Source organism: Pezoporus wallicus, unplaced genomic scaffold (genome assembly GCF_028554395.1).
Source record: "Pezoporus wallicus isolate ANWC-B61680 ecotype Strahan unplaced genomic scaffold, APGP_CSIRO_Pwel_v1 contig_4131, whole genome shotgun sequence".
NCBI lineage: Eukaryota > Metazoa > Chordata > Aves > Psittaciformes > Psittacidae > Pezoporus > Pezoporus wallicus.
Genome location: NW_026641950.1, coordinates 3,261,368 through 3,476,180, shown reverse-complemented (window position 1 = coordinate 3,476,180; position 214,813 = coordinate 3,261,368). Strand labels below are relative to the sequence as shown.

General features: G+C 38.1%; 1 protein-coding gene across 3 annotated transcripts; it reads right to left on the bottom strand.

The window, feature by feature from the left end:
* Window positions 1-2,734: 2,734 nt before the first annotated feature.
* Window positions 2,735-175,655, bottom strand: PREX2 (phosphatidylinositol-3,4,5-trisphosphate dependent Rac exchange factor 2). Of its 3 annotated transcripts, XM_057426104.1 has the most exons (41): window positions 175,282-175,654; window positions 174,956-175,181; window positions 128,092-128,163; window positions 127,894-128,016; window positions 126,498-126,602; window positions 123,645-123,746; window positions 121,701-121,862; window positions 114,498-114,631; window positions 113,065-113,168; window positions 105,475-105,624; window positions 102,592-102,736; window positions 101,022-101,122; window positions 97,442-97,545; window positions 96,097-96,146; window positions 95,507-95,582; window positions 94,705-94,777; window positions 93,429-93,571; window positions 93,183-93,275; window positions 91,738-91,886; window positions 89,309-89,394; window positions 87,118-87,254; window positions 83,907-84,024; window positions 82,905-83,089; window positions 81,331-81,492; window positions 77,354-77,576; window positions 76,513-76,720; window positions 70,626-70,805; window positions 67,768-67,862; window positions 65,660-65,742; window positions 65,233-65,323; window positions 63,886-64,014; window positions 58,897-58,938; window positions 56,137-56,354; window positions 53,328-53,430; window positions 50,987-51,130; window positions 43,271-43,385; window positions 30,084-30,150; window positions 28,530-28,720; window positions 17,646-17,748; window positions 9,904-9,971; window positions 2,735-4,331 (listed from the first exon to the last, which is right to left on the bottom strand). In XM_057426104.1, exons 2-41 carry the CDS (start codon window positions 175,094-175,096, stop codon window positions 4,286-4,288), a joined length of 4,821 nt encoding a protein of 1,606 aa, XP_057282087.1. In that variant the 5' UTR covers window positions 175,097-175,181; window positions 175,282-175,654; the 3' UTR covers window positions 2,735-4,285. The 3 variants fall into 3 exon arrangements, with proteins under 3 accessions (XP_057282087.1, XP_057282086.1, XP_057282088.1); XM_057426103.1 differs by having other exon boundaries at window positions 174,956-175,654; XM_057426105.1 differs by lacking the exon at window positions 93,183-93,275 and having other exon boundaries at window positions 174,956-175,655.
* Window positions 175,656-214,813: the final 39,158 nt, after the last annotated feature.

Below are 214,813 nucleotides of genomic sequence, written 5' to 3'. Positions count from 1 at the left end.
ACCCATTTATCCTGAGACAAGTATGCACTGTGCATCTAAATTTACCAATGCTAGTGTACTACTAGAGTACATTTAGAAAAGCACTACCTGTATTTATCAGCAAGTACAGAGATATAGTACATAAGGCAATGCATTAGTTCGTTTCATAATGTTAAACAAAAATGGTGCAAAATATGCATAAAATGCTGGCAGAAGTAGCTGCAATGTAAAGGGTATGGAACAATATGTATATATACTACAGTTACTGATTTCACAATTTAAATGAAAATAAATGAAAAATACTTTGCTTTTTTGAGCATCATGCTTAACCATGATGTGTATACTCACATTCAGGTAGTTGTCCGAAGTATATATATACACATACACACACTACATCTGACAATGAGTTAATAAAACAAACAAAAAAAATCACTGCTGTTTGCTTGTGAATTTCTGTGGGTAAAGAGGTCAATAAAACTGGTTCATTTTTTTTCCATTAGATGAGAAATGAACTAAGTATGATTACTATAAATCCTCATCAAGTTATATTTCATTTTGGCTCTAAACCAGTAGAAGAGCAGTACTGACCACTACTGACTGCATTAAAACAAACAAATAAAAACCAGACTGAAAACCTGATGTGTTTCCTAAACCCCAGTGAAAACTACCTAAAAGGCCACTAAAGACAGTAGCTCTCTCAGTGGACATAAAATTGGCTGTTTGGTTCAGCTGACAGCAGGAATATTTACTTTAAAATGGATCTCTAAACGCAAACATCTTGGACATTTAGAAACTGGAACTGATACATTTTTGTATTCATTTACATTTACATTCTACAAGGAAAATAAGTGTTATGAAACACCTAATTTGGGGAACTATACTGAATCAATGCTCATCTCATAAAGACTGTTTAGCATCCCATTATTCATAGATGATGGTTACAAAGATAGGCGAAACCCCATCAGCTTTACTTTAAAATCAAAATCTAGTTTTCTCCAAGCATGAACCCTATGGGAACTTCACCGTTCCTTGGACCTTAAGCCTGTTACATATCCTGTACAAACCCCACAGACTACCACCAGTAGTCAATATTTGGTAGTGTATGCCTCCAGATCCTTGAATTTATTCCCAGAACTGAATTTATTCCCAGAAGATTTGTCTTGGATGAAAAAGTAAAAATGACACAGAGAATGCTTTCCCTAAACCAGTACAACACATCCTTGCAAAAACAGGCTGCACAATATGTTGCTGCAGAAGCAAAGATTTAACAAGTTACGGGTGTTACAGTTCTTGTAAATCATCATTCTCTGTTACCAATAAGCCTAAAAATTTATGAGAGGATAAACATAATACTATGATGAGAATGGATTTCTTTCTTTTAGCTCTGCAAGTGCACCTTGCATAGGGAACAAATACATCTGCTACATATACCAAACAAATAATAATGGACATTATTGTTTTGAACAATGAAGTAAATGTATACTTCATGAATGGGCTTCTTAAAGTTTCATCAAATGTTATTAGCAGCCAGATGTGTTAGAATGTGCTCTGAAAACAGAGGGAAGAGAAAAGCAGTTTGAAATTCTGCACAATGTTTCAAGCGAACACTGGCTTTTAAAGGAAATCCTGAGAAATTAGTCACCTGCTTTCCATAGTCAGTGGGACATTTATGCTCATTTTCCCCTGGAAATCCTGTACTTACACATGCTACCTATAATTTCAGAAAACCAGGGCTTCACTTTCTCAGCCCCTTTGATACCAGGCTAAGTAGACACTTTATCTTGCAGTATGGGTCACCAATGAAGCTCATAGTGCTGATCAAGTTTTTGAAAACTGCCTATAGGGGTTCAAAAAAAAAAAAAGGAACAAAAAATGAGATACAAACCCAAAAGGTCAGGATTTCTGACGCACACGCATGAAACAATAGCTAAAATATTTGTTCAGTGACTGGCTCATAAGTATTTGTCCCTCGGTGCTTACGAATGTGTATTATGTATTAGCCCATGTTTTAACAACGAAAAGAATTAGGCACTGTATTATACAGGGAGACTGTTTTGGTATATTTTCAATTTTCAATGCAGTAAAGAGTGATGACTTGTGACAATAATGCATGTGCATGCAACAGATTCTGCCCTACAGGTTATTTTGTATTATACAGGATTAGCAGCAACATGCACCTGACAGCTGATTTGCCTTGTAGTAAAAAAACAAAACTCATGTGGGCAAATCTCACAGGAAGATGTGAGCTCACAGCTGGGCTCACACTGACACCATTCTTGGCATAAGGTGATTATGGCTTCTCTAAACTCCTCATGTCTGAACAAGCAGAAACTGAACCATTTTTTTTGTGCTTTTGCCTGAAGTGGGAATTACAAGAGCCAACACTCTCTCTCCAAATGAAACACATCCAGAAGTTTGAGATCCTGACTAGAATAGCGACTACAGAAATTGTGACCCTTTTTTACATGCGTGCATTAGATCATCCTAGACAAAGTGTGTAATTTCTAAAGAGTAAAACTTTGTTTTGTATTTTTGTTTGTTTTAATTAAAAAGATTACAGTCCCACAGCTTCCAGTAACTCTGAAAGAGTGTAAACTTCAAAGGACAAAGGTGAAATTGTTAGTGACGTGTTCATTACTGCATATCTTTGTCACAGTTTAAGGCAAACATTTTATATTTAAGATTGTACTAGTAGCTGATATGACTACATAAATATATACATAATGAAACTCATGTGTATGTGCAGACATAGATATCTGTGGATATATAAAAATATTTCTTTTCTTAGCAAAGTTAAAGTCTGTGTAAAAACATTAAGAATAGTGAAAAAGGTAGGAGCTCTAATTCCTCCTTTGGAGAAAAGTAGTAAGTCCCCTAGATATCGTATATAAAAACACTCTCTGCAAGAGTACATCTCATTTTGAATTCTCACTTATTTAATTGCGGACTAATATATTTGTTGAAGATTTCATAAATAACTAGATAATATTCAACAATTATGTTGTGAGGTTTGATTGCTATAGCATAACTATAGGCTGCTGTTGTACACAAAATAACATTTACTCACACAGTGTATGTCCTGCTCTAACAGACTGCATAGCTGCTACAAGTAGAACTATTTCAGAATACAGTTTTTGTTTCAATGTTTTCACATATGAAACCTCATCTGGGGACACCTTCTCTGAAAATTCTTCCGCCAAAAGAACAGCTAAATGTAGATACATTTTCCCTGGTCCCTCTAAATATTCATTACAATTTCAAAATAAATCTATAGCAATTACCACTCCAAAAGAACTGACATCCTATTAAAAAAAACAACAAAACTATTCTGACAAAACACAGGAAATGCAACAATACATCACCCCCCCGAACTGTACTTCAACTTATACCACAGACATTTCCAGTTAAACATAACAATACTGCCTCATCCTCGCCTTCTGCAGATTGGCTAGTATAGCACTATAATACAAGAATATACACAACTCTGGAAAACTCTGAAATGCAGAGACTCAATAATGTAAAACATCTACTAGACAGAGTCTGAAATTCAGTCTAACCATGGATGAAGATCTTACATTTCTTCTCCTTCATTAAAATGGCAACTGAACAAGGGGCAAAACTTCACCTCATATACCATATAGCTACTCTTTCCAAAGGAGTATGACAAAGGACACCTTAAGACATGATTAAGTTTACCGATTACAAGCACATGCTCCTAGCAATAGTCTGCCTGTAGCCATTAAACACAGTTCTACAATTGTCCACCTTTAAACCTCACCTACATTATATACTTGTAACAGTAACATCACCATTCTGAAAAATTATGATAGTGATGGGAAAAAAGGGATTATCAGTGCAAAGGGCCCTGTATGAAGTGCATGCTCATTATCAAGCCTAGTTTATCTAGGCTTTTATTCCTTCTGCAAGAAGACATTCTGTACAGTGCACAAGTGAAGTCATTCTCTCTGAACAAGATATCTGTATTCCAACTGCTGGCTATACCTATCGTGTGGCTGAACAAGACCCATCAAATGAACTGGATTCCAGTGTAAAATTCCCAAGGAAGATTCCTGTTCTAGTAGCGTAAGGCTGGAGTGCACAGATTCCAGAAATACTTTTTAGAAGTTGGTTGTTTATTTTTCACTGCCAATAGAGAATATTTAGGGTATTTCTTTCTTTATCCTGAGTAAAGGGTTTTTCTATTTATCAAAGCCCTAGGCACACACTGCTATAGTGCAGTTAGATTTTTGTCATATAGTCCCAGCATCCTTAAGGTCATTACTGGAATTTTCTGGAGCAGTTCTCCTCATTCTTCTCCAACAGGTGGTGGTGGCTGGCATAGCTTGTATAATCTGACAATGACAAAAAACAAAGCAATTGTTATTCTGAGAACTTGGTCATTATTAAAATGGGTAAATTTAAGGAACACAAACTAAACCTAAGTCTTCCTGCACTGCAGAACAAGAGACTGAATTCAGTTTAATAACACTGATATAATGCCAGTAAATTTTTATTAATGAGCATGAATGTTCACAATGAAAGTGGTATCATTAAAGCACACATCTATAAGCAATCTTATAAATAAAGACATTCCAGTTTAGTCAAGTTTTCATATTTCTGCACTGACGACCCCGTTCTGGAAAAATCAAAGTCTCCACTAATCCAATTATCAGTCGTTGCTCTGAATGTCTAAATCTGAAAAGCTGCTTGGTGAACACAACTGCTTCCAACTTTGGTTTGGTTTGACACAGTCAGACCTCACTCTAAAACAGCTCCCTATAAAACTGATGTTGTCTGAAGGACCTGAGACAGATGTCAGATACCTGACAGGCCAGCACTAAGATTTTAAACTTCCCCCCCTCAACCCGTTTCTACATGTATGAAGGCAAGAGCAGTAAGATTTGGTTCATATTAATATCTCAGTACAGATTGGAATAGCCACCCCTTCATTTATAATTGGTTTTGAACTTCTAGTAAGCCCTTCAGCATGGACTTGGTTATTAGCAAGTGTTTGAAACTTTACCCTAATGTTAGGAATACTGAAAATAAACGGCAACCATTCTGACCTCAGGCTCTCTGCCCTGTAAGTATGTCCAGCATACAGTATCTCTGCTGCAAGCACAGCAATTAGAAGCAGCAATAGACATGATCTCATTTGGAGATTACATATTTTCCTCAGGGAAAGTGTCTCATTGAAGCAACAGCAAAGAGAAGAGACCAAGGATAGCATGGGAAGGATTAAAAAGCATCAGAAGAAGTGAAAAGACAATGACACAGCATGTGCATTAATGATGAAGAATCTCAGATATTGAAATACCAAAACAATAGAAATAGCAGGTTTGGTAGATCTGGCTACAGGCAGGGTTGTGAATTGTCCAGTGGCTTGAAGGCTAGCGATATTTAAGATCACAGAATCATAGAATAGTTTGGGTTGGAAGGGACCTCAAATATCAACTGGTCCAACGCCCCTGCAATAAGCAGGGTCATCTTCAACTAGATCAGGTTGCTCAGAACCACATCTAGCCTGGCCTTAAATGCGTCCAGGAATGGTGCATCCACCACCTCTCTGGGCAACCTGTGCCAGGATTTTAGCACCCTCGTTGTAAAGAATTTTTTCCTCACGTCCAGCCTGAATCTCCCCTATTTTATTTTAAAACCATCACCCTCATCCTGTCACAATAGGCCCTGATGAAAAGTCTCTCCCCAGGATGCTCAGGATATCCGAGTTTTTCACATATATTTTGAAAATCTGCCTGCTAAACATCACATTATGTGACTCCATTTTAACTCATCATAAGTTTCAAAATCATACTACAAATCAACACAGAAAACAAAAGTCCATACATGTGGCTGGGCTCCACAAACAATTCAAGATTAATGGGCTGCTGCCTTATTAGCAGCTACTGAAATTACGTGAGGCACAATATGTGTGGCTGCCTCTGTGAGTATGAAAATGCTCTTCAACTTCTAGTCATATCCTGTCAGAAAAAGCATCCTGTGGCTATGCAAGAGCAGGGCAGGATAGCTGCTGTTCTCTGATTTCAGTTCCCCTAGGAGTTAACCTAGGATACTGACAACGAACAATGGCCATGTGCTCAATAACTGTTCTCTGAATCTCACTGGAAGTGATTGTCAAGCACAGATGGTAAGAATGGGGAGCATCAGTTCTGTCAGTCACACAGCAACTGCAAACCTGCTCTCAAACCTCCACTATGATGTGTTCTTAAGATCACTGGGCTCTTCCACATTGTCACCTGGCAGACTCAGAAACATGATCATTTAAGGTCACGTTGTGCAGGCACCAATGTGTTTGTTTGGAGCCACAGATAAGGCAGTATACATGTATTTCCCATTTATATACCAATGAGAGAATAAGATGGCCTGATTTTATACACACAAGTATGCCCAGTAAAATAAACACAGCTTGAGTTATTTGATTCTGCTAGTGTGATAAAGCAATAATATTCAAAGCTGGCAAAAGATAGATAAAATTACTGTCAGAATCTTCTCAAAGTAATTGCAGCAAGGTTAGTTCTTTTTGATGTTTTTTCTTTGTGATGTTTTAGCAAAACCTAATTTCTCTGGAACCACATGCAGAAAAGCTGAGCCCCAAGTTCTGTGTATTCTTCGGATTGAGATGGTAATCATTAAGATTACTTGTCTTCAGAATAAGTGATATAGGGGAATTACGAAGCAAAAAAAACAATAAAATCCCTAAGGAGGTATAGTTGATGAGGAATGACAGAGTAGAAACAGCCTGTTCTGGGTCAATATGTATGGAACAACTATCTGAGATAGTACAAACAGATCAGCTGAGAAAAGACAGAAAGCAGTGGTAACTGCAGAGAACTGAAAACGCTGTCAAGTGATGCTAACTGGAACCATATGTAATGGTAAAATTCTTTTCAAGGTAAAGAACTGAGAACCCACAGTATCATCAAAATTACACCCCTGCTGGCTATTCCGACTTATGTGACATGTCACTAATGGTACACCAAATGCCCCAAACACTGAGATCAATGAGATATTCCTGTGATATTGTTGTTGCTGCTGACTGGCAAGCATGCTGGATGCATCTGTCTATGTTCTAGGAGCTCTCATACTTTTTCTTCAGCTTTTCATTGCTATGTTGTGGGAGTGTTAGCTGGAAAGAGGTGATCTTTTCTCAACTGATGCAAAGCAAAAGATGTCTCATAGCTTAGTTTTTCTTTGTAAGAACTTAGATTTTTCCTTTATCACAAAAGCTGAATCTAGATATATGCTCTGTCATTTAGAGGTGGGAGAAGTCTGGTTTGCAAAAATTACTTGGCTGTTTTCAGGATTATGTCATAAAGAAGGAGTCCATTTAAGTTCAAAACCATACCATCCAAAAGACAAAAAAGCTTCTCACAGCTTTTACTGTAGTAAAATAGTTTTTTACTGCCTTAGAGTCTCACAATGCAAGACAATTTGTCAGGCAGTTTTGGTCCTGGATTGCCTCTAAGCTAATCATTACAGTGAGAAGGGATGCCCTCATCTGCTGGTGAAGGCAATGGCTCTGTTGCTGATAGATTTACTCTAGAATCAGTACTTCTGTTGGATCTTACCTAATGTCTTTTATGGGGCATGCAAGATGTGTACATGCTCCAACAAATGTTGCCACTCATTAACACAACAGCCTCATTAACACGGTCAGCCTCACCTCCATCCCTGGGAAAGTGATGGAACACCTTATCCTTGGTGCCATCTTAAGGCATATCAAGGATAAGAGGGTTATGAGGGGCAGTCAACATGGCTTCACCAGGGGGAAATCATGTTTGACCAATCTCTTAGCCTTTTATGAGGAAATAACACGGTGGATGGATGATGGCAGAGCGGTGGATGTGGTCTAGCTTGACTTCAGCAAAGCATTTGACACAGTCTCCCACAGCATCCTCACGGCTAAATTGAGGAAGTGTGGACTGGATGATCAGGTAGTGAGGTGGACTGCGAACTGGCTGAAGGAGAGAAGCCAGAGAGCTGTAGTCTATGGGGCTGAGTCTAGTTGGAGGCCTGTAACTAGTGGAGTGCCTCAAGGGTCAGTACTGGGACCGGTATTATTTAATATATTCATCAACGATTTAGATGAGGGAATTGAGTGTACTATCAGCAAGTTTGCTGATGACACTAAGCTGGGAGGAGTGGCTGACACGCCAGAAGGCTGTGCTGCCATCCAGCGAGACCTGGACAGGCTGGAGAGTTGGGCAGGGAGTAACTTGATGAAATATAACAAGGGAAAGTGTAGAGTCCTGCATCTGGGCAGGAACAACCCCAGGTTCCAGTATAGGTTGGGAAACGACCTGTTAGAGAGCAGTGTAGGGGAGAGGGAACTGGGGGTCCTAGTGGACGACAGGATGACCATGAGCCAACACTGTGCCCTTGTGGCTAAGAAGGCCAATGGCATCCTGGGGTGTATTAGAAGGGGGGTGGTTAGTAGGTTGAGAGAGGTCCTCCTTCCCCTCTACTCTGCCCTGGTGAGACCCCATCTGGAATATTGTGTCCAGTTCTGGGCCCCTCAGTTCAAGAAGGACAGGGAGCTGCTGGAGAGAGTCCAGCGCAGGGCAACGAAGATGATTAGGGGAGTGGAGCATCTCCCTTATGAGGAAAGACTGAGGGAGCTGGGTCTCTATAGTTTGGAGAAGAGGAGACTGAGGGGTGACCTTATAAGTGTCTATAAATATATAAAGGGGGAGTGTCACGAGGACGGAGCCAGGCTCTACTCAGTGGCAAACAATGATAGGACAAGGGGTAATGGGTACAAACTGGAACACAAGAGGTTCCACTTAAACTTGAGAAGAAACTTCTTCTCAGTGAGGGTGACGGAACACTGGAACAGGCTGCCCAGGGAGGTTGTGGAGTCTCCTTCCCTGGAGACATTCAAAACCCGCCTGGACACATTCCTGTGTAACATTATCTAGGTGTTCCTGCTCCGGCAGGGGGATTGGACTAGATGATCTTTCGAGGTCCCTTCCAATCTCTAGCATACTGTGATACTGTGAGTAGCTGCTACTCAGATTTACTCATTCCCTGGACACTTAAGGTACACATCTTTTCTAGAGTCAGATCAAGCAGAGGCGTGGAACCACGTGCAGTGATTAGGTACAAGCGAATTATGAGCAGTATCCTGATTCACTACTGGGAGAAGCTGGGACATCAAAGAAAAGGAGAGCAAATTGTGTAAGAAAAAGCTCCTGAGTATTAGTGGTCAGAATCCAGAAAACAGTCTTTCCACGAGTCTATGGACAGCACTGTTAGTTAACAAAAACCATTGTGTTTTAAACTGGTTAAATAAAAAGTCTGAATTAGAGTTGGATTAATAAATCCATATATTAAGATAAAATTAAGAACACTGTTGTTTGGTTATTTTCATTTATAAGTGTGCTTATTAAGAAACATTTCAGGTACCTGCAATCCATCACAGCATTAAAAAAGATGGATAAATACAGAGCAGTCGCATTTTTCTTTCTAATGGATGTTTCAGAAAGAGACAAAGAAAGACTACGTCATCTCTAAAAGCAACTAGGACATGATTTTGCCAAAATAATGCAGTACAGTATTTCATTAAAATGGGGTTATGGATTTAGTTATGAATATTTCCCTCAAACCACTAAACATCACAAGTGATGAAAGACTTACTCCAGTGTTTTCATAATTAACATGAACTAGGCTTCAGTTTTCAAAAATGGCTGTGTTTTGTAGTGCTACATAGCATGAACTTCTGCAACTAATTACTTTACGTAAAACTGTGTGGCTAAGAATTTAACTGATTTTATGTACATTAAAACTAAATCTTACCAGTTAGTGCACAATGCAGTCAATATTTACTGTTAGAGGTTTTTAGCAGCTAGAACAGAATTTGGCACAAACTAGACAAAATCATGGTCTAGGACACAAATAGTCAGTTACCTTGGCACAGACTGTGGTGTTCGATCCCTCACTCCTAAATTCTTGGCTGTGTTTTGTACTCTTGCACCCTGTGAAAGAAAAACAACTCTGCTTCATTTATTGCAAAACAAGTTAGAAAGTTTTCTGAACTTTCTACATGAATGTAACTACTGACTATAATTAATACACATGCTCCGTGTCCTGAAACAACTCTCCTCTTCTAAGGTGGGGAACAAGTTAAAGCAGTACTTTAATTCTCAACTTAGAGAAATACATAGAAAAAAGGCAAAATCTTTCCTCTTGTCATTAAATAAATATCAACATGGAAGACTTCATAAAAAACTAACATTCAAGGCTTAAAACAAACACATCTTGCTTGATTTTTGTCACCATTATTTGTAGAAGGCATGAATAACAAAGTTTTTTTCTGAAATGTCACTTATTTCCTATGAACAAACAAATATACCTTATTTCTTATAAATAACTTTCTAGTTAGAACTAGGAAAATGGCCTAAGTTAAGGCACTAAATTTAGCTTAGAAAAAAGCAGGCCCTGCTCTTCCTTTATAATCACAGAATCACAAAAAAAAAAAAAAAAAAAATGTTGGAAGGCACCTCCCAGGATTGTTCAGCCCAAATACCCATGCTTAAGCAGGGTCAGCTAGAAAAGCTGGTCTCTCTGTACCACAGCTGATCTTTTGAAAAACAATAATGGAAGTATTCTCGTCTTACTGACTCATCTAGGAAGGAGGAAGCTGAAACATGAAGAATATTCATATACCACGATAGTTAAAAAAGCACTCTTCTGCAAACAAATTTAGATTTATGAAAGAACTTAGTAAAAAATTGATTTTAAATTATGAGGTCTAGCTTTTAAAGTGCAGTTTTATTAATGTAGTCATCATAAAGAAACATCTGTTAGATTTACAGTCTTTTTCTGTTTTCCAACATTTTAAAGAGGATGGCAATTACTTCTGTCTGTAATACATACGTTGACTCTCCCTTTATTTCACCTTTTGTACTACCTAAATTCAGGACAAAATAACAGGGAACATAAATACATAACCTCAGAATTCTTCCAGTGAGATCTTGGATCGGTGTGAAACATCAAAGATAATTTACCTTCCAGAGCTGCAATGGTGGCTGCACATGGTGTAATAATTAGGTAGAATCATTGATTCACTATGTAGAGTAAGACTAGACATTGAATTTGACTGAAATGTGGTACCCAGGTAATTCAAAAGGTATTATTTCAGCATTATTTCAGAGCAGCCAACATGGCTTTACCAAGGGGAAGTCATGTTTGACCAACCTCATAGCCTTCTATGAGCAAGTAACTAGGTGGATGGATGATGGTAGAGCGGTAGATGTGGTTTTTCTTGATTTCAGTAAGGCATTTGATACTGTCTCCCACAGTAGATCCTCATAGATAAGCTAAGGAAGTGTGGACTAGATGATCAGATAGTGAGGTGGATCAAGAACTGGTTGGAAGGAAGAAGGCAAAGAGTTGTGGTCAATGGGGCAGAATCTAGCTGGAGGTCTGTGACTAGTGGAGTCCCTCAGGGGTCGGTGCTGGGACCAGTGCTGTTTAATATTTTTATCAATGACCTGGATGAGGGAACTGAGTGTACCCTCAGCAAGTTTGCTGATGATACTAAACTGGGAGGAGTGGCTGACACACCAGAGGGCTGTGCTGCCATTCAGCGAGACCTGGACAGGCTGGAGAGTTGGGCGGAGAGGAACTTGATGAAATTCAACAAGGGCAAGTGTTGAGTCTTGCATCTGGGGAAGAACAACCCCATGCACCAGTACAGGTTGGGGGCTGACCTGCTGGACAGTAGTGAAGGGGAAAGGGACCTGGGGGTCCTGGTGGACAGGAGGATGACCATGACCCAACAATGTGCCCTTGTGGCCAAGAAAGCCAATGGCATCCTAGGGTGCATTAGAAAGGGTGTGGGTAGTAGGTCGAGAGAGGTTCTCCTCCCCCTCTACTCTGCCTTGGTGAGGCTGCATCTGGAATATTGTGTCCAGTTCTGGGCCCCTCAGTTCAAGAAGGACAGGGAATTGCTTGAAAGAGTCCAGCGCAGAGCCACAAAGATGATTAAGGGAATGGAACATCTCTCTTATGAGGAGAGGCTGAGGGAGCTGGGACTCTTTAGCTTGGAGAAGAGGAGACTGAGGGGTGACCTCATCAATGTTTACAAATATGTAAAGGGTGAGTGTCAGGATGATGGAGCTAGGTTTTTTTCAGTGATGTCCAGTGACAGGACAAGGGGCAATTGGTGTAAACTGGAGCATAGGAGGTTCCATGTGAACATCAGGAAAAATTTCTTTACTGTGAGAGTGACAGATCACTGGAACAGGTTGCCCAGGGGGGTTGTGGAGTCTCCTACGTTGGAGATATTCAAGGCCCGCCTGGACAAGTTCCTGTGTGATGTACTCTAGGTTACCCTGCTCTTGCAGGAGGGTTGGACTAGACGAACTTTTGAGGTCCCTTCCAACCCTTAGGATTCTGTGATTCTGTGATTCTGTTATGGGCTCAAATGAAAGATAAAAAAGGCTGGCTGGTTACACACAGGCAGATTCTCATCGTTATGTAAATCAACATGTGACAAAAAATACTGTGTCCTTACTTGGTTTTTTTTTGGTGGGGGGGAAGGGATGAAGGAGGAATTGGTGAACAGAGGAAATAACGAGAGTACCTACAGAACTAAAGGCAGAATATAAGTGATTTTACTAGCTTTACATCTAGTTCAGTAAACTTACCTCCACCAGTTGCAAAAGACACGTGACTACAAACAAAAAACATACATCTTTCCCCAGGAATCACTCCAGAATTCAGTCATTAGTCCCTCAATACTTCCTCTGTTCAGCAGTGAGTATTTAATTGATTTCAGTGGTTCTCTTCTTTCCCATCTCATCTTGAACCCACACATAACTTCACATCACTAACCTCCTTCTGGGAGATTTATATCTTGGGTACAATCTTATCTTGTTTTGTCAAGAACCACTATTTTCACTTAGTTTGAGTCTGCCAGATGCCTTTAGTTTTGCCCCGATAAGTACTATGGTCAGTTCCTATCCATGCTACATGTTCTTTAGACATCTATCATATTCTCCTTCACTCATGAAGCTGAACAATCCTGGATTATTTTGCTGGTTTGTCCTATCCTGTCTATAAACCATACCCAACTCTTGATACTTTTTTTTTAACCTTCTCTGAACTTTTTCCATTAAGCTATATCCTGATGGAAAGGATCAGAACATCAGTTCAAAATGAAGGGTCATGACAGCATGATTTCTATTTTGTCATCTGTCCTTAACTAAACCATCATAAATTCTTATTTGCTTTCTTGATAGCTACTGAGAATTGAGCTGATGTCTTCTATCATATCCCTGAGGTCTTGAACATGAGATGTAATGGAAAGCTCACAGTCAATTATTTTGAATGTGAACTTACGGGTTTGTTTTCCCTTGTTTTAAGTGTGCATCACTTAACAGTTATCTACACTGATTTTCATCTGCCATTTTAGTCATGAAATGTCTAAAAAGACCCTTTTGTATTTCTTCACAGTTACTTCTCATTTTTAATAAAAACTTGAAAAGAGTTCAGATAAGAACAGGTAGGATGATTAGGTAAGAAATCACAACTGAAAAAAAGAAAGATCACATTAACTGATGTTCTTCTGTCTACACAAGTGGTGGTTTATCAGGGAAATGATCATCAAATTTAGGACAGACAGGCTCCTCTTAAGGGGCTGTAGCAATAGGAGAAGAGGTAATGGTTTTGAACTAAAAGAAAGTAGATTCAGACTGGATATAAGGAAGAAATTTTTTACAATGAGGATGGTGAAGCACTGGAACAGGTTGCCCAAAGACATGACTGAAGTCCTGCGTCTGGAAACATCCAAAATACTACAAGTCTACTGCAAAAAAAAAGGGAGTAAAATCTGGTCTCTCAGACTACAGTATGCTGGATGGAAAACAGGACACTTGAATTGAAGGGGGGAAAAAAAAATAAAGAAAGAAACCCCAACATGACCGACTGCTAAGACTAGCATATGATTAACATAACTGTGAGCCAGAATATACATATACATGGGAAACCTATCTAACTTAATCACACGTAGATCCTAAACATCAGTGCTGTGACTACCTCTGAAACAAAATCACCCTATTTTCACTTGCTTCATTCACTAGACATATTAATTTGAGTATCCTGCTCATGTAATAAATCAAATGCATCGATTTAAAAAGGAGTCTAGCTTTATATAGCCATGTAATTTATTGTTTAGCAGGGTAACAAATTAGACCTTACTAACAACCACCAGATTCTTACTTCTTTTGAGGAAAAGCCCGCAAAAATTACTAGCAACTTGCTACATGACATCTTTGGCTCCACTGAGCACCATTATACTATTTATATTCCAATACACTGTTAATTTATGCTTCTCCAATATCATTCTTAAAGCTATAGCAATGTAAATATTGACACTGTCTCACATAGGTGTAAGGGACAGTCATGCTATGCAGCTCCAGAATGTTTACCTCTGCATACCAGTTTAGCCAGAGCACTGGCGAATGGTGCTGGCAGCACTGAGGAGACACCACCATCAATCTAGAGTCTTACATAAGAGCTAGTATTTACACTGCCATGAGAAAAAATGATAGGTTTATTTTCAAGCTACACACTAATTTAAAGTTAGCAAGAAAGTCACATAAAGAAAACAGATTTTCTTTATGCCATGTGCAGAGAGATCTAAATCAGTAGAATTCCCATGAGAATTATTTAAAATGTAGTGCTGTTATCATACTCATGAAAAAGCATGGAAAAATTATTACTTACTTAAAAGACAAGTCAAATTCTCTCCTAGTCTTTTCTGTGTATCAGGTTTTTAGTTACCTTTCATCCTCAGAGCCCTGTACCCTCCTGCAGCTCCTTTCCTAGCTAGGTCTCTGTCTTTTCCATGCTTTGCTGCATCCTGAAGACACATCCTGTCATGATGCTTTACACAGTATTTTGTGGGTACAGATGTTTACACGAATAAACATACATGAGTAAATAAAATTACTAGAAGATAGCTGGGGCTTTGTCTCAAAAAAATTATTTTATAAATCCAGCCAGACTAGATAAGCAGGTAAAAAGCAGAAATCAGTTAACAAAAACCATGCCACATACCCAAGTTCATACCAATCCTCACAAGTTGGTCTCTTTTCTGTAGTTCTCATAGAGCAGGTGCTTGTAAATACCTCATTAAAACTCATAGGGCAATTACTTTGAAAATCTATGCAAGGCTATCACGGAGGCTATTATGAGTCGTCATAAACATGATCACAGCTTCATTCAATTTACAAGGAAAAAAAAAAACAAAACAGTTTCTGAGGTCATCCATTCAATCAGGTGTCTTAAGTTATTTGGTACTGGCACCCCAAGCTGGAAGAGGTACCTGCTCTGAGCAGAGATAATTTCTCCTTCTGGAAAGCTGATGCTACTAGGAGGCAATGTTGCAGCCTTCTCCAGAATAACAGACGGAATAGAAGTTCTTTCATTTGCACTTGCCTATACCACAAAAGATTCAGGGCAAAAATAGGCTAACAAAGTTTTTTGCTTGGTTGTTTTTCTTTTTTATATTAAGCCAGGAAAAAAGCCTTTTGCCCTTAACTTACGTTCTGCAACAAACCCCAAGACACTTCCTCTGTGCCCCCTGCAAGTTTTATGGCCTGCATTATGCTCCTGACAGTTAAACCCTACAGATAATGTCAACATTAAATCTGGAACTGTTTTCTAAAAAATACCATAGTGTGTTGTTGAAATTACTCAAAAACATTTAGAATTTAATGGAGGGTTACAGTTCTACTCCAGAACTCCAAGACTGATTTAAAATTACAACAAAAGATTATTACTCTATTAATTGCAGCAGTGATTTCCTGCAAGAGGAAGAATGTGTGAAAAGTCTGGCTTGATATACTAGCAGACTTTCTTGCAGTGTCTGTGGGTGGTATTGAGATATTGGTATCTTTAACAGCTATTGATCACCTGCTGTTTTACTTCAAAGAATGTAGACTCACTGGCGGCTTCTTTCTATATCTCTATTTGAGCAAGTGCAGCCACTCAAAACCATGCAAGTTACTTTTATTTTGTCTTTCATTTTCATTTAATAAACTGCAGAACCACAAATGAATCAGCATTTTTTTAACTGTGTATTGAAAATGTACCCCTTGACAGAATACATCCTGCAGGCAGACATATGTAAAACTGTATGTCCACAGCTTTTTATTGCAAAATACCCAGATCTGACTTTTGTCTAGAACTTCAGGAGCAGACGTATCAACCTATACATGCAAGTTTATCCTTATACAGCAGTAGCTTTCAAGTCAAGTTAAAGCACTAATTCCTGAGCAGACCTACACATTCTGAATCAAGAACCATGAGGGTATTTATTAACCACAGAAACTTATTTTATGCACCAAATAAAGTGGAAGTTCAATATGGAAAGGAATGTGCATAATCACTTTGATGTACCCATGTTAGGCAGCAGCACTTACATAGAATCTATAGCTTGAGGGTACCTACACAATTGCTTTAACAGACTAAGAGTTTGATCTAGTACACGTGTATTTTTGTTTACAACAGTTTAGAATTAAAGTACAGCTGGTTAATCATTTTCATAACTCAACTGTGACTGCTGCACAGAATATGGAGCAAAATTTATGAAAATAATAAAATTAGATTCAAACTAAACACCAGAATTTATAAATCTTGCCTTATCTGTGATTAATTTTTCTGATATTTAATTACCTTTTTTTCCACTTCAAAACCGAGTGCATCCTGTATCTTGTTTATGCTTTTGTCATAAGGTTGAAAGCTACCACAGGCTGAGATATATGTTCCATATTCACACAAGAGTGATTAAATCCCCACTCAACTGCTCTTTGATCAACTGCATAGGTTGAGCTCTTTAATCTTCACTTCATAAGCCTTGTCTAACCACCTCTGGATCATTCATACTCCTTCTCTGAACTCCTTCCAAGATTCCAAACATCCTTTTGAAAGTACTTATCTGATAACAAAATATTCTAGGAAACTTGGTGCAGATACAGTAGAGTGTATCCCCTGCCTTCAGTTGATATTGCCTTTTAATCCAGCATTTTTTGTTATACCTTAGCACTAAGAGTTCATATTGAGGTGGTTATCTATCCACAACAGCCTCTAAATCCTAATACTTTATTATGACCAAAGAGTGAAAAAGCACTATTTTGAAATAAGCACATTGTTCTCAGAATCTTGCCTGGAAAGTTGAGAACCACAGTATGTATTTCTCTCCTTCCCTCCTACACTTCCCCTTCATTCAGTACATGAGTCATTTTTTATTAACAATAGTCAATAATCTTAAATTACTTTTATGTATCTGTATTAAAATTAAGACTGTCTTACTCAACTGACTATTCTCATGTAAGGTGATGCCACAGCAGTTCCTGTACAAATATCATTAAATAAAATCATAACCCTGTGAAAATTATGATCCATTTACACATATGGAGAAAGCAAGTTGGTTAAAAACAGCGTATTCCATTATTTAAAAACACACCTTTCAGTCAACAACAAATAAAGAGAATAAATCCAACAAAATACCCAAATTATGAAAACTCACAACACTAAGATGGAGGTTAAAAAATTCTTGTCATTCAATTCAAGCCATTTTTGTTTGATGATAACATATCTTGTTTGGAAACATCAGTTCTTACCCACAGTAAGCACTTTACCTGTTTGCGCATGACATCTGTAGCTTGCATGATATAGCGAGGAGGTAGCCCATGGCTCCGAGCCAAAATGATTGCCTGTTCCAAGGTAACACTCAGAGTGCAGCTACAATGAAAGACAGAAGTCAGCTATCTGCTAGCAGTGATCTCCTTAAAATAATTGCTTTTAGATCAATTAGCTTTTTATAAAAGGTTTTCAATAAAACGATTACATAGTAGACCTAATCCTTAACCCCTCCCACCCATGCAGGCATTAGCTTGAATGCTAAAATGTGTTGTAAGTAAGAGAGTGTAGCAAGTGTTCCAGCTGACTTACAACCAAAGGCATTTGCCTTGTAAAAGACAACTGTGGCTTGGCAAAAGCACCAGAGTGACAACCCAAGGATAATTTTTTGTAACTGTATAAATCCTTTTCCAGGTGGTTTCTGCCCATGTTCTCTCTCACCCTCCACTGTTAATGCAGACCCTAGCCTTGCTACCAGGATCCTGACATCTTGCCATTGATTTAGCCTGGTTATTCTCATGGCACATTAGTGCAGTTCAGTCCAAAATTAAGAGACATTTACCCCTTTCAAAAAAGTAAATAACTAGGGCATTCCTTCAAACGAACCATCTTCTGCTACTTTGCCGATATTCTTCAAGTAAACACTTAAGGACAAAAACTCATCATGGTACCACATCCTAATGAAAAGGTTGTAATTGCTTTGTCACAGCAGCCGGGAAAGTTTCAGAGCTAAAGATCTTGCTGTAGGACAACCTGTCATGACACTAGACAAGCAGCAGTAGGAAAAGTCATTTTGGACATGCCATCTGATTTCAGTTGTCATGGCGAGGACAAGGGCAGATAGCTGGTTTCTCATGCAATCAAGACCAAAGCCGTACAAGACTCACACGTAAAGACAACAAAACTGAGTTGAAACTGGGTTTTTTTTTTAAAGCGCAACATGTTTGAGGGCTGCTATCATTCAAAAGGTGACAGCGGCTCCATTCTGCACCAGTAAACTGTTTGGTGATTTTTCTGTTCACAGCCAAAGTACCACAATAATCAAATACCTTCAATCAGAAAGATGAGTTTTAGAGCAAACAACACTACCTCAGCAGACCCTGAAAAAAGCTGCAGATTTCAAGTTCAAATAATAAAACTGAGACACATGGTTAAAACATACTTTTGAGTAGCCTTTTGGCAAAATCCTGACCAAAAGATTTTGCACAGTTTATATTATGCACACAGAACAGACAGCATGTTTCAATCAAACACTCATCTTGCTGAGCAGAAGATCTGTAGGAGGAAAAAATGTGTCTGCACTTATTTTCTTACTGAAAAAAATCACCACCCTAACTTGTCTTAAATACCACTTAAGTAAATTTATGGACTGTAAAAAGTTTCACAGTAGTGAGTGTAGAAGATACTAAATTTGATCTGTAGCTTTATTAATGGTCTTTCATTAAAAATTCATAAGCTCAGTCATTTTCCTTGGTAATGAAATAATTTTTATTCCACAGTTTCTTGTGTACACTGACCTCAGTGTTACCTTGAAGCAAAAATCTATTGATCTTTTGTGTTATATTTAAGCTTTAAGGTTTTATAGGATTTTAAGGATTAAGGTGCATAATAGTTAAATATTAGGCTAGAAATTCTAAACACTTGTGTTTTCATCTTTGAAAGGTGAAATATTGCACTAATAAAGTACATGCTCATCTTATTTGCCAGCACCGAAATCTAAACATCTAACCATCAGGACCAGACTGTAAAGGAAACTTTGTCCCATTGACAATGAGAAAAAGCAAAAGTATATGAAATTTAATTTGACAGGTGTAATCTAAGCCAGAGAAAAAGGGGGAAAATGTCTCCCTGTGGGTATAATAGAGGCTAATGGGCTCAAAGTACAGCTTTCAAACCAACCAGTTAGTAATCCAACTTTCCCATAAATCCCATCCTCCTGGAACCCAGAAAGAACAGAAAAAATCATATTCTGCCTGTGATAATCAAGACTAACAAAAGAACTTCCTAAATAAAGGTCAGCTTGAAGAATTAGGTGCAAACACTAATCTTGAATTAGAAATGACTGCCAAACTGTTCCCCATCCAAAACCTGATGAAATGGCTGTTGATCATGGTACAAACCATCTACATTTTGACAATGCCAACCACAACTCAGAAATAAGGTCGCCAAGTTTGTAGATGAAGACAGAACCAGAGTGGGAAAAGCAGAGACAAAGAGTAAAAAGCATAATTAAGATTTCTTTAATGGGCTACTGGAGAGGTAGGCAAAAACTACAGTACAACCCCAAAACATTGAAAATTGAAAATCTCACCTTAAGGCAAAAAAAGAATAGGGATTCTAAGGTGATTCTAAATATTTTTTACACTTATGATGACAGCACTGATGATATTAAGTATTATCACACCTCTTTAATGGAACCTTTTATATTAGAAGTGATGCTGGTTAGATACATCCACTGTTTCTTTTCAAAACATGGTTACTTGTTAGCATATATTAAAAGAAGTTAAAATAGCATCAGTGACTTGATCGCATTTCAGTATCCTATTTTATTAGAGATGCAGTTTAATATCACTAGATTTTGTGTTTCTTTTAAGGCACGTAAAGGTCTGATGAATGTCAGAATTAAATGTAAATTACTGGTTATGGCTTTTGTCATGTGACTATGAAATAAAGTTACTACCTTCTAAATACTGAAACCAACACCACTCAAATAGCTTCATTTTTGTTGAATACTGAGTCAGTGAAATAAAACTGATTATAGAAACCTTTCATGGAGCTATGCTGAACTGACTCACTAATAAACATGCATTTACATGCGGGTGCTTTCTCCTAGTTCTTCAAATATGGTTTTGAATCTGAATATACATATCTGTTACCACAAATCAAGCTACCCTGCAAAACAGCTGTGAAAGAAACAAAGGCACACATAAAACATCAGATGGCAACAATATCATAACTGGAAGTACCTCAGCAATAGGGCTGCCAAGCATAGGGAGATCAAGCAAATGCAGGTTTAAACCAACACAACCTCTACAATTTTATGAAACAATATGAAGGCTGGAAATTCCTCATATAATAAGACTGTTCTGGTGGTTTGAGCAAGGTTCAATATAAAAGACTGTCAGCAAATATGCACAATATGTAATAATCCTGCATTTTGAGAGCTGATAAGCAGGTGGTATTAACGTTCGCAAAGCAATTTGGAAGCAGTTCCGACCACTGAAAGCTTCTGGTCACTTGGATGCAATCAGCCTAGACAACCAAACATGGAACATATTAGGAAAAAAACCTCCTTTAATGTTCTTAACATTCTGTTACAGGAAGCATAAATCCCAAATCTGTGTATTTTACAGTGCAAACAAACCAAGATCAATTTTCATTCCCTCTCTTTTCCTCTCATCCCTTCTTCTATGCCAGAAAAACAAAAGATCCAAATTCATAATCTCAGAATTTATGCCAGTTATAATCACAAATTGCCTGCCTTGACAGATTACAGCAGCAAGGCAGCACAGACGTTTGGCTTTCCCAGCACAACTGGGCTGAGAATTCTTCATTTCACCCATTTGGTTTCCAAGAAACAGAAGGGGCTACAGCTGCTCCTAGCCCTTGCCTGCTATTCCCAGTCTCCCATCAGTCATGACAGTATTGATGTGAAGACTAAATACAAACTTTTAAACATCTTCTGGATCAGACCATCCTGAACAAAAGAAGTTAAACCATCTTCTGTCACCAACAGCCCATTTGTTTCTGATTTAGTGTGATTTTTACTAAAGGGCTGCAAATCGACTGGATAGACACACATGTACAATGAAAAATGCAGCTGTAAAAGGGAAAAACAGATTGAAATTTTCTAAGAAACAAATTATTTCATGACAGGTTGTTTGATGCCACCTGAAAAGAAAAATAATATGAGTTCATGTACTCTACCTACAGAGCTGCCATTTGGCAAACTGTCTATCTGTGTTACCAGAGTAAAATGAATCTAAATCATTCAATTCATTTTCAGGTTTCACTTAGGATTCCAGCCATCCTACATCCAAAGATGCATCAAAACATCCTGTGGAAAAATGCCCTGAATAGAAATTATGAGTTGAAACAAACTGGCTTACTAGTTACCACCATCAGAGATGCCAAAATGAATTATGTTCTAACTATGTAAAAGGGAAGAAAAAAAAAAACACATAAAAAGGATGCATCTATGCTTAATCTAATGAAAATTTAAAGCTTCTAATCAACATGTAATTTAATGCCATTGTTACTAATTACTTTTCTTTCCATACATCATAAGCTAACCATACCTACATTTAACCACCTTTTTAACCAATTATACTATTAAGTATTCATATCTGCTGTCATTTAAATTAATGCTTATACAGCAGCTGCTATTTACACCAGTGTATGCAACAATTAAAAACTTCAGTTTTAAAGTAAATCACTTTGGGGTAAACATTTTTAGGGGGTATTTCTCCATAATTACCAGTGATGGCTGGGTAATATGCACCAATTCGGAACAGTAACCCCAAAAAAGAAAATAAGCCATGATAAATCTAAAAATGAGGGGAAATGTTTTTCAGGACTATAAAAAAAAACCAGCATAATAAGTACAGGTAGGCCTAACTCAAGACGCTCCCACTATTTCTAAGCTGTTCTTATTGTGGGAATATGTCTCCATGCAAGTAAAGTTCAAGCTTGCATTCTCTGTACCTGTATACTGAAACTGCTAAATAGAATTTCATCTCACAGGGAGAGATGGGCCTTAGACCGAGTCACTTTGTGAAGCTGAGATGCTCCCAGTGTGGCAAGACCGCTGCTTTAAATCAGCCTTGGACTGAACCCATCCACTGAAGGTTAATCCAAAACCTTTGTTATTTTTGCCAACATACAGAAAGCCATTGCTTTACACATGAACTGTATTTATTCCATTATGATGGTTCAGTAATCATAAACCATGCTTCAAAAAGTAATTACTGTACCACACAGAAATGGATCCAAAAGATTCAAAGTATCCCATGCCTTTTGTTTGCACATTTCAGTCATACTTGCAAAAACAAACAAAAAAAAAATCTAAAGTCAACTGAAAGCCCATCTTTGGCCATTATTTCTTCCAATGCGTGGAAAGTCTTTCACATTAAAGGCTTCTTTCCACATAAGCAAGCAGGTAAATCTGATGGAAAATTGCGGTTTACTTCCTGTCCTGTAATAGTTCAGGTTATTCACACTTTACACCTCAAAAATTAAAGAAAATCTGGACAAGTTTTTACTTTTGTATACTTCAAGAGGATCTATTAATTTTTTGTTGTAATGTAGCAGTTTTTGTAAGGAAAAATTGGATTCTCCAAAGTCCTGGACTGCAGATATGGCAATACTGTACGAACTGAAGCATGACAGAATGATTCTACAGAAGACAGTGATCAAGTTGTGTGTCAACCCTGCTACTAAATGTCCATAACGTTAAAAGGAGTTCAAATTGGAAAAAAAAAGAACACCTTGAAATCCATATTAGTAGCAACTTAGATCCATCTTACCTGTTTCAGTGCATTTTATGCACTTCCCTCCATTTTCAGATTGCATTTCACATGAAAGTGACTCAGAAATTGAAACATGCAGAAGAACTTTAAGACTATAGTCCTTCACATGCAGAGATAACAAAGCAAAAATGTACCAGATTAACTATGAAAGGCAAGTACAGATCAAAATTATCATCACTGTAGAAACAGTCTATTAGTGCGAAATGTCTTGTTTGTCTTAAGACAAATTCTCATACATTTGACAGTGACATAACCATTTCCAAATCGTAACCAGCACAGAACAAAATACTCTACTATCCTAAATTATTTTACAAAAAGGAAAGTTTGTGTCTTAGTAGGCAAAGTATCAGAAAAATACACCAATTATAGACAGACATAAAACTGCCATTTAAAAAACCAGGAAGGAATCTTGATTAAATGGGAAGGTAGGAGTAAAAGCACAGTTTAGAGCAGATGGCTGGAAAGGAGCAAGGACTAGTCTTTCATCCTGTGCTGACCTGTCTCCTGAAAGTAGTGCCATCGATCCCAGGAAGCCTTCTTACTGTGGAGCTAATATGCCAGCGTAAATGTAGCTCCAAAACTTCAAGGATACTTTTGGTTTGTAACATAGAGTCATTGAGTTCAGGACAAAATTCCTGATGGAAAATTTTCTAAAATAATCTAAAAGGAAGAATTCCTATGATAGAATATCTAAAATGTAAATTCAGAGTACCTATTCTTCACCTTGTTTAATTTGATTCACAGAAAGGCAACTGGCCATGACAGACAGCTTATGGAATCACTCTGCTTTGCTATGCGGAAGATGGAGCAGGTTTAGCTGGATTGCAGGAGGTGTGCCAGCTACAGGAGACAGCATAATCAACCCTTGGCAAAACCTGCCTCATCATTCAGCTGAGTGTCTGCCAGCCAGAACCCCGCTGCTTGAAGGATGGTAACACTAAGGAGAGACTTTCTAGAGGGGAAATTAAAATTCAGAAAAGAAAATAAGACAGTGAGTTTTGGTTTTTTTTTATTCACAGAATACTTCTCTTCTCTTGATCCTCCAGGAAATGCAAAATTTTAAATAAACTTGGGATTTGTTTCATTTGGATGCTCTAAATGATTCCTTTGAGCCTGAAAAGCCTATGGTCCCTGAATAGACTTCTGCAGCTGCTGCACCTAATTTCATTTTGGCATGGAAAGAGACTAGGACATGTCTGTGCAGTACAGTCTCCCTCAAGCAGAAGCTAACATCATGATTCAATAAAATTCAGAAGTGCCTTTCATCACCTACATCTGTACAAAGTGACTGCAACTTCTAACAGAACAAATACAAGTAAAAAAAGCAGAGCATTGTTTACAGGGTGACAGCTGACTGGCAGGCAGAAATATAATTATGGATGATAAAAAAGGAAAACAGAAATGCAAACTATTGATTTCTTGGACTGATTTAGTACTCTCTTCCTGATGTTGATCGACAAGTCATATTCATTTATGATAATCCAAGGGGAGTTTGTAGTATTTGCACATCACTTAGGACAGTGAAGGTTAAACGGACTTAATGTTAAAGGGACTTTTCCCCCAACCTTGTTTTTCTAGTGATTGAAATACATTTGAAAAGAACTGCTGTCTGAAATAGATACAGGGTTTCAGGCTCTAATGTAAATTGGTAAACATATTGTCATAATAAAAATCAAAGCAAAGCAATCACCACCAATTCAAAATCCCCAGCATTATCTTGGATACTGGGATGGAAATATGAACTCTGTCAAGCTGTTTTAACCTAGTGAAGTGTAAAAAGCAATTTAATATGTATCACAGTGAAGTCAGAAACCAAGACACTGCTGATACAGAGATCAGCAATCACTGTCAATGCAGACAAAGCTGCTGTTTCATCGGTCTTGGCCCCTTCCCCACTGGACTGCCACGCAGCACCTCCCTCCCAGGCAATCTGGGATTTAGTTCTGGTTAGAAGGAGGGGTGGCAGACCAGCCCTAGTAAATCCATTATAAATATTATATATATATATTATATATATATATATATTCTATTTTATATAAGTAAATAAATATATAAAATACCTAAGTTGAGAAAACATAAAAAGGGCTCTGCAGTCAGTTCTCTTAAGAGACAGATAAATTGAGTGAGGGAAGGTTCATATGTATATTTTTGGTTAAAGTCTATTAAATATATCTAAATTCTGACAGATTATACGGTTTGCTCAGTTCCCATTTCCCAGGAACAAAAGAAAGATGCTGACCAGCAGAGCACTCTGTACTCTTCCCCATTACAGACCAATCACAGAAATTAGGGTAAAATGAGGGCTTTTTTTAAAGGAAGCATACAGAAACCTTGCCCTGAGTTGGTTATTCTTCATTTTCAAGCTGGCAAGGGTGATAAGTGAAGAATATATACTTCAAAGATTAACCTGCAAGGACAATTTACATCTTTCCCCCATCAGCTTCCCTAGTAGCATCTGTAGATACTAGTTTTCAACTCATTTAATATCCGCAGCATAGTGTTAAAAAACAGTCATGAGTAATTGGTCTAGGCCTCCAAAATGTGGATTTCTGCAGCTGATCAAAATCAAGCACTTCACAGCAGTTAGTCCCTAAAAACACAGGAGGACAAATAAACTGCTGAATACAGCCAGAGATAAATACCCTCTTTTACTGAAAATCAGTAGCTTGAACTCTAAGGAACTAACTTACAACTTAAAGAGCATTATTTCACAAGATCTTCTGCCCTGATTAAATAGTATTTAAAAAAACAGAAGAAAGAAGCCTTCAAGATTGCAGGCAACAAGCAAAATAATGTATGTCTATGGGACTCGATCACATCCAGCATCTTACTCGTCCTTCTTCTGTCCTCATCCCAGGATTTCATGGTGCTGCAAGACAGTTTCAGTCTCCAAAGGATCAAGGGGTGTAGGTTCACAAAAGCACATCAGAATTTAGCAGTAGAAATGTTGGGAACAAAATTCACCCAGCAAGCCTATTGGCTGGAGTCAGAACAACCTTTCTAGCTAGGCAAAAGCAAATTCAGAATGCCAGAAAGTGGAACCTACTCAGTGCTGGGACTGTAGAGGTGTGCCACTGGGAGGCCAGCAAGAAAAAAAAACAGCATGCAAAGTCATTTTGTATGACTTCAAATTCCAAGGAAAGAAACTTCTTCATCCAGTTGTATGCACAACAGTAACTTCAGGAAACTGTTAAAAAAATTTCCTCAACTTTTACCACTCAAAAAATAATAGCCCTGCCTAAAAAAAATAGACCCTTTCAAAAAAATTGACCCTTCCTAGTCTTTAAATACATGACTTTTCTTCTGAACTTTTAGAAATTCTGGGCAAAACCTCTTTGAGTACCTATAAAATCTCAAGTAATGCATTCCTTTCTCCTGAAGGGCCTATCTTAAAATTTCTCTGATAATGCCAAGAGGTGATGTTTCTCTCTCTGAAGCGATGGTAGCCACAAAGGCAGATTAATGTACAAGTGAATTAACAGTATCTTGCACAAAACCTCAAATGGACTCACTTTAAAGCAAAACTAGTCATGCTTTGGAGAAAAGGGGTTTGTACCTTTGCTTTATATAAACAGGTGATCTTGAATCCTTTACCATGCAGAGGGAATCCCACACATAACGTTTAAATACCATTCCCACTGGTCATAATGAAATGTCTTGAAATCCAATATGCTGGTTTTCTAGTATTTTGTGTTTTTTAAATACACTTAAAGAGACATTTAATAGTTTATACCTTTGAATTAGCCCTAGTTTTGAGCAGAAATTTGATGAACAATTTATTCTCAGGTAAGATCAGCTCACATTCAGAATCGAGCACACCACCATTTATTCAGTCACCAAATTATTCTGAATAATTTGTGACCCACACACTGTGGGTGGTAGTTTACTGGGGCTGTTAAAATTGCTCTGACTTTATTCCTAAACTGTAAGAATGTTTGGCACAAATTCACCGGCCAATTCAGAACTTAATCCATAAAATCATGATGAAACCCAGAGGTAAACTTTTTCAGTTTTACAAAACAGAAAAAAAAAAGGCAGAATTAAGCCCAAAGTCTTTTCTGAACACATAAGACATGCTACTGAAACCCAAATAAAGAGCTGCATAGTTTCGTGGTCTTCTGAAATGACAACTTCATGACAGTCCATGCTACACAGTATTCCCGTCTTCATCTTATATAGTGACTAGTGTTAAATAATACAGCCTTTTTCTGGTACTGCCTAAAATGAAGTACAGTATACAGCATATTATATACAGTGATATCACTGATGAGGAGTAATACAAATAGTCTGTTTCAAACTCTGTTAAAAGAAACGGCAAGCAGTGCTTTTACACACCTTAATTGTGTTGGCTATATCTGGAGTTCCCTGCTTTTCATGCCTGATAATCTGCATTGCAGCTATGTTGCTTGCCTTTTTTTTTGTTTTTCCTTTTTTATATTTCAGAAAGGACATTACTTAAAATGAGATGAAAGCAATGATTGGTCTAACACAATGTACTGGTAACCAACCGGCTAAAATAAGGATTTGCATAAATCAGGAACTACAGAGCCCATTTTTAAGATAATGCTACCTATAATCTACAGTTTGGAATTGTTATAAAAAGATCAGATATTTAGCATCAGTTTCCTGGTTATGTTCGGGTATTTGTTGGCATGTTTTCCCCCTAATTGTAATCTTTACAATTTTTTGGTATAATGCGCCAAAAAGAACTGTTATCTTCCCAGCTGGAACATAAACATATGGCTGCATTTGATGGATAACATTAAGTACTAGAGAGCTCTATGACGCTATGGTCTATCTCTATTTGTCTATTAAAATCTCTTATCATTGATGACAAAGATCAGTTGATTACAGCTCAGTTCAGTTTCTGATAATTTGATAATTCAGCCTATAGAACCAGTTTTTCAATCTATAGACTGAACTTCTAGCTACCATGAGGTACAACTGCAAAAATGCATCTCTCTTCTGTTTCATTTTTTTCATGAAACAAACTGTATTACAACTTCCCCTAGCATACATGTAAATACAAATTTCATAATTTCTTGCCTGTATTAAGAGTTTAATATAGAAGGTGTTATTCACATAGGAAACCTTCCTTTCTGTGCTTTAGCAATTAAGGTTTCTGTCTTTTCCTGACTTGAACAGGAATAATCCATTACAACTCCACAAGGCAAAATCATATTGGTCTTTTCTGTTAATCACTACAAATACACCACAGATCTTCCAAGTGTGTTAGCTATTCAGTCTAAGATATCAGATATTTAGTGTAAGACTATTAACTAAAAAGCAGCAGTCTCCAACCTGCAATGACTGAATAACTGACTGAAACAAAGGGAGGAAAAGAAATTGCCATACCGGTGAACTCCACTGTTGCACATAATGATGTGACAAGCTCCAAGCCTGCTACAGAGTTCGGATGACACTGAAAGCAGTCCAACTCCAGAAGCACTGCATGCAGTGTATGCACAGGCAGCAGTGCGCTTGGATCGGATGAAGGACCCTATGAGTCGGTAAAGTTCATCCAAGCAATTGAGAGGCCTCATCAACTGCAAGAGGAAGAGAAAAATTTAATACTTGCTTCTGAAAGCACATGAAATGCTGTTTTAGAGTACGTCATCACATGCACATGGGACAGCAGGGCTGGCTGAGAGAGTGAAAGCCAAATCCCGTAACATAGATACAGAGCAGTCTTCTGTAACATAACCTATGACATCTTTTTCAAACTTTTAAATTCTTGCCATCCCTGTTTCATTCCCAGTCCTGCCTACAGAGGTGTTTTCACCTCAAGAGATTGCCATTTCTGTTAAAGGTACTGCCAAAGCACTTCCCCAAAGAAGGGAAGCCATGAAGAGGCAACCTACACCCATAAGCATATACAGGAGGGATGCCAAGACTAGTTAATTAACTCACTGAAAAATCAGCTTGTAATTAAGACACACTGTCATTTATTTATGCGAATATCTTGTTCCGAATCCTGACTAACAACATGGAAAAAATAAATTAACAGAAGTGACAAAAACGTACTACAAACCAAGAACAGTTAACTTTGTAGCTGGACTTAAAATAAACTCAGCATTACTGTACAGAAAAGAAATGATCCACCTAATAAAGAAGTCCTCGGACACTTTCAGGGATGGGGCATCCTCTGTGGATGTCCTCCTTCCCTCCCAGGCAGCCCAGCATGGATCCAGGAAAAGGGAATTATCAGCCTTTTAACACCCATGCTGAATGATACCAACATAAAATTTTAGCCTGTCATGGGGTTCAGATGATGATAACTGTATTCCTCAAGCACAGTAGCTCAATCACTTCCAAGTCAGTGTAGGCAAGACCTGAGGAACTTCTTTCCCCTCTGCTACTGGGCTGCAATATGGGCATTAACTCTCCAACAATAGGAGAGAGCATTAAATGAATTTTCAGAGCCCCTGGGATCTCTCAGTCACAGAGGTTTAAAGAAAGATGAAGGCATTTGAAGAAAGCCTAAATGAGGAGGTTCAGAACAAAGCCATCTGAGCAGGATGCTGAAGGAGTATTTCATTTGGAACAGCGCTTCCAGTTTTCAGAACAAAGAATTTCCACCTGCACCTGCTCTCCCCCCACCCTACCTTTCCACCCCCTGCATGCTCCTGGAGCAATTGCACTGCCCTGAAAGCACAATGGAAATGAAAGCTATGGCTCCTCTTCTCAAACACGCTGATACCCTCCAGCCTTTTTGATACAGAACCACATGGCACAATATACCCTTAAAAACACAGGTGGGACAAATTATTGCAAGAGAGCTCCTCCTTTCCATGCCCCATCCCCACTTTAAATAATTCAGTTTTTCAATGGAATTAAGAAAGCCTCAGAGAAGGATTACACAGTGTGTAACATGCAAAGTTTAATTAGACACTTAACATTGTTATTTACCTTATCTATATAAGCTGCTTTAGATGTTGAATTTGGAGGCAAGTTTGACTTATCCAGGTAGAATGCCCTGAAAGAACAAACATAATAAGGCAAAACCTGTTAGTTGCTTAAACTCCTGAACAAAATGCATGTGAGTGTTAAGACACCATCCTAACATTTAATTTTTTATCATGCTAAGAGAGGGTCAAGCGATAAGATATAGGTAAATAACCATTATCCCTCTTTCTTTTAAAGTAATAAATATTTTTTTGTTCTGGAGACAAAAAGCTGTCCATCTGACAGTACAGTGCAAAAGTTTAATGTCTAGTTAGTAGAAAAAACAGATCTGAAAGAGATTTTCACCATGAAAAGGTTTGTGGCAACTCTCTAGATTTAATAGTGACTTTGGGAAACTTGGCCTTACGTAAACAACGCCTCAGCTAAATGCATTATAAACTTTTTTTATATTAGCTGTATTTAATTGTAATAATATGAAACCAGAATCTCAATCCTGAACCACATCACAGAGAGAGAAAATATGCACAAGCTCACAATATAAAAAGAAACAAAAAAGCAAAAACCCTACAAGGGGCAAATATGCATCATACAAGCAAACTGGCATTTGCAATTCCTTCAGTCATGCATGCATGAGCAAGTAAAACAACTGCCTTTCTTTACAATTTCTTTGAAAATGAATTACTGCATGAAGGAAAAGCTGAAGAAAACTGTTATATACCTGCAGAACACAAATGCAATAGAGAAACCATGCTTACTGTATTGGGTTTATCTATTGTGTACTAAAGTTCATCAACACACATTCTCCCAGTTCCTTCTATAACCTTTCACTTATCAATGAACAGTACTAGAAAGAAGTTTCTATAAAATGAACAAATGCAATGTGCTGTTTTAAAAGACAAAGGTTGGCTAATTTCTGTGTGGCACAAAGGAGGCTAACATTCTGACCAGAGGGCTTCCATGCTATCCTCCCCTAGAACAGTGAAAGCTCTTACTCAACACCAGAAAGGAAGAGCTTTAGCAAAGAGCACACAGGCAGCACAGTGCTTTTCTGTCTCCTTCAACTCAGAAACCCTAGATGACTTTTCTTCTTTCTACCTTATAAACAAATTAATTGCTCACCACAGATGAGCTATCATTAAACATCTCACAGACAGAGGAAGTATCTTACATTTGTCTATGATAAGACCAATTTCTCTGCCTCTGCAGAATCACTTAATTAAAACAGAAATTGCCCCTACCTATGGCATCAGGGTTGGACCAGATGATCTTTAAAGTTCCTTTCCAAGCTAAACCATTCTGTGACTCTCTGATCACAAAATTCATTCTGCTGGTTGAAAAGCTCCTAAAATCTGCTGGAGCAACTGAAAAGGCTTCCCTGCTTAGACGAGGCATTCAGTGAGAACCAGGCAACAGCTACCACTGCAACAGTTGTGAACAAGGTTAAAATAAAACTAAATGAGGAAACCCCACTGAACTAAGGAACATGCAAGAAAAAAAAAAGAAAAAAAAAACACAGATTCCCCAGTGGAAACCTCAAGGTTCCACTGATCCAGCTCCACTGCCTGTGCACAAGGAGACCTGACTAAAGATCACAGCTGACCTAGGCAGGAACTATGGAGTGTGGTAACCAAATTTCAGTTGCAATAAAACAGGAAGAGAAATGCATTGAACACTGGAAAGAATGCATCCTTGCATCTTAACTCTCAAATGACAGAATCACCTGGACCCTCCAGTCATTAAGACATTGATTCGTATAACATGCACAGATAAAATTTGCCCTCCCACCTTTTTTATGGTTTTATCTGTGAGAGAAGTTATTCCTGTTGTTAATACTTGAAGGGCAAGGGTGAACACTGCAGATCTGAATAGCCTTTTATTCTTCAACAATTTGGAATAAATAAACTGATAAAAAGAAATCCAAGAACCTTTAATCCCAGTAGATTTTCTTTCCTATAGCTTTGCAGTTTTGAAAAGCATCTTCTCCCAAATTTAAGGTTTGAATTTATCCCCTGAGAAAGCACAGCAAAGCTAATCTAGTTCTTTTATTCCATTAAGCCTCTTGAATGATCCAGAATGTACTCTATGTCAGAGGAAGCTGGAGACTATTGGAAGGAAAAGAGGTTTGCAGGGAAAATTACTCATAAATCACTTTGAATGGCCACAGCACATAAAAGCTTCCTCAGCAGCAGCAGTCCAACCTTTTTCTTTGTTAGCAAAGCTAAAAAACAAAAGCATCACCCTGCCATCCATTGAACCATTATCAGCCTGAAAGCCTATACTGTTTTTTCCTACCATGGCACAGGAAAATCTGTTCAGCACTCCCATTCTCTCTCTTTGGATTGTTATTTAAGCAAATTCAGCTGCATTAAATGAAACCAGAAACCAAATATAGAACAGTACACACATTAATGGAGTACACAGAAAATAATCAACTCAGGGTACAAAATAAAGCAGCATGGACACAAGAATGGGATGTACAATTATAGGAATAACTCCATTAAATCAGTCAATTATTCATTAACCTAAAGAACAAACAAAAATCAACTATACACAACATTAATTTTAAATATCAAAACATCCCGTTACAAATGAAACTATCTCCCCCCCTCCCCCATCAGATAACACTCCCAGATGTTTCTCAAGTGCTTTATTTTCATTGCTTTTCATAAGAATTTCTTCAGTATTTTACAGAACATGACAAACTGTGGACAGCATATAAATTTCCAAAGCACTTCATTTAATTACTAAATGCTTGTTAAGGTCCTTAATCATATTTTATGGGAAAAGTCAATGGCAAACTTGGCATGGTGCCCAATTTGGACAGTACTTTGTAATCCATTTGAAATGAACAAGAATGAAATCATAGCTCTTTGTCTGCGAATGCAATGCCAGTTTTGCCTTACCATTCCCCTAAGCTGAAGCAGGAAAGTCTTGCTTAAAAAAAAAAAAGGTAGAAAATCTAAGGCATTAAAACTGCAGGGGATTATTGCTGTGTTCCGCTTTTGTAAGGTACCCCCTATGCAACAATATCAGATAATGTCAGTCTCAGAGAAAAATTTCACTGGAATGAGGTAACAAACATCTTAGGGTTCAACAAGGTATCATGACTGCATTCCCAAGATGTAAAATCCTGAAAATATGAAATAGTGAGAACTGAATTTAAAGGAGGCTCCAAACCTGCAGAGACATGGATTCCTGAGTAACTTTGTACATGCAAATAATACAAACAAAGCCAAGCTTCTAGTCTTGCTTGGTTTGTTGTTGCAGGAAATAAATAGGGTAAACCTAAATGTTGATCATCTTCAAAATACAAAAAGAGTAAATAAGTGATTGGAAGGGGAGAAAGAGATAGGGAAGGTAATTGGGTTATGGCATTAAATAAAGGCAAGCTGGGGATTTTGCTCGAGAAAGGATTTGCTTTGATGTTATAGCAGAGAAAAAAATTAGTATTTTATATTTTCTTCATCACTGTGGCACGCATATAGTTAAATATGTACTGTCTTTAACAGAGGATAGAAATATAATTTAATTCTACTTGATCTGTATCAGTCACAAGATGTTCAAGATCATGCTGTGACAGGACGAGGGGTGATGGTTTAAAATTAAAAGAGGGGAGATTCAGGCTGGACATGAGGAAGAAATTCTTTACAACGAGGGTGATAAAATCCTGGCACAGATTCTCCAAAGAGGTGGTGGATGCGCCACCCCTGGAGACATTTAAGGCCATACTGGATGTGGTTCTGAGCAACCTGATGTAGCTGAAGACGTCCCCGCTTACTGCAGGGGGGTTGGACCAGAGGAGCTTTGAAGGACCCTTCCAACCCAAACTATTCTGTGATTGCTAAACGTGGCAAATGATACATCAGTATAGAGACACAGGGTCAGGATGTGTTATAGATAGTGTCACTAATTCTTCAGCTCCATCTACAGAGCAGCTATTTATGACATAAACAATATCTTCATGTATTTGCTTATATATGCACACATACTTTGATATTTCTTTAAAAACAGTTCTGTACTGTGCCATCTGGTTGTTAACTATATAGGTGAGCATGTGTATAGTGTGTTTATCATATATACAATATGCAAGTTTAGAAATACATTTTTAAGTATGTATAAAAACCATATAAAACTATGTATCTATAATACACACAAATTCAACTGTTTCTATAGTACAAAGTATCAATAGCAGAAAACTATTTGCTGACACATAAAAAAAAAAAGAATCTAAGTGTTTCACATGTTTCTTCCACTAAATGGTAAGTCTTAATAAATGATAAATTACCAAGTACAATTAACATCTCAACTCATTCTAAGACCTAGTGATTTTAAATGATGTCCTAACATCTGTTAGTGATAAAATCACTACAGTGTCATTAGTAGTCAGAGAAAGGTTTAATCATGACATGAGAAAACCTTCATGACAGTATCATGATTTTAAATCCTCAAAGAGCATACCTGATAAATTCTCACCTTCCACAACTGTTGTGCAAACCAAAGTGCAGAGCAGAAAATTTTAACACCGTGGAGCTCTGAGCTTACCATATTTCATGCGTAAGCTTCTCAGTAAACCCTTCCTTTGTACTTAGCTCTGGTGAGGCTGCACCTCGAAGACTATGTTCAGTTTTCGGCTCCTCACTACAGGGAATACACTGTGGTGCTGGAGCGGGTCCAGAGAAGGGCAACAAAGCTGGTGAAGGGTCTGGAGCACAGGTCTGATGAGGAACAGCTGAGGGTTGTTTAGCCTGGAGTAAAGGAGGCTCAGGGGAGACTTTGTCACTCTATAACTACCTGAAAGGAGGTTGTAGCATGGAGGGTGTTGTTCTCTTCTCTCAAGTAACAAGAAACAGGACAAGAGCAAATGGCCTCAAGTTGTACCAGGAGAGGTTTGGTTGGATATTAGAAAAAATTTCTTCACCAAAAAGGCTGTCAAGCACAGGAACAGGCTGCCCAGGGAAGTGACTGAGTCACCATCTCTGGATGTGTTTAAAAGATACGTAGATGCAGTGCCTAGGGATATGGGTTAGTGGCAGTGTTAGGTTAACAGTTGAAGATCTTAAGGGTCTTTTCCAACCTAAATGATTCCATGATTCCTGGCTTATTCCAGGTACAAAGTGACAAGCCAGCTTTTGTCAGTTTCTATTGTAAGTGCAAGCAAAGAGAACTGTGGGAAACAGTGCAATCTAGGGAGAGGAGAATGTGACTATAAAGTGAGAGTGCAATCTAGGGAGAGGAGAATGTGACTATAAAGTGAGACAAGCAAAATACACAGAGAAGAGTATAATTAGATTTTGTTATACACAGAAATACTGACAAGTGGGGAGTGGTGTTAAGAAAATTTCAAGAAATGAAGTTTAAGAGCTTTCTTAGAAACTGTTTGCTTTACTGAAGTAGACTGGGAGCACAACTGGGACACAGACTTTCAACCCCAGAAAACCAAATTCCTAAGAAACTGGACTCTTAAACAGAGGGGATAGTGCTTCAGAGTGCAAACCAGCAGCACCTGGCTAAACTACTGGTCTCCCACCAACTGTAAAGAAGGCATTTTGAGAAAATTTGTGTTTGGATGAGTACAAGTATCTGAGGCGCAAACTAAAGAGGATGCTTGAAAAGGAAGAGCCCTGCTATCCCAGCAGGTATATCACAGCTCTACTCACAAACCTTTATAAACACACAAGCAGGGGATCATAGAAATGTGAAGACAGAAAATCGTGGATGACAAAAATAAATAGGGCAAAAAAAAATACCATTTGCTCTATATAATGCTATTTTTCACGCACTACATTTTAAGCACTTTTCTTCTAGGAATCTCTATCTGCTTCCAAGATCACTTGAAAAAAACCTATTTGTCATGGGAAAGGGAAGCTTTTGGGCCACAGACCAGTTACAGCTAGCTGCCTTCTTGCTTCTCCCATCATTATCCATAGAGCCAAATCCACACTGAATCCATTAGTACTAACTAATTGCTTCCACATTTGCCTTTCAGACAGTAAATGTCTCATTTTTGGCTCCTCATATTCCAGACATGGAATACGTTGTTAAAAAAGACAATATGCCAAACAGTCATTGGGTGGTCAGGGTTTATATTCCAGCTACAAGCTGTACAAGTTGTAGTCTTGGGCTGGCTTCGTTATCAGTGATGAGGAGTGAAAGAAAAGGCTCCACCTCCGATCGCTGCAGATACACGTTCTCTGCATTTGCAGAGGATGAAGAGAGCGGAATCAACCAGATGTCCCGCTCAGTGAGCAAAGACTCAGTACACATAGTCTATCAAGACACATAATTTTCAATTTCAGAACATTACCTATAATAAATACTGATTATACTTTGTGAAAAGTCGAAAGAAACAATGAATTTACACTCACAGAAACAGCACAGTACCGGAAAGGAAAAGAAAAAAACCAAACCCCAAACCTAAATTCAGGCCAGCTGGCAGTATCTGTTAAACCAGATAGACAAATTTAATTTACTTGTCCAGGATTTCTCTATTTGCTCTCTCTTCTTCCTTCACTTAGATGAAATGAATCTTAATTTCTGATCTAACTAAAATGCTTCTCATTATGTTCATCAGGAGACAAATTTAGCTATTATTTCCTTGCTATGTCCTTCAGAGTGAATGCTTAATTTTCAATCTCTCTTTCATAAAGATTTTGCATTTAGGAAAGTGTTCAGCCACGAGTATCTAGTTCATTTGGATCTACATCATAAAAAACTAAAAGGCATTAGATTTACAGGTTTCACAGTCTTTTAAACTACATGATAAATTTATGAACCAGTTTTATGGTTGCTTTTTTAAACACAAAGCAATATATCAAATGCCTAGTATTGAAAATAGGAAAACAGTTTTTCACCTGCTTTATAAATATCCCACTATACAGAAAAGGAACTATTTTCACAGACTCACTCTCTGGAACGTGCAGCTCTCCTCAAGTTAAACTCCTCTCTGAATCTGATGGCAATGACAAATACCATTAATGTTGCTCATTAACATGTTGCTCAATGAGGTAGGTAGACATGAAAGAAAGAAGAGCAAGACTAAAATCACAGGACAACAGCAGCACAAGGACAAACAGCATAAGATCCTTAACCACATGAGCAATTTGGTTTGGAAAAGCTTTCCAGTGGAAACAGTGGAGGAAGAAATCTGCCAGCTTTAAGGTGGATTTTAATGCATTTATTCAACGAATTTATATAAGATCTGGCCTTTGTGATAATGCAGGTATTGCCTTAAGGACCCATCAGTTTGTTCTAGAGACAGACAAGCTCTTTCTTTCATAGTAATTAACTATCTCTGGAGTGGATATATCCTTTATGTCATTGTACCTCATTTATACCAAAGTAACTATTACAGAATTTTAGTTTAGCCTGAAGCTGTAAGTGCCATCACATCTATTTTCTGCTTTGACTAAATTATACAGGATACAGAAAACATCAGCCTGCCAAGAAGTCTGCAGCTTGAGAGGCTGCTGTGTGTGTATACGTATGTGTATAAATAAAGAAGATGATATATTCCTCAGACAGATTTTGTTCCATACTTACATAAATTCTAGGGGCAGAAATAGTTTCATTTTCTTGTCTTTTTAAAAATAAAAAGAAACAAAAAAACCCAATAACATGAAAACCTCATGGATTATAACATCCTTGAATAAAGAATTAAACTGAATTTGCCATCATTCTGTAGAGAGCTACTTATGCCTTAAGATAAATACAGGAGGCTTAAGACAGAGAAACTATTTGAACTTACACAGTAAATGAAACACTTTAAAATGACAAATATTACATTCGGTGTAATCAGATGCTCAATGTAATGAGGGTAGTTAGCTAAATCATTTGTCATTAGATTCACTGATTATAATTGCTTCCTTAGAGTAACAGGCTTGCATTTACCTCCTAAAACGATACCCAAGGAAGCAGCAACATAGGGAAAAATAAAAAAATAAATCAAAAAAACCCAAAACCACAACAAATGCAAAAAAAATGGCCTTTTCCCTTTACTGCTTTCTTTAGTTTTTCTTCTATTATGGCTCTAGAACAGACTACAAAAGTAGCTGCCAATAACCCTGGACACAGCTGACTTCAAAGAATAGTTCCAAATCACACAGAATGAGAGGCAGGAAGGAAGGAACATTTTTTCCAGACGTTCTTTCTCTATTGATGCACAGACAAGTTAATTACTACACAGTGGTAATTAGCACCCACACCAGTGGTGGGGATGGAGAGCAATCCTCAGCTGTCTTTCCCACAGCGTGAGCTTATCTTTGGAGTGAAGAACTGGGTCATCATATAGTCGGAGGTTTTACAAGAAAACACCATGCTGCAGTTGAAAGAAAAGGTGTAGGAAAGCAGAGCTCTCCTAACTTCAACTTCATTTATTATTGTGCTTATTTCCCTCTGAATATTCCCAAACCAAGCCACCACAACACTGGAAACCAGATTTTAAAGGTGTTTGGATGTCTAAATGCGAGCATAGCTGCTGAAGAAGCATTAAAAATGCTTATGAATCTAAAAGCCAGTGATTTCACTAATTTCTCATCAGCTAAAAATAGTCTCCGTAGACGATTTTTGAATCCAAACAGGTATACTGATGTGCAGCAAAGCATACTGCAGAGCCCAGAAGCTTGAAACACACTTGGTACAGCCACATCCCTGCACCCCACTGAATGACCTGTGCCCTGACAATCCTCTCTTCCTTTGAAATACATCCTTTTTGTGCACAGACATGCAGAAAAAACCTCTTAAAGAGTAGATCTGCCTGAACTTTTCTTATTAAGAAGCTAACCAAGAACACCTGTAGAAAACTGCATTTTAACAGAATGTATAGGAGGTACCCACTATTTTCCCAGAAAGAGAATTCACAGACAAAAGAAGAAAAAAAGACTAATCTGATAAAATGCCAAATACACACAGAGAAAGGAAGACTAGAAGAGCAAGCTTCCCCTACTACTGTAGGCTGAAAGTCCAAACCTCTGATAAGTTGGGCAAACATTACAGAAGTTTGCATCCCCACGCTCATCAAGGTGCATTTAAAAAACAGCTTACTTCTTGCAGGAAGCTAATCCAAAACCTGATTTCTCTGACGATAAAAACTGTCCTCATACCCGACTGTTTTATCTTAAACTCACTATTCAGTCCAAGGATTAGCTGAGTTATGGCCATTCAGCTAACCTGCCTGTCAGCGTCTGTCCGAGCTTCCAGCTGGCTACATTGGAACCAAAACTTTGGTTGCAGTAATGTCAGGAAGATTTATTTCTATGCAGTGTAATAACTACCATACTGAATGTCACTCTGCAGGGAAGAAACCTTTACCAAATATAAAAATCATATCCAAAAGACATAATGTATTTTAACTAAGTCATTCTTAAAGAACTGATGCTGCAAAAATTACAATTCAAGTTCATTCTCATGTTTCTACAATTACATAGATGACTCAAGATTTGCAAGAGAATACTTAAACCACTCAAGCAGTTCAAGTAAATATAGTGCATTTGTGTGTCTTTACTATTCCTATCAGCATTTGTAGTAGTTACAGATCTAAAAACCATTTTGTCCTGCACTGATGAAGCAAAACGGTCTCTGGTGTCTGTAAAAGCAAAAGGACTGATTCAGGATAGAAAAAGCCTGTTTGAATGGCAAAGAGTACCAAAGAAGGAAGATGGAGAAAAGCGTGAGGAAGAAAGAAAATACAAAATGGCCTCAATTAACATCAGCCTCTGTGCAAGTCAGATATACAAGTTCCTTCTGGTCCTCTTATAAATTAGAAGAAAACTGCTGAGCTATCAAACACATAGTAATAAAGATCTTCAAAATCTTTGCTGACCTAATTACTTTCACTTGGTTGTACTGCACGTTTCTCATTAGCAAATAATTTGATGAGGTTAAATTCACACTGCTGGCAACTACTGGCACCAGGTCAACATGTGAACAGAATTGGAGCATTTTTCTTTTCCCTGTCAGTGTCAGGGAAACAGAATTGGTGAATTATAAAAATAAGTGAAACCTGGCGGACTGTGAGAAAGAAATCCAGCATGGTTAAGAGTAATTGTGGGCCAGAGGCTGGAGATTTCCCAGCAGTTTCAGAACTTTTATAAGCTATATATTGGGGTTTTGGTTTTGGGTTTGTTTAGTTTTTGCTGTCTGTTTTTTTAAATAGCATCTTCATTCCGATAAAGGACTTCCTATGTGTTGCTGGGGTAGGGGATGTTGACTCAGGAATTGTAGCTAAAAAAAATTGTAGCAAAACAAACAAACAAAAAAATTGTAGAGAAAACTTTGGCTGGCCTTAGAATAAAAGTTCCCCTACATTATAAACTAGTTTGAAATAGTTAGGGTTGAGCTTATTACAGAAGATGAAGGGACATTTTCCATTCCACATAAGCATGAAATTCTGTAACTGATTTTCAACTGTCTTGCATGCATTCTTATAAAACTGATGATCTTATCATTACTGTTTCATAGTTGAGGTAGTATTTCAAAAGCCCCAAAGCAAGAACCATGAAAGACAGAAGCTCTTATGACGCTCAAATCAATGTCAAGGAGGACAATTCTGCACCTGGATTTATTGTATCATTTCTGATACTGTGGAAAATCTGTTCACAGTTCCACAGTTATGAAAGAATTTTGCAATAAAAGGAAGGATTTGTCTTCTTGACTTTATATGATGGATAAAAGTTATCCTTCCTGAAATGCACTAAAAACTTAATACATCTTTTGATTCATTCAAATAAATTATTTGTAAATGGATTCTTTTAAGGCACACATCAGTATCCGATCTGTCACCCAAAAAACCACATACCTCAAAAACTATCTATATACTCAGACTTTAATAAGACTTTCCCACAAGAAATTAAGAGGTAGCTGAGCAAAGATATTACTCATTTTTAATTTTACTATTTTGCTCGGGCACATCCCAATTTAGGCCAACATCTCTGTAAGCAGGACCCTGCACAAAGTGGTCTCACCTGTTTCATATTTTATTTATTAGAGCATTATTATCTAAATGCATTAGGAATAAGAGAAGATGAACTTGTATCAAGAGTTCTTAGCAACAGATGGCTTGGCTGCAGTGTCAGTGCCAGCCAATCATTTCATTCCCACTAGTCCACATCCTCTTTTCCTACTACTTTTTCCTTTGCTGCTGCTCCCATTTGCTTTCCGCTGCTGTAGCAATGGAAGGATTGTCAGATGGTCATTAGGTTGTCATTTAAGAAGCAAGCAATGCATTCCTTTTCTATTGAGAAAAAATGGGTTATGAGTTGTGTCTTGAATGACTTACTTTATTACTGATTAGTTGGTTCTGAGGAGGATTTCTTCCAGGTAAAGAGTTTAAGATAGCATTATTGCATTGAGTATGTTTCCAGGGAATATTCAATTTCCTTTTTTGTTCTTCTTTAGAGCAATTATCTAAATGTTAATATCTTTTGCTGCTGTAGTTACTTTATTAGATTCTCCTGGCCAAACACCTACACAGGCTAAATGGCAGAACAAGAACGAAGCATCTGCTTTTCTGTTTTTTCTCTTCACACTATGTCACTGAATTTCTGAAGCTGTTTGTGCCTCATTTAAGAAATGGGTAGAGTTCACCACAACGCAAACAAAAACAATTCAGAAATCAATTACTGAATGTTCTCACCAGACATTAGATGGCTGGAAAAAAAAATTCCAGAGTTTTCCTGTTCTTGTGACTGGACAGAGTTATCCATGGTAATTTTTGTTGACTGCTAACTTTTTCATAGTAGCTTTCCACAAAACTAGGCCTTGGAGGTTACCAACTAATCAGAGCTGTGAGTCACAACACCATATGAGGAATGTGCCTCATTAGAGCCACAGCATGAATGGAGATCCTAATGCACAAGGTAAGCAAGGTCAGGGAACACTAGAGCATAAAGTCAAGAAGAACTCCTTTTAAGGATTTTCATGGTGACTAAACTGGGCCTATTCATAGAAAAACCAGCATAAAAGATTTTCCTTGCCCAACTGACAGAAATTTCTTTCCAACACTAGCTGAATTCATCTAAACCAAATACTGACATGACCAAAGCTTTCTGTAAAACTGATTTATAACATAAGCCTTCTAAAATTAATACTCAGGATGAACATTTTTTCCCCAAATAGGAAGTACTAATACAATATGGGAAACAGACTAAATACTGCCTTTGTCATTAACATAGAAGTGCACTGACAGATGTCACAAAAAATGAAACACATTTTACTCACTGAATACAAATGGCTTTAGAATCACTTTTGCTATAGTACTGCTTAGATTAAAACAGAATCCAGGGAGTCCACTGCACTGGTAACATATCAGAGAAATACTTTTCCAAGATCCATGAAGAAAATCTTCCAAAACCAGGAGTCAGTGGGCCAACAGGTTAAGGAACTGGAAAAAGACAGTCATTCTCCTTCTCTTTCTCTACTGTCCTTAGCCTCTTTTTCTCATTTAACTCCTGTTCTCTGCTGCTTTTGAAAGCGACCTAACCATTCTAGTTAAATCATAGTGTTTCCATCTATTCAAGAATTTTAAAACTGATTTTGCTGCACTCCTTTACACTCTTTTTCTTCAATTCACATGCAAGTAAGTGTACTCGGATGTTTTTCACAAATACAGTGAGATGCAAGAGCAGTCTATGTACACCCCTTCATTATTTCACTTCATAAGTAATTGATTACTTTGTATACTAGAATTCTGTCTTTATGTGCAACTTCTTAATGAAATATTTACTGAAATACAGAGCTTCATAATCTTTATATACATTGGCAAGAATGCACTCTGTAACCCATATGCACATGTGATGCGAGTATCCAAATATGTTTATGTTCCCATTAGTCTGGTGGCAAGTGGGGAGGAAGACGCTCAGCTTTGAGAAAAACAAGACTATTTTCTAAATCCCAGTCTGTAGATGTTGGGTAAATATGGTATTCCGTAATGTTTAACAATTGTAATACTCCATTTGTGATGTACAACAACCTGGAGGCATTTACAGCTATAACTTTCATGGTAAAGCTATTCTTTAAAACTAACTTACCAGTGAAGAAATCAAAAAAGTCGGAACCATGAATCTTGGATCTTCTTCAATCATGCACCAAAAAACAACCACCATGCAATGCACTTCAGTTTAAAGATGTTTCATAGAAACTGAGCTGAAAAGCAGATCATGGTAAACTAATCTCAGGAATGTTGGTTTATTACCCACCGTAGTTTCTGGTTGTACTGCTTGACTTTTTCTAGTGAGGCTGCATTAATCTGAGCTTGAAATTCTTCTACTGAGACACTGTCTCTGTAATAATATCCTTCCATGCTCTCCAGTGCTGGGAAAAGGGAAAGGAGAATGGAGAAGAGAAAAAGCAGTATTAAATATTTAGCATTCACCTTCTGTGTAGCTTTGTTCACACACTACTGAATTACTTTTTAACCTTGAGGCTGTGACCCCACTGTGGGTAGCTGAGTTGAGTTACGAACATCGTCAGATTCATACAGCACTCTCTTTAAGATTCCATTTGCAAGAAAAATTGTATTTCTTGCCCTGTGGAAAACAGAAAGGAGAGCACTAGCTTGGGTTCCATTGCTCTAATAAAAGTACTCCTGCCCTGTGAATGTGAATGTGAGTTCTAGTTCTAATACATCCTGTGAGAAAACAGTAGAATGAGCTGGGGTAAAGGAAATAAAAGATCAATATACCAGCTACTTTCACAGAGTAACCTAACCTTTCACCTAACGACTTCTTCAGAGTAACCTTTCACATAACAACTTCTTATGCAGCCTGATGTGGGGAGACGTGGAGCACCTCAACCTCTAGTTATTCCACTGATAATGTCAAATCAAACTTCTCTGTCAAATCAAACTTCTCTGGATCTCCGAAAATGCCCTACAAGCTCATTTCTCAGGAATCAGGTAACTTTCTAAAGTCAAATACTAAACTATGTCCACCTTAGTTGTATTCACTGCACTAAAGCAAGGATGAATATTGCTACAAGAATTCAGGAACTAAACAAAGACTTCCATTAAAGGAAGGACTGTATGTCCTTCTCATACAGTCATTGCACAGAAATTAAAAGAAGGAAGAAATAAATGCACTATGGAAGAAATTCCATTTTGGGATGCTCTTCCCAGCAACAGTGTTAAGAAAAAAAAAAACACAAAAAAACAAACAAACAAAAAAAACAAACAAAAAAAACATTCCCCCAGCCCCTTTACTTTAGATACTCAGGGAAGTTTAACCTTTTCTTTAGCTAAGTCAAATCAGGCATTTGAAATGTTTTCAAGAAACTCTGGACTGGAAAAATCAACATCTTCACATTAAGAGGTTATTATAACATAAAACACAGGCTCCTGGTAAAATCATTTTTTAGGGAGAAGCATTAAAGATTTTACAATTAGGAACATTGCTACTTTAATAGTCCATACACATTCTAAGAAGTCATCACCCTATCAGAAAATGCAAGCAATAAACAGAGCTCTGATGGAAACATGCTGCTGTCTTACAGCTTGAGCTGCACAAAGAATATTAATTCTGCTTGTACTGCTTAATATGACCAGTTAATAAATAATTCATTCATTGGAAAAGAACATGCAAATTGAGTTGCACTCCCCTTATGTATTTTTTGAGTTTGTAATTCTACTTTTGTGCAAAAAATATTCAATTTCAACAGTGAGACTTGCTTCTTAACTTCCTTGGGTCTAAGTCACACCAGAAAGCCCATACAAATATATCCACTGAACTCCATTTGTAATAGCATCTTAGTGCAAACAAACTTGATAAACCATAGTGCTTATTTTACTGGCATAAAGTTGGTTTCATCCAATTAGATTACCCAACCAGGAAACTCAGCCATCTGTTGGGACTGGCTGGAGCACACAGTTCTGCCTCTGCAGGCACTGCAGGGGTCATGTTGACAGGCGTTGGCAGTGAGAGCTTTGGCTCTCCTCTTTTGAACGGTTTAACGTTCTTCTACCTAATATATTAGACAAACATGTCTTTTGTGGTATTCTTGAATCCGAGTTAGGATATTATGGTCTGAATGCACAGGCAACTGAATGGGGAAAAAAAACTGGAAGGATGGGTAGGTTCAAAGAGTAGTTAGACAGCAAACTGAACATCAGCATGCAGTGTTGCTACCAAGCTGGCAACCAAGAAGGCCCAGACCATCCTAAATTGTATTGATGTAAGCATGGCCAGTAGACTGAAAGAAGTGCTCGCCCTCACTTTACTTAAATGAACTCATTAGATAGCATCTTAAATACTGTGTCTAGTATTGGGTTCCATAGTATACAAAAGGTGTTGATCAACTGGAGCAACTTGTTGAGCAGAGGTCATCAAGATGGTCATGGGCTGGAGCACACACTGTGAGGAGAGGCTGAGGGACGTGAGCCTGGATTAGAGGCCTCTAGAGGTCCCTTGCAGTCTGAATTATTCTAGTATACTATGAGAAATTTAAAAAATTAAAACCCTAACATTATTAAGAGACTAAGTAGCGATTTAAATTAAATTAAATTTTATTGTTAATGGTTTTTAATTAAGCTTATTTATTGATGAGATCTCAATGCTAATGTAGGAAATAGAGAAATCTGAGCACCAAGAGTGGTATCTCAACATACTTGGAATATGTTGAGGCCTACAAATCAGGACCCTTTTGAATGCATACACTTAAGCATACTGTTGTACAAAATATTTTTTACAAGTAGATGGATATGTAATTTTAGGCCTGGGTCAACATTTTAAAACTTAAAATGCCTGCACTGTCATTCCTACAAACATATAGAGTTGTAATTTTAGGCATGGAGCTATGCAACACAAAATAAAGTAACACAGAGAGAAACAGACTGATGTTCACTGACGTGTCTCTTGGATAATGCATTCCAAAAACATGATTTTCAAAACACTCCATTTGAAAATATCACTAACCACTGGTTTTTAGGCAGGAAACAGCTTAGCTCTGTTAAGCCTCGGAAGCAAGAATTCACTTCACAGAGAAACTTACAGATTTCTACATTTGTTGCTAATAAATTTCAGTCAAAGATGGGGATCTTAGTTCAATGGCAGCTCAGCCTCACAGAAAAGAAGTAAAAAATAGAACCCTGATTAAACACTAGGATTTAGAATCATAGAATAGTTAGGGTTGGAAAGGATCTTAAGATCATCAAGTTCCAACCCCCCTGCCATGGGCAGGGACACCTTACGCTAAATCAAATCACCCAAGGCCTCGTCCAGCCTGGTCTTGAACACTGCCAGGGATGGGGCATTCACAACCTCCCTGGGAAACCCATTCCAGTGCCTCACCACCCTAACAGGAAAGAATTTCCTCCTTATAGCCAATCTAAACTTCCCCTGTTTAAGTTTTAACCCGTTACCACTTGTCCTGTCACTACAGTCTCTAATGAAGAGTCCCTCCCCAGCATCCCTATAGGCCCCCTTTAGATACGGGAAGGCTGCTATGAGGTCTCCACTCAGCCTTCTCTTCTCCAGGCTGAACAGCCCCAACTTCCTCAGCCTGTCTTCATACAGGAGGTGCTCCAGTGCCCTGATCATCCTCGTGGCCATTCTCTGGACTTGTTCCACGTCCTTTTTATGTTGAGGACACCAGAACTGCACACAATACTCCAGGTGAGGACTCACAAGAGCAGAGTAGAGGGGCAGGATCAACTCCTTCGACCTGCTGGTCACACTCCTTTTGATGCAGCACAGGATATGGTTGGATTTCTGGGCTGTAAGCGCACACTGCCGGCTCATGTTCAGTTTCTCATCAACCAACACCCCCAAGTCCTTCTCCACAGGGCTGCTCTGAATCTCTTCTCTTCCCAACCTGTAGCTGTGCCTGGGATTGCTCCCACACAGGTGTAGGACCTTGCACTTGGCATGGTTAAACTTCATGAAGTTGGCATCAGCCCACCTCACAAGCGTGTCAAGGTCCCTCTGGATGGCATTCCTTCAACCGAACCACACAGCTTGGTGTCATCAGCAAACTTGCTGAGGGCGCACTCAATCCCACTGTCCATGTCACCAACAAGGATGTAGAACAAGACTGGTCCCAACACCGATCCCTGAGGGACACCACTCGTTACTGGTCTCCAGCCGGACATTGAGCCATTGACCACAACTCTGCATGTGGCCATCCAGCCAGTTCTTTATCCATCGAGTGGTCCATCCATCAAATTAATGTCACTCCAATTTACAGACAAGGATGTCATGCAGGACAGCGTCGAATGCTTTACACAAGTCCAGGTAGATGACATCAACTGCTCTACCCCTGTCCATCAGTTCTGTAGCCCCATCATAGAAGGCCACCAAATTGGTCAGGCAGGATTTCCCCTTAGTGAAGCCATGCTGGCTGTCACCAAGCACCTTGTTGATTTTCATGTGCCTTAGCATGCCTTCCAGCAGAATCTGCTCCAAGATTTTGCCAGGCACAGAGGTGAGATTGACTGGTCTGTAATTCCCTGGGTCATCCATTTTCCCCTTCTTGAAAATGGGGGTTATATTTTCCTTTTTCCAGTCTTCGGGAACTTCACCTGACTGCCATGATTTTTCAAATATGATGGCCAGTGGCTTTGCAACTTCATTCACCAACTCCTTCAGGACCCGCAGATGGATTTCATCAGGACCCATGGACTTGTGCACGTTCAGATTTTTAAGATGGTCTCGAACCAGATCCTCTCCTACAGTGGGCCCAAGGTCTTCATTCTCAGTCCCTGCATCTGCCTTCCAATACTTGGGTGGTGTGGTCAGAGCCTTTGCCAGTGAAGACCGAGGCAAAGAAGTCATTCAGAACCTCAGCCTTCTCCAAATCCTGTGTAGCCAGTTCTCCTGAGAGCTTCCAGAGGGGCCTACATTCTCCCTAGTCTTTCATTTGCTATGTACTTGTACAATCCCTTCCTGTTATCTTTAATACCTCTAGCTAAGTTTAATTCTAACTGGGCCTTAGCTTTCCTAACCTGGTCCCTAGCTTCCCAGGCAACATCCCTGTACTCTTCCCATGCCACCTGTCCTTGCTTCCACCTTTTATAAGCCTCTTTTTTCCTCTGAATTTTCCTCAGGAGCTCCTTATCCATCCAAGGAGGTCTCCTGGCCCTCCTGCTGCACTTCCTTCCGGTTGGGATGCAATGCTCCTGAGCTTGTAGCAGGTGATCCTTGAATATCAACCATGAGTCTTGGCCCCCCCTGCCCTCTAGGGCTATATCCCATGGAACCTTACTAAGCAGGTTCTTGAAGAGGCCAAAGTCTGCTCTTTTGAAGTCCAGGGCACTGAGCTTGCTGCACGCTCTTCTCTGTCCTGAGGATCTCAAATTCGAGCATCTCATGATTGCTGCATCCAAGGCTGCCCTGGAGCGTCACATTTCCAACGAGCCCTTCCCTGTTGGTGAGCACGAGGTTAAGCATGGCACCTCTCCTTGTTGGCTCCTCTATTACTTGCAGAAGGAAGTTGTTTTCTACACAATCGAGGAACCTCCTGGATTGCTTGTGCCGGGCCGTACCGTCCTTCCAACAGATGTCAGGGTGGTTGAAGTCACCCATGAGAACAAGGGCCTGTGAGCGTGAGGCTTTTCCTATCTATCTATGGAGTGCTTCATCTGCAGGTTATCCTTGATCAGGTGGTCTGTACAGATCCCCCCAGTAGTGTCTCCCATAGCTGTTCTCCCTTTAACCCTGACCCACAAACTCTCTGTTAACTGCTCACCTGTCCCCAGACAGAGTTCCATACTCTCCAGCCTATCCCTAACATAAAGGGCAACTCCCCCTCCCCGCCTGCCAGGCCTGTCTTTTCTAAAGAGCCTGTAACCTTCCATTCCAACACTCCAGTCACAGGAGCCATCCCACCATGTTTCTGTGATGCCTATTATATCATAACCCCATAGATGTGCATACATCTCTAATTCCTCTTGTTTGTTCCCCATGCTACAGGCATTTGTATAGAGGCATCTGAGCCGAGCTCCAAATGAAGCCAGCTCACTGGCTGGAGCAGCTGCGATATCTCTACACTGCTCCAGGCATTTATTATAGGTGCTGGCAACTGACTGGGTGTGTTGGGATGGAATGATGCCCCCCTCCCCCAACACATCTAGTTTAAAGCCTCCTTGACCAGTCTGGCAAGCCTCCTACCAAAACTGCTCTTCCCCTTCTTTATCAGACCAGCTTCACCAGCCCCCACTAGACCTGGCCTACAAACTTGGGTCCCGTGTTCAAGACGCCCAAACCCCTGACTATGACACCTCCCTTTTAACCACTTATTAACATGGCCAATCCTCCTAGCTTTTTTTAGGTCCTCCCCTGTATCCTGGAGAATTGATGAAAAGACATCTGAGCTCCAGAGCCCCTAACCACCTCTCCCAGGGCTCTCTCCCTTCTTTATGGTCCCCAGGCTACTACTGTCTATATCCCTAGCACCCACACGTATCACCAGGAGTGGGTAATAGTTCGTGGGACTTACTAGAGCAGGCAGCCTCTCTGCCACATCCCTGATCCGTGCCCCCGGTAGGCAACACACCTCCCTTGAGACGGGGTCTGGACGCCAGACAAGTGCTTCTGTCCTTTTCAGTGTAGAGTCCCCTACTACTACAACCCGCCGCTTATCCAGGATTTCTTCTTACCCAGGATTTCTTATTCTTGGAGTATAATGGACATTTTGGAGGGGGATCGTTGAAACTCAAAAACATTTTGTTTGAGGAAGAAAGAAAAAATATTCTGTAACACTGAAAATTATTAAGCAGATATAACATCTGAAAGAATCTTTGCTCTTTTCCTTTAGCTGACTGCAAAGATGCTTATCCTAAGACTCAAATATTTGGGGCTTCTGGAAACAGAAAAGGAAAAAAATCTGCAAAATCAATTCTGTAGCATGCTGCATTCCCTCCCAAATCTAAAAAAAAAATAAAAAAAAATGTTTCCAGGATTTCATCTGAACCAAGGTTATTTTCTGTTCTTTTTCATGAGCCTTTTTGTCTCCTTTACTGAAACGTGTCTCCTGCTCCGTATTCTCATTTCCCACTATGACTGAAAACAATCTGCTCAAAAGAAATCAACTGAAGTCGGACTTTACATTAGTTTGTTAAAAAAAAACAGACTCCATGGATCTTACTTTTAACGAACCATATGCTTGAGTTTACAGTAAGTTTGGCTATTTCTTCTTTGTGTATTTTACTGTTTGCTATTTCCTTCTACATCCTCCTTGTCTATCAGAGACTAAACCCTCCTCAAAACCTTAATTTGTATGCTGACTTCTCCCTGTTCCACACAGACCCAGGAAGTAAGGTCTGAAGCACTTTCAGCTCCTTCCAAAATCAAAGGCAGGTCAAGGCAGTCAGCACTTTGCATTCACGATTTCAGTGAATCAAACTCCATGCTCCTGATGACTATAAGGACACTGCAGCGAATGCAAGCTGACCGCAACTTATGAACTCTGAGCATCCGCACCACCATTTATCACTTCAGTAACATCTGCAGTCATAACTACAAAAACCTGAAAACGTTACTGAAGTCTTCATAACATTCTAAAGAGACAGAAATCTCACCGGATAACAATTTAGTCCTTAAACTTGAAGTAACAGGAAAAGTTCATGATAGCATTTTGAATGCAAAACAGTTTTAAAAGCAAGTTTCATGGTCTAAATATTGCCCACTAATGTCTACAAAGAAAAAACAATATTGATGAAAGAAGAGTCATACTCTGGTGTTGGAATCGTATAACAGGCATAAACTGATAAATGTATACACCTGCCTTTATTTTTTAATCACAAATCTCAGCAAATTCGTATTTTAATTCAAAGTTCTCAGTAAATGCCCACATTAAAAAACATATTTAAATATAAGCATTGTACCCTTATAGTTACAAAGAATTTAAATCAGAGTGATTAAGTAGAGTTTTAAAGAGCATTAAATATTATGTGAAAGAACTGGGAGGATTAAAATTCAAATTACCTTGTGAAAAAAGTACTGGGTGGATTTTAAATCCCCCTCCATTCTTCAGCCTTTGAGGAAGCTGTTCAAAATGGTAACTATCAAGGTAGAAGTAGACCTTCAGGGTCTGCCGGTTTCCTTCTGCTTGGTACGTTATCGGTACATCTAAGAATACAATCAGTGTTACTATTTCATTAAAAGCAATGACACATCCTTTTCCAGAAGCTGTTAGATAAAAATCACTGCAGACGCAAAACTAGTAGGTGCAGTATTTTACACTATCCTCAGTGTTGCTGTGGTCACTTCTGGCCTACCCATTATCAGAAAGTAGATAAACAGAAAAGCAGCGACTGTCATCTTTGCCAGCCTGTCAATGACAGCAAAAGTACTAAGAAAGTAATGTTGTTGGCAACATGCTACTTGTATTCCCTGTAATTCTGAAGAAACATCTATGCACACAGTTTGAAATCACTGCAAGGGTACCTTTATCCATATTTCACAAGTCTTCCTCTGGTGCATGATAGTTTGATATACAGTCAGATTTTCCTCAGACTTGTGTTGAACAGGCCACAAGTAAATATACAGTAGCTAACAGCATATTCATTAAATTATTATTAAAAATCAAGACTCAACTAAGAAAACCAATGTGCTATGGCAGAATAGATAAAATTGGAAGAGCATATTTCACTACACTTTGACAAGCTAAATGTCATAACACACCAACTGGTGTAGAGTTCAGGGCAACTAAAGGAATCATTTTGCTGTTACAGTTATTCCCCAGCATACATTAAGTGTATTATGCGAGATGACTAACATGTGATGAGCTTTAGCATAAGCTGATGAAAATTTTCCATTTAGCTGAATCTCTCAGAGGAAGTCAGTTTATTTCAATTTAAGCTTTGTATATATTTCCTGTTTAAGTTTCCATTCATAGATCTCCAAGCTGAAAGCAATAACAATAAAATTTAGTGATTTGCATTAATAACATTGTTATGAAGTTTTTACACTGTGTGCCTAAATTATCTTATACCTAAAAGGAAAAGATTAAAAAAAAAAAAACCCACCCAAATTTCTCACAATTTTTTCTAATAAGACTTTATTTTCTTTTATTGATTATGGAGAATCATAAATGGGAAAAAAACCCTAATTTACCAGTTCCTAGTCTTATGTAACCACAGTCAGGATTAATAAACCAAATAAGGAAACAAATAAAAAGGAAAGACGGGATTTATCACAATCCTAGAACACACAGACTTTCATTTATCTCTGTTTTAGCACAGACACCTCAGTTGGAAGATTTAGCAATAAGAATAGTTCATAACATAGGCATAGGGTTAAATCCCCATCAAGAGGCCCTGTAACTCTGGTTCCATTCTATTACCTGGCTTGGCAGGGTTTCTTTTGAAAACAAACACATGGTTCTTACTTGAATTATACAGAAATATATATGGTCCTGTATACGCTAATTCCAACCTGACTACCAGCTCTGCACTACTGAATTCCTTAGAGCACAGGCAGCACTGTGGAGGAGCTTCGTGTGTTCTGGTTTTGGTTACTGCAGAAGTTCTCTCATGTGTGGTCTCAATGCGGCAAGGGAATTGCTTTGGAAAAGCTTGATGTGAAGCAGACATGCTTTCCTCCCTTCCCAGGGGAGTTACAAGACTCAGGGAAAAATGAGGGCTTTCTGCTCACTAAACAAAGTTCACCGCAGGAAAATCTCTACTGGCTGAAAACATATTAATAAAGGAGTGGCAGAAAACAAGTGAAGGGTATAAACAGAAGAATGCAAAGACACACTTCCTGTGAGCCGCACAAACATTGTGAGACAGGGTTCAGGACCCTGATCGTCTGCACCACCATGTTTTCCAAGCGGAAGTTACTTGCATAATTCAAAGCTATCCTAATGCTGTTTGCCATCTCCTTTCAAGGAACTCTTCCAAGATCTACTTTGTCTTTCAGATGAGAAAACAAAATGGTTTTTACGCTTCTCCACATCAGCTTAATGGCACTTCTCTTTTAAGACCTTCAAGCTTATTTTGCACATAACTCTTCAATAACAACTAGATCTTCCAGGGACTTTCCTGATGCAGTCACATACTCCCAAATGGGAAATTCAGTTAAGCAAACAGTTTTGACCCCCAAGGTCACTGACATTACCAGATATCGATTCTGCATTGTCACTGATGTTAGTTGTATTTCAGGACATCTAGGAATATTAGGAGCACTACAGATTTAATAATTCTCCATAATCCCAAATCACATAATATTCCCTGTGGGAAGGTAATGTTCCAAGAGTAAAATGTTACAAATACAGAAAATGTTTCTGAACTATAAAGACCAGATATTAATTATAGGTACTCACTTGCAACTAGGGGTTCTGGCTCTGACTGTCTGAAATAAAAAGTAACTTTTTCCAAGTCAAACAGCGCAACCAGTGTATCTTCTAGCATGGCTTGCTCATCAGCCTAAAAAAGGCAAAAGTGAAATGGTCATTTCAGCCAGATGTTTTCCCTACCGGAAACAATGAGAGCAGGACATAAAAGTAATTACAAAATGTTGCACAACTTTTCACTACTACACTCCTAGAAATTGTAATTATCTTTGTTTCTACTGGTATTTTATTCATGTATTACTAGTCCAAGATCATTAAAATGAATGTTATCATTTCACATACTAAATTAATAGGCAATATATATCTACCATTACTTCTCATGGCTTTTATAATCAAACAATCCTGCAATTATTCTTTACATAAGACACCAGATTTCAACCCCTTGTCTTGACAGCAGGTCTAGCTTGTAAATTAACGGGAAATGCAAAAAAAAATTCTTCCTTTTCACAATTTTCTTTAAAAAAAAATCCATACCATTAGCATTTCATTTATGAACAACAGATGAGAGTTCATTGTGTCCACTCTAAGCACCAGTAACTGAACCAGTAGCTCAGAATGACTACAGCTCACGGTGACTTGCACCTTTACCTACAAAACTTTAGATGCAAACCAAGTATGCAGATATGCCAATATTCTGATTTGCACATGTGGTTCACTGTGCACTCCTGAGCTAAATGGAGAAATCCAGAATAACAAAAAAAAAAAAAAAAAAGCTTCCAGAAGTAAATTACTAATTTCTCAGGACACTTCACTGAACTTTTGAAAAGGAAAATACTAATCTGCAAGTACAGTTATCTTGAGTCAAATATGTGGAGCAATTACAGCAGAAGTCAATAATCACTTGAAGCAACACTGTTCTTCATACAGCTCTCCCCTAGCACCCGAAGCTTGCAGGAGCCAAATGGAAATCTGAGGCATGCAGTTTTCCTCCTCTAAGAACTCGAAAAGGAGGAAGGCAAAGACTAACAAACTAACTGCATATAAAACGAGAATAAACTATAGCTTGCTGAATTACAGAGAGACAAAAAAATCCCACATGATTTTTCCGGATCAATAGACAGAAATAGCATTCCTCCTTGTATTTATGAAAAAGCAAATCTGCTAGAAATATTTTGACTCCTGGTTCAATTCATGAAGTCTCTGTGGAGAGAGCAGTTTTATCAGCAGAATAGCCTGAAAACCATTCAGTGACATGGGAAATCTTTACACAACTGCTCATTCTTTCCTGAACTATGGCCATAATGAGTACAATTTCCTTCAAATACCTTTGTCTAAAGTAACACGGATCATTTGTAAGCAAAATAGTGCTGAGAAGGTATTGAAAAAGTTGCCTTTAAATACTTTTCCCCTGGCTAAGAAAAGTTGGACTAAATTAAATTCTATTTCCAATTCAATAATGCATACTGCTGGTATTACATCCGATTACATAAAGACAGCTCGATAGCATGCATTTTCACAACAAAGAAAATATCTACAAACTCAAAAGAAAAATGCATAAGTATTCAGTTCTGTAAAGACAACAGTTATTTTGTGATGACAACTAAGCACATGGAAAAAACTAAGACAGGAACCACTTAAATTTACTCTTGAACTCTGAGAACCAGTACGTGTTGCTGCTCTATGGTGCTAACAGCACTCAGGACCAAAGACATGAGCCCAGGCTCCCCTGGCCATTCGTTCTTCACATACTCCTCATGTAGATAAAGAACCCTCCTGTTTCTTTCAGGTACTGACTTGATCTGTTTTTAATCTGCACATCTCGTCCTGACATACCCTGTCCCACACAAACCCACGTATATACCTGAACTACCTGTGAGTTGCTCACACTAGCTCAAGTCAATGCTCTCCACAAATGCCACAGACTGAAAAACTTTATGATTTAGAAATAACTTTATTTTGGAAATACCTGTATTTTTATTCTCTTCTGATATTAAAGTTTATCAGGTCAGCAATTTGCTGACAATATAACAAGGCAAGGAAGGAAGACCTCTGGCACTAAGGAACATCATCTGTTATCTGCACGGATTTCTATATATTATAATGTATGAAATCAGTTGTTTGCAGTGAGCAACTCCAGAGGTTGAGAAGACTGCCACAGAGCAGACCATACAGACTGCTTCACAGTTCTTGAGGTTAGCAGGAACTTGTCTAGTGTGAGAAGAGCTTAAATAGCTGAAGAAGCACTTTAGATAACCAGGGATTAAAGGGCTACAAAGCCATGCCCCTGTTTTAACTGTTTCTTAAGCCATGGCTCTTCCCCAAGCCTTGTAAAGAAATAGCAGACTTCCAATCCCTCTGACAGGCTATGGGAATTTGCCCCATGACAGAAGCAAAACAGACAAGCATATTTAGTTCTTCAGCTACTACAGACCTGTTGGGTTTTGGGTGAGGGAGTGATGAAATTATCCAAACCAGGTGTTTTATTTATCTTGCATTTCTGCTTATTACAAACTGATGTTCTTGTTATCACCTAATACTACATTGCCTCCTAGGGAACAACTACAGTAACAGTGGGAAGTCAAGGGTAAACTCTCTGCTAACAAAACAAACATAATAATATCTTAATGGAAAACATATTTCCCATATCACAAACAAAACATTTCCCATATCTGTAATTATCTAAATCACTTTTTTTTTTTCCAAATAGCAGCTAATTAAGCAACAAGCTAAGCACTAAGGACACTGAAAATCACATTTATAACTAAGACTGTTTAACCATGCCCCTGGTTCAGGGAACAAACACGGGCTGTGACCAAGCATGTCACACGAGGGCTCTTACCAGGTTAGGTGAAAGCAGGGACTGGAAATGAAGGAGAAGACCTGCACTCGCTATTTGTTCCAACCACCTTCTGCTGGCCTCCAGCGTCTCCATTTCATATTCTTTGTTGTTATCAAACATCTGATTTAAGGCCACCATTAGCTGCTCTGAAAAAGCACAGACTGTGGCTACTAGGCTCTGGCAGAAGACCATGTCTCGTCTCAGTTGTATCTCACTATCTGTTATGGGTAAAAGCCAAAAGAGGAAAAGCAAAAATGGAGCATAAAATTAATTAACAGCAAAGGAACTGGGCTGGAATTCTTTTCTTTTTTGAAAAAACAAGTCTTTTTAATGTAAAGTAAATTACAAGTTTACAGCCTAATGTTATTCCCAGTAAATAGCACTCCATGACCAAAACTACCATTTTCCACATTAAAGGATTATTTTACAATTCTAAAATTACACAGAAATCCATTTAAAAACTGGAATTTAAAATAGTTCTCCATAAACAATGTGTGTTTATTTTCTAGTTGTTAATGTATATGCCATTGATACTATGTACTTTGGATGTTACAAGATGACAGATGTGAGTCGGATCTCTTTGCTGCAATGTGAAAACCAGCTGGGCACAAAACCATTTACTTTTCAGAGGAAAGCAAGGCTAGTCAGAAGCTCTTAATATGACTGAATCACCCGGTCAACTCCACAGCTACCAGCTGAGTAGGGCAGATGAAGACTGCCTGCTCTAAACTGGAAACAAGGCATACAGTAGTGTTGCTACCAGAACCACAATCAGTCCAAACATAATGTATATATGAATGTGAAACCTATAAAATAAGCACAGAGCAGCATCACATACCCAGGAAGCAGCAGAGATTTATGGTGTCAGGAAAGTCCAGGACAGGTCCCTAAGTAGAAGTCTATGGAATCATTAGCAGCTGATTTAATATACAGACTAGCTAACCTACCAATTTATTCTGGAGGGCACAGGCATTACATTAGCTAAAGGTCAAAAGAGTTAGAAAGGAAAACATGTTCTCAATAAAGCACAGAATTGTGGTGATAAATATTCAGTACTTCCTTCTTCCCCTCTTTCCTGAAGGTCTTCAAGTATTTTTATCATTAGGAGCTGTTAGGCAAGCATCAATCAGAAATGGTACAGGTAGACTTAATCTTTCTCAGAGCAAGAGAAGATAAGGTGATATTGAGGTCTTTCCAAAACCTAAAATCTTTGCCCTCACTTTGTGATTCCTCTGCCTCTAGGAGGCTTGGTTCCTTTGCTGCCTTCTCCAAGGAGCTGGCAAGACTTTATATGACTGGGCAAGTCAGCAGACATAATTCTGTACTCACAAAACTAATACTGATTTTAAAAATATGCTTTTCTTGGACTCAACTGTTTCTCAAAGCAACTCCATTCTGTCTGTTTTCCTCCTGAGATCTTCAATCTTTTCCTCTACTATTGATAACAGTGACCACTCTTTTATTATCATTTTGATCTCATTTGCCAGCCTCTCAGAAATTCAAGAATATTTGCCATAAACTCTCTAACCACTACTGCTTCTGCACTACGACTCACTGCTTTCTGTTTTGATTATTGAAAATTAACCCCTCTCTTCAACCTCTGAAGTTGTGCAGAATCCACTAACGACAGAATTTGCATCTTTGAAACCTCCACCCATCTCCAGCTTCAAAAACCCCACTGGCTTCTCCATGGTCAAAAACTTTCCAATGTCACAGCAGTGCTCAGGGATTTGAGCCCAACACACATTTTCTCTCCTCACTTTGCTCAATTTTATCCCTATTTGTCTAACAGCAGCTGACTTTCAGTGCCTTCCTGTTCTTCCTGCTTCTGAAGCAGCCCTCTTGTGTCTCCGGCACCTCATTTAATACTACTTGAACATCAGATACTGCATACAAGAGCACTTTGGGCTCTTTTTACAAAAGGATTATTATAGAAAATAAATAACAGAATTTACAGTCTTATAAAACCATGTAAACAGGGAAAATTACTTTAAAAGAAAAAATGAAGTCCGAGGTATTTTCTTAGGTCATTTCTTATTTTAGAACACCTGAGAAATTATTAAGAACTTTTATGATATTAGGAAGAAATCTGACAGCCTTTTACAGTCAAATGTGACTGGTTAGTTGAACACTTATGCACCTGCAAACAGTAGAGAATCTGCTGCCATAAGTATTTTTCTTTAAATACTGATTTACTGGTATTTATTTTGCAGACAAACGTGACAATTTTGTGTATTTGAACCTGTATGCTTTTTTGGGGTGATGCTAGAATAATATACAGAATAATCAGACCCCTTCCAAAAAGGAGAGACTTAAAAAATATATATTCTCAAAAAAAAAAAAAAAAAGAAAGGTTTGAGTTACAATAGTAAGGTAAGCATGAAGATAGAGAGATGGAGATAGAAAAGAAAAAAGATAGCAAATAGGAAAAAGCACAACAGAAGAAAGACAGCAGAAGCAGTGTGCACAAGCTCAGTGATAGTAGTTACTTCATCTGCCAAGATCCACAGTAAATGACCAGGGAAGGTATTTTTGCATTAAAAAACTAAAAGAATGTGCAATATTTGGTAGAAATATCTTTGGAATTGCTGTATTCTTCAGGAATCCTCACTGTAAACATAAGGGTAAAGTTGTTGATTATCAGGTTATCGCATCTCAGATTTTTGCTCTTTCACTAAACACAGTATTCTGTCCAAAAGCAGAAAACCGCAAACCTCAAACCATTCCCCACTTCCCCCATTCCCAAAAAAGCAAAATTACCTGTATATTCAAGAAGGGCCAAAAGGATTCGTGCCTTCACCTCTTAAAGAAAAAAAAAAAGTAACATTGAGGATTGAAGTCATGGTTAAAAGTGTTTTCACAATAATAATTTCATACCAGCCTTAAGTCCAACTTCCTGCATAGGCAACCCGGATTTATACCTACAAAACAGTAATGAGTCTCAGCCTCACTTAATTTTACATGATTTAATAAAATTGACAATAATCAAATGCACGAAGAGGCAGCTATTACCTCAGAGCCCATGCAGCTAGCCAGTGGAAGTCCATATATGAAGAATTCCACTCTTAAAATTGATTCCCACACTACCCCAATTCTTTCCTTTTTTGTTTTCCCTCTCCTTTCCATTATCCTCATTTCAATATATACCAATGCATCCAGGAAAAAAATCAACCACCACTTCACTTTATTCTCAGCCTTCAGGATTTTATTTTGCTTCATTTCTTTTCACTTAATCTTTTTTTAAAAAAAAGTCTTAATTTACACTGACAAAAATTTGGTTTTATACCTCTTTACTTTCTTTTTTTTTAATTATTTTTGCTTTTACTTTCATTTTTAGGGGCTTAAAGTACGAAGGCTGAAGGAAATGATTCTTCCCCTCTACCACATACAAGACAGAGCACAAATCTAAATGAGTTAAAACCACCACAACAAGGAACTGGCAGATTAAAGACCTGCCATAACCTTAGAGAATGTCAAACATCCAGCACATCAGCTGTCCTACAGTAACCGCCTGAAGGAATACTCTGCTACTTCACATCCTTTTGCATCTTTCCAAACTTTATTTTACACACCCAATTTTCCGTGCAGCCCTATTTCAAGCCCTTCTCAGTGGGCCAGTAGAGCTGCTATAGGGTATATGGACATAGGAAAATTTTGTTATATGATGCCCCCTACTAAAAACAACCTTATAATAAGCCTGAAACCTGAATTGTTTGAAATTTGACTACAAATCAGGTGATGGAACTGACATTGGAGCTGACAGTATCAACAGTACAGTCTGAATTCTGTGTGTACTTGAGCGTATCTATGAAAAGCCAGAATCTTTCCCAAAGGTGAGTATGCTTAAAAACAGAAGAAAACTCTTCAAGCCTAATCTTCATCCATGCTATACACACATTCTGAAAAGAACTGGCAGTGCCTATGCTTCTGAAAAGCATGCCCTCGGTATCTCAAATACAAGCATCAAAACACCTTAAATTACTGGTTATTCTTAAAAATTGCTGGGAGATGGGTCTTTCCTTAGCCTTCTGTCTTTTGGGGAAAACGCAAAACCAAACAAACACAAAACCCCACTTACAGAGATTTATAATATGGCATCTTGGAGTCTGAACGTAGCTTAGTAACTGAAAATACTAATTTCTATAGAGAAATACAGCTTTTCTCTGAAGAATTTAGATACACTGAGGCTATAACCTGCAGTTTGATTTACATCAGATTTGTTGGACCTCTAAATTCAAAGGCATTTGAGGTATCTATAAATAATGACTTCCTGCTTATGGGAAAATTACAGAACACTGTAGCTCTTCTTTATCATTGCAGTAAGTCTTCTCCATTTCAAAATATACCCACAGGCAAAACAGTATTTTTAGGTTATTTGTGTAAGTAGAGATTTACCTGGGGTTGGATGTCAGTTATTTGCTTTTCAACAAATTCAAAATACAATGGAAATTTTCACCCCTTCTTGCTACATGGGAAAGGAATAGCTACCTAACAATTTCATTTTAGGTTATATGATTTGTAATTTAAGATGCCTTCAATTTCTTTTAGTCCTAAACATTCTTTTGGGTTTGTTTGTTTGTTTTTTTAATCATGTTATTCTGCTATTCTAATCCTCTGCCAGTAAAGGCTACATTTAATTTTATTTTGTTTTATGCATCTGAAAGTATTTCCAAAATAGGACTGAGATTTGCACTGCATGTTTTATGATTTAAGTTGAAATATATTTTTTATACCTGTAATCACTGAAAGGGTGCTTCACTCCTCACTTTTAAGTTAAAATAGATGTGAATTTTCTCAATTGCACAGTTATTTCCTGTTTAAAATTACTGTGCGAGCAAAATACTGCCCTTCCTCATGCAGTTATGTGATTAGCTGACTAGAAATCTGACTTGCTGTAAAAAAAAAAAACTCTTTTGACACCAAATCTTACCTTTTATTCTTTAGGAAGAAGCAACTACAGAAATTTCTCCTCCTTTTTGTTCACTTATACCCTTCTGTTGTTACAGCCAGTTTTGGTAACACTTTCCTTCTGAAGGGTCCCTTTCTTTCCAAACATCTTTCATGTTCTCCAGGTTGCTATTCAATTCATTCTTCAGCTTTTCCTCTAGTACTTTCTGATTCTCATGTTACATATCTCGTGTACATCCAGAATCCTGTACTTACATTCTTTCTCTGTTTGGTGACCACTGAATTCCTCCCCTAACTACTGCTCTCTCCTGCACCAAACCTTACTTCATGCTCGTCTGATTTCAGCTAGATCCAGCTGGTGGTTGTATCTCAAGTTTAATTTATCCAGGGTACAAATTTAATATAGAAACTTGTATATTAAAATATAAATTTTATCTGTTATATATTATACATTTATATATATAATATATAAATTTATATATTAAAATATAAATTGTAAAATATATATAATCTATACAGGCCAAAGCCTTTTCAAATCACAGCAGTCTATCAAAACTGACTGAGGGACACATTTCTGCCCTGAATCTTTTCAACACTGAATTCATATACCTGTCCAGACATGTCTTGGAAACTAATGCTTGAGAAGCAATTATTCATTTCCATTCTTTTACTTCTCCCATTTAAGCTATTTGTGCCAGGGAAATCATAAGGCACAAATAGCAAGGCTTTCAGGTATCCACTACCTCACACCAACTCCTTGGTCCAAAAGGCCAATTAAAATTTCAATGAAGATGCGGAACACGATTCTCCAGAGTACCTCTCAGGACCAAGTATTACTGATATCAGTTTGGGGGGGTGGTGTGGAATAGGAATCAAATAAAAACAAAAAACAACAAGAGAGTAGAGAGCTGTAAAGACTAATGGAGAATAAACAACCTAAGATGGTAATTTTACATGTAAACCCATGTATTTGGTTATGGAAATGGCACAGAAGACAGAAATCTCTGACAAAAGCTCAGATGCTATAGATGGAATGGGAGAGCCAAGAATATGTAAAACTGGCAGACAACTTCTTAGACAGTGATGAAAGACAGTAAGACAAAGCTTGTGCTGTCCTTGAACAGCACAAGACTAATGCCTTTTACTATTTAGCTCTCTGAATCATGCACCATTGACAAGCATGACAGTTGCAATAAACTTAATTACTGTCATTTATTAACAGAGAAAACCTTTTTAATCCTAATTTCAAAAATACTAGATAATGCCTATACTATTACTGTTCTGTGAACATCAAGATTCCTTCCGATAAATACCACCATTACATTAGAGACATATTATAAAAATTGGAGTTTTGTATTTTACAGAGGCAGCAAGCCATTTGGACCTTCTTGAACTCTCCCACAATACCACAATATTCTGTTGTAGATTTCAACCCAAATTTATCCGAATAACCTCAGCTCAATATTAAGGGTATATGACCAATATTGAAATGGGTTAAGTCTATTCTATTTACGGGCAAAGAAGTTATGTGAAACCAGCCTGCTAGGCTTGCCTTTGCAAGAAGGGCAATGACTGTTAAAGACACATTTCTATTCCTCCTGAACTGGGAAAGAAACCATGATTAACACTTGAATATAATTTCATTTAGGCTGAAGATAGACCCATATTAAAAAGGACCTGAAAATATTTATTCATTTTTCACTTAGTGACAGCCACCATGAAACTAAAAGAAGAATTCTTAGTATTTGAGTGTCAACCCACTCCGATTGACTCAAAAAGCAGGAGTTTTTTTGTGGTTGTTTTTATAATTTTCTAACCCAGGGTCTTAAAATATGATTGTATCTGAAATGAGAAACACCAAAAGTCAGAGAAGGAGAAGTTTGTTTGCTTTGGACAGTTGGTTTGTGGAGGTTTATCTTACTGAAGCTATCACAAAGTTCTTTTCCAGATCTGAAATTCAGCAGTTTCTCCATGGGACACCATGAAAACTAGCGAACAAAACAAAAGCAACTACACATACACACAGATCATTTAAAGCTAGACATGACACAAGTTTTTCTTCCCATGTAGAGTCCTAGTGAAAATAGTTTTATAAAAATAATTTTGCTCATTATTTCTGTTTCTCTATCAAACAGCACAGGAAATAAAGCAGAAGCTACAGGCAAGATTTTCTGGAGATGAAACCCCAGTTACTTTATTATCAAGCCAGGAGAGAGAATAGAAAAACCCAGATCACATTGTCACTTGGTGGTGAAGAGGAGCAGACTACTAGGCAATATTTAGGAGGGAGGGGGAGTGATAGGACCAATTGTGATGGAGCAAGCGAAAACAGTGCAAGAGGTTTGGCTTCATGACAGAATAGAGCATGATCTTAGGAGGATAATGATTCCATATCAGTGACAGATAAGATATGACAAAAGCTGTCCTGTAGAGTCTTCATCTTCCAGTCAAGACAGTACAAGAAAGTGAGTTTAATCTCAAGGAAAGCCCATTTTGGTAAATCAACCCCATGAAGTTCTGTGACAAACCAGTTAAGCCCACCACACTAGCAGCAACTGAAATAATATAGCACATGCTACATTGGTTTTCACTTGTCAGAAGAGACAATTTTCTCTTTGGTATCCAAAGCCAACAGGGTGAGCATGAGACAGCTGATATATACTCCACTAACTTTGCTATTAAGAACACAAAAAAGTCCTGAAATTCAGATGTTCCCCATAGACTACACTGTGTTCAGCAAAGTTTGCCGAGCAGCAACATGAAGCAGTTGTATCTTTCCCCTTCCCCAGGCTTTCTATCGTTAATGAAGTGTTTATTTATGGTCACATTGCTCTTACTAACCTTCAACAAATTTTCTGATATTCTGGGCAAGACTCCGGACGCTGCTGGGCAGGTTCCAAGGGTCTTGCTTGATGTGGAGTCGTAGCCTCTTTGGACAGTTAAGCTTTGGTTCTACTTCCTGCTGAAACTCTAAACAAGGACAAAAATAATATTTTTCTGCTGAACCCTCCTGAGAAAGCCACAGTAAGACATTTTTTTCTTAAATATTTTCACAGCTCAAGTAGTTGTCAACTTATTTAACTCTAGTTAAAACTACTGTGATAGGTCTACAGTCATCTAAGCTCCCTACTTACTCAAAAGGAGCATTCCCAAACATGGTACTTCTGAACCAGGTATGCAAGATAGAAAGAGCCTTTCAGTAGCAAAACTAATTTAATCAGAGAATAAATTAATAAGAGAGAGAGAAAAAAATAAAGAGAGAATCAAGAAAAAGAGGAGGGTATGTGATCTTCCATACAAATTCAGTGAGGAGGAAGTACTTCAGGATTTGTAAAACCAGATAATTGAGATAAAGTAATTCTGCTCTGTTGACTTCAGTGGGACTTTGGTGGTTTATAAAAGCCAAAGATGCACTCTCTCGCTATCTAAAATTAGTTTTCTTTGCCAAAAACACACATGCAAGATCAATAAAATAATGATCAAACCTATTATACATATTAAAAGAAACCAACAAACCAAACAACAAAAAAAAACCCACCGAAACACTGAAGAACAAAACCCAACCAAAACCAAAGAAAACTAAGTTCACTGAAAAGTCCTTTGCATTTTTCATCACAATCTTACCACCAGATACCTATTTATACATTTCAAATTTTGCAATTACGTGAGTGTGAGAGGGGTACCTGAAATTACAGGATTTTTTTTTAAGCAATTAGTAACACATAAACATATTTGGCAGAAATATTACTATGAATAAAAATTTACATTTGCAAATTACTTATAAGTCAACTTCACAATATACCTACAGAGAATAATAAAAAACTGACACTAGTAATGAAATAGACCAGAAATGGCTTCAGTAGTTGAGACAAAAATTTAAAGAAAACACCTGCAATATATAAAACCTTTTTGCTTCAAAAACCTGTGTAATTCCATAGTCACCTCAGAATCTAACTAAAGTTCATGTTCAAACAAACCTGTAGTTTTTTCATATGTTGTGCAACAAAAGTATAAGAAGCTAGTTTCCAACTAAGACCTATTTAACAAGAATTTCAACAATCAATTACTGCAGAATAGGCCAAGATTAAGCAAAATCACTTCCTTAACACCCAGCTCAATGAGTACATAGCCATATCCATGTACCCTTCAAGCTACCTTTTGATTCTCATAGATAGAATTAAATGTTACCTTGGAGGCCTCGACCTGGTGTGAAGTATTTTGTCTGCTCAAAGGCCCTCATCACAGCTGGTCCTTTCAGAAGATTGACAATTGAATCCACCTGTTGGGATCAATGTTCTGTGAGAAAGATGTTTTTTATAGCAACAATTAGAAATGTTTTTTTAAGAAATGCAGACTACAGAAGAGCATCTTTGGATTCTTTGTTACCTAATAGCTCCAGTTAAAGCAACAAGCTAGGGAATGTTAGACTAAACCTAAGGACCTGTTTAATCTGCAGTTTTGAACTATTTACAGAAAACTGAAGGAGAATGAGTAAATACATACCATCCCAGTAAACAGTGGAAAGCAAGAGTAAAAAGAAAAAGAAGTATTTGCTAAAGACATCTTAGTTCAAATATGGACATTAGCATTTAAGCCAAGAAAAATAATCTCATACTTGACCAAAAAGATGCTCCAAACAGCTATGGAGCTTGTCCTGTTTATCATGGGAGATTCGAACGCTTATGGGAAGTTCATCACCTGAAAAATATTTTGAAGTGGAAAATTGTTTAGAAGTTTCAGCATATTTTCCAAACTCTTTGTGGTTTAGATAATCTGCTTTGCACACATAGTGATGCTTAGGCTTTCAGGATTATAGTTACTGTTCTCTCCATGCATTTTGCATAGTAGTCACTTGATATTATAGAAATAGCTCTTAGAGAATGGACCACATTCAAAACCCAACTGGACATGGTACTAGACAACCTACTCTATATGACCCTGCTTGAGGGGGCTATTGGACTGGATAATTTCAAGAGGTTCCTTCAAATCTCCACCAATCTGTGACCACAGCACACAATACTTCTATGCTGGAAAACATCCTGAACACCAGACTAAATGGCTAAGTACTGTGAATCCAATACAGCAGACCACAGAGTCACTGAAATGCAGTCACCATAAAATATTTATAGGGATAAAAATTTAAATAAATTTCTACAGACAATTCACAATCTTTATCTTCTTAGTGATTAAATAGTTCTGAGATTTTAGTAATTAAAAAAAAAAAAATACAGCATCCAAATCCTGTATTTGATATGAAGCTTTTAGTAGTATATACAACATCATTTCTTAAAGAGAATACGAAGGAGAAAGACTCTCCTGGTCACTGCTGTCACTCACTTGCTCTCTCAGACAATGGGTGATGCAACCTGAACTCCTTCAAAAGCTGTGAAAAATTGAGCTTAGAACTGTTTTTTCTCCTTGCTGCTGCAGTGACAGATAAGAAGTAGCCACTTGATAATTTATAATCCAAATTTATTCATGGTCAATCTAGACTCATTTTTCTCATGTCAGTGAAGCACTTAAATAGCACTTTTCTTTCCTTGGGTTTGTTGTTTTTTTTTCTTTAATCTCCTTTAGATGCCCTTACAGGCAGTAGTTATAAGCCTTATAAACCTTCACAGGATCTTAATTGCAACAGATGGAGCATGGTGTCAAAGGGCCCTGATCTGGAGTCAACCAGGTTAGCTTGGGAAATAGGAGAAAATTAAGTCATCAGAAGAGCGGGAGTTTCACTGAGCAGCAGTTTTTATCAACTTGAACACTGTATCTGCAGTTAGCTAGCACAAACATATTCTTTTTGGCAGCTCAGTACTTCAGCTTGATACTGCACAAGTGCATATAAGTTGGACATACAGACCAAAAGAGTTGGTCTTCTCTTTTATTAACAGCTCTTCATGCCTTCATCCTTTCCTCTCTATCTGCTCAGCTCTACAAGTATTTCCGGAACATAGCTGCCTAGAACTGCATTATTCAGAAGGTATGTCAGATACCTTGCATGTCATTAATACTTGCATGTCCCAACTGAAAATACCTCTCCTGGTAAAACCAGTAATAAAACTTGCCTCCTTTAAGGCCAGGTCTCACTGGTGGCTCATACTTAACTAATATGCCCAGTTCTTTCTTTTCCTAAATCATTCCCAAATTATAAACCCCCAACTTAGAGCAAACATTTTTTTACTATTAGACTATTAGTCCTTAAGTATATGACCTTGTACTCCATGCTGTTAAATTCCATCTCATTCCTATCAGCAGCTGCATTTATTTAAATTCAATTTGTCATGGCATAAACAAGAATGCGCTTCTATCTGGTCTCACATTCCTTCCTACAAACATACACAGCCATATCCTGCCGTCTGGGGGCTGACACAAGCTGAGAGAGTGTTCACGCTCACCTAAAATGATCCTTACTCTGTGCAATATAAATCACTGTCAAGGTCAAAGCATTAAAGTGATTAAAAGCAATGACTCTAAGAGCTCTAACTAATTCAGTCTATTCAGAGAAATGCTGGAATGTTGACCCTCTGTCACAGAAGGACTCAGTGCCGCACTAACTAGGTAGAAGCAAAATGAAACATTTCTATTACCATGGAGGATGCACTTTTTAAAACAAAACCAACAAAACTGACAGGCAAATAAAATAAAAAAAAAAAAAGGAAAATAAACCCCCCAAACCTGAATAAAAGGAACGGATGACAGATTCATAGCTGACTTTTCTAAACATACCTGAATCCATTTCATCACTGTGAAAATACGAACTGCACTGACTGCTGCAAATGCTGGTGAACGAGGCAATGGAGTTCCGATTGCTGTTGCAATCGCTTGGAAAAAAAAGAAGACCAAACAAGAAAAAAAAATAAAGTCATGTTCTTTAACACAGGTTCTGTACCAAGATTATGAAAGTTCTTTTTCTTTTCCCCTTTTAAATGTAATGATGAGATTGTCTGTACAGTTCTTTATCAACAATAAATATCCCCACATATAGATTATCATCTAGTTTGCAACTCTGCTAGGACTCAGCATACCAGATTACCAAAACTGACGATTCAACTGCCTCCCTCCACCTTGCACGTGAACAAGTACTTCCAAATGATAATATAGAACTTTCAGTGCAACAGTTTTTGTAACTGTGGCCCCAAAAATTTTTGTAAGTCCACATTTAAATTATTTACTTCTAGTACATGGCTAATACAAATGACAAAATACTCTGGTTTATGACTTGCAAACTAGAGTCCCTAATATGTTTAGAAGAGACTTGACCATTCAAGGAGCACCAAAGCTCAAATTACAAACTATTTTTCCCTGCCAGTGAAAATAAGGTTTATGATCCCATCTTTTCCAGATTTTCACTTTGTTAGAGATAAATAGAAATTTACATCTGTTACTTCAGTGAAAATTTCTATGCACAGAAAGTATCACCCACACTGGTATAGTGAGGAGATCTGGGGATTAAAATGTGTAATTTTTTTCTCCTCTTTCCCCTCAAAAATGAATTGTTCTATACAGAAAATGCATGGAAAACATACCTATTTCTGCAGCATAAGTAGAGTAAAACTTAGCCTTTTGTACTAAATCCTAAGAAGATAAATTTGAAGAAGATAATATAAAAATCCTAAGAAGATAAATTTTAATTCAAAGTCTTCAGAGTTATTAAACTGCTTGAAGATCATTTAGTTTCAATGCAGGAAATGCTTAAGTAATTATCCAGCAGAGGGAGTCTTAAAAACCCACGTAAATATAAGATAATGTACAAATGTACCCAAAGGATATTTATACATAATGACCTCAATTTGGGTTTTATGAATTGGGCGTACTCATTCATCAAGGTATACGTATCTGTTTTACACATAATGGTACAGCTATACATGTACCAATGTGCTCCCTCCTTGTTTTTTTTTATTTTTGTAAGTACAGAAGTGGTCTTTTACTAGTTTTGGCATACAGACTTCCATTTCCTGGGTAAGGTGTAAGTTTTGCACCTGTAGACAACCAGGTAAGTCAATAGGGAAAACTTTTCAATAAAGCAATACAATCTAATTACAATCATATCCATTAAGTAGATGAAAAGACATAAGTAACAAAATGTTCCTAACCGAGGGTGAACAGTCCCAAGGAGTATTAAGAATTTCTGGCTGGATATTAAGAAATGTTTTCTAACTAACTCAACTCACTTATTAAAGTCTCCAAAGAGAGATGAAGGTTATTTAAAACTGGATTGTGCAAAGCATGAGAAAATAAAACACAGGAAAATAAGAAACACAATAGATGTATTAGCTGTCTCATTGTGTAGTATTGTAAGGTTTAGAGTAAGACCCTACAACACAAAATGAGAGCATTCTAATGGCTGAAATTAGCCTACTAGTTCTAATAATCACAGTGGCACTACAATGGTATCTGAAGATATTGATTACTGACTAATGCAATTATTTAAGCAAAGAAACAAAATATTTAATCTCCAACAATTCTCCTAAACTCATGAATTTTATTATTATTCTGCGCATAGAACCCTAGATTTATCATTCAGAATCAACTATAAATGACCAGAATCATAATAAAGAAAATATTTTGAACAAATTGATGCTTGTGTATTAAGTCACACCTTCTTTCTACACATACAAATCTTGTACCAAGTGGGAAACTCCCCATCTGGCGCAAGCACAGGCCACTGAAGCTGTTCCTGCACAGTCAGTTTGACACATCGTAAACTTTCAGAAACCCCTAAACATGCTTCAGTCATTTTGATTGTGTGTTCATCATGGTTAGAACAAGATGGATTTAATCTGTGCAAATTGCCTTTACATTTATTTCTGTTCAAATTTATATGCATATTTCTGTTTCTACTCCGAGACCGAATTCCTACCTATCATGCTGCAGTAATTAAATATTAGCTTGTGAAAGAGATCTCAGCAACACAGGGTTCTGTAGAAATATGATGGCACTACTGAGATTCTACTTTCTGAGCATAATAATGAACCATGATAATGAACACTTAATGAACGCTTATTTTACTTGCAGCTAAAATTTCAATTTAGATTTGATACTGTGTAGTTAACCAATTCTTGTAAACAACAGAAGATAATCTTTAAAAAGACTTATTTGTCCTATAATTACTCCTTCCTTTTCAAAACGTTCTGTGTTTTCTTTGTAAATTCTTTATATTTGAGATGAGATGATGGATACTTAGAGTGGAAGAAGGCGAGCAATATATGTTGAAAAAATAGGTATTTTCTTTCTTTAGATCAGCAAGAGTAGAGGCCCTGGAACCTTGCTTTCCATAGCAGATAATTTGATTTGTTGTTGGAATATAATAATAGAAATTATTTCTGGTTTTTATAAGACAGGGAATCCAAAGTAAAGCTTTACAGCTCTGGCTGTGGTATCCTATAGAAGTTAGGGATACTGAGATTTAATATCTAATCTGTACTAGTTTTAAAAGAGGTTATTTACCCATCTTGATGCTAGTTATTTCTCCGTTAGAAATCTCGGAATCATTCTATTCTGACAGTCTTTATAATCACTTGACAGTGTACAAACCCACAGGTTTGATTCAGTTGTGAAAAAAAAAATATTATTATAAAAGTTACCTGTAAGAATCCCTGTTGCTGATAGTATCATGACCAGAATCTTCTTGTTCATCACCTGTCATGCTGAAACAGACTTTCTTCCCATTCCTTTCCCCCTTTTCATTATCACTGTCTGCTGGCATTAAAGGCTCAGGTGTTTTACGTTCTGATTTGGGAGAGTATGTTATTGAAGAAAGAAGGCTGAGAAAAAAAAATAAACCAGAAAAAGATAAATTCATGTTTTTCAAAAGTGAGCTAAACGCAGAATAACATTTCTCCTCAATGTCTTCCAACTACTATTCTATAGTATGTGATCTTAATTCACCCCATATCTATTTGAAAAAGGGGAAAAATGCAACACATTCTGCTGTTAAAAAGTGTAACAGTGAAATCCATTAGCATTACCAAATACTCAATCTGGTATGAAGATAATGATTCCAGCTGGGGAAGAAATACAGCACATTCTTGAACACCTGGGGTAAAATTTTATATTAACATGACTGTTTTTAAACTTGCACCATGCGCTTGTCAGCACAAATCAAGAAAACAGACCAAAGAAGCTATCTGTATGAAAAGCATATGTATTTACAATTACTACTGTACCAGACTTGCCAGCCTGCATCACAAGCTATTCAATAAAGGTGTTCTAAGAATCTTTATTAACGTTATCTGTGTATTTCCTTACAAAAAGTCTAAGCCACTATCACTAGTAAAACTGATTATTAATCTACAAGCTTCTGTGACAAGCATAAAAGTAACATCCAGTCAAGAAGAGAGAACAGGGCAGACCGCTACATTTAGAACATGCAGCAGTACTGGATTCATATTTTTGGTGATTAACTCATACTGAAATGTTCTGATTTATTTTAAAGACCGGAATAGCTATAATGGGAAATCATCCTCTAATTTCTATTACTTAGAATGACATTTTTAAATTAGTATTTAGATATGAAAGGCAACATTTTTTTCTTTGCAGAAATTACTATCTAGCTACCTGAAATCAGAAGACACTGATTAAGCTGAGTTTTTTTCTGTAAAGTACTTAGACACAGTAGCAAAGTTTTATTGTAGGAGCTTTCAGAATAGTCAACTGGCAAACTTTTTACCAAATAAATGGCAGGATTCCAACGTATGTTAGATCTTTTTGTTTCCCTTAATTTTTACTTCTGAATGGAAGCTATGGGAGATGCACATATTTTGCAAACAAAAATGCTGCCCTAATAGTTACTAAAGGGTAGCATTCAGAATTCTTCCCTTTAGTCTTATTTCTTGCCACACATATTAGCATTGTTGCATTACACAAAAGAGGAATTCTGATTTAAGTGGTTTAAAGCTCCATCTTCGTTTTGTGGGCCTCTGCCAGTGGAAGTAATTCATCCTTAATCCTAACAAACTAAAGTTTGTTCAGCTACAGTTCAGTACTGAGCTATAAATTTCTCTACTCTTTTGACAAAGATATTCTACCAGAAAACAACCTGATCCTAAGCTGCTCTTGAGCATTGAAATTTCTGGACTGAGAGCAGTGACCTTTTGCATACAAAACACAGACAATGCGTTCAATACCATGTTCAACTATAACGCGTTTCGAGTACAAACAAATAATTTTCTGACTCTCAGGAACGGACAGAGTTTTGAGAAAGAAATTAAGAAACCATACACTTCAGCAATGCAATAGGGTAAATTATCCCTATAATGCTGCCTGTGGACTCTATAGCAATGAATACATACCTCAAATGGCGTATCAACCTTGGTTTCATTGGAATTATGACCTGATAGATGTTAACACAGGGTTTGGCATTAACTTTAGGGAAAAAACGATGACACGTAAAGCTTTTTAGCAAATCGTTTCATCATTTCTGCATAACTTTCTCTAGCTAAGCGCTAACAAGAGATAGACAGGTATTTATCGTAAATACAGGAAAAGGTATTCATCTGAACTGTAACAAAAGTATTGAAAAATGTCACAGAAGGTATAATTTTACTGGACTTTAAACCCACCCATCCACTAGACAGACATCTTTTGGGCTACACGATGCCTTACTACTTCCTATCAGTGTGAAATCTCAGTTCAGTTCTTCCCTACCACTTAGGTTACTAGGTAGCAGGATTCCATGAGGACAGGAAGAAAGACGGGGCATGTATTTTGCAGCACTATTCAGTTTCAGTCAACCTGCTACATGACACATGCTCTTGAACATATACTAAATAAATGTTTTATGAAAATGTAAATCTTAGAAAATCAGTGCTTCATACTTGTAAAACTTATTTTCTGAACACAAAAATACAAAAGGAGTTCAAAAAAGGGATTAGACAAATTCATGGCAGATCATTTGAACTATTCCTAAAACAAAAAGTCTGTTCCAAGAAAACCTTATAACACTGCCTGCTGGAAGGTGAGTTAAAGACAAGGTTTAATCTATACTTTTGCTTTTTCTTGCATTCCCATTTCTATGAAAACAAAACCAGGCTTTGGGCAGATCCATTCTGGTAACTTCTTGTGGATTTTGTTGTTGCAAAAAAATAATCAAGAGTAAGAAACAAGCATAATGAACTGCAATTTCAGCTTCTGAAAATATCTTCCCCTGAGTAACTGTTTGTCAAGACACAGACAGACTATTATATCCTCTTCTTTTATGTGACTGTTCAGTCACTGCTGCCAAGATCTCAGTAAAAGACTGATTAAGGTAGCTGGAGCTTTTCCTAAGGGAGCTTTTCACATTTTCTCAGCAGGCAGGCTCTTTTTCTAAGGAAAATTTTTTTGCTGAACTACCATGAACAAAAGCTGGAACTCTGGATAACAAAGTTCTGGAGCTGGTAGTTCCTGAGACCACTGACTTGCTCTAAAAACCCAGTGCAGGGTCTAAAACACACAAACCCAAACCTGTATGCAAAAAAAAAAAAAAAAAACCATGATCATGCTTAAACAGACTTTGGTTTTTTTTTAAATAGTTGTTTTTCAGTTCCTGAACACAGCACACGCATATTGTATTTTTTTTGCAGATGGATCTACCCTTTGCAGAATTATCTTAGACATCTATCTGTCCTGGGAGAAATATGTGAATGAAGAGCAACTAACAGCTAGAAAGTAGCTCTGTAACGATGAAGAAAATTTCCATTAAACAGAGAAATTTAACCCTTGACCAGAAAAACCCTCACATGTGGAACTAATCCTATATCCAGCCCAAATCAACACAATCTTAAAAGTATGTCAGAAACAAAAGTATGTCAGTCAAAGCATTAAAAGATGAGACCCAGAGGCAGCAACAGAAAACCTACACAACCTGTGAGCTGCTTTGCCTTTTCCTCACTCCATGAAGGCTCAGAAAATGTTCAAGCCTCTTCTACACCACCAACAGACACCCTTCCAACAACAACAAAAAAAAAAAAACAACAAAAAAAACCTCAAACATCTGGGATCCTGGGAGCACACTGAGTGCATGTGAACCAAGAAAACAGCAGAATCACCATGTAGAAAACAACTTGAGACTTTTTCTGCAACACACCTATAGCATCAATGGTGGGTAACCAGCAATGGTACTAGAGAAGTACTGGCATACTATTAAACTATTTGAATGAGGAGTCAGTGGAACTTTGAGAGGCTGTGGAAAGGGTATATATGTCTTTTTGTATGTGTCTCTCTCTTTCCATCTTATTTCTGTATTTCTTATGCAACCCAATTTCATCAATGAACCGTGACAAAAGTTATATGAAGGTAATGACAGGAGCACACAACATTTCTTCTATCGCATAATCCACAAGCTCTCACAGACCTGCTCTTCGGATGAAACACTTGTTTTTCAGTTCACTTTGATTCATTCAACAGATCAGAGACATTGGGCAGATTTCACTGCCCCAAGATTTTGGGAGTTGAGAGAAAGACCTTTGCTGACCTCAACACATGTGTAACATGAAAATGCAACTTTTTTTCAATAATACTGTTATAAAGGGTACCAAAGAGCCATCTAGTAGCCCAATTTTTCTATGATTCAGTATCACATTCATTTAGAATTGTGATATCATGTTCATATTTTCTGTCCTCAGAAAATTATCATAAAGATTGCTTATAATAAGAAGAAATACAGTACGTAAAGACATCTATTTTATTGTTGCTATGTCATAATAAAAAACAGAAATTCTACAGTCTTTACAAAGTTTAAGCATCAGTCTAACACTTTCTCCTAACTAAAATGAACTAAATATGAATATTTCTAATTGTGGCACAGCTGTTTGATTATCCTATCTCATTACTCTATCTTTTGTTTCCTAGTAGTCCTAACTTTTCTCTCAGGAGTTAATTAGCAACTGTAACTATGTTCTAATACAATACACCATGCACTGATGAACTGCTCACGCCTCTTCCGCACTTTCAAGTAGGTCCCTTTGCTACCCTGCTTCCTGTATAGAACTGCTTTCCTCCACAGTAATTACACACTGGCAGTCCACTCAAAGCCCATGAGGAATAAAGCATGAAAAGTGTCAGTCTTGCAAATAGCAAAAGGTAAAATTTCCTAAATAAAACTATGAACCTTATAAAAAATCTACAACCAGGTCAGTGTACAGGAAAATTATGAAATAAAAAAGTGAACTGTTGCGTTTAGTGTCATAACTGCGTGACTCTCCAAATCAATATATGAATATACATATGTATACCTGTACACACAATATATTATATATGTGTGTGTGTTTATATACACATGCGTATGAAAGGCTTTGCTTTTGCATCACGAGCTCAAGAGAGTGAAAAGGAAAGGCGTGGTAGACTGGTAACTGGAGCTTCCTTAAATATTCACTGAACTCCCATATATAATTTTCTGACTTCCTTGAGGAAAAGTGGCAACACAGGCTTTACAGTCATTTTTAAGTGCACTCAAGCACTGAAATTATTTTAAATTTAATAACTAATTAACCAATATTATTTTCAGCCTGATAATAAGCAGAATTATGTAAAGGCACAGAAAACAATGCTTTTTTAAAAATCTTCAGGCCACTCTTATTTTATTGTACTATGTAATACATTAGATCACTTATTACTATGTAAATATTACATTACATTACTGTTAGAACAGTACAAAAAGTTTCCCACTCTAAAGTAACCGTGAAAGGATAAACCATTGTATGGTCTTCAAAGTAACAGGAGAAGTAATAATAAACCACTTTTCCAAACTCAGGATACTGAATTATTTGCTTTTAAACTCAAAAAAGGTATTATTCATATTTTCAAAAGGAATAATTTCTGATACTTACATTACATATAGGATCTCTGAAAAATGAAAGACCCATCATCCTTCTTCATCCATCATTCCCAGACAGAAAATAGCCTAGCATGCAACCCACTTACCACACAAATGGAAAAGCAAATTTTAAATCCTTGTCCTGAATTAGGGCAAACTGTGATGAGACTCTGGGTCTCTCACATTCAATTCAAGTGTCCTTATCATTCAACAATGGCTCTCCCTAAATCCACAGTTCTTCATCAAGGCCAATTTGGTTTTGAAAAATGGCCAACAAATTAATAATCTTCCTATAGGTGAAAAATGCTTTACCTACAAATTCATATTCAGGACTATTCAGCAACAGCCAAAGAATTCAATAAAAACTGTTTTTATACCTCTGCCCTTTGTTTCCATTCCTAATGAAATTTTAGATTACAGGGTCCTCATATTCCTCTCACCTCAAAATAATTAGCATTCTTACATTCTAGAGAAAAGCTACAAACTACAGCAGGAAAAAAAATCAAGGACACCAAGAAAAAACAAGAAAGGATATTACCTACACTTGAATTCTTTGCCTTATTTCAATTCTACCTGAAGTCAACATTGATCCTACACTACACAAAAAGGATACCCAGGTTTATTGGTGTCTTCAACAGGAAAATTAAAGTCAAGCCCAGATGGTAACATTTACTTACTCGTCTATTTGACAGACACATGTTTCCACCTCTTTCAGTGCAGCTTGTAATTTGAACAGCAATTTTTGATAGACATCTTGTGTTTCTAAATCTTCTTCTTTCAAGAGATATCTCAGACCGTGGCCCTCTTGCTGGCCAAGAGACTGTCCTGAAGGGGCAGCCATAGTAGTAATGGTATGTTGGACATAAATCATGGGATTCAGTTTACCTGGGAACAGCCCAAAGGTACATCATTATCTTTTTTTTTCAACACACATTCTGAAATCAGTAAAATATCTGATATTGAAACATTTTCAATGCTTAAAACTTTATGTAATTATTTAATTTTGCATTTTATTTTGCATATCAAAGTCAAGCTACTTAAAGAAAAAGTTATTGCAAAATTATGACTAGCCTTTATTATGCTTTAAAATGCTTCTCCCGAGTAACAAGTAGTAGGACAAGAGGTAAAAGCCTCAAGCTGCCAGACTGGATATTAGGAAAATTTTCTTCAAAGAGAGGGTGACCAGGTATTGGAACAGGCTGCCCAGGGAAGTGGTGGAATCATCATCCCTGGAAGTGTTCAAATACCATGTAGATGAGGCCCTTAGTGACATGGCTTAGCAGTGGTCTTGGCAGTCCTGAGGTATAGGTCGGAACTGATGATCTTAAAGGTCTTTTACAATTTACATTTACAATCTACGATTCTATGAAAATAAGCCTAAATATTGAAAATAGGGAGATTTCATAAAGACCTGTCCTTAATTCTAGTATTTAGGATATAAACCTAAACCAGTTACCTTTTAAGACTCTGTATCAGAAGCACTGTAAGTAGTAGCTCTTTCAAGGTCAACTGACTTACCTTGATCAGTGTTTTTATTCTCCTTTTCATGGGAAGAATGTTTTCTGCTGTCTAACTGTACACCAAAGGCACTACCAAGGGAAGTTGAGGTTTTAGGGTAAGACACTTCCATCACATTGATATGGCAATTGGTTGGACAGAAATCACTGCTGTGAAGTGGAGAAATCTTTGACTTAGCTTGTTTGAAGGTAGGCCAAGCTCTGTTTTTTAATACTCTTGAAAACTAGAAATGAAAAAGAAAGCAAAATTTTTATTAACAGCTTTTGAAGTGTCAGCATTTGGCTGACAAAATTTTTGCACCTGACTAAAAAAGTTTAAAATACTTCAGGCATTCTTGATTTCAGATGCCTTGATTTCATAATTTCCATCTTTCTCTACAAGGGAAAGAAAAAAGTATTTCTCATTTTATATTTTTGAGAGGTTGTTTTTTGAGATAAATTGTATTTACAAATGTAAATAGCCTTGTAACAAGGAGATAAATTTATTTTCCTTGCAACATAATATAATATTAAGTATCTTCCTGGGGAGAAAGTTTACAATGCTCTATGATCCACTGCTGTACTACCCATGCCATTTATAAAGACCTGCTGACATAAATGATTTTAAGTCAATGTCTTGCAAAAATTTCTGAATTTTTGCCTGAAGCAAATAAAGACAGAATTGGAAGCAATGAATTATTTATATTCAGGCAGGATGAAGTCCTCCCAAATGGTTTCTTGGCTTGCGTTAGGAAAGGCATTGCCCACAGGTCAAGGGAGGTGATCCTGCCCCTCCACTCAGCACTGGTGAGGCCACACCTGGAGTGCTGTGTCCATTTCTGAGCTCCCCAGAAATAGACAGACATGGACATATTGGTGAGAGTCCAGGTAAGGGCCACTAAGATGATGAAAGGATTGAGCATCTCTCCTATGAGGAAAGGCTGAGAGAGCTGGGACTCTTGAGCCTGGAGAAGTGAAGGCTCAGGGGGATCTTATCAATGTATTCAAATATCTGAGATGAGGGTGCACAGGGGACAGAACCAGGCTCTTTCGAGTGGTGCCCAGTGACAGGAGGTGGTGGCCACAAACTGAAACACAGGATGTTAACTCTGAACATCAGGAAACACTTTTTAACTATGGGAGTGACTAAGCACTTGCACAACCAGCCCAGAGAGATTGCTGGATCTCCCTCCTTGCAGATGCTCAAAAACTGTCTGGACATTGTCCTGGGTAACCATCTCTAGATGGCCTTGCTTGAGCAGGGGGCTTGGGCAAGGCCTCCGGAGGTCACTTCTAACCTCAACCACTCTGTGTTCTTGAGTGAATCTGTGAAGCTGATAAACACTAGAGCATAAAAAAATGCAAACACCATATTTCAGACTTCTCTAGCCCACCAACTCTTCTCTTTCCTATATATCAGCTCAGTAATGATGAACACTTCTCCCTGGTCCCCCATTCTGTGGTCTAAGTCTAATGTAGTGTTTAGCCACATGTCCCTTACTATAACACCTGAAATTTTGTGCATACTCTCAAACAGTCTTAGTTACTTGTTTTTAAGATGACATATTGACCCAAAATGGCTAAGACTGAACTGCATTAAATTTGGACACTCAGAAAATAGACCTACTTCAGAATCATAAAAGTCAGAAAGCTCTCTCATTTAGAAAGAGACTTGTCAGTCACAAGTAGGATTTCTGTCAAAACTTGTCCTTTCGAGTGCAGTTTGTTGTTAGGGAAGATTTTTTTTTTTCTGGAAAAGACATAATCACTTCCAAGTCCCTGATATTTTAATCACGGTATCTCTACAGTCAAAATATTGCACAGACCTACGTCAGCTACGTCGCATAGCTCATGCATAAGAATATTTTCAAAGTTAACTTGCAAAGTTCCTTCCATAATAAATGTCAGTACAAATTGAATAAGTCATGTTTTGACTAACTCTTCAGTTGAATAAAGGTATGTCCCTTCTGAATAATAACAGGTTTTTGTGCTGGGATTTAGATTTCTCTTTATTTTGGTGTCATATTACTTCAGCTTGATGAACATTTGACTGATTAGTTATATTTAAATCTCTATATCAGTACAAGATCTGGAAGGTTACAAGAAATCCAATTATGGAATTGTTCGAAGGGTGAAGAATGTACAAATAGTTAAGAAGGGCACTAAGGACATTCAACGATGAAAATGTTCCTGCAAGCAGTACATATTTCACATCTCAATCTCCCACACATCCTGCTCCAGAGAGACCAAACGCCTGGCTATGATTTAATCAGGTCATAAGTCAGGCCCAAAATTCTTTTCATATATGTGTTGAGAAACATCTGGGACTCATGGCACTGGACTCGGCGTCTATTATGAGCAAAATGTTCTGATAATAATAATAGTAGGAACTGCAGAAATCCACAGGGTTTCTATTTATAGAACTCAAACTTCCACAGTGAAACCAGGAGCCAAGCTGGGCTCAGGCACTCTAAAAGTCTCCTGTAACTATGGTTACCTTTACCTTGCCAAGAAAATGACACATCTAGTCCTGAAATTTACTGCGTTACTAATTGTCATTAAAAGCAATAACTGAAATTACTGATTTTTTAGCAGATGAGCTTGGAAGTGCAGTTTGTATCAGTAATATCTGCTTCTAGACAGTATAAGTACTATGTAAACTTCCCTGAGGCTGTTTGTGTTATACCCAGCATAACACAATGCAATTTCATTTATTGTCTTGGCCTCCTGTAAGGAGGCTGTAGATCATGCTCAAAATTTTTGGCTACAGGAAAGGTAGAAACCACCTACATGTTACTCAGACTCTACAGACAATATCATTAGTGTTAAAAGCATTGAATTTGGTGGTGGTTTTCTTAAGCTATTTTTAATCAAATTGAAAACACAGAGGTTTATAATTTAAGCAGATGGAGAGATTGGATGCAGTATCAGAAGCCTTTCAGTGTCTCCTCCTGTGACTCAGCTTCTCAGTTTATTTCATTTCTTGTCAGGGACCACCCTGAAGAGTTTTTAGAAAGCTGCTTTTTGGTCTTCATCCTACTGAAGCTACAGGTTTTCCACACAGTCTCCTCTTCATTTGAAAAACAACATCATCTGTTCTTTTCCATGCAGCTTTTTGAATTGTGTGAAGCTTCTACAGTGAACCTCTTTTTCCTTTTCTTTTTTTTTCTTTTCAGTTTTTTTTGCATATTAACTCAAAACAGGCCAGTCTGTAAATGTCACAACTTGGGTAAGACAGGGCAGAGCCACATATATGTAAACATTTTACGTCTACTTCAAACTAGTTCCAAACTCCCAAGAATTAAGTTGTATGGGAGACGCATGAGAAACCAGGATGAGAAAATAAGTTTGCATTAACGTATTCGCAAATGGTTAATTCATTTATGCCCTGCTCTAGCTAAACACTGGCAGCACCCAAAGGTCATAGTCCAGGTCATTTATGCATTCACATCTCATTAATTTAGATCTCAAGTGAAAGTCAGTACCTTTGTTTTTCCTTGTTCCAATGTTTTATTAAGCCAAATTAATCTAATAGTTTATAGAGCTATTAATAGTCATGCTAGAAAAAGTTACAGCAATTTGAAGGGCATAAAAGATGAATAAAAGGGTAATGATTTGGTATTTAAAATAAAAAACATTAGAAGGAAAAAAACAATTCTGCTCCTATTGCTTCATTTTTGGTTAACATCTGCAAATTCACTAGAGTATTGGTTTAAGGGATTTACAAGAATGCAAGCCCTTTTGTGGGAAATACACAGTTGATTGTATCTACAACTGAACACAGCAAACAAGAAAGGATATGATCTATCCAGTGTCTAAAAAAAGAGATAATAACATGGTTTGAAAATAATTTATGCAGTTATTCAGTTTAGGCATTCATGCCTCAAATTAGCTAAACTTTCAGGCATATTTTCATCACTGCAATAGAGATTTTGAAGAGTTATTCAAAATCTCCTGGATTTCCCTTAAAAGCTAAACATCTCCAAGCTTAGGACATACCTTTTTATAACTAGAGATTCTTCGGCAGATATGCTCAATTTTCTCACTGCAAATGACACTGAATTTACTTTGAAGCTCGGTGGGGATCACTTCATTTAAAGAATTGAGGCTGTTACAATTCTGCACAAAATGTTCATCACTTTTTGCCAGTGCTTCAAGAATCTAAAGTAACAAAAACAAGAGCAGTATGTTATGAAGTAAGATGACTAGGATACACCCTTACTTCTCATCCCTTATAATTAAAGATGAAAAGCCTGGTATCAGTTGCCTTTTAACATTACAGGCAATGCTGTATAACAACAATTTATAAAACTTTGGAAGCAAAGAGGTTTCTTGAAATCTATCCCCTGCATAAGTTATACCATAATAAGTACTTTTTATTTTGCTTCTCATGACATTGTCTAATAACTACTTATTTCCCACTAATGTAACCATTATGGCTCCTCTGAAATACATTATCTGTTGTATTTACTTGAACAGTGCACATTACGCAAAGCTGATGAATTAATTCAAGTCTTGTAGTAAAAATCTCGTCTGGGAGTATAAGCAATGCTGACACATTTTAAAAAGAATACAAGAAAACTGAGTGCTATCCACTGTATGCTCTACATATATAAACAGCTAACGGAATAGAATAAGCTATACTGCCCAGCAAAGGCTGAAGTTCTGCAATGATGGAAATAGCACCAGCAAATGATGGCGATAGAAAACCAAGAATAAAAAAGGCTTGTTGAAGATATATAAGGGTAGTATATAGCACTATATTTTTTTTTACAATTTCAGGCATTGAAATTCACTGTGTCATGGAACTTGGGAAGTGCCTGCTGCTGGTTGGGGCCACCTCTTAAGACATGTTTGAAAAACACACCCAAAATAACTTTCTAACTATGGCACCCAAAATACAGATAAAGGCACCTAAATAAATAAATGACCTTAAGTATTGACTAGACCAGCTCTAGCAAATCTCACAATGGTGCTGCAAGAAGTTACTCCCTGTCTGTCAACCTGACTTGCTCCAAAGCGAAGCTAGGGAAAAGAAACGCATGCCCACGCCTCAGTTATTTCAGTTAAAAGATCAATACTTCAGTTTAGACTTTTGGTGGAAAGATCAACAGAAAAAGAAACAGGCAGATATTAATACACTCCCCAAAACTTGGGCTTCAGTACCTCTATTAAGCAATCTTTGTTAGCTTGCATACGTGTGTGAAAAGATAAACAAAAACTTATTAAAAGAGGTGTATTACTATATTATTTGTCGATCTGATGCAGACAGTACCAGACACATATAAAAAAAAAAATCCCATCCTGTTCATAGCAATCACAGACTTTACCATCTGGAAATATTCACAAAATAAAAATGCCAAAGTAAACTCAAAAGTTGCACCTGTTCTTTTTCTTCCTCCTTGATTTTGCCAATGTGTGCACCTATATACGCACAACTTTATTTTACTTTCAGAGACAGAAAATACTGATCTTGTGTTACTCCTTTTACTGAAAGACATTTTAAAAGTTGCACATGCAATTCTATGTAAGTGCATCGTAAGAACTAATACACAGAAAAAATAGATTCATACCTTTGCAGTCAAGCTGAAAAATCCCTTTGGTTCAATCATTTTTTCTAAGACATGGCACTTTATTCCAGCTGTGCTGTCATACTCATAAACCACTCCATACTCCAGATGGACATTGTCAACAGTCAGACTCACATGATCTTTCTTCCCATCAATTATTGCCATAGTGTTAAATTTGTCAATTACCTCTAGAATAAAGGAAATTACACAAATCAGTTCAGGAGGGTTGGCCACTAAACAAACTAAAAGGGACACAGGCCTATTTAAGGATGTTCATCAAAAAGCCCAGCTACCAGCTGAATGTCTTAAGAATCATAACACCAGGATGCTACAATACTAGATTGCTTAAGAGGCATGATTAGACAAGTCATAATAGTCTCTCTCTACAAACAGCTATTGAAGGGGACTAATTCAATTTCATTTATAATCAGAGACATAAAAAAGCAACCATAAAAAAAAGGTGAAAACTGAGAACTTCTAAATAAACTAGTCGAAAATGACCATGAAAAGTGTCAGCATTCAGAAATGAAACCACAATAACCGCATTTACACTGAGAACATAAATACAATTCATGTTAACTGTATCTTTAATTACCATGATGCATATGAATACAGCTTTATCTAAATGTTAATTGTCTGAAAATAATCTGAAGGATACCTGATTTGTTATTTCTCATGCAATAGTGACTAATGCATCTAATTTAGCTTTAAATTACTACCAGTAGTGAAAGTAAATCAGGTAATTCCTAGATTATGTATCCTATGAATGAAAATTGAACATATTCTCCCTAAGTGTTCACAGAAACTCTTTCTTGAAACGGTAAATAAAATAATTTTCAAGTAACAGCATGTTAAATTCACATCTTTAGAAAAGAAATCCTTATATATAACTCATTATATGGTCTGCTTGCAATTTCCTCTCTGAAAACAAAGCCACCTATATTTTTCCTGTTACTACACCAGCATTCTGAGCAACAACAAAAAAACAAAGTGAGAATCACATACCTTCCACTTTGCAGTCAAAGGCATCTCCTCCATCATCTCCAGAGGGCTTAGTGTTTGTTTTCTGAAGATCCTCCTGTGCACTTTCGATGCTGTTGTAAACCCACTGTATAGAATCTTGCTAAAAAAACAACAAAAATAGACAGCTAGGAAAAGCTTTGCAAGTGCAACTGAGAGCAACTTATTTCACTGCTCTCCAACATGAAATAGTTGCATTAACTCTGATTATTATCAGCTTTATTGCTTTCCAAGCTCCAAGTTAAAAATAATATTGTGAAAATTCTGTAAGAATTTTGGCATTACCTAAAACCATCTGAAGCATTTTGTCAACTTTTTATTTCAGAGTATACTGTCATGAGGCAGTATGAAATCTGTGACAGCATGACATCCATCAGTTTCATGGCTCTGACAAAAATAATTTAAGCCATTTCAAATCAAACTACAGATTAAAATGTATTTGAGATAAGAAATCATGAAAAAATCAAGACAAATTATTTTTGCCTTGCTAAATCTGCTGCACGGCCACAAATCTGCTGGCAAATATTACAGAAAACCAAACAAAGATACAGACTGTCCAGTTAATCTATCACCCATATGTCACTGGCAAGAAGAAAAGACACTAAAGCTTTCATTGCTTGTATTTGCCTTTAGTACAGTTACTTATATTTGACTTTAGTATAGTTATCTTAGTGGATGTTCTTTATTTTTCCCACAGATCAGCAAAGCTGCCAAAACAAAGACAGAATTACCCAAAAAGTCCAGCATCCGATGTGACTGAGTGACATGTGAGCACATGAATGGCGGCTTGGTCATACAACCCGTGAAGAAGCCATATACACAACTTGTACCTTTTTCTCCCCCTTTCAGTTACTCAGCCACGTGCCCATCACATCCTTGCAGAAGGGCCTATCAAATATGGCATCTTCAGACTACTCCTCCCTTTCCCTTACACTTCAAAAGAAGCTTGACAATCATTTAATCACTGCCTCTCCAACAGCTACAGCAGAATAAATGACACAATTATGACTAATCTGAATTCACAGACCTTGAAGTTTGTAGAAGAATTCAAAGTCAAGCAAGTACAGCAACTTTTTAAGCTGAATGCTACCATTTTCACACAATTTCCAATTATGCTTTGCTAACATACACTATGCAGCTGCTATCTTTACCCCATTAAATAGATAACCAGATTTTCGTATGATTAAGGTACTATTTCTCTCTAGGTTTCCTAGATTCATCCATGCCTTACTTTTGACTCAACGGCACTGAAATATTTTAGTAAGGAAGCTTAACTTAAGAGCTCTCTGTTGATTGTTGGAAGACACCTGTGCCCAAGCTGATTGACAGAAAGCCTTCTGAAATCCAGGTTTCTTTGCAGGTACACCTGAAAACTTGCTGCTTATTTATGGACTCTTACAGGTTTGTTTGGCAGCATTAAGACTGTCATGCCAACCTCTAATAGGAGATTTGCATTATGCCAAAGGGTTCCTTCATTATTTGAACTTAGTATGGCTTATGGAAGGACCAACTACTTAAACTGGAGGTCCCTCTTTCAAAAATTAATACAAGATATAATTCAGTTTGATTTGGAGCAATGTTACACAGTTATTCACAATCCAAGAATCTGAAATGAAACTTCACTCTCAAGGCAAGCAGGAAGACTCCTCAGCCAAAGAAGTGGAATATAGAGGAAAGAGAAAAAGATCCCCTTTCAAATATGCAACTGTCAACCACAGGAAAGACTGCAATATTTGAATTAATTAAATGATAGGATAATGCACTGTACTTACAAAATAGGAAAAAATCCATGGTCATGGTCCAAATAATTAAAACCCCACATTTCTGAATAGGAAATTAAATTTTAGCTATCTTGACACTAGTGGGAATACTGCCTTTTGTTTCAGTCTAGACAGTTCTCCCATAGCATTTAATAGCACTACATCCTAAATGAAGCTTTTCTGATCAGTCTGGGGATTTTAGTTACTTGTGATTTGCTGAACTATGATCAGCTACATTTTAAGATTGAAATAAATAATACATATAGAAAAAACAGTTATGTACACCAACATATTACACAAGTGGATTAAAAAACAGTAATTTTGCATGTCAAGGCATTCACGTGTCAGCCAACATTAACCAATCCTCTCTGGATGTCACCAATCTCTATAGGAATTCTACAGTTACACACAGAGCAAATACAGCTGCTATAAATAATTTAGCTTTTATTCTATCCAGTTTTGCTAGTAGCAGACAAAGCACCATCTCTTTACTAAAGAGCATCTTCCTTTAAATGACAGGTGAGCTTGATCTTGATATGCTATGTAACTTCAATACTGTATTAACAGTTTAAACACAAACATCCAACAACCATTTTCATAGAGACTGTAATTTGAAAGATACAGTTCTAATTCTTATTTATAATTCTTATATCTATGCAGTAGGTGTGGGAGAAGGATTTCACTCTTGATTTTAATTGGATTTTTCTTCTCAACTAACATGTACTGGAAGAGTTTGTGAAGTTAATTAATGATATGGGTTCACAGTTCATGAAAAATTTGCAAGGACTTGGAAAAACTGCATTATAGAATCCAGCTGGTTTTGCCTTTGCTCCTTAAATTTGTGTCTTAGAAGGCTAAGATTTTCTTTGAAACCTACATGAAAAAGATAACAAAGATTGCATGCTTATATTAAAAAAGGGGAATTCTGAGTCCTTGAATGTATGTTTATTCCCAATACTGGAATGCAGTCAGAACACAAAGACTTTTATAGACTGAACATGCACACTCTCCTCTCTGTGCTGAAGCGTTACAAAATTCTGGAAGAAGATCCATTTTTTGCACTGAATTCTCTATTGCTGAGCATACAGCAAGCTTAAATCCCTCTCCATTACGATGACAATATACCTCCTAATGCTTTCTACCCAGAAATGCAGGAACACTTGAAATAATCCTTTAAAAATACCATATTAAAAAATAGCTATCAATTTAAGATTTATTTTGATTCAGAAATTAAATAGACCTTGATCATCAGCAATATATTAAGCAATCTTAAGCTTTTCTAATTCAACTGGCTTCCCTTCAGTTTTCACTAAACCTTTCCCCTCATCCCACTCAAACACAACAGATGTGTGAATAGATACACAACATACTCCTTACTTTGATCACAAAAGAAAAATCTTAGAAGAAAGTCTGCAAGGGTGCCAAATGAGACATACCTGCATTGGCCGCCTGTACTTCCTGCATGCCGTGACATGAGCGATAACACTTGCATGAGTCTCTTTGCTGACATTAATTCCATTCACTTTGATTATGCACTGGCCAGGGTGGAGACCTGCCGCAGCTGCCACTGTTCCTATTCAAAATAAACCCACATGAGTAACAGACTTAATTTCCTAAACATATCCTTTAAAGCTTACAGTCCAAAAGCCTCTTTTCTAATCAGAATCTGTTCTCACCAATTATTACGTACTTCCCCTGACCACAGAGTGCTTCTGCAGTCATCTGGACTCCAACAAAATGGAGTTCCTCAACAGATGATTTTCTAAGAGAGCAGACTATTTTCCAAATGCTGTTTTACAAATCAAATGATAATGAGTAATATGAAAATGTGGAAAAATGGTCTTAAATGATTTTAAAAGGATAAAAGCCCTTAGCTTGAAACTTACTAATTACAACTTAGACCACTTTTATTCTAAATTCTTTAATGTGCCCAAGCTTACGGGCTTGTTGACTACTTCACGTTTCTCTATTCTGCATACAAAACAGAAGCTTTCTGACAATTCATAAATATCAGAGAATACTAGATTTCCTTGTTAAACATTAAGTGAAATACCAAAATTCAAGGTTGTTTCCAAGGACTGACTGATTTCCAGTCAAGTAGGAGAGGAGGGAGAACAAAACATTCTCTTTGACCAACAAAAAAATGTATGATTTAGTGGTTTATTTCCACAATGGAATAACCACCTTGGAAATATCTTCCACCCAGTGAATGAATAGGTACTACAAAAATAGCAGCTGTCTCCAGGTCTTTCAGTATGACTCAAGTACATTCCTGAAAGACAGCTTGCTTGCGTATAACCTTAGTTCCAGCTACCTGAACATTTCCCTCCTTATGTCTCTCTTGATACTGGCACAAAGGAGACAGGGAAGTCAAAATCTATTGCCTAGAGACTGCAAAGCTGAAGTACAGAAGCTAGCTGCTATGAAAGAAAAGGCTAGACTGAATTTTCAAGGCTGACAAATAGAAAAGCTCATCATGACCTGTCAGCTGAACGTATCTGACAAGGAAATAAACAATATTCCTGGATTTCCCTGATTTTAGCTACTATCAGGTTAGACAACAGCTATATGTTAAATTTAATATCAAATGCATTGGAAGTGACACCATTAATAGCTATTGCAACACATGCACCCCATCAAAAAAGATTTAAAAATAAACATTTAAATAGGCCTTTTTAAATATCTCTCAAAAAAACACAACATATCTTAAAAAAAAAAATAAATAAACCCCAAAAAACAAACCACAAAAGAAAACAAATCAAACAAAAAAACAGGATCCCAATTCAGCAAAGTATTTAAGCATATGCTTAAAAATCTTTCAGGTTTACTAAACCACTCATGCACATACTGTTGAGGCTAATTGGAATAAAGTGTTTGCTTAATGAATAAGGACAGGCAGTTGAATTGAGATCCAGGTGCAGAAATAATTATCACATCAGCTCAAAAGTCTGTAGTCTATTAGACTTTCTCTTGAAAATCTAATTTCTGGCACCAGAGACTAGGAAGAAAAATAAAAGCCATCGAGCTCTGCTCAAATCTGGTTGCTTTGCAGATCAGTTCACTTAAAATTCCTCAATTGTAAAGGGAGGAGGGGGGGAAAAAGTACACGATGGCCCCACAACAGCTGAAAATAACTTTAGTTGGCTCTACCATTAACAACAACAAAGAATGCTTCACCTTCTTTCATCACCGGTGTCACGGTCAAGAACATACTGAGTTAGAGATGGCAAGCATTTGACAATCACACCACAAAATGGACAAAACACTATTTACAGGAGACAACTGTAATTACTAAGACAGATGAGGCCACTAGCACCCTTGAAAAGACTTGTGAGAAGTGCATTTTCTGTAAATCGTTTTCAGAACATTGCAGGGCTACATGGCCACCTAACAAATATAACGCTCAGGAAGTGAGTGGTTCCCAATAAAGAAAAAAAAAAACCAGAAAATCTATCCAAAGTTTACAAAGTATAAGAACACTAAACAATCTTACCTGGTTTTATTTAATATTGTTTGTTACTTCAGGGGAGAAACCTAAGCTGAATCACTGGACCTAATTTTGATGTATCTCAGCCATGACATTTAGATAGTAAATGCTTATTTACCACCACAGTTGACAGCTCTTACCTCTCCCAACAGCATGGACAACTGATGGACCAAAGCCCCGGATTTGGAATCCAAGTCCATCTGCAGAATCAGGAATCTTCACTGTCCTGATACAAGCAAAGATTCAAAAGGAATGTAGAAAAGGTAACATTTTGTTATTTAATATAAAGGTAGATATATAAATATATATATTATATATTGATATATCTAAATGTATCAATATAAAGCAGTAAGTAGGTTTACAAGAGCACAGGACATTTTCGTTCAATTCACAGTTTCAGACTGAGCAGGATCCGCTTACAGATACTCTGCACCACTGACATGAGAAATAAGAGCAAGCTGAGATACTGAAACGCAATACTATTTCACAGGTAAATTCAATATGCCGATTACGACCAAAGCATGTGATTCGGGCAAACTGCCACAGCACAGCAACACTGAAAGCCCTTGGAAGACAGGGAGTCTCTCAGTCAAGAGGGCAAAGCCCGGGGACCACAGATCATGCAAGGCCTTGTCAGATAAGCTGCAGAAGATTGCAAAGACTAGATCCATAGCACAATTTGTTAACATCTAAAAGTGAGTACTTGATGAGTTTTACTGGGAAAGTATTTGGTGCAATTCTTCCAGGCAGCTATGTCAAATCTGAGGTTTGTCAAGCAAGAATTGCCTACTACTGTTCTTGTAATTCACAAGCACATTGTATTACACTCCTAACCTAAGTGCAATAGTAATAAACCTACTGAAACATGACCAACAAAAACAGTTCTTAGAACCAAAATTCACATCTACTCCTTAAAATGAAGCCCTGAGCTCACCCAAAGTAAGCCAGCATATCCACATGATATCAGCTCGAGTTCCAGAAAAAGCAACAGAGCTGCATTACCCCCATCAGAGCTAGTCAGGTCATGTGTAACAGTCCACTGATTTAGCTTTGCAGCCTTTACTTCCAGAGCCAGCTCTGTTATTATTTCAAGGATCTCTGCCCCAAGCTCTATTTTCCAGTGCAACTCAAATTGATGATGGAAAGTGATTTAAAATACATTTGGACTTTAATAAACTTGATTTGCAGATATTATGTTGAATAATATAATTGCATCATTTCTTGTACTTTCATTTTTTTCTGGTATACATAATGTTTAGCATTTGGAGACAATCATCAGCACAGGTGAGATCCAAAACCCACTAAAGTCTATGAAACTTAAAAAAAATTACAATATTCTTGAGATTAACAGATTTTCATCCGAAATATTTTCGTAAGTATAGAATCATGTAGTATATATTATATACTAATGAAGGTTGATGCAATCTATACAGTTTCATTCTGAAAATGCTTTTGGAACATTCTGATGAGCTATGAAAGACCATCACTGGCAGTTTTAACCTAAGAATTTAGGAGAGAACTGTCTCTTCTGCCAACATAGTTGTGCGAGTGGCAGAAGCAGGCAGCACTGAGAAACAAATTCTTCAACTCGTCTGAACTCCTCATTCACTAGATTACCTCTGTCAACCTTGAAATTCACCCACATTTTCATGAGAAATTAAACAAAGATCTACATTAAAGAAAGGGCAAGATATGCCTTTTATACTTGCTCCAACACTCTCATCTACTCATTTGGGGAATTTTTCTTATTGCTGCTTTTGTTTGTTTGTCTGGGGTGCCACTGCATTTCTCAAGACAACCTTGCTTATTAATACAAGAAACACGTCTCCATTCTACTGCTGAACCAGAGCCATTTCCAAGGCACTCTCTGTGTGCTACCTGGTAAGAGAGAATGGTTCCTCCTTACCCAGCAAAATTTGATCAAAATTACTTCTGACCACTGTTTCTTACTTTCCTCTTTATTTGGTATGTATAAACTAGTAATAACTACATTAACTTCATTAACAGACCTGTGCTCATTTACATATTTACTGAGCCCAGACATCAGTCCTCACTTTGTATTTCTTTTAAGTAACAAAAATGGCATTCAGGTAGGAATGGTCACAACTGTGTACAGAAATACCTCTGCTACATAAAGATGCGGAGCTGTTTACTTGCTCCTGCTGTTTACACAACCAGCACACATGATGAAGAGGCCTGTTAGATCAGAGAGTCTGACTTCTGGCAAACCAGCAACTAATCTCCAGGCAGAGGAACTTGTTTAATAAACACAGTGAGAGATAAGTGATCAAAACTGTTCATTACAGTCTAGGAAACTTCATTTACACTTGTGGTTCCTGCATGTATTTAAAGTAGCAGAGACGATGATCTAAAGCACTTGTGTTTTTCTTATCCTAACTAACGTAATAAAACAAAATCAAAGCAGATCAAATTGCTTGACTTTGCAAAGTCAGATTAGATACAGCATTTAAAATAACTTTACAGTAGTACGCTCTGAAACTCCACTGGTCTTTTAAAATTCACTTCAACTGTGGTTCATAAAAATTCCCCCAAAGGAATGATAACTTACTCCCGTGGTTTAGTGCTCACAAGAACCCGCAGGGGTTTTCTACTGTTTAAACATGCTTTCAGGAAGCAATCCACTTCACTGAAGGGTCGCAGAAAAACCAGGTCGCCGTTAATGGCAAAGATTTTTTTCCCAACTTCCAAGCCTGCCAACTAGAAAACAATGATAGTTGTGTATATATTTGCTTTTTATAACCATAATGTTTTCTGCTGCTGTCATGCAACCCCAATAGGAATAATGACATGCACACTGCTTTTACATTCTTTATGCTTCGTTCATATATCACGCACAAAAGACTTAAACCATAAAACACTTCTAGAACTGGTTAAATTGACTTGAAAGGTACATTAAACACTCATTCTGAAGAGACCTAAATACAAGACTTGGCCTTAATCAAGATTTTATGATAGTATTAAAATATCAGTTAGTATTTGGAATAGCTAACACAACAGCTTTCCTTGAGACAATTTACTTTTTTATGACGCTACCTAATTTGTCCATCCATCATTCTCCAAAGGACCTAAAGCTTCTTTTCATAAAGACCTGATTACTATTCCAGTAAGTGAATATGTATTAAGTTCCAAAGCAAAAAAAAAAAATAATCCTTAAATATTTCATGGTCTTTGAGCCAGTGGTATCACAAGCCAAATTGCTCACAGGTTTTAAACTGTGGTCTAACAAAAAAGGAACTGTAACTAGTTAGATGGCAGGAGTACCCAACTGCAGGTCAGGGCACAGACTAAACCATAGCACCATCTGAGATCATGGCAGAATATGACTGCTAGAAATCATCCTATATAGCACTGTGACTGTATTATATTATTGATTTGCTATATCTTTTTTTACCTTACATTTCTATGCAACCATGAGATTTAGAAAGGCTTGAAATCTGTGTCCAAATTTTTTATCTCATGGAAGAGACTCATTCTTTATCTTTACAGGTACAGAGACTCCCATGCAGTTCAACAGAATGTGAAATTACTCAAAGAGCATCTAAAACAAACAGAAAGGCTGTAGCTGTTTCATTCAGATTCTCAAATTCTAGACTTCATCCAAAGCTTGATACATCCTTTATTATGAAATATATCTAGTGCAACTCACAGACTAGCTCTATACTCAGTTTACACTCTACCAAAATTGTTTATTCCACTCATGATCAATGTCATCACTGGAATATTATAAAATGTATAAAAATAAAATGACCAATTTTGTATCACCACTCAATATGACAATTTACCTGAGCAGAAAGTAAGTGTTGATAATGGTCAGAGCAGCATTTTAAACAAAACCAAATCAAAAGAAGGGAAAAGGAATAATCATAACCACAGTTTTCTTGGAAAGTTATCATTGTTACCTTCTACTACCATAGATTTTCCCCACTGATGTACAAAACATACACCTGTGATCAAGTGAATAAAACAGGGATGATAATTTATAATACTTGATACCTCAGCATTTGATCCTTTCTCCACCACTTTAATAATTGGCACCTTATTTTTATCTTCTAAACCAAAACCATAGGTGCCTTCATTAGATTTAATCTGAAAAATAAAATTGTTCAAAATACTGTTCAGCAAGACATGAAGAACAGCTAAAGGACATCCCCATTAAACAAATACACACAGTGCCAATTTATTGTCACTACAATCAGTTTCTTCACTCATCAAAGCATACAATCCTTGGGTTTCACTCACCAGTAATGACTTGGCTATGACATTTTCCACTACTTTCAGATCATGTTTCATGAGTCTGTGCTTCATATTTGACCCTTCCATTTCTTCGTCCGCATAAAAACGAAACAGCAGTGGTTCATCTTTAAATTCACTTTTCTCTAACACTGTATGATGCAACACCACATGTATTAATGACTTTCATAAACCATAAAATACTGAACATGCATACACCTATTAAATTCCAGCAAACTATTTCTGCACGTGAATCCAGGGAAATACTGATTTTTAACATAAACAAGTATTTTTATTTGGATCCATTACAGACAGGTATCATTAAGCTCATTTTCAACCCCAACATCTGGATTTCACCAAGCTGAGGAAGACATATTAGCTTGAAATGGTTTTAGTGAAAATGCCAAGCACAAGGTTTCTTCCTAAAAAGGATTTAAAAACGTGGGTTTGAAAAGTTCTTATGGATAGCTGCTGGAGATGCTCAGCACCAAGTTCTAGCACTCTCCAGGTGGTGAAGGATGGCAGGTTCAGTATTAGAAATGTGTTTGGTGGGAATGCGGAAGCAACTAGAACAGCAAGCGGACGCAGTCTGGATGTTTAAAAGTGCAAGGAAAAAGAATGAACAGTGCCAGAGAGGACTAAGCTAAACAAGCTGATAAGAAAATGATTTCTTCCTCTTTTCATTTCAGTAAATGACCTACTCCTTGAATCCTTTCACTGAAATCTTCCCTCTGATGGTATTAAATTTGACCTTGTTCACCTCATTTTTTGTTCTGCACATATCTTTGCTCTCGTCTTCCTTCTTTGTTCACTACTGCCCTTATGATTTTCTCATTTTTCTACACTCCACTCACTCCACTTTCTCCTATTGTCACCACTTCAGCTTTTTCTAAAGGTCATGCTCCTCCATTCATTCCCAAAAAAACATCTCCTTTCTTTCCTATGTGTTTCCCAATTTTTTTATCATCTCATCTGTGCCAACATGTATTACCTGATTAAGAAACTTCTTTCAGAGTGGCTCATAAAACCAACACACACACACACACATTATTCAGAGGATGAATTCCTCAGTGCGTGCTATAAAACTGACTGAAAATAATTTTCAGAGTATACAATAGCTTTTTTTTTTTCTTTGAAGATTGTAGCATAGATCTCTTCAGCAATACAATGAAAGAACTTCCTATCCCTTCTGTAATATCTTTACCAGCCCTTGCATTTCCTTTCAACTATGTAGATAGCATTAAATGAAAGGTAAGCATAGCTTGCACAGAATGTATTTACTTACCATGGTGCATAAACCCATTATCACAAAGAGCTACACCGAATATCATAGCTTCCTCCCTCGTCCGGCAATCCCCCTGTTAAACCATAGCAGATTTTTTTCATTTACTTTAATATAGCGTCAAAACACACAATAGCATAAACTCACAGGGTTGGCAATGGTTGTAGATGGTATTTACCACACACACACCTTTATATACACATTTATTGCACACATACTAAACAGTATATACATGCTTATCATAAAACCATAGAATAGTTTGGGTTGGAAGGGACCTTTACATGGTATATATCTTTACAGTTACAAATAAAGATGTAAACATTTTAGCAACACTGCATTCCCCGTAAAAATTTAATATAATAGAATGTAAAAGTGTCAAAGTTTTTAACTTTTATCTTGTAAAACTGGTGCATGTTGACTGAGTGAACAGGATACCCTGTTCTTGTTCCTAGTTTGCTTAAAATAAAACAGAACTAATGACTGAAAATTACTCTTGTCCATCTAGTTAGTAATTCAGAGTTTTCAGAGACTATCCATTTCATTTTAAGCCATGAACAGTTACAAAACTAAGTCTCATTAAAACATTTAAATTGCATGTAAGAAAGATAAGCACAAAAGGAATAAACAGCATGTCTGATTACAGCCGATTTCAGTTACTTTACTAGTTTAAGAGGAACATTAACATTTACATGTGCCCTTCTAACTAATCTTACACAAAGCGTCTGCATGTTATTCTGCTTAAGACATCGTTACCTTTCAACTTAGAATTTAAATGAAAAACATAAATCCAAAGGTGTATACTTGCCTGTGCAATCAACCAGTCTATGAGTTTGTTAGCCATGACCACAGATTTGTAGGTTCTCAAGTGATAATCCTTATCCCTGTTCAAAATGAAAAAGAAAAATCAAACGAAAACTCAAAAGAGCCTAAACTACTTGCATTTTATAAACAATTTAGTGGAAGCATGAACTGAGAATTTTGTAATGGTTCAGAAGTTGCCTCTGGGGTAAAAGAGCAAGTCAAACCTTTTAGTATAGAAAGAAAGGAGGAGGCTTACTTATCTTGCTTGGGCAATAATGTCACTGGAGTATAAAGGCACATGGGACTCTCCAAAGGAGGTAATGGAGTGTTAGTAAATATGCAGTCAGTATATAAGCATATCAATCGGGACCTACAAGGTTCTAAAACTCTAAAAAAAGGTCATACTGAACGGAGTCTGTAGTCATTTAATGATTCAGTTATGCTTTTTGTCTTTATAGCCCTTCAGTTTTGTTTGATTATTCCCAAGAGACCAGTCTTCAAAGGATGGGTTAGGTTCCTGCATTCAAACACAGTATCTTCAGATTACATACTTCTTCCATTTCACTCTTTTAAGGATTTCCCAATTTGACTCACCTAATTACTGGGGTAAACAGACTGTGAAGGCGACAGTACAATCGTACACCCTGTTAAAGAGAAAGATGAGGTTAGTTAGCCACACAACAGAGAACATAAAAGGAATGGGTGCAGTAAGGAAGCCTATATTTATATAGTAAAAAGCTCTGTTCAAATCTCTATATATTTTCATGTGCCAACAAGTAGTATTTCCAGACAAAAATACTGACAAATAAATTATGAAAAAGAAAACATTTCTAATCTAAACTTTACTGAGACACATGCAAAAAGGCTTAGCTTTAAGGTAGCATTAAAAAATTCTGAAGGTATAGTACATTGAAAGAAACATAGACAAAACCTGAAAGACACAGCAATGTTTCCATGCATTAACATTTTTGCAATCACTGGTTGCTATTCTACACACAAAGTAACAATTTAAGATAAAACCCTTGCACTCGATTATATGCATCAATTTATTTACAAATTTAAATTATAAATAACCAATAAACTTTAAAAGTGCAAAAAGGTTCAAAGATTTGAATTTTTTTCAATTAAAAACATAGGGCATTTGTAGGAGTTAAGAAACTACTATCGGAAAACTTTTTTAAAAAAGAAATTGACTTAGTATTACTTAGCAGACTATCAAAAAACAATTTATAACCTGCAAGAACAACCATGCATAACAATTAAAAGTTACGTCAAAATAGATTCCATCCTATGTTCCTATGCCTTGTAGCTCAGTATTGAGAAGATTCTTTTAGATATACCTTGCATTAAGAAATACTAGCAGAAAAGTAAATAACACTATAATGTAATACCCAAAAGCTGACATTTTCTACCACCTCAAATTCATGAAAGTTTGAATATTAATGAGTTTAAAGGCAACCTTCTTCAATCATTTTAGGATTCTATGCTTATGCCCAGTAGTGCGGACAGCACTACCTATCTGTGTTTAAACATCTATATGACTGCAGATCTACCACCTCGTTAAGGCACTAACAAATGACACTCAGATTTAAGAGAAAAATCAAAACCAATTTTCCACATGTAGCTTCATATCTATTAAAATGGACTGAAAAATACAATAGCCCGAAACGCCAGCTCCACCCATAAACATGGCATATGAAAACATTAAATAATAAAACCAACAAACCCAACAAACTTTAATTTTGCATTTAAAATGCATAATAGCAAGCCAAAATCTTACCTTACAAACAGCAAACTGAATTGGATTCACATAAAAATAGAGACAGGCAAGCATAAAGGGATGTTTTTTACGCTAGCATAACATTTTACATTATTTTTCAAGCAGAACCTCCATTTCTGATGTGTTCTTCCTAATAACAGCAAGTATTCTAACCTGTACCTTAGAAATCACATCCTGCATCTCATTTCTGGGGTAGTATGTTCCATCATCATATCGGAATCTGTACAGCATGTGTTCAGGTTTGAACTGGTGCTTATCTGTAACTGAATTAAAAAAAAAAGTTAAAATAATTATTTATCGTTAGATGATTTTCTGGAGAAATAAAGAAGAAAGAAGTGGGCCAGCATCATTTCATCTAATAACAGCCAATTACACAGCAACTGGTTGACTTCAGACGGGGAGGTCAGGAAGCCCAATTAGATCATTTTCCTTAAGTTCCTTTATGTGACTGGTGATGATATTTCTCACAATGTTAAAGTAGTTTAGAACAAACCAATTTCAACTTACAGGGCAAAGAATTCAGAAAGACAAAGAGATAGGGAACAACCTGAAAAACTAGGTACTCAAATCTTTCTAGCTTTCATCACTTTTGCAAAGCTTTATCAACAAAATAACCAAATAAAGCTTCTTTTGCAACTGTTTGTATTATTTTTCCACATGATTCTCTGTTTTAATTCTGTGGAGGCCAATCTCGGATGAGTAAAGACACACATCTGACCAGTCCTGCCCTGGAGAGAAAAGGGAGAGTGAACATCTTTGTCTATACAGAGCCAGCTGAAGGTCTTAAGCACAAGAGACCAGCAATCATTTTGAAGGTGTTGATAATCCATTTCCCCAAAGACTTCTGAAAAAGGATCTTAACAGATGAATTTCCAGAAATTCACAACATTCCAGCAACAAACCCCACAACTTCAAGTTTTTTGTCAAAACAGTCATACCACATGATACAAAACACCTGGAAACAGGTGTTTTCCTTCTGAAAAACAGCTGATTTATTTGATGGCTGAGGACAGCACTAGGACTAGCACTATCCTAGCATAATTATCTTGTATTAATTGCTGTTTTGCTTGCAGAAATAAGTTTTAATTTTGAAACTAAAGGAGAGTACTCTAATGTCTCCATTAATCAGAGTAACAGGCCTGATAGTGTTAGGCAATTCTTCTGTGTATGCCTTCCTACACCAAGTGATTAAACCATCATACATTATTTTCTTCAGAAAACGTAGTTAGGCATCATAAACTTTGTATAGTAAGGTGCCTTCTGTCTGCACTGTTTTTCATGCCCCTTCAACCTCTTCAGTATCTCCACACATCATCTGATGCATAAACATAAAAACTGGACTTCAGTGGTTTCACCAGTGTCATGTGCCAGAGCAAAGTAACTTCTCTACCTGTATTTGATGTATCTACTAATAGTAAAGCCCATGACACTATTCCGATTGCCTTGAACTGATGGTTCACACTAATGTGGTTATTCAAAATAACCCCTAAGATCTTTTACATGTCATTGATTATCGGTAAATCAGATATGGACTACAGAATTTTCACATGTAATGCCTACTATGAGTATCCAACTGAATTTTAATGGATTACAACCATTTTGACTTGGGGGGGGGGGGGGGGGGGGGGGTGGAGAGAAGGCATCTTCTAGTCCTGTAATTAAAAAAAAAAAAATTTAAAAAATCATACTGTTGAAGAAAAAAACATATTCTACTATATCAACACACAGTACGAGTGTTTTAAACCAGCAACTACATAAAATAGAAAAAACACCACCAGGACGGTATTGCATAAGGCCAAATTGCTCATCACCATTACAGAGACCTGCTGAGAGGGTACCAGGACTACAAAGCACCTTTTCTTTCTTACATGCCAATGACAAGCAGAGCAGGCCATGTCCTCAGAGGAACACAAGCATCGCTGTCTTTGCAGCGCCTACTTACATAGAGTGCACCAGAAACTAAGGGAACAGGTCCACAGAGCTGACACATCCTGAATTTCAAACACTTAAAGCTGATAAAAGGCTGCATTACCATTAAAATAAGGAACCCCAGGTTGTTCTGCATGTCATTCCCAACAATATACCTATATTTTGTGTTGGGATAGATATTTATATGTCACAGACTAAGAAAAGGGAACTAATCCAGGTGTAAACCTTTTTTTTTCTTTTTCAGGCCAAGGTAGTTTTGACTCAGATCAGTACACCAGTCCAAGAACCTGCATAACTACATAAATACTTATTCATTTTAAAACTATCTGATACTCAGATTATCTTTGTAACTACTAAGCTCCTTACTGCCTTGAGAGGAAGCTTCTATCTAATAATCAGTGGCAAGTGACTGGACAAAATATCTCAGCCTGATGGCTGATAGAAGTAATTTCAGATATTAGAGAATACCACCACATGGATTTAAAATAGCAACAGATAAACGGATTTTTCCCATTCGCAAAACTGGTGGAGAAGAGAAATACAAAACAAAAATGAAAATAAAAAAACGAATTTTGTACTTGCAAGAGTTCGCACACCAGGAACTAAAACAATGCCCGTACCACATGGTTCTGTCCTTACTAAAATGAAGCCGCACAGTGAAAATAATGCCCAGCAGAGTGAATATGTGAAGTTTAACAAAGCCCTCTGTAACATTTGCAATGTAAATAACAGCCAAACTTTCTTTCTCCCTTGCTCCCTCTGTGAAAACAGATGGTTCATTCAACTTTATTTTAGGAATTCTGTTTTCACTGAACCACAGCTGGATCCACTATTCAGAGTGGCACGTCTGGCTCACATTTCTATGCTCTAATATAATTACCCTTTTATCTCATGAAATTACACAATATTCATTTAACTCTCTATTGTGAAAGTCTATGGGTGTATTTGGGATATAAATTATAAGATCATGAGAAGAATCTCTGGCAACAGAATCATTCAATTGAAAACTATTCTCTGTGTACAGTAAACATAATAGCATCTGACATTTGAATGATGGTGGAGGAAAATCATGTAGACTGACATTAAAGGATGAAAGACTACATGACTACTGATGTATAACCTTAATGTTTTTCCTCCTACTCTGTGAGTGTTTAAAATGCATACAGCTAAGTGGCACTCTGTTACTCCTGCTTTCTTTTCAGTCAAGGTCACTGAAAATATCATGGCAAAGAACTTAAAAATTAATTGCTGGCTGAAGCATAGAAGACTTAAAATGCAATTCAGCATAAAAGTATCAATTCTAGTAACTGCACAATGTAGTGAAAATAAGGAAGGCCTTAACACTCAAAAGACTAAACTGTTGGGTCCAGGTTGGATTCCACCAGCTCCTCTTGTAATACCTAACACATAAGCAGGCATATTTATCAATAGCCAACTGTGACTCACTCTCTTCTCTAATTCTTAGTTCAACATGTATCCCCAGAAAGCCTGGCCTTAATAAAAGGTTTAAATCCTTACAAGCAGTTCTCTGTTCCCCAGAATTTATTTTTGCTTACAAGAGAAGAGCAACATTTCTGTGTGATGTTGTGCTCCCAAAACCATAAATGTAATCTGATTAAATTAATGGAGCCTCTCGCAGTAAATCTGCTAGGCGTGGACAATGGTTCCATGAGGTCCCTGCAAGGATATAATGCAGATTCAACAACCTGTCTTGCCTTAACAAGACCATCTTTTTTTCAAACAAAATTAAGTCCACTCTAATTACAACAATTACACTGAAAGCAAGTAAGTTAAAACCAATTATATTTACCATGATGGATAATGCCATTCTCTAACAAAGCTTGTCCAAGATGAACACCTTCTTCAGATTTGTGTATCTCTCCGATTTCCAACAACCAGGACACAAATTCACTGAAATGAAAACAGATACAAAAAAAAAAAACCAAACTTTAAGTCATACTACCAGATCTACTACATTTCCCACTCAATTACTAGTGTTTCTTACTATATTAGGAAGTGACGCTTAAGCCTAATAATCTTCAGAATGTCATACCACCTTTACAAACCCTCTTATTTCAACTTTTTATTATTATTTTGACATAAATACATATGGTTTCCCTTGAGATGTCTTTTTCATTCAGAAGTTTTACCTGCATGGTTTACCTTGAACGTGGTAAAGACTTTCATGTTTTCTGGGATTTCCTAAATTATCACAGCCACATTTGACCAGATGGTTAAATATAAGCCAGTCCCAGGCATAGCTACTTCTCTTGCCCAGGACAGATACGTCATGAAGTCAGAACATTATCACAGTACAACAGAATTATTATTTCCAAAGTGAGTAAAAAACATCCTGAGCACACATAAGAAATATATACTGCACTGCAGGAAATGTCTGGCTTGTACTGAATTTATAGCACATAAGTTATTTACATGTGTGTTCCAAATCTAAACAGCAGCGTAGTGAGGTAGCGCAACATGCACAGTCATGGGTTTCAACTGGTGACCCAAGGACCAGCACAAGCATACTTCCAAAGGGTCTACTTCAAATACAGCACAGAAAAGAAGCTATTTGATGGTAGGTTTAAATGTTTCATACATGACTTCTCTTTACCTGCTTCCAACAACTTGAGCGAGGGAACATGATTCAACCCTAACTCAATAATTAATCCTGGTTTCAATTCTCATCAGCTATGTGACTTCTGATGGCACATGAAAATTGCCCAAATTTCATTTCCACTTTTGAAGCCAGTGATGAGTTTCTTCACTAGAATGTGTTTGTGTAAATCAGTCATTGTACTTTATAGAAATACTTTCCAGGCTTAACTATCTTACAGTCAGATACAACAACTGATAACCCCTTCACCTACCCAACTAATTTTGTTGTCACACACATATTTTTAGGGTACCTATTGCTTTCTCTTTCTCTTGCATTTAGTCTTCTTAAGCCATAGGTATATCTCATTAGAAAGATCACCCTGATAATAGGGGTACATTTTTAAACATGTAAATTTTAGTTAGGCAGGAGAAGGACAGAAACAGTTTTGAGAGCAAGATATTTTTTTTTTTAAGTGGAATAATCTAAGTATTTTAGACAAAAATTCATTAAAACAGGTTGGGAAATATTTCTTTAAATAATCTATTTGATGCATTCTCATATTTTCAACAAGCCTTTACAGCCTTGTCTCTTTAATAAAGCTATTTTGGAACATGAGTGCACATCCATAAATTTCAGACCAATTTACATTTTGGCTAAATTCTGGGAGGCAAATAGGCCTAACAGACACTACAAATAAAGTGTGGTTTCCACAGAATCCCAAAGAAGATGTAAAATGTGAGCTTAGCTGGTAAAAAGTCATGCTATAAAATGCATATTATACCTTCCAAGAAAGCATTTGGGAAAAGTGGTCAATTTCCTCTTCCTGTCTTTGATGAGATTCCCTTGTTTACACATCATTTTGTACAGTCGTTCTCCTTGCTCAGAGATCATCACCCAAGTGTCCTGTTCCATACCCAATTTCAAACCTGCCAAAAATGCATTAAAGTTTTATGAAGTGATATTGCCATTATATTTCAGTACTTTTCCTAAAATGGAGGAGCAATACCAATATTTTACATACAAAAAAAGGTAAAGGAACTGCCTTCTGTTATTTTTGTCACAATCAAGTTTAACCATGAACATCTGATCTTCATAAAGCAAAATCATATTATATCTTTTAACTTCTCATAGCAAAGTTAAAATGTTATTATATTGACATAACCATTGATATTGTAGCAATAAATACTAATGCTGTGATTTTTCAGACTTCAGTATATGAATATTTGCAATGGAATAGTCATGTCTTCACAAATTCTAAAAAAAAGGGCCATACCATATGATAATAAACACCATACAATAATAAAAATGTTTTCACTTACACAAGACTTTTTCAAATTTCCAGTTAATAGTAGATAATTATCTGTTATAAATGTATTACTTTCATATAAGATTAATTCACCCCTTTTCCACAAAAGCATATACACAACTTCATTTCTATTTCCTTCAGATTTTTTTTCAACAACATGAAGACTATTAAGGGTTTTATTTCAGTATTTCTTATTGGGTTGGTTTTTTACCCCTGCATCTAGAGGAAATCATTATGTTTTCTGAGTAAGAGATGATCAAAACCAGGTTTTGTTGAATTGTGCATCCCACCAGCCACTCACAGAAGTTTGTGCTTCCAAGAAGCACCACAGACCTTCATATCCCATGTGCTTTCTCAATCAACAATTTTTAGTTCTGGACAAAACTATACATTTCTAGAACAACTTATGTACATGTTCTCAGTTTCTGTTCAGATTTTCGCATTTTTAAAACTGCAACTGTAGGTATTTAATCTGAGAAATAGTCTGCCACTTGTTTAATTCTGAAAATATAGATTCTATTTAGTTTGTAACAGTCTTGCAAAGGAGATGAAACACTTTTCACATGTGCAGTCACTTGGGCTTCACTGTAATTGCCTATATACACACACATGAACAGGCTCCATGTCTTACTAAGTAAACATACAATTAAAGCATCTTTATGTTCACAGTGAATGAGAAAGTGTTAGAGCTGCATTTAGATATGCATTTGAATTCTAAAAAGACAGCTGTTTGGTTCCCAAGTCATTTGGCAACTTGACTGCAATTAAGTTGATACATCCTGCTTTGCAAGAGGTGTTTTTTCCTGATATTTTGAAAAAGAACAAATCACTGTGTTGGAGGAAGTGGACAAATTTCTAAGTCGATAGAGTAACAGAGACATTCAAGAAATATTTTTTAAGATTCTGTGTTGCAAGCTGAGTCTAAGTGTGGACCAAATCCTCCCTTCTTTCTTTCATGGTTGTCTCCTTGGAGGCAAACCCACTGAGAACACCAAGAGCTGAAAATTTCCCCAAATCATCAAATGTTAAAATCCTAAGACATGGCCTGATTTTGTGATGGCTACCTCGCACTTGGCAAGGTTTACCTCAAACCTACTTCTATTACCAGCTGCTTGATAGTATAGCGTGAAATAGAATGAATACATCAACATAAAATAATCCTACTCACTCTTTCAATTTCTTACATAAAGGTATCAAGAGTGTAAGGGAGCCAAGAAACTGAGCAGGGAAGTGGGATTGGTTAAAAGCCTTTCTGTCAGTAAGACAAGGGCCTATACAGAAGCAGACAACCTCTTCTTGTTGTATTTGACACTCTCTACCACACTGCTTTTTCATTTTAAAAATTATGGGGTTTTTTTGACATCTGAGGCACATTTTTAGCTTTTCTATGAATTCCTGGTGGCATTATTAACTAGCCAGTGCTCAGACACCCTAGTTGAAACTCTGGTCCTATGGCAAATGTTCTACAAACATTCAGTATTCAAATTTAAAACACCAAAGAAAGCATTGTTAGTCTCCATTTAGAACAAAGGCACAAAGCAATGGCTACCACAACAGGCTACAAAAAAATCTATGCAGACCAGGAAAAGAAACCCAGATCTAACTACAAGGTCATATTTTCCTTCAATACCAAGGCTACAAACGTTGTTACTGATTAGGATATTTAAGCTTGCAAATGAAATTAGCTCCATGAGATGATGATGCATCATCTTTCCCTGGTTCTACTTTGTGCTGGGTTCACCTTGAATACATGTTATTCATGGTCACATTTGAGATCAAGATTGTATTTTATCCATGTATTCTTCCACCTTAATCCAGTTATTCAAAATTATAGTGGTTTTCAAATTGTAGTTTCTTACTTTCTTTTGCAAGGGAGAATACCTCACAGATGGGATTGTGAGTATATTTTGTACCACTTCATGCTGGATCATCTGCATGGAGATCCAACACAGAAAACCTTCTCATTTCAGTGATTCAAATGACCAGGCACAAAAGGCAATCAATGCATACAAATCCCATAAGGTATTTAGGATAGACAGTCACATACCACAAACCACAACAGTACACAGGCCTCAATGAAATTATGATTATTTATACTGCTTCAGGATAAACTATAAAATCATAGCTTAAATCATCTCCCAGTTTACGAAACAATGTTCACTACCAGAATACATGATTAAAGACATTATCCCCTTCCCAGTTCAAAGTTTGGTTTATTTTTTCCAAGCTGGTATCCATAAACGTTCAGCTGAACTTGACACCACAAGTTTGTGTGGCAGCTGGTTTTGCTTTATATCTCAACATAAAAATACAGCATGGCTTTCTGGTGAAGCAACACAAGGAAGTTTATTAACATACCTTTTCTTCTCTCTCGCTCTTTCAAAATAGCTTCCAGCCATTCTTGCTTCTCTTCAGGGGTTTTTGCCATGCATACAAACCATTTGTTCTTTGCTGTGTTGTGGATCTTCCAGCCATTTATAACAGTGTGGCCACTGCTGTGATAGTCAGCTGGGAATAGATACAATGGCTTAAAGAGCACCGATTATTTAAAAAGCAATAGTTGTTGCAATTACTAAGAACTTCTGTCATTACACATAAAACTCAGGAAATATAAAAGAATAAAAATTACTTTAAAGTTATCTGCTGCTTGTGAACTACATTATATCTTAAGTTGTACTTTTAACTTCTAGTAAATAATGACCTCCTTAAAATGTGACAGAATTGCCTAGCATATGGAAGAAGGTATAAACCTGACACTAAAACAGGCAGAGTCTATTAAAAGACCAGATCACAGTACTTGGAGTACTTTTGTTCATGTTAAACTGTAATAAATAATTCCTTTAAAAAGCAGCATTGTGGTTTTGCCCCTTAAATCACTCAGAGCTCCCATGCTGATTGAATGATTTAGTACTAATTTTTTTAAAAAACATTAAACATGCAGGGGAAAAATACAATTTCCTTTTGACAAGCAAGCAGATATTCTTCCTTTACTTCTGTAATATTTGAGTTTAAAATGCTATTCCGTAAGTCTTGCTCAGAAATTAGCTACAGATACTTCCTTTCCAAAACTAACACCCTTGAATATCCTTCACTAGGATTACATGCATTTTCTGGAAGAAAATTCCTGTGCATAAATGCCTCATGATAACTAATACATTTGCATAAAGTACAGATTAAAACTAGAAGTAGCAACTTCCATACCAAATATTAGGAAATCAAAGGTAAACATTTTCTCACCAGAAACTCATTAAGAGGCAACTCCTAGGGCCAGCCCTGAACAACTGTAATAATAACAGAGCTTTCTACCTTATAAATACTTTTTCATAATTCAGCCCTATTTTGTACAATGAGATGGGATTTTTCAAAAATGAAGCCCTTGCTGAAATGCTTGCTAAGATTTATCATAAATCTCAGCAGACATGCTAGTATCCTTTCAATAACTCTGCATTTTAATTAGATGGAAAGCAGCCAAGCTTTGTATACTGGGCTGGGAAACGTCAGGAACTACTAAAAATCATGAGACTGATGGCCGATTTCTAAACCGACAAAACTTTCTAGTACTCAAAGTGTGTAAGAAAGTGCAAGTAAGTCTATGATGGGAAAAAGTAAGTTACTTTTTCAGCATCATGTTTATACCACTTACCTATTTATCGTATTTCAATTCACGTAACCTATTTATAATATACTTTGCCTCTTTAAAAACACTATTTCTTGAAGACTAGCCATCACTGTCAAAAAATCAGAGTCAAAAGTCAGGGAAAAGAAAGAAGCCTCAGACAGAAGCTCTCAGTTGACATACTGCAGACCTTTGGAGATCAGAGGCAAGAGCACTGGAGGAAGGAAGGTTAATGTCCCTTTGTATTATTTAAGCATATACTTATAAACCTTGCATTATGGCATTAGCTGCACCTTTGTGTTTTTTTTTTCATTAAGGTAGAGGTTAATACAGATAAAACTACCGGGTGATATTTTTCTTGTGGTGTTTGTTACCACGCACCTGTCATTGCAACACCCATGTAAGGAAATATTATGATCTGTAATGCAGTGAACTGAACAGAATTATGGCCAAAAGAATAAAAAATAAAAAATGATGGCTCAGGCTCACATTTGGACTTAGACTCGCACAATTTACTCTGGACAGAAATTTGGTGTCAGCTTAGTAGTTTAATTCATAAAGAAATGGCTCATCCAGACATTTGAATATCCCGACATAGAGATGACATTTTAAACATGCAGCTTCCTAGGCATGTGAAATTCTGTAACTGATAGTTTGACCACATTTACCTCATGCCATTACAAAGTCACATTCCGTGAAAAAGCCCAATCACTCAGCTAAGTACTAAGACTGCCTAATGTTTACAGACGGTAATGGGTTCAGGTGGAGGAAAATGGGTAGCTATCACCCAGTTTTGCAATTGTAATCCTCTCCTGTAATGCCCAGCTCGACTCCAACCTCTGCCTTTAACTGCAATACTCCTTTTGCTCCTTGTGTTCCCTATGACTACAATCCTCCAAGACACCCATGGGCAATTTTTTACCTTAATACACCCATGCCCATTGTCTCCTGAAGAGCATTTCAGCCTCATGCTATCATCCCATATAAACTCATACCTCCTTTGGACTGGCTATTAGACAAAAACTGGTCATGCGCTGCAGATGTGCTGGTCGGCCAGCCAGAAGATGGCCAGCTGCACAGGGTATATGCACATTCTTCACATCAAAGCAATCACAGCTGTCAGTCAGGCCAAACAAATGATTTGCAAGCCTGACATAGTGGTTACAGAAGGAAGGAGAGCATGAGACTTCAAGTTACTTCATGCAAAGTCTGAACAAGCATGCTTATCAAATCATTAAGCTTCCAGCTTCCCAACAGAAGGTTATGAAAGATGACATCATCTTCTAATGATACCTAGTAATATATTAAAGCTTGTCATTTGATCTGTAATATATATAAAATATAAATTCAAGACTCAAACCTTTGAAATGCCTAAAAAGCAATTTGTCACAGCCATATACAACAGATTTTTTTTCTTCCCTTAAAAAGCCAATCAGAAATATTTGTATTGAAATCCTTACAAGTTCTTCAGACTTTAGGTTCTTAGGAGCCCCAGTGCTCAGAAATACTAAGGAAATAAATACTGTATAATATCAATTCCCTACCTCCTTTGCACAGTTTTTGATGCAATCTCTGTTTATTAACATCATGTAGTGGTTTTCTCTGTATCATGCGTGCCTCATTTCAAGACAACAGGGGACAGAACTTAGTATAAGCAACCATCAGAAATCTGGTACTTCCTAAGACCCAACTGCTTGTCTTCATAAACTAAATCACATTCATTTAATGGCTGCTGAATGCCTTTAGAAATACATTTTTCTCTCAAAATTTAGTTTAAAAAAACTGAATACAGAAAAAAAATAGCATCACAATATATCTACCTTTCAAATACTTGCAAGTGGTTGTGTAGCCACATTCTTTTAAGAAGACAATAGTCTGCTCTGATAAATAAAATGCATTCCACTTAATGCAATTAAAAAAAGGCAGAGTGCTTCATGATGCTGAAACAAAAAAGAAAGCTTACACCAACTGTGATGCTCAGCCAAGGCCTAATTTCACCAAAGAAAAATTGCTTTTCAGAAAAAACTTTGTTAATTTCTGCAGGCATGTCATTAGCATGACAATAAACCACACTGGGAATCTGTTTTCCTATTTCTATGCTTCTACTTACAAACAAGGAAGACTACATTCCTACATCTATCAACACTGAATGCAAACGCTGTCAGTAACCCTGTTCCCTGGAGCCCTGTGGTTCCTTATAACAAGTGAGAAGAGGATCCCAAAATCTACAGTAAAGAATTGTGTAACTATCATCTAAAGTGAGAAGTCTTTACTGTCTATAAAGAGACCCATGAATAATACACGAGAAAAAGTCATGCGTAGATATGAAAACATAAGCACTCTCCACTCAGAGCTTCCACTCTAGATTAAGAAATATAGAAAGTGATAGAAAAAGATGATTAAGGAGAATAAAATAATACAATACCAAAAAAGGCACATGCAAAGCTAATGCGAATGAGGCTCAGACGATCAGATTACTACCCTTGGGAATGAGACAAGACAAAAAGAACAAAGCAGAACAGTACTAGGTTACAGCTCAAATGCGGATGACTACAGGGGATGAGAAACAAGACAGCTGGGTGCAACAAATGAGAACAGTAAAGACGGAGAAAGGTTAAAGAAGGGCATCATGATCTCAGTGAAAGAAAAAGTGTCAGTGTGAGTAGAAGGAATACACTTCTTGACTACAAGGAAGGAAAAAAGGTTTTTGAAGGTTTGTTTTTTTAAAGGGAGAGAGGATGGCAAGGAAAGGCCATGGAAAAAACACAGACACTTCCATATTTCAAAGAGAACCATAGAAAGGAGGGATGAAATAGCAGTAACTACAATAATAAAAAAAAAAAAAGAATGTAGAATATTGGACAAGCTGAAACGGAAAATGAGGGGCTATGGAAAAAAAAAAACACAGGTAAGAATAAACATAGAATAATTTGAGTTGGAATGGATCTTTAAAGATCATTTAAACAGGGGGAGTCAGGTTAGATATAAGGAAGAAGTTCTTTACTGTGAGGGTGGTGAGGCACTGGAACAGGTTGCCCAAAGAAGTGGTAAATGTTCCATCCCTGGCAGTGTTCAAGCCCAGGTAGGACAAAGCCTTGGGTAACATAGTCTAGTGTGAAGCATTCCTGCCCATGGCAGGTGGGTTGAAGCTAGATGATCCTATCTATTCTATGATTCTAGTCCAACTCCTCTGCAACAAGCAGGGACATCCTCAAACACACATCAGGTTGCTCAGAGTCCCGTCCAACCTGACCTTGAATGTTTCCAGGGATGGAGCATCTACCACCTCTAATAATGTAGAAATCAAAATAAGCAAACCATTAACTAATGTCTCAGAAGTGTGGAAAGGAGGACGGATTTCAGAAATATTGCATTTATAAAAGTGACAAGATCTGATGTGGCTCAGGAAAGCAAGCAGGAAGGAAGTATGATAGCCTCCAGTACCGTTTGCAAGGCTACAGGAAATGGAGACAGTAGCAAAATTTCCTGTGGCTGAAGGAAATGTCTGGAGTGGAGAGGAAGACAACTGGTTTACAGCAAATTATATTTGAAGATTCACTGAGGAAGTAAACAAACGGACAGAAAGGAAAACGGACAGTGTGAAAGTGATCAAGAACTGGAGAGCTAGAACAAGCAAATGAAGAAAAACAAGACAAGACAGTCTTAGAAGGAAGAAGAAAGAAATATCTGCTATAGCCAACACTGAAAGCATGGATATGAAGGATAAGACAGTGAACGAGAAAAAGCTACAGCCTTTTTGGAATATTCATCATAAAGAAGACAGTGGGTATACACCACTGCGGTCACAGTAACATCAAGAGTTACAAGAGATGCTGTCTTAGAAAGTAAAAAACTTCAAATGGAAAAACTGTCTTTTATTTCTAAAACATATATAAGGAAGATGAAGCAAAATAAATTAAAGGTAGCCAAATAATACATGACATGAAAGAGCAAAACACTCAGCTCTGTTTTGCATAAACAAAGTGCTGAGATTTCATATAAATAAAGCTAACAATTTGGCAGAAAAGGAAAAAGCAGGATATAGAATATTAGATAAACTCTATTCAAGTCAGCAAGGCTTGATGAAGTTCATTATGGTATACATATAGATATGTCTAAACCACTAATTAAATTGGTGGGCCTGGCAAAGGACATACCCCAAAACAGATGTCAAGGAGGTCCTACAAAATATGTCTATCAAACAAGGAGAATGAAGTGCGATGCCATAGTGCTCTACCATTCAGCATTTTCCACTAGTTTTATCAACAGCTGAAATGATTCAGTAGTAACATTGTTCATGGAACCAAGACATGAAGCATTGAAAGAGATTTGGGGAACAAGATGTGAATTCTGAATGCTTAATAATTTGTGGAAATAGGTAGATAAAATTCAGTACAGAAAGAAAGTAATTATTCATGAGGAATAGTTTAGTCCTGTGAGGAGCAGGGAGTTGGACTTGATGGTCCTTACGGGTCCTTTCCAACTTGAGATATTCTATGATTTTAGTAGGACCTACTCTCAGACATTAACACAGTGTAAGATATATTGGGATAAGCAACAGTACTGCATAAAATGACCTGGTATTGTATTCTAAAACACGAACTGAAAATTAAAAAAAAAGAATGCTCTCAGAAAAGCCAAATAATCCTGAGACTAATAATAGATATCCCTCATGCAGCACTACAGTAATTATCCTGATCTGCTTGGCCCCAGTGAAGTTTCAGCTCTGGACACCTCAAAATACAAAAGATGCAAACAAACTGGGGAAAAAAAAAAGAAAAAAAAAAAGATAAAAAATTCAAAAAACAACCTGAAACTCCAAAGGACACAAAAAGTAATAAAAACTTAGAAAACACAACCCATGACAAAAGACTGAAAGACTTAAAAAGAAGAGATGATGGAAAAACACAACAGTCTTCCAATAAATTAATTTATTGCAATAAGAACAACAGCCAAACTACTCTCAAAGTCTATTCACTGAAACAAGAAGTGAGGAAACATTTTTGTCCTGGGTTTAGCAGTAGCAGTCAGTTTTTCTCCTTCTTAGTAGCTGGTGCAGTGCTGTGTTTTTGACTTTCAGCCTGGGAATAGAGCTGATAACACCGATGTTTTCAGTTGTTGTTCAGTAATGTTTACTCTGACCAAGGACTTCGTGAGTCTCATGCCCTGCCAGGGAGGAGGGGAGGCCAGGAGGAAGGAGAGACAGGACACCTGACCCAAGCTAGCCAAAGAGGTATTCCATACCACAGCACGCCATGCTCGGGGAGGTAACTGGGAGTTACCTGGAAGGGCACGGGCTCTCTTTTGGGGGTCGGGCTCGTTTCGGCAGGTGGCATTGTATTCGATTCTCCTCCCCATCCCTCTGAGAGCAGGGAGGTGGGGGGGGAAGGAAAGAAAGAGGGAGGAAGGGGGGGAGTGAGTGAACGAGCTGTGTGGCTGGGTTTAAACCATGACAATTTTGAAAAGAAGTCAAGATTAGTTAAAAATGAAATCTTGATTTTCAAGAAATATTGGACTTCTATTAAGCTTAGTTAAGCTGTGCCATCCTTGTCATTAATGCTCTATTTTAGAAAATTACATTTAGAAATGCTTGGCATCCACAGTAGATGTAGGGCAAAGCTAATGCTTTCTGAAATCAGAAGAAATAATATCTAACTCATAGAAATTTCCTTCAGACTGACACATTCGCAATGCAAATTTTAAAGTTTCCCTTTTTTCTTTAATTTCAGTTTTACATTAAAAAGGCCAAGGTTTCCAGGTTTTCTTTATTCATTATAAGGAAATAATAATTGTTAAGTTCAGAGGTTAAACTCAAGTTTCTAAAAAAAAAAATTACATTTGTAGGAATACTTTGGGCTTTTACATTTCTAATGTATGTCAGAAAAAGAGTCAATCGCATATACTTCCATTTTTTTAAACTCTTATGTTACAATTTCAGCATTTATAGTGCTTGAGGCTTCATTCCAACAGAGCTAACTTTTCCATGCACTTTTACAAATATATCACACACCTAGGGATTACTTCTTTAAGTGTTGGAATGCTGTTAAGTGAAGTTAAATATACTATTTCAGTTGAGCAATAAATGTCACCTTATTTTAGTACTCTGTTCATGTTAGCGTAAAACAGTCATCTATGACCGCTCAATTAATAATGCATAAAAGCAATGATGTGTCACAGAACTGGAGTTTTGATATGAGCACATAATGCTTTTAACGTGGCATCTTACTCTAAGTACAGGGAGCACCCTTCATTCTCAAAGAAATTGTGAAGCTGCATTTGATTTCAGCACCTTGAAAGACTGATCTGTAAATGAGCAACACAAATATACTCACCTGTTCCATCATCTACATTCTCTACCTCCATCACTTCTGTGTTTATTCTGCCCCGAAAAAGGTAACGGTGGCCATCTGTAGATGCTTTGCTGTTCTTCAATCGCCTGATAAAAGTGCAAATGAGCATGTCACCACTTTTTTCTATGTTTCTGCATTATGACCTGTACATGCAGCATTTAAAGACTACAGTAAGAATCTCAATACATTTATACAAGTGCTGTTGAACTGTGGAAACCACTGCTGAATGAGACACTGCTGATGCTAATGCAAAGATCCTACGAGTAATCAGCGAATTGCTGGCTGACACGAGAGTTTATCAGGAAAGTCTCACTCTACACAAGCTCTGTTCCAACACTTTGGTACCTGTATGCCACTGTCTGCCATCAAGATCTATCCTTTAACAGGCACATAAAAACAGCCAAGCCACAGCACTGATCAAAACAAATGGATATTATAGGTGCAGAGAAATACATCTGTTACCTGGATGCTACAGATAATCCAGGGCACTGTTAAAACACAGCTGGAAAAACAGGATGAAAGTTGGCTATCAAATCTGGAACTACCTTGGAAAATCTTAAGCACTCGCACTATTCTGATGGACATGGCTGTGGTGATGACAGTAGAACTTGGATTTATGAAGCAACAGTTTCAGCAACTGCAGACAGTTTCCTAAACTGGACACTGAGGTCAAAGGTGGAGTTTCCTCTGACACCATCCACAACTGTGCAGAAGCAAAGGCAAAGATAATGGTACTCAGCAGTGCTACTAGAGAGAATACTCAAAGTCTATCACATACTGGGAATCTATCAAGGATCTATCTAGTTATATGTATTCCTGGCTATTCAAAACCAGCTTCTGGACCAGAGAGACAACCTTAACAGTTTCAAGAGGGATGCCTGTATTCAAGAAAACCTCTTTTCCTGAGAAGCATAAGAGCACTGAACAGTAACTGCAGAAGCTTGTTGCTACACTGTGGAATTGTTTCTTGCAATGCAGGAAGCAGCAGCTTTCTGGCCGTTTTCCCTGATTAGAAATACAAGGCTTGAAACTCTCAAATCTGTAGAGACTTGTTTTATAACATAAGCTACAATGCTAATTTGTTTGAACTAAAAATTCATTTTGTTTACCATTCCCAGAAGAGAGTGAGTCCATCACATATAATTTGTTGCAGAAGACTGGCAAAACTGATTCTTTCTCCCCACACTTCACCATTTGGATTTTGTATTTGTATAACATTTTTTTTCCCAATGTTTGAATTAAACACACTTCTCTTTGAATGGTAAATCTCCTCTAAAAATGCTGATTTTCATATTGCAATTAACTGCAGTACACACTGTGGTGATAATAAAATATTCTGATGAAAAAGCATACAGAGGATTAGCTCTAACGTGAGAAAAATGTATTATTTCTGAAAGCATAAATTAATCATTTACCTGTGCTTTTTTTTGCAGTAAACCAAAAGGTTGTCAAAAAGAAAAAATATCCTCTCTTGGATATTTCCTGCTGAAATTTTCAATAGTAGTCCACTTCGTAGCATTTCTGTGCACGTATCTGTGATGTTGGACCCCTAAAATCAATTGGGAAAAGATTATTTTTTATTCTGTGAGAACTGAAGAACTCCACACCGATTAAGGGAAAGTTTCCTATATAAACTCACAGCCATAATGATTCTCTGGAAACACCAAGAATAAAACTCATGGCAATTTATTACGTTATAATTAAATAGTGATTTCCAATGATGCTTAACACCAGTTTTGTACTCATTTAGGACTGCCACAAACTAGAGGGTTCGTGGCTTTTTTTTGAATGGATTAAGTTTTATCACCAAGGTTTCCAAATTACATCTGGGTGGTGAGATTCCCCCCTAAAAATCAGGCCAGCGTCATACAATAATTCTTATCCTCCGTAACTTCACTATTTAGTCAGAAACATCTGAAAATGGGGCTTTACAAGACATGATCTATGCCAAGATGAGCCTGGAAGCCAAAGCCACATGGAATCTGAATATCATTAAGATATATACTTCTACACTAAGCTAAGCTAACTACTAAATCAAATACACCAAGATTTAAAACTCAGACAAAGCTAACAGTGGCACATACAACTAAGACCGCCTAGTGTAGTTCTTCCTAACATATACTGAAGACACTGGAATTTCGCTAAGCTTTATCTGTTTGGGATGAAACTTCCCATGCCTCATTTTTGATTCAAGGCAGATCATTCATTCATATTGAAAGAAGGCAGGCATTTTCATATAGGTTAATGAAAAAGAAGCAACTTTAACAAAGGATTACATTTTCTAAAAATATTCCTCTGAAAAGTCATGGTATTTCTACGCCATATAAAGAAAAATTTACCTCTCAAGGAAGCCTTCCTTGAACTCAAGAGGTGTATTTTGCAATTCTGAATATCCATGCTCCTGTGGGACAAAGTTCCTGTCCATGCACTGCATGAGTCCAGCTATGCAATCCTATTGATAATCATGCTTGCTGGCTGCATTGAGCATACACATTAAGCTCAAAGAGTTTCCTAACTTGAGGCAGTCAACAGTCAGCTTGGAAAACCTGTAAAAGCCAGGACTATCATCTACACATGTTCTGAAAGACTTATGCCTGCAATAGCTGTAGTTACTTCCTCTTTTTTATCCAACCACAGTAGCCCAAAGAAAAATAGGCTCAATTAAGAGCCAAGAAGGAATCACGGGTTCTGCTCTCAGCTCTTCATCCTATTATTCATCCTTTTTGTGTCACAGCCCTGAATACCGAGCAATAGCTCAGACTGCTCTAAGGAGAACGGAGTCTGTTTACAGAAATGATAAGAAAAACTGCAGAACCATCACACTGGAACATCATTCAGGTCTCTAAATAGAGTAGCTTCAGCATCAGTATTAACTAACCACTCTTGTTTCCATTTAGGATCAAATGAGCCAAAAATGAACATCATCTATAGCCAATACATCATACTTCCCTTCCTAGGACAGCAACAGCACCAGAAGCTGACATACTAATTTTACAGTTTTATTTGAGACCAACTGCTAAAACACCTTAAAAGCGTACTCAGTAAAAAAAATTCAGCATAAATTTCAGCTGCACTTAATGCTTGCTGACCACAACTACAGAAAAGCAGGTTTTTTCATTCCATCCATTTCATTGCTTTTGTGCATTAAGTAGAATAAACACTACCACACACTGCTTTTAAAATTAGCTGGAATATTGCTAATGATTTGCATTTTAAAAGGCTGGGTATTTTTTAAAGATTTTCAGTTTGTTTTTACAGAAAATTTCAGCTTTGCTGGAAAATTGTAATCTTTTGTAGGGAAGACAAAAAACTTCAGCTTAAGGCTTCAAAATTGTATCAGCAGTTTCAGTTTTCTACAAAAGGGTGTATTTTTTCACAGAGGGTTTTATGAAAAAAAGTTGACTCTTTTTATTTGAAGTGCTCATTTTCACTGTAGAAAAATACCTTTTCCCCACAGCCCTTGCCAGATTTGCTACTGTGCCAGCACCATGTCATAAAATACCATATTTTATACATATTTCAAACATCTGTAATTCAGGCTACTCGAATTATCAAGATTCGCCTCAATCATGATTCAAGTTCAACATTACAATACAGCAGTGTGTATTATCTGCATCACATTGCTACACTTTGCTATTGTTTTCCTCATTATTTTCCTTCTGCCAGATAATGAAAATAACATTCTAGAGGTACTTTTTTCCCTTCATAGACCTCCTGTCCAAATACTGAACAGTGTTAACTTCACTTATTCAATACTTTTTGACAAGATCACAACCCATGCTGGTGTGGCCACAGGTCAGTGATTTTTGTTATTGCTGTTTTATTTGCTGAAGTCCAAGGGTATAAGGTAAGACAATCATAAGTCACATCTGGCAGTCCTACGTAACTCTGGTAGCGCAGAAAAGTTCCCTGCCACCCTCTTGCCTATGGAAAACTGTTAGACTCAGCCTGTCCCTAGACATGGGTGGGGTGGGCATGGAGCTGACAAGGAGAAAAGAGGAAGGGCATATCATGTGAAAGCACTGCTGTCTGTACACGTCCTCTCTATCAACTCCTGAGGGATGAAAAACATGCCCGAAGAAGAATAGGGTAGAGGGCACACAAACACTGCCATATCCATCATGCAGTTCCAAGGAGGACTAACAACTATTAATGTTTTCATGAAAGATATTGCTATACCTTGAACCTCCACATGGGTTTACACCAAGCTATAGTTGATGTCCAGCCCAGTAGGATAATTCATTTATCTAACTCTGAGCTACCCCTCTCATAGTAGAAAGTTCAAGGCTACACTAACAGAGGAGAAGTCACCTCGTCCCAGAAGCACAAGGCTAAAATTGAACTACACTATCTACAAGCAATACTTTTGGAAACCAGTATTACCAAAAACATCTAACACAACCATGTTTTCATTAAATGTTTGTATTGAAACTACCACGGAAATGTCAAATATAAGCAATTTGAACCTGAAAAATAATTTGCTATTTCAAAGTTTTCATAAGCATGTACATTTTTTACTCAGTGCTTGCAAGGGAAGATCATATAGTTGCTCAACCTAAATGTAAAATCACTACTACTATGCTACAATTCATGTTTCTATGCATTTAAAGTACCTGCAATTAGAGCTGATGGAGTATTATGAGTGAAACCAGCCTTTTTGTAATACGTCAATTTGAAAATGCCTTGTATTATAGAAAGAAACCTGTTTTGATCATCTTAAAAAAAATAAAAAATCCAACAACAAAACCCCAAAACAAAACAAAAAACCCAACATATAAAAGACTCAGTTGGAAAAATCTAACCTGCAAACCAGGTTTATACTATGAATCTAGACTATATTTTCCTCCCCCTATCCTAATGAGTCACTGAAGACTGCAAGATTCCAAATACCTAGCTGTAGAGCAGTCCTCTACTGTGGACAGCATTGGGATCAAGGGCTCTAGTTTTTCAGGCTACCTGGTGTGGAAATTAAAAGCCTAAGACCTCAGATCCTTCAGGCTACTTAGGTAAAACTGGCTTCAGCTGCCATTCGGTCACCTATCATTCCACCAAGGCAAAAGCTCAGTCAAGAGGTCTGAAATGTGGGCTACCATGGCTACATCACAAAGTAAATGCATTTCAAATGCACTGGAAGGAGAGAGACTGTATGCAAGAAATCTGCAACAATATCCCCACTCATCCTTTAGCCATGAAATACCCACCTTTGACATCAAAAAATGGCCTTTATTACCTTGAAATGAAAAGCAGCATTTGTTGGTTTCATTTTGTAACAACAGCTACTTAGCTACATATTCTGGCCACATCAGTCAAACATGAAAGTCTGACCATACTGACTCAATGGCGAGCACATTAACAGTGATAAAAGTCAGAAATTACATATATTAATGTACTCTTCAGTACTTGCACATGGGCACAGGAAAGAGAAATATAATAGAGAAAAGGTCTAAAATACCTAGAATTTAAAACAGAAATCTCCATTAAAATACTACTTTATGATATAGCACAATGGAAAGGAACAGAACACCCCATGCTATTGTCACTAAGTTGGCCTGTGACTCAGACTGGGTTGTTCAGTTTCCAGCTTACAACAAATGCAACAATTTTATTTTTTAATTCCCTCACTGAAACATCCACGCAGATTTTCCTGACAGACTCCTTCAGCTGTTGAGCCATTCTCCAGCTGAGACAGCCACCTACACAAGTTCTGAATTCAGGCCAATAAATTTAACCACTTAGGAAATTAAGTGAGAAAGTCATTATACTCAAAATTTTCTTCCTTGAAACAGATGTTCCATTTTTCCATGAATCTGTATTTTTATCATAATAAACACAAGCTTCATTTTATGACACTCATGTATAGGAATTCAAGTCATGCTTTGATCAGATTCTAAAAATAGTCTTTTTTTTTTTTTTCCCCTTTCCTTCTAGTTGGGGCCAAGCAATGTGCTAAGCATTTCCTTCTGGAAGGAAATCTCCAACAAGTTTGCCTCTTTATTTTTAGGCAATGCAGAAAACCAGATGTTTATTTAATCAAATCCACTCTCATACATTGCATTCAGAGATTTTCTTGCAGTTGTTGTTGGGAATCATTCAGAAAAGCTCTAAAACATGCTCTTATACATGATTTTTACCATTTCAAGGACTAACCATACAGTATGTTTGAGAAAGGATGCGCATATTAAGATCAGGGCAGCCCTGTGGTTGCCATGTGGTAACATCAAACCTGATCAGCTAAACCACATTAAACACAACATAACTGTACTGAATAAATTCTATTTTAAGACAATGGCACTTTTCCAGGGATCAAGCAGAAGCGAAATCCTAAGATTAAATTTGGGGAAGAAAATAGGAAAAAACAAACAAACAAGGTCAGAAGGAAATTACTGTATTACAGTTCACAGAATACGTTCTGAATACAGAGCATAAATCTATGTTTCATACACTTCTGTCTATATTGTTACCCTTCCTTATTGTTACTTTTGCTCATTAATATATTTCCAACAGCAAACATATTTATTACTCCGTGTTTTATTAAGAATTCAGAAAAAAATGAATGCAGAAAAGTGCATTCCCTTTATGGAAATGTGAGAACGATATGTTCGTAACCGACTTATGAGACTAATAACACATTGAGATAGTAATGCTGTAACTTTATATTTGAGTGTGTTCATCAATATGAATTTGAGAAATATCTGTAAGACTCAGGCACTGAAAGCAAGTAGAAGAATCTTAATCAGTACGGCACAACAGAAAACTTACTTGAAAGTTGAAAATAATAGTAGAGTCAGTTATAGACAGTATTATTTTAAAATTTCCTTGCCATATAAAATTTAGTAATGTAAATGCCCGCTATTGCTTCTATCATTAAGTTATTGTACAAACATGTCTAACAAATGTTAAAGTTCACATACACTAATCTTTCCAAGTTAACTGTTGATGACAGCAAGTTCAAGCTAACAACAAAAAAGGAACTTACTTTCACCTAGTCTAAATAAGCAGCTGTTAAGGTATTTGGTTCTTTTGGAAAGTGTTAGGTCAACAAGACCTCCTCTCAATTACAGTGTTTAGAGTTTTACTTTATTTAAGTAGTCCTGTGTATTACGTTCAAAACTGACTTATTAAAAAATTACTTACATTGCTTGCTTTGCATTTCTTACATATGAACTTCACTCCCACCTCAGTGTGGGCAGCTAAGATGTTTCAATACAAAACACCTAAGGCAAATCAAATATATACAAATAGGACTTGTTGGTGTCGGTTGATGAGAAAATGAACATGAGCTGGCTTCAGTGTGCACTCGCAACCCAGAAAGCCAACCATATCCTGGGCTCCATCAAAAGGAGCGTGACCAGCAGGTCGAAGGAGGTGATCCTGCCCCTCTACTCTGCTCTTGTGAGACCTCACTTGGAGTATTGTGTGCAGTTCTGGTGTCCTCAACATAAAAGGGACATGGAACTGTTGGAACAAGTCCAGAGGAGGGCCACGAGGATGATCAGGGCACTGGAGCACCTCCCGTATGAAGACGGGCTGAGAAAGTTGGGGCTGTTCAGCCTGGAGAAGAGAAGGCTGCGTGGAGACCTCATAGCAGCCTTCCAGTACCTAAAGGGGGCCTATAGGAATGCTGGGGAGGGACTCTTCATTAGGGACTGTAGTGGCAGGACAAGGGGTAATGGATTAAAACTTAAAACAGCAGAAGCTTAGATTGGATATAAGGAAGAAATTCTGTCCTGTTAGGGTGGTGAGGCACTGGAATGGGCTGCCCAAGGAAGCTGTGAAGGCTCCATCCCTGGAGGTGTTCAAGGCCAAGCTGGACAGAGCCTTGGGTGACATAGTTTAGTATGAGTTGTCGCTCCCATGGCACGTGGGTTGGAACTAGATGATCTTAAGGTCCTTTCCAAACCGAAACATTATATGATTCCATTATATGGTCCACATTTATCTTTCTGTATAAACTAATAATAGTGCTCAAAATAATACAACAGGAAGATTCTGGTGCTACAACTACTTGATCTTGAAGTTGCCTAAGGGAAATGGTGGCTCTTCTGGATACTACTGAAAACACTAACTCAGAAATAGACCTATGGTTTCTTCACAGAACTAAAGCATTAAATTTCTTCCATTTGAAAACTGAAATAAATAAAACCAAAACCAAGTCTTACACACATTCTCTTGAACACATGTTAGTTTAACTTGGCCAACAGTGAAGAACTATCTACAAGCTGACAAACACGGACTTAGTGCTTAATCAAAATAAGTAGCTGTTTTTTTTTCAACCACATAAAATGCTTTAGGCAGGAATTGACAGCAGTAAAATCAAGGCAACAGTTAAATTAGGATTTATAGATGTGCATGTGTGCACATAAACATGTTAATGTAAAAGGTCAATATTCCAAGTTAAACACCAAACACTGCCTGCTGTCCTGGAAGTCTGCTATTTTGTACAGTGGTGCTCAGTCATGGACAACACTGAATTTGCAAAACAGAACCCAAATGAAAGCTGTGTTTCACAGCACTGAGGAGCTGACAGTACCTCAGGCTCACAAAACCAGTGCGACATATGTTTGTTGAAAATTTTTATTCCCTCATCAATACACAAAGCAACAAATCTACAACAGTACCTCCCATCCTTCCACATGAGACTGCCATTCTTCCAAAACCTCTAATTTCTCCATTTGTCTCTTGGCTTCATTTATGTTGGAACAGACAGCTTTCATGGCCTGGAGGGCTTCCATTAGTGCTGCATAGTCACTGTGCTTCCTTGGAGTCCGCTTCAGTAACTCCTATTTAGACATATAAAAAAAAAGAAAAGAAAAAAAGAAAAGAAAAAAGGAAACCTGTCTTTGATCTCTACATGTACATTACAGGATGCTTAAATTGAATAGCATACAAAAATGAAGAAGTAGCCAGACCTCTATGTTACGAAGTGGAAAAATAATAAACCCTCCAGCATTGTGTTCTAGTAGGACACTAAAACTCAAAGAAATAAATTACTAACAGCAAAAATAATCAGTACTTTGGAATTAGTACTTAGTTTGCCTTTCAGCTACTTTCTCACCCCAGCAATGTTTCTTCATGTTGAGCTTCGGTTTGGGATTTGATTTTTTTGGTTGTTGGTCTTTTGGGGTTTTTTTTATATGCCACAGGATGGAACTGTTCAACAATAACAATTCTGCTTAAAAATGCTGGTTTATTCATGTCAAAGTTAGCACTTGCCTCTCCTGCAACTCCGGGTAAAGCCCATCTTCCTTTAGCTTCACACTATTGTTTAATCTAGTGCAATATGCCAGAGCACTGAACAGTATCTTAGGTGATTCACCGATTTCAGGTGCTTACTGGTAATGGCAGCCACACTAAAACACAGAAGTGGAGTTGCCAGTATTCATTTGAGATTTCCCATCTCAAAATACCAACTGCCTGTTTACAGCTGGACTGACTATGGACAGCCTTCAGCACACACCCTGACTGAGATACAGGTACGAGCTCTAAGGCTGCTGCCACCACACCCTGTATTTAAATTTATTTAACATAAGTATTTCCATTTCATTGTTCCCTAGAGTAATTCATTAGTCATTTTTCCCTGTTCATCTGTAGATCCTTCATTCAAAAAAAAGAATATAATTTTAGAATAGGCCAAGGGAACTGTAAAACCACAGATATCTGGAATGAATCAAACCTCAATGCAATTATCATATTCTTTAACTTGTTTTAAAAACCTTTCTTTGAACATGTTTACTTTAAAGTTTTTATGTCAGTGCAATGAAATTCATATGGCTCATAGCTGGCATTGTTTCAGATCTAAATTCACACATGCAATGTGAAAAACACTGTTCAGTAATCAGGTTTCAGGCAGGTTCTAGAGCAAAATCTGCTCCGGTTTCTCTTTCACTGTTTGAAACAATAAACAATATTAAGCCTCCATTTGTTAAGCAAAAAATTGTTTTAAATATTTACTGTTATGACGATTGTATTACTTTGTTTCCTAACATGTAAAAAAAAAAAAAACGGTAACTCAGTTTTTCATATCTAATGATTATCAGCACATTTAACATTTTTAAGTTTTAAATTGTAACAATAATAAAAGAATAAACATAGAAATGTGCATAGAATCACCTACACCATTACTCTAGAGCTTTCTTACAAATAATTTTCATAAATATTTTTCAGTTACAGTTTGCTGACGGTAAATTAGACCCATCAAAGCATGTCACTAACAACTCTGCTAGCCCAAGCATTTTAGACAAGACCATGGTCAAACCCAGCTGAAATCAGTCTCATTACACTCCCTTTAAATGGCTCACTTCTATTCCAACAATTGAGAGGCAACTTTACAATCACATGCAGAAGGAAGCTAATCACCCTGACCCAGCCAAACTCCTCAGTTCTTTTTAATACTGATGTCAGAAAACCTGCCACTAGCTTTAATGAGAGCATGTCTGGGTCCAATATCTAATAAAGAGATTATTCACTGTGTAGAGAGATTGTTCCTGCTGTTCGGAAATATGTTTAGCAACCAGTTTTATACAGAAAGTTTAAGGTCCTAGATAAAAAAAAACTTGAAATACCTTCAAAAGAAGGGGATACTTGCATATTCTCTGTATTGGTGTTACCAGATATCCCTCCAACGGTACATCTGTGTTCTTGCGTCCTCCAAGAAGCATGCAATTCTAGAGTGAGAACAGTTTCATAAATTACTAAAAAATACAAGAAAATGATGAGAAATAAAGACAAGGGCATATGTACACAGCAATATTGGCTAAGCTGTAAGTAATAAGGGAGTTATGCAAGACTGACAAAAGAACAGGCTTGAACACATGCGCAGGCACGTACTCTATCATACAAAGAAACCACAACGGACTTAGGCAGGCATCTCCCCTAGGTACCTTCTTCATACAGTCTGATAAAGAGAGGCCAGCTTTAAAGTTTAAAAATGAAAGACAGTGAATAAAATGCAAAAAATATGCTTTCATACTTCAACAAACAAAAATAAAAATCATTCAGGGTGACTACTCTAGGTGCTGTTGCTTCTAAAAGATGTGTTTGTAATATTAAGTAGCATCAAAGATGGTTTGGAAGGCTTGAACCTGGCCATCCTATACACACCCACCAAAAAAGTGTTCTGTTTACATGCTTCTATAGTTAAACGTGATGGGCAACAAACAAAATGCCCTTAGTCATGGGCTAAAAAAATATATAAATTTTCCCAAGACACCCAACTATGGAAGCAGAGAATACATGAAATATTGGGTGGAAGCACCCACGAAAAAGCAGCAGAGAGAAAGAGAGAAAAGAATAAGTGGTATCTGGCATAACAAAGCATGCAAGGGACATCACCGCAAATATTTGGAATTGCTGTAATTAAAGTGTAAGTACATAAAGACCTAAGGATGAAAGCTATTTTACTGAGAGATAAGAAGGAATTGTGATGCAATGGTATGATATAATCTACAGCTTCAAAGTGCAAGATGTCTAAACTGAGACAGCAACTGCTAAACAAAAGTAATTTAACAGAGCCAGATGGTGTGTTGACACAGGCCACAAATGTGGATGCAGATATGTTGTTGATAGAACAGGGGCTACAAAACTGGGTGGCTGCTCCCAACGTACAACTCACAATGTACATACCCCATAACCAGTGCTGCTATGGGGATCTCTACACCCACCCTTAAATCTCTGCCTTGCACTCACAGTTAACCAGCTTCTGTCTCATACTAAAGGATCCTTTATCCCAAAGGATCTCACTTAAATCTGCCAACTAAAAAGCTTTACTGATAAAGGACTGAGCAAGATAATGACAATGCAGACTATAGGTTTATATAATCACTGTCTCTATACCTGAAGGCTCACAAGTCTAGTTTCAGCTCCCCATTATTTATAATAATGACAATCTCTAATGACCCAAACTGTTCTGTCTAGAAAGCTTCAACTGTATAAGACAGTTATCACACAGTCAGACCTCCTGTTTTCCAGGTTAGACTGATGCCACTTATTCTACAGCCACATCTTGAATCTATGAGAAAGCCAAAGCAGATGTGAAAGCCCTGTGCGTGAGCCCGGGAGTACATAACAGTGACACATCATGAACTGCCCACAACTGCACACCTCACTTCCTTTCTCATAAAACATGCTTTTTGCAGTCTTTCTCCAGAGTATTTTGCTCTGTAGCAAATGTCTCTGTAGGCAGCATTCACTCCTTCTTGAGTCTGGCCATGCTGCTCCCAATACAAGAACTACGTGTGTGAAGCTCCCCAGTCTGGGGCAAGATACTGTGTCAACCACTGAGGAAAAATAGGACAACTTTGAATCTCTTTTCAGCTATGAATGGAACACTGATAAGTAAGAGACTCTTAGCAAAAAGGCAGATGGCATTTCATGTCACTCCATACTCTCCTACAATAAAGAAATTCACACGCTGCTCATTAATTTGGGTGTCAGTAAAGGCAGCTAGGGACTCAGATCCAGTATCTTTCAAAAAATGCAGTGACCTGCAACAGGTTGACTTCACCAAGAACTCTGTCAGCAGCAGTGAAAGCCTACTGCATGCTAAAAATAAATGAAATTAAGTAAAACTTGTGATACTGCCACCACTGGCCATCACCTTTTACTTCCACCATATCTGTGATGCTTTGCTCTCCAGTCCCAAAATGCAAGAACTGGATCTGATTACTATGAATCTGGTATCTTATCCATGGGCACCATCTCAGGTATTTAAGTTCCAATATAGCAGGAATAATGTGGGCATTACAAAGCTGACTTTGTTATCACAGGACATCGGGAAGAAAAAACACAAAAATCATTCCACCCTGAATCCTTCTTTTAACAACTAATGTTAACTATTAGGAAACTCAGTATTTACATAGAAACTGGTTTTGCTGTAAGAAAATCATGAGGACTGTCATACTCGCAATTAAAAAGGCCTCCCTATTTGTTTTATAAAGTGAAAAACTAATTGTGTTGCTGTCTATATTGACCTCAGATTAAGTCAGCATCTAAGCTCAGGATGTTTACTCTATGAAACATTTTTCTGCCTGGCAATGGTGTTACAGTACCAGAAAATGGACCTTCTCTTCAGAAGTTCTGATGAGTCCTTCAGCTTCTTTTCCACAATTTCCTTCCCTATCCCTCTTCATCTATCTTTTCTTATTTTTTTTGCTTTTTACAGACACAGCTGGATTTACACACTTGTCTCTTGGCCAGCAAGTTCAAGGCACACTGCCTAATGCTTTGTTATGCACAGATCCAATGCAGCAGTGAAAATATGATGTACACAACCCCTTCCTCTGGAAACACCACCCCCAACTGAAACTGTCTGCAAACCACTTGCGAGTGTGCTTGTTACATGGTGGAGGTGACAGCAGTAACAATCCACTGCCCAGTCACAAAGTACTAAGTTAATCAACAGTTGAAAGTTTATTTACCAAAAGAAAGGTCCGCACTGTTCTTATTTTGTTAAGGTCAAGGAGAACTTTCTGCGCCTTCTCATGATTACTGCAATATTCATCATAAATACGGAATTTTTCTTTCTGCAGAAACAAAGAAATACATTGTTCTTCACTTGCCATTTTGAGACTTTTTTTAATTAATGAAACATGAACAAGATGAATAGCTAATATAGTCTTCACTTTGGAAGGTCAGCTCTTTCTTCTACATTTATTATTTGACATCCAGTCTCAAACTAGAATTATGAACAGTCTGGAAGCATCACTTGGGAATTTCAGTCATAGAACACCAGGTTGAAAGGGACCTCAGGGACCATTTGGTCCAACCTTTCTTGGCAAAAGCACCGTCTAGACAAGATGGCCCAGCACCCTGCCCAGCCAAATCATAAAGCGTCCAATGCTGGGGAATCTGCTGCTTCCCTGGGGAGATTATTCCAATGGCTGATTGCTCTCATCATGAAAAGTTTTCCTCTTGTGTCAAACCGTAATCCCCCCAGGATTACCTTGTACCATCACGACTCACGTCTTCCATGTGACTCCTTGTGAAAAGGAGAAACCCGGGGAGAAAATAGAGAGAGTGGCTTATTTGCTGGTATCATTACCTATTTGTCTGCAAACACGTTTGCAAATGCGATCCATACTTTTCCAGTCAAAAACTGATGTTACTCAACTTCTGTAATATGTTTCCACAAACCATTAATCATTTTCTCCTCCCACAACAAATAAACAAAGACTTGGCAAACAAATGGGACTCTAACCAGAGGTAACAATTAAACCTAGACTTTTTGCTAGGCCTACAACTGAAAGCAAACTAAATTGTCCGGATTTTGCAGAGCTCTTTAACACTGACATCCTGTTTTGCTCCAACAGGAAAAATAATACTGAGAGAAAACAACTTCTACAGGACATACAAACATACTTATGGAGGTACTGCAGTTGTCAGAAGTAAAATAACTTCACAGTCCAGAACCATGGAGATATTTTACCCAGCGTATGCAGTTCTTTGTTAGATATTCACATTTTTGCCTAGCATCAAAGGGGAATAAAAAAAAAAAAAGCGTATCATTACTTTTGCTGTTTCATGCAACCGTGGTCCTTGTACCTCCAACCCATGCACAGGCACCAGCCTTGCCCACGCTGCAGGGCTGTTTGGCAGCCTGGGCTAATTTGGTGAATATACAGATGATGATACAATAATACAATAAAATTCTTCCCATTTTATACTTTCCTCATTCTCCTTCCCCCTCCTTTTTTTAAGCTATGCAATCAAGTAATATTTTGTCATCATGACTGAGTACACTCATCACAATGTAATTAATAAAGACAACTAATAAAGGAAAAAAGTGAAATAAGCCTGTAATAGAAGATGGCCTACATAATGAAGAAAGCAGGTTCCAACTTCATGCTGTGCATTAGGTTCTGGCTGCAAGCACTCCTCCACCAGGGAAAGGAAGTTTTTGTGAACTGCAAGAATATCTTCAATATTTGAAAACAATGTCTGCAAAAGAATAAAACACACATAAATAAAACATCAGATAGAAAAACAGAAGAAATATGCAATTATGAGACTAACCTTAACTGTCTCTTCTGTGACATTTTTATCTACTTTGGCTGCAGCACATTGGATCATTCGGTGAAGGAAAGCCTGCATGAAACAAAAGAAATAAGGAAAAGGTTATTTCAGGAAGACTTCAGCTTTTGGCATTTTATGCTTATAATTTGTTTCCCAAATTTCTTCTGCTTTGGATATAAAGCCACATCAGTATATTATTCAGAATCTAAACCAAGTATTTTATTTATAAAGTATTTAGTAGTCCTGCTATCCTAAGATGATATAAAACCCTATCTATATAGTGTAAGAAAGAACTAAATACTGAAACATTAAAGAGGCTGAGAAACTGAACATTCTACCCTAGACATATAATGTAATCAAGCAAGAGCAAAATGAGCCATTTTCAAATTCTTGCTCTAGCACTTTACAAATTGACTACAAGACAAGCAAAAATAAGCCACTAATTTCTAAATTAAAACTACTCAGGACATTCTATTATGAAATGTAACTTCTACCACAGTAACCACACGTTAAGATTTCTGATGTACTAATAATCAAACCTACTGTAAATTAAATTGCCTTAAACAACAGTCAGCTGCACCAGGTTTTGCTTAATGAAAATGTTCGGTCTTTCCTCCCCAAGAGCCTCATTCTTGGAGATCAAATGAGAATTTAGTAACACCACTAATGAAACAGCAAAAGAGTAAGTTCTTATTATATTTCACATTCAAGAATTGGAAACAGCAAGAAGAAAAGATGTACAGCAAGTCATTCCAACAGAAATAAATCACATTTCAGGTACAAAGGATAGAATTCATTTTTATGAATTTATTCCATTACAAAGACTTGGTACATTCTGAAAGTATCTACACACTGGAGACTAAAATCTTACATTGGTAATTATTCACACAGACATGCATATTCTTCAGCCATTAAGAACTGGCACCATAAGTGCACAAATGTCATGTGATTCATAACCATTTCGTTTCAAGTCACTGTGCATTGTACACGGTACACAAACTCATCTAAATTCTGGCATGGTGCAAATTCTGTAAGAAAGGCAATAAATAACGCATATATGGAAGGACAGCAGTCACAGCACCCCTTTTTTATCTCTCTGCTGGGAGTTAAAACATTTTTATTCCCAAGCAGTGATCCTTTCTCTTGTGAACAGAACTATGTAACTGGCATTACACATTTTTATTACTGAAGAGACAAATCTAGTTATCCAGGCCATAAACAGAATTAAGTTTGGATCACTGCCAGCATATTGTATGTTTCATATCACTCTCTACAGCGATGTGGATTTTCTACTTCTTTAACTCCTCTTTTGCCCTGACTATTCATGCTTTCTTTCTAATGTTTTATTGATGGCAAAAGATTGCATTAACTCATTTGCAGCAGTTAACTGTTGATGGATGACAGCTCTTTATATCTTTCCTTGCTATGAATATCCACAGGGGTTATGGCAAATTTGCTGTGCACATTGCCTGCACAGTGTACAGCCAATCCCACATACAGTGAAAGCCTGATTTACTGCATGACTCTTCATTAATTTTTGAAAGTTTACAATAAACCAGCCAACAATATTCAATACACTTCAAAATTGAGATGGGGGGGGGGGAATATCACAAAAACTACCTCTGAAACCCGTGTCTGTTTTTACTATCTGTAATCTCTCTTTGTTCACATTATTTCCCCATAGACCAAACATACTGCTCATCCGCACTCATGTTATCCCAGGAGATCTTCATTTCCTGTAACTGTGAAGGAAGGTGAATATTCAGTTGGCTGAAGGCAAAACTTGAGAACGATCTGGGAGCTGACGCATTAGTTATTCTCAAATGATTCAATACACTAGCCAAGAGTCATGAGGTCAAAAACAGTATATATCAGCTGCAATAAACAAGAGTTATCCAAGCAGCACTGTCCCAGATCCCACATCTGCAGAGATCAGAAACTGAATCCAGGAAAATCCAAACTCTTGCAGAACCCAGATACAAGTCACTAATTAAGGCAGGGAGACCTAGGGCAAATTCAGCCCCTTCCAGCAACTTTGCACAAGTCCTTATATGGTTTCTGTACCCATGTTGCTGAAGTAGTGTAGTCATGATGCCAGTCATTTCTAAAGATTTGCCACTTGTCATCCCTATCAATGCACATTTGCTTCCTGAAAAAATCATAACATTATGCCCCACAAATCAACAGATGCAATCATGTGAATCTTTCAGAGCACTTACATGAACACTACGAAGCCACACATATCTCAAATTAACTGGAATAATCTCACATTTTCAAGAGGAGTGATGTAAGAGAATCCAGGGGAGTGCAGGCAGGCATGGAGCTGCCTACTTCTATCCACCTCCCACCAAGACCCTCCTTGGTGGACTTCACCTGCTGCAGAGTGAGTAATGCAAAGCAACAATGAAGCCCAGGTTTCCACAATGAAAACGCCATTACCAACGCCATTACCAACTCCCTGTCCCTTCCAACAGACACCACTAACTCCCCACACACACGCAACAACTCTACCCTGGGACTTCGCTAGAGAGAACAGATGGCAGTCATCAGGCAGGAGAATGGAGAAGTAACTGCTTTTGTTACAGTGTTAAATAACTTTAATCCAGCACTGTGTCTATGGAAAAGTAAAGTCTCTGAATCTGTATGAATACACAGTAGGTCTGACAGAGAGATGACGACTCAAAAGACTTCAGAATTATTTGAACAACAACTGAGAACAACTAAAAACAGTTCTTCTTCAAAAACTGATCAACCAAAAGCAAGTCATTTGTAGACACAGCTTTAAGGAGGACCCCAACAAAGAAATCACAGACTTTAAAAGGAAAATATATACGGATGCCCAGGAACTACTCGGGAGCTGACAGCTGCTAAGCTAACAGAAAAGAAGTTTAGAGACCCTTTTGAAGATACACCACAGAAACTTACTAGCCATAGAAAAAAACAAACCTGTAAAAAAAATGAAAGAACAATTAAATGGACATCTCAGCCAATTTACAATTCAGTAAAGACCTGGACACACAAAAACAAGTCAGAAACTCCTCTGAAATAACACTGAATGGTTTATAAAAATTCTACTATGACTTTAAGTTGAAGTCCAGACTCATTACTGAGCATGGCATTACATGAAGGAGCAAAGCATTACAAATTACAAGAGCACAGCTGAATAACCCCTGCTGCTGGACTGTGAAAAGAACTGTAGCAATCAATTGGGTCCATGATTCCTATGCTCAAACTTAGTGCTATTTTATTAACCACGCACACATCAGTAAATTGTGATTCATATTTGTCTCCTGGAGTATACTTCATGTCTTGCTGAGGTTACTTCCAGATTCATCTACATTACTGTAGATGTTTTTTAGCACAACATCAAGCATAGAGAATAACACGAATTTCTGTGCACTCCACGATTTCAGGCCTTTGTCACCTAGACAGTGATCCTCAACTTTCTTAAAACTTTTCAGGTAGATTCTGGAGTTTCCCTTAACTTCAGTCTTTAGTTTTCTCAAGTAATAGCAAAGCCATATGGTTTAAACATAATTTTCTAACTTTTCATCTTGTGCTAGTAGCATTCTACTTACATTTGTATAATACAGGGATTCACCCTTGCAGCACTGCAGATGGAGATATGCGGCCCCTGGCACTCTCTGCCAGCTAGACTCTTGCTGACTTCTCTTTCAAGAGATCTCTATAAAACATTTCAGAGGAGCAAGTTGCCTGGGCACTACAAAGAGCAGGCTAAATTTAAAAGATGAGGAGGAAAGATAAAAGGGAGGATGTTTACATTTAAAAAACTAAATAATCTAGTTTCACTTGACAATTTTTAGAACTTTCTATGGAAAAGTTTGTCACTCCAGGCATATCCTTGAGTCACTCTGATTGCTACAATCTCTGCCTCCGCAAAGTCTGAAATTCAAATTACAAACCCCAAGCATCCTTCTGGAAACTTTGTTAACAGAAAATGGCATCTAAATGATCAGTGTACAGCTGCTTTGGAAGAGAAGAAATGGCAAAAAAGCTGAGAAAACTCTAAACATGAAGAGGAGTTTGAAGATCTTTAGAAGTCTGACGAACTTGCAGACCAAAACATAAGGCATCAACTGAGCCTTTGGAATAGAGGAGCAGCTACGCGTAAAATATGCAAGATAACAGTTTAGGGTTAAGATTCCCTAACTCTACTCAGGTCCTAATGGGGACATAAAACCTGTTTCTGGCTATGACTCAGGGTCTTCGCACCAAACTGGTAAGGAGAAGGGTAATTCACCTCTACCTTTCAGAAACATGGCAAAGAATTGCACAGAACATCTGAAGAAGATGCCATTCTAATAATATCAATGAAGATAACATCTTTTTCTTCATTATTGTGTATTTATTACCTGCAAAATACTTTTTAAGTACTTTCTGTGTTAGTCCCTGTTCTAACTCTTTCACCCTTTGCCTGACACAGCTGTGACACACTATAGGAAACACCAAGACCAAAAATACAAATATAAAGACTGAAATTCCAAATTCAAAGAATTATAAATGAATTTGTTCCTTATGCCAAGCGAACACTAATGTGTTTCCCGTCTGTTGATCTGCTGCCATTTTGCACGGCAGGATATTTCAACAGAGAACGCACAACAAGTTCCTGTTATGGGGATTTTACTTCTGGTCTTCTCGAAACAAGAGTGGGGTTGTTCAGTTGTCTGGTGGGTGGGTTTTTTCCTTCCATAGTTGCTCTGTGTGTTGCTCAGAAGAAAAACAAAACAGAGCAAACAAAAAAAAAAAAACAATCCACACCGGTACAGACAGCACAAGAAGCTGCCAACAGCACAAATTACTTTTCTGACATCTGGAATCAAATCAGGGAAGACAAAGAAGTCTGCCTGCAGAAGATTCCGAGAGCATGAAGGGTTTTCAACTTCTTGACAGCTAAGAAATTATGTCCTGAAATTATGTCAGGGCACCTAGTTCACAAAACACACGTAACTCTTTTTCCTGAAAGCAATCATCCTACTTTTGGGAGCCTCGAAAGAAATATGCTTTTTTTGTCTAGAAAAAAGAATTAAAGAACAAGTTACTTACCTTACCCCCTTGGATTTCTTTTAACATTGTTTCTACATTTAAATCTATACCATCCTAAACAAAAACAAGGTGAACTGCAAAACATACATATTTTTAGTAAGGTAATTTCCTGTGCATTTTCACTTTAAGAGAATCAGGACAACTGAGGCACCAATCTATCACATTAAAGCCTGCTGAATAAAGCTAGCAAGGTGTTTTGTACATTAAAACTGAATAAAATTTTATTTTGTATACTGCCAAAAGACAAAATCCTAAAAGAAACCCACAATAAGGAAAATGTTCGCATATGATAATATTTATAAGCATCCATGACATTGGGCTCATGATCACAAATTTAGAAACAAAGCTGAAAAGACTTGTGTTTTCCCTTTACATTCTTGTATACATACCTGGATAGTGGAAAATATCTTGCTCTTTTCACAATATTCTAAATGATCCTAAAGAGAACATGGAGACCTATAGCTGGGAAGAAAACTGCTCAAAATTACAGGTGACTAGCCAAATGTATTTTCTTATCATAGCTAATTCAGGTCACAGGCATCATGGTAGGATTTTGCACAGCAGTGCAGGTTTTGCTCACTCTAATTAATTCATGGCAGATTCTAGGTCCCAAAAGAACACTGTGCCAGTTTCATTGAAGCAGTTTTGCTTGATTTTGACACAAAATAAATCACAAAACCCTATTTCAATACAGAAGAGTCCAGCAGCAATAGCAGCTGTGGTAAGCACTGCGTGTTTACCCAGCTCTTCCCATTAACCTGTGCCAGAAGCAGTGGCAGTAGCTGCTCAGGCTGGCTTGTGCTACTGAACAAAAGACTCTTCTGCTTTCTCCAGTAATGCACCAGCTGAGACACCACCTGTTTCTCCCATCCTGCCTGCAGGACTGGATGAATCACAACCAGCAGAGAGAGCATCTGCCAAGGTCAGATATATTCTTTCTCCCTACTGCACCTAGAGCCACTTTTAAACCTTGCTTCAGATTCTGCAGCCTGTAAGGACAAAGAATAAATAGACCACATCTGTAATACTTTCCATTCTAGTGCCAATTTCCTTTCTCAACTGATCAAACCATTCCCTTCTCCATTCACCTGACCCAAAAGGTCATCAGTCTGCCTGAAAGAACATCCCTGGCTTCTTTGCTTAAACATGAACTCAGAATTAAATACCCACTCACACAAAAATGATTGCATTAAAGAAACATGGATCTTGGTAACCTTCTCATATATGATGAATATCTGCCACACTTTGGGATAAACTTAACCTTTTCTCCACCATGTATAACTTTTTTTTTTTTTCATTTTTCTGCTAGAGTTTTTCCTCTATCAGAAAACGTCTTCCATTCTTCCAAGAGAAGAGAAAGCAAGCCTCCCCTCACCCTGTCTGTATTTTGATCACCTTTTCTGCATTTCCCTAGTCACTGACAATATTTTTCAACATTTTACTCCACATCTTGTTCATCCTTTAATGAGGAAGTGTCCCCTAAACTGATCTCCCCCATTTCTCAGAACACCTGAGCCATGACTGTGCTTTCACTTTTTATCCCTTCCTTCCTTTCAGCTCCATAGCAGATGAAAGCAAGAGATTTATAGTCAAAGTCCAGTTCCACTCAGCCAGGCAGGAAGTCAGATGTCTCCACCCTCTTCCCTGTACTGAAGCCATTCTCAAAATGATTTAGTACAACCTTTTCCTGGCCCAAATCAGTAGATATCTGCTCCCTTTTCTTCCCATATGTCAAGAATCCTGTCACCCATATCTAAAGTCTTCGTTTTGGGAAATTGGCCATCTGAGGACTAGCTATGCCCTTACTGGTCAATACAAGTTTGGCTGATGAATAATGGAGTTACTTGCACAGTCACAGTTAAGATGTTGCCTCAGTTAACTACCAAATCAGAGGCTGGGTGTCAGCGTGGCTCACATACACTGCTGCAGTCTGAAGCCACATGCAGAAAGCTGCTAAAAGGTCATCCCGGGTTTTTTTTCCTACAGCTTTAGAGAAAGGCCATACACTGGCATAAGGGACGAACACTCATCTACAAGCTGAGCAGAAGACAGAGTTTGTCTAATATTTTTGGTAAATATTTTACACAACATGGGTTGCTGCTAAACAGGCCTTTATCCCATTAAAAAATAAGAACAAGATAAGACTCCAATCTCAGCATCACCAACTGAGAGTTTTTGGAAGGATAAGGGGAAAAAGAAGGATTTGCCTGTCCCATGTGAATTTCTGAACAGACTGCTGAATTGCAACAGATAAACCAACCAAACAAGAGGCATCCACGTTAATAACTAAAATGTTTCCAGCATGCCTGTAAAGAAATACAAGATTAATCTTGATTGTACTTTGAACATTTCCTGATGAAGAAAAAGATACTCTGGGTTGAAAAATGTTCACGAGTGTGGAATTCCCCCTGTAATGTACCCTATAGTCCTTTTGGTGCATGTTACAAAGTGAATAATATATTGCTTATCGTACAACTGATCTTGTATTACTCAAGTGGGAATGGAAAAGAAATGACGTCTACAAATAAAGTCTACCTCTCATAAAAGTCAGCAGTTTCCTGAATTTACAGAACACTAGGTTCTGACTGGGAAATTTCAGTGAATTCAGCTGTGTCCACTACCAGCAAATCAAAACAAGTAAGAAACCTCAGAGCAACTGCACATCTGGAAACAACACTATGTCCCCATTAAACTGCAGTCATAATTATAAAACATTTCATACATTTGAAACCTTTAGAACTATACATACTATAGACATATATATGTATATACTATATACATAAGTATATACAACTATACATACTATAGTTTCTGCCTCTTTTATGCAGACACATCTGTTTATTCTAAAAATTTAAAGAAAATCTTTTTCCTTCAATTTTTACTCCCAAAATGATGGTTTTTCCAAACTTTTTTTTTTTTTTTTAGTAGGAGAACACCAATTTGGAAGAATTTGATATTTCAAATTTATTTCAGATTAATCCATTCCAATCCATGTGAATATTTTTGAGACATTTTAATTCAAGACATCAGATTTTATTTCTTTTAGCAGCTCATGAATTTCCTAAAGTGTAAAATGGTCAACATGAGAAACACACTTACTGTAAATGGCCCCTTTGAAAAATTCACTTTATTCACTTTGAGAAATAATAGTTAATCTTGAACGTATTGCAAGAAATCCATCCTCTGCTAACCTCCCTTTTTCATCTTTCCAAAAGTCATTAACAGATTTGAAAACAAGTTTGAGTCTTTCCAGACTCAAAAATATCCACTAGAATTAGGACAGCCATTATTTTTATCACCAATTATGAGAAAAGAACATGAAATAACACATCAGAACTCCACCTTACAAATTAAAATTTAAAGCTTAAATCCAACAGCATCTGAATAAGGGAGAAAAGCTGACTCAGCATTAATGAAAATTAATTAAGTCCTTAATGACTAAGGCAGCTAATTGAAAAAAAAAAACCAACTGTTTTACTTATAAACTGAGACAACTTGAAACTACTGACAGGCAATCATAATGGAATCCCACCAAGTCCTTTTTTGCATACTCAGTTTTCAACATATAAAATGTCTTTTTTCCTAATACTGGATTGCACAGTCCTTAATTGCGAGTTTATTTAATGTCTAATATAGACAGATATTAATTAGGAATTAATGTGTTTGAGAGTTCTACAATTTTTATTGCCAGAGCTGTATAAATAAAGTGTACTTCTCAAACACCATTTAATGCCAATTCTGGCTGTCATTTCTATCTGCACGCTTACGCCAAGAAAAACACCAATCAGGGAGGAATATGAAACAGCAGTTTTCTATCCCAATTTCAGTTCTTCACAAAGCCTACAAAGAAGCTGCAGTGAGTACAGTACTTTTAAAAGGTGCCCTTCTGATCAAAAAAAAAAAAAAAAAAAGCGTGGATACATATCCCTAATTTCTATCACTTGTCATTTAGATAGGTCTTGGGATGGTCAAATAGTACAAAGTTAGCAGGCTCATATACAGTGATGCCTCACTTCATGCAAGAATCGCGTTTATACTATGATGATGTTGCTCCTTCAATGCAATGTGAAACAAGTTTTATCTTCAAGGCAAAATAAGGTTTTAAGAAAACCTTATTACTTTATTACCTTACTTCACTACATTCACCTTACTTTATTACCTTATTACTTTTAAGAAAATCTTATTACTTTAAATTACTTATTTCACAGCCAAATCAGATGCTCTTGGCTTCTGAACTCGTTTCAGCCACTAGGTTAGCAACATAGACAGTACCACAGAATTATTATAAAGAAACAGTAAATCATAGAAAGACCTTGAAAATATAGTAAATAAGCCCAGACCAAGGGCAAGAAAAATATTGCAAATAATCCCAAGACCAACAGCTTTACTACTGTCAATCAAAGTTAATGTAAACAACAAAAAAATAAAAGTATCATGGAGAGCAAGCTCCCAAGAAATACAACAAAAATTAAAGTGGATCCACACTTTCATAGATATCTGCTGAGTAATTGCAAGATATGCAAATAATGATATCACTATTTAAGAATACTAACAGTTGCATTTCCAGATTCATGTGAAATAATTTCAGTAGAGCAGTTTTCATGGATACATTCATGTTCTGTAAATCATGGCAAAGACCCCTATCAATTTAATGTACAGTAAACCAGAGTTTATTCAAGCTCAAAGAGAATACTAACTCGCAACCCTTCCAGTGGCCTTGGATGTACAGCATTAACTATCAATCAATTTTATTACAATTAGAGGAAAAGATGTAACAGAACAGCTGAATGGTCATTAAGGAGGGCTTTAAGGATAGCCCCCATGAACAAGGCAGCTGAATTTGAACCTTAATTTGAAATCCAAGATTATACACCCTACGTTTCAGATGAGGAGAGCCATTCTGATAGCAGACTGCCTTAACAGCAGCTCTCCTTCCACATAGATATGTAGAGCAGTAAAATGTTGATGCAAATGTTGAAGGGCATATCTGATGAATTCAGGTAGATTAATCAAGCTTGAAGGAACTAAACTTGCCTACTCTGAGAAACCAAACTGGCTGCAGCAGTAAACTGAGGTTTACAATTTCCATATAGTGGCACAGACCCAGCTTGTTAAGTATTTAAGAAATGCTGCATTGGCACATGTATAGTTACATGATTTGTGACTTTAAACTCCCATTTTCAAACAAATATTTTCAAGTGGTGGGGAAAAAAAAACATGGAAAATAGTATGACTGTATTTATGCAAGTGTTGCAACCTGGCTTGAAAAACTTTTTTTACTTCTAAGCAGAACTTAAACAATAAAATCAGTAAATGAGGAAACTACTGTCTTCTGAAGATTAGATGCCAATGTTAGTTGTCTTAACTCCATTCCAAAAAGAATACAAACATACCAAAATGAAAATGATTTTATTTTACAGACAGCTTCATACAAACAAGATTGTTACATGCCCCTATTGCCTGCCATGAATTGGTCTTGTGAGTTTTCATCTGCTTGTATGGTTTTGAGCCAATTTCCATGGAAATGCAATCATTAATATTTTTCTGGCTTATATTTGATTCATGAGATGCTTCAACTGCATAAATGGAAATAGTTCATCTTCTATTTCTTTACTGGCTTGGAACAGTATAAGAAATGGTATATGTCTAAAAAAATTTAACTCTTTTTTTCTTTATGCTGCTATCGAAACATCTGCCGAACATTAACTGTATCTCAGAATATTTACATGCTAACCTCAGTTCACATCCATCAATCAGTCCCAACACCAATCCCTGAGGGACACCACTCATTACTGGTCTCCAGCTGGACATTGAGCCATTGACCACAACTCTTTGCATGCGGCCATCCAGCCAGCTCTTTATCCACCGAGTGGTCCATCCATCAAATTGATGTCTCTCCAATTTAGAGACAAGGATGTCATGTGGGACAGTGTCAAATGCTTTACACAAGTCCAGGTAGATGACATCAACTGCTCTACCCCTGTCCATCAGTTCTGTAGCCCCATCATAGAAGGCCACCAAATTGGTCAGGCAGGATTTCCCCTTAGTGAAGCCATGCTGGCTGTCACCAAGCACCTTGTTGATTTTCATGTGCCTTAGCATGCCTTCCAGGAGAATCTGCTCCAAGATTTTGCCAGGCACAGAAGTGAGACTGACTGGTCTGTAATTCCCTGGGTCACCCATTTTCCCCTTCTTGAAAATGGGGGTTACAGATCCCTTTTTCCAGTCATCGGGAACTTCACCTGACTGCCATGATTTTTCAAATATGATGGACAGCAGATTAGCAACTTCATTTGCCAGCTCCTTCAGGACCTGCGGATGGATTTCATCAGGTCCCATGGACTTGTGCACATTCAGGTTTTTAAGATGGTCTCAAACCAGCTCCTCTCCTACAGCGGGCCCAAGGTCTTCATTCTCACAGTCCCTGCACCTGCCTTCTGAGACTTGGGTGGTGTGGTCAGAGCCTTTGCCAGTGAAGACCGAGGCAAAGAAGTCATTCAGAACCTCAGCCTTCTCCAAATCCAGGGTAGCCAGTTCTCCTGATATCTTCTGGAGGGGGCCTATGTAGTCCCTACTCTGTCTTTTATTTGCTACATACCTATAGAACATTATTTTAGAAAAATAAATGGAGCATATTCACATCCAGAATAGAGCTGCAGGAATAAAGCCACACCATCTGAATTTATCCACATTAGCTGGATTGTCTTACTGTCAAGTAAATTTGCAATTTCAAGAAATATAGACCTGGATTCTGCGCGCATGCTGGGGAGAATTAATCCCACACACCCATAGGGTTTCCATCTCTCACTGGTTCTTTTCTCCTTTCCCTGTTCAAGCACAGACTTTTTTTAGTTCTTATGTAGGTCTATGGTGTGTCTTTGGCTTTGTTGAGTTCCCAGCATAAGTGCACAATTTCACTGAACCGTCTGTGAAGCATGTGTTGTTCTTCAGGAATACAAAGATTGTATGGCTGTTCCTGCTCCTTTCATTAATTTTTATAAGGGAACAGAAGACAAAACCTGATTACAGTACAATTTTTGTTACCCTCTCTAATGAAATTCTTTGCTTGAATGCTGGGACCTTAAGGTGAGAGAGCTTTTTATTACCTTACCCTGAAATAAGAGCCTTAATCTTTTAGGTTACATTCAAAAGCTTTAAAACCATCCTCCAGTTGAAGCACAGAGAATTGGAAATATTATTTATTTTTTAATATTAAATTGTAAAAAAAAATACAATAAAAATTGCCCCTCCCAATCAGTCCACAGGGACACTTTGCAAAACCAGTACTTGAATTAAAAAAAGGAGAATAATCAGCTGTAACAGCATCACACCAATCACCCTTCTCACCAAAGTACCTGCACAGTAACTGTAGAAAAGTACAAGCAGAGCACGCTGGTGGCAACTGCCATCTGTTAATACTCAACCAGAGTTTGACAGCACTGAATACTGCTCATACTAGGACATACTGCAGATTATCAAGACACCCACATTGATTACACAAACTGAAGTCTCACCGAGTCTTTCCACATAAGGTTACTCAAGGATATGGAACATTTTTTATTACTATTTTTATTTCATTCATGAATTTGCTGCGAGGAACATACTTTCTGTTCCTATTCTCCAAAGGAAAAAAAAAAAAGTCTAAACCATTCAAAACCCCAGATACCAGACTTCTAAGAACAACACAAGGGAACAATGGTGTTAGTGGGACCAGGAAATCAAGAAACCATAAATAAATATCAAGTATTGTTTTCCAGCAACTTCAATAATTTTGGATCCTGCAGTCCATCCTCTGCATGAGGAAATGACGCGTCTGCACATTTCCCTCATGTCCACAATAGATCACTATAGTTTGCCATACCTAAGCAAACTATCAGCATTGAACATGCAGATGGGGAGCCATGCACAGGCCCATCTTCTGGGCAATAAAATCTGTGACCACAGATTCATTTCTTGACTACAGGGTGCTGCTCCTTCACTACAAAGCTTAATTTCCCCTTCTTAAGGAACACAGTGTATAGCTGTCCCAAAGATGACCAATCCAACTTGCCAGTAGTGACAGCTTGAAAATGTGGGTGGAATCACTCCAGGAGCAATACCATGGCTAGGGAGCAGCTTTAGAAGGGGAGCCGACACCAAGATCAACTCTGAAAGACTTCAGGTCTATACATGACCCCGATAAAAACCTCTTCATCTTCCTTCCTCTATTAGATCCTGCCCATAGGAAGGACCAGCAGCAGGGAGGCAAGTGAGGCAGTGTGTCCAGGACAAAGAGTTCTCTACTAACGTCATTCCAGACATACATTATTCACAATCATAGAATCATAGAATAGTTAGCGTTGCAAAGGACCTTAAGATCATCTAGTTCCAACCCCCCTGCCATGGGCAGGGACACCTCACACTAAAATATAGCAGAAGTGAAGGAAAAAGAAAGAAAAACTTGTGGGAAGACAGGTTCATTTTAAATTAATAAGCCCAAGCCCACAAATGAAGCGGACACTACAGGCTGAAATCCTGTGAGAAGGAAGCAAAAAGAAAAGCAGATTCCATAGTCTTTCAGGCTTAATCTTACTTTCCCCAAACTGCCTGTTAAAAAGTTACTAATTGCTCGTCTTTGATTTTTTTCCAGTGGCATGTGAAAGAAACTGGGATAAGTACAGAGGAAAGTTGCCAAATCCACAGTTAGAAACTTTCCACATGCTTTTTTTGCTTTTTTTTTTCTTCTAGAAGAGACGGAGCTTCATTTCAAAATATTTTTCTAGCCTCTTCTACTGTGAAGTCTGCAGTGCAACAATTTACAGAATGGATGCTATCTCTATAGATAAACAAAACCATCATTCCCATGAGATTTGACCTTCACCTTCCATCCTAAAATAGTATGGCCGATTACATAGCAGCAGCAGCCCACATCCTTAAAATATGTTTGACTGAATTAGGGAATTAAGCGCTGTTCTAGACTTCTAAAGTTTGCTACAGATTGCAACTAACTAAAAGAATAAAACACAACAAAAACAAACGGTTATGTTTGGCAGAAAGTACATTCCAGCAACTAAACGGTGATGCAGTACTATGTACTACTGAATTTCTTGTTAAAAAGAGAAGCCCAAAAAATGCAGAAACCGACTTATCATCGTTACATCAATTTGAGCAGTAAACTGCAAGCTTCCAGGAAGTTTATCATCCTGTTTGCTGACTATAATTTGGCTTGTTTTGTTTTGATACCATGTTCCTGTTCCGTCAGCTCACGTTCTCCACACCAAGTAAACATCAGACTCTCACTGATTTTACTCCAAGCACTTCCCCAGCCTATATGCTTTCCCATCCCAAAGATGCTGTAAAGAGTGTTGCAGGACAGAAACGCCTTCACATCTTCTCTCAGACTGAGGGAAAGAGCAGAAGTGTGTCTCATTTTGCTAGAGAAGGGTAAAAAAATGCACCCATGTGAAAACCATCCTAAATTTGCTGCATATTTACTGACCAAACACAGCGCAACCATTTAGGTAACAGGATGTTAATCTGATACATTGTCTTTTAAAAGAAAGCCACTGCAAGTCCAACAAACAAAAAATATTTAAAATTTACAATTAGGCCTCTATTTGTTGGATATTACATCTTAATTCTATCTTTAACATAATTTTAATAGACTTTTTTTCTTCTTTCTTCTACTTTCTACACTACTGCACCAGAATTATCATTAACAAATGTCAGAAGAAAAGCACAAACCTACAATATAGTCTCAGCTTTAATATCGCCACTATCATTTCTGCCACAGGGATAACTCTGATGACCAACACGTGATACTGCTCACTACACAACTTAGAATCTCCTATCCTTTAAACGGCTTTCTGCAAATTCTGTTCTAAGTCTGGGATAACGGGATTAACTCTACCACACCAGAGCTAAGGCAAAATTTAAACCCTTATCAGTGATTCTATAAGCTTCTCTCAAAAGTAGCAACTTTTGAAATACCATAGTCATCACAGAAAACTGAGCTCCCTTTATAAGAAGATAAATCATCTGAACAACATGAGTTCAAACATTAGCATGAGAGAAAAACTAATTTGGCATTAAGGAACATTCTCTCCTCTCTTTTATAGTCTCTGCCATTGTCTTCAAAGCACAGTAAGCATGCATCACATTGTACTCTGTGTAAAGAAACTTAGCATCCAGGACTAAGACAGCTGAACAGAAATAAAATTTCAAGGATGTTTTGTAATATGGCAAATACTGCACACTTTGCTTCCAAGCCCTGAGTGAACAGGCATCCTGATTGTATATAATAGAGAAATACAACATCATCACAAAAGAAAAGCCTTCTGGAGATGCCTCCATGTAGTGTTAAGGACAATATGGTAAGGATTTAGTGCACAGAGCTGTCATACATGAAGATGAAAACTTCCAGATCCAGAGAGCTTCAAGGAGCTCATAGACCCAGAATCCCTTCTGTAAGCACCAGAAGTCTCGTCTCATTTTCCAAAGGGATGGGTGACATCCAGATATTGTTTTTCAGTTATCCATTCAGACAGCAAGGACACTTCTTTTTTATTGTCTTCCAAAGAAATGGACCAAAGGAAAAGAGCACAGTTTCCTGCCTATTTTGAAAAAATCAGAGTTCACCTAAGGAACAAAGGAGGGTGGAGGCCCCAACACTACCAAGTCCTTCTGGACCAGAGTAAGTGCTCAGAAATAGGCAACACTTATAGCACACCAACTTAGAGCAACCAGACCAGGCTCAAATAAGTAAGCCTGGCAGACAAATAAATACATAAAGAAGTCTCCATGTGCAGAAAAGGTGGGCCAACATGAAACCAAATCCCCAGTGAAGAGGGGGATAGCTCAGCCAAGAGCTCAATACATCAGCACACTTTGCAATGCAAATGCACAGAGAATGTAATAATGGCCAATGTAGTTTTCCTGATCCTGTGATATTACCTGGCATTGGACTGTGCATTTTCAGACAGAAAGGAGCCTTGGCTGTGGGCCTTTTCTCAAGGGCTAAGGCAGAAAAAGGAACAGATTAGCAACTGTATCAGACTGAGAAGTCAACCAGAAGTACAGATACCCTGTCACACAGCTGGTATGTAAACAGGTAGCAGTGGCTAGCATGGCTTTACACAAACATGTGCCTACACAAGTGTGGTCAAGAAAGCAGGACACCAAGTCATTCTGTACACATGCCACAGCACTCTATTTTTATTTTCTCTTCCAAAACTGGACATTAATTTGAAAAGATTTTGTAACATGCTCCTATCCATCAAATGGGCAAGCACGTCGTACTTGCACAGCTAGATTCTCCCACAGTACCCATTTTTGTCAAATTTCTGCATATGAGAAATTCCAGCAGCAAAGTTCTGGATCACAACACACTGTGAAACCAGAAGGGTTTCTGAATGCACCTTGCACAAGTCTCTGTGCAGTGCTGCCAATAGCTAATCAACATTCTTCATCTGGGCAGCAAAGGTCTCAAAATTTCCCAAAGAACAAGCAAAGTTGTCAATGGATGTGAGCTTCCCGCTCCTTCATGTCAGCTTCTTATATGGGACTCCCAGACTACCATATAAGGGAATCCTCTGAGAAAACACCAGAAAACAAAACACATCTCTCTTCTGAACTGTTTCGCATGTTTCTGAATGCATGTTTCCCCTCCCCTCGCCACAAGAGAAAAAAAAGGACCTGCTTGCTTATTGCATTTGCCTTGTTTTTTTCATGTCCTAGATAATGGAGAAACTGAGGCAAAATTTTGGTCTTTCTTCTGAAAGAGCACTTTTTCAAGTTTTCCCATTAATTCTATGATGTAGGTCAATCTCAGAGTTCACATCTTGTGTCCCAAAGCCTCCTTCTTACCAACCAACTAGACCATTCTTTTTCAATTGAATCACACAATATAGACTAAGACAGGCAAATGGAGGCTTCTTAAATTCCAAAACCTTCTCTGCATCCACTAGTGCAGTTTTTCAGACAGGAGTTCCTGGTAATTCACACACAGTCAGGCTGCTGAGCTATGGCTATTTATTCTTTTTTTTTTTTTTTTAGATTATGTAGTACAATTTCTGCAATTCAGATAAAGTAACAAAGTCTGGATGAGTTTGGCCCGCAGTACTGGGCCAGTGGATGCAATGTTCATGTGAAAGCTTCTGTGATCACCAGAGGAAACTATGAGCAGTTCCTTCAAGCTCTTCGGTCTCATAGTTCCCAGTGCTGTGAAAATCTGCACAAAGGTCTGATGTGTCTAGTTCCTGAGATTCCTGGGTGCTATAGACAAGCCAAGTAGACACAATCCTCCTAGCTCCTGTGTTTAGACTATGTATGTACTTTGCAATCCCCATGCATGCCAACGGATTGATTTTTAACCACGGGAAATCTTCCCCGGCCTTACTGTTTGCCTCTGGCTGGAGCGAGTGCAAAACTGCAACACCCTTGATAGGAAGGAGGTTCTACACTCATCTGCTTCCATGAACCAAGTCTTGCTATCAGAAAATTACTAGACGCCTCATCATTGATTTCAGTGAAAAAAATTACTTTGAAAATATTAACATTTTGTCATCAGTTTTCAACGCTAATCCCGAGTTGAAAAGTTTTTGTTTATTGACCACTTTATGAATAACCGCAATCAGATTTTACTAAAAGCTTTTTCACTATGCTTCTGAGTATGCATAGAGGACTATCACTCTGAAGTGCTTTGCTAGTAGTCTTCACGCTCACAGAAGCAGATACAAAGTCAAATACATTGACTGTTATCAGATCCACTACCATGATAAATAAAATCAACAGGTTTTCTAACAATTTAAGAGTGACCGGGGACATGTCAGAAAGACAAGTATCTGGGAAACAATCACTAGGGTTTCAGAACTCAACAGCAGATTTCTTGCCTAGTCAGTTACTTAAATCCAATAAATGATAATCATTAAGTGCTTTCTTTAGAATTCCTTTGTATCTGTATAACGTGTAAGGACTTCCTCATCTATCAGTCTGAATAAGTTTTCCAAAGATGTTAATAGTACAGAGGGGACAGAGCAAAAGCTGACAGATGGAGCATGAGGACCTTAGTGTAACAGCCTCAGTTACATATCTTGAAATGCCAGACTTGTTACAAAGCGGAGTAACTTCTCACTGGCTATAGCCAACCTACATGGTGGCTTGACTGTCCTATAGCGTAAATTATACAGACTTACATATGCACTGTCTCACATTAGGCCCTACAGGTGAAAAGAGTCAGAATATTATTAAAATCATGTGTAATTGAGAAAATATTCTTTTCTGGGTTCTTGGGTTTTTTGTTTTGTTTTGTGGTACTGCTGCTGTTCTACATAGCAGATTTGTTCCCTTGTTTTGCCTTCCTAATGAATTACATACTTTACCTGCATGGTCTAGTCCTGCTTCTACAGTTCTCATGATGTTAGATGAACCTCAGGGGAATATAACTGAATTCAACCACATATTTTTGATAAATGTCATGTTACCCATTTAAACTAGGCTATGTATGATGTTAAATTAGGCTATTCTAAACAAAAAGTAAATTCTGTGCTAGGTTTTGTCAGGGTATTGTCACTTGCAGCGCTCCATCACACATGGACAAAATGGTAATACCTTTTGTAGAATTTGTTTATATGGCTATAGTAATTTACAATATGTTTTAAAGTTCTCTTCCATAATTCCAAGTATTTGGCTAGGTTTACACTGGGTTAGAACTTCAGGATCAAGGTGGGTTTTTTTGGGGTATACTGTCATTCATTTTTTGGAAAGGACAGACACTCAGTGAAATATATTCTTCAAGCATTACCTTTCAATCAAAGCCTATGCAAGGCAAAACCCAGCATCGACATTTCTTTCAATATTTTTGCTTATCCTTAGGACTGCATGCTAAACATACCAGATTCAAGTCTCAAAAGTTCATAAAAGTGTAATCCTTGATAGAGTGTTATAACTTGCAACCACTTGTATGTTCTTGCCTCTTTTTCCCCCACCACAACATTCAGACTGCAGAAATTTTCAAGGTCCAACGTTTTCCTATAAGAAAACAAATCCCCGAACATCATTTCACTCAACCTCACTCGCAGTCAAAAAAAAGCTGGAGAAAGCAGTTAGAACAATAAGGACGTGCTGATGCAAGCAGGAACTCAAACTTTTTTTCATGTTTGAAGAACATCCCTCTGAAAGAGGTCAGAGACCTCAAAGGTAGGAGGCTCATAACTAACTCTGGGCTTAAACAATGTCAAGGACTCTCCTTATTGTGCTACACGAGATCACACCCAATGCCAGCGATACGGCATCAAAGAATTAGTACTTCTATCTCCTTTCATGCATTAGCCAGTTATGTTTGCAGTTTGCAGAAATGTAGCATTCTGGATTAAGTCTTATAAAGTATCCAGGTTACATCTTAAAAAAAAAAAAAACAGCTCCTGTGAAAAAAAAAGAATCCTTAAATCATTTAAGATTTACAAGCTGTGCTTTCAGAAGCATGCCCATAGCCCCAGAGGACTCAACCTGAGGTTGTGCTTTTCCTGGGTTCTGCTATACCAGCCAGCCCAGCACCGCTGTAAAGGAAGTGTGTATGAGGCATGGCAATCTCAGGGTGCTCTTCTAGGGTGCCCACAGAGGTAGTAAAGGTCTGTGGTTATCCATTCTGAATGGGCCCCAGTAAGTGTTCAGTCAATAATAGACAGATAGCTAGCTACACAGATGTATCAATGGATCAATCACACAGTGCACTTACTCAGTGTTTACTGCAGGCTTTTTACCCCACTTTTTTTTTAAAGATTACTGGCAACACAAGCACAAAACATATCGGCTTCTAAACATTTGGAGAACAAAAATTATGCCTCTGTACCGAGGCACGGTCATCCAGGGGTATGGAAGCACTCCACAAACAGCACACTGAGCTTCCAAAACATACTCGCAACTTTAAGTATCTTCCACACATCATAGCTGTAGAAGCCAAAAGTGAAACAGGGATGCTACCACATTTGCAACAAAGCACAACTCCTGCATATATAATCAACTCGCATTCTTTGCAAAGAAAAGTGATTTCTGAAAAGATGCGATTAAAAAGCTTAATTTCCATGAAGGACAATCAAAACTGAGAGGAGTAAAGCCAAGTAATTCATTAAATCCACTGATGTTCAGCTGGAATATTTATTAAGGCCCACATTCCCATAACAGATCTACGTAACTGTAAATGTACCCCAGCAAGAAGCCTTCAGTGTCTAATAACTCCAACTAGTGCAGAACACAGGCACAACTCTGCAGTGAGATAAATTGGAAACATCACATGTATTCACCTTCTCAACAGAATTTTAATATGGCTTCAAGGAAATGCACAGAAAGGGCCTTGATTGTCAAACTTCAGCGTAATAGTTATGATGAACCTTTCAGCTCCCTAGGCTTCATGCAGCTCTCTGAAAGTAATGGTGTAATTAATTCATATAAAAAGAAGAAACTTGGAGCACAGTCAGTGGTTGTACAAGAAACATTTCCTGATGTTCTTACAGGAAATAAGGCCCATCACTGTCCCGGTCACCTTCCGCTTCAAGTGCGGAACACATTCCTTTGATTTTGTCTCCCCTTTAACAAAAACATAGCAACAAGAGTATTTAAATAAAATAATCCAAAACATAACGCTCCTGAAACAAAACACTTCACTGTACATGCTTTCCCCCCCAAGCAGAAAAGACAAAAAAGCACAGATGATATGACAAATGTTAGTTACATCACTTAGTATATAAATGGAAGACACTCATCATAACGTCCCCAGTACAAGAATTTACGTAGGGCTAAAAGCTAGAGAGCATTCTTTCTATCCTAGATGGATATTTTTTAGCAAATAGTTTTACAACTGACACACACCTTTCATTGTTTTTTCAGAAGCATACAGCTTTGAAACCTTATTTGAAAACTTGTGTTTAAGTGCGCACACAGTAAGTGCTCGAAAAGGCCCACTTTGGAAATCCCTCAATTCTTGCATCAGAATTAATCTGCTTGTATCTGTTCTGTATGTATGTGTTTTTACAAAATTTGCATCAAGTCTGAAATGCAAAACTTGCCAGTCCACTTCTTACCAACTGCTTTTTCCTTTAATCTGTGTAACAGACAAAGAAATGAATGTGAGGTTTTAAAGCAATTTTTTATATTACTTTATTTTTTACCTTTAGAAATTTTCAACCAAAATTTTGAGCAAATTCGCTTGGAGAGATCATTGTCTTTCAACTCCCCCCTTCTTTTTTATAATTACTAAGAAGTTCCAATAAAATGCCACAGTCAAAATAAAAGGTCAGAGAATCATGAATCTTAACCACACTACAGTTAACTGCTTCCATGGATTTGTGGCACCACTGGGCAGAATAGTGGACTCTTCCTGAATTTACAGATCATATTCCTATAGACATCAGACCACTGGATTATGTTTGATGCAAGGATATACCACATAGAAATGTTATTTCTTTAAAAGTAAGGACATGCTTTCAGTGGCTTCCTTAACTTGTGCAAAGCTGTACTTTTAAATTCAATGGCAAATGATCACTTGTATCATTATCTGCCTTATAAGTTTTAGTCAGTATTTGAGAATTCTGTCACCCAGCTTCACAAAAGTAAGATTTCTGACCTGCATAAACTGATCCCTTCAACAAGGATTAAGGAACTGGCTGAAATGGTGGATAGTTTACCGCCAATGACCTTTAAGGTCTGAGGCTAACAGCAGCCGATATTGGTTTTCTCAAGAGCAGCATCAACAGCACCCATCTTTAGCTTTTTGTATCATTTATTAGTACTAAATATTTCTTACTTCTTTCTAATAACAACATGATATTTTGCTAAATGGCAGTTTCTCAGATATACTCCTCTACAGGAAAGCCCACTGCCTGACGTGGGAAGACAGTACTGCCAAAACATCTTTGTGAAGGGGTTACAACTGCTGCCTGCCACCTTTTAGTGGGGAGGCTGGTATAATAAAAGAAGGAGATGAAGGTATATTACTGTTACTTACTTATAATTACAGTAAGAGAGGTTTTAATTACTAGTTAAACTTTATTTTTTATACTGCTTTACAAGCTGAAGAAAAAAATTATAAATTTACTACTCAGAATGAAGGATTGCATAACAGCATATTTTTTAAACCATTATTATCAACATCTACTACATAAACATCTTGTTTCCCAAAATCACTGCCATCTGCAGTATCTACAGTTAACTGTTAATCTGTAAGCACATATAAGCCCAAAATTTCAGAGCTAGAAATGCCCCATACATGCCTGGAACAGGCTACAACAAAAAGCATATAACTTAAGGAACTATGTGGAGGAATTTACCCACCAAGCAACATACCCAAGAGCAGTTTTAGTCAAAGACTGTAAAAAGTTACAGAAAGATTAGGACAGGAAATAAATACTTAAAATGTTAATATCCTGCCTACGCACCAAATTCCAAAAATCATTACATTTAAATGTAAATTTGGACTTCCTCCATTTACCATGGCATGAACTGTTCCTTGAAATAAGAATATAAATTCCTTTCTTTGACTTAGTTTTCAATTAACTCAATTGATTAGAGCACTGCATTACAGAAATACTTTTGTCTGTGTGCACTGCTTTTAATACTCAGAATCTGAAGATTCAAAACTTTTCCCAGTTTTTCCCTCTCCGACTGGACTGTCCTCTGATGCAAAAAACCATGGCACAGAACAACACAAACTCAATGAACATACTCCTACTACTGCCAAACTTTGGTAACAATGTTATGACAAGCATCAGATTTTTTGCCGTTCAAAATCAACTTAAAAAGCCCTGCAGTACACTTAGTTGTCCTGGACAGTACAGGATAAACTTAAGGGCATCTGCATTTCATCACCACATCTTACCACAGACTGCAACAAACTAATTAATGTCTAGTATAACATAAATATAATTTTTGAAATATAACTTCCCATTTGACTTTTTTTTTTTTAATAAATCCTTGTAGAAGGAAAATAAAAATCGGTACATTGAAGCATTTCCGTGTTCTTAGCCATTCCCCTGTTCTCACAGTTATTTACAGAGTTGTTTCTTTTTCATACTACTCCACAGTTCTGAGTTTTGGTGGTTTGGGTTGTCTGGAAATGTCATTACAATAAAGGCTTTATCTCAGACCACAGAGGTCTGGTGTTTGCCAAGAGCATGAAGATGAGGTACAGACTGTGTTCCTAATTACACCAACTGAAGAGCACAGGCCCTCTGTGCTGGTCATTTGTTTACAACTTTGTTTAGATAAGACACATATGCTGAAAGTCTTCCTCTTAGAAATGAGACCTTCCTTATGGATGTTATCTCTAAATTACACTGAATTTCAGTGGCATACAGTCTTCAGACTCTCTTGACCGTCTTCATAAAACCCAAGGCTTCATTTATAAGCCATGAAACTAAGTTTAGAGAATTACAGTATTCCTTTCATAAAATAAGAAGTACAGTGTCAATATTGAAAACAGACAGTTTTGTACCCCAGTCTGTAGGCAAGTAGCCAGGTAATCTGTGCAGCACTGGAAGAGTAAATTACATCTTTTTGAAGCATCAGTAGGAATAAAGTCACATCAGAATCTGTCCTTTTACTTTACATTTTTACCTCTCAAACCATACAGAAATGAAAGAAAGTAATTCTGTGAGTGTAATGAAGCAATGGAAAAAATCCTCTAAGAATTCTGAGTTTATGGAAGCTAATTTTTTGAAAATGAAAAAAAAAAAACAACAAAACAATATTAATGAAATTCTGCAACTGCCTCTTGGATTTTACAGGGATAAGGAATTCAAGTAACTTTGTTAACAAACTGAGCTTCACAAGTCAATTAATATGGTTGCTGAAATCTCTGATTTTCCATTCAAGACTCATGGAATGTGAGATAAAAAGCATGGGATTTCAAGTATATCAACATGTCAGAGACATCTTTAATGTATCACATCTGGGGAGAAAATAAAAAAGCCAACCAGAATTCCTATTCAGTTCATATCCTAAACTTCAAGGGAGAGAATGGAGAAGCACTGCAGCCCAAACTGTATCAGAAAGGAAAATACCAGAGCATAATTATTTTTAATTGGGTCCCACTAACAATGGGAACACTTCTTACCACTCAAAAAGTAAGGCAGAAATATTAGTCTAATCATCATCGAGGGCACTGTCGTAACAACTTTTTTCTTTTCATACACTTTTGGTGGCCCTTTTTCCTGAATATGTTTTCTATTGGGTGCAAATATTTTAAATACCACCACTCAACTGTGCTTTAGTACAGTGGAGTATGTTTAAGGACTACATAAAACAGCTACAGAAGTATTTCAATTATGAAGACTCATTTCCATTTTTAAACATCGTAAGAAACTACAGACAGCTCAGTGCAGTAGAGAGGAAGAAGAATGTCCTCAGATGGCAATAATAAACAAACAACCTTTTATTCTGGTCAGACATAGTAATGATGAGGCACAACAGTACTTAGCTCACCCTATGAATTTAGATCACCAAGATCTTTTATTCTGATTCATCAGCATCTTTAATTCCTTGAAACACTTTTCTTATGCACCAAGCCCATACCTGTATCACTACTTGAATGTTTCTAACTGTGCCGCCGAGAAGATGTTTTAGGACCCTTTACGTACCAGCCAGTAGGATGGTCCAGGGTCATTCTATACACAATTTTTTGAATTAAACTATTGTGGCTTTAATTTCATTTTACAAAACAACGGAGACCCAACCTAACCCAAAACCTGACTGTATACATCTCACTGGTCATGCAACACTAGAAAAAGACAGTATTTCAAAAACGTTATTTGGGCATCCACGTAACAATAGGGGGTGGGCAAAAATCTGTGTACATTTCCAGCTCTGCAGACCTACTCAAACACAGCAAATGTATGACAGTACAGAAGATTATTTGCTCCACATATTTCAAAAGCTGGAAGCTGGTAAACAAATTCATTTTCTAAGTCATAGAGACTGCTTTCATCTTTAGAGCATTACTAGCTAATATGTGGCAATGGTTTTTGCAATTTCTTTCAGCTACCCACAGAATTCTTTGTCCTTACTCAAAGCAGTTGTCTTCCAATTAACAGTTTTCAGTCATTAACATAGCTTAGAGAGGACAAATAAAAACATCCAACCGACAAAAATTATACAGTTCTAATTAGAGGTGTACACAAAAAGGTTACATGTGAAAACAGGTATGGATAGTTTTCAAGGTTAAAAAAATACCCCTCGACAAAAAGCTGGTTACAGTCACACTGATCATTACAGCTTTATTCTAAGCGCTCCATAGAGCTTTTTTTCTTTACAAAAACAACAGCATCACCACCCATCCTCCAAACTGAAATCACATTAATTAGCTAGCAGCAAAGTTTCAAAGCATACCAAATGCTTACTAGAGCTCTCTCAGCTATTGTGTTTAACTTTCCAAACAAGTCATGATGAGGGAAATCTACATGATAAGCATACTTCAGCTACTGAAAAAAGGTTTTAATCTGCCTAGAAATTGGCAACCACTGGCTGTGTTTTCTATATGTTATGTTTTTCTGCTCACTGGAACAAATTGGCTGCTATGAATGAAAAGAAACTTTGCATCTAATCAGTGGCATGAATTTAGACTGAAAGCTGCTGTGCAGGACTTCTGTGAAGAGTCTGGGCCCTCTGCCATCCTTGTACTTATGAATGAAGCAGCATGAGCCACATGCCTCCTCCTCATCCCCCCAGCTGGGGCCTTCACCCTTCCCTTTCCTGGGGGTTACTGGGGAACCAACCCTTTGCTGGTGAAACAACCATGACCCAGAAAGGCATTCAGTGCCATCAATGAGAGATCTCAGCTGCGCTCTCCATCCTGCAGCTTTCACTCCTGGTTTCTAAATCAACTTGTGGACCAATGGCAAGGCAGCCCTCCTGACTCATTCCCTTGACAAATAGGCCCCTAAACTGATCTCTGACCTCTTTGAATACTTTTCCTAAGTTACTGCTGACCCCAGAGAGTCTGCACCCCTCTGCCCATACAGGTTTGCCTTTGTTTTTATATGGGAACATACTGATCAAAAAGAAAAAAACAAACCAAAAAACCTTTATTACCATACAATTACTCTAACAGCAAAGACCCTATTCCTCTGTTCACTCATAAGAGCCACCATATGTTTCTGATCAAAGTACCACAATCTGTGTGTTTTCAGGAGATACTAAATAATATGAGATCTATTCTGGCCAATGAAATTTCACATTTGCTTCAAAATTAGTGATAGATGCCCTATTTAACCAAAGAAGTTCATAACAAATTTTAAATATAAAATACTGCTGAATCTGGATAAAGAACCAGCTGCTGTTGAGCAATTCATCTAATTAAGAGCCCAGTCAGAGCTGGAGAACAGGCTATTAAAAATTTTAACAAACACAATGACTGTTTCAGATGTACATTTCTCTAACTCTCTTCTACAGTCATTCACTATGTTCAAATATTACTCAGAATTTCAATAATGCACCCCTGAAAACAATTTTAAACACGTATACTTAAATAGCAGAACTATCAAATAACACCATTTTCCACAGAGTAGTGTATTAATGATTTTCTCTCATTTAAAACATGAATTTACTAAACTTTCTAGCATGTAATTCAAGTTTATCACTTAAGTTTTCAGAAACTTCTTCAGATATAATACTCCAATTTTCCTGTTCCAGGATAAAGGGGCTTTTTTTAATATATCTACCTGAAGAACTTAGGCAGGTATTTTTCCATTCAATAGTAAAAACTAGTAAACCCCTGGGCTTTTGCATTTTCACTAATGAACACTCCTGCTTTGCTAAACTACTTTAAATAGCATCCAATTTTACTAAACAAAAGTATACTCTGGTGCATCTCAAATAACCTACAGTAATACACAAAGACCACAACAGATCGATTCCAAACCGTCAAGGAAGCTTTTGGCTTCGAGTGCAAGGAAGGTTACTGATCTCCGCTACAGGCAAGAAACCCTTCCCAAGCACAGGACCAGTATGACTTCAGAGGCACCTTCCCCTCATCACCTCACTCTATCCAACACACATGGCATCTCTTTGTCCCATAGTCAAAGAAACATCAGACAGCAAAACTGCAGATGAAGTCTGAGGTGCTCTGTCAAAAGTCAAGAGACAAGGCTTGAAGCTGTCTTCCAAGGAACACTTCATACCAGAGGATACACTACAAAAGCAAAGAACTTCTACTGCGATCACTCCCATTTCATGTCACATGACAGATCCTCAATAAAACATATTCCCTGCCTGTTGCAAAGAAATGGGGTTGGTCCAGAAAAGACATGATTATGGCAGGAAGCTGAGTCAGGATTTATATCTTGGCTAACTGAAACAGCAGAGACTGCCCCAGTTCTCCCCAGTGTTGTAACACTGTTAACACAAATTACACCTTTATCTACAACACCACACAGATCCTGTATGGAAAAAAAGTTGTACATATAACAGTGAAAACAAACAAGGGGGGGGGGAGTAAAAGAGCTAGCAGAATTTCAACAGACACCGGCCACAAGCACTACAATAAAGACTCACCTTGCCCTGAGCCTCTTGGTCCAATTCACTTAACATGAGCAGTGAAGTACTATTCTAGTAATCACTTTAGGTGGGGGTTTTTTGAGCTGAAAAACATACATTCTGTCATGTAAATTGATACTCATCTCTGCATAAGTCATTAGCCTTTAGACTGAGAGCAGAAATCTTTACTGCTTCAACAGATTAAATGGAAATAATAATAGACTAAGTAATCCTCAGAGTTTACCAGAGCAAGAAGTAACAGTTTCCTAGTGCTTCACAGCTATTTCTAACTAGCCCAGGAACAAACAAGAACACCTAGGAACCTAGAATTTCTGAACAAGTTTTGGTTTGTTTTTTTACACAGAGTGCACTCTGGTGTTCTTATGTATTGATTTCTGATTACAATTTATTGGCTTTTCTTGACTGTCCTAGCTTGCTTGCCATCTCCACTCCCAGCTAATTCTGTTGATCTCTTCTTTTATGATCCTTTTCCCTTATTGTGCATTTGTTGACACATTCAAGCTGGGGAGGAGACACAAAGCCTTTCCCAATCCAGCTTTAAGGTTTGGTACTGAAAGGGTACTGGCTATCAGAAATGTAACTGCTTGGAAAATCCTGCTCAGGCCAGTGGCTGTGGACTGGCATCAGCTCAGCTGCTGTAGAGAGATGACAGACGAAGAGTGAAATCACTGCAGCGGTGTGCAGGGTGCCAAGAACACCGAGTGCAAACAGATTCTGTGGGCAGCAATGGTAGATGCTGCTAATTAGCCTCCACCAAGTGCTTCCGAGCTTTTCACTTCATTGAACTGACTGGATTCACATGCCAGAGTAAAAGCCAGTTCTCTGACATTAGGAAAACAACCTCATCTTCACTTTGCCTTACTTGCCTCATATTTTATAAAGTTCTACAAAATACAAAGATGCCAATTCGCTGACCAAACACACAGAACTCTATTCTTGCACCTTATCTGTTTATTAACAGCAAATGTAGTTTACTTTACTGACTCAGTCATAAAACAATAAAGATAAGCTTTTCATTTGTGCTGAGTGCTTAAATACATGCAGAATTAAGTTACCATTCTGTGCTGTACAAAGTCAGCATCACTGTATTTTTTCTATACTATAATTAAAATATAAAATTTTAAATACCTCTTTCCACCTTAAAAACTTTAAATACTACATCATGAGATCAAATGAGTGGGGTTTTTTTAAATCAAAATTGATGGCTTGGCTTCGCAAGCAAAGACTTGGGAAGGGCTTTACCCACGCTTCCTACAAGCACAATGACTTAGGGCAATGTGGGATAGGCAAATCCAATTGGAAAAGAGGCTGCTTAGGCATTCAGGATGTTTCCGAACAGGACTGTTATCTCCTGGGACAATCTCAAGTGTCCAGTGTCCTGAACCACACTCATGCAAGGCTGGATCTGCAGCTTCCAATGCACCTTGCTACCAACCGTTTCGTCCCTCCCCTGTCACTACAGGGCTTTGCGAGTAAAGTGCTAACTACCTTTTGCTAACATAGGGCACATACATATCACCAAAAGGCACCCCTTTAAATAACTGTTAGTACCTGAAGCACTGTGTTCTCTCTTATCCTATTGCTGTGTTTTCCCTGCAGTAACTTCAAATTAACCAGCCCTCACCTTTAACTGTTTCCAAAACAGTTATCTCAGCCAGGTTCCCAAAGCCTGCTCCTCCCCCAGCAGTATCGATGGTTATCCTCATATCAGTGATCCTGTTCAACAGGATGGCAGATTAGCTTTTCACATCGTGTTTCCTTGCACTGTGGCAGACCAATCTACCTTGACAGAGGTACCTAGTAGTTCAGTATTTCAAACACATCAGTAGGAGACAGCTAAATTACCCGTCATGTTATTTCTCTAACCAAATACAGAAGATCCATAGAAAGCTTCACATTCAAACTTCAAGGTATCCATAATTATTGAAATCCTTAATCTAACACAGTAAAATTCCAGACACTCAAGTCTCTTCTTTTGCAATTTTTTATTGGCAGGTCTAGCAGTTGCTGTGGCATTCATCAGTCTCTGTCTCTGTTCCTCCCCATATTTCATTCAGCAACTAATCCAGATGCCAGACATCAGAACACCCACCCACAGCAAGAAGTGGCACCACTGACAGAACATCATGGTTTGAATTCCAAATAACGAAAGCCTCTATGTAGCATAGCTAACAGAATCTCAGAATAACTGCGGTATTTTGAGAATGCTTCTCCATTATGTGCTATCCAGCAGTATTATCACAATACACCATCTACAATACGTATTAACAGTACTTTTGCCTAATGTAAATGTGGACTTTCAAAGTATATATTTATTTAAACTAAGACAAAGCACTTCTGTAACGACACTAGAGTTCCAGGATAATGTTGACTTCTTACTGCTTTTTTGAACTACAAGTACATACAGTAGCTCCTGTAAAAGCCTTTAGAAACACAGACACTAAGTACGCTTCTGGAAACTTAAATATTTCTTCATGGTCACTTAACGAATTCATTTTTGTGGTTACCAAAGAAAGGTGACAAACTGTCAGCTTTTATCCATACTAGGGACAGACAGAAAAGACTGAAACTAAAGAAATGGAATAAAGGAATTCATAAGCATAAGAACAGTTTTAAAGGGAGTTCTACAGCTGAAAATTTATAGACAAAACTGATGGAAATACTGGCTGCAGAAATAACACCAATAAAGAAAAACTAATCACACAAAGGAAAAATTTACTGGTCAACAATTAGGAAAGCTATTTAACTTAATATGGTGAGTAAGTGAAAAAAGAGAGACAGAAAGCCTCCTAACCAAGGTACTCTGAATTAGTCCTTGAGGCAATTTCTCTTCTGCCTTTAACTTCATAGATAAACGACTCCTTAAATAGCCATCTCTAGTAGATGCCTCAGGTTAGGACAGATGCCCATCCATAACTGCAGATACACAATTTACACAACCATAATTCTTTTATTATTCTGATTTAGCATTGCTTTGTCTGCTTCTACCTAGAAAGAACCTGAAAATAAAACCCGTATTAGACAGATTAGGATCAGCAGCCTGTTCTACCTCACCCCAGAATGTGAGTTTGTTTTCCTGAAATTTCCAAGTAACAGGACATTCATCCGTACGAGCATACAAATTTAGAAGTTTACTATGCAAAGTTTGTTTACAGAAAATTCGGGGCAATCTAAACTATTTTCATTCTTGCATTATCAAAGTACTTATCCCTAAGCCATTCTTTCTCATTAAGGGAAAAAACAGACATAAACTTTTTAATTAAAAATATCAGAGCCTCTGTGGGGCAAGAGCAGCAGTATCTAATTCCCCAAGGCCAGGTGGCAAAGTCCTGAACAGTACTCATTAAAAGACCATTAAAAAAAAGATTAAATTAGCAAGTGTAAGTACACACAGAGGTTGAGATGAAGTGCCCTGCCTAAGCCCTTTCCCTGTGTGAATAGATGGGAGTAGCACGAGCACTGGCAGACAAACTGCTTTCCTTCTGCTTTAGAACACTGGAGATCTGAGAAGAATCTGAAATTCAAGCAGCAGTCTGGTTCCTTGGGTTCGTCTTAGCCTGGGCGTAAGACTCCACAGTTTACGTTAATTATCCATTTTTATCAGGATATTATTCATTTCCCAGAAATAGCAGATTCACACTGACAGCTGACTTCTTCTTCTGTGTCCCACACACAGGTTGATGCCTGCTGTGAACGTGCTCATTTACAGGGAGCTATCGCTTAGTGATTTCACATGGATTATGAAATCTCTTTATGCCATGTATCAGGGAATATTATTCTGAGATTGACTAAAGCCCTTTAATATTTTGAAGCACTATCTTTAGCTCTCAGGCTCAAACAGATTAACTGCCATTCATGTGTAGTGCTTTTTGAATGGATAGAAAATATAGCACCTGAATTTAAATATTAATGAGATGTTATTAAACTCCACAGACCAAGATTTAGAACTAAACAAAACAAAAATTAAAAAAAAAAAAGAGGAAAAAAATACAAGCTCCAGAGAAGAAAATATGTATATAACATACAACAAACAAAAAGGGAGAAAACTAAAGGTTTAAAATCTGGTTTAGCAATATGTTTGTGTAACAATTAAAATGTGATAAACAAATATGTGAGGCCTTGTTATGACTCATCACAGCTGTACAATCCACATAATAGTTTGGCATGTGTGTAAATCAGAATGAGAGACATACTAGAGATGGTGGGCTAGATATAGTGATATGAAATGTCTTTACGTAGAAGGCTAGGATTTGATAGCACCTGTGGAAGCCACTTTTCCAAGCTTAAATTCAGGAAACCAGTAACTCCCTAAAATCTGGGGGTTCACTGTATTAGTAAGGCCAAAAATCTTATTCTATATATTTAGGCCAAAATCTTATTTATAGACAAAAAATCTTATTCTAAGATCCTGTCTGCACCAGCTAATGCTTTATTTTCTCCCAAAACCTTAGAAGGGAACCAAGTTAGAAATTCAGTTGCATGTGGCAAGTCTGCCATTCATTTACATTTTTCATAAATCAGGAAAAAAAAAAAAAAAAAAAAACCACAAATTTTTCACTGTGCAAGACTTAATATAACAATGGGAATATTCAATATGCAAATATTTGCTTCCCATCCATACTGTACAGTAAAGCTGCCTTACTGCCATTGGATGTTGCATCTATCCCTTAAATCCAGTTACTAAGAACAATGCTATCTCCTGCAAGACAAAAACAAGTAAAGAAAACCGGAATAAATGTGAGAATAAAAGCATAGTGAATTCTTCATTCCATTACTACTAGCCAGTGTGTAAACATGAGATATGTTTACTCTGTGAAACTGAAAGGTTTAGAAATAAATGGGAAAGTCAAGAGCACTGTTTTAGCCCAGAGCTGTTTGGTGGCTTCAAAACAACAGGAAAAGGAATGGAATAGCCACTACAGCCTTCATTGCCATGGCACATTAAGACAGACAACAGCATACGAAGAACAAACAGCTTAGACACAAAATAACAAAATCCTGTCTTACACCTAACAGTTCTTGGCAAGTAAATACAGGGTATTCTCCAGTACGAAGATGTGTAATATGCAAATACATGATAGTAGCTGTGGTGACCACAATTTAAGTTGGGGTTGTTTGGGGTTGTTTTGGTTTTTTTTTTAATACTCTAATACCATTTGGTTCAAGTCTAGCCCTTTTTATTACTTATTAATAAAATAAGTTAAGAAATTCATAGTTCTTTTCTTTGCTGGAAGCTGCTGTAATACAGATGAAAACTAATTAATCCAGTGTATTTCCAGCACATATTTCTCATAAAATGCCCAATTTAACTTCATTTTTCATGATACAGCAATTGTCAGCAGAAAGCAACATGTGCTTGAACATTCCATACAGTAACCTATATAAAATCAGTTTAAATATCAGGAGAATTGAGTAGTTTATGTAATACTGCCATTGATAACTGTTGTAAAGTGGCATCTGTATACAAAATGGGTTTGACACAGAGGAAAAGCTTCAGAAGAGGCAATTCCTTCTTTCCAATTCACCTGAAAATTTTCATTCAGACCCAAGAACGTGTCTGAAAGGATCTGATTATCAAATTCACTTCTCAGTGAAGAAGTGTCCTGCAAACGAGTTTGGACAACCTATGTTTTATTGGATCGTATCTGTTGAATCCTGCATTACAAAAATCTAAGCTAAGAACTTACTGAGTAGCAACTAGTCAGCTTAATGACTTAAAAATTTATAATACAGATGTTAAATTACTATAAAATACAATTCTACTTAAAAAAAAAAAAAGAGAAAACAGTTTTTAACTACCCAAAAGTTCCTTCACTTGGTGTACTGAATGAGGAATCGTACCAGTGCTACAGCTCTTGTAAAACTTTTTACGTATTCCAACTAGAAAAAAAACCTTTAATCATGGCTGAAGATCATCTCCATCATCTCGTGCGAATGTTCTGCAATATATGCATATGAAATATAAAGACAAGCACCACATCAGGCTGAATACTGACTTAGGTTTTGGGGGGCGGGTCAGCTGCTTTGTCTTTCCCTACATATGGAAAACCACAGCTTATATTGCAGCAGTTATCAGTGTAACTTATCCTCAGCTTCACATGAAAATTTCATCAGTCTATTTGCCGAGACACGGATTTACAAGCCTCCCCCAATTTTGTCATGGCACAGTAGACTGAAAACACAAAAACAAAGCACGCTTCTTTTTTGCAGTTCAAACCCTTAATATTCTTAAAAATTTCCAAGGCTACTATTAATATTCTCCTCTGCTTCCCTTTTGAGGATGTGAGTCAGGCCAATAGCAGGTACACAAATGTGAGTATTATTTACTATATTGTTATTTCATCACCTACCCTAAAGCATTTTAACAACAGGACATTATATTTGAGTGTTTATAAAGAGGGAACTTTAAGCTTTCTCTGCTGTAATTTACTATTGCTAAATGCAAATTCTGAAATGTAATCAAGATAGGTAGAACGGACAGTAAATTGCCTGTAAAGCATTTAAAGGAATAAAGAACTGCTTTCCAATAGACATCATGGCAACTTCTTACACTAATGAAAACCAGTTCTTCAAGCTCTTACTCAGACTAAAGAAAGCTTTACCTTCTTTGGAGCCAAAGACCTCTTCGATATCTGCACAAAACAGGAAACTTTCCTTCCCATTGTTTCTGTCCAGACTGACTATTGTAACAGTCCAGTATAACTAAACACGGCAAAAAGTCCCTTTATTTCCTGTGAGGACAACCTTGTAGCATATGGGAAGAAATTAACACACTCATACAGAATATAACTGCCAACTTCCAGGCATTATTCTTAATAAACAGGATCTCACACAGTGTCAAAGAGATACATTAATGAGGAGTAACCTTAATGTAAACAAAAATAAAAATTATTGCTATCAGGTCTTCACTCTCCTGCTCCTGCCAAGACAAAGAATGCTTCCAGCTGTACTACAATGTATTTAAATGTAGTGACCACGTCCAATTAATTTTCAATTCTCATTAATTCCAATATTATTAATGGTAGTTACATGTTGCTTTGTGTAATTGAACTACGTAATCAACATCTTATCACAAAACAAACCTTTCTACTTCGTCAGAACAGCAGATACAATCCTTCTAATTAAGAGGTCTCTCTAATTGTTAACCACAGAAAGATCTTAAGTCTGCTAAAAATATTTCCAAATTTATGAAGCAACCTACAATTTGTCACTTCAAAATGTTAAATCAGTCACATCAGCTTGAAAACCTGAGGGTCTCTTTCACTGGTAAGCACGAGATCAGCTAAAGACGCGCACATTTTGCTCTCCTGAATTACAAAATTCTGTTATCTCTTGGTAATTACTGAAACTTCATGTTTTATCACAAAATAAATGAAAATAAGGACAGAAGTACCAAATGAAAAGATAATGATATTTTCACACCTTAAGCTGACTATATTTGAAGATGTCTAAGCAACTGCATTTCTACTTTACTGCTAGCCACATTCACTTCAACCATCCAACAACACAGTCAACCTCCAGGACCATGAGTGGCACCTAATTTAATGCTGCAAAAGCCACTGATGCCTGTCCTACTAACACAAATACTACAATACAAGGAAATCTCATCACATGCTTGACATGTTTCAAAGGGGGGATTCCATTTTTAGAAGAACCAGTAACCATTCCTTCTTCCTTTTCTATCTTGTTCATGTATTTTATCCTTCATTTCCAGTATTTTCTCCCTCCTAGTTCCAGAGCACAGAGTTTCTGCTGTAATCTTGCACCTCTCATTCTTCATATTTATTCCTGTTAGAATCAGGGTTGTGAAAGACCTCAAGATGATCTAATTCCAACCCCCCTGCCAATGGCAGGGACACCTTTCACTAGACCAAATTACTCAAGGCCCTGTCCAACCTGGCCTTGAACACTGACAGTGATGGAGCATTCACAACTTCCTTGGGCAACCTGTGTTGACTACTTTTATCCTCCACTGAGACCTCTTTCCACACCTTTTCCCCATACACGGTTTTGCAGTGCAAAACAGAATGGGGAGAAGGAGCAAAATGGCAGCTACAACTCTAACTTAAGCATCTTCCCCAATCTCTAAAAATACCACTTTCGATACCAACAGGTAAATGAAGGGAGGAAATCAGGGCCTAAGAAAGGTGCTAACTACACTTTGCAAAATGAATACAAGCAGAATAACATCTTTTTTGTTATAAGAAAAATAATAATGCAGTACCTCAAACATCTGCATTTTAATTTTTATCCTCTGAAAACTACAGTGCAGAAGACTACGGGGGAAACCAGGGTGAAGATCAAAGATACTGACACCAGAAGAATTCATCCCAAAAGAGCATGAAAGATGATAAAAATTATGACAGGGGTTTCGTAACATGAGAAATTAGACCTGGGCTTCTGACAAGAAAAATAGTGACACAAGTACTTAGTGAATTTTCCAAGCAGAACATTTAAAATGAGCAAAAGGAAGTACCTTGTAGTAAACACATTCAGAAGTTACAGGTGTCAAAAAAATACAAAAGGTACAAAAATTGAGTCAGCAAACTCAGAGATTAGTTTGCATCCAGGCCATACATCCATAATCTCTAGTACAGATAACCCCCAACCTACTGGTGCCTGAAGTACACCCTCAAGTAATGTTACTAACCACCACCATTAAAAAATGACTGTGATAGACCTGCTAATAAATCTATCACAGCAATTCACAAATTTCTTTCAACACCTCTCATTTTAGATCTTGATCTTTTACTGTAAATTCATTTTTAAGTGGTATTTTATAAGCTTTCAGGAACAAAAAAAAACAGCAGGCACTGGAAGGAAGGAAGCAGCTATAATTATAAATTCAGGGTGGCCATTTTTACAAAGAGATTCTATTAATTAGGATTGATGTATTTACTGTCTCCTGCTTTACACGGCTTCTGCAAACTCTCCCCCACGGACAATAAAAAGATAATCAGAACTATTCAGTGATGAACATTTTACAAGTGACAAAACACTAACTCTACAAGTATGTGCCACTGCTTCCCACTACCTTGTAAGGCTTTGGTGTCTTTTTAATGAAAGCATTGCCTATGCACTGCAGAGCTTCACTTTCTTTCACATCTGTTTAAGTCCCAAATGCCTCTGTGACTCCTAAAGAAAATCCCTTTACTGCACTCACACTACAGAATCTGAGGACATTGCCTCAAAGCATCCTGTCGCATGCTATTTCTTCTAGGCATCTGGATACACCATATGCTTAAGTCCCTTGGGTAAGGTAATAGCACACACTAAGCAATAAAATGAAGTGATTTTCCAGTCTTGTTACACAAATTCATTGCATCCCGGACATCAATCACTTGGTTATATAGTTCATCATTTCAACTTTATAGCTTTGTGCTTATAATGCCCAATTTTTTTCAAAATGCCACAGTAGGGATTAAGAAGTAAAATTGCGGCCAATTAAGTTTACAGAAGAACCCAAGAACATCCTGAAAGTGTATTAAGGGCCGGGGGAGAGAAATCTTGCTTACCATTCTTCCATTTTGTATCTGGTACTTTCTAGCTTATCTCAGCAACATAAAACGGGAAGTTGATTATTCTTATGGTATCTTCTGTTCAAGAAAATACAGACTAACGAATTATTTCAGGGGTTGCTCCACTTTCATGCCATTGCCTATTAATCGGTCTTCAAGTTAATCCCCAATCTAGAGTTTTTAGCTGAGTGATAACATAAAACCAGCTTTGGTTTAGGTATGCATTCATCATGTTTTCATCTGTCATGCTTTTGGGGGTGGGGAACAGTGAGGACAGAAATATAGGTGATTCGCTAGGGTTTGTCACTGGACATGTCTCAGAGTGTCTCATCTACTTCATCAGTTTGTGTCTATTAGAAAGTAGTCTTCGCAATACAGACTGTTGATTACCAAACTCTCCCTTCACTGCTTACCAACAAACCATTCCTAAGCAAGCCCCAAGATACAGGTCACTAAGGCTTTCTGTAAGCACAGCTTCATTAAGTTAGTAAGGCAAAGAGATGGACTGGACTGTCAAAAACTGGACATTTAGAAATGCAACAAGAATAAACATAATTCTAGTCCAAGTGGAGTACTCAGAAGTCACAGACACATATATATTCTAATTGTCACCTTCAGATTTGTTCCTCAGACTGCTGAGTACATGACACTAGTCACTGTCCCTCAGCCAGACAGACCTGGCCAGCCTTTAAGCCCTGACTAGCCACTAGCCATATTTTCTTAGTTATATTTTATCTCTTAACCGTACAGAGAATTTTGTGAGAGCTACAATGAGGATTAACTGCAAAAAAACCCATGAGTAACTTTTCCTGGCCTAAATATTCTCCATGTTTTCAGGCTATTCAGCAAAACTGATTTACATCTCTGATGGAGCCCTTAATACCTCATATTTAAATATCATAGAAGATGACATGTACACACCTCAAGCAACTCAGCTCCCCCATTCATCATGGCATTCCTGTTGAGATCGCCTTTAACACATTACTAGGTTATATAGGTAAACCTATATACATATGTCAACCTAGGTATATACCCAGTATTTTCTGAAACTTGTCTTAAGAATGCTCCATCTCCACTGGTGCTCCTCTATCACATCATGTTTGATGTAGGCATAAGGAGGCTGTGATTATTAAAATCAACATGTAGAAACACATTCATCCTTACTCTAGGAATGACTCCATTTAAACAACCTGAGAGGTTACAAGTGTATTTCACAGGGCAAATTATAAAAAAGTTATTTAATGTAAATTCATCTGTCAGCTGATACTTACCACTTGCTACACCTGCTGCAACAGGCAAAAATATATTTAGAAAGCAAACATATCAATACGTAGAGTGTATTTAAACTTCAGGAGCAAATATCAACAGCTACAGCCAAATTTCATTTTGAAGTAAGACTGCATTTAAAACTTCCATAGAAAGGTCACAGAGCAGATGAGTTATTTTGCTCCATTTGGCAAGATATTATCTATTTGTCAGGGCACCTACATCACACAAATGATACTGAAATAAAGAAAGCTACCTTAATACATCACATTACTGTCCTTTTCACTATCACTCAGTTTTAGCCGTTTCCTCTATACTAAACTCATGCTCTTCAGCCTTGAACTTGAAAACTCGTGAGGTATGGCAGGTGACTTGGTAGCCAGGCTGCCAAAAGCATAAAAAAGAATCAGGAGGTCTCATGGGACCTAAAGTAGGTGTCAACCCCTAATGTCTCAGTTCTGTGCCTACAACAGGATAGATTCAGCTGCAAACAGTCTACGAGAGAATCACAAGAGCAATAAAAGCTTGCACAAAATTAGCTGGCTTTGAAGAATTATCCTTGCAGTTTCTCAGACATTTAAGTAGACAGCCATTCTAGCATTAATTATATACAAAGGGAAAGGGCTGCTTTGCCACCAGAGTACTGAACTGAGAATCAAGACATCAGATTATATTTCTGGCTCTGCCACAAACTTCCAGTGGGAGCCAAAAATCAATACATGCCTCTAAGTTTCCCATTTGTAGAACTACTCAGATTTGATTTACTGCTGACAGCAATGCACCAATACCTCTCTGGATATTAAATATTACAGCAGTGTCAGGTTATCTCTTTCCTGAGCAAATGGAATACAGTTGAAAAAAAATATCTCTGTATCCGAGTTTCCCCTTGGATTTTGAATATTTGTTTGCTGAACAGTATAATCTGGCCATTTGCACTGCAATTTCAGCCTGAAAAGCTGAAACCTCATGGCAGTCTGTCTTTTTTTCCCAAACCATACCAATAAATTGCCAAATTGATGAGTCACATAGGTTGGAAGGGACCTCCAGAAATCACCTAGCCCAACTGCTTCACCAAAGCAATGTCAACTAGAACAGGTTACCCAGTCATGCCCAGTTAAGCTTTGAAAATAAATAAGTAAATAAATAAAATTACAAAAATTAATAGAAAGATGTTCCACAGCCTCTGGGGAACCTAGTCCAGTTTTTGACCATCCTTATATCCTTATGCTAAACAATTTTTCCTCTCACACTGAGTTGGAATTTCGTACTTTTCATTGCCTCTTCTTCTTCCACTGTGCACCTCAGAGCAGTGTGGCTCCATATGCTCCATGTCTACCCAACAGTGAGTTCCTGACAATAAAAAATCCACTAAGGATTTTCTTCAGATTGAAGAAAGCTTTCTCTCCAGCCTCTCTTTGCAGTAATATTCTCCAGGCTCCTCCTCACCTTGTTGGCCTCCACTAGACTTACTCCAATAACTAAATTTGTTTCCTGAACTAGGGAGTTAAAACTTTGAGCCACGAAGGTCTCTCAACTGCAGAGGGTAAAGAATCATCTCCTTTGATCTGCTGGTGAGACCCTTGCTAAAACAGTCCAGGATGCTGATTGTTTTCTGCACTGCAAGGATGCAATGCTGATTCATGTTCCAGTTCTTGCCCACAACTCTCAGAGCATTACTGAAGACATGATACACTATTGGTTCTTGAGGGACACCATTCATAACTGGCCACCACTTTTACTTTATGCTGTTGACAAATGTCCCTTGAGTCAACAGATCCACCAGTTTCCCACCCACCTTAATGTCTGCTTATCCAGTCCAAACTGATGAGACCTGTATGTAAGGATATGTGAGACCACGCCAAAGACTTTGGTTAAATCAAGGTAAACACTATCCACAGCTCTCACCAAGTTCTCTGAGCCAGTCATCTCCTCCTGAAGGCAATCAGGTTAACAATTCACCCTTGATAAATCTTGAGAAGCTGCTTCCAATCACTTTCTTTTCCATCAGCTGCATGGAAATGGTTTAGGAGATAATTCATTGCATCACTTCCCCAAGGACTGAGGTGAGGCTGACGAGCTCACACTTCCCCAGATCATCTTTCTTGACCTTCCTGAAGCTAGGTTTGACATTTGTGTTTTCCCAGTCATCGGGAACTTCCCACAATCACCATGACTATTCAAAGATGACAGACAGACCTCACACTGAGATCAGCCAGCTTCCTCAGACACATCCCATCTGATATCAGACTTCTATGTATCCAAGTACTTTGTAACTCTGCAAACTTCTACAGTAGGCAATGACACATTCTCACAAAATCTGCAAGTAAGCTATGAGAGGTCGAAGTGAAACCCTTACCAGAGAAAACTCCAGGAGAAAAAACATGGAGTAACCCAGACTGTATAAATACATATAAATCAATTCAGTTTTACACCACCCCTAAATATATCATGATCTTCAGCATGATACATCTTAGTCTACAGTAAGTCTTCAGAATAGCTTCTTAAATGCTATGAAACAAAGATTTTCCTTTCAATATTTTAGACTTTTCACTGAACAGCTAAACAACCAACCTTTCTTCTTAAAGAGCAGCTTTTCACAAAATAGGCTAACCACTTCTGAGAGCAGTAAGAGAAAACCCATTGAAAAGCATGAAACATCTGTCTAGAGTAGAGTGCAATATAATTCCCTACACTTCCAAACACAGGTATATGCTTGAAAATTCTTCTGAAAAAAACTCTGCTTTTTGCCACTGTCATACCTTGCATGAAGTCTCTGTTCAGCTAGCAGAGATGTGAATAATCTTTCTTGCTAATCCACGCCATAAAGAAAGCATTCAACCTTGGGGGCAGGGGTTACAAAGAAATAAACAGCCTTTAAGCAGTTACCCCTATTCTGATAAAGACCACAGGTGCTGCTATTGATAGAGCCAAGCAAAGTCAAATAAGAATAGAATACCACATTTTTTTGTGACACTTAAGCAAGTTAAAAACAGCAGAAATTGGAAGTGAATGGAAGAGATATTGACTTTCTATGGTAATTGTGTTTGCACTTCCTTTTGACTTTTTATGATGAAGTAGCCATAGAATGTTGTTTTTCTTCTCCTGAAGAGAAAGGAAATCACATAACCTTATCAAAAAAGGCAGCCAGCTAAAACCCTTCCCTTCCATTCATTTTATAAAATATAAATGCAACTATGCAAACCATCATGAAGTCACTAATCATTACTGTAACTCAAATATAACATATTTAGGGAGTTGGACTCACTGACGCTTATGAGTCCCTTCCAACTTGAGATACTCTATGATCCATGATTCACACACACAAAACACCACACATATGTTGTTACTGCATCAAACTATAGCCATAAAAGATCACTTAAAAACGGCTCTTTTGCGAAAGGCCCAATGCCTCATTTCATCATCTAACATAATCATTTGAGGAGTTTCAGTCCAAGACACAATTCCTCTATTGCTGGTCAGGGTTAGTAACACTGAATTTGACTGGTTTACCTTGAATCTCAATTACTATTAATCATTTGTCCAGCTAATCAGCCTGCTCAACAATCAGAGAAATTCCCATTGAGCCAAGAGAAAGGCAAGGCTCCACATGGCAGGGAAATACAGATCCTTGGGAGTCACACAGCCACTGAGAAGGCTGGGCAATAAACCTTACAAACAAAATCTTTATGCCTGTTAAAAAAAGCAAGGATCTGGCTTCCCTCACATTTAAAGCAAACAAACCCTTTTTTCACCTTAATGCAAGCATAAGATAAGGGGAAAGATAGTACCATAGTATCTAATGGAATTAAACTGAGATTTGAGAGTTAACTGGCAGAAATGTATATATATTCACAGAGGAGACTCTGTAAACTGCATTATACTCTACATAATAAACTAGCTTTGGTTTTTTTCCCCCAGCTGCTTCAACATCTAACTACTCACCCCAGCTGAGGCCATGGAGTTTTAGAAGGCTTATGCAACTGCCAACATCTGCTTCTATTCCCATCAATGTCAAATTTGTCAAAACACAAAACTGCACCAGAAAAACAATCCCTGTCATAGAAAAATAAACTCTACTTCACGGATATCCCCTGAAGTACCAACTGCAGCAGGTCTGTTACATCTCCAATTTCTATTCCAAAATAAAATTTCTTTCCCCAAAATATATATACATATTTATATTTATACATATACAGACACATATACGTATGTGTATTTATGTACTATTGTGCCTAGCCTACTTCCCTGCAGTGTACCTGCAAAACTAAAGTTCTTCGTGGCCTGGTTTGCCTTTACTAGGCAAAGAGCCACTGTAAAGCACTATCATAAAAACTTAGCCCTACACCAAGTTACAAGGTGACAAATTAAGCTCACCACTTTTTGGCAAGTCTTTATTATTAAATACTTTTTAATTTCTCAGCAACTGCTACTCACAGCTTTACTGGTCTCTTTATTACTGCTACACTTACAGTTCAGGCAAGTACCCTGGTTTACACAGTAAATGAAACTGTACATAAAAACATTACGAGAATTAGAAAAAAAAACAGAAAAACAACAACTTATTTTATAAAACATTCATTAAAACATCAACTATATTCCCCAGCATAAAACTGTGAGCCAATGAGAGTCTTGGAAAAGTTTAGGTCGTTTCCGTCTACTTAGCTAATTGTGCTTTTAGAGCAAACTATGAAATTTTTATTATGTTTCCACAAAGCACAGTAAATATACACACACGTTAATCTGCTGTAAGGAACAAAATAGGTAAGGACATATCTCGAAATTTTTTATGTGATCATCAGAGATATCATACAGCAGCAGAAAAATCCCAAATGCTAGTTTAGGCAGCAAGGTATCAACAGTTTGTAACAGAAACCTCATCCTGTAGCTCATAAAAAAAATGTGTGAAGACTGTGAAGACACAGTCTTCAAAGACATTTTAGTGCGTTTGGTAAATTCTTCCATCAGTTGATCTACTTCTTTTAAGAAATGCTAAATGAGAAGAACAAAAACTCTGGTACTGCAATGACACTCCAAGTGTTATAATGAAATGTCTGAAGGAAAAGTGTACGCCTTTCTTCATCATTTTCTGTCCATGCCTCCTCCCTCCAACATTGCGGCAACTACCAGTGGACTTCAGTTTTTCCCCCTTGCATATGTTTACATACCTCACTCAAGTAGGCCCAAAACTGTTACTGCCTAGTATTCCTGATGTTTCAACATACTTTATTACTACTGTTTATTACTGGAAGATTCAGGAGATCTGAAAGTATAACATTAATAGAACTAAACCTTTCCACTCAGGTTTGATTTGTGATGACTGCAGATTAAAAACAACACACTGTATTTATACAGCATAAAGCCAAAAAGAAGAGGTGAACAAACTCACATGGGAATAACTGCCCAACTACATCTCCCTAATAAAATAATGAATATAATTAAATCTTCTGCCTTGCACTTACAGACTTTTTATGGACTTTTGTCTTATAGACTTTTGACTGAATACACAAACCATGCTGCTTCTCACTAAACTGATAACTGGAGGACGAAAAATCACAAAGGAGTAGGGGAGTAACAATACTTTCAGTAATCAATCAGAAATTTATCCTCCATGATACACTCTAATTCCATTATAAATTGAAGAACCTAAGTAAGTCTAACATGTAACAAGCATGTTTCCTGTGCCAGGAAACCAGCAAAGCATTTCCCATGCTGACACACACCAGCAAAGGCACTTCCTTCATAAAATCTCTTCATTCTTCAGCCAGCCACAAGCTGTACCAGGTGAAGTCCCATTCCCCATCATGACTGCATCAGCTAGAGGGGGTCTCCTCCTCTCACCACTTGGATAAATCAGGCTTACTCTTCATCTTCCACTTCTGTATTACATACTGCCCATTGCAACAGTATAGTTTTGCCTCAGCTTAAGGGGTCGTGCATGTTATCAATTGACTCCACAAGATGTCATGAAATACTCAGGAAGATGTTATGCTTCCACACAAATCCTGCGTACATACCGTCCCTTTCCTACTAAAAACTGAAGAAAAACAAATTCTCCTGTTCCTTAACTGCCCCCTCAACAAGGCATATACACAAACTGGAAACTGCACTCCAAATGGGTGAAGTTAGGTCTCCTGCCCACCACTACTACACAAGTGCTAATGTACTTTTCCAGATGAACCATACACATCATAAAAGATTACATTCTATAACCCCACAGAAGAATTTGGCTCTCACCCCAAAACCACAGGGATTTTTTTTATCCAGTTGAATACTCAGTTCCTACTAACTACAGTGAAAACTGCAGGCACTTCATGCAAACTATTAGGAAGACTTTAAATGGCTTCAGCTTCTCCATCATACAAGAAATGTAGTTTCTACCTTGGTGAGCTCCACTGATGGTGCTGAAGTGACCTGGCAGCCTAACTCCTAACTTTTATTGGAACTTCAACTTCTCAGGCTGCCTCTACTTTAACAAGACACCCTGGAAAATATGGTAAGGTTTGGACAGAGAAACAGCACTGGGACCCCACACTTCAGACTAGCTCTAGTCTAGTCCCAGGAACTGTACCCTCATTATCAGCCAGAGGCACTCCTACAAAAAACCTTCCAGTTCACTTCCATCCATAGGGAACCCAGGCTGTGTACCCCAAGACCACCTCATGATGTGAAAAAGGTAATCTGGGGTAGTGTTTGTATTTCAGAAGAGCTGGAACTATAACTGGCAATGTTTTTAAGAAGAATAAAGAGAACCATAAGCCTAGGACACCTAAATGAGTGGATCTAACCTCCAGATCAAGATGCTAACATAGGAACAAGCACAACAAACAGTTTTGATGGCTTATGTAAAATAAATGTGGTGGTCTCCAGTGGCCCTCATAAATTCACCACCACCTAGCAGACCTAGTAGGTAGGCAAAAGGAAAGCTCAGAAGTTGCTTCCTGAAACTCAGGCTGAGGTTCAGATTAATACACATGACATTTCTCTCCGAAGCATTTACACCTCTGAACTGTCACGTGAACCCTGTTCACAACCATTAACAAATGTGACAAACTTGACATAGAACCAGGTATTAAACTCCAGCCCTCCTCCCTTTCTCCATATGATTTATTTAGATCATTTTGTTCCAAAATGCAAAAATACTTATTAATGAAGTCAATATTTGGGTGCAACTTGGAATACATGGAGTATGCTTTTTAGAAGGAGCTGAATACTTACTGCTTGAACACCAATACCCACTATGTCTTAAACTGTAGAGTCCAAAATTAAAGATACTACAAATTCTTTAAATTTGCTAAATCATCTAAGACTCCAACATACACCAAATTCATGGCTTCACAGAAAATATTGAAGAACGTTCCCTTAGGATAGATATTTTCTTACAATAGGTTAAAATCTGATTGTTAAATGAAAGAAAGGAAAACACAATCACACAGCCACTTCTCAAACTTCTGTTGTTGGGTTTTTTTAACAGAAAGCACATTGCATCATTTACCATTTTTCATGGTTCTGCTGAGGATAAACATATGGAGAAAATAAACTACTCTGTAGATCTTATTTCACTCCAGCGTCTGTGCTTTTATTCTCCCTGTCACAGCCAAGTTGAGAATTTCCTCTTTCATGATAATAAGCAGAAAGTTCAGGATCTCAAGGCAGCAAAGCAGGAAGTTTGCAGTTTGAAGGATTTCCCCTCTCCAATGGGACAGGGGAGGAGAGAAAAGCATGAGGGGGGTACTGTGAAATCTTTTGCAAACTTAAGGAGCTGATTTGGAGATACTGATCTCAACAGGGTCCTAAAGAGATGCTACAGAGACTATGCGCAACTGGAACACTGCCCGCATCTGTTCTGTGAGAATTTGTCACTTTAGCTTTTTGAGAGAGTGAAAACTCCTGCCTTTCCGATTATGGTATTAGTGATAATCAGACGTGGAAAAGCTAAAACTGCTGTAACAGCGCTCGCACCAGAATGTGCTACTTTCCCAGCTGACCCCGTATCACCAGACAGGGGGGAATGCCGCATGTGGCTCTAATGCCGAGCAGCTGCGGCGCACCAGCACACCCCTGCCCTCCCCTTACCCCCCGCACCGCTCTCCTTCAGGGACTATACCAAGTAATGGAACTGTAATGAACACAAGCCTCCGCACCCTAGGCAGACCTGAACACAAACACACTAACCCCCTTGAGCGCCCGTGCCCGGAAAAAGCGAGATCACCCCTTTCAAAGTGGTATCACCAGTGGAGGCTCTCGGAGGAGGTGGAGGGCAGAGTGGGGGACACACGACCCTCCCCGGCCATTTTAGAAGTTGCTACACTTCCTCCCTCCCTTTTAAGCAAAAGCACAGCTCGGGGCGGAAAACGTCCTCCCGGGTGCGAGTCCCGCTGTCCCAGCAGCGTGCCCCACCGAGGGCGCCGCTTTCCCCGGGCGGCGGCAGCGGGACCGGCGGGCGAGGCGAGGCCAGGTCTCCCCCAACCCTCTCCGCACCGCGCCCGTCCGCTCACCGACACCAGGAACTCCAGCGTGCCCACGTAGTCCCGCTCGGTCTTGAGCAGCTCGTTGAGGACGCAAACGCGCAGACGAAGCTGCTTCTCCAGGTCCTTCCCGCTTTCCCCCTTGCCTTCCCCTTTGCTTTCCTCTGTCATGGTGCAGCGAGGAGGAGCGGAGCTCCCTCACAGCCCGGCGGCTCTCCCGGCTGCGGGCAGCGCTGCCTCAACGCCCAGCGCTCCGCTGCGGACAAGGACAACAAAAGACCCCGCTCAGTTACATAGTGGGTCCGGGCTCAGGCCGGTGCCCAGCTGCGCAGCAGCAGTCTCAGCTCCTTTCTCACCCGGCTCCGGCAGCGGCCCGAAGTCCGGAGGCGAGGAGCCAGCCCGGTGCGTGCTCCTTTCCCGTCAGGAAGAGGACACAGCCCGGAGGAAACAAGCGGTCACTGGTTCCCAGCTCGCCGTGTTAGCTGAGAGGTTGGAAAGCCTCCGCAGCAGCAGCACAGACTTGGACATTAATCAAAAGCTTTGTATCCATGTGACTCCAGCCCCTTCCCCCCCTGCGCTAAATCTCAGGAAAAAGGAAAGGAAACAACTTCAGGGAAGATTGCGTGCCAGCAGCTGCCTGGTTCACACACAAGCTGAGAGTTCCAGTTTGAGGCTAATTGGAGATCTCCAGCAACAGAGCACAAGAATTTAAAAACTGGCCCAGCAAGCTGGCTAGCCAGGGAATCAGCGGTTGCTCTGGTTTAGCTTAATCACCTGCAAAAGAGCCATTTCAACTTCCCCCTCCACACCTCCCCACGAGACATACATCACAACGTATACCACTGATGTGTACTACAAATACATGCTTGTAACCAGCTCACACAGCTGAACATGTACACATGCTAACCAGGTGCAACTAATACATTCTACAATAGCTACAGATTAGTTCTTCCGAGTTTTGGGGGTTGTAGGTGTTTATTGAAGCAAGGTGCTATAAAATCACTAGGTTATACGGTTTTCCTATCAGCATTGGAAATACAGATTTGCATGATACATTAGAAGAGTTTAAAAAGAGGTTTTCAAACAGTTAGCAAAAGTGCATGGCTACTTTATACAAGGGGAACTGAGTTCTTGAAAACTCAAGTATGTCAGGACACTACCACCTGTATTTTGGGACCGCTGATGGAAGCAGAAGGTTTCTCTGGCCAGCTCTTCAGTCTGTGTCTGGAAAGAAAATACAGGTCTTCAGTTTAGAGATGCCGTATCAAAGTATCATTCTAAACCTGCAACATCCTAAAAGGAAAGAATAAAATGAAAAGCAAAGCATAAAACTTCTACAGCCACAGTACAAGCTAAGGCTGTGAGAAGAGTCCTTATTGGGAGAGAAGAAGCAAAGACATTCATGTTCTGATAACTAGACATCATCTAGCCATCTGCCTCAGATGTCTTTTGGGAAAAAGAGAATACAGTTCCCACAAGACGTTTCTCAAAGAACAGAAATATAAAGGCTGTTTCTTTGAATGTGTCCTACTTCCCTGTGACCTCCCCTTCCCAAACACAGCTCTCTCACATAAAACCTAGGCAGGAAGCAGCAGTGGCTGGGGCTAATGCTGCTCGGTGTAGCCTACTCAGCCATTTGTGCATGCGCAGACTAGCCTGCAAACTTGTGTACTGAGCTCAGTGAAGCTCTTTCCTCAACCGAACACTAGTCCGTTCCAAAAACAGACATGAATTTTCATGAAAAATCAATTTTCATGCAATTTTCATGAAAATCGGAATTTCATGTTTTCAGGGACCTTACTTCCCGGCCAGATCTGGTTGAAATGGTCTGATGGGTTGAAAACAGGCTAGGGCAGAAAAGCCAACACAGTTCAATCACTGAAGCTTGTTTTCTTCAGAAACCTGTCTAAAATAGACAGCATGTCTGATGATTAGCCACCCTCTTGGGCAGGCTTCACTAGTGAGGCACAGAACCAAAGTCCCAAAACACTGTGGCTTCTGCCCTACTATGGAGGAGATTAAGTGTTTCTCGCTTGCTTGCACTAGCACCAAAAAAGCTGGTGCTATGGTGGCTACACTGAACCGAACATGAAGTTTTCTCCAGAGATAACCAGCAAAATGATCCAAACCCACTGGAGCAGAACACCATGCTATTGCTTTCCCACTCCTAAGCCTAAGAAGGTGCTGTTTCTCAGGCAGTCATAGCCGGATACCTCAAACTATTTAAAGCAAGCACCCCCTCATACTTCTAGGAGAGTAGAAATAAAGGACCTCTGCAGTTTCTGATTTTGGACATTCCCCTTTGCTCTTTTCTCCAGCCATGTGCAATTAGTTGTTACAACCTACACTCACAGACCAAGATAAAGGATAAAAGAGCAAGGAGCAGCAGCTTACTGTCTTTTTCTTCCTCATCACCTTTAACAGTAAGAATCCCTTCACATTTGTCATTTCATTGCCAGGAGAACTTAAAGCTGAAGTGATCCTTGTCCCAGTTTACATTTCTGCTGCCCTCACACAGCTGTTACTTGTTCCTTAATTCAGGCTGGCAGCTCCAGCTATTTGGGCCAGCAAAACCTTAACTGGCAAAACAGGAGAGGTTTTTGCAACTCACGTAAGGCCACTGAATCCAGCAAAGCCCACAACAGATGTGCAATGATAGGAAAAGTAATTCTAAGTACACAATCTATAGAAAACACACATGCGTATAAGCTTAGCTAATTTTCCTGACAATCTGCTTGAAGTACTAAACACAAGGGCAAACTACTCTTTTCCCCTTGTTTAAGGATAGAGCTGAATTGCTCCGATCGTAGCTTTCACTACATCAAAATTGAGGGGAGACGGGAAAGAATAAAATAAGGGTAGAACATACACACAAGATGAAGACATTCAGACTGAACACAATGTTTTAAGCAACAAAAGGGCAGATTTTACACTGGGATGTATGAGGGAACATGACTAGTAGATTGCACTACCTGTCTTAAATACAGAAAAAGGTTATGAAAAACAGTATACTGATTATGCTAGCATGTTGAGAGACAGCAATTCTTGCTCCCTTTGGGGAAAGCCACATGTTTGGAGAAACTGCAAAAATCAGATTGTTCCCATGGAATGAAAGAATTTTAAATGCAACAAGAACTATCTCAGTCCAAAGGTACTTAAGGCCCAAGTTTGAACTCTATAAAGAGTCCTGTTGAAAAATCATGGCACCACGCAAATTTTGTACTATTCATAGGAATACATAATTGAGGATAGATGGGACCTCTGAAGATCATCTAATCCAAAACCCCTGCTCAGATAGGGTCACCTACAGCAGGCTGCCCAGGGCAGCAGGACAGGTTGTCCAGCAGGTTTTTAGTATCTCCACAGATGGAGACTCCACATCGTCTCTGGGAAATCTGTGCCAGTTGTTTGACCAGTGTTGTACAAGTCTTTTCTTGTGTTCAAACAGAATTTCATGGTTTTTAATGTATGCGCATTGCCTCTTGTCCTGTCAGCAGGCACTACTGTGAAAAGTCTGGCTTCCTCTTTTTCTTTCCCTCCCATCAAGCATTTAGAAACATCAGTAGGACTGTCCATGAACCTTCTCCCCTCCAGGCTGAACAGTCCCAGCTTTCTCAGCCTCTCCTCATATGTAAGATCCTCCATTCCCTTAATATGTTCATGGTGCTAGCTGATGACCTGCAACAAGTTTCCAGATATTAAAATCCTTATGCGTGACAGATGGTAGTAATTACATTTCAACAAACTGACACGATACTTGTGTACTCTATGGGAAAACCAGGTGGACATGCTTCTGTGTTGTGACTCGATGGCTATCTGTGCAAGACAGATGCAGAATCACACAAGAATTAAATCAAACTTTCTGCAGGGCATATAATCTTGTATCGCAGCACTGCAAAGGACTCTTCAGTTCAGCTGGTAATTTAAAGTTATCTTTTCAGAGAAAGCTGAAATACATTTCTGAACATATCAATATGTTGTTAATAGATGGGATAGCTTACTTTGCAGACTGCTTACCAACATGGAAGACTTTTCTTCCTCCAAGGTTAGTTTTCCTGAAGTAAGAAAAACAGGGACAGACACAACCTAGCCACTTCTGCCCCCTTGTAGGTAACACTACTGGGGGTCCTTTTCTCCGAATAATACTGATAGTGCAGCAGTTTCTCCCGCTCTAACCTGCCTGAACAGTCCATGAATGCAGAAATGGCTGTCAAAGCTAAAACCATTTTCCTGTAGCAATCTTCACTACCAGAATTTACCAGAATTAAAAAACAAAACAAACCAGACACATAAGTATTCTTAAGAAACCCATGCAAGAAACATGATTAACAAACACTAAAAAAGTTCACCTGAATAAAACCAGTTTGTTTACAGGTGTCTAATACTGTACTAACAATTGCAAAAGTCAATATGTGCAGAACTAGATGTATACTCTTATGAAGTAAGTGTTGGAGGATAAGTAAATCAAGGAGTTTACTTTTGACACACTGCTGTCGGCTCATTCACCACAGAGTTTACACTAAACCAGCTTTGCACTGAGAAATTTTAAAAAGAAGTCATTATTTCTACAGAATGGACCACAATAATTGGTTCTGTGATCTTTCTTTATGGCATTTTTGAAGGAAGATGTAGGTATTTTAACCACAGAGACACTTGCCCCAAGCACTGTAAGTTTGTGGAGGCAATGTAATATGATCAACACAATGTTTTCAGTGAGCTCATATAATCAAAAGATTGCTGCAGGTACTCTGAATAACAGCTGGTCTCCCCCAAACCCCAGACTTTCTTACCCCAGACTACTACAGTATTACTTTCCAACTATGAAGACAATGGGCTTCACCACACAGTTTTTCCACAAGCCTCTAATAATGAATATCTATCTACAAGGCTTTCAACCGTTTCGTTCCCACCAGCATAAGGGACACAGCAAACATCTATAGCAAACAAATTCTTAACATTCAGTTTTACTTAGTATCTAAAGAACTAATGTGTAATCCAAATCTTATGTATCCAAAAAAAAATCTGAAAGGATACATATAGATTATAACATTTAAGAAAAGGGGTAATCTGTAATTCAGTGGAAGAACTATATTTGACTTTTCATATAATTAATTGTACCTTTAAGAAATCCCGCAGGAAGAAGACACCTTATTTTATAAAGGCAAGTGATCATTACAGATGTTTTTTTCTTCAGAAAGCTATCTAGCATGAGCCAGCACATCTCCAGAACCTCAAGACAGGAGCACAGTTAGTTCACATACCTTTTGAATTTAAGTCAGTATTAAAAGAAGGAGCATAGTTAGTTCACATACCTTTTGAATTTAAGTCAGTATTAAAAGAACATGAATTAACCCAAATGCATTGCAAGATCTCCTCAGGAAACCCTAATTAACTCAGGAAGAAACTGTCCTTACGTGGAACCAGCATGATAAAATAAAAATGGTCTCCATGCACTTCAACACCAGCTTAGTGTACCTTGAGGGAACAATTTAAACTAAAACATCACCTTATGTAGGACCTAAGCAGAAGGATAGAATAGACAGCTGCGGACAATTAGCCCACCTCAAGTTCAGCAGGACATCTGATTGCAGCTTTTTCGCACTGGACATTTAGCAACTTTTTTAAAAGCTGATAGGAAGCTGAAACAAAACTGGTTATGAACCATGCAAACTGAAATAAGATGAATACAATCTAGTCAAGTAATCTGAAAAAAAAAAAAACTACTTTCCACATCTTAGTGAGAAATAAAACAAATGAACTTTAGAGTATGAAAGGTCTTTCATGTTGCTAGCCAGATTTATGTCGCTCTGGATTCTCCATGGGAAAGAAACCATAACTGATAAATTAAAACACCTTTTTTGATCTGCTTATGGGAGCTCAGCAGAGAAACTAGAAATTGAAGAGCAGGGCTTTATTTGGAAACAGTGGCAGAAGAACAATTCAACCACTTCTTTGGCTTTTGGATAACAGATAGTAAACCAAACTTTGATATGAAGGAAAGTGTAATGACTTTCCATTCTTTTTACTTTATGGTAAAAAAAAAAAAATCTTCTAATATGAGAACCCAACCATGAGCTTTGAGGAGAAAAGTTAGCTAATGTACATTGAGCTCCCCAAAGACAATAGCATGTTTGTTTATAGTCAGAGGACAGTAACTCATCAATAAGTTTCTAGCACTAGTGGTTGAACAGTTATATAAACATGCTCAACTATTCTGCAGTGTTTAGAAGGTGGAAAGAAAATCAGATTCATCAGCTGGTACAAAGTATAAGACTTACTACTGTTATTCAGAGTAACACTGCTAATTCAGAGTAATTCTGTTATTCAGAGTAATACTGCTAATTCATTGCATATTTCATTTAACTAAATGTTTGGTTTGCTTTTCAAAAAGCTGAAGTTTTCTTAAGTATTTTAATATTCTTACTCTCTGCAATGACTTTTGTCTTTTTAATCTTTTTTTTTTCCAAAGTGTAAAACTGATAGTAATCCCTCTAGTAATTGCATGTGTAGTGTTATGTACTCTCAGTATTTGCTGAAAATCTTAAATTAATCTTAAATAAAGCAAGGCTACTGATGAGGTTCAGAAATTCCCTATCTTGCTTTAATCGCTGGATGAAGTGATAGAGGAGCCTCAAACATCCATCAATTGAAAGCCCAAGACAAAAAAAAAAAAAGCCCACCCTAAATTTGTACTTTGTCAGAAATTATTTTTTATGCTTGCAAATGTGTGTTTGAGAGAGAGGGTGGGGAGCAGGCAAGGAGAGGTAACATAAAGCACATGTCCAGAAGCAAGCTATACGTAGATATGAGCAGAACACAAGCCACACTGGTAATACCTGCACAAGACAAACAGCATTTGACTGGTCTTAAGATTTCCAGTTTAAGTAACCAATACTTGCACTTGTCAAAGACTGTTCAAGTTATGATGTGATATAAGGTACATGGCAGCTAAGTTTCTTTTTTCTCTTAGTTTATTTTACCATGCAACAACTTGCATAGATAATAAAAAACAGCTGAGATACTGAGTTCAATGGTTAAAGTTGAAAGTACAGAACAAGCTGCCATTACACTCCAGAGATTTAATGTTTGTGATACCCAAAGCAGATATTTTGTATTTCCAACCCTTCAGAGAGTACAAGAGCAGAGAGAGTAATATTTTGAAAAAGGTTTGAATAGGTTTTCTAGCAAGACCTGTCAAAAAAAGATAAATTTTAAACTAAACTGAAAAAATAACTTGAGTTTTATTATGGTTGATGCATTTTCTTTATTAAGGAGCTGAAAGAATGATAACTACTACAAAGAAATGTAAATATATTCTTCCATAGGTAGGATTGTTACAGTCAGAAGATGAAGCTTCTGCCAAAATGAATCCTTTAAAAATCTTTTCCTATTAGGAATTATGGCCTGAAAAGCAGAGTAAGACTGACCATGACCAAAAAGCATGACCAAGCACAGCAGAGTGGTACAGTACTCATTTGCTAGAAGGTTTTTATATAAAGAACTGAAACTGTTCCATTCGTAAAAGCAGGATTTAAAAAAAAAAAAAAATCTGAATGCTAAATTTACCACAGTGGCAAGTTACTATTTTATAGCAAGATATTTAATATACAAACTATGATTTGTATGTTCTCTGTTCATTTGTCCAAACAGGGAACAAGCCAAAGCTTTGCAGTCCAAGCCACATGCTTTAACCATGAAACAACATGACACAAAGTTAGAGCATCAGCTGACATAAATCACCATAATTCCATCAATTTCACTGATCATTAAAGACTTAAATGAAATATGGACTAGCAGTCTAGCCCTACTTGAACAAAAAAGAATGAACATACTACCGTGGAGTTGCAGTACTTATTCGGAGGCAGAAACGTTGCTATTTTACAGCATCTTCCTAATACACTTGTCTGGGAAGGTAGGAGGAGGACAGAAAACATAAAAAACAAAATAGAAGAACGCTACCAAAAAAAACTATGAACTAAACAGCACCACAAATATTCCTTCATAAATGTACTTAGTTCTTCAACCACCATAATATTAAATGTTTATAGAGTACTTTAAATAAAACATGAAAATCTGCTCTGAGTCACTTTCCTTTTAAACGTCCCTTTTACTTCTACCTCTCATAATAACATATGTGACTTTATCAGTATATTCATACCATTTGCCCTGAGTGAGCTAAGAAATGACAACTGTAGCAGTACAAATTTCTTTCAGTCAAAACTGATGGAACAAGGATGTATAACTTCTTTTTTAAATACAAACTTACCCATTTAGCTCCTCTGTCTTCCAGGATTGTGTTTCTATAACTCAACCATTCTGATATATAATTTTTAAACCTCTCAGTTTACTTCCAAAAATGAAGATTTTAGCTGTGAATACTAAACTAATTTTATACAATAGAAAGTTGAAAGATTCAATATTATGCTTACTTCTACATGAGTTTAACCTAAGCACCTAAATCTTGCAGTCAAGTTATACCAACTAAACTCCACAGTTTATTTAGATTTTTTTTCTCAGTATGTTCATATGTGACACTACAAAACTAGATTACGCTAGGGGTAGAAGGATCTCAGCCTATCGATAATCACGGTTTTTCTCCTTGGCTGATGTTCCTCCATAAGCCTCTGGTGCACAAAACTAGTATCTTTTGACCTTAAGCTTCTCTACTTTTCTAGTTTTCAGCACTGACTGCACACCCCTGAGACTACTGTGTTTATTTTTCAGAAGTATATGGATTTTCACCTGATTTTTGTGGTATGATCCAAGAGACTACCACTCAGGCATTAAGTAACATGACAGGGATCTGTTGCATATTTACTCTCGTGCCCTTCTTTTAAGGGAAAAGGCCTATGCTGTTAAGTGTAAAGGTTTGGATTAAAAACCAAAAAAAAAAAAAAAAAAATTGCATTCCAACACACAAATATTGCTATTTTTAAAGGAGGAAGGACAGCCAAGGCAATACTCCTTGCACTTCTGGCAGAAACTGGTTAAGACAATAGAAGTCCCCAATTTTGGGGTAAGTTAATTGCAGCCCTTTGAGACTATGAGAAAGTTTCTTTCTTTTTCTTTCTTTTTTTTTTTCCCCACATGTACAGCTAATAATACAAGTGCTTAAGAAATGCTTTGGCTGTGTAAATCTAGACTTTGAGGCCATGTCTCTTTTCTGTGCACCATGGGACCAAATAACCAGTTGTGTATCCAGCCAAGCAAATCAATCAGGACTCCTCTAATGTGCATGTTTTTATCTGTTGCTTTAAAATCAGTTTTGCCTGGTCCATATACCGGAGGTCTGGAATGAAGTACAAGAACTCTTACAGTAACATATAGCCAAAAATTATTGTGTAGGTGGAAGGGACCTTTGGAGCACTGCTAGATAAAAAATCCTGCTCAAAGCACATACGGCAGAGCTATGCAGTTGAGATTTTAGTATCTCCTACTTCGGGACACCTGCTCCAGTGTTTCACTGCTCCTATGGAGTTTATTTCCCCTTGTAGTGTCAGTATTTTCTATATTGTAACTTGTGTCTGTTGTCCTTCATCCTCCCATTGTACAAGTCTCAGAAGGTCCTTGCTCCATCTCTCTGCACCTTGCCATTTAGGGAGTTCAGAGAGCAACACCACCACCGCCTGCTCTTCTAAAGGCTGAACAAAGCCAGTTGGTTCTCTCAGCCTCTCCTCGTATACCATGTCATCCAGCCCTATGAGCTTCCTGTTGGCTTTCTGCTGGACTCATTCCAATTTGTCAATGTCTCTCTGGTACTGGGGAGCCCAAAACTGGGTACAGTGCTCTAGCAGTGGTCTGTGAAGTGACAGACACAAAGAATCACTTCCTTCAACCTGCTGACTACACTGTTGTTTTTATAGTCAGCCCAGGATGACATGAATAACTTCTCCTTATGAAGGAAATGCAGGACTTGCTAACTATGCTGATTTTAAAACACTTTTGTTCTTCCAAGAAGCAATGCAACATGAAACAGAGCCAAGTGCTGTCTCAATATTAATCTTGATTATTAGATAAGTTCAGAATTATTCTATGTCTAACAGAGGTATTAAACATCAGCAGCAGTATTATGCCACTCTGAGACAAAAGCTTACGAGCTGCAGGATATAAATGTGCCTGCCAGTGACAGCACATTGATTTATGAGAGCTGAAAAATCAGTAATTTGAAGAAAAGTTGGGTTTGGAACAGCAACCATTTATGACCATCCATAAAGGCTGTATAGCAGTAACTGCAGTAAGGCAACCATGGGAATGGATGATTGGGAATTTCCTGTGGAAGTAGCATTTTTATTTTCCACAGTAAGAACTCCCACTCAGCCACTATAACATTGTTTGGAATCTACAATGTTTCCTGTACAGGTGCTCCATGAATGTTGAAAGGAACTGCAGAAATGCCTTGTGCAGCTAAACAGCACACAAACATGTTCTGTCAACAACATGAAATCAATTTAAAACATCTTTTAATATACCAATGAAGACGCATAGTTCACTGGCCAGGAAGCAGTAAACTAAAAACTGATTCTGGAGGTTACTACTAGTTTGTTGTGTAAGCCCCTTTAAGTCGTTCCACTATATGTATCCCTGGGTTCATACCAGCTATTAGCTTCATTTCCACACTTGACTACTACTAACCCTCAAATCAATATAGGCTCTTTTTTTTTGGTGGCTGTTATGTTTTCATAGGCCTTCATAACTCATACTTCCTTGCTCACATAATGTCAAAAACCCCTGGTGGTATTTCCATAGAGAACCTCCCACAGAAGAGACACAAATTTGCTGCTGTAAACTGGAAATACCAGTGAAGGGCAGCACTCTTACAATAGCAGGAATTTCACCATAGGAGTCTGAACAATAACGCCATGCAAATCAGTGTAAATTGTAATATCTGATTGTTTTTCCTTCTCAGACAACAGAATTCATTCTGTTAAAGTAATGATGTTGCCTCAATATTTATTATATGCAGTATTTTTCAAATTGCTACGTGAGATTTTATTTTTACTTTACAAAGGAGTTAATGTAAAACAATAGCACAGCTGTAAGATCAGCTATCCCAGCAAATTAACAGTTTTACATACCACTTGGTAGTGCAGTTGGCTTACCTGTGAGTCAGTGGCATACCGCTCTTGTACTTGACTTCATGAGCGCTTAATAACACTGGATGAAGGATTTGGACTTCCAGCAAGGACTGGTGAACCAAGGCTTGTCCAGCAAATGACAAGAGTAATTACAGAGTTTGAATGGGAAGCTGAGCAGTATCATTATATTAAAAAACCTTCACAAGATTCAGTCATGACAGGATGGTCATGTTGCTTATAGGATGGAGCTGAGCCACTTCCAATGTAGAGCTTCAAAACGCAAGGCTTCCACTCCTTTTGGTAGAAAATATCCTTTTTAGTTTTTCAAAGAGCAACACCAATATGACACATTTGGTAATACAGGAACTTTATCTGGTGTCATTACTATATACATCTGCGACCGTTTAGCCTAGACTGGGACTCTGTAGCTTGGGCTAGGAGGTTCCATCTAAACACACTTTTTCACTGTGAGGGTGACTGAGCACTGGCACAGGCTGCCCAGAGGGGCTGTGGGTATCTCCATCCTTGGAGATGTTCAGGAGTCATCTAGACGTGGTCCTGGGTAACTGGCTCTAAGTAGCTCTGCTCAAGCAGGACCCTTGAACCAGATCACCTCCAGAGATCCCTTCCCACCTCAGCCATTCTGTGATTCTGTGAACTACCAGGCTCAGAGGGTTTTGATCAGTGGCATAAAGTCTGGGTATACCCAGGGGCTGATACTGGATCTAATACTGTTCAACAACTTTGTTAATGATCTGGATGATGGGATAGAGTGCATCCTCAGCAAGATCACATATGACAAAACCAGGAGCAGTAGCTAATACACAGAATCATTTTGCCGTACAGAGGGATGTCAGCAGGCTGGAGAAAAGGGCACAGAAGAGCCCATGAAGTTAAACAAAAGGGAACATGAAATCCTGCATCAGGGAAGAATAACTCTGCATCAGCATGCCCTGGCAGCCAGCTACCAGGAAGCAGCTTTGCAGAGGAGGACCTGGGGGTTCTGATGGATGAGATTAACATGAGCCAACAATATGCTGCAGCCCCATGGACAAGAGTAGCACAGAGCAGTGGAAAAATGTAAGAAGATAGGAACAGTAAAAGGAATGAAGTAAGGAGCAGCAGGAAAAAACTGCTACACACTGATCCCAGCTGCCTGTGCCACCCATCACCTCACAAAAGGGATTGGGAGTAGCCTGCACTGATAAGGAGGGGGGTGAAGACAGGAAAAATGGAAGGAAAGGTAGCTAGATTGAAGTTCAGCCTTGGAAAAGGCTAGGAAAGATGTTTTCCCCAAGTCTTTCAATCTTTGCCTTCTTTCTCAACACCTGAATCAATAATTCAAAGTTTATGTCAATTGGCAATAGATTCTAGAACTGGTCTGTCTTGCCCGTGAACAGCCTTTGATTCCTGCACAGCCATACCCTACCACCCCTCAAGCTCCCCCTTGACACTCCTCCCCATATGCACACAGGCAGCACCTACTCCCAGAGTCTTAGAAGTCTCACTTTGCAGTTCGTAACAGACCCTCAAAACTTTCCTTGACTTGAACTGAAATTGCATCAGCATCCCAACTAACAAATCCACCGTAAGTATACACCACCAGCAGTGCCCCTGATACCAGACACTAACCAGGTACACCAGTCTCTCTAGTCAAAAAACCTTTTCTGCATTTTAAATCACCACATGTAGAATTTAATGTCAGGTTGTCATTCAAGTTTGTAAAAGTCTCTTTCTTATCTCAGTCTTGTTTCATCCTTGTGCTGCCATTTCAGCTAGTGTGGCCCATCCTCCTCTTAGCTCTGTAGAGCTAGAGCAGGGCTATTGTTCCAGATTATATTTGCTTCATGGTTCTGGTCCTCTTTTCTCAATCACTCACAAGAGAAAGCAGAATTAATAAAATCAGCAAAACACCAAAACCTAAATACACTTGCTCTGATTCTCACCTAGAATTTAACCTTGTTAAATGAAGCACTTATGCAACCCAAACCCTACATCTTCAGCTCAGGTTTTGCTGCACTATCTCAAAACCTGAATACACCACAGCTGCTGTATGATTTACTAGTATGTCACCTAACTGATCAATTCCCCAATCTAAAGCAACCACAGAAAAAAAACATTTTCTGAAGCAACTTTACTATGAAAGCAATCATCAGCCTTTAGAATAAAGTACAATGTCTGGTGTCTTGCCCTAAGATTGCACATGCATTATAAGAACAGCTGTGTTAAGGACTTAAAGAGCAAAAATACATGTGGGATATAACCTAATCCACAGAAAAAGAAAACCAAACCCAATATTATGTATACAGCAGGAAATCAATAATCTGATCTATAGCAATTAAAGGCTATATGGGAGACAGTGACTAAAATAAGGAAATGTGTGAAATCCAGTCAAAGGGCTGTCTCACTGAAAACAGCCCAGTTAGTTACTCCAGTGGGATCAGGATACCTGAAGCATCCAATTTTCTTTCTCATTTGGAGTTAAGAGGTGTAGAATCTACTGAAGTTATTAGATGTTTGGACACAATCTTGGGCAGCAGGCTCTGGGTGGCCCTATCCAAGCAAAAGAATATGGACCCCATGGATCCCTTGTCACCTCAGCCATTCCGTGATTCTGTGTGACTGCATTTGTACAAACTGTAATGGTGACCCCACTTTGCCATTTAAATCCTCAGAAATTCATAGAGAGCAGCTTCAGGTTAGGAGTATTAAAACAGATACATTTTCTGTCAAGTAGGACTAGAGGCTTACATACTTTTTCAGGGCTCTGAGGGCACTGATGAGCCTTAACACTCTTGCCTTGCCTACCTGTGGCTCCTCTCTATGCTGCCCATGGCCTAGGAGGACGTTTCAGTTCCCCACAGCTCCTTCGAACCTACTCACAGCCCAGGACCCCATGTCTTGCCCACTGGGGCCATCAGACCTTGCACCAGCGATGCAGCAGCAGGGCTGGTCTCCAGCTCCCCACAGCCCTGTCCTACCCAGCTATGGGTCCACTGAGCTAGGCTCACCCATGCCTTGATGTCCCAGCCTGGCCTCTGCCCAGCCCCATTACCATGGCACTGCCCAGCCTTATTCTCCTCACCAGGTGTGATCCTGACTCCCAGCTGCAGGCCAGTGTCCCAGCCTGACCCCAGCCTTGCTCCATCACCATGGCCCTGCCTGGTGGCCGCTGGACCCAACTTAAGACTGTCTCCATCATCTTCTGTTTTTCTATTCCTGTACTATTAAAACATTAGTGATGCTGCCACTGCAGTGTGTTTTTTATGTGTGGTAGGTCTTTCTTGAAAAGCAGTTGCTTCTGTCTTTTTATTCCGTCCTATGTAATCTGTCCCTGCTGAATAGCACGAGTCCAAATCACAGCAATTAACGTGGAAACTGTTTAAGAGACTTAAAGTAATGAACAACATGGGAAATACTACATTGTATGACTGCTTGTCTCCCAGAGCTTTTTTTGCTTTGGAGTGAGAATTCCTTTATCGCCTTTCTCCCAGCCTTTTTACATGAAGATACTACTTTGCTGTTAACCTTATTTTATATTCTAGAAAATACTTTCTTTTACACAATTGCCACTTCTCTGCTACTCGAACATCTGCTAAAAAATGGCAACAATTTCACACTCTAAAAATTTAATTGGACCTTGTATTTATAAACAAAGGTGAATGTATTATTTCTTAAATTAAGATCTTTTCCCTTATGCACTGCACTGCAGCTATCCAGCATACTACTGTTGTTCTCATGTACAGAAAATGGGAGAAAACACGAGTATCATTTCATACAGTTGGACTTGATGATTTTAAAGGTCTTTCCCAACCTAGCTGATTCTATGATGCAGACAGCATTCATCCTCCAGATCTCAATTCATATTTAAAATAGTTAATAACAAAAGATAAAAATAAGTCATAGTAGAGAAAGAAACTTAAAACTTTTAAATCAATACTTATGTAATCTACCCAATCATGATGATTTGAAGTCAATAGGGACCCAGTCACCCAACCCTTAGAATCACAGAATCATTTAGGTTGGAACAGACCTTTAAGATCATCAAATCATCAATCAACCATTAACTTAGCATTACCAAGTGCACCACTAAGCCATGTTCCTATGCCCCATGTTTAAACTAAATACCTCCAGGGATGATCACTCAACCACTTCCCTGGGCAGCCTGTTTGAATGCTTGAAAACCCTTTCTGTGAAAAAACTTTTCCTAATAGCCAATCTAAGTCCCCAAGCACAACTCGAGGCCATTTCCTCTCTGCCTGTCATTTGTTAAATTGGAGAAGAGATCAACACCCACCTCAACAACCTCCTTTCAGGTGGGTATAGAGAGCAAGAAGGTCTCCTCTTGGCTTCCTTTTCTCCAGACTAAACAACCCCAGTTCCCTCAGCCGTTCCTCATCAGACTTGTGCTCCAGAACCTTCACTGGCTTCCTTCACCTGCCCTTCTTTGGACCCACTTCAGCACCTCCTACTGTCTTCCTTGTAGTGAAGGGCCCAGAACTGAGCACAGGATTCAAGGTGCAGCCTCACGAGTGCTGAGTACAGGAGGATGATCACTTCTATGATGCTGCTGGCCACACTATTTTTCATACAATCCAGGATGCTGTTGGCCTTCTTGGCTGCCTGGGTACAATAATGGCTCACGTTCAGTAAGCTGTTGACCAACACACCAAGATCTTTTTCCTCTCAGCAGCTTTCCAGCCACTTTTCCTTAAGCCCGTAGCATTGCATTGGGTTGTTGTGGTCCAAGTGCAGGACCTGGCACTTTGCCTCAAACTTCATACCATTGTGCACAGCCCATCGATCCAGTCTCCAGATTCCTCTGCAGAGCCTTGCTACCCTCCAGAAGATCAACACTCCTGCCCAACTTCTCATCTGCAAACTTCCTGAGGGTGCACTCTTCTCCAGGTTCTTGATACTAAAGCTGTGAAGCAGAACTGGCCCTAAAACAGACCCCTGGAGAACACCACTTGTGATCATGTCTACCCTTCTCCACTGAAATAGGGTCACCTGGAGCTGATTACTCCAGACCAGATGGCTTTTGAATACCTCCAAGGTGTCCAGATAGCTTTTGAATACCTCCAAGGATGGAGATTCCACATCCTCCCTGGGCAACCTGTGTCAGTGCTTTGTCACCCTCACAGTAAAAAAGTTTTCATATGGGGGGTAGCAGAATTATTCTCTCTAAGGACTGTTCCATCACTATACAGCCTTTTATTTTCCTGGTAATTTATCAGCTAATTGCCAAACAGCACTTGTGATAATTCAAGTATTTTTTGCTTACTGAAAGATGTAAATATGACTCCCTTTTGTGAAAAAAATGTCTGGAAAAAAAGCAGAAGCTCAGAGATTCTAATGTAGCACCAGAGAGTGACAAAAGAGTAGCTCTGAAGCAGAACAGTTGTCATGATCACCAGCACAGTTCACAAAACTAAAAATATATGAGAACTATGAAGAATGTTCATGAGGAACGTTTGAGTAAATCACAGAACAAGTTGAGTCATTTTGTGGAACACAGCTGAAGGAACAAGAGCTCATTGATATGCCACTGGAAAATATGTCTTAAATGCAGTCGATCCTCTGCCAATATTGTAATACTGTCGTAGCAACTGTAATTAGGACAAAATAACATTCAAGAGCATCTTAAGAACTAAAACCAAGTGAAGTGGTGATGGTGCCTCTGTCTGGTCATTAGCTCTGTTTCAGATGCTGTTTGATCACATTTTTAATAGTCCAAGACTGATTTACACTGTGTAGAAACTTAACCCACAACATTTTAGATATCAATCATCACAGCTCTTCAGGATTATTTGATTTCCCTATAGAGGAACAGACACATCTAGTATATTTATAGATCTTCCAGCTCTGTCTAGTCTGGGAAATGAACCATCTATTTTTAAAATGTATTTGTTTTGGTTATATTTCCAAACTGATGACTAAAACACTTTAAAAGCCTAAATAACAGATAAGCTTTTTTTTGACATTTTCTCACAAAAAAAACAACCTCTTTGAGTTGTGTATGAACACAAATTGATAGCACCAACAGCTGAAGAGCAAGTAAGAACAGACATTCAGATAAGAAATTAAAACTGCCCAAATATTATTTGCCATATTCATATGCCATATTGCCATATTCTTCCATATTCCCTGGAAAGTATGGATTTTTATCTGCAGATTTGAATTAAGTCTCCAAGTCTACGTTCTTCATTACAGATAACAGTCAAGTTTTTGACATAAATGCAAAACAAAAGCACGAGCTCACATGTTCTTCTTTCATTTATTTTCTTTTTAAATAGATAAGCCAGAGTCCTTAGTAAGATGGAAATGCAGGGAGCCACAGTGTTGACTGCTCTGTCAGCTTTTGCAGGTGTACTGGCTCTGGCTGGGATGGAGTTAATTTTCATCATAGCAATCCTTATGGCAGTGTTTTAGATTGGTGACCAAAAGTGTTGATTACAAATGGATGATTTAGCTATAGATGAGCAGTGCTTGGACCCCATCAAGGCTTTCTCTGTTTCGCACTCTGCCCACCAGCCAGCAGGCTGGGGGTGTGCAAGAGGCAGGGAGGAGACACAGATAGAGCTGCTGACCCACCTGAGTAAAGAGATATTCCTTACCATATAATGTCATGCTCAGCAATAAAACTGCAGAGGCGGAGGTGTCCAAAGTAGCCATTTGTCCCGTTGCTCAGGGACTGTCTGGGAGTTGGTCTGTGTGCTGAGTGATTTTTTTGCATCACTTGTTTTCATCATAGAATCATAGAATAGTTTGGTCTGGAAGAGACCTTAAAGATCATCTAGTTCTAACCCTTCCCCTAGACCAAGTTGCTCCAAGCCCCATCTAACCTGGCCTTGAACACTGCCAAGGATGGGGCAGCCACAACTTCTTTGGGCAACCTTTTCCAGTGCCTCACCATCCTCATAGTGAAGAATTTCTTCTAACCTAAGTCTATCCTCTTTCAGTTTAAAGCCATTCCCCCTTGCCTCTTCAATCATTGTTTCATGATAACCTTGATAGTCATAGACGCAACAGTTATTAAGAACATGGCATCATGAGGCTATGGTCTCACTCCTCTCCTATCCTTGTCCCTGACTACAAAAACAGGATCGACCTTGGTTTATCCTGGTTAATTTTCTGTTCTTTTGTCTTGCTCAATGTATCTCTTCCACATACAGAAACCATGATAAAAACAACACTGACACCTCAACACATTCACCCCCAGATACTAGTTGTTTTTACTTACTTCAAATAAGAATGACTCAGAAAAAAATGTTTTCCTTCTGGAACTTGTTCCATCCATTCTACTCCTGCTGCCAGTAATGATTAGGAGAATGACTTCTACAACAGTCAGTAGCTTAAACAATATGTATCAAACAATACAATAGCCTACTTTCACATCTGTTTTCATCAGGACTTCTTATTTCTCTTTTAATGATAAAAAATATTACTAATTTAATGTCACTTGCATAGTTACTGAGGAAAAGGAAAAATAAGTGAATGTCATAGATAATTTACAAATTCTTTTGATTAATCATCTTCTGTTGGCAGAACTGCTCATCTTTCCTGTAAAAAGCTTGGGAACGTTGGGTAGTTCTACTGGACTGACACTATATAAAAGCTACTGATCAATTATTCATACACAGACTAGAGTAAATTAAAACTGTAATCTTGGAACATCAGGAAAAATATAAAATTACCAAGAATTATTCATATAAAAACCTTCAAAGAAGTTATAAAAGTCAAATTCTCAGCTACGAGCCCACTGTTATCTTTCTGGCCCAAAAATCAAAAGAAAATTTTTATTTTATTTTATTTTTTAACATGATCTTTTATTCTTTCACAATTTCAGTTAATTCTGCTGAAGATTTCAGAGAATCTTGTTCTTTTTAAAAGAGACCATTTCAAGGGAAAAACTGCAGAACTACTTGACAGAATCAAATTAGTTTATGCTGTCCTCAAAGTCCCCCCATGACTAAACAAGGCAATCTGGAGCTACACACTCTGTTCCCTGCTCATGATGTCTAGGAGCTGTAACATTTATGTCTTCAGTTCTGTCATCAACTGGAGAAAAAAAATGAACCTAGCTTTGTGGAGCAACATCATTCTGTGATGAGAGCTCCAGAGAGCTGTCAAAGAGTCTAGTCCACCTTTCTCACCAAGTTTTGGAAGTCATTTCGGTAAGGCTGAGGGTATCATTCAGAAAGTCAAGATGATATGCAGCCAGTCTCTTACCTGACACGTTGTTTTGCACCAAGAGTAGCTGGTCTGTTAAAGTCCCAGTGAGAAAGGCACTCAGACTCCATAAGGTATCATTTAAGAGAAAAAACAAGAAGACAAATCTATTCATCATTTCTACTGTCAGACTTAAAGGATGTTCACATGAGAACTTCTTGCTGCGCTTTTAGACGAAGGCAAGGCCACACAGGTGACATAATTGCTGGCATCCAGTGGGAGCAGCCTGCAGGCTCTTTCACAATACGCTGGCTGAGTATTGTATCCCAAAGCCAAGAGATGTGCAACAGCTGCATGTGCAGCACAGCTCAGCCCAGCCCTGGGCCTGCTTGGGTTGACTGTTTTGTGAATCACTAACTCCTCAATGTAGAATGGTCATGTGGTAAGTATCACTACATACATGCTTATCCTTCAGTCTCTTTCCTCTAGAACATTTGTGTGGCTGATGCTGTATTTTTTACAGAGGGACAGCACGATTCTGAAAGGCACTTACATTTCTCCCCAGAAGTTTAACATACCCATTCTGAAGGCTTCCTGCCATACAGCTACTGTCCTACTACAGGGAGAGCACAGGTCACCCCATGGAGCTCACGTACAGCTGAATTTTGCTACCTCCATCCGCTCTCCTTTCCTGTAGCTATGTACCATTAAATACATCATGCAGAAAATGGTATTAAGTCAAATTAATTGCACAAACACACAGCTATCTTTTTTTTTTCCCACCTGCTTGTTCAGTTGCACTCGTCACACTTCCTGTGGCTTTTTACTCATTTTTAGACAGAGCACAGTCCTTGTTTCTACCAGTCAGTTCTACCTGTATTCAGCTCTGTTCATCCCAGCTATGTGGAAACATGGGCTTGCATACATGCACACTTTATGTGCCCACAGCCCTCTGTCTGAACACCCGTCCTTCTTCACTTCTATATGCAAGACAAAACACAGAGAAGAAATACAACACTGTATGAATGTGTGTGTGTATATATGTATCTGTGTGTGCTTTGTTGTGCATTTAGCCAGAAGCACGCACACAAATATGCATGTACTTGGCTAGGTGCTGGAGCAGGAGAGGATGCAAGCAGGCAAAGCTCAGTGGGACACAAAACCAGATCCCTGCAGGAAGTGAAAGATAGTGGTGTGTCCACCTGCAAGCTGTGACATATAGGATCTTTATCGCTGATGCTCTCAGGGCTGAGCAGAGCTTAAATCCTAGGGTAAATTAAACCTTCTAACAGCATCATTGAAGTCTGAAAATGAGGAAGGCTGAAGTCTGCATACAGAACTCCATGTACCCAGGAAGGATGAATTTCATGTCCTGCCTATACAAGTCACTGTTTTCTGTACTAATATTCAAACTGTGGTGCACCAGACGTAGCCATAGAAAATTAACACTGCCCACCTCTATACAGAGCACATATGAACAGCTGGGGTCACATTGCAGCTTGCTCTGCAGTGGACACTTAGTTCAGTTGTTGTGCCTATTGTGGCATTTTCAGGCAGACCAGCACCCAGGTTAAACTGGCCATTGCGCAGGGCAGCCATGTCTTGGTCAGTGAATGGACAGAAGTCGTTAGAAAGGTTAGGAACCTCTGGTACGTTAGCTATAGAAATGTTGTCATACCTTTTCTGAAGGTTAACTTCAAGCCTCATGTGTGATAAATGAGGTGTGGCATCTTCTACAATGGGAAAGAAAAGTGAGCGAGGCACAAAAAAATAACCTGTTACATCTGCAAAATGCTTGTCATTTGGACAACTTCCCATTTGGGCTTAAATCTTTGCTTAATTTCATTAGCTCATTAGCTAAGTAATATTCAGAAAGTCAGCTTCTATTAGGGAAGACAAATTTCACTTTATTAATATTCAGAATTAAAATAATTCAATCACAAAGGAATGCTGAATTTTTATCGCACATCAGGTGCAACCTTTTCATCACCACCACGTTGCAAAGCCAGTGTGCTCCTGTCACAAGCACACGTGATTTAATCACTAATTAATGAAATGCTGCAATCAGAAACATAGCATACCAAGCCTTTGAAACTAAAGGAGGAACTCTAATCAGATTTAAATAGTTCAGTTTAAATTGTTCAGTTGTTCCAGTTACTGCAACAATCTTTGAATTCATGTGGGTTTTTAATAGGATGAGATAATCTGACTGTGTCAAAAATGCCATTGCCTGAGTACAAAACTGTACATACTGTAGGCACTTCTCAGTTGCCTACTTCTATTTAGAGTCTTGAAGCAGCTTTTTAAACCCGGTGTTTGTTGTGATAATTCATTGTCACTAATTTTCACACTTTTTATTTCACTATATTTGGGTTGTTTTCCATTATGGCCACAGCACCTTTAGTATCATGATTTTGGCTTTTTTAATCCAGCTTGCTTCCTCTTTCCAAAAAAATACACAGAACTTGCAGCTGTGAAAACAGGAGTCAAGTATAACAACAAATTCCAATGACAGAAGACAAAAATTTCCAAAAATCATACTAAATATCATAATTTTTGCAGAGTGGACTAATTTTATTTTTTTTTTTTTTTTTAATACCGTGAGGGAAGCTGAGGCCCAGGCTCCTTTTCTTTCTCATTCTTCTGGTGGTGTTTGAAGAGACCTCCAGTAAAATGCATCCGCCGTTACTCTAGCTGTGTACTGCCCTCTCGTGGGTTTGTGTCAGAAAGGAAGCACCGAAATAAACCCAACGGAGTAAGAATATACACCCCCCAGATTGTTTCCCCAAGCCCTATACAGACTTTGTATATGCTTGGATACAGTCACAGAAGTGGGTCTACAGGAATTCATATTTAGACCTATATAGCATTTACAGAACTGATCTTTAATTACGCAGGGATAAATATATATGCACTTAGTATTGTGTATACTTTAAATTCAGTCTATAGCTCTTCATGTCTTCAGGGAATACCTGTTCATGGTTTTTACATCAAAACATCTCAGAGATTAGAACTTGATCTTTTCTGCTACAAAACTTTCTCTTTGTATCCATTATAATTGAAAAGCACTTTAATTCATTAAGGCCTTGAGCTACTTCAGAACAAAGCCAAGTATTTTAAAATGAAAACAAAATCTAGAGAGGTTTTAATAAGCATTTATAAGTAATGTAAATAATTCAAAACTCATGTAAATTTATGATACACATCTTTTTAGGCCAAGACTTGTAAAATATCAAATTTTGACTACAAGAAGGAACGTTTTATACAAGCTGCAGACAAGAAAGTCGCTTCAATACAGCTGACACATTGAGCGAGACAGATCTGCAAATATGCTCAACAAAAAAATCCTTTGAGCATCAACACTTGATGCTCACACATGGAGTTGCTCACTCCATATGAATGTATGAGTTTCTCCACAATTCAGACTGCTGAGATTCACAAATTCCTATTGTTTTGGCTTGTTTTTTTACTCATTCAAACCAGGTAACTAATCTAGGTCTGAATTTGGGGTTTAGTAGTTGGCTTGCATTTTTTAAAGGCAACATTGGATGTGCTCAAAGGAATGCCACAGGAGGGGTTCTTCAGTCTGTAAAGCGTATGAATAGAAGTCTGTGTCAATAGCTGCATTCAGTTCAAAAACCCTACATTCCTTTCCACCTCCTCCTCCAATTAATTGATCTTGAGAATCATAAGGAAAAAGATCAGAAGCTCTTAATTACCATGTTTCACTATAGTATGACAAACCAAGCCCTGCCACTGATGAAGGAATATAATACATGTATTAATAAGTTGTGTCTACTGTATTTTAAATCAAGACTTCACAACAGGGTAAATTATTCTTTATTTCTCTGTATTAAAAAAGTCTGCACTCCACAATGTTCTCACCACAAGCAGATGGACATTTGACAGGAAAGTCAAATCCTGATAGTCTAGGATTTTAATCCATGTAGTTAACTCTGTTATCATTCAGATCAAGACATCTTGGCCAACAACTTCAATGGGAAATAAAATAAAGCTTGTATTGGGGATGAACAGTTACATTGCATGACTATCTCCAGACATGATGAGAGATAGTCACAGTTCAGAGTTCAATTCTGTAGTGAAACTGAAGATTCAGCCCACGGTCTGAATTCATTGCCAACATCTAGGGGCAGATCAAGGGTATAGATTGTCCCATGCCAGCAGTATAGCCTTCCTACAGTGCTGGAAAAGACTCTACCAGAACCCTTTTCCTACCCAGGTGAGTCTGTGCTCGTTTCTTCTGACTCCCAAAAAACAGAAGATGGAGTGCTTTTTGATTGCTTCATTCAGCATTTAGCTTTTGTGGCATTGCCCATTTTTAAGTACACATCAGGGAACAGATGTACAGGATGACGATTTTGCATGTTTGTGCATATGTCTGTGCAATATCATTCTTTATAAAACTTTCTGAGTTTTGTATTTTTAATTTACAAGAATGCTTTTATACCTTTTATCAGCTTCAGGCACTGAAGCTAAATTTCAGAAGCAGATAGAAATAAATAACTATAGATTTTAGAAATGGGTAGAAGAGGAATGCACTTCAGGGAATTTCAAATTCAACAGAAGTCTATTTGAGCTTTTGGTCCTTTTATCTGTGCATCTTTTAAAGCCAACTAGGAACACTGCAAAATGAGCACAAGAAAGTTTTCCCTCCCCTATCATCCAATCAAATTGAGTAGGTCAGCTTTAGAAATGAGTGTTCTTCTATTTCCCTTTGAGACTTACACTCGTGCATTGATGTGATATTCTGGTTTGCACCTATTCTGTACTCCTCTATTAGCATAAGAGGTCCCAGGCTCAAGAATACTGGTGGTTTTGTTTGATCTCTCTCATAGTAGTAAAATCCGAGCAAAAGCAGGATTCAGCAGAAGAAAGGGTCCATAAAGAGCTTTAGAGACTTGTGAATTCCACTGATTTCCATGGCAGTAGCAGAAAACAAAATCAGCCTTATGCAATTTCTGTCCACAGTCATTGCTTCCTTCCTATGGTAGATGGCGCTGGTAGCACCTATTACCAAGTTTGCCCCTTTCCACCTAAAATGTTTGATTTAGTTGTTTATAGCTTTGCCAAGTACCAGTAGTTTGCACTTAGATTTTGTTTCCAGGCCAAGTATCATGTCAGCTTGAGATCTGAGGAGGAGAGGCAAGGGAAGGAAAGGAACAGATTTCAATAAAGATAATTGAGCTGGGTAGTCAGAATTGGCTGAGGCTGGGTTTGCCTGTGTTTGTTAAGCAAAAAAAGTGCTTTGTTAAAAGCTCTAACAATTTATTCTTTGGACTAGGGACTTGAATTTCAGGTGGGCAAGGAGGGGAGCAAATCTCAGGATATTCAGACAGCTGTCACTCAGCATTAGAGAGAAAGAAAAGACCATTTATTCATCAAAATGCTTGCTGCTTTAGTAGAGCACTGAACAAGTAAAACACTTTTAACTCTGTTTTGATACATGAACAGTGTCATCTTCATCCTTTCTCCAGTAGTATCTGTCCTCTTACTGACTAGATAACACCCTCTTCACAGTCAGGAATCATAGAATCATAGAACAGTTAGGGTTGGAAAGGACCTTAAGATCATCTAGTTCCTCTGAAGGAAAAGCAGGGATTGGCAAGGTGCATCCACCTCAAGCTTGCAGGAAAACCAGCAGCTGCTCTACTATTTGAGTCGCATGAGTGCTGCTTAGTAGCTTCTGTTAAGTTTAACATGGCATCAGGGCAAGGTGCCGTGTTTGGAAGCAGTAAATCTTAATTTCAATCACACAGCTAAAAACTTCGCCCCCTCTTTCCAAGTGCATGCTATTTATCAATACTGCTCACTCCAATTTTAAGAAAGTTCTACTTTCCAAATACTGTAGTCATTAGTACTAGTAAACTAGTGATATGTCATTTTTGACAAGGAACATCTTCAGGGTAGGTTATATTAATAGTGTGTAAATCTAACACGTTCTGTATTTCATTTAAAAAATTTATATCGTATTACGTCCTGCTGGCATATAAAAAATAATGGAGCTCCTCTTTTTAAAGAGCTGTTAATCCTGTGTTTTAAGCCTAAGCAAGACCTATCTATCTGGCTGGCAATACTGCTCAGAGCAATGAGACCTGCAGCCTTACAAGGAAATACTAAGTCCCACTGAGGTGAAAATACGGCAGGGTAAAAATAACTGCACACAGGCCAGTAAATCAGCATTTTTAAATGATAATCTGAGAAGTGAAATTTATTCAAAGGGGGTATTTCAGAAAAGCAACCGAATGCTGATCAGAATAGTCTGTGATGTTCCCAGAAGTTTTGAGAAAAGCAAGCTGTGACAAAAATCCTGAGTGCTTTGCACAGATGAGAGCTCCAAGCAATTTGGAAAGTGACAGCCAAAATATGGAAAACAGTGACTAAGCTATTTTCTATGAAGAGAAACAAGCAAGTACATCAGAGAAATGAGGTCTTCAGATTTACTGAGACTGCATTGCTGATCCTCTATTTCATGTCTGTGCTCTAAAATGCTAACTGGAAAGTTATTTAGCAGCATTGTTACATCAGCAAAGATAAGGGTTCAGCCTGTTGCCTTTGAAAGTCAGGTAAACCATCTAAGCAAACTGCTGACAGGTTTACAGAATCATGGAATGCTTGAGGTTGGAAGTGACCTATGGAGGTCGTCAGGTCAAACCCCACTGCTCAAGCAGGGCCACTTAGAGCCAGTTACCCAGGACCATGTCCAGGTGGCTTTTGAATATTTCCAAGGATGGAGACTCCAGCACCTCCCTGGGCAACCTGTGCCAGTGCTTGGTCACCCTTGCAGTGAAAAAGTGAAAAAGTGTTTCCTGAATTTCAGAGAGAACCTCCCATGTTTCGGTTTGTGCCCATTGCCTCTGGTCCCTTCACTGGGCTTCACCAAAAAGAGCATGGCTCCATCCTCTTTGCAGCCTCCATTTAGGTTTTTGTATATACTGATGAAGCTCCCCATGAGTCTTCTCTTGTCCAGGCTGAACAGGCCTGGCTCCCTGCCTTTCCTTGTAGGAGAGATGGTCCAGTCACCTGTGGTCTTTCACTGGACTCTCTCCAGTATGTTCACATCTCTCCATTTTTCTGGAGCCCAGATGTGGAACCAGCACTCCAGGTGTGGTTTCACCAGTTTTGAGGAGAAGAGCATGATCAACTCCCACCACCTCCTGGCAACACTCTTCTAGTACAGCCTAGGACACCATTAGCCTTCTGTGCCACAGGAGCACTTTGCTTGTTAGTGGTCAGCTTGGTATCCACCAGCACCTCAAGGGCCCTTCCCTTCTCTTCCTGATAGGCTTCTGGGATTCCACAAGATCCTCAGATATAAGACAGGAAAATAACCATAGGTTGTCTGAGGAGGCACCATTTTTTTGAAAGAAGAGACTATTAAGATGAGTTTGGATAACCTGAAGTTTAAGTTTTATACGTTAAAATACAGTAGGAGAAATTTAAATATGACTTAAGTCACCATTCAGCAGCTGAAGATGGAGTAGGGATGCTTGGTAGTGATCATATTAGTAAAATCAGGTGCTACATTATTCAAAGGCTGTTGTGCAACCACACACACTTAAATTTTGCACACTTTTCTGTTCTTTTTTCTGTGGGTCTGACATGAATCCCACTCAAAAGTACCATGTCAAAGTCACAGGTTTAGCTTTGAGCAGAGGTTCCCAAGAAAGGGGGAACCACAAAAGCAGTAAGTCAGGGTCCTGGCTCACTCCCCTTGCTGATCCTTGGGTCAGGGCACTGCTGTGCACCCCCAATACACAGGCAGCTCCACTGGCCCCTTTGCTCTTCTGTCTTTTCCCACTGCCAGGGCCCAGGACAAGAGCAGAGTGTGGAGGCAGTGAGACCTGGTGCCAGTCCCAGGCCAACACCTCCATTGTCTCTTGGCCCAAGAGAGCCCCATATCTCCCTGACTGCTGCTACAGCTTTGCTGTGAAGCAGCCTTCATCTTCAGCTTTGACCAGCCGTGTTACGTATTATTCCTCCAAACATAACTCAACCATACTGGTCTGCACTCTACAAGGAGTAGAGGAAATTGCAGGTACCCCATATATATGTATCATAGAATCACGGAATGGTTGAGGTTGCTCAGTGCAACAATACTGTGTACTTTTGTCCTAGTGTGGATATTTCATCTATAAATCATGGGAATATTGGGTGGGAAAACAGCAAAAGAACATTGTGAAATTGTAACTTTGTTGTTCAGCTTCAGTTGAGAGAGAGAAAAATATGTATTATTTGATATTTATGTTCATTTAAAATTTGGAGCAGGGTACTCAAGAACCTAGAGAAACAGAGAAATTCAAATTAAAAACAGCACGATGTACATTTGCACGTATTCTGTTGGGATTTAGATCCTGTGCAACCAGAGAGATCAGTGATTCAGCACACAGCGTGAACTAAAAAGAGAACTTTGCCCAAAATGCACAAATGAGTTTTTCTTACAAGGAGCACTGCAGTTTAGTACACACCCCATCTTATATTGTATACTCCAGGCACTTAAGTCTACAAGGTCAATGATTCAGCTACACTGCCAGAAATCTCCCTTGTGACAAGTCACCTTGTTCCCAGATGGTTATGAAACAAGAGCATTGACGCTCTGTCAGAAATCTCTTGGGTGTTTTTCTCTCTCATAATGTTTAGTCAAGTTAGAGCTACAGAAAAGTGTGTGAATGACAGACAGCCCTGGTGACTTCATTCCTCTGTAAATTCACAAAAACATTCAGCTTGAGCAGAACTGGTACCGACCTCCCAACACTTATCAACATCCATCAGCCCCAGCCTCCAGTGACCTCTTCTTCATTTAAACCCAGTTTAGGCACTGGTTTCTGTGGTAGCCAAGGCTTGCAATGCTGACAGCTCTGTTGATGTGGCCAACTGAATTTAGATTGCCAGCATATTTCACATAGTTCTCCAAAAAGTAGTTAGGTGGTAACTGTTGATCATTATCTACCCAACCTGGAAAGTGTTATTAACTGATTTTTACGTCCATAATGACTATTGTTTGCATCTATATTAGCATCCTTTTAAAGACAGCTCAGAGAGCTATTCCTGGCAAGATGTTCAGGCCTTGATATTGATATATAGATAAATTATACCATAAAGAAATTAAAGTTCTTCAAACAGCAGGGAGAAATACAGAAGCATTGCCTAAACCCTAAACTAATCCTGCAAAGACTTGCATCCAAGCTCCCTCGTTGTTCAACAGCGGAAGATAAGCTTTTCTGAGAACAGTTCAACACGAGACCACCTTCATTCACCCCGTGTCTCCTCCTAGAAGTGTCCCAGTGGAAGCCTAGTGTTAATAATTACATGAGGCTTAAGGTAACAGGATGTGAAAGAACCTTTAAGAAGCACTTTGTACAGTAAGAACAACAATAGGGACTTCTGGTGTTTTTTTGGTGGGTTGTTGGGGTTTTTTTACATTATTTTTGACTGCTCAAAAACATTCTGTAATTCTGCATATCCATAAAATTTCAATTCTCAGTAACACTCAAATTTCTTACAGGATACATGTGTAAGGAAAGATGTAACTTTTGCTTTAACATACCCCAGGGATGATGTCCCTATGACTTTCTCTGTGATTTTGTTATTTCCCCAGGCCTACCTGACATCTGCCATCTCTGTCTGACAGACCACACAGCAGCAGCAGTTAGCAAACACAACAACAAGAGTTAGCAAACAAGATAACACCTATTCTGAAATGATTACCATATAAAAAAAATGTAAAAAGTTCTGATGTCTGGTTATGGGCATTATGAAGTATATAACTAGGAACTAGGAAAACTTAAGTCTTGGGTGGGGAACAAAGTGAAGGAGGAAGGAAAGCGCTGCCTGCCTGCCCTCACTAATTCCACAGTCATACTGCAGGCACTGTTGGGATCCCCTATGGCAAAGACCCACACTAAGCTACCTTTGCTCTGTAGCAGCTTACTGGTTTACACAATTCTACTCTGTCAGTCAGTCACAATAAACCTCGTATTAAGCTGCAATAGCTTAGTCATTACAATATTTTGACTCAAATAGTATTACAAAATACTACCAATAGAAATAATATTCTTAGACTGTCCTGGGTTTAGCAGTAGCAGTCAATTTTTTCTCCTTCTTAGTAGCTGGTGCAGTGCTGTGTTTTGACTTTCAGCCTGGGAATAGAGCTGATAACACCAATGTTTTTAGTTGTTGCTAAGTCATGTTTACTCTGACCAAGGACTTTGTGAGTCTCTTGCTCTGCCAGGGAGGAGGGGAGGCCAGGAGGAAGCAGAGATAGGACACCTGACCTAAACTAGCCAGAGAGGTATTCCATACCACAGCATGTCATGCCCGGGGACATAACTGAGAGTTACCCGGAAGGGCACGGGCTCTCTTTTTTTTGGGTCAGGCTCGTTTCGGCGGGTGGTATCATATTCTCTTCCCTTGTTATTTTCTCTTATCATTATTATTATTGGTGGTAGCAGTAGTGGTTTGTGTTATACCTTAGTTACTGGACTGTTCTTATCTCAACCCGTGGGAGTTACATTCTTTTGATTCTCCTCCCCATCCCTCCAGGAGCGGGGAGGGAAAGAATGAGGGAGGAAGTGAACGAACTGTGTGGCTGGGTTTAAACCACTACATAGACTTATTCATGATTATAGCATGGAAATTCCCAAATATTTTGAGGGGAAAAATTAATTCAGAAGTCATCAGTTTGAGATGTATGTAAAGAAATTGTATGATCTATAAAAATATTATTAATAAACTGCTTTACACTGCTAAAGTGAAATGTGTTAATTAAGCCTCTCAATGACTGTTTCATAATTAGGCATATATATATAATTCCTAGGGTTGTGGTTATAGTAAATACCTGAGATACATTCCCCAGCATTCCACTATGTTCTTTTAATATTATAAAACTGTATTTTTGTTGTGCAAGTGTTTATAGGTAAAGAAATTAAGCAGCTTCTAGAAAACAAAACTGATATACTGATTTTGAAACAAGTACTTCTGATACATAAGTGACAAAACTGGATGGAAATATTTATAATAATTTGGTTAACTAATGGTTAAAAATAGTAGACCAGATCCTGATGGCACATGTATTATCTACTGGAGCTGACCCTGAGAAGCCTCGATAGTGTGCTAGCACCTCCTGATGCTCCAAACCATGCATACATATCCAAAGGCACATTACATGCTTTACATTGCATAAAATCAAAATAGCTCTTACTGTGAAGCAGTGCAAAATATGTATGTATGTATCATATATTACTCATCCATAAAATGTAAGAATTTTTAGATGTGGTTTGAGTGATTTTATGATAATGGCAGAGGTATTTACAAGAACGGTTACATTGAGGGGATTTTCTTAGAATATTTCCATGTTGTTTAGAATTCTTCTCATGTATATCAGAGCTAAGATATCCTGCAGTTGTTGAGCAGCTGGAATGACAGCCCATTATACATTACAGAGTAAGAAAAAAAAATTACTTGGTTTCTTATAAAGAAGTGATCTTGGCCTCCATATATAATTTGGGTTATAATTCACTGGAAGCAGCCTAAAGGGGATTTTTCTGTTTTTTTAATCACCACAAGTTTATTCAGAAAAAGCCTTCTTTCAGATCAAATTAATAATTCTGTCTGGTAATACCGCACACATTTCATCTAAACTTTCTAGACAACCGGCTAGCTACAGGGCAAAGGAAATTTGTAATGCCATTGCAGTGTTATCTATGACTGTATCAGAATGTAAAGTAAATGGCACACCTTTGACAACTTCTCCCCATTTGGATTCTTGCTTACCCTATTCATGGAATGAATGGATTCCATGAATGGATACCTAGGATCTCTTATATACCAATTGTATAATTTTTTGTTTCTGACGAGCATTCAGTATGTGATAACACCTGTTTGTTAGCTTGTTCTCTTTGCCAGATCCTGTGAGCTGATTAAACAGCTTAGCAAACCACCACAAGTGTTGGCAAGATCTGTGGCTCTTCCCTCAAAATTCTCTAGTTTCCTTCCCACATGGCTTCCTTGACACAAAAGCACACTGACACCTGCCTGCTCATCACAGGAATCTTACTGATTGGCATTAAGTGCTAAAACTTAGTAGTCTTAACTAGATGTACATCAGTTTGTATGTATAAACCTGAAAAGTTCAAAGGGATATAAATTGTGAAGAAAAGTAAATGATACTGTGTTTACCAAATATCCAGGGTAGCCTGTTTTCAGCTGTAACAGGTATTTTTCTTCCTAGTGGCCTAAATTATGACACAGGGCTACAAGATCTCATCAGTCAGTAATACTGTGTTTACGGGAGTCTGTCAAAACTTTGTGGGAGTCTGTCTCACCGCTATGCCCAGTCACCTTGCACCAAAATTAAAATATATTCTTCATCATTTTATCATGTTTTGACCTTGGACCCTTTGAGCTCAAATAAGAACTGAAATAGCGGCAGCACACTTGAAAGGATTATCAATCCAAAGCCTAGCAAGTAAACAAGGAAGGAGGATTCTGGGCTATATTTATAGCCATGTAGCCAGTATACTGACGGCAGTGATTATTCCCCTCTGCTTGCCATCTAGATGGCAGCTAAAACACTGCGTCCAGTTTTGGGACCCCAGTATAGGAGAGACATCAGTTAAACCAGTGCACATCCAGTGAAGTGCCACACTCACTTCTATGAGAAGAGGCTGAGAAATTTGAACCTTGATCCTGAACAAGATTATTGAGACTAAATAATCCCCTGCCAGCACCTATGAGGAGATCATTGAAAGGAGACAGCCGGGCTAAGACAGCACTGCATGGCATGGTGTGAACACAAGAAACACCAGGCACATTGAAGCAAGTTCAGATATATTAAGAAAAACTTTTTCACTGTGAGGACAGTGACAGTGACAGAGGTTGCTCAGAGAGGAGCAGTGTCTCTGTTCTTGGAGGTTTTCAAGATCCAACTGGGAAAAGCCCTGGTCTGATCTCATATATATATCTCTTTTGAGCAGAAGGTTGGGTTAGAAACCTGAAATCCTTTCCAACCTGATTTTCCCATGATCCTGTGAAATACTCTGAAGAGAAGTGTGATTAATCTAGTTGAGTGTCCTCTGTGTACACTTACTCAGGACATTAATTTTTGCTGCTAAACTCAATGTCATTTATAATTTTAATTAATGAGGGATATGAACCTGTTATGACAGGTCCAACCACAACGATCATACCAGAGATTTTAGTGTTGCGTAGGTTTACCACCACTATCTTAAATCAACTGCTTCAGGTAATAGTCTCATTCTGGCTCAGGTATGTAGCTCCTAGAGATGACAGTGGGAAGAGGGAGTTTTGAAAGCATAAGGTTTGAAAGCAAAATAGTAACAAGACAGTAACTTTACATGCACTTATAGTGGGAATAGTTCAGGTGGCTCCACAGACAATCACAGCAGCCCTCCAGTATCTGAAAGGGGCCTATAAGGATGCTGGGGAGGGACTCTTCATTAGGGACTGTTGTGGTAGTAGAAGGGGTAATGGGTTCAAACTTAAACAGGGGAAGTTCAGGTTAGATATAGGGAAGAAGTTCTTTACTGTGAGGGTGGTGAGGCACTGGAATAGGTTGCACAAGGAAGTTGTGGATACTTCATCCCCGGCTCTGTTCAAGGCTGGGTTGAACGGAGCCATGGGTGACATGGTTTAGTGCAAGGTGTTCGTGCCCGTGGCAGCAGGGTTGGAACTAGATGATCTTAAGGTCCTTTCCAACCCTAACCATTCTATGATTCTGTGATTCTAGTATTTTTCCCAATAAGCTTCTTAATCTAACCTGTAAATCCTTATTCCATTTTACCCTCTTCACTGTACTTGCAGTATTATTTGCATGTCCTAGACATGATCAATACCCATAGCAAGTGTATCAAGAAATATTAAAATTGTTTGGAGCAGGAAGAGTGGAAAACAGTATCATTCATATATATTGTTTTCTTCATATTGTTTCTCATCATGAAGTATTCTGTTGAAACACAGCCCTGCTGCTGCCCCCCAGTTAATAACTCCTTGCACAATATTTACAGATTTAGATGGAGCCTTCAATGGCCTCCTCCCCAATAAGAAAGGATTGAGGCTGTTGAATTACCAGTAATTACTGAGGCATGAGACACTAAGATATGACATTTTAAAACCAGTAAACTCTAACCTTTATTTGCTAAGATCCAGAGGTAATTTGAGTAACCATACTTTCCAGGGTACCGATTTCTTGGGTACACCAACAATTGTTTTTTTAATCTCACATATTCTCGCCAATTCCATTTATAATGGAAACCAAGGTGTGTGCATACCTGCAAAAACATCTGCTTTTAACAATGTGCTAAAGTTCTAAATACAGGCAAAAAAGTAACTCTACGGTATTTTATAGTTTTTGTCATGCGGTTTAAAACTCAAGAGCATGTGCCAGCAGTAGGAAGTGGAAATGCGTTATTTCTGACACTAGATGGCAGGAGACTGACGTAAGTTATTCCTAGTGGGTCATAGTAGCCTTCTTAATAGGTCATTGAAATAGGTCATTTGAAAAACAAATGCCTGACATTTTATAAATCGGGTAATAAAATCAAATTGAAAGATACAGAGAGGGTTCTGAAATAAAGCAGAACAAATTTTTATGTTTTTAAAGCTAATATATTTCTTAAAGAATGACTGTGTTCAAATACGCATATATAATCCCAGTGACAAGATGGAGTTCATCATGGGTTAAAAAAAATGATGGCACTGATTCTAAAAATTTCAAACCCCAGTGAATTTTTGCCAGGTGTGATTAGAAGCTAGTTCTGTATTTAGAAACTGAACTACATATAAGAAAGTTGTGAAATATCAACCTTCAGAGTACATGTTTGTTAGAAAGAGAGATCAGGATGAAACCTAATCAGAGAGACAGACAATTCCACACTAAGTAGAGGGTTTTAGTATCTTCTACTAAAGTGCTCCTTGGCACAGCTAAAGGAAAGAAGCCGGATTAGAAGGACTGAGGTTTGATAAGCACTTTAGATAGGTTCATACTCACCCTTCGCTCCCTTCTAGAAGTTTATTCTTCATAGTCTCTGGCTTAAACCTTCATTAGTTTTGGACAGAATTTTTTTTCTGTTATCAGTGCAAAGGCACTTCTTAATGCAGTTCTTACTGGTAATCCCAGTAATTTGTCACACACTGTCATGTTGTCTGAGAGGGATAGAGGTACTACAACTGCCTTCCTACAGAGCTGATAAGTTCTTTGGGCTGTAGGGAGCCACTCACCCCTTACAGTAGCTCTTGTTTTAGCACTGGACTTGCAAATAGGCAGTGCCTCCAGCTCTTCAAGGCCATGATGCTGATGTGCTGCAGGAAACCTGTATAATGAGAAACATCAGGTATGCCATAGGGGTGGCAGATCTTTTTTATGGGTTTATTTTTAAAAAATAGTAATTCTTCATAGGATCAGTTCTGTCAATGTCCATGATTTTCTAGAATTTTTGCTGTCACTTTCAAGCAAACATCAGGACAAGCAAGAGAGGTGCATATCCACAGATTAGTATGAAAGAGATTGTAAAGAAGGCATTTTTACTGAGAAGTTTCAGCTGTCAAAGTAAGTAGTTCTAGCTCAGCTGCCAAAAGAAGACCCCAAAGCTTTGTCTGCAGTTACCTGTCTCATGCCGCAAGTGACCTGCACTAGCTAGAAAGACCGAGTATGTCTCTACGGCTTATATGGGGCTACTCTGCAAGAACAGCCCAGTGAGCTGCACTGGTATATTGTCATTCTGATTCTTTGAACTTTGAATATCACATAATGCTTGGAAGGATGTGAGACTCCAAAAGACATCCTCACTTTTACATTCATTAAGAGTTTTGTCAGTCTGTTTCTTTATCACAGGTATGTTTTACAGCAGTTACTAGCTACATCCATCACATGAGGCTGTAGTTAAGATAATACAGGGCCAGTAAGACCAGCTGTCACTTTTTACTTTTCATTAAGTGCTCTTTGAGAATCCTGAGTATCATTATACGTCTTTTCTAGACAGGGAAACTTAAGCTGAGAAAGATGATGTAACTTGTGCAGTCATCAGCAGGCTAGCAACAAGGCCTAGTCGAACATTTAAGTCCCTCAGACTCCTAGCCCCAGGTTTTAACCACTGTCTCCCAACAGCATGGCAAATACCCATAAATAGATTTTGTTTTCTTTTGCCATCTCTAATTTTGCTTTCATATTGAAGTTTCATATGTAGTGGGTAATTAGGAGATCAACTATCCCCTAGGAGTCAAAACTGGGCTAGTCCCAGTCTCCTACTAAACAACTTCAGCTGATGGTCACTTCCACATCCTATCAAACACAGGATAATTTTCTCAGATGTTATAAATCATCCCTTTGCTAATAGGAAAAGCACATCAAACAGAACTTAAGCCACTCAGGTGATCCTCTGTACATCATTGCTCCTCTGCCGATTGCACTAGTTGAATGTGATTTGCAAGTAAATGCCTTCCAGTAATGCATTTACATTTACTTCCAAATCACAACTGGAAGTCCTACGTCAGACTTACTATTTGTACCTATGGAGCCTTACTTGGATGGCTCCCATTAATTACAATTTTCTAATAACCACTACTTTCTGTGGTTTATCTGTCAGTTCTTAAACGGTGAATTTGCTCTTCACTGATATTGCATAGAGCTATTCTTGATTTGTGCTAATCAGAACATCAGACAATATGAAATCATGTATTGTACTTCCCCAAAGTCTGAAAATGTTGCAACAGCACAATAAAATAACATTTTATTGTATAACAATATTTTATTGTATAACAATAAAATAACATTTTATTGTTATACATTTTATTGTTATAACATTTTATTGTTATACAGCAATCAAACCAACTTCCAGAGGGGTAACTTACACTTTTTAAACAAGTGCCAAGCATACTCAATTCAGATTTTTTCCACAAACCATACTCACTAGCATTACTTCTACTCCAACCCTCAGACTTTTTTCTAATTACACCATGTATAAACCACTCCTCTCTCTTCCCTAGGACTTGTGTCAGAATAGCAAGCTTATGCTTACCTGGATCAGCCACTGTGCCTTTGTAATATATAATATGTAACAGTATTTGACTTTTCCATAAACTTTTCAGAAATCCCGTATTTATTTAAAATCAGGAGGAACCAGGATACAGCTTCTGTGGCTATTATGATTAATTTTCTTTTTTTTATATCCTTTGTTAGATATTGTTCATGTTCCTCCTTGATTACTGCTGAAACAACTTCCTGATTCTCTTGTGGTATAAGGATATAATGTTGTTTCTTGCTTCTCCCAAAAGATTGTCCTGTTGCTATTTCTGCATTATTATTAACAATTTACCTATCAAGCAGTGGCTCTTTGCCACTGCTAGGATTTACACTCTACCAAATGTATTTAAACCCTTTTGTTCTTAGGCTTGCCAGTCATGAATTTCTTCCTGATGGTTTTAGATCCTCTTATAATTCAGAATTTATAAGTGTATAATATGTGCATCCGCTGCTATATATTTCTCCTTTTTTCTTATTACTTTCGTTTGTTTGTTTATTTTATTTAATTGCTGCTGCTATTTCAATCCTGAACCAGGATGGGCTCTTAGCTACTGCTGTCCTATTTCCTGGGAAACAGAAATCATTCAATTGAGTCTTCAGGCCATAACATAACTTCTTCTCAAAGAACCTTTCAATTCAATACAGATTTTATTTCTGTATATTAGAGCACTGTTTAGGAAATAACACATCTTTTTCATTTAACCCTTAATAAATCCCAACCAGTACCCTTCCTGGGCTTTGTTAATATGTAGATTCACAAGTATCAAGATCCCACAATTCTTTCTTTATCAGATTTCAAACAGGTATGAAGTATGTAATGCGAAAAACCTTCCCATTACATGCTTTTTACTCTCTCCGCCCTCCCTCTACATGGGTTAAAAGTACTTTCTCTACAGTAGAGTAACTGGTCTTTTTGAGGTGTTACAGAAGAAGACTGTATTACAGCTGTTCTACAAAGGGGTGCCATCAATTATTTGTATTTCTGGCAGGTAACTGAGAATATTGACAGAATGTGCAACTGCCTCTAAACCACCCAATGGCATTTTGAACACCAAAGATGCATGGAATGGAAGGAAACATCATGGCACTTCTCTTCCTCTGGAAGGTAAGAATATATTCCACCAATGGAATGGTAAAACCTTCAGTTAGTTGCGTAGCAATTTCCTCTTAAGTATTGTCTTTCCCAGCTGTTAGAGAAAACTCTAGATTATCATTCTGAACCCTTGGATTTAATCCAGAGAGAACTGTCTCTGAGCTAAGAGACTTTTGCTATGGAAACAGTTTCCATGGTACATGGATAGTCTAATTCGGTCAGATGTATCAACCAATTTGACAAAATTTGACCGAAGTACATACAGAGTTACTTGCCATTTTCTTGGAAACAACAGTAATCGCAGCTGCAGTCATTTGTTTATCCCCAGTGTTATCTGTGTCACTGGAAGCAAAATGGGATTCTGCCAAAATATTTCCATGTTTATGAAGACATTACTTGGATAGACCATTCATAAGGATCTTCACAACCGAGCTTTGCACTAATAGAAGGCAGTAAACTGTAATTCATTCCTAGGGAAAAGGTCCCACAGCTCTTCTTACTTGGTGTCTTAGAGTAAAGGAAGTTTTCACTCTGTGGAGCCCAGGTCCTAAAATATTCATTGTCTGGTATTTCAGGTGTATGTTGCGGGCAGGAAAGCTGGACACCAGCTGGGCTGGAAGATAAAAGAGAGGCAAACACAACTTTTAAAGTTTAGCAAGGTAGTTGAATCGAAAATTGAATAATTGAGCTGATAATTGAATCTGAATTGAGTTTATCTACTATACTTAATTAAACTTAACCTGGGTTAAATGTTATCATAAAGAATTACCCCACTTCTAGAGTTACACAGAGAGTGAAAGATGACATGTGAAACACATGTAAAAGCATTGAGAAACAGCAGAGAAAGGCATCACTTACAGAGGTAACAAGTTGCCATCCACTGACTGAGGTGAAAGACGATTTAACAGGCTCCTAAGGGGTAAAGGTATCTTCACTCTGTTTGGCTGTTACTGCCCAGTGTCTTCATGTGTTTACATCTGTGGACAGTAACAAAGCAGGTGAAAATACTTTGGTTTGGTTTGGTTTTATTTAACGTATTCCTTTCAGGTTTTTATTTCTTGTTCCTTCGACAGTGAAACAGCCTATCAAGAGAAAAGTACATCTTTACATTTGTGGGGCAGTGGAGGGAGTGTCTTTGCTTATGCAGGGAAGTTTCATCAATCCAAGTAAAAATAAAGTGAAAAAACCTTGCAGTTCTGTGTCTCAGCCGCTTTCTGCCATGCCTGAAACCATGTTTAAGAGAGCAATGAGTGATAAAGACTACATGCTATCCAAATTATCAAACACTAGGGCAGAACTTCATTCTTTCTAATGAAGAAAAACAGATACTGCATTCAGATCACATACTATAAAGACTAGCAGGACTAGCTTAGATATTGCCCTCAGATAACTCTCCCTATCAACAGCAAGGAGAAAAAGCTAAACTGTCATGTAAAATGTTCTTCAACTATACCACGTGTCCTTCCCGTACTGTAAGTCTGTGTGAAACAGCATTACCAACATGGATGTCAGGTGAAAATAACTCTTGATCTGCACTGGAGGAAAATATTGAGCATCTTTAGCACCTTTTTCTTTCTGCAAACTTTTTTTAATACTTTCTCTTAGGAAAGATTAGAAACAGTTTTACAGGTTGCCCTTTGATTTATTTTTTTCTAATTAAAAGAGTAACTAGTAGTTCACTTTTAAAGGACAGGGCCCCCAACAGGAGATCACTACAGATAACTTCTTATGTGTATTCCAATCTTTCAGTGCCATTTCTGAATCCCACAACTTCCATCTTGTTCATGACGAAATTATGAAATTCTCATGATGATATTCCTTCCTGACCCAAAAATTATGTGAAGTCAGCTCTTGTTAATTCAGTAGAATATTTGTCAAACTGACTCAATGGCTGTAAACTCAACAAGAGTGTTAATCAGAAACATGGGGGGGTTGAGTTCAGGTTTTTCTTTTTGGCATCATATTTTCATATTTATGATTATGCTGCAACTTCTGGTACTTGCAAGCTTCTGCCTCCCTGCCTTTTCTGGTTTTGTAACCACTTGCCTCTGATTTGAGGCAACTCTCCACTACCAAGATGGAGAAGATGATAGATAAACATCAAGTTAATGTTAGGGAGTATCAAAAACTGGCAGGTCCCTGAAGGTCAGGAGCATTAGGGGCTCCTTTGGGTACCACCATGGAGCAACCAGAGGCACTGGGAGCAGCCCCAGCCCCAGGCATTGGGCACCTCCACAAGGGCAGGGACAGCCCAGAGCCAGGCTGGGATGTGGTCCCACGGGTGGGCTCAGCTTGGTGGGGCCCATGACTGGGCAGGGCAGGGATGTGGGGAGCCGGAAACCAGCCCTACTGCAGTGCCACTGGGGCTGCCATGGGGCCCTAGGCTGTGGACAGGGTGAGGGGAGTCCTAGGCCATGGGCAGGGGCAGGCAGGGTTGTCAGTGCCCTCAGGACCCTCAGGGTACTGCAGTTCTCTATTATCTCCCAACTGAA

What these genes read in the sequence shown, in the direction of transcription:
- PREX2 (XM_057426103.1), bottom strand. Translation starts at nt 175,096, where the DNA reads ATGACAGAGGAAAGCAAAGGGGAAGGCAAGGGGGAAAGCGGGAAGGAC. An exon ending in TGTCCATGCTGTTGGGAGAG is followed by an intron (nt 87,255 to 89,308) that starts GTAAGAGCTGTC and finishes TATTTTGAATAG; the next exon opens with GAACAGTGGCAGCTGCGGCA. An exon ending in CCCAGTACTTTTTTCACAAG is followed by an intron (nt 43,386 to 50,986) that starts GTAATTTGAATT and finishes CCCTTTTCCCAG; the next exon opens with CACTGGAGAGCATGGAAGGA.